This window comes from Thunnus thynnus, chromosome 6 (genome assembly GCF_963924715.1).
Source record: "Thunnus thynnus chromosome 6, fThuThy2.1, whole genome shotgun sequence".
Taxonomy (NCBI): domain Eukaryota; kingdom Metazoa; phylum Chordata; class Actinopteri; order Scombriformes; family Scombridae; genus Thunnus; species Thunnus thynnus.
The window spans coordinates 19569459-19857816 of record NC_089522.1 but is presented as its reverse complement, the minus strand read 5'-3'; the positions used below and the strand labels follow the sequence as shown (position 1 = coordinate 19857816).

General features: G+C 40.5%; 12 protein-coding genes and 1 non-coding gene across 29 annotated transcripts; 4 read left to right on the top strand and 9 right to left on the bottom strand.

The window, feature by feature from the left end:
• Positions 1–71663: 71663 nt before the first annotated feature.
• On the bottom strand, positions 71664–80627 carry dhx35 (DEAH-box helicase 35). Its single transcript, XM_067592452.1, has 21 exons — positions 80542–80627; positions 80051–80178; positions 79840–79932; positions 79409–79486; positions 79172–79276; positions 79021–79082; positions 78854–78923; positions 78376–78435; positions 77771–77883; positions 77592–77688; positions 77265–77423; positions 76087–76297; positions 75761–75885; positions 75430–75484; positions 75092–75282; positions 74915–74992; positions 74635–74764; positions 74381–74462; positions 74193–74264; positions 73994–74105; positions 71664–73390 (listed from the first exon to the last, which is right to left on the bottom strand). Exons 1-21 carry the CDS (start codon positions 80579–80581, stop codon positions 73352–73354), a joined length of 2100 nt encoding a protein of 699 aa, XP_067448553.1. The 5' UTR covers positions 80582–80627; the 3' UTR covers positions 71664–73351.
• Positions 80628–82759: 2132 nt separating this feature from the next.
• On the bottom strand, positions 82760–87335 carry rab5if (RAB5 interacting factor). Its single transcript, XM_067592451.1, has 4 exons — positions 87027–87335; positions 85517–85620; positions 85282–85411; positions 82760–84419 (listed from the first exon to the last, which is right to left on the bottom strand). Exons 1-4 carry the CDS (start codon positions 87132–87134, stop codon positions 84378–84380), a joined length of 384 nt encoding a protein of 127 aa, XP_067448552.1. The 5' UTR covers positions 87135–87335; the 3' UTR covers positions 82760–84377.
• Positions 87336–92324: 4989 nt separating this feature from the next.
• zhx3b (zinc fingers and homeoboxes 3b) lies at positions 92325–106995 on the top strand. 4 transcript variants are annotated; one of them, XM_067592447.1, is made up of 8 exons: positions 92325–92819; positions 94256–94363; positions 99105–100003; positions 100126–100227; positions 100345–101940; positions 102034–102774; positions 105049–105331; positions 105781–106995. In XM_067592447.1, exons 3-8 carry the CDS (start codon positions 99263–99265, stop codon positions 105789–105791), a joined length of 3474 nt encoding a protein of 1157 aa, XP_067448548.1. In that variant the 5' UTR covers positions 92325–92819; positions 94256–94363; positions 99105–99262; the 3' UTR covers positions 105792–106995. The 4 variants fall into 4 exon arrangements, with proteins under 4 accessions (XP_067448548.1, XP_067448551.1, XP_067448547.1 ...); XM_067592450.1 differs by lacking the exon at positions 94256–94363 and having other exon boundaries at positions 92325–92545; XM_067592446.1 differs by lacking the exon at positions 94256–94363.
• A 950-nt stretch (positions 106996–107945) lies between these two features.
• plcg1 (phospholipase C, gamma 1) lies at positions 107946–137289 on the bottom strand. Of its 2 annotated transcripts, none has more exons than XM_067592444.1 (33): positions 136977–137289; positions 135330–135617; positions 125687–125839; positions 125421–125514; positions 125257–125304; positions 124631–124715; positions 124403–124486; positions 123997–124019; positions 123842–123911; positions 123640–123741; positions 122266–122384; positions 121599–121684; positions 121071–121191; positions 120641–120809; positions 120384–120506; positions 119957–120058; positions 119533–119720; positions 118435–118635; positions 117994–118113; positions 117346–117526; positions 117191–117268; positions 116988–117091; positions 116711–116804; positions 116430–116502; positions 115235–115398; positions 114789–114885; positions 114418–114642; positions 114179–114327; positions 113965–114079; positions 112743–112904; positions 112493–112581; positions 111334–111602; positions 107946–111224 (listed from the first exon to the last, which is right to left on the bottom strand). In XM_067592444.1, exons 2-33 carry the CDS (start codon positions 135544–135546, stop codon positions 111182–111184), a joined length of 3948 nt encoding a protein of 1315 aa, XP_067448545.1. In that variant the 5' UTR covers positions 135547–135617; positions 136977–137289; the 3' UTR covers positions 107946–111181. The 2 variants fall into 2 exon arrangements, with proteins under 2 accessions (XP_067448545.1, XP_067448546.1); XM_067592445.1 differs by having other exon boundaries at positions 116430–116499; positions 136977–137288.
• A 1847-nt stretch (positions 137290–139136) lies between these two features.
• On the bottom strand, positions 139137–151142 carry top1b (DNA topoisomerase Ib). 2 transcript variants are annotated; one of them, XM_067592434.1, is made up of 21 exons: positions 150988–151142; positions 150640–150664; positions 148918–149014; positions 148105–148225; positions 147760–147815; positions 147546–147647; positions 147324–147414; positions 147138–147223; positions 146885–147000; positions 146676–146797; positions 146438–146560; positions 146163–146350; positions 145111–145255; positions 144809–144952; positions 144476–144661; positions 143785–143853; positions 143501–143615; positions 142827–142954; positions 142522–142616; positions 142224–142373; positions 139137–140334 (listed from the first exon to the last, which is right to left on the bottom strand). In XM_067592434.1, exons 1-21 carry the CDS (start codon positions 151018–151020, stop codon positions 140232–140234), a joined length of 2295 nt encoding a protein of 764 aa, XP_067448535.1. In that variant the 5' UTR covers positions 151021–151142; the 3' UTR covers positions 139137–140231. The 2 variants fall into 2 exon arrangements, with proteins under 2 accessions (XP_067448535.1, XP_067448537.1); XM_067592436.1 differs by lacking the exons at positions 148918–149014; positions 150640–150664; positions 150988–151142 and having other exon boundaries at positions 147765–147815; positions 148105–148200.
• Positions 151143–151537: 395 nt separating this feature from the next.
• Positions 151538–167252, bottom strand: ncoa6 (nuclear receptor coactivator 6). 4 transcript variants are annotated; one of them, XM_067592433.1, is made up of 18 exons: positions 167135–167252; positions 165939–166276; positions 164977–165132; positions 164672–164794; positions 164134–164256; positions 163209–164036; positions 162927–163058; positions 161077–162364; positions 160835–160953; positions 157497–157806; positions 157316–157430; positions 156987–157223; positions 153602–156659; positions 153098–153154; positions 152929–152959; positions 152423–152464; positions 152044–152177; positions 151538–151936 (listed from the first exon to the last, which is right to left on the bottom strand). In XM_067592433.1, exons 2-18 carry the CDS (start codon positions 166234–166236, stop codon positions 151890–151892), a joined length of 7098 nt encoding a protein of 2365 aa, XP_067448534.1. In that variant the 5' UTR covers positions 166237–166276; positions 167135–167252; the 3' UTR covers positions 151538–151889. The 4 variants fall into 4 exon arrangements, with proteins under 4 accessions (XP_067448534.1, XP_067448531.1, XP_067448532.1 ...); XM_067592430.1 differs by having other exon boundaries at positions 157316–157806; XM_067592431.1 differs by having other exon boundaries at positions 157316–157806; positions 164134–164253.
• Positions 167253–167782: 530 nt separating this feature from the next.
• LOC137184611 (glutathione hydrolase 7) lies at positions 167783–180246 on the bottom strand. Its single transcript, XM_067592437.1, has 16 exons — positions 179881–180246; positions 178886–179501; positions 178328–178554; positions 178010–178161; positions 177793–177910; positions 177609–177676; positions 177027–177100; positions 176688–176881; positions 174958–175045; positions 174321–174448; positions 174129–174217; positions 173869–174021; positions 173620–173734; positions 173374–173511; positions 173103–173202; positions 167783–169136 (listed from the first exon to the last, which is right to left on the bottom strand). The coding sequence occupies exons 2-16, from the start codon at positions 179103–179105 to the stop codon at positions 168964–168966; spliced, it is 2037 nt and encodes a 678-aa protein (XP_067448538.1). The 5' UTR covers positions 179106–179501; positions 179881–180246; the 3' UTR covers positions 167783–168963.
• Positions 180247–181789: 1543 nt separating this feature from the next.
• LOC137184612 (tumor protein p53-inducible nuclear protein 2) lies at positions 181790–191197 on the bottom strand. 6 transcript variants are annotated; one of them, XM_067592442.1, is made up of 5 exons: positions 190901–191195; positions 187095–187471; positions 186016–186333; positions 185760–185916; positions 181790–185662 (listed from the first exon to the last, which is right to left on the bottom strand). In XM_067592442.1, the coding sequence occupies exons 2-5, from the start codon at positions 187216–187218 to the stop codon at positions 185395–185397; spliced, it is 867 nt and encodes a 288-aa protein (XP_067448543.1). In that variant the 5' UTR covers positions 187219–187471; positions 190901–191195; the 3' UTR covers positions 181790–185394. The 6 variants fall into 6 exon arrangements, with proteins under 6 accessions (XP_067448543.1, XP_067448542.1, XP_067448541.1 ...); XM_067592441.1 differs by having other exon boundaries at positions 181790–185659; positions 185760–186333; positions 190901–191197; XM_067592440.1 differs by having other exon boundaries at positions 185760–186330; positions 190901–191196.
• A 7552-nt stretch (positions 191198–198749) lies between these two features.
• Positions 198750–198821, top strand: trnaa-ugc (transfer RNA alanine (anticodon UGC)). The gene has a single exon. It is a non-coding gene; the product is annotated as a tRNA-Ala (tRNA).
• Positions 198822–212040: 13219 nt separating this feature from the next.
• Positions 212041–213870, top strand: snai1b (snail family zinc finger 1b). Its single transcript, XM_067592429.1, has 3 exons — positions 212041–212318; positions 212688–213242; positions 213543–213870. Exons 1-3 carry the CDS (start codon positions 212237–212239, stop codon positions 213722–213724), a joined length of 819 nt encoding a protein of 272 aa, XP_067448530.1. The 5' UTR covers positions 212041–212236; the 3' UTR covers positions 213725–213870.
• Positions 213871–232368: 18498 nt separating this feature from the next.
• LOC137184606 (NACHT, LRR and PYD domains-containing protein 12-like) lies at positions 232369–247817 on the top strand. 4 transcript variants are annotated; one of them, XM_067592423.1, is made up of 13 exons: positions 232369–232545; positions 234388–234534; positions 234790–234936; positions 236768–236914; positions 237890–238125; positions 239756–241523; positions 241989–242165; positions 242988–243161; positions 243541–243714; positions 244601–244774; positions 245769–245942; positions 246270–246443; positions 246652–247817. In XM_067592423.1, the coding sequence occupies exons 2-13, from the start codon at positions 234407–234409 to the stop codon at positions 246668–246670; spliced, it is 3492 nt and encodes a 1163-aa protein (XP_067448524.1). In that variant the 5' UTR covers positions 232369–232545; positions 234388–234406; the 3' UTR covers positions 246671–247817. The 4 variants fall into 4 exon arrangements, with proteins under 4 accessions (XP_067448524.1, XP_067448525.1, XP_067448526.1 ...); XM_067592424.1 differs by lacking the exon at positions 234790–234936; XM_067592425.1 differs by lacking the exon at positions 236768–236914.
• Positions 247818–248697: 880 nt separating this feature from the next.
• Positions 248698–262297, bottom strand: samhd1 (SAM domain and HD domain 1). Its single transcript, XM_067592428.1, has 16 exons — positions 261958–262297; positions 261731–261797; positions 261452–261524; positions 260244–260404; positions 259286–259401; positions 259082–259152; positions 253494–253652; positions 253302–253402; positions 253031–253139; positions 252851–252942; positions 252658–252773; positions 252276–252415; positions 251410–251505; positions 251131–251235; positions 250846–250983; positions 248698–249922 (listed from the first exon to the last, which is right to left on the bottom strand). The coding sequence occupies exons 1-16, from the start codon at positions 262136–262138 to the stop codon at positions 249770–249772; spliced, it is 1878 nt and encodes a 625-aa protein (XP_067448529.1). The 5' UTR covers positions 262139–262297; the 3' UTR covers positions 248698–249769.
• Positions 262298–265965: 3668 nt separating this feature from the next.
• LOC137184604 (deoxynucleoside triphosphate triphosphohydrolase SAMHD1-like) lies at positions 265966–287170 on the bottom strand. Its single transcript, XM_067592422.1, has 17 exons — positions 286920–287170; positions 279153–279326; positions 278440–278506; positions 278108–278180; positions 277593–277753; positions 277280–277395; positions 275450–275520; positions 273475–273633; positions 273282–273382; positions 272996–273104; positions 272805–272896; positions 272531–272646; positions 269929–270119; positions 268914–269000; positions 268647–268751; positions 268418–268546; positions 265966–267075 (listed from the first exon to the last, which is right to left on the bottom strand). Exons 2-17 carry the CDS (start codon positions 279247–279249, stop codon positions 267052–267054), a joined length of 1698 nt encoding a protein of 565 aa, XP_067448523.1. The 5' UTR covers positions 279250–279326; positions 286920–287170; the 3' UTR covers positions 265966–267051.
• Between the last annotated feature and the right edge of the window lie 1188 nt (positions 287171–288358).

Genomic DNA, 288358 nt, shown 5'->3' with positions numbered 1-288358 from the left:
TCCCTAACCACTCCAAACTGCTGTTTAATGCTGGAGGTTGTGTGCCAGACTATTTCTTTGCTGTTTTTAGTTTGTTCTTAACAATTCGCTATTGTTATTCCATATCAGTGCATCTCTAGTTTGGACAACTCCTTAAAACTGGATTTATAGTTGATACAAGGAGTTAATGTGAGTCCTTTTGCAGATACCTATGGTTTTGATTTATAGGTGAGCGCAATGCTAGACGCGTGTATTGTACATGACCAGGTTGTAGCATGCTTTCATTATATTCACCACAATAACTGTGTTCAGTGTTTCCCCTATAATTGTACAGGCCTGGCGCGCCACCAGGCCAACAAGAACCCCCGCCAGGCCAAAAAAATCTTTTTTTAATGCCAAAAATAATACCAAATATGCATTCATTTGGAAATCAATAGCTTTTAGGAGCCTCTGTGCGGCACTATTCCAAAACATGAGTCAACCTCTGTGTCATTGCATGGGAAACTCTTAGCGTAGCTCCTTTAAGGAATAGAGCAGTGCGTATTGTGTGTGTGTGTGTGTGTGTGTGTGTAGTGAGTGTGTGGTTGAGTGAGTGTGAGAAAGTGAGCGGCAGAAAAGTGACGGTGAATGTGAGCGGAGTAGAGGAAAAGGTTAGCAGTAAGTTGTCAATCTGGCAGTAAATGTACAGTAGAGGTTACAGTGTGTCAGTTAATAAATGCTGCAGCTTCTCAAGACCAAGAAAAGTCTTGTCTGTTGTTGCCCCAACTGCTGGAAAAGTGAAGGGGGTTAGCCCCGACGTTAGCGACAATAGGTTAGCCAAACCTGACCATGCTCACTTGAAGACCATCTACTCTTATTTATTCTGGCCCCTGCTGCCATTACCCCAAAGCAGTCAACCTAGGGGAAACACTGGTGTTAACGTTCTTTCATTTGCAATACAGAGACAGGGATACACACACTTACTGAACTGGAGTTACATCTAGGTAACATATCGTTATTTGGCCTTGTCTCGTTACTGAATAATAACTAATAATAACTACCACTGTGCAATCGCTGTGCTTACATCCATTCATTTATACAGAGTTGACATCATAATGAACAGAAGATCTGCAGCGTAGCTTTGCTAGATGTGTGTTACTGAAAAGGAGAAAACTACAGTTTCTTCAACCCCAACCACAATCTCCACCGAAACTTGTAGACGAAAACACAAGCTGTCCACTCACAGTTCCCTACATGGTATCTTTGTCAATGTGTAGTTACATTTTTGAGGATGCACACATACAGTATGCTACAGCGTAACCTCAGAGGCCACACATGTACAACATATACATCCAGTTTAAAGACACTTAATGGTGTTTTTTTTTTTCGTCTTTAATTTGTCATCCATCTGTATCTGCTCAGGTAGTGGAATATATTTTTGTAATAGAACAAGCTGTAGTAAGTTGTGTAAGCTACTGTAAAGCAACACTGTAATATAAATTAGCCAATGACATTTGCTTAAACTGATGATGCTCTAATGAAACTGATGCTGTTCAACACATCCCCGCACAGGAAGGAAGAGCTTGCTAAAGAGCGGGAGATTGGGAGAGATAACTTAATGAATTGAGAGCTACTGACTAATAGCTCAGGTGATAAATGAAACAAATGCATTTTAACAAACTCGCACATGGCCGCACATAAGTGTGCGCATGCAGACACACAGAGGCGCACACACACAAAGCCAAAACAAAGCTCATCAGCCCACCAACAACAGCTCTACTCAGGGCCACAAATCCAGGAACATAAATCAGCACTGGCAGGAAAATGAGGCTTGAGGAAATGGAGAGAATGAAAGACAGAGAAGAGAGAATGGGAAGGAGGGGAGGACACTTTAAAAAGAGAGAGATGGGGTGGGGGACAGGCAGGAAATACAGAGAGGAAGTAGGATAAGCATCAGGAAGGAAAGAAGAGGTGAAAGGATGGAGTGGTGAAACTGAGGTACAGGCAAAGAGGAGCAAGTGAGCTTCTGAGAGAGAGAAAGAATTAAATAAAAATGCAATAAAGCAGCCGGTGTGAAATCAATCTGCTTAGAGTTTTGTTTAATAAAAATTCATGAAGGGCTGGTGGCCGAGAGCTCATGAGAAATATTGGTGGCAATGTGGGGGACGCCAGACTTTGGGGGAGGAGGACAGAGAGGGGGGGGGGGGTGCTCATGTCTCTGTTTATCATGTGTGTGAGTGTGCTTGTGTGTGTTTGCTTTTGCCTGTTTATCTGTGTGTTTGTTTTGACATCAGTATGAGTTACAGGGCTGCAGTAAGTCCGTGAGAGAGGGGACAAAGAAGAAAAGGATTGAAGGTCTTCATAATAAAAGCCTTCCTACAGTGGAGAGAAGGTAAGGAACGGGGCTGTAAGTCATGGTGTCTGCCTCCATGTCTGTGTGTGTTTGTGTGTCGGCACACATCTTTGTCTCCCTCTTGCTCTCTCTCTCTCTCTCTCTCTCTCTCCTACTTTCTCGTCAAGGCCTCAGAGTGTGAGGTATGGCAGGGTTATACTAACGTGGTGTAAATCTCTGTCTCACACTGCAGACAAGTCCAGGTTGGTCAGTAGTTTATGTGCTGTCCTGGAGGCTGAAGCCAGCTGTCTGTATGCCACCAGCGCACAAGTGAAGTGTCCATCTACTGGCTGGGCCCAGGCTGGCAGCACTGTGATAGGACCCTGTCCTTTTCCCTGTATTACCACAAATTATTAATGGGCATATTTGCAATACAAATAAGGCTGGATTAAGTTTTTTTATGTCTTAAAACAAGCAGACGTCTGTATACACACACACACCAACACCTATAGTACACACAGAGGGGCCTAGAAAATGTTTTCAGGGTGCTTTAATACCCTTTGTGTTATTTCAAAAGAAATTTAGGCGCAGCACACAAGTTTATCAATGTGGAAAAATGTACGGTATTCTTATTATTCAGCATGTTATGTTGGTATAAGTAGGGACGCAGTGCCAATACTGACACTATAAAACTAATCAATTATAAGCCAGACGTCACAGATCCACAATATACAGTATACAGTTCATTTTCTGTGCTTGAGTACTATTCCGCATGTGTTTCACAATATGGACACAGTGGTGGACTTTAACTGTGAAACCAGAAGTGGTGAGTGACACAAGTTTATAAACCCCCCCCCAAAAAAACATTAGAAAAATATGCACAAGCCTAAGAAGACTAATGTTGCTTTACACATAAAATAATAATCTTTATCAGTTCTATTTTGAATTTGAAAACAGAAGCACTGGTATCAGGTATGTACTCGGTATTTGCGGTTAGGATATTGGTATTGGGAGAGAAAAATGTTGCATCAGTGCATCCCTGTACAAGTGTGCAACCCCTTTGCTTCCCAATCTAACAACATACAGCATCCTACATTTATCCTATTGAGCAACATATTTTAATGTGAGACTTTCAACATCTGATCATCATAAATCTTGTGTGGCAATTAAGCAAATGTGTTCAATATCTTATTCTGTCATTTAATACTTCTTTTTTCATTATTATCTTTGATAGAACAACTTGTTTTGCACTGAACTCTGAGAATCCTGAATAAATGTGTTATGAAATAACTTGATAGCACAACAAAATGTGCCAAAGGTCAAGAGGGGAGAATACTTCTGCAAAGCACTGTAGACAGGATCCAGCTGCAAGGAAGTTCTTGATCCCCCTCATCCTCTAAAAGGTCTTTCACTCTGAAATAAACACACACTCTGCATGCATTGTTTCGTCATCCTTTGCACCAATTCAATACCCAGCCGCCATTAAGAGGCTGATGATAGCTGTGGTTACTTTTAACATGTCAAAACACTGTCTAAATCTCTGCAGTCTAATATGATGTTACACATTCTGCAGAACGTCCGTCCATGTGCATTTACCAGCGGAGGCTGATCGCTGGCAGGTTTGAAGGTCAGATAGCAGGGGTCAGAGGTCAGGATACAGTAGTGATTTAGTATCTACAGTCATGAAATGTAAGGGTGAGGGCCAAGACAATTTAGATAAGAACTCTTTATCTGTGTCCCTTTCCTTCCTTTCTTTCCTCCTTTCTGTCTCTTTTCAAGCACGGAAGGTGGAGTCAAAGGTTAGAAAGTAAAAGCCATTAAAGAAACTTCCTGTTCTCAACCGCTGCTTTTGGGCAAGGCATGTCAAGAATTGTGTTTTTAACTAAGAATGATTTTAAATGTTATGTTAAATTGTAGTTTTCTTTATGTTAGTATATATAATGTTATATATAACACTTCACCTCCATCGGGTTTTAGTTTATGAACAGCAAAATAGAATTGGTTGACTCCTCTGGAAGCTCGAGCAGCTCGTCCTCCTCAAGGTCGGACTGTTGTTGACAGTCTTATTCTGCACAATGAGTCATGTTATGGTAAGACGTGATGGATAGAAACATGAGTTAGCATCCATCTGTCTCCAAAGAGAAAGTAAAAGCTTTGTGGTGCATAATGAAATAAAGCTAAGAGTTCCACCAATGATCTTGGAGAAAAGTTCAAGGTCAAACCAGAAACTGACTAATAAGATTCAATTTCTGGGAAAAACACCAGTTCTGGGAAATTACAGTTTGTCTCTCTTCTATAGTTTTAGTCCAAGACATGCAGGAAGACACATATTATCAAACAAAACAGTCAAAAAAAACTTTTGGTAACTGCTCACGAACACTAAAACACGTCACCCATCCTGGTTATTCAAAACGTCAGACTACACTTCTAAATTAAAACTCACTTTTCAATAGCAGAAACAGACAGGTTTGTTTGTCAAGTAAAAATCTTGAGTTTAGGCAAACAACGACAGTTAAAGATTTGGTTGGAGTTTGAGGGATTGAAACAACTTGTTTGAGTTTTAGCAATAGAGAAAAATAAATAAATAAAATTCTTGCATAAATCGGGAGCTAATCCAAGGTCACAAGAGTTGAAGTCAAATGCGTCATCCACCTCCCACCCGATTTGACTGTTATCAGGCCACTGAATAGGCGGCATCATGACACATCTGTCCCACATATATGGACTAGTAGGGGCCAACTGATTTTCCACTGCACTATTTCAATGTGAAACTACTGTTGGTCTCCGTTTCTAGTCATGTGTCACCACATGGTGGGAAAAACTTTTTCTTTCTCTTTTAGTGTTAAGCTCATATTTGTCCATCTTACACATTTTAATTTGATGTTAGTCTACAATCCAGAGACTGTGATCTTTACTTGGGCTGCCAGTAACGATTATTTTCATAATCAACTAATCTGAAAATTAATTTTTCCTTTAATTGATTAATCGTTTGGTCTATAAAACATCAGAAAACTGTGAAAAATGTCCGTCACCTTATCTTAAGTGCTGTCATTAAATATCTTGTTTGGTCCAGTAAACAGTTCAAAACCCCAAACATATTTAATTTACTTTAATGCAAGACCAAGAAAAGCAGCACATTCAAGAACCTGGAACCGTTGGTATTTTTGCTTAAAAAAATCATCTTAACGATTAATTGATTATCAAAACAGTTAACTAATTTTCTGTTGATCGACTAATCATTGCAGCTCTGACCTTTACTAATGCAAATTTGCTGGACATCCCCAGACCGCTTCAGCCCATATGGACATTTTGTAAAAGTGGTTTGTGACACTGGAGATGCAGTGCTTTCTGGCATGAATGGACATTTTGCTCTTTGCATGCTGTAGCTCCTTTTTTGTGTGTGTAGGTGTTATTTCATATTATGCGACTTTTGTCTGGTGTTAACAACGTATGTGGGTGTTGAGGGGTTAGTGGGTTGTGCCCCATGTTGTTTGTGTTTTTGTATTTACTTGTTTAAAATGTTCAAAATAAAGTTATTTTGTATGTATGTTTACAGGGGATATGTGCAGTGTTTGTTCCAATATCAGCAGTACACACACCCTGCATTTTGGAAGCTTTATTACATGAGGTGCTGCTCTTCCTTTTCTCTCCCTACGAACCCCCCCCTCCCCCCCCCCAAGCCCACGTATATCTCCCATGTAACTCTGTCCTGTCTCCCGTTACCGCCTGGCCCAATCCTGCAGCCTGCACACTCCTTCCTTCCTGTCCTATTGTCAGAGAAAGCTGGGGGAATCCCTGCACTCGGATATGAGGCCCTCTGAATCCCCGTGATCTCTGATGTCCTCACCCTGTCCGACATTCATACAGCTAAGGAGCCTGCAGGTGAAGGACAGGACACGCTTTCCTGCCCCTGTTAGACACTAAATTTAATGGCGCATGCACACACACATATGCATGATCACACACAGACGCTTAATGGATGTTAATCTGTGAGTATAGGTGGAATACGACAGAGAAAATAGGAGACTCAGAGAAATAAAAGTTAAGAGCAAGGAAAGGGGGAGAAGTACAAACAAAATAGTATCAGGGCCACACAAAAAAATCCTTTTCTGCTTCAATCCCAAAGGAATTCAAGAGTTTCAGAGAGAAACTAGAAATACCGCCTCACGGCTGTATGAGTCCGCCACCCAGTTAAGTTGCAGTTTACTTCCATGTCTGTCCAGACTCATTATATTTGTAGTGAAAACTTTGAAGGAATTTAATTAAAGGTATTAAGTGTATTTTCTTTGTATATGTTCACATGCTTGGCCAATAAAGCTGATTCTGATAGAGCACAAAGTTGTCTACATGACAGAAGACAAAGCTTCAGATATGGATGTTGCTGCAAAGAGGCAACAAATTCTAAAATGTGGACGCTTCACATACATCTTCAACCTGACAGCACAGAAGATCTATACAATCACCACAGTTTCAAGGTGGGCAACCCAAGATCGGTGTCAGCAATTCAGTATCCGACCAAATGTGAAATACGGTCACAATCTCCCCCTCTGTTCCTGAGTTATGGTGTTGAATAACGGCCAGAAAAGTATTTTTTGCAGAACATAATGATGTCACTGTGAAGCTGACCTCTGACCTTTTGGATATAAAATGTCATTACTTCATCATTTCTGTCCTATTAGATATTTGTGTGAAACTTTGTCAAAATTAGCGCATCAATTCTTGAGTTATGGCCAAAAACATGTTTTGTGAGGTTAGTGACCTTGACCTTTGACCACCAAATTCTAATCAGTTCATCCTTGAGTCCAAGTGGATGTTTGTGCCAGATGTAATGACATTCCCTCCAGGGGTTCCTGAGATATCGTGTTCACGAGATTGGGGCGGACGTGAGGTCACAGTGCCCTTGACCTTTGATCTTTGACCACCAAAATCTAATCAGTTCATCCTTCAGTCCAAGTGGACGTTTGTGCCAAAATTAAAGAAATTCTCTCAAGGCGTTCCTGAGATATCACGTTCACAAGAATGGGGACAGTCGGACGACACGAAAACATAATGCCTCCGACCACCATTGTTGCCACACGGAGGCATAAAAAAGCTAAAGAAAGACAGAGGTGTAGAGAGAGAGAGAGAGAGAGAGAGAGAGAGAGAGAGAGAGAGAGAGAGATGTAGAGGCTTAATGAAGGCAGGAGGTTGCTCCTTGACAGCTGTAATGAATAACACTCAATACCATTAATTGGTACAATCGCTGTTCATTTAGCAAAATCACTAGCAGAGATACATGAGAGTGAAGCTGAGCATCGTGATCACATTTAACTGAACACATTGCTGCACTTTACTCCTCTTTCACATCTCTTTTTACCCTTTTCTCCACTATATTCCTCATTTTCTCTTCTGTCACTACTGAGGACAAACACTTGTCAGTGTGCTGTTTTTTCCTCTCCTCCTCCTGTTTCAGTCATTAACCAACTCACTGTCCCATCTCCATCTCAATTTCTTTGTCTCCACCAGCTGTTCAGGACAGTGTGTAGGCCATTGGTAAGCAATGTACTAATAGCAGGAGGGTAATTGTCTCAGGCCGTAATGTGCGTCGCTTTAAAATCCAACAGGACTGCTTGGTTTCCCCTGCTGCTTCCTGACTCCACCTGAGACAGCAGTCAAGGTTTGCACATATAATAAGAGGTAAGAAATACAGAAAAAAATAAATGTAAACCAATTTAAGTTTTATTTGTGCGAAGGGAGATATTTATGTAATAACCAAGATTTTATTTTAATACTGCAGTCTTTTTAAACACCCATCCTACCAAGCATCCCATCTTAAACTCATTTTGGCAGGAGTAACTTTAAGAGCATAAGGAGAAGGAAAAGACCCCCTCCTTCCACCTGGGCAATTAAAGTGGGAGCCAATTAAAATGAGTGTAATAGTCCCTGCCGGGTGAGTTGTTAAACAAGATGGGGGTTATTGTCCTTGGAGGAAATGGCCCAGAACTCAAGACATTTTTCCACTTCTGTTCGATACACCTTCTCCTCCTGAACCACACTTCCTCCTGTCCAAACTTTGCTGTGACACAAAGATGGCGCTCTTTTTTTAAAACCACAAAAAGGGCACATATTTTTGACACTTTCTGAGATCTTTCTGAGACTTCTGTGGGGAAACTTAATGGGATACAGAAACTAGAGAAGAGAAACTACTTTTAGAAGCTGACACGTTTGCCAAGTTCGGCCGATAATAAATGAAAACAGACAGGAGAGGAAGAGGGTCTACACTGGCTGAATGGATAGCTAGGATGGATTTCACCCCCAACACAGACCACTGTCACCCATCTGTGTGTGCGTGAGTGTGCATAGAAATTACAGGAAGGCCCATCCCTGGCTTCCTCTGCTGCCCAGTTCCAGCGCTCCAACCAGCTTCTACTTAATGACCCTTACCATATGTGAGCAGGAATTGTGGTAAACACATCTGCACTATAAGACCTGGTTTACAGTTGAAATGTGCTACAGAATAAGAAAGAGGATATGAGCAATAAAAAACAACCACCTTCATACATAGTGAATACGTTTTGGCTGTTTCGCAACAAACATAGCACCGCTGCAGCAGATGACTTTTCTCTGGCTAGGTGTGATAGTGTGTGAGCATGTGTGAATTCATCACTCCCGTGCTTTAATGTCTCAATCTCAGGAGATTAAGGGCCTAATCAAGCCAGCGTCTGCCCTAATAGGGGGAAATTGAAAGATAGATATGGTACTTTACACAGCTGATTAACCAGAAGATTCTGTGTGTGTGTGTGTGTGTGTGTGTGTGTGTGTGTGTGTGTGTGCGTGCATCAAAGCCCAATCCTAATGAGGCAAAATGTCATTTCTGAGGTCCTGGTTATGGTTAGAGGTAAGGTGTGAATTGAGGTTAGTTAGTGTTTGGGTTAGGCTGTCCACAATGAATGGAAGTCAATGCAATGTCCTAACAAGGATAGCTGTGCAAACTTGTGTGTGTGCACGTGTGTGTGTGCAAGATTGTAAGAATCTTTTACTACAAGCTCATTAAGCTAATTCTTGTGCTCATAAACACATTGGGCTGTGCATATTGTCAGCATGCGTTAGTGCCAAATGTACATTGGTAATGTAGCACTATCACTGTGAAACGGTTTGTCGTTGTGCTTCTGCACGGATGATTCTAGAGCCTGATGTCAGCTGATAAGTAACAAAAAAATTACTTGGCAGAGATGCTAAAGATATGATTGTAATAATCTTAAAACAGAGTGGCCATTACATAGTTTGCCCACCAGAGAGCACTTACAAGTTTAATCTTTAACTGTTATATGTCCCACTCAGCATGTATCTCGATCACAATTATTAAATAACTCAGTTTAAGGGATACTTTTCAAAAACCTGTTAGTACAATTTATTTTACAAGACAAATAGGAGCCAAAATTATTGGTTGACATAATATAGTGTTATCTGATTTTTAAACTCACAGAAATCAATATTGGAACTGTTGTTGAATCTGCCCAAAAAACTGCTGGACCCTTGCATGCCGAATAAAATTTTACAATGCCACTTGTAGAATCCCACTGAAAAGCAGCTTAACATTAATCCGCAGAAAAGCATTTGATATCTCTGCCTGAAAATCAGATTTCACTGTGTGCATGTTGGCGAAGTTGTTGTTCCATTTCTCTGCATGTACAGTGTAGATACAACTGGAAATTCACAGATGAATTTGTTCATTGTTTGACTTAAACTGAACTTTTACCAGGAAACTTGATGTAACTAATCTGATGTCCCCTGGAGTACGCCCCGACCAGGCCACCAAAACCCCAGGTCCCTTTTTGTTGTCTCTCTTCTCTATTACGCTCTTCTCCTCTGAAACCTCCACCGTGTAGCCTGCTCGGAGCAGACGCACCAAACTCTTTCTTTAAGGCAACGACACGAGAGCCTGCCTAAGACAGATTCCTGGTTAGCTAAGTACGCACCGGTAACTGATAGTAAACAAGTTTATTTATCCAGCAGCTACGACACAAAGTCTTCCAGCTAAAGCAAGTCAGCGTCAAGCTGCTAACTCCGCAAGAAGAACAAAGTGACCGGTTTCCTCTGACCTGCACCATCAGGACACTGCACAGCTAAGACTACATTTGACATCGGAACCAGAATTCTTCACAACCAGGCTCATCCACAACCAATGGAATCGCCAGATAGCAAAACAGCACAGCTAACAAAACAGCATGGCTAACAAAGCACAAACTCTCTCCCTTCATGGCCTCATAATGTTAACTGGGCATAGCATGGCGTAAAGATCTGCACGCCTAAGCACAGGACTGCTTAACTTTTGTCAATGTACATGTATTGATTTGGTTTACCATTATTGACTGAGTTTTACTGTTATGATGTTTTGTCATAGTAGACACTAAATTAATCAATTGACTATCAATTTTCCCTTTTTGAAGGGTGGTGCCCCGATGTGAATTTAATGCAAGTTAAATCCTATTATTTAATATACACATTGATTATTTCCGATAACCTTTTTAGCTGTTGCACCTACAACAGTATGTGTTTGTTGCACAGGGTACCTGTCCACAGCCTTGCAAGAAGGAATAATGTCTCTAAACCAAATATGGCCTTAAGCACAGAAATCTTTATAAATGTGACATTTAACACACCTCAGAGAAAATTCTCCAAAACTAATGTTTTTAATAGATATATTAGACTTTTTCTCCGTCCACTTAGCCATTAATAACTTTATACAGAGCACAGTGTAAACAATCAGGCCTAATGGCTCTCTGGCAATATCTGAATAATGCATTGAACGTTTGATTGATGGGAGTGGGCTCCAAAATTCCATCATGATTGAGCGATAACTGCTGTGTCAATAACAAGTGTTTGATAGATTGCTAATAAGTGCTACTGAGCCTGTAACAAGTGAGCAGTGGCTGTGTGTGTGTGTCTCCGCAGGGACCTGTCAACCCATCAGCCTTATCAGCTGGGTGAGAGGTCTGCATAGCGTCGCTGAATATCTCTTCACCTCCTGCGCAAACACAGTGGTGTCACAGCATATCTCCTCCCCAGGGGAACGCGGAGGGGCTAAAGAGGGGGCTGCACACTTTATGAGGCGAAAGAAAGAAACATATGGAAAGAGGACAGGCGAGGAAAGTGTGTGTGTATGTGTACGGATGTGAGGGTGGGAGTGTGGAAGGGTGAGCGCTAAAGTAGCAGAATGTGCATATAGGTGCGAGGGGGTGCCAAAATAAAGTGTTTTGTGTCAATAGGTGCTGAAAAATGTGGCTAACAGAGTGGAATAGCAAGTGTACATGTGAAAGAAAGGAAAGCTGGTGTGTGTGCGTGACTGTTTATGTCTATGTGACTGTACGGAGGAGACACACACACACACACACAGAGAGCAACGGCCTATGCAGTGTGGTGGAACTTCTCTCATCTCAGCGCATTTGGTTTGCTCCCATTCTTCATTAACTCCATTAACAGATGAGCCGCGGCGATTAGCGAAGCTTCCCGCTGATTCAGCTCTCACACCCCCCCCCTCTCTCCCTCTTCTCTACCCCTCTGTCGCTCTGTCACTACCTCGTTCCAACACTCCTCCTCCTCTTCCACCACCACCATCTCACGTCTGGGGGGCTGTAAGACCATTCAGCCTAAAGTCACAAGGACTCACACACACATACACCCAGAGAAACATGATGTACATGCGTGCACACATAAACTTGCACACGTGATAAAAACATCATGCAAAAAATGGACAACGGACAACTAGGATTTTAACAAGACACTGCATAGTTTGCCACTCAAGCCACAATACGTTAAACGCCTGGGTATGCACAGAGGGCCATAAAGCCAGTATATCCCACCCTGCAGTGCCTCTTTATTCAGCTAACAATTTTTACAGCTCTGTGCCATCTTAAAGCCCTCTGCTCCTCCAGCAGGGCAGTGCCAAGGGGGCAGTCTGCCTGCCGTACACTGTGCCATTAGCCACGGCTGGCTCTTTAGCCAAGAGGAAAAGGGAAAACAGGCACTGATTGCCAAAAGGTACTTTAGAAAAGGGAGAGGGGAAAGCAGAAATAAACAAAGAGACAGACAGGCGAAGGAGATTGTCTTTTATTCCCTAGCATCTGTTCTATAATAGCCCCAATTAACAGATTAATTGGACTCACATTCCTCTGTTATCCCTTCCCCCTGCCTTCTCCCTCCCTCATTGTACAAATGTTTACGAAGAGGTAAAAAAAAAAATTAGGGTGTATCATGTTGCAATTGATTCTTCTGGCCCAGCAGTGATTTGGATCCTTGTGACAGCTGTTTAAGGCGCCTAGACATACAGACCTGTCACATTCAGATGGCAACCTCTCTGACAGAAAAATGACGGCATTTGTCCATCTGAGAGCCAGAGAAGACCGAGGCCTCACTTCTGACTTTTGATCGGTAATAAATCATACAACAAAGAAGCTGCCACTCAGAAATCTCTCTTCCATCTGAGATCTGAGAGGTCGTCGCAACGGTTTCAGCGCTTCGGAAACAACAATAACAACCACGACAACAAAAAGACTTTAGAATGCATAAACGCGGGTTCTTAAGGGGCTTGCTGGATGCCTCTTGGATGGATCAGGATACACACGGTTACACACACCGCTATTTTTTTTTTCTTTCCATCTTCATCTCCAGAGTTCTGGTTTTGCATCATGAAATTAATGACCTGCCAGTTGACTGAAGTGAGGCTGTTTTTTTTTTTGGTGGTGGTGGTGTGCATGTTTGTGACTGTGTGTCTGGATAGCTGTGCACACGGGTGAGTATCTGTGAATGTGTACACGTGCATGCGCAAACGCTCATTTACATATGCCTTTGGTTGTCTATGTCTGCATCTCTGTGTGTGTGTGTGTATGGAGTGTGCATTTTTGTGTTAACGAGAGCCTGTGCTCCAAGCGTCGCAGTGGCCTGAGGATCCCAGGGTTGTTTTTGCCCTTTCTGACACAAGGCACTCGCTATAAATTATTGACACTCCCCACCTATCTTCTCATTTCCCTCCTATCTATCTCTCTCTGCCCCCCGCTCTCCACAAGCCGACACACAAACACTTAAAAGGGGAAATCAACCTATGTTCCCTTCCACAGAGCCATGTGTGATAGCAGAGAAACAGGAGGCGAGAGGCCTGCTGATTGAAGCCTTACACTTTACTCCTGTCTTGTTACTCTTCCCGCACATCACAGCGCTGACTCCAAGCACCTAACGTCGGAAGCTTGCAACATACGTACTCCCAACAAATTAATTTTACCTCTCTTGCAAGCCTCCGTCGTCTCCATCAACCCTCTCCCTCTTTCACCCCCACTCTCCATCACTCTTCACGCTTGAAGACGAGAGTAGCCGTGCCATCTGGCTGCGTGTCAAAATAATATCATTTAATTTGTTACGTGATTAAATGGCTTCTTTTCACTGGGAAGATCTGACTCCCAAAAATGTACTTCCAGGCTCTGTTTAACTATGTCTCTCTCTCTCTCTCTCTCTCTCGCTGTGTTTTCCACACCATACCAGGAGTTTTCTTTGTCCTGCCGTACACGACAAAATGATCGCTCTTTGTCTCGCTCTTCTTTGTATTGTTCCGACTTGTCTTGTCTAAGGCCATTTTCAGACACTGGCAGTCTAACCTTCTCCTTTCACACAGGCTCACATTATTAGGATCCTAAATACAACAAAAGGCCCATACAATAGAGAGAGACACATTGGACAGTGTAAGAAAATGGAGCAGGCTTCCATTCTTCCAGTGACTCTTGCCTGTCTCCTACATGAATAAGAGGCATGGCTAAACGTGCTGCATAATTTGTACTTTTAATGGCAGAGCCTTCCATTCCTGTGACATGACTTAATCAATAACCAGGCCTGTCGCAGTCTCAGCCCAGACTCGGCTGGCGTTTTATTAATTTTGAACAGGCACACTAACTAGGCGTCTGCTAGCGAGAGGCATTTCACACGGGATAATAGGCACCGTGGATTGATAGGTTCATTCCATGTACGCTCAAACCCTCATCCCTCTCTTTTTCCCCTCTCTATCTCTCAACCCCCTTTATCTCTCTCTCTATCTGCCTTTCTTTCCCTCTTTCTGTCAAAGAGTGATTTAGGGAGGACTCGGGGACGTCTGCGTGTGCGTCAGCTGGGGGAGGAGGGAGAGATGGATAAATAAGAAGGGAAGAATGGATAAATAAAGAAGTGGGAAGAAAGAGTGAGACCGAGGTTGTGACAGAGTCCTTGTCTAGATAATAGAGAGTCGTGTGACCCGCGAGTGTCCACGCTATCGCTACATCTGTCTCTCAAGCGGACCAGAAACTCACACACACACACACACACTCATACCTGCAACTCAGGGTCAAACCTCTCTGTAATACGCATAGTTTTCAACAAAACATGGGATAAAATGCATTGCATATTCAGAAAGCACACACAAGCTCACACACATATGAAATATGTACAGAGAATACATTAGCCAGCCAGACACCTCGATCTGTCACCCTTTGACACCGATCAATTCGACAGTGAGCACGCCCAGAATGACATCACTTGAAAGAGCAAAGCATAAACAGCCAATCCAGACAGCCAAATATGTAAATACAAGGCATTTTTAAAAAATAAGGAAAGACAACTTTGTAAATACTAGACAAAAATATTCTATGAGTAGATATCTCTGGTCTAATACTTTGGTCTTTTGAAATGCAGTGTTAACGTCTATGATCTATTTGATTCTCAGATGGCCTCAGTGTGTGTGTGTGTGTGTGTGTGTGTGTGGGCTGGAGACAGATCAGAGGCACAAGCACTCAACAGTCAACCATCTGAAGAAACCAGTTAATGATGAATGAGTACAAGAACTAAAATTGAACCAATTCTCCAGTGAGTCTTTTCGTTGAGGCTTCACTCATAAGTCAGAATTTCTTCACAGGATGACAACATGTCTTGTTGACAAACGTGACCTAGTTCGCTGCCAGAACTCACGTCGGCTCAGCGCTGTTCGAGCTGGCCTGGACAGTGTCTCAAAATTAGTAGTAATGGGGAAAGTATGCTGATTTCTAAATAATATTACAGATTTTGGAATTTTTGGCCCAAACGTGCCTTGTTAATCATCATAAGTGTGACAATATTTAAAAAAACAAATATATTTATGTCTCCCAAGATAAAAGCTTATTTGATTGGAACAATAAAGCAATGCTAGTGGGAGTCTAATCATCAAAACGTGCTGTTTTTTAGCCAAACTAATCTTTGAAATCGTCAACCACATGGTCGACAAGATAACTCCATCCCTATTTCCTGCTGAACGTCACTTCGTTGCTCTTATCGCTACATGTGGCCTTGAGGATGATCACATCCACAATAAGCACAAAATGTCTCCAGTGTGTTGTTGACACCGTGTTTATCTCTGACCAAATACAGCATGGGACTGCTCACGGTGCGGGTGGAAAGTTCCAGCATCATCATGTTTGGCCAGTTTGGAGTGCTTTTTGTTGTGTATTTGTGCTCGGAGGGTTAAAAGCAGAGCACTAAACATTTAGCCCCTGACACGGGCAGGCCTGTGACTCATCTTGTTGATAGGCCCAGGGACAGAGGGAAAGACAGATGGATGGAAAACAGCAAGGCGGGAGGAGGTGGAGGGGGGGGTGCGATAGATACTGTAGGTTTTGGAGGGAGGGAGGAAGAGAAAACAAGGATCATGTGTTTACCAGAGAGGCCAGAGAAAGAAGGAATGCATCTCTCGAGATGAGTCAACATTGTTGACAGCCTCCTCATTCTCTTCTTTCCATCATGACCGAACAACAGACAATGAACAGTTTCTCATATTGGCACTACACGGTAATCACACATAATCAGAATAGTCAATAAGTCTGCGAGCAGTAAACTGTCTCTTACCTTGGCAAACAGATTATTGGAGTCAATATTTGGGGTTTTGGCATAATACAGGTTGTACTCTGCTGTACTGTTTTGGTAAGTTGTATCTGAAGGAGAGGTTGCGCAAAGATTACCGTTACGAAAGTGCATTAGTTCACTGTCCAAGAATTCCTATCATTCCTCTGCCCATATGAGATGTTTGTGACCTTTGTGTTCTGGTATGTACCACAAAAACACCCACAAACCTGCCAACGCACAAAACCGTACACACAGTAGACATGACTCCGGTTGTTTTGTGCTAGTATGAGTCACATTCAGCTTGTCCTCGTGTCTGCTCCCTCTGTGGAATGAAATGTCTTGAGCCTGACCGGTCCAATAATTGTACTTTTAATTGGTACAATGTCAAGGTTTGTGTTGCTCAGAAAGTACAGTCCATTCTCGTTGATAAAGGAGGTTTGTGTCTTTCTCCCTCCCTCTCTCTGTCATACATATCAGTTATGTTTCCATGAAACTGTGGTTTGAAATTTTAAGCAGATTTCTGACATTTTGGCAAAATAAAATGTGAATCAGTGCTTTTCTTAGTTTATGGAAATATGTTCAAAAGTAGCTGATACATCACAACATTTAATTACTTCTTTCCAGATGAGATGACATTTGTGCTTTTTTATGAATGAATTTGTCCCTCCTGATCATCTTGTACCCTGATGTGTTTTTATCTGCCAGTAGAGTGATAGAAAGTGGGTCATCCTCTGGATCTGTGGGTCGTGAACAACAGCGCCAACACTTCTGCTCTTTTTATTCTTTATGTTTTGGAGGTTTTGTGTTAGAGTGAAGGCATGGAGTACCGCAACATCAAGGTGTATTTTTAAAAAAAATGTTTTCTGTGTGTGTGCGAGCACTATGAGCTGCATTTGTTTGTAATAGGTGCTATACAAATTAAGTTATTATTATTATTATCCATCAGGCTTTATCACATCTGCTCTTTTTTAATATGCCAACTATTTATGTATTTTTATGCACATATTGGAATTGTGCCTAGAAAAAGGTAGGCTATAATATAAAGGTTAATATACCTATTTAGCTATAACAAAGCTAAATAATAAAGCAAAAGCAAACTGAATAATGAAAATTACACTTCAGGGAGACATTACTACTGTGGCACAGTATACGCTCATTAGAACGTGTTTAGAGGAGACAGTTCTGAGCAAAATCCCGGGAAGCCATCAATAGCACGGGAGTAGAGTGTAGGTAGCATATGCCACAGCTTGGTGAAACTAACATTGGGACTGAAAGGGAGAAGATTCACTACTGTGGAAGAAATCCAGAAAGAATGGCTGGAGGCTCTGGACAAAGTGACAAAAAATAATACAGAAAATGTTTCCAGGAATGGGAGAAGCGCTGGGACAAGCGTATCGCATCTCAAGGAAAGTACTCTAAAGAGGATTAGAAAGGTACTACTGAAAGATTTATAATGACAGTTTTAACAATTGCAGGAATTTTTGCGTCCCCCTCTTACGCTTCACTTTTCCAGTGACCTGTGGTTTGGCTTGCATCTTTGTGGCTGTCTGAAGTTTTGATGTATGTGAACCTCGCTAATATCTGAACTCCCTCTGTCTCCCGGCAGCCCTGAGACTTCATGTCTTTATTTAAGCCTTACCTGGCCTCCGCTCAAAAAATCACACCCCCCCTATTCACACTTGGCCCTTCCTTCCTTCACCGTCCAAACCTTTTGATCTGTCCCTAACCAACCCTTTCGCTCCCCATCTCCCTCTCTCCCACCATCAATATTTCATAAACGTACAGTGACAAATTTATTTGAATGCGGTCTCCGGCGCGGACGCAGAGATGGATGGGCCGATCGGGGTGGTGGTGGGCTGGTGAGCGGCGTGGTAGCGAGCAGCTTTACCGCATACATTAGTCACACGCTCGCAGACTGCTGGTGGAAGAGAGGGGGCCTGGGAGAGATAGTGTATGGGGGTTTGGAGAGAGGAGGGGGCATTGTGTGTGAACTGCATGCATGTCTATCACAATGTGTTAGCAAGAGAGAGAGACAGAGAGAGGAGGGGGCTACTCGGAGAATTGAAGGAGTAAATTTATCATAGTTATGGCTTTCTCAGGCATCCATTTTCCTGTGGTCTGTTGACAGCTAGTAGTATCTGCATACCACCGCCTCACCCCCTCCCCCACCACCCTGTGTGATTGACGGCACTGGGCTTCAACCTAACAGGCCTGGTTACACACCTCAGCGCCGGACACTCGAGCACACACGCATGAACACAAACACGCACACACAGAACCTGAGATTTCTACTTACTGCCAATATTCTGTGATTCAGTTTACTGAGCTAGTCATTCTTCCTCTTCCTTCCAGGCACCACTGAGTCAAACACTCAGTTTGCAATAGTAAAACTCCCTTCACCTCTGATTGACTTCAACTGGATGACAAAGTAAAATGTGTCTACTTATTCATGTTTTTAAATTTTCACAGTCAAGGAATATCATCACCTCAGATTGTCACTATTAGATTTTTTTAAATTTATTTTTACATTTTGGATGGTGAACAGTACTTGATGGCAGAAAAAAACACAGCGAGAGAGGTAAAGATAAAACGTTTAGGCCTATATGCATTCAGTTAACTGTATTGACTGAATATCCAGAATAAGATCATTATCAATTCTAACCATTGAATTACACAGAGGACTGACTGTCCCAATAACACATTTTTGCAAATTTTTAGTTGTTGATATTTGAGATAATGTCCAGAAGTGATGACGAACAAGCTCTATCAATTGCCATGACTGAGTAGTCAAACCAAAATCAGCCCTGCATCTAAACAACACAGAGTGCTGCATTGGTCCAGGTGTGTTGCTTCAGGTACTGGCGAGACCTGAAATCCTGGAAGTCCGATATGAGTAACAGATTTGTGAATTTAAAGGCGCTAAAATACTGCGCGGCCACATATTCAGAGACAAGATTTTACACATTTGGAAAGTTATCATGGTGGCAACTACTTTATCTTTGTCACAACAATTGCGAGGTAAACAGTAGAAATATGAATTATTGGGCAAACGTTGCTAGCATGGCCAAGGATTGCTATTTTGCAATTACACCAAAAAAAACTTTCTTTCCTCCTTTCCTCCAAATTTTCTCCCCATGCGCTCTGCACAGCAGTCCAAGCGCTTAAGAAACTGGGTTACAGTTGGCTTTCTACAGTAATCTGATTTCTCAAACATCATGTATTTCAGGAACCCAGTTTCTGTAATCATAATAAGTCGTTTCCACAACTGAGCATTTGTAAAATTCAGACACATTCATTCTGTGAGAAAAACACTATGCTCCCACAACCGTGGCTGTCATCTAGCTGTGCTGTTAACCCTTCAACATACATACAGATACAAAAGGAAGCAGCGTCTTGTATTGGTAGAATTTTTTTAATATGGCAATTGTATTTGCTGAAACGCATAACCAAGCACTCCACTCAGCCTCGATTTAGCCATACTAACAGCACAGCTCTAGTGACGGTAATGTCACTCTGTTAGTCAATCGGTCTACCGCTTTTGTCCAGACTGAAATATTTCAACAAACACTGAGTGGATTGGAATTAAATTTTGTACAAATTCCCCAGAGGTTGAATCCTACTGACTTTGGGTGATCCCTTGACCTTTACTCTAGCGCGACCATGAGATAAACATCCATGGTTCAGTGAAATATCTTGATAACTATTGAATGGATTGCCATGAAATTTGCTACAGATAATCAAGGTCCCTAGAGGATAAATTCTCACAACTTAGTGAACCTCTGACTTTCCCTCTAGAGGCACCAGCAGGTCAAAGTTTTGACTTATTCAGTGAAATATCTAAACACATAATGGATGGATTAAAAATGTAGTACCTAGAGGATGAATGAACTTTGATCCTCTAACCTTTCATCTGGGTCAATCATCTGGTCAAAATGTACGCTTTTCCAAAAAAAATCTGGTTTATGATCAAACACCTGCAAAATTAATGATATTCCCATCAGCCTCAGCTGTACTTTGAGTTAGCATGCTAACATGCTAATTAAGTTGAACTACATGTTCACAGCAAAATCAACATGTTATTACAGCCTCACAGAGCTGCATGACTGTAGACTCTTAGGGACAGATTTACTGGAATTTGCACATGTTTTTCAAGCACAGATGACGCATTCTGCCTCAAACACATGAAGTGGATTTATCATACAGATGCACCAGATGCGTGTCATTTGTGCGAGTATTTGCAAAGTGTGCCTCTCTCCACATTGGATATGCATTTAACAGGGGCCTGTGCAAATAATAGGAGACATGTTAACAGATGTTGATTATGTATTACGTTTTTTTACTAAGGTCACACAATCTGTGACTGTCAGTATTGCAAGGAAAATTTTCTGCCTCTGAAGACCAGGTGTAAAGATATCGCAGATGGGATTTACAAGAGCGCCACAAGGAAGTTTGTACTCAGTCAATTAAGCTACAATTAATGAACACAATATCTGATTACCATAACACTAATGAACAGTGGACACAGTTGTGCTTTCTGTTCCTCAAACTTGAATTTTACCATTTATCAATGAACTTTAAAATCAACTATGTGTCTTTCTTTTGTTAAGACATTTAAGTGTGTGTTTGGATGTTTTTATCTCATTATTAACATCAATATCAACATCATCTCCACCTACAACTGCTCCGCTCTGAACTGCTGCTGCTCTCGCTCTCTCTCAATTTGGTAATAATTTTTTATATGCTAAAGATTATAATATTTTAATCTTATGAGTTATACTTTAATTAACAGCATCAGTTTTCCTGAGGTGGAACTGCAGCCAAAATAAGTGTAATTAATATTTGTAATTTTTTTTTTTTTTACACACTCAACATTACCCATGTTTTCTTCTTCAATACACCTTACCTACGATTATGAGAAATATATTACTCACACCACTGTTGCTGAGTGCATTGAAAGAACAGGACTGAGTCATTCTGCACTGCATTGCGATGCTCAGCAGAACTCCTTCCGTTTCCATGATCCTTTCCATTAGTCTATAGTTATGTCATTTTGACAAAAGTTTGTAAAGGTGTATAGCCTGCTATATGTGTATGTGCTCTGTGTATTTCGACATAGCTATAAAAAAAAAACTGCAAAAAATAAAACTGACAGATTGAGGTTTGAATCAGATGCTTCTCTACTGGTGAATAGACAGTAAAATGAAAGAAAAGAAAAATAATGTCCCTCCACAAACTAATACAGACATTCAGGACAAAAAGAGGGCATTTAGTGTAAGTCTTTATCTGAGATGCTTCAGAACAAGAACAACTACTAACCCTCTAACCCTAACACAGCTAGTAACTATACTCAGGCCATTTTCAAACTGACATTAGCACTGGCACTGCATGAAAAATCATAGTCATTCATTTCAAAAGGGCCACTGCGTCGATGCAGTGGGTTGCTGACGCAGAGGGTTCCAGCCAAAAAGCAGCAAAAAAGTTGAAGCTGGCTCAACTTTTGCTGTAACACAATGCAACACCATGCGCCAAGGCACTGCATTCGCCAATCAGATATGTGCAAACACTTTCCTGGTAGATAACAGGGCAACATGATTGGTTTATTGCTAAAGTTTACTAATGATTACCATGTTTGGTATTTGATAAGCCTTTTATGATTGAAGCTTTTATATCTAGCGTATTACTCAAACTGGCCTTCCTCTATCATTGATTTCATTGTCTCACTGGTCACTAAAACAACAAGCCTCCAACAATGCAGCTCCTGGCACCTTTTTTATGCAAAACTATTTTCAGACTGAACGCCCATTAAAGTGGTGACTCTGATAGGTTGAGATAATAGAGAAAAACACCTGGCTGAGGAGAGGAGAGGATGGATGACCAGTGTAGTCCAAGCAGCAGTGGGACAGTTCACTGTGGCAGAGAGAACGCTAATTGTTAAAATAATTACCATGACTACTGGGAGAGAGAGGAAACTGATTATACCCAAAGAGAGAGGGTGAGAGAGAGATTACCTGCCTGTGAGTAGACTGTCATTAACCTCACTTTCCCTCCCCTCACGCACTCTCCATCTTGTGCAGTCTCTCTTGGCCGGTGGAGTGCCAATCTCCATCCCATATTTCCCCCTCGTCTCTCCTGGACCACGCTAATTGAAGGCAATCCCAACATGCTTCTAACAGACTCTTATCTCACCTCTCCCTCATCCTGAGCATGTATCCACACAGACACACCAGAGCACCTGTGCAAACACACACACACACAGCTGCAGTCTGCTCTAACACTGTAGAGTGTATAATATATGCAACCATTATGCTCACAGAAATAAAATGTTGACCACCAATTTTTAAAAAAAACACTGTCAGTGACAGAGATACTGGGAAAGTCTCCTTGTTCTGTAGGAGATGACAATTTCACAGCTTTGTCGTCATAAAAATACACCTGAAAACATAAGACTTAAAATACCTGTCCCCATATGTACAATATAAGGCTATATGTAGATATAAGAGATACTAAATTCTATAGTTGAAGACCCGCTTCTTATGGAGATATATCAGTTTACTATATTTAATATAAACACCAGTGTCTGGGGTCCAATGCGGGCTAGTTAATACACTCTCATCAAGGCATAACAGAGGTGTGGTGTGATCACAATAAGGGTAATATTATCAAAGTCTGACAATAACACAATGCATAACAATGTAAAACCTGGTACTCTGGCAACTCAATATCAACAAACATACACGCTGTGTGTGGCACACACACCAGCAAACAAAACCTTTCCTTTTATCATCAAACTGAGTACAAAGTGTCTCACAGCTAAACACATGGCAACAATAGAAAATTAATTAGAGGCGTAACTCTGTGGGTGAATACTTGGTAACAAGGCATTAATAAAAAGATGAAAAGACAATGAATATAACTTTCACTTCAAGTGTTCTGTAGTTGCTACAGCTTTATGGAAACATGGGATTAAACACTAATTCTCAGGATAAAGTTATAGTTTCTAAGACAATTAACTGTTTTTTTTTCTATTAATTCGATGAAATTATCTTTGAGATTCATGTTATGGATGACATGCCTGTCTAATTATGGTGTGGCCTATCAGTTTTGGGGGTCAAGGTCAAACTATTCTAAGATGAAAAGAGATCTCACATCCCTTTTAAACGGGCTAATTCATTTTAGATTCAGTTCACAGCATGTAATGTGTACACAGGTTCTGCAGTGGAGCTAATTACTCAGTACGATTCAATAAATTGAATCGTATTGAGTAATTAGTAATTATTTATTTATCACACCAAACAGAATAAGTAGTACACCTTGGTGAAACTTACAGTACCTGTATATATTTAAATGTTTATAGGTTTCTAGGTTTAATGCACTTAATTTAGTAATTGTACTACTACAACAACCGGGAGCAAAATGTGTGTAAATAACTGTTGAGGATCATGCATCTAAAGTTTTCTGACAAAAAAAGTGACTCCCACATAAGGTCTTGCATCCATGCATATGTCCTGGATACATAGCCTTAGTCAGATGTTCAGCTCAAGCTGAAAACTACAGTAGATGCTAGACATGCTGAAGCCCTTTCTCTTTACGAGCGAGCTACTGAGGATATTGCAGATAAAATGAACGCTTTAGTCAGCTCATCTAATAACACGTTGGCAGTAACCATCTATAGAGGAAAAACTTGGTCACATCACAGAAAACATTGGAATTCTGTCACAAAACAAAGGATTGTTGTTTTCTTGTCAATTATTTATATCCTTCGTTTTCGTTTCAGTTATTTAATTAAAGCTGTAATTACTAAGTGAAGGTAAAGGAAGGGTTACACGCAGATAGGCCACAATCATGCCCAAATAATGGTTTATCCCAACTGATCATTTCAGTCTCTTAGGTATGTAATTGAGAGAGAGTGAAATGAAAATAAAGAGAACAGAAGGAACAGAGAGAATAACAGAGAGAGAAAGAGGTAGTCTGTGTGCATTGGTGTAATTAGAGCACAAGAAAACAACCACTGTGCTGGGAAATTAACTAAACACACAGACACAAACACACTCACACACCCACACACACACACACAGAAGTTGGACCACTGAGGATAGACCGCCCTCTACTGACGGACCAGAAAAGGTCAGCAGCACGTCTGCTCAACCTTCAACTCCTTTCTAGGCCAAAAATACATATGAAGCTTGCAACAAATGGATAAGATAATAAAGAAAAGGTAACTGTTTTAGTAACAAAAATGGTTTTACTTAGACTTTTGCAAATACAAAATCTGGGCAGGGGATGAATAGAAACTCTTGACCTGAAAGTGATTTTTAGTCATTTCACTCTGGATTCTAGTGAGTTTCTGAGGCAGAAATGTTGCTTTATTTTACTTTTGATCTAAATATTTCTTCTAAACATTGTAGTAAGTCTTGTGAGATGGTGAAATCATTTGAGTATCAAATAATTAAATGATCAGGCAAACCAGTTGATTGATTTATCGTATCATTTTTTCCACAGTGGGCACATTACACGGTCTCTAATAACTCTCTTGTTGGTCAGTTCCTATTTACCATGCACAGAGTACCTGTGTCTCTTATTTTTAATGTCAAATAACCTCATTGTGGGACACGGCGGGGACGGCCAAGTGACACAGACTGCCAACTGTTGACTGTGAGAGTGAGACTGGCAGGATGGATGTATGTGTTCTTCCTGGACATATTGCTGCATCCCTTCACACCTCTGCTTGTGATGATGAGGCGATGGTGTGACCGCTCGGGTGCCAGAAGATGCAGAGAGCGTTGGGAGTGTTTTGTGTGATGGTGGAACGGGTTGTTTTAGAGTGGGGTGGGGTCTGGAGAGGGAAGCCATGTTGAGCGAGGCAAGGGAAGATGATGGGAGGGTGAGAAACAGAGCTCATCTGATAAGTTAATACTGACACATAGGCCTTTAGCATAAGTATGTTAGTGTGTGTAAGAGAACTTCTAGCTGCACTTTTTTTGTTTTGTTTACACTTGGTAAATGCACAGATTCGATACCAGGGCCCTGGTGGGTGTGTGTGTGTGTGTGTGTATGCGCAGGCATGCATGTGTAATGTTTAAGCGTGTTTGTGTGTGCACATCGATATGAGGCGTCATCGCAGGTTCTCTGCTCGTCTGAGAAAATCACACTTCGTGCTCGCTTCCAACCCCCTGCCAGGGACAAGACCTGCTGACAGCCCCGCATTGTTATTTCTTCATGTTTGTCAAATGTGGCGTCTCGATGCACACGCACACATACACACACACACACACACACACATAGACAGATGTTGTCAGCAGTTCCCATCTTTTCAGACACCTCTCACTCCCAAGCGAGACAGAGTTTGTCAACTCGTAGCAGACAACCCCCCTGGAATCCACACACTCTGTTTCACAGTCCAATCGCAAAACCATCGACTTTCTTTCCAATTAATTTCTTAAAAAACTCGTCGCCTTCTTAAACTTTTCTTGTTTGAGAGTGAGGGTTTGCATTCAGCGGTGGCACAATCTCAACAACCTTAAAAAGAGGAGCGCCTTGCACCGCAGGAGCACCATAAGCACAAAAGCTTTGCAAAAGAAACACACACACACATACACACACTAGCAGGGTGCAGAAGTATCGTCAGTCCACCTGCGTTCAGACAGGCTACCTCCTGTTCCTCCTGCCTGCAGCAGGCTGGCCCACCGCTTGTGTCTCCGTCTGCAAGCAGCCCCCTTTTCCAGCTCAGCAGCTGAGAAAGTGCCAATCCCACAGTTTAAAGGCCCCACTGGCCCTGCCAGCATGATAGATAGTTTAGAAATGAGGACGCGTGTTTAAAAGAGAGGAGAGGAGAGGGGGAAGAGAGGGAGGGAGAGAGAAAAAAGGTACGCAGCAGCAGCAGCAGCAGCTGTCAGACAACACAGAACCCAAGCTTCCATGACCAGGCTCTTAACAGAGAGAGAGGAACAAGGAGGGAAAGAAGAAAGAAAGGGGCTTCTGAGAGGTGAGGCCTAAGCTGACAGGTATGCAAGTAAGACAGGACTCAAATGGAAGATAAATATATGCAAATACAAACTGCAGATGAAGAGATTAGATTACAGAGAGTTCATGACAGAGGGGGAGGAGGGTTGTGTGTGGGGGGGGGCAACATTTCTCTACAACCAGTGTGCTGTGTAGCTGCCTGATTACTGTAGTTATAAAATAGATTAATATTAACCAGCAGTTAATCAATACTTCCTAACTTCTATTTGATCTGGTCAATGTCTAGACGGTTGTGTATAAGGTGACAAAAAAAAGCACAAAAAATAACAGCACTGCAACACATCTGACTCTAAACGCCATGTAACATAAAATCTGTTGTTACTACCCAGTTTTTTCTCCCACTACTCAAACATCACTTTGCATCCATTTGAATTTATCACCTTTGTTTCTCAAGCACAAGAGCAAAACACAGTAGTTCAAAAACTGAAGAGTAATCAATGGAGTTGTGCTTACTCCAATTATAATATCAATTAGCACGAGATAAAGACATGACGTCTGCATTAATCTGGTTACAATCGAATTATCAGTGTGTATATAAATGCAGTGGCATGAATGTGTTAATGCCATATGTACAGTACGTAGATATTAGCAGGTTGTTTGAGACGTCACCTCTGTCTCTGTAATCTTGACAGACTGTTAAGTTGACTCCTAATGTTCACACCTCTGACACCTTCAACCCCTCCCAGCTAAATCATGCACGCACACACACACACACACACACACACAGATTCAACAGGTGGGGCGGCACTAAAGCCTCTCACATGGTACGTGCATACACACTGAGGTTAGAAATGTATGATTGCAATTTTTTTATTTTTTTTTTATTTAAAGGAATTTCCCTCACTCTCTACCACATCTCACTTCAGCACTCCTCTCTCTGCTTCCTCTATGCTCTGGTCTCTCGGTGAGCAGTGTAAATGTGGTCAAATGGGCTGTAATTCAGGCCCCAGTGAGTTAGGCTCCATTTGCAGATATGTATATGCTTCCTTCTTCCTCATTGCTCTCACAGGGGCCTCGCCTAACACTTATTAAACAGATCTTAAGAACATCTCCATTCATCATTGCCACCTCGCTCATGCATCAATGCCTCTGTGTGTGTGCTAGCGTGTGTGTATTTAAGTGTGTTTTTGTGTCCTCCTCCCCCCCCCTCAAGAGGCCTACTGTCGGTTCAGAGACGGGCTGATGTTGGAAGATTAATATTGGTGTGACGGTATAACCATGCCAGGGAGGAAGGGTCACTCATTACCCATCTGACCAGCCATCTCCAACCAAAACACATGAAAGAAAACGCACACACAAATACACACGCAGATGGCTGTTGCAATAAGAAACTTCTGTAAACTGTTCTCCGTCTTAATTCGCCATCCCCTTTTCCTGCTTTTGTTAACTTTGTCCGCACTCTCCTCTCTTCCTTTTCCTGTTTGTCTTTCGTCTGCCTTTCGGATTTTATCAGGCCTGATGAAATGTATTACTATAGTCTTGTTAAGTTTAGAGGAAAATTGGGGCGCCCTGGTGGCCTAATGGTTAAGGCGCATACCACATAATCGCCTCGGGACCCTCGCCGCGTGCCCTATCCTTCTCTCTCTCTTGTGTGCTCCCGCCTCCCCCCTCCACTGACTGTCAAATAAAAGCAGAAATGCCAAAACAGGGGAAAATTTCTGGTGTCTAAAATGAATTGACTGTCTCTGGCTCATCTTTATGGTCAGAGTGTGGAGGATGTATGGACAGAGAGGAGATGGGATGTGGTGGAGACACGAGAAGGGGTCAAATACTGCAATTACCACCCAATTGATTTCCATTGGTGCGACGGAGAGAATAAGTGTTACTCCGTCAATGTTCACTCATCCTGGCAGGGAATCCTCCTCTGAGAGAGAGAGAAGGAGGGAGAAAGAGAGAAGGCTTCTAATAGTCCATTCAATCGGTCATTAATTAGGATGTTAATTTAATTTCTTTCAAATGTTTATTCATTCATTCAATCGGTTGATGATCTGTAACGGTTCAAATAATAATAAGACTAAAATATCTTCCGACATATCTATTCTTTTAGCAATTTGGATGCACTATTCGCTTCAGTTGGGCATTTTCTCAGCTGTGCAAACTGTGCAGGAATCCTAAAACCACTGCAAAAACTGTCTGTCCTAACATGTCATTTAGTCTCATTTAAGAATTTTCTTAAATCTGTTAATGGGTTGAGATAATTACACTTTTACCCTGTGCAATTTCCTGTGTTTCACAATTTCTTTTTGTGAAATTAGTGTAAATATCTAGAAACCAGACAGAATAAAGCAGATCATTGTATGAGTAAGAAAATTACATTTGATTCTAGAAAAGTGGACTTGTATTGGAAACGGGTAAAATGATCTCACCCTATTGGCACTGGCAAAATGCGAGTTTAAGGACTTGGCTGGATGAAGCTGGGTTTTTTTTTTTTTCTGCAGTGAGAGGAAAAGAGGAATACTTGGAAGATGGAGGGGAGAGATGGTGCTATCAAGCCTGGCTGACGCTTTCTATGAGGTTTTACAGAAGGTACTCAGACAGGCTATCATAAAGAGAGTGAGTGTGAGCAGGTCCCACATACACCACCTCAGCCAAGGCTGCTAAAAAATAAAATACTACCACACACTCGCCGCCACTCCTCTCCTCCATTCCTCTGTCATATCTCTGCTCTCCAACTTTCTCTTCTAGTCTTTTTCTTTCCCTCTCAGTTTCCCTCTCTTCTCTTCTCTTCTCTTCTGTCCCCCCTCCTGTCTCCTCTCTTAAGAGCCTGACTGTGGTCTGTCGATAGAATCAGTGGAAAACTGTTTGGAAACCCAAACCTCAGTGAAATTATTTGATTACAACCTCATTACTTGCTGGTTTGGAGGCATTAGAAGCTCGCTAAGAAGTAATGATTTCCATTTTGTGTTTGAGTTGTAATACAATATTTGCTGCGGTTTCTTTCCAAGGACAGCATATAACAGTTGCTTGATTTTTCGGGTTGTTTGGACATTTCTAAATTGACATTATCTGCATGGAAATACAGATAGAACTGAATGAGTGAAAGAAAAAAAAAAAAAAGATCCAGTCAAGGCACTGTTACACAAAATGGAAAACTTTTGTAATTATTTACCAAACTGCCTACATCCTCCCGCTCACCAAACCCAGTGTAATTCTGATCCTATGGGGAAACTATGAGTTAGTCGGCTGCAGTTGACTAATTAGTCAAAAGTCACAGAAATATGACCGTGCAGAACAACAGGAGAGAGATGAGGACTAATTAAGGCTACCTTGTCTCTCACCAGCAATTAAAAAACAACAACGCTCTGCAAATTTTCACCCCAAATGTCTCGGTCTCTTTGTCTTTTCCTCTATCTCAACCCAATTTATCCTTTTCATTCATCTCCAGAAAAAAATGTGTTCCATCATTTTTATGTCATTAAGGGTTATGAAAATCACAAAGGCATGGTGATGGAGTGTGGGAGGTGAGAGATGCGTATAAAAAGGACTTGGAGGAGAGGGAGAGAGGTTAAAGGAGGAGAGGATGAGGTGAAGTTTGATGACGTAGTTCATCTGGTAGCAGGGGGGGGGGGGTATTTACAGGAGGCTGTATTTGTACATGTGCATATACAGTCGCATTTGTGTGTATATATATAAACGCACTCGTTTATGTGTGTATGTATATGCGTGTGTGCATGCATGTGTGTGTGTGTGTGTGTGTGTGTGTGATTGGGCTGCTTGGCAGGTAGAAGGCTGTGAGTGCAGCCTGTCACAGCCCAGCCCTGATTACTCTGCACCATTCATCAAAGTGTCACCTCCCTGACAGCTGCTAATAAATATACTGCCACAGACCCCCACTCGCACCTGGCAGCGCACCACATTCACACACACACACACACACACACACACACACCATATCCTCCCCTCACCGTCATACGCACACATTCATACTGCCACCCCCAGCACCCCGATGCAGCACCAAACACGGCTCGAACAGCAACACATCCTAGAGCTCATTTGCTAATTGCTGCATTTCCCATCAATTCTGTTTCTGTCTTGTTCAATGTCAACAGGAGCGAGAGGATTCAAATAAATTAAAGAATTATATAAATAACCAATGGGGGGGGGGGGGACATGTTACATTACTTCCCTACATATCTTCCTGCCCTCTAATTTTTACTGTCATACTATGACATGATATATCTTCCCCGATTTTAATTGTGAGCACAAGTGTGAATACAAAAGAAAAACAAACGCACGCACAAAAACTACTTTTTTTTCTACAAACGCTTAATGGACTGTTGTTTAATGCACAGTGTCCCAGCTGCTCCACTTTTTGCTTAGAAACACGTCTGCATCTATCCATACTTTCTGCATCATGCGTCCCGTTGCATTGTTTTTGCTCTCATACTTCTGTATCAATATATCTTATTTCAAGCCACTAAAGTTATTGCAGTGCAAACATCTGAAACAATTTTACAGAGTATGGTACTGTAATGTTTCAAGAGGCCGAGATTGCTGAGATTGTTCCCTCAAGAATGTGCATTTGCATGTAATTGCTGGGTTGCTTTCCCTTATTTTACTTCATTTGTAGTCAGTGTGGAACACACACCCATGTGGTCATCTTTCCTCTGTTTGTCTATGATTAGGCACTATGTGACTGCTGTAATGATCTCTTACTGTAAGCGCAGCCTCTCGTCTGACTCTGGTCTCGGCTCCGGCAGATGCTCCCCGGCTCCCCCTGTTGGGAGACAGATGAAGCGTGTGACTCAACAGGGCTGTGTGTATGTGTGTGCATGTTAACACAATGCGTGGGACTATGGTGATCTGGTGGCGGAAGCGTGGATATCGGTATATCCTGCGCTGGAAGGTGTCCTTGCCAAGCTGTGTGTGTGTTTGAGTGAGTCTGTGGGCGAGTGTGTGTGGACATGACTGTGGGCATGCTGCGCTGGCAGATGGCATTACTGCATTGCCGGGCCACCCTGGCTAACAGGGGGGAGGACAGGGAGAAGGTGGGAAAGGAGGAGGATGTGAGTCAAAGAGAGGGATGAGTGAGGATGGTAGTAAAAAATGAAATTAGAATGGGGAGTAAGCAGTGGGTGAGGAAAGGGTTGAACACATGAGTTATTACAAGGAAAATAGGGTTGATGAGTTGATGGATGAATGTATAAGGATGACAACTAGAGGACAGGAAGTAGTCATGCCAAGCAACATCAACTCTCCACACTGTTGCCCAACTCATCCTCCCACACACTCCAATAAAATATTAAAAACAAAACTTTTGTTAATAACAAACTCATTTTCTTTCATTCTTACAATTTTGCAGTGGTCAGTTGCCAGCTGCCCTCCAGTTTGCGCTGTGTGCATATATGCGTGTGTGTTGGCGTGCGCTGCGTGCCTGCTGGGCAGCAGGGCTGGGCCAGGTGTGGAGTGGGAGCAGTGGGAAGACTGGGAACAGTGGGCCTGTTAATTAGAGAGGGGTGATTAATGGGACAGCAGAGAAGGAGTACTGTGTTAGGGAGGAGAGATGAAGGGAGGTGGGAGGGGTTGAGGGGAGAAGGCAGGTGGGGGTGAGGAGGGAGGAGGTAAACTGTTTGGGAAAGGGGGAGAAATATGTGATCGTGTAAAAATTAAGATTAAAAAAAATGTACGTATGAAACCAGTTGCTTCAGTTTGTACTCTGAATACACAATCGGTGCCATCTAGACTGCAATACATACAATAATACAGCAGGAGTTTGTATCAAAGCCCGTACGTGTGTGTCTTTGGTGACGTCTGGCTTGGGATCCGGTGTGTTATTGAGATGTAAGAAGTGGCGTTGTGACAAACGCTCCTCGGGGGATGTGGCGTGTAAACACCAATCATTTGGCAGATGCGCTGTGAGCAAATTGGCAGTGTATTCCCCGCGGCCAAGCCACACACCATTATCAGGATTGAGACTAATCGTGTGCCGTCTCCCATATGAGGAGCAATTAATTCACACCGAATCAAACTGCAAAAGAACAGAGTGACGAGTGGAGAAAAAGAAGAAGAGGAGGATTGAGCGGCGGAGAAGAAAGAAGAGTTTGTGGAGGTTTGTGAAGAAGGAGGGAGAAGTTTGTGCGTAGTTTCGTGCTTTTTCACTGGGATCAAAACGTAGTGAAAAATAAATGCTCCAGCTTTAAGAGTCACTCTTAGAATTCAATCTTGTTTTTAACCGGGATAAACTTTCTACAAAAGCTCACAGAGAAGAGAATAAATGACGAATGAGGGAAGGCAGGACGGGGAACTGGAGCGCAAAAGCGAGGGAAAAATGACTTGTGAGAGCGTCCTGTGAAGCGGCTGAACATTTATAAATGTATTTCCGTAAAGATTTGACACCGTGATAGTTTTACGCTATCTGTATTTCTAGAAAGATGACACTTACAAGGAATCATTAATGTGAGGTTTCCCCATTCTCACCTCAATCCGCTCTTGAGGCATTGTAGTGGAGAGCCTGCACAGCCAGACGCCAAGCCATTATTTCCTGTCTGATTGCTCTGCGGCCAGCGCGATTAAGGAAGAAGACTAAAAGGTAATTTTTCACTATGATGGACAGAAGGAGAGAGAAAAGTAGAGCTGGTCTCGGTTTAATCTCCTGCAGATGGAGGGAGTGAGGGAGGGACAGCAGCGAGAGAAGGGAAGCCATCGTTTCCAGGGATACAGTACCTAAATTAATCGTCCGGCCTGATGGCCTTTTGGATAAGATAAGTAGCATTATAATAAGGAAGGCCATATAAAAGACCAGACGGAGCTGACAAGCCAACGGAGGCTATTCAAATAGTCTCTCTCTCTCTTTCATACACACATACACTGTAAAGATTGGTCATTTAACCTTCTTTATTATTCAAGTGAAGTCATTTTTCCTCATCGTAGGACAGTTAATGCGTGTGAAGGGACGCAGACGCGGTGAGAGAATTACAGGCAGAAGACAACAAAGACAGACTTCCTGAAGCCGGAGACAGATCAAAAGAGATGTTTTTGAAAGCTCTTGTAATTCATCACGTTGTCACAGCAAAAGCCAGGTTGTGTACGTAATTCTAAGTGGTGATCACAACTTCACAAGGGAGGTGTACAGGGAGATAAAGTAACACTTCACACTGCTGAGGAACAGTGTGTTTGTCAACTTTGTGGAAGATTTACTTTAGATACCATAAACTGCCAGAGAAGAGCTGCGCAGAGGACAAGACAACAATCAACTACAGCGAACGTTCGGTGCAGGTATTACTCTCTGTGGTGTCGACAGAAAACAAAACAAAACAGTTTTTACGATGTGTAAAACAGCACATTAAGGGTTACATTAACTAACTTCCATTATTGGGTATTTTCTTGATTAATTATAATTATTTAGTGCCAGAAAACAGTGAAAATTTCCCATAATTTTCCTAAACTCGCTGTGATGTCTTAAAGTTCACATTTTTTGTTGTTTTTTCTTTGTTTGTTTGCTTTTTTTGCAGAAGCTGGATCCAGCGAATGTTTGTCTATTTGAATCAATAGTTTTGTATACACTATGACAAAAAAAGTATAATTTCATACAATCATTACGTATTACTGGCTTAAAAATAACTTCCAATCGGATCAAGACAAATCAGTCAAGTCAGTTGTTTTACAGACAGGTTTGTGATCGATTACAAGCCTTCATATCAGTATGTGCTCTGCTCAGCATCATCATTACTAAATATGCTTGAAATCAACTCTGTTTTGTTAATACATTAATATCTTTCATCACCAACAGATAACAACACCTTTCCTCTCAGTGCTGTCCTGGCAACTTAACTGGAGAAAGAGGTTTATCAGCTTGTTATGTCAATCTCTGCTACCCCCTGCTTTGAAGTTTTTAGCCTCTGTGTGTGTGTGTGTGTGTGTGTGTGTGTTTGTCTGAGCACTTGTGCGTATCAGCATACTCTTGAATAGAGTCTGTCGGCTCTCTCGCAGTCTCTCTCCAGTTTCGCTCCCATTGAGTGATTGTGTGTGCGTTTCCCGCAGAGCAAACATGTTAGTTCGTCTGTTCTCACAGTGGGCAAACAGCGAAGGGGGGCTCGTGAGCGGTGTTAATGGGTAGAAGAAGGAGCAGAGTAAAAGGGTAAATGGACTGCATTTATATAGCGCTTTTCTAGTCTACCGACCACTCAAAGCGCTTTACAACGCATGCCAACGTTCACCCGTTCACACACTGATGGCAAAGGCTGCCATGCAAGGTGCCAACCTGCTCATCAGGAGCGATATACATTTACAAATGTTCCTAATGGTCACTCACCCATACACACACATCCCAATTGGGGATTTAGTATCTTGCCCTAAGACACTTAGACTGGAGGGGATCGAACCACCGACCCTCTGATTAGTGAACGACCCACCCGCTCTACCTCCTGAGCCACGGCCGCCCCGAGATCGTGGAGGCAACGCAGGAGGTGAGAGAGGGGTTGAGGGTTAGACTTTAATGTGGAGCAAGACTTGCATCAGTGCTTGATGCAGGTGGCTGCGGGTATTTATGTGTGTCATATAAAAGCAGAATTGGGTATATGAGTGTGTGTGTGTGTGTGTGAGTCTGTGTGTGCTTGTGTGTGTGTAGGGGCCACAGGGCAACCTTGGAGAAACTCCACTAATTGCGACCACTGGGTTTTACCTGAGGGTCTTCTCTGGCTAATATCATTAGCTAATCTGCTGTGTGTTGTCCCCCTTGCCCTCTCCATCAGAGCGCCCCGCTTTAGTAGCACAACCAGCGGCATCCACCCCCCCTAAAAACCCCCTCTTACACCACATGCCTACTTCCCAGAGCCCAATGCAGACTGCTGAGTCCGGGCTTGTGCTGCTGGAAGGGCCCTGCATCTGGGCTCCACTGACAAAGAAGATTAATACCTCAGCCACACACACACACACACACACACACACACACACAAGCATGGGCATACTCTCATATGTTTGCACCCACGCAAGAAGATACCCTCTTGGATCCTCTCACGCACACACATACACACATACTCCAACCTCTATCAAACCCAAAAACAGAGGGAATTGGCGCATCCTACCCTCCCACCACCCATACACCCTCCTTCATCCTGCCTCCGTTTCTCCAGGCTGTGGACCACTCCAAGTCTACCTCCCCATTTCCCCTCCTCACCCCCCCACCCCACTTTAAATAGAATCTCCAGGCCACAGAAAAACAACTTTCTGCTGATGCGACTACTCCTTCATCCTTCCCATCTTTCCCCTCTTCCTCCCACTCCCATCATACACCTATGGTTACGGAGAGCACGGCTGAATATGAGCCCTGAGCTCTGATACAGACATTATATCTGAGTGGGCTCAAGTGTGCTCCTGATGCCCCCTGCGGGAAAAAAAAAGTCCACAAGGCAAACATGCTCCCATAAGTGTATAATTTAAAACCAACGGCATCCGGATTGTCCATCGGTTCAAAGTAATAACGTATGATGCACAAGAGTACGGCTCGGTGAAAAAGAATCAAGAAAGTTTCTGTTAAGGATACAATTTACTGTACAACAAGTATATTTGCATTGATGAATAACTGGACTAAAACATTGAGGAACTGGGGAAAAGTCATCATTTTGAAAATAGAATAGTTCCCACACTTTGCAGACACTTATGTCCTGCTGACCACATCTCAGTTTCAGGGATTTGTAAATGTGAAACTGCTAACATGATGATACCTAAAAATAGCAATTTGAGAATTAGAAAAAGCATTCACTGGTGAGAGTAAAAATAAAAAATAAAAAGAGTAGAGGGTTCTTTCCAGATGTGAATTATTTCTATACCTCACCTCTATGTGTTCATAGTGGAAACTCCCCGGCATTCCCCTGGGGGCTGCCAAATGTGTGGTTTGGCCCATGACACAGTGGGAGAAGGGTGTCAAAGGGGCAAGAGGTGTTGACATAACCTCCTTTTACCACATTTACCTGCGATGGCCTGCATGACTCAGGTACCACACCTGTCACTGGAGGCCAGGACTGTGTATGACTGGATATGTATGAATTTGAGGTGGACAAAAAAATTCGTGGAACAGAATGAAAAGGAGGAGGGAGAGAGAAAAAAAAAACAACAAGAGAAAAGGGAAAGAGAGAGGCAAATGAATGGAAAAATGTTTGACTGTAGCATTAGAGTAAAGGATCAGATAAAAGTGATCACTTAGGCAGGGACTACTCTGGCACATCTCTGCACGCCTAAACACTTCCCCGTGTCAGCACATTGGCTGCTTGTCAAAGAACAGAAAGAGAGAGCGGCGGAGAGAGACTGAGACTGAAAGACCAACCAATAAAGAAGGATTTACATCTGCGGAGAAACAAAAAAACTGTCAGGAAAAGAAGAGAGGGAGTTCGGTCGCAACGCTGACCGAAGTTGACGGCGTAACTGCTCGTCCACCCGCTACGTCTCGAACGGAAGACGGTGACACAGGTGAGTGACACGACCGGCAGACAAAGGAAAATTTTAAGTTTTAGAGGGGAAAAAAGCAAAAAAGGTCTGGCATTTACATCAATTAAAAATGAGAAGAATCCTGGTGAAATATTAAAGACAAAGAGAGAGATGCGAGCTGTGTGTGTGTGTGCACAAGATTGACGATGCACATCCTGGCCTAGGTATCTGAGAACTCATACCCAGTAAATGCCAGTGCAGCGTTAATGTTGAGAGATAGAACGCATTTGCTTCTTTTAACTGCTTTTCTATCACTATAACAGAGCAAAAAAGCAAGACTGTCATCCTTCTCGTAAGTGCGCAACATCACTTGTATCTTTTTAAATACGATGTGTTCATTAAAACATTTCCAAAGAAAATCACAAGTCCTGACTCATATATACATTTATCTTGTGAAATATAATAGGAGTAAATTAAATTAGAATAATTGATATATACATGTAATTCCAATTCCAACTTCATACAGCATATTAATAAAGGATTTGAATTGTCTTTTTTAATCCGAGTATCTTTTTTTTTTCCCATTTACTTTTTATGCACTGTATTTCAATTTCATTCAAGTGTGACTCACGCACCGTAGAGAGTTTACACAGAAATAGCAATAAAAGTGGTTTAAGTGATTTGATATCAGGCTTTATAGCTTCCATGAAAATATATCAAACTGTCTTTTAGGCTGTGTGTGGGGGGAAAGCAGAGAAAATAAAGGTAATATCATTTAAACAAAAATAATAAAACACTTTTACCATGTAATTTTACCATGAGTCATATTTCAATATCAGAATATAAAGGGGAAACATTTGTGAGCATTATAAAAATGAATAACTAGTGGGTGGGAAGTGTCATGATCAAACTTGTAATGTTGTTTGGGGTATATTGTAGGTGTATTCTTCCACTCTCTCCACCCTATCGGACCAGTATTCCATGTCCTTATAAATAATTCATTTTTTAATCTGATTTCCCAGAGCGATTCTCAGTGTGTTAGTCACATATTCAATAACAGAGCGCGGTGAATAATCTGGCTGTGTGTTTCCGTGATTTCCCCCTATGTTCTGTGGTGGGGTAGGAGGGGGGGGGTCTGTCGGGGAGCTGAAAGTGACTGTGGAGCAGGAGGAGGAGGAGGAGGAGGAGGAGGAGAGGAGTCAGGTGCATCATCAGTCAACATCCCTACAGGTTGACAATGGACAGATGCATGCACTTCTACTTCACATCCATGTTTAGGATTACTCGTCTCTCTCTCATCTGGTGCTGTCTTTCCCCAGCGCTCTCACAGCCAAACATCTGGGGGGGGCCGGGGACGACTTCTTCAATGATTAAACAATTTCTTAATAGATACTGAGAGGTAGGAAATTATCAAGTTCAAGGAAAATGTGGAACATGCAGGGTATTGATTAAATATTTGTATATATCGTAAAGGAGGTCTTTTATAGGTATTATTTCCCCCTTTTTCTCTAATTTTCTATTCTTAAGGAGTTGTAGGAAATAAAAAATGGATGTATTAACAGGAAAAATCTAAATAAGAAACACACATAAAGACATCTTATTTTCCATAGTTTAGAATTCTGGTTCTGGGAGTATTTCCAGTGTTTCCTCACAAAACCAAAAATGTGGAAAACAAGGCAAATGATTTATAGTGGAATATCATTTATGGAAGAATTTGTCTTTAATAATATAGGGGAAATATTCCATGGCAAAAAAAAAACAAGCTAAATATATTGTGGATTTTTTTCTTCTTCTTCTTCAAAGAACCACAATTGAGAGTGTGACACAAATATTTTGAGTGGTAGAGGGGTGGAACTGCTTCACCATAACATGCCAGTGTCCTTTCCCCCCATAGTGCCCTGGGCGCTGTTTCTTCTAGCCACACTGTCTGGCCACAAACACACAGACAAACATGAAACTGCAGTTCACCAAGACTTCACAACGCAGGCTGATTTCAATATGTTGCCATTTTGTAGCTCTTTTCAAAAATAATTTACGATCATACTGATATGATATTGTTTCAGCCGTAGGCAAAAGAGAGTCCCACAACAATAGAGCTGAAGGTCAATGAGAGGGTTTGTGCTGTGTCAATATAAATGCAAGTAAATGCATCAGATGCCACGAAGATGGAAAATTCCACAAAAAGAAACGACGTGACTAAACAGTGTGCCCGTGAACTTCCACACGAATGTTGTGCTTCAATGAGAACTGTGAGCAGCTACATCGCACTGCATTTCTGCTAAAGGCTGCATGATTGAATGACTGTCTGTAATCTAATCTTGATATTGAAACCAACACGGCCGGCACAGAGAGTTAATAGGTCTGAAAACCAGGATTTTTTTTTATTTTTTTCCACTCTGCTTTTAGTGTGTTGAAACTGAGAAGACGCATCTCAAACCTTCTGAATTAGTGTGTGTGTGTGTGTGTGCACAAGGGACAAAAAGGGCAAAAGGTGCATCAATAAAGACTGAATTAGTGCAACTTGCTAATTCTGAAATAGCCTCAACAAGACTAAAATGATGTCTCTCAAATATCCAATTAGTGCATTCACTTACGTCCACACAGCAGGTTTGTTCATATTCAGCAGCATTAAGTAACTGACTATAAAGTGATGGAACCAACTCCTGAAAAACCCTCATCTATTAACTCTATTATCATGCAATACTTTGTAACTAAGAAACTTAACCTCTGACCGTCCAGTGTCATAAACAGAGACAGAGAGTTAATGATAAAGAGGTCTTGTGGCAGGATGTGGTGTGATTGTAATGGGAGAAAAGGAAGAATGACTCTTGGCTTCAAATTGGATCGCCCTCTGGACAGCAAGTGCACAGGATGCACAATGCTTCACATGTGCATGCACACAAACACACTTAAACACACACACACACACATGCACGCGCACATGCACACACACCTGGAGCTGTGAGCAGTTCAATCTCAACAGTTGGCTAGACAAACCTAGAGCACCCCCTAGTGTTGTTTTTCCATAATCTACAGCACCACAATGATCAACATAGAAAAATGTGTTTTTGACAATAACACACACACGCGCATCAAAATGCTGCAGGTCAAAGTGCTGCAACAGAAGGAACATATTATTGCTATCATAAATAAAAACTATAAAAATAAAAATAAAACTGGATAACTACATGTCTCCTCTATGCAGCACAGAGGAATAGATTTCCCAAACAACTTTAATATTTTGGATTTTTGTTCCAACTAAGCAACGAGTACGTTTTTAAATTATCAGAAACTGCAGGAGAAGTTTATGCTTTTTATGCAGCTTCCCACAGGCCATCATTCAAAATATGTCCGTGGTCCAATCCTGGGAGATCAGATTGGGATGATTTAAGATGCATTTCAACATGTTTAATTATTTTTTGGGAAGTAATATTTCTATAAATCAGTGAGTTACAGCACCCCAAACGAAGGCTGACCTGAGGTCTTTCTCTCAGGCTACCGGGCAAAGTTCCCAGTTAGGTTTTGGAGCGTTGAGAGCGATCCGAGGCCTTGCCTGTCCAAAGCAAACCCTTGGCTGAAGCCTAATGTCTCTTTCCATCCAGGCTCATGTAAATGTTTGTGATTAAAAAGGGGAGATATGAGAGCCGAAGCGTTTCTGCAATCTTGCACATCCTAATTTGGTACTGGGGGAGTTAACACACCTGCCAGCTTCCTGCTGACGAGGGTGATTTCTCAACTGTTGTTGTTTGCGCCGTCAGTTTAAGGAGAGGCGAAGACAGTAAAGGGAGAGAAGTCCGGGCTGGGCAAGACAAAGCAAACACACACACACACACACACGCACACACACACAGACTAAGGTTCCCTGGCTGCTGCCAATAACAGGCAATCCTAACATGTGAAAATGTTGACTGCTTGATGATTGATGGTAGTTATTTGTGGCTTTCTAACCCTCCTCCTTTGCCTCCACTCCCCCCTCTTCCTCCTCTTTCTTCGTCTTCCTCCTCCACTCCTCCCTCTCATCTTTGTGCTGTTGCTCCCCTTCTCCCCCTCTCAGACAATGTGAATATGATTAATAATGTGTAATGTTGTGTAAGCGGCCTGCTGTCCATCATTCCTGCCTCGTCAGACATTCTTCAAAACGTGAACTCGGAGGACAGAGATGTGCACTCCGAGTGCTCAGTTTCAGGTAACATGTCGGACTCAGGACACACACTTGATATAAATGTAATCAGGATATATATAAATCACATAACCACACAGTAAAATATTAACTTCTAACATATACACATCTCTGAAGACAGTAACAATGTAAATAATTTTGTATTTGTGTATATCATGCACAATAAGACCCATAAACCCATTTTAAAACGTTTAAGTTTCACATTTTTTGCAAGAAAATGTATATTTTTTATTATATATATCTATATTTAGATGTTGGTGTGGCAACAGACATAAATGTAGATGCGCATAAGGAGACAAATTAATAAGTGGCAGTGTAGTTCTGGGTGTCTGCTATTACTGCCACACTGCCAGCTCCCCATCCATCACTCGCTAACACTGTGCATCTGAGAGTGTGTGTGTGTCTTCGTGTGCGTATGGAGGAGGAAGAGGAGGAGGATAAGGATGGAAGAGGAAGAAGAGAGGACATTGGAGGCCACAGTGCAAGTTCCTCATCCATCATTCTCTGAGACCAAACTTCAGAGGCAAAGGAAAGGGAGAAGGGGAAAAGGCAGGGAAGAGATGTTTTCTCAGAATGATTCTTTGCTTCCTTCCCCTTTTCCTCAAGTAATCAATGAAGCAAGACGGTGCCTGCGTTGTTTCTACAGCGTGGCCAGGAATTCCTCCGTTTCTTTGACTCACCCTCTTCAACCAACATTCATCCTCTTTTCTGCCTGACCCTCTTGTCTATTCTTCCTTTGGCTGGTCTACAGACAGACGGGGAACAGAGAGAGGGGAGGGAAGGGGGGGGGGGGGACAAGACAGGACAGGGCCTTTAGTCTAGAGATCATTACCTTTACATTATTAATGTACGGCCAAACCACAAAGGACATTCACAGGCAATGAGGAAAAAGTGACTGCTTCTCTGCTCTCTATAGTGAAACTATGTGGTGTGCACATAAGACAACAACTGACCACATAAGACCACCGCTGGACGGAGCATTCAGGGCTAAATGTTTCAGTGAATACTCAGTTCATCTTAACCTCATAAAATAATAACTGCAATCCCTTTTTTTGGACCAAAATGTGCCCATAAAGATTTCCAAATACCAAAAGCTGGCATTGATTGTTTGGTCAGATTTGTTATCTTTCAGATTTAAATAACAATTTAGCCAATTTTAGACAATTTTATTTTGGCAAAGTTCTTGTTTGACTACTTGTGTTTAGACAATATTTGAGAAGTTTGGCTTAATTGTAACATAAAAAAAAGGGTTCACAGGAAAATATGTCTCTATTTGTCAATGTAATGGGAAAAAGTATCATGATGGTATTGGCACTGCTACTGTAAATTTTCAAATGATACTCAGCCCTGTTATTATTATAATCATACCATTGTAGAAAATGTGTACAAAATGTGACAAAGTAGTTAAGGAGGTACTAATAATATATTATTAATGATACTACTAATCTATTCATCAAAAGATGTACATATTTTGATGGACAAATAATTCCATTATTTATCAAAAGATAAAGTGATTTTTGCAATTAAATTTAAAAAACAAATGTGTGAAAAGTAAGCATTTGTCTGTGTATGTGTTCACCGGGCATAAAGCAGGTTTGGCAGACACTTTGGTGAAACTGAGAGCAGAATTGAGGAGTGTGCTGTATGTTTCATTAAATGCTCAATATATCTTGTGTTTTCTGGATCATTTAAGCCCCATTACAGAACAGTGGCAATGCTTTAATTTCTAAAGTGCCTTTCAAAAGGCATCACCTCAGGCGCTTACTCCTGCTCTCACATACACATCTGCATGTACACATGTGCGTTAAGTCGTACACACACTGGCATGCACACAGATGCAAACATGCAAAAAATGCGAGTGCCCACAAACCTGCAGAGACACGTACAAAGCCTAACTCCATTACCTCTGTGTGTTCTTATATATTTAAAGCTTTATTTCTCTTGTTCTCTACACCGTGTCTGCTTGTGTCCCTCTGTGTGTCTTTCTTCTTAACAGATGACAGCAGCCTTGCAGTGGCTGGGGCCGCTGTCTTGGCTGCCGGACCCATTTGACTTGCCAGCTTGGCCGGAGGATGAACCCCGGGACTAACTGGAGCCAAGGTCAGATTCCCTGTAAGTGTGTGTATGTGTGTATGTGTGTGTAGACACACAGGGATGCATTTGTCCATTTAGTTCAAGGTGTTAGTGCTGATGAAGTCTGCATGCTTGGTTACAGTATATTCACGCTACTGAACATTACAGGAAAAATCCCTCTGTGCATTTGCAAATTTGACCGTGAGTGCTCGCATGTGAAGGTATGTGAGAAGTGTGTGCTGAGCCAGCGGCAGTTTGAGGGAGGTGGAGGTAAGGGGATTGTTGTTCGGAGCAATTGATACATTGCAAATAGAGTGGGCTTCCTGTCCGGGTTTTGTGGCTAAGGTGCTAAACGCTTCAGGAAACCAGATACACTTGCACATCCTCTAAAGAGATAGAGCAATAGGGCGGGAAGGTGGGGGAAACATGAGGGGTGGAAGTAAAAGAGCAAGAGTAAGGTAGAGGAAGAGCCAGACACACTTACTGGGTTTTTTTAGGAGTCTGACTTTGTTGTATTACCATAGCGCTCCTATACCTCCCTATAATCTGAGATTATTCAAACTGTTGGAGCTACAGCAGCAGTGATGGTGGTTTGAAATCAAGAGAAGGGTTCATTTCTCAGAGAATGCCTTTGTCGTTTGTTCTCTCGTTCTCCTCTCTAATGAGATGGAATGTGGCTAAATTAGCAGCTGAGAGGCAAAGCTTCATTTACAAGACAATCAAATGATCCTTTACAAAACACACTCAATATGCATTAGATGTCGGCTTTGTGAATATAGGATGGCCTCCTTATGCACTCAAATGGGGAGGGGGGTTGTATTTGGATGTTGCACGGTGGTGAAAAATGCCAAACTGAAATCATCCATCACAATGCAATAAAAGGGCCTGCAGCGCTCTGAGTGGGTGAGAGGAGTGAGATGTTTGTATTGGCCCACTGGGTTTCCCTCTGTGAAGGAGGGAATGTGTAAATGAACGTGTAAATGTTAAAAAATGTTCTTTTTATTAGACGAATTGCATCATTAAATCACATTATAAAAACAAAAAATGCACCATTAATTTCCTCCCCAAACAGCCGAAGTACATGTCTCTCTGTCCCTGTGCCCATCTCTGTGTACCCCCATGGGGCGGCAATTCCAAAGCTATTCCATTCCATTATACAGATCAATCAGGTTGGGGAGATCTATGAACACATGTTTGGGGCTGGATGAATCAGAAGGCAAAAAATAAAAAAAACCCAACAACTTCCTAATTGTGAGTGGGATTCTCTCTACAGGCTAAACAGAGGTCCCAGCAAACAGGTAGTGTCTCCTTTACACTTACACTTTGCCCTTCTGCCATCAGGACATGAAAGGTAGCATGAATAATAGATGAGGGAGGTGATGAGATCAATCAGAGGCTATCAGTCTGGGAGATAGGAGTGGACAGAGTAGGACGTAGATCTGCACTGGACTAGAACAGCAGACCTGCTGTCAGAGATAGCAGCGAGAGGTGGAGATAAGCATTGCTCTATAGACCGGGGACAGCTGGACTAGAGAGGCCATAGTGAAAATACAGTTTATGTACAAAGAAGATTGAAAATTATTGGAACCTACTAGAAGCCCACAAGCACATGAAGAACCATCTCATCATAGGCTTGCATCCACACACATCCCTGCATGCATTGACCCCCTGCACCTCTGCTTCACACGTACTCACATCTGTGACAATGCCACCGCAGCATGACAAATGCAAACAAAAGGTTCACCTATTCATCACTGTAGCGAAGAAGGTGGGGCTAATTATACAACTGTGAAAATTATGACTTTCTGTTGTTTTGTTTGTCCTCCAAGAGATTACAACGCTGAGGATGGAGGTGAAGAGGGGAAAAAAATAGCCTCGCAGCTTCTCTGTGACGGGGCACATGAAGGTGCGGGCGCACGCACACACACACACACACACATACACACACAAATACAGTTTGTGTCCCTGCCGCTTGCAGGCATGATTAATCCTGAGCGGAGTGGGAAGATTTTGACCCTAAACAGAAAAGTCCTGTTGAGACTGTGAGAGGCACTGATTTATTTAGGTACCACTCTGTCCACATTAATTATCCCCATGCAGGTGCAGGCCCAAATTCCTCTTCCCCCAGCTGTAGCCATGTGCTGTGATACACACAAATACACACATGCGTACACACAAATAAATAAATAAAGAACGCACATGCAGCCTGCCCCCGTTGCCTTGCCAGGCTGTACTTACAGTGTCTGGGTGGCACAGAGAACACCGGCTGTCACGGCGGTGAAGGATTGCGCACCCCGATTTAGCACAAACGCAAACAACAAACCGATAGCAAACACAAATACACACATACAGTTTGTCCTGCCATACCACAATGGAGGAATATTCTATTGTCCTTTACTCTATTTAAATATTTAATTGAGTAGAAGTTGACATGTTCTAGAGCATTAAACTGGGACCAAAAGTATTTAAGGACCCTTCTTTTTATTTCATGAGTGTAAAATCTTCATCTTATCTTAAATGTAAGCAGCAACTGTAGCTGTCTGATAGTTAGACTGGAATAAAAACTGAGGTATTCCTCTCTGAAATGTACTAGAGTAAAATTATAAAGTGCAGTACACAATTAAATTTACATTTTGACCCCCCACTTCTGCTCCCAAATTAAACTGAATGCACCAAATTCATCTTTCACCTTCTCCTCCCCGCTTCCTTTCCTCCTTTCCTTTTTGTTTTTGCTGTGACGTTACCTGTGTCCCCAGGTGACACCAGGCTGGGAGTTACACTTGTGTTTGTATCTGCGTGTGTGTGGTACAAGCAGCAGCTCCACCACTGCGCTTCCCCCTAGAGCTGGTGGTGTGTGATGTGTCACTGAGAGCTCCACTCATTATGGCCTACATTAGCACCCTACCTCGCCCTGATTAGTCCCCCACTGAGCTCGAATCCACAGTGCAAGTGTGTTTTTGTGTGTGTGTGTGTGCGTTTGAGACAGGGAGAGCGAGAAAGAGAGACAGAGGCGGTGGAAAAAGAGAGAGAGATACCTCACTCCTCTTTAGGATGAACATTGTCTCTTCATCTCAGTGACAGCTTCCTCATTTCTCTAATACAAATGGCTGTCGGTGCTGGTCGGCATGCATCAGGAGCTTGGGAGTGGGCTCCATCACTGCTCCACTGTCGCTCTCATTTATTACCCAGTTTGTTTGCACTCTTATCCACGGCCTTGCCCTGCCAGCCCATCCATCAAACACACACAGACACACACAGGCTCACATATACACACACACGTCTGCCCGCTGACTGTCAGCACCTTGCCTTCCTGGACATTGAGACACACATACTTACATACTGCTTTCACGTTTGCGTAAACCTTCACACACTTATCTCTACACCCACATATGCTGCCCTAACAACACACACTTACACATGTAGTTCAAATGGTGAATTCTCCCACACTTCTTTTTTCCTGTCAGACCACTCCATCATTGTCGTCTGTTCTTTGGCTCCATTTCTTCCTGTACTCTTATTTTCATTCTGTAGACACTTCGCCCACTCACAAATCCCCAAGAGGACACGTGTGTATAAGAGGGTGGCATTGATCAAATCCTCATTCATCAATATCAGTCAATATGCATAATCTGATAGATTCATCAATCGATACTTTAACAAATGACTGGCCACAGCCCGTGCTATTCCTTAGGGAGGTTGTGAACACACGGTACAGAGGAAAAGAGAAGAGTGTGTAAATAAATAAAGAAAAACTTATCACAGAAAAAACACCTTTTTTTCACATTAACCCCTTTATGTTAATCTGATAGCAATTTAACAGGTCAGTCTCGTGTCCGAATAAGCACCCTGGTCACTTTTACATTAAAATCACAATTGCTATGTTACTACTGTAGATGGGTCAGACTTGGTAACATTTCCATAACACTTTCAACACAGCACCACATAACTGAATACTGTCAGATTAACATAAAGGCTGCAGCAGCACAATAAAAAACATGGAAAGAGAAATGCGCAACCCTTTCTATCATCACTAATAAATTTAATATCTCAATTCTTATGCACAAAATCTGTTTAATAAACTTGGAAACACTGTTGCTGATCTTCTCATATCAGATCAGTAAGAGAGCGGAAACTTAACGTCCTGTCATTCAATGAATGTGAAAGGCGGACTTTATAAAATGAGCATCAGAATTTGCTCTCTAATAACGTTAAATGATTAAACTGATGAGAAAATGCAACTAACAATGATTTTCATTATCGATTGACGTTTTGCGTCACCCAGCAGACATTTGAAAACAGACAGAAAACCAGCAGGGAGCTCTGGGTGCAGGCAACATGGAGGGAGGTTAAAAATTGTTTATTTGCATGTATTACTCACATTGTAATGATACAATGCTGGTTGAAATATGTTATGTCTGAAAAGGGCTTTTGTTTAACTAGCATAGGTGTAGTCATTGTGCTGGCAAAGTCAATTGTTTTAAAGGACACAGACATCACATGTAAAGAGTTTAAGCTGTAAATTAAATATTACTTTTCAAATATGTAAATCCTACATTCACTCAGTGTGGAAGCTTTAAAATCCATAATTTTCAATCTCAAATTGAAAGCAGTTTTGGGGAAATGTTTATCTGCAAATAAGCAGAGAATATCCAGCACATACAGTACATCAGGGTTTAGGGGAAGGAAGGTTTAACCAGAATGAGGACTGGGCAGAGCGGATAATCTGTACTACACCGTATGATGCGTCATGCAACAAGATCATACGGACTATAACAAAAACCAACACCAGCAACAACGCTAACACCAAATAATCTGACAGACCACTGGCCATGACAACGGTGGGTTTACCTGTTCAGTGCACCTCTTGTACCAGACAACACTCAGACCACAGCATAGATTTTTCACACTGTCTCAAGGTCACATCACTGACCAAAACCCCATCACCTTCCTGTAAAATGCTACTTCACTAAAGCCATATTTTTCTTTTCCAGGGACGGGGCAGCCAGAGATAATCAATACTGTTAATTGTGTTTACCGGAGGACTCACTTATATTGGCACTTCAAGAGGGAAGTGATGTAAAAATAAATGTTAACATGTTGAGTAAAACAGCTTGCCAAACCATTCAAGATAAACTTTTTTTATGAGAAACATCAATTTACAAAAGTAGTTTTTAATATGCACATTAAAATAAACACGGGGGCATAAACATATAGATCAAAATACGGATCAGATTCATAATGCAATAAGATATTTTTTACAAACACTAAAATAAGAAGTCCTCACTCAAACCACTGTGTGCCCACACACACGCAGGCTCACACAAAGCATGTTTGGGGGCCAGCTGCCAGCAAATGAAGGATCTCCCTCCCAATTCACTTGTTATTGTGCTGTCTGGGTGACAAGTATACCTATAGAGTGAGTATTTATTTCCGGAATGTTTTGTTCCGTTTTCCTGCAATGATGAATGTTTCTTTTATAAATCCATCGCCAGGCCTTTTAAACCATAAACAATATTTCTCCAGCCCAGATTCCTTGTGCAGCAGTCTTGGGGAACCTTGAGATTTCCAGGCTCTGATTTAATGGCTCGTAATTCTTGAAAGGCAATCCTTCTTCACCCTGCGACGCTCAGATGCACCATCCTTCCGGCAGCCCACCACGCTCGGCCTCTGCTCCCCTCTGGATCCCCAGGCCAGTCCAAACGCCAGTTAAAACTACTCAGTTGGAAACAGCACCACGTCCCTTTTGTCACTGGCACTGGGCTCTCTGCAGTGGGCTGACAGGACAGATTTTAAACATATTGAAAGATTTTTGTACGTTTGTAAGTAGTGGTAATAAGACCCAGGTTTGCTTTTAGGAGAGTTCCAGGATCAGTGCCAACAGGAAGATATTATTTGGAGATGTACAGCATGTTCTAAGGATGCTTGTATTCTCTTTTATTTGTAATATTGATGAGAAAGATATCAATCCACATATCTTTGGCCCAACAAGTCCCCCAAATTAAACAACAAAATTGTTTTTCCATGCACTTCAGAATGACACATATGAGCATTTTCTGATCCGACGCCCAAATCGGCAGTATGACATCATTTGTCATTTGCTTTACAAGCCTGTTACAAAACACTGCTGAAAAATAAATTAAAAGTTTTATGAGGTGACAACACTATGGTTAGGTTTAGGTACAATGTTAAACATGGTTAAAGGTCCAAAACTTGAGAACATATGTAAAAATGTTCCCTGAAAGTCAAGAGCCCAGGTTTCAGCCTGCTCAGAATGCTTCATTTGAAATGTTTACTTCCTCCTTGTGATGACATGAGATTGTTCGCACATGCCGTCAAACAGCCGTCCCTTCCATAGCCTTTGCTGCTGAGGCTGTTCGCGTTGTCCACACGCATATTTCAGACACGTTCGTGAACATGTACAGATTTGTTTCAATTTCAAGTAAAGAACGAAAAAAAGAATTGAAATCCTACTAGCCACCGGAAGTCGGTCGAGACGCAGCTTTTGGAAGCTAACCAATCACAATAGAGTGGGCTAATCATGAGGGGGGGGCTTAAAGAGACAGGGCCTAAAACAGCTTGTTTCAGAGGGGCTGCATAAAGGGCCAGTATAAGATAAGTAAGGAGTTTTTAATCATGCAAATAACCATCAAATATATTCCAGTTGAGCCCCAGAATATAAATCTAAATCTGGAAATGTGCATGTGATACGTCCCCTTTAAGGTTAAGGGAAAATCACGGTCATGGTTTTTAAATAAAAAAACATTTTCATGTGGTTGGAAACAGGAACGAACAGCTGTCTCCGGTGTTAAAAGTCTGATGTCCAAGTATGGAGACAGGTCATAAAAAAGATGAGACAAGTTAAGGTCTCATTTTACTAGTTGGTCTTCATTCAAACCTTGACCTGAGGAATTCAGGATAGATGGTAAACAACATGACAGCATGGAAACATTTGGGCAAAAATTAGGTCTGCAGATTGGCTGGCCGTTCATAAGGCATACACATTAGAAATCCTGGAGGAGTTAAGCATCGTTTTCTTTGCAACTGGGCTTCAAAAAAGCCAACTGAAGTGGTTTCGATATCTTGTAAGATAAGGTGTAAGTACCACCCAGATAACTCCCACTGGAGATACAGTAAGCACAACTAACTTGAGAGAGACTATGAGGTAAATCCATGACAGACTGGAAGGACTAAATATGCCAGACTGCCCAGTAATGTCTTCAAGAGGAGCTGGCAGGATTCCTAGAAGGTCATTATATCTGAACCAGATAAGAAATGTTTTACTGTATGATTTGCAACTTCAAATTTATTTTTTGAATGGAGATCATGATAAATATAAGCTAATGAATGAATAAAGATGATATTTACACTTTTCCAAAAATGGGGAAGTTCAGTGCAACAGCATTGCAATGAATGCTGGTCCAAGGTCAAATCTTGTAAAAAGTTACTTAAAATTAACTTTAACTTAACCACCTTTATAGACAGATGGCTGTGTGACGGCACACTGAAGAGGTTAATCTCATTTTAAAATGTCCAATAAATGTACCAGAGCAAGTCAACTAAGTACAAGGGAGAAACAACAGCAAGTTAAAAAAGCAATCATTAGCCTGGTATCTCTAATTGTGTTCCTTCCTCTCCTTATGTATAATCCCTGGTTCCTCGCTTTGCCTTCATTAACAATGGATGAATTAATTAGAAGCCTTCATAGGATTTCTGCACAGTGAACCCAGGAGATAAAACACATCCTATTCCTCAGACCTGCTCCTTTCCTTCTGTTTTCTTTTTTTCCCACTCTCTCCTCCCTCTGCTCTTAATTGTATTGTTTGCTTGTTGTGTCGATAGCAGGATTAATTTCACTATAGATCAGGATTATTGACCTTCTCGTCAATGTTATTTCATTTCTGTAAGGTGCTAATTATAGGGAACAGGGGAAAGCAAATTGCACTGTAACTTGCCCCACTTGCTTTCCAATAAAACAGAAAGAAAACAACATTAATTCCCCTTTAGCTGCCCTCCCTGGTAAGGTAAATTCGCACTATCTCACTGTCCATCTATGGCATCTACAAGGGACATTAGCCAGGTTTCCATCTAAATGTCAGGCGAATTTTAAGCAAACTTTTGAAATGTAGCATAAAAGAAAATGCAAATTAGGCACGTTTCCATCAACTGGTTTGGAGCAAATAAACTAGGCTATGCAAAGGGTAGTTTCATCAGAAGTTGGCGGTATAGGCTACTTTCGCATGGCTGTAATAAAGCGTAGAAGAAGCAGAGGCTGTGACAAACAAAACAAACAAAATCAGTCGTCATGGTCACCTGCTAGAGAAAAATGAAGAGAGGTTTTCAGGGATTACTTTCAATTGGACAAGTTGTAATTGTTCTTTCATGTCAACTAGTATTGGTTGCCTAGTTGCTATTACCAGCCATGTTTTTGCACATTATGGGAATATCAGGGAAGACGCCAAAAGCAGAAACAGCTGATCAGTCATGTGAGTTAAATGTTCACTGTCAGAACTTATTCAGCAAAGGTGTTTCCATTTCCCTTTTAGCGCTTAACTCTTTTTTGAAAAAGGCAAAAACCCCCTCAAGTGATCATAAAAACTTATTTGCAAAATTGCAAAATTGCATTTTCTAATGCAATACTTCAAAATGCGCATAAAATATGTTGATGGAAACACAGCTCCCATTAACGACTGCTTGTGTTTGATTGGTGGACTTTACATTTAAAACACTATTGACTATTCTGACCCATTCCCCCCCCACCAAATGCCATTCTTGTCACACTCGATGCTCTTTCCTTGGTTCCCTCACTTCATTTGAGAGAGGGGGAGGGCACAGTTCATAAACAATTAACCGGCTGGATAAGTGATACACTCAAGCGCTAACAGACCTGAAAAACATTGTGTTATAAATTCTGGTAATTGAGTCAAGGGAGGTGAACATCAGGCCACTAAGACTGAGTAGGCACCATCTTAAAGCAGCGTTTCAGCAGTTGGTGGAAGATCAGGTGGTTGATACTTTTGCATCATCATCACATGGAATATGAGAGCGGACTCCTTTGAAGGACTGTATCTAAGTCTTTGAATAGACAATCACAGCCAACAAATCAAAAAAGCTTTACAAGTGTAGTCATTTCCCGCCATTATGTCCTTTTTATGATTGCATCTTCTTCCAAAAAGGTCTCCGCAAGTACAAGTGAGCCCTAAGACCCTCTTATTCACCCTTTTCTCCCTCTCTCCGCCCCTCCCTTCTCCCGCAGTCCTCTAATGAACTGAAAGGTCAGAGCACTAATAAAACTATTAGCAGAAATGAATCTCTCAGATGTGTTAATGCACTTTTAATTCCTGTTAGCAAATTTCATCCCCCAGCAGTTTGCTGCCCGCTAATGAGAAATAAAACGCCCCGCTCTAGGGAAGGGGGATGGGGGAACGGGTCGATGCTCCGGCTAGTCCACAGTAGACTCCATACACACACACGCGCACATAAGTCATATACACTAACATTGTACCTTACACACACCCTGGATGTGCTGGATGTTATTCACGGACCGAGGCCTGTTTTCAGCACTGTGATTCTGCAGGGTTAATTAAAGAGCACATCTCCATCTGTTCTCATTCAGCCTCAGCTCAGTCTCTCCCCATCAAGCACACAAGACACACACACACACACACAGATTCACACTTACTCTTCCTCCTCTGTCGCTCTTTGTCATCAGCGGTGGGACAAAAACCTTGACAGTGTAGTGTTCACAAAGATAAACATGCTCTGACTTGAGGACATGATCTGGCCTCTCACCCAGTTTGTCTCATGACCTGACTAATGAGGTACAGGCGGGTCTTGACCCTGATGTCTAGAAGCCACCAGAGAATATCAAGTCATTGCCATGCAAGACGCTCACTGTGTTTGTGTAAAGGCGTCTGTCAGCTTGCTGTCACATGTGACCCTTCAGGGAAGTCAAGGTTCAAAAAGTAGTTATGCCCAACTTTTTCCACTCACACAGCACACACGACAGTGGAAAAAGGAGGGAATTCCAGCAGCTCAATTCATTAGTAAATAATTCATGTATTACTGTTCGTACCAGTGCAAGTAGTGGAAAATGTTTTGTAGCTGACAGAAGTCTAATGTCTAGAATATCAGCAACTAAGTTATTTTCACTATTGATCATTTTCAAATCTATAAAAAGGTACACACTGTCGAAAATAAAAGCCATTATAATTTACCAGAGCCCAAAATCCTGTCTTAAAATTGTTTACTTGATGTGACAAACAGTTTTTGTTTTTTTTAAATATATATAGTGATATGAAACAGAAAATCATCTCTCAAAAAAGCATCTCTACTTGATAAAGAGCTAAAATGATGAATTAATGTTGAAAAGTATAACTTATTGCCTCTACCTTCCTTCAATAACCACATCTGATTTGTTTATTCCAAAGCACTTACAGTAAAGCATTACTGCCCCACAGCCAACAGTGAAAAACCAAACAAACAGTTTGGAAGTGACGCAGGGTGCTGTCAGTCAACTTCACGATTCAAATGCAAAAACTAAATTGTGTGATTATCTGTAATTATTTGTAACTCCACATAACTACAGCTCCTTGCATACACTGATTATCTTCAGTTTTTAGTTTAGCTGTACAGTTGAAATACCTCAGCTATAGAGAGGGAACTGAAAAAACAGAAAGCAAAGAAAGGCCCAAAGGGGAGGGGCAGAGACATTCTATTACCAAACTAAGCCTTTTAATCAATAAAGAGATAAAAGATATTTTAATCAAAGACATATTTCCTTGTTTGTCTAATGCTTCTGCCGCCACCGTGCACATAATCTTTAAATGCTGAAAAGGATGCATAATGCTCTCCCAGAGAGCCACTCATCCATATAAACACAAAACAGGAGCAGTCAGCAGAAACACACACCAGCCCGGCCCAGCGCACAGACACTCCATAGACGCCAAATTACATTAGGATGGGCATATTAAGGGGAAATTGCATCCTGTAAACTAGAATATTATTTCCACACAGAAACACACTGCTTGCGCACACACACACAAACCATTTTTCAACATCATATTCCCTTGCCCTGTGCTCACTATTCAGTAAGGGACCCATACATGTATTGTTTTGTGCATGTGCATAAACACACACACACACACAAACCATAAACACAAAGCATGGAGCTATTAGTGTGTGGGCTGTTTGTCGGACATGCAGGCATCCGCTAGCCGCGGCTAAAGCGTTCCAATGAGATTAGAGGGGTAACCGGAGCCCCTCTAGGCCCAATGAACTGAGCTCACACTGGGCTAACAAGTCCAAAGGTGGTGGGCAGGCTGGATCAGGTTCCAGGAGCTAATGGGTCAAATACCAACTGACACTTAATTGAATGATAAAGTGTGCACATTTAGGTGTGTCTGTGTGTGTGTATTTGTTTGTGTGATGGCGGGCGGGTGTGTTTATGTGTGTGACTTATCTTTACATTCCTGTATATGAGCAAGACTTGTTTTACACAGTATGTTGTGTGTGGTCTAGACCAGTACATTGTTTACGGTGAATCAGAGTTTGCGCATGTCTGCCAAGTACTGAGGAACAAACAGCAGCTCCAGTAATAGTGATTCATGCTTTCCGTCAGGCCCCCTGACAGGCTGGGTTCGATCCCCTGTTCAGCGCGCTGTAGCAGCAGTAACAGCAGCAGAGGCAGGCGCAGGACCACGAACATCATCATAACTGCTGAGGGAGGGTTGGACTGCTGACATATTGATCGACCCTCAGTTAGGAGATTTGATAGATTGACCTCGGAGTCTTGATTTTAAACAGGAAAAGGAGGAGGGAAAATCGGGAAGTCAGAGAAAACAATTGAAGCAAAAGGGGAAAGGGTAGAGGTACTAATAACAGAGAGTAGTCCAGTGACCTATGTTTCATTTAAGGCTTCCCTTGTTAATTAATCTGCCCATTAAGAGGAAAATTGAAAATAGCAAAAAATGACCATCACATTTTCCAAGAGCCCAAGGTGACATCTTCAAATAATTTGTTTTTTCCAACCAACAGTCCAACAACGTAAAGATATTCACTTAACAAAGAGTGAAAAGCACCACATCCTCACATTTTGAGAAACAGAAAACAGCAACTGTTAATTTTTTCCTAGATAAACAATTATTATAATTGTTGACGATACATTTTCTGTCAATCAACTAATCAAGAAGTCCTTCCAGCCTTAGTTTCGTTAGTAAATGTGGCCCTCTCCTAGGATTTTTCTTTTCCTTGACCCCTCAAGTAATGCATATGATTTTCTCTTTGTACAAAACAGACTTCTGTCACAACCTCAGTCTCATCTCATGCCAAAATAAAATTATTTGCATATGGAACAAGAAAAAAGGCAAACTAAAATCCATGAGGCAAAACCACTGAGCCAGTCTTCATCCCTGCCCCCACACCAATACTTCCCAAAGCCCAACAACTCATCAGACCGTCAGGCTAAGCCTAACCTCAAGCCTCCTTTGGGCCCTGTGGGGCTCAGGGGCCAGGAAGGACCAGCGAGGGTACGAGCTCACACTAACGATGGAGGAAACCGTGTCCAGTCGGCTGGAGACTGAGATGGAGCAGAAGACCCTGCACCATTGTTCTGCCAACACGATGACAGCCGGTGATTTAGGACCGGGGCTGCCCAGGAGCGTTAGGGGAGGGACAGGAGTGAGGGAGGTCAGAGAGAGGCTCCACAGGCACCCTTCAACAATCCTACCCGAATCCCTCCATCCATGAGATGGCAGAATGAATCATGGCTGACCCAGCGCAAGGCCTGGGCCTGGCCTGTCTCCACCACCCCTTCATCGACCCCCTCCTCTCCCTGGACAAACATGACAAATCTGGTGTTTATTTACTTAAAAAGACCTGGAGAAAGAGCAAAGGGGGGCAGATAAAAAACTGTGTAAAATCAATACAGAGTTAGTAGTTCTTGCCCCACTACTGCTCTTTCCTGTCTGTGCGGCTGAAGAAACCTAAGCTTGGGTCTAATAAGGACCCCAGGTGGAAAAGGGACGCAGGTGGCTTCAGCAAGCTGCACATAACTGGAGGGAAATGCGGAAAAAAGGCCAGCAGAGAATGAAGAGTTGGTACAAAATGCACCTAACATGTACTTTGATACACATCTAATCAATTACTACCAAACAGGACTTTACTACTACTTAATTATATTGACCATCTATAATCACAACCATCTCTGAATAAGTTACACATGCTGAGCGTTGAATGGTGACATAAAAATGAAAACACAACAGCCAACGTCTAAGCTGCAGGTGATGTATGTGCATAGTCGGAGACATGTGAGATAAAATTGGTCTCCAAGTTAGAGTCCAGACAGTGGAGCATTGAATCTACAGAGCCTCTGCTCTCACCACATGACAGGGAGAAAACAGATAAGGCTTGCTCTCAGGGGAAAGGGAGGGTGGCCATCAAGCCAACCCCCTAAAAAGAAATAGCAGCAGCGAGCTGTCAAGGTTTCTGTCATATCCTACATCACGTCAGCCGCCCATTCCATCCCATCGCTGGCAAACCATGCACGCCGTTGTGGCCAAGGATGAAAGTGCTGGAAAATGGGAGTCATTGTAAACCATTTTCTGCCCTGGAGCCCCCACCGCCGCCACCACCATCCCCTCCATCTCCACCCCTCTTCTTCCCGACTCCTCTTTAAGACAAATGGGTCCAGGGCAATGACAGAGTGCCTGGTCCACAAATCACCAGCGGCCGGTCTACACGTCCACTGCTTCCTCCTCCCCCGCTGCCTCCCCCCTGCACCCAACCTCGCCCCTCCCCGTCCCCGGCCCTTCCATTAGTCATGTGCGCGCGGGCAGCAGCCAGCAGCCGTAATTAGACAAGGACAAATCGCCAGCCATGGACACGGACGAGTCCGGCCGCTAAATAAGGCCCCGTTTCCATACCGACCGGTGGGCGGTGAGTAGGGCCAAGGAGAGGACTGGGGTGCGGGAGAGAGAAGCAGGGAGGGGTTGGTACTGTCCAATACACCCTGCGATCCTCTTGGCCTGGCCTGGCCTGGCCTGGCCTGGCCTGGCCTGGCAACTCATTTATTATCCTACAGGCCCATAGCTTGAACCCTCTCACCCATAAACCCCCAAACTAAACCCCTACTCCAACACCAGCATACCCCTCAACCCCATTCCCAGTTGGAACATGGTTGTATTCATGTCCAGACTAGTCTTACTGTAGTTATTCATCTTTCTCGCACTATGGTTTGAAATGAAAAGGTCTATGATACACTTGGCGTAGCTGAGATTGGAAGGCTGTCATAAACAGATATTAATTTCATGAATATTTAACTTTTTACACACTGTCAAAGTGCTGAAAGTGTAAAATGATAACTAGTCTAGTTTTCTATACAGAATCTGAACACAGTCATTCATTTTTCAAGGCAAGGGCGAGACAGAAACCTCATACAACTCTCCATCACATTCCTGTCAATGCAACACCACTACGTCACTTGTTTTTGTGGTGATCAAACCAACTCTAAATAAATAAATTAAGTCAGTAAAGCAAAGCTGGAGCAATAAAGAGCAATAAAGAGGTTTCAGGGTACATTAGGTGTAACATTAGAAAGATGGAATTAGCAAAAATGAGAACCCATAGAATCAGATTACACACGGACGAAGAAACCGGCAGTCAACAAAATATAAATTACAGCCATATGAGGGTAGAGCAGACTGAATCCACAGAGGAGTATCAGTAACAATTGCTTTGGCCAGGTCAGTGCTGCAACACACTCCCTGAGCAGAAGGGGGTCGACAAGAAACTGACCGCCACACACACACACACACACACACACACACACACACACACACACACACACACACACAAACGGCATGCTCCACCAGAGCAAACCTTATTGATCTGCCTCCTAATTTCCTAATTAGTTTTTATTGGATTTCATAATCGTCATCAGGACACATCAAAAGAAACTCAAAACCCCAGCAAGATTTTCTGCCCTCCTCAACATAATTTTTTTAAACTGTGAAAATGAAGCCATGTATTCAATTGCAAGTCCCCAGCTGTGAGAGCGACCCTGTTTTGTTTTTTGTTTTTTTTAAACTTCCCCACCAGAACTCCTTGGACAGCAAACACTGCACAAACACACCATTTCCCCCATGTGCACTAACTGATGTTTAGCATTGCACATTTTCTGCATGATCTGCTGCTATTTGTCACACTTCTGCTCTCTCCTCAGTTGCCTCTCACTTGTAGCACTTGTTAAACATACTGCAGGATGAGGAGGGCGCAGAGAAATGTGAAGATAAAAGAGAAAACACTGTCCTCAGCTGATGCTAATTGCGGTCATTGGGTGGTCAGTGTTTCCTTTCGTTTCTCGTAAGTCTCCCATGGCCCATGTAACCTCCGTGTGCTGAACAAAAACTCTTCAACTATTCAGGTTTTTTTTCTTTATGCCCTTCACTGTCCATTTGACACCGCTTCTGAACTACACTAGCCAGGAAACTTCTTTCTAAATCCTGTGAATTGCATTGCTGCGCCCACATCAACATGCTGAAAGATTGAACATCCAGCAGCGACCAGAACTTTCCAAGAACTACAGCAGCTGGCCAGTGGCTATTACCCGCTAGAATGTTTTTGTAGTGTTATGTGTGTGATGTTGAGAGATATACTGAGTACAGACAGCAAACACGGTCTAGAGGGGGTTCAAAGACAAAGAACATCCAATGCCCTCATTCACATTTGGGGACAGTTAGCCCGCTGACATCTGTTTATAAAGTACTAATAGCATACCAAAACAATGGAGGAGATTTTCAAATTACTGGAATGACTGTCCCTTAGGACTGTGGGCCTCAACTACTCTGTTAGCACCTCTGCTATCATATCTGTTCCAGAGATTCCTTCTTGCACCATCTGGTGTGCAGTAAATGAGGAGAAAACAGGAGAGAAGCTAGGAAGGAGTTAGAAAACTGGTCTATACAGAGATATCCTGCCTATTTACACCACTGCTCTAATGCTAAAACAGAAGTAAGAAACAGGAATAGCACTAAAAACCCTCCTTTCCTATGCCTTGCTACACTCATTAAAGGCCTACTGCCAGATGTTTAACAGCTGCAACAACTGATTTTCCAGTTTTTTTCACTCTGTTATGGCCCATTTTGAGACAAAACCTCTGGCACGACGACACCAACACAGCAGCTTTTAAATGAGGGCAGATGAATATAAAGAGGAATGGAAAGTGAGAGATGTCGCAGGATCCTCAATGTTATTGACAATCACTGACAGCAGAGCACCAGTAACAGTTGATGAGGCATACCTAAAAACTTCAAAAAGCAATTGTTGTGAAGTAGCTATACAGACCCTTCACTTTTCACATCTTTGTTGTTTCAAATTCAAAACAATTTTGCTATTAACACAAAATCCCATAATGAAAAACTGAAAATATGTTTTAATGTTCATATTATTTTAAACACATGTATTAATGTGGGTTACTTCATAAATGTATATAAATTAAATATCCCCTCCAGACGTGTTTTGAGATGTATATAAAACACTGTACTTTAAATAATGATGTGTCTAATAGTATCTATAATAATAATATCTACTCCCTCAATAAAAAGTCCAGAATCTATAATTATGCAAATATTTTTCATTTCAAAAGTTTAACTACTGGATGCAAAATGTCTTACTGTCACTACTTCGCTGTAAAGTCCATTCTCAATGTTTGTGCACTGGAGGCTCCTAGTTTCCACATCACACTTCTGTAATTTACATATTGGACCATGACTGGCTCCAAACAAGTTGTGATGTCACAAATTGTGCTCAAAGGTACACACCTTAAACTCAGATTTAAAAAGGTGAGCACAAAGAAACTTTCCCCTTTTAGAAGATGATTGTGCAAACAGCCTTCTAGTGTCAAACTGCGTATGCATCATTCTGCACAGAGAAGCTCAAACATCCAACCGAGGTAACAATAAACAAAACATTTTTGACTGGAGGGGGACTTCAAATATATAAAAACTGAAAGAAATGCTTTGTTTTGCAGTTGAATTCATACACTAGTCACTCCAGACTGAGCCGAGGTGCATCCTGTTTGATGACGCATGAGGTATTGATTGTAACACACTTGTTGCAAGTTAAACTAGGGTAATAATTTAGAAAGTCCCACATCTATCTATATAAAGTTAGAGTTTACAGTGCATGTCAGAACAGAAGGCGGTCATAAAGACTGCTAACACGTAAAGGAGCATAGTGGGCCCTGTCACTGGAAATGAATCAATGTTGGAACAACAGTTACACTTCAGATTACAGCCTGCATTACACTTCCAGGAGACCTCTTAAGTAGGAGTCCAGCCCACTTAGACAAACCGCAATTAAATGGCTCAGAGTAAACGATTCTCTTGTCTGAGCCTAAATTTGGATTCATTGGCCTGAATGTAAAGTACAGTTTCTGGTTAAAACCAAGTACTATCAGCTGGTTGATATCATTCATTATAGCCAAACAAACAATTTAGTTGTTCTCATGAACAACTGCTACTGCACTGAGACCGTCTATCAAATCACTAACATAAATACAGTTAACAACAACACCTGTATTGTGTGACTGGCAGTCTAAATTATTAGTGACAAGCCTCATCACTAATAATTTATTTTGACTGCCAGTCAAAGAGGAGAGACAAAGTTGCCATCTTAACACTGCATTTTTACACGTCATCATTTTTCCTTATCTACAAACGTGACACCAGTGTTTTCAGATTTATCTACTCTGAGAGCAGATTTGAAAAGCAAAGTTTTAGGTTTTTAGGTTTAAGTCAGCTTAGTGTGATTTCGTAGTCTAAATAAAAGATGTCTGCAAACTTAGCCACCTAGGTTTGGACATGGTTTCAGGAGCGGGGACTGGGTCAGGACTGAGGGAAAGACTCACAAAGAGGTCATTGACGAAATGCTGCTTGAGTGCACATGCAAACTGGTGCTATTGCTCAAATGTCAGTGACCCAAAACACACAGCGGACACATCCATGAGATGCTTGGGGAGAAGTCTCTGAATGTCCATTAAACCAAAGCCAGATCTGAAACCAACTGAAAATATAATAATCCCTAAAGAACACACTCTACCCATCCAATCTGACACATTAAGAGCAACCAAAGGGAAAAATCTGACAAACAATATAAATCCAGGTGTGCAAAAAGGCGGTACAGGCACACCCAATAAATACATGATGAATAAAAGATCTGAATACCAGTTTAAATTATATTTCGCCACTGCACCAGACAGATAAAAATTACAATATAGATCAGGAAAAAAGTAGTTACATTTTAAATTAATTAAAGCATGTGTGAATTAAAGACCACATTTTCTCTCCCTGGTCTCGTTCCTCCAGTTCTCTCCTCCAATTCATGCTTCTCCTACACTCTCTCTTCCACAAGTCCAGCCTAAAGGGCCTTTAAGTGACCCCGCCACTTCCATCACGCCAACCTTTGCTCACACTGAGGTGTGTTCGGGGGGCACAGGACAGCAGAACAAGCTTAAATCCCAGTGAAGACGTTTTTGGCCTTGATCACCGTGCACATCGATCCCTGGCTGATTCCCACTCAGATACGTCTTATTTTATTAGTGGCTTCGGCCTTCTGCCGCCCCATTCCGCTGTGATCAATACCAGCATGGGGATGGCCCGTATTTTTCTCACTTTTAGTGCCTTAACGCTGTTTAACCGTGTCACCTGATAAACGACAGGCCCTGCCCAAACACTGATTTCCTATTGATTTCTCCCTCATTCAGCCATCCCTCCCTTCGTCACTCTCCCATTGTTTTTATCTCCAGTTATCTCCTCTCACCTCCCTCAACACGTTCACCCCCCCCCCCCCCAACTTAAGTAGAGGATGGACCTGCCACCTTTAACTCGTTCAACCACAGACACCCATTCTGTTAAGAGTAACCTTAAGTCAGACTAAAAAGGGGGCCATTCTGCTGGATAATCATCTTTTAAGGAAATATTATCCAAAAAAACCCTACCAGTTCACCTTGTTACCTGTAATATGTAACACATACCTAATTTCAAACCATGGGAGGTTTGTGCTGAAAGGTAGGTTTGTGTTTCTCATTTTCCATCATTACCCACCAAACGGCCCGGACACAAACAGTGGTGGAGACCTATCTGTGTGCACGCAAGCATCGACAGAGCAGGATACAGTGAGCACCATGCAACAGATGCTATGACAACCTGGAGGGAGACAGCTCCATCCATCATCCGTTGTAGTCCTGATGATCGAAGCTGCGTTTGGACTACGGAGGAGGATGCACTGGGAGTTCCAACAGGGCAACACACAATCCACTTAAGGGGCCTCTATTGAACTATAACTGCGTAAACACGTTTGATATGAGCACAGTAGATTGTGAAATGAATGTGGAAATAGATGAACAGCAGTGATTAAGATACAGGACTATGGCTGAAACAAAATGGGGGAAAATTATGTTGTGGACATTTGAGATAAAATTAAATGAACTGCAAATGGATATCGGAGAAAACAAATTATTAAAAAGGAGGATCGAACTGTATCTGCACTACCTCTATCTCCCTTTCTCTTCTCAGACGGCATGTTATTTATACAAAATTAAACCTGCTCCTATTCCTGCTTAGTCTGGCTCATCCACTCAGTTACCCCTTTATTGATCTCTCATCTAAGGCACTTCTGTAAATCTAGTCTGTTCCTCCCAGCCTTACTGCCATTAATGCCATTAAAATGTGGGTCCCTTATCACCAGATACTTTGAAGATGTCTGGATCAGCTGTGGCTGAGGTCATGATACAGTCTTAATTTTCTAATCCACAGGACAACACAATTATCTTATCACTGTGAAACTCCTGCGTCTATTTGAAGTTTACGTCCTGTAAAAACATTAGCTATTGAAACTCTCTGTGTTGTTTCGTACTTAAATTGCACACATTTCTCACAACTTTGCTGTTAACATTTTTTACCTGCTGTAAACAGATGAATAAAAAACAAATAATCCACTCTTGTAAATCTGGTGTTAGCACACATGAAGTCTGAATAAGTAAGCCGCCGCTATGAGCATCTGTTAAAGAATCCACTAACATGACCTGGCATCTTTTATTAGGCCTCTCACCCTTTAACAATGGGTTAAGTGATAAATTGACATTTACAGCACAGCCTGCCAAGTAACACTATGTACAGCGCATACTGAGAAACTGACCGAGAAGTAATAACGAGCGAGTGGGCAAGAGCAGAGATTTTCTATTAACACAAGGGGAGAGGAGTTAAAGGGGTTGTGGGCTATGAGAGGACTGGTTTCTTGAACAAAACTGCCCCGTTTTAAGAGGCACCCCCCTCCACCACCACCACCACCGCCACAACACCCCTCTGCAAAGTTATCAAGCTACAGCCACGGAGGAGTTTGAGCACCAGCTAGTGGTAGTGGAGTTTCACTGCCAAGACGCCCCACACCAAACACATTAATCATGACCAGGGGAGTGTAAAATTCAATCGGCTCCTTCCATCCATTTCATGTGAAGCAGACTGAAGGCCGGCCTTGTAGTGCCTGAGAAAGGAAGGATGAAAAAAGGGGGGAAAAAAGAAAGAGGAGCTCCCTACACTTCATCAGAACCCCTACTTCATAACAAATGGAGTGTCTCTCTGGCGGAGGAGTGCCATCAGAAACGCGCGTTCTCTCTATCCATTTAATTCTGGCAGTGGAGGAAGGGTCAGGGAGGGAGCAGTGGGTGCGTGTTCTGCTCTCCGCTCGCCGCTTCCCCAGTCACACAGTAAACTACCTTTTAGGAATTGTTTCTCAATAAGAAATGATCAGTCCATTTATCTGCACCAGGCGGGCCTGTCTCCTCACCCAGACCTCCAATATTTTTCGTTTGACCTGATCAGGGCTATAAACTAGACCGAGACACTTTCAATTTGTCACCCGAGGAGGCCTCTGCGAGTCCCATGCTACTGATTGCATCCTCCCTCCCACATGTAAAAATTCCACTTCCATGCTTGAAATCTTTTTTTTTTTTCAATGCATACAGCTACTTGGAAAAAAAAGCCTCTAATTCAAGCTATAACACATGTTCTAAGACACAATAACCACTCACATTCATTCACTTTTTCCACATCATAATGTGTTCTATTGATGAATGTAGTCAGGCAATATGTGGATGTGTGAAGAAAAAAAAAGATTTCTCATTACATTAATTGCAGGTGAATGCTAAAATAAAAATCTCTCTCCCTCTTGCTAAACACATATGTATCAAGGACACTAAATAACTACAATTTTTTGCTTATTTTTTCACTTACTAATAAAGAATTCCTAAGTATAAGTTCATATGTTATTAAATATAATGACTCTCATGCATAAAACTTGCCTATCACAAGGTCACTTTTCCAGTTTACAAGCCAAGAGAGATGTGCTTAACTGTCAGTGAGTTCAAGCAGTGACTCCTAATGTTAATGTGTTAACATTAACATCAAATCTCATGTCATGATCACACTAACATAGAAGTGGTTGATATGGGTAAGTATTGTGATATGGTTAATTTTCTAGAAAATCAATTGAGAATAATCTACGTATAAAACAAATTCTATATTGCTGTTGCTCATTGGTTTGCAACATTGCTCACAATGGCTCAATACAACCAAATATATAAAGAATACAAATTGGCTGACAAATTTATATCGTCTCACAGTATAATATCACGCAATCCGACACTAACATCTGAAATTTTTACCATCCGTACTAGAAATAGAAATCTAAGATAAAACGTGAGCCTTTCAACAAACAGGATCATCCAAAAACTGGGAGCAAGCACTTACCACTAGTTGTTCATTGAGGGGAGAAATATTAACCATATTGTTTTCTTTCAAAACATGTACAAACTTTGAACAGGGGGTAATTACAATTCACACATGACTTGCTTTCCCATCAAACCCTTTAAAACAGTTAAACATTCTTTGAATTGGATGGAACATGTCAATGATTTTTTTGACAAACTGAAATATGGCGAGGAACACTCAACCACATACACGCAACCTGTTCAAACTGCTGCCTTGTCTGAGTCACATGCACACGATTAATCACTGATACCTCCGGCTGTCACCTCACATTTATGTGGTTATACAACACTAATGGGCAACTGAGTGGAACTGAAAAACACATGGAGAAATTTAACCTTTCTTCTCTTACTTGTTTGCGTCTTCCTTTAACAAGTTGGGCAGAGAAAAGCCTCCTTCCCGTCAGATGACATGACACAAATGCACCGTGGTTTCAGTCACCATACTTCAAAGGATCCCTAAAAGGCAAAACACATAACATAAACTCCACTGTGAGACATAGCAATGAAGCAAATCGTTGCAAAAATGGTGAAAAAATATAATTCACTGTTTCCAAAAGCCCAAGGTGACTTCCTCAAACATCTTTTGTCCTGACCAACCAAAGATGTCTATCACAGAAGACTAAAGAAAGACTCAAAATGATTTTTAAAAATAACTGGCAATTAATTTTAATTCAACTAATTATTAACTGATTAATAGTTGCAGCTATAATCAAGGTGCCTTGTTTAATAAACAGTGAATCAGTGTCTGATAAGAGACCCAGTTTGGGTCATATAATAAAAATTAATTGCTTAACTAATTAACAGACAGTGTCAACAGGATTTAAAGCTTTTGGTTGCTTACAGCATGGTTGTTATATTTTACCTGTTTAAATTTGTAGTGACAAGGATCATGTGCAATTTGACCCCATATATAAATAAAAATGTTATATCAAGAATGGTTCACCAAATTTTCAAAACACAAATATCTTTGGTCTTATTGTCAGAGAAAAACCAGTACGCATATAATAAATGTCACAAAGAATGTGGCTCAGCTTCATAAATAATGTAAAAAAAAAAAAAAAAATCAAAGACAAAGTAAATGTACTAAAAAGGTATAGTATGAAGTAAGAGTCATTTTTAGTCGGTGGCTCATATTTATCCAGTTCTGTGGCTCTAAACAATGTGCCTCTTTAAACCAGAAAACTCACGAAGGGTACTGCAGTCTTGTAGGTCATTCTGTAAGGTTGATGGGTTTTAGCTACATTTTTTGGTCCACACAAATTGAATTTATTTCAGACAGAATGAATCAATGTGACAGGGGCACGGTCATTCACATAGGCAGAAGCTTGTTTTTCTGACAACAATGAAGTGTAGACAGTGGCTCTAATGTGTATATCTCAGACAACTACAGTCATCATATGTAGGTACGTGGGACAGCATTGACGTAACTTTAGCTGATAAAATAATGGACGTACCCACCGTAACGTCACCCACTGGTTTGTGAACTTGTGTTATGAAGCCTCGAGTTTGGCATTTTGACCGTCGCCATCTTGGATTTTTGGAGCCAAAAGTGATGAGAAGTGATCATATTTGAACGAGAAGATGGAGCTAACCCTTACGCTAGCTGCTAGCTTGGTTAGCGCGGTGCATTTACAGTCTATGGTTAACTGTGATAATGCTAATGCTAATGCTAATTTTGGCTAGCGAAAAACAGGCTTAAAACCATCAAAACAAAATGAACTAACCGGAAAAACGGAACATCCGACTCCTTAGAAGGTCTTTGAGTAAAACCAAACGCTGAACAAGACTTTTTAGGCGACCAAAATATTACAATTAACTTTCATGGACTGAAAACACACTGAAGCAGCAGCTATGCTTACGCTTGTAGTCGGTCAATCTGGGGTTCCGCCATGTTTACGTAACCTAACCAACGTAGTCGCCATAGTAGCGACTTTATCGTCAAATTTAAATTAAATGGGACCATAATTTACAAAATGAACATCATGCTGTATTGAAGAAGACTTGAAACTAACGATTGATACCATAAACTCATTAGGAAATAATTTACTGAGGTAATAAATCAAGTGAGAAGTAGGGTCATTTTCTCATTGACTTCTTTTTGGAGCCAGTGGAGTCGCCCCCTGATGGCCATTAGAGTGAATGCAGGTTTAAGGCACTTCCTCATTGGCTTCACTTTTCAGACCCAGAACTACAGGCTTAGTTGACAGTAGAGGATTAAAGATGCCATGTCGTGGTCATGCTTAAATTTAGGCAGATTTTAACTTAAATAACCACAGCTTTATTGATTAACAGGTGATTCAAGTTACTAGATACAACTGCACATTTACACTTTGCACATGTAGGTTTGTGAGACTGACACCCTGAGAGAAATACAGTTCTGCCTGAACTAGTTGTGCAGTAGATTAGAGGACCCATATAAGGGTTGAGTTTTTGTTTGTTGCCTTGTCATGACAGGAGTAGAGAAGGATGTTTGTGTAGCTGTGTGCACATGAGCATGTTTTAAATTTGCAGAGTATTCTTAAATTAAGCTTAGTTTGGTTTAATTGTTTATTGTTTGTTTGTTTGTTTTTTAGCTATGTCCACTTTTAGTTGCACAATGTAAATAAATCACCCTTCTTTTTTTTTAGTCAAGACTAAGTTTTGTGATGTTGTCCTCTATTACCTTCCTAGACCCTCTACACACCATTGCACACTTGCGTCATGTTGCCTAGTGAAAAAAAAAATTGCTGCACTGTGATGATAATCACTACTTTTCTTTCTTTTTACTTTCTGTAAAATTTAGGTAAGTGTTTTTTTTCTTCTTTCTTCTTTCTCTGAATGCTTATCGCCACCTTCAGGGGAGCAAAGCCACAACAGCTTCATATCAATGTCTGTTCAGTGTGTTGGTTAGAGGGGTAGAAATGGGCATGCCACCAACACCAAAGTAGGTAACTCTGCCCTTGAGATGAGTAACCGTAAACTGGGGGAGCAAGGCTACATATCTCCTGAGATGCCCACTTATGTCAACCCATTAAAGGACAGGTTCACAATTTTTCAAGTCTTTCTTAAACAACAGTCAGGCTTGCTGTAATCATTCCTCCTGTTCATACTGACCATTAGAAGATCCTTTCATAATGCACTTGATGGGAGCCAAAATTCACAAGCCTTTCTCTGTGCAAAAAATTATTTAAACGTTTATCTGAAGCTAATGTGAAGCTTCAGCCATCCAAATCAGTCAAATCAAGTAGATATCTTTCAACATCACAGTCTTTTTGGTGCCAAAGTTGTTACTGTACCTCCACTGCAGCTCAACAGGGAAACACTGTCCAAAGAAACGCAAAGAGGGAATGTGATGCAAAAAAGACTGTAAATGTGGCAGATATTCACTTAATATGACTAACTCAGACTGCTGAAGCCTCATATAAGCTTTAGCCCCCATCTTTTACATTGAAAGCACATTTGAAATGGATCTTTTAATAGCCAGTATGAACGGGAGGAATTATTACAGTGAGGAAAACCTCTTTCAGTGTTCATATGGGCACCTAACTGCTGTTTTAAGACAGACTGGAAAAACTGTGAACCTGTCCTTTAATGTTACCCTTTGGCAGAAGACCAGGGAGAGACAGACCGTCTGTAAACATTTTTCAGAGCAGACATTTTGATACGCATAAAAGCACAGGTGCAATTAATAACATCAGTGATGGCTGAATCCCATTTAGTTCTTCCAAATTCATGATGCTGGTATAGTGGTTCACCAGTATGGTCGTCATTAATGTTATCAATTCCACCTGTGCTTTTCTTGCTATGACAAGTAAAAATTTCTGCTGTTGGTGCACTTGCTGTTTAGGACACATACCATATAGCTGCATGGATCATTTTCACAGCAGACATTTTGACTTGTCATAGCAGAAAAAGCACAAGTGAAACTATTAACATGAATGATGACTCTTTTCCATTAAGTGTCCAAGTAAGCCATACTGGTGAACCAGCATGCTCAACAGCAGGGCTAATCTAAATGGAATACAGTTGTTATTAATATCATTGATTACACTTGTGGTTTCCCTGCTTTGGCATGTTAAAATGACTGTTGTGAGAAAGGTATATTTCGTAGGCCTGGGCCATATATACTAGCAATAGACATTTTATAAATAGCAATATGACAATTGTTTGATAGAATGTTTGATAGTTTCATTGCATACATTAAATGCAAACCACCATGAAAGCACGTAACAAATACGTAAAGTTTGGTTGCATGAACAAACCCCAAGCGTGCTCCTTCCCTGGCTCATAAACAGCCTATAATATTCCTTAATAATGGAGAGTGTTACGAGTGACATGCAAACAGCCAATCATTTAACAGGTGTGTTGTTCGGTTGCACCATCGACTATGACTATAGGGCTGAGCTATATCGCCCAGCCCTAATAGTTCAGCCGCAGACCTGTGTTGCAATTTCTACCCCTCTCTCTGCATTTTTGACTACTGAGTAAAGGCAAAAAAGTTGTTTTGTTTTTTTTAAACCTGCTGTGAAAATCTTTCACCTGGCTGGCTGCAGAAGTAACCAATACTTTACCGCTAATGGTCTCATATTTAAATGGTAGTACTGTCTTGTCAGTGAGTTATCCATGTGAATTTCATGACGCATATTAAAATGTGTGTCTGTAAAATCTTGCCTCTGAGAATGACAACAGCTGTGGCCAGTCAGGACTGCTACTGCAAGCCATGCAGAATGTACCCGTACATTTATTTCTTCCACCAATTATACTATTCAAACTCTTTCTCAGTAAGCTCACTAATCCATTTTATTATCTGAGAAGAAGGTGCTGCACTGACCAACAAATGAAGTGAAATTCTCCAACAAAACAATGTCAAGGACAGATGATGGATAAAGGTTATTTGCCAATCTTAAAATGTCAAGTACACACTTGGCAGAAATTGGAAGTCCCAAAGCCAGCTGGGGGAAAAAAAGCCTTTCGTGCAGTCAGATGAAACAGCTGGGAATACTCTGTTGTGTTGAAACTGATGGCATGATCTCAAGTGCTTCTTGAAAGATTATCTGTTCACAAACCAAAAAATAATTGGTTGACACAGTGGAATCAACAGATACCTGGAGGAGACCATTTTAGGCCTCAAAGTTTACTCACAGAGAGCCATCAACTATTAAATCAACTTTTTTGGGCTCAAAAGAGGCTAAACACAATAAGAGTAATTTTCCATTAATCATTTTCATTACACCTCCTAGTTTCTGGGGAAGGTTTCACTTCATTTTATGTGTGAAGAACAGCAGCCCTCTTCCTGTTTTGAGCCATAGAGCAAATATAGTACTTTCCATTTATATGTACAGCACCAGTCAAAAGTTTGGACACACTGTATTTCCCATGAAATCTGACACAGTACTGTACAGTCAAGTGTTAAGGCAAGTAACTTAACCTAAAGATTTATGCTTCAGGGTTTAACTTTATCACACCGAACAGTCTTGTTATATGTAACCTAGAGATAAATAAATAAAACAAGCAGCAGCATTACCAGTTTGGCTAGCATTAAGCATAAAATTATGGCTCGGTATCAACTTAATTAGTGTTTACCAGGTAGAAGGGAGCTAGCTAGCTGGCTAACTTTGCTGTCAGTTAAAAACATTTACAAACTTGCATAACTTACCATAAAGAACTCATGTAACACTGTGTTCAGACTAACATATTCAGCGTTTGGTAGCTACAAGGTCGCTTAACAAACAGTAAACGTTGGAAATATGAAATCACATCACTACAGACGTCACACTCTGGAAAATTGGCGCGTAATCCAGTGTTGCTTAGCAACCATGTGTTCAGTGCTTCCAGGGATGGCTGAAGGCTGTACTGCAGCAGTCTGCAACATGGATGTTTAATAAGAACTACTTCAACTTCCTATAATACATCCATAGTCTGTACTTAAAGAACCGTCTCTGAGAGCTTCACCTGCCATCCAGTGGACATGGCCGGAATAACTTGAGAATTTGGAGCTGCTTGGCCCCTATTATTGACCCCTCAGCACTGTCATTTAATCCTAGCAAGTATACTACACGTATATAGTTATATATAAATAACAATAACATAATAATACATTTAATTTGTACCACACTTTTCATTTGTAGTGGATCTCAAAGTGCTACAGCATTAAAACATACAACACACAACATAAAGAAAATAAGAGAAATAAAATAAGATGAAAAAGCCTTCCTGAATACAAAGGTCATTAAGGCCCACATGGTCTGTACTGGGGGCCCGCACCAAACTGAAATTAATTAGGTCTTAAAACTATGTTTTGACACAGAAACACTCGGGGCCTCGAGATTAGCTAATATAAAGCAGGACCCACTTTTAAGATCCTTATCATGTCAGCTGATATTGTGCTTTAGTGTTACATATTTACACAACAAATAAATCAAACACAGTTTACACACTGCAAGCCTGGAGCTCACAAGAAGGTAGGTTGCTCACTTAACTTGGCAGGTAATCCAGCATTGCCAGTGGTCCTTTTCTTTGTTTGTTTGTTTTATAGTATACAGATAAGTAGTTTTATTATCAAAAACTATGCCTGTAATGGGGTGCTACACTCTCATGGCCATAGCAGGCCATGATACATGGATACACACGACTAGGGGTTTACAAGTGAATCTTCCACCATTCAGCTTTTTTTGCATTACATTTTCTTGATTGGTTTGCACTGTGTGGTACTTATTCTCACATGAATGCAAAATATTCTTAAATTTTGACTGCAATACTCATGCAGTGTCAAGTTGGTATATTCACTGCAGTTAAGCCCATATGTGTATCATACCAGCTCTTTAAATGTGTAGATTGCTAAAAATAAGTCACTCCTCCTGCCCATGTGTGAATAGAAAAAAATATTTTAAGGTTACACACTTATAAAAAGGGAGAACTAATACATACAAACTCTCATAAATGGCTTCATACTTTGTGATTTTCTGAATAGTTGGGGGTAAGCGTTGTTTGTGGTGCAACAGTGACACCCTCTGGCAAAACTATACGCTGCATAAAAAGTAGTGGTACAGTGAATAAAGGCTAAAAGGCACTGCATGACAATAAGGCTTTATTTGAGGATGTGAGGAGGAAATGGCAGGTGACAGTTTTTTATCTCAGAGGTGAGCAACTACACAGGTCTACAGATTACTGCTTTGGCTGCATACATATTCAGAGTGTCATCACAATTGATAATAAACAAGTCATTTCGCAAAAAGTTTTTGTTTGCAATAAGTCTAGGAGGTAATCTTAAGTGTATAGGTCTATGTCAGAGTACCATCTAACATGCAAGGGTACTTCACTTTTATATATCTAATTTTGTGTTGGTTTATCTAGCTACTGGATGGTTCGCTGTTTTGTGGTTTAATTAGTTTCACTGAATCTACAGTAGTAACCTCAAGAACACACTGTATGAAAAAAACATGCAGGCATAAGTAAAATTTGGTGATCATACTGGTTTGAAAGTAAGTCCCAGAGTAAAATGACAAACCTTTAATATACTGCTCACTGACACTTTCAGGGCCAAACACCTCTGAAAGAAATAAAACAGTAAAGTACAAATTTTAAGACAAAAAAATAAAAAATGTGGAACGCAATATGGAATGGAAATCACAAATACTGTAACTGGCCATTTTACTGAACACCTGGTAGATGATGTTGATGGTAAACAGGGAACAAAAAGTACAATAAGGCTTCAATACTGAGACAAACCTTCAGAGGAAAAGCATATTATGATGAAACAGATGGTAGGAAATAGATAAATGCTACTGTTTGAGGCTTCGGATGCATGTCTGAATGCACTTTATGTTGTCACAGGAACACATGGCACTTTTTTTTGGATTTCACAGCTTTTCATTTACAATGCTTGGGTGTATTTGCACATTCCATTTGAAAGTGAAATGTGATATATAGGCTGATGAAGTGAATTGGCACAGAGTGGTGAAAAGGCCACTATGTCTGATCTAGACTGTCGTTAAGTGGCGATACAGAGTGGAAAACAAGGATCTAAAAGTAAAGCAGTCTTTTCACAGTATCGTTATTTCGATGCAAGTTGACTGAAAAAATAAAGTGATGTATTTCCATGGGCAGCAAAGTCCTGAAAATATGTACTACAGCATTCTGTGTGAAGGTACGGAAAGAAATCAAAAATAAATTGGAAGTAAAGTTAAACTAATTATAAACATAAAGGCACCCAGGTTATGGGGGAATAATCAAAAAACCCAAACCATAAATCTCTCAAAGGGAAACATCCTCGTATACAATACCATTGTCTTCCATTATTCATCATGCAAAAGGAAAAAAAAAAAATAATACAGCAATTAAAAAAATAATGAAGCCTTGAACCAGGTATGAACGGGCCTGTAGCACAGGAGCCGCTCCCTGGACCTGAGCCTGCTCTCACTATGTACAAGTACAGATGAACTACATGACCACGTTTGAATGGGCACAAGTCAGGCACAGCCTGCGCTCGTCTCACATTCATCACCATTCACTCTCACAGGTCAAATATAAACTAGATCTCTGTTAACATGTTAACATCAACACTAAAAATATACCTCTAAATCCCATTCTAGCATGGCCACATAGTGCGGAGGGGTTGTACAGGTGGACATGGAGAATAAATATATTACATCTTTATATACAATGAAATGGAAAGGGGCACAGTGGCTAATTGAGAGGGGTTTCCTCCTGTTAATTCAATGAGTCTTCTTGTCTTACAGTGGTGAAAAGCTGGTAAGATTTAGAGGACTCGGGATCTCTTGCTGGCAAGTGAACCGTGCTGAGAGAGAAAAGAGAAAAGACATAGTTAAAATCAAAGTGATCCTGTTTGCAGGCTTTTAAAGCAACCAAATAAATGGTGATGTCAGGAGCTCAGAGAACATTATGAACAAAACACAGAGACACAAAAACTCCCTCTCCACCTCAAAAATGTGTTTTTCTTCTTGTTCCTTCAATCCAGTTTGACGCTAGAAGGCTGTTTTCAAAGTTCCTCTGTGCTTAAATCTGAGTCCAGTATGAAACTTACAGAATTGTGATGTTTATACTTGAAGCCTCCAGTGCACAAACACTGAGAATGGACTTTTCAGTGAAGTAGGAGGCATCTTTTGTGTAGCAGTTAAACTTTAATGTAGATATTATGGATTTTTCAAAGAGGGAAAAAGAAGTTGGTGTAATTTTAAGACGTTTTAATATGGTAATTGAACTTTTTAATGGGAAAAACATATCAGATAAAAATTATAATCCAAAGTGAATTATATGTCTTTAAACATGTCTGGAGGGGATCTTTAACTTAACAATATGACTGGAGCTTTTCAGAACATTCACAACAGTTAGAGCCAAAGAATAACAAGCTGGAGTGTGGGGATTTCTTTCTTTGGCCTACCTTCGCCTGCTTGTAAAAGTGAGGGGCCAACTCAACCAGCCAGGACGACTCCACAGCAGTCACATCACGCATGTAGTATTTCGATGTCTGCACCACTTCATTGAAGACAACCCTGTAAAGATAAATATAGTTCTCGGAAACAATTTTCAAACAGGAGAAAACTAAAATGTTTGTGAATTATCTGCATGTTTGTACTGACCATTTTGGAGGTTTCTCTCCAAACAGCACCGAGTTGGGGTGGATGTGAAGCTCGCGGTCGTCTCTTAAAGTCCTGGCAGGATGAAAAACATTAGACAGTGTTATATGTGATTTGAAAGTGTATGAAGACAGAAGTCATTTGCTGGGAATATTAGACATATAATAGAGGAAAAGAGCTCTCTCTCTCACCTGTAGGAGCCAGAATGGTGAATACGGGCTGCATTAGCAAAAAACCCAGAAACAATGCACTTCAAGATCACATCAGGGTCACCTGTGCAAAAGAGAGTTACAATGAATATGTACTTTAGTTATATTTAAGACAGCGATGCATGTTAGTGGTAGATGGCTTTTCCATCTGTTTTACTAAATTTCTTTAAAGTAGCACAAAACAAAAAGATGACCCGACATATTACATAAGCACAGAATCATTCAGTTACACATACCTTCGCTGGAAGTACGCGGCACCTTAAACTTGTTCATGAGACGTCGGAGCTGCTCTCGTACGGTCACAGTGCGCAGCAGACCCTTGTAATTGAGAAAATGTTCCTGACACCACTGGGAGCTCTTCTGGTGCTGCAGATTAGAAAGAAAAAATGTTTCACAGTCTCAATAAGCAGCAGATTTCCCTGACCTCCCCGACTTTTGCTGCGTTCACAAGCCCTCCCCGGTGATGTGTTCACTGTCACTGACTGAGCTATATACATATGTACACACACAGTATACCTTAATGAATGCTTCATACACATTCAGCATTGTGAGGTGGTCTCCCTCAGCAACTGCAAATTTCCTGTGCTCACGGACCTGCAGGGTGAGATAGCAAAAACGGGATAATTGTTACGCTGACAAAGCATTTCTAGCAAATATACAACACGTTCCTTTTGAAAGCCTCTTTTCACTTACGGCAGCTTTCTTCTGATTGGGTGGCACGACAAATATATTCTGAATCTGCATCATTGCTGCTATGGTAACAATCTCTTTGGAGCAGCCAAAGTTTCCGGACTCTAGGAGCATCTTGGCAAACATGGGGCTGAGAGGAAACTCTGCCATCCGCACACCCATGGGATCAGTCAGACGGCCGTAATGGTCCAGACCTGCCAACAGACACGCAGCTGATTGAGATTTCTGTGTCACCTTAGCTTGTAGATGCTTGTGGATACATAATTTTGAATGCTAGTCTGGCAGTTGAAGGACAGTTTCCTTGCTTACTTTGCCACCCTGCTGACCCCCTTGTTTCTTACCTCCCAGAGCATAAAGCAGTTCCAGAGCTTGAACCATGGTCTGAGCTGGAGGAGGCTGTGAAATTATAAAACATGAAAACTCATTTTAAGTCTAATAATAACAATATTTACTCTAAAAGACAGAATAAAGTGACAATCTGGTGTACTAAGTCTTGTCATTACATCTTTAAAAGCACAAGCAGAAAATGACTGCATTCATTTTATGGTTTCTATGCATTTTTATCCCAGAGGCCAGAGGCTATTCTTTCTAATTAAAATGTAAAAGTACACTTTCTTTCACAGTGGATGAACACAGCACAGCCACCCTGTGGATGCAAAGTGAGCTACTTACTGAAAGGAAGGAGAAGCGCAGCACGTTGTCAATGCCTAATGCTTTGAGCTGCAGGATGACAGGGGCCAAATTGGTGCGCTGCATCTCTGGCACAGTGGAGGCAGGCAGTTTCTCAAAGTCCTCCTCTGAAGAAAGGAACAGAGGTAATAAGAAACGCAGCGAGAGAAAGACAAAGAGTGACAGAAAAAAAACAGGCAAAAAGTGCAGAGGGAGGAGGATAACCAAGTACAGCACTTTGCCATAAAGGTTTACAATGAACAATTCCTCTCACTGACAACACTCTACGACACTTATCGTACTTCTATTTCTTGTAAACCCACACATACCTGTGTACAGTCTAAAGCATTTCCCAGGCCGGTTTCGTCCGGCTCTCCCGGCCCTCTGGCTGGCTGAAGCCTTGGAGATGGGAGTCACCACCAGTGATTCAATAGCAGTGCGAGGATTATAGGCTCGCAGCTTCACAAATGCACAGTCGATGACAAATACAACTCCATTTATGGTGATGGATGTCTCAGCTATGTTAGTGGCCACCACCACCTGGAAGAAACATTAGACAGGAATAAGTCAAGTTCTTGGTAAATAGGCCTTTTTTCACAGCAGACAGTTTGACTTATCATAGTGACAGAGAGCCAACGTGCACAATGCCAGGACCCTGACACCGGAGCAGCTAAATGGAATTCAGTCATCATTCATTTTGATATTTAGAGCTGTGCTTTTCCTACTCTGACAAAATGTCTGCTATGAAAAAGGCCTTTTAAACTGTTTTCCCAGCTACTGTCAACACCTGCACTGTTTGTGTTGTGTGTTCACTCTGGAAAATCTCTGTAAGAACGGTGCCTTCACTTCCCTGTTTTTCACTAAATCTTTGACTGGCCTGCAACAGAGGTAATAAATGGATAAATGGAAGCCATGATTTTGCTTTATTTTGCAAGCTATAAATTAGCATCTTTAACATTTGGTTATATAGTCCAAAAATTACCATATGAAATATAAGTGGGCTTTTCAAAAAAAAAAAGACAAAAATAAATACTGTGTCATGGTTTGTTCCAGCCATTAAAATAGATCCACTAGCACCAACGCTACAACAAAATTGGCTTCTGATTTTATACAAAGTGATACAAGGGCCAGAACCACCTCTATCAATACGTGTGTCATGATTTACAAAGTGAATTCCTCATTGTTAGGCCACTTCTAGATGCATTTTAATTACAGCTGAATGAATTACCAAACATATTTTTCTTGTTTTCACTATTCTCAATTAATTACATGCATGTTAAAACACATCTAACATGAGACGGATCCATTTGTTTTTTGATATTGATCCTAGTGAGGAACGATACTCAAAACAAGACTATCAGTATCCCCTCCCTTCATTTTTGATATTGCTTTCAAATTCCACTCATATTCCCCACAGGGATTTTGGAATATATACCAAATCGTAGAAATGTAAATAAGATAAAATTTCTCCTCTATGAATACACAAACACAAAGGCAGCATATTTACCTTGCGAACAGAGGAGGGCGTCCGCTCAAAAACCTTCATCTGCTCAGCGTACGGTAGTCCAGAATACATTGGCAAAATCCGCAGGTGTTTCTTCATGCCGTATCGTGACAGAGACCTGGCCTGTTCCTGCAGAAGGGACACCACCTTCTCCACCTCTTCCTAACGGGGGACATTTACAGGTTACAACAATTAGAAGACGATTAAGACAAAAAAGCTCGACTTTGCTACAATATAGTCATAAAACGAACACATGCGATGCTGTTGCATTTATATACAGGCCAAGCCAACAAATAGAGGTTGAGTAATGTTAAAAATATGGCCACCAACCTGCCCTGTCAGAAAAGCCAGGACATCTCCGTCATCTTCCGTCTCATGTATCTTCAACACTGTCTCCACTGTGGCCTTCACGTAGTCTGGGACAGGACTGAGAACAAACCAGAGATACTTCTGAGTTAAAAAGCAAATTACGCACCATTTCCTCAAACTGGATCATGTCGTTTGACTACCTGACAGTGTAGAAAACGTCCACTGGAAACGTGCGTCCCTCCACTGTCAGAATCCCACACGTGTCCTTGTTTGGATCCCCGGACTCGTTCAGGTTGAAGAATTCATGGAATTTCTTCAGATGATAGTGATATTATAATTAGTAATGAGTATACATTTACTATATAAAAACAGATCACACAGCTTCTTGCAAAGTCATCGTGAAAAGTAACATTTACTGGTAAATAAAGTGAACATTTGCAGTGGAAGTTAATATCTTTTTATCAGCTGGTATTTTCCAGTAAAGTAATGAAATACTCTTGTTGCCCTCAACCTGACATTTAAAAAGTATGCAGTGTACTACTGTGGTACGCCTAAATAATTTGCATGTGTCGATAAAAGACTTTTTAAACAGAAAGTAGATGCCCGATATGGCATTTCAGCTGACTTGCTTAACGCTGAGCGGAGCCGTGGCCTGATTGTGTCTTTCCTTCTTTCTTTCATCGCTGTATTGCAGATGTCGGTACAATGTGATCTGACCTGACATCAACTTTTCCCTCTACCCGTCTTTGTTTCCCCTTGTTTCTCACTACTCAAGCATATCTGTTCATCTTAATGATGCAGTCACCTTGGCATCCAGAGTGGCAGAGGCCACGATCAGCCGCAGGTCTCGCCGTTTCTTCTGAATCTACAGAAAGGAGACGGGGGAACACGTAACAGCGGGAACAGAGAGGGAGAGTCAGCATAGGAATGGAAAACAAGTCACAACTTTCTAGGATGATTATAGAATTGAAGTTAAATCTGAAGTCTGTCCTAAAATGATAGTCAGGTGCCCTAACGAACACAGACACATGTTTTTCTTGCTGGAATCATTCCTCCTGTTCATACCGGCCATAAACTTTTAAATATATTTTCCCTCATCACTTCCATCGTAAGCGCCTTTGGAGGAGATCTTCTAATGGTCATTAGGAACAGGAGGAACGATTACAACGAGAAAAACCTGTTTCAATGTTCACTTGAGCACCTGACTGTTGTTTTAGGACAAACTTGAAAAGTTGTGAATCTATCCTATAATTTGTTCCAGTGAAAGATTGCGCTGGCATTACCTTCTTTAGTAGACCGATGGCTATGTCTGTATACAAGGTTCTCTCATGTGCTTCATCTAGCATCAACACACTGAGGATGACAATACAGAACATTAGAGTTACAAAGAGAGACACCCGACACGTTTCAGCAATAGAAGCCAGTTTTTGCAGTTTAATGTGATAAGTACCTGTATTTTTTCAAAAGAGGATCCGCCATCATCTCTCGCACCAACATGCCATCTGTAAGAAACTGAAGCACACAGGCGTAGATGAGCACGGAAAGGAGTTGAACACAGGAAAGCTTGTCATGAAGACTGCAGACATGTGGCGGGAGAATACCTTGATCCTCGTAGCGTGGGGATCAGAGCAGTCATCAAATCTGATGGTGTAGCCCACCTCATGTCCTAGCAGGGCCCCCCGCTCCTCTGCGACACGGTTGGCTACCTAGCATCAGGGGTAAAGAGGGGGAAAATTACAGCATTTGAGGCTGGGCATGTCCTTCAAAATTAACAGCTTTATCTTGAAGCAAGATGACATTGGCGCGGTGAAATAGCGGGACATCAGCAGAGCTCTTACAGAGATAGCGGCCACGCGGCGAGGCTGTGTCACTCCAATCACCTTCCCCTCTGCTGCCCAGCCAGCCTCCAGCAGGTACTGAGAGCAGAGAGATGAAAAGAGAAGGTGGACATAAATAAGAGAAGAGCACAAAGGAGGTAGAGACATTGATGTTGCAGAACAGCAGAGTCTGCATAAATTAAGCCCTGGCTGATGTGGTCCAAACCTTGCTGAAAGAGGCTAATAATAAGCATCAAGACAAGGTCGTGTAAAGACCACTATGGGAGTTAAGCCTCATGAAGGGTATCAGTCCACTGCCGCAATGCTGTGTGCCTTTTTAGCTGTTAGATTTGGTGCATGTGTGACTTTGAGGGTGTGTTTTTTTTTTGTCCTTTACAGAGAAGGCTGAATCTAATCATTCATTTTAAACTGTTTTTAATGATACCACTAACCTGAGGTATCTGTGTTGTCTTCCCGCATCCAGTTTCACCAACTATGACGACAGTCTGGTAGCTTTCCAACAAGTACAAGATGTTGTTTCTGTGCTGGAGAGGGAGAAAAAAATACAAAACAGTTCAAACACACATCAAACATCAGTCATAAACTACTTTACTAAAATCACCCAAGTGTGGGATGTTTGGGAGGAGGATTGGGGGGTAAAACCTTGAAAACGGGGAGTTTCTGTCGCTGCTTCTCGATGGAAAGGGCGGTGTGCGGGTTGAAGATGATGGGGGAGCCGGTGGTCTCTGTGTTGAGCTCCCGCTCCTCTGAGATCCCCGGTGCCTCAGACCCTGGAGGGGAACGGATGATGTTATTGAAATGTAAGCAGGTTGAGGATGTAAGAGGATTAGTGTAAAGCCATGACATAAAACGAAGGACTTATAGGTGAAGAAAGCCGTTCACCGTAGTGCGATTTATTAATTAATTGCTATTCATTGTACTTTGTGCCTTACAGCCTGAATGTTTAATGCTGGCAGGTTATACTTTGGTTCCGCAGAGCAGAGCCGAGCTGAGCTGAACAGGCTGCAGATAATCACGTAGCTGCTGCGTTCACGGCCTCATCCAAACTGTCTCACTTACATCAACAGCTGCTAATTAATCTGTATAAACCTGGAAATGTTTGCATCAAACACCTTATTCACGCTATTACTTACCCGGCTTCCAAAATTTCATCGTGGAGAGGGGAGCCGCCATCTTGGCTTCTACGTCACATGTGATTTTTTTTCTCTCTCTCGCTTCTGTGAGGATGACGTCATAATCCTGCCTCTCGTTGGGGGGTTTTTTATGAATGATGTCAACGCGTTTTTAGAAAACAGCTGCAACAGCAAGTTCAAGCTGGGTGAATTTCATTCTTCTACAGCAGGTTCACACAAAGTGCAAATAAAGAAAAGGAATATGTGCAAATCAACTGACTACTATGAGGAAATATACATGTAGACGCAAAACATGACAAAGAAAAAACAAAGATCCCCTCCAGACATGTTTTAAGATGTATAAAAACACTCTGCTTTGAAAAATAATTTGTCTAATATGGTTTTTCCACAAAGAAAGTTAAATTATCTCCTTAAAATGACATCTTCTCTTTCTCCCTCATTAAAAATTCCAGGATCTATAAATATGTAAACAATGTTCATTTCAGAAGTTTCACTACTGGACACAAGATGTCTCCTACTTCACTGTAAAGTCCATTCTCAGTATTTGTGCGCTGGATGTTTCAAGCTTCAACATCACACTTATGTAAATTGAGTATTGGACCAGGATTGGCCTTCAAACTAGTTGTGATGTCACAGATTATGCTCGTATGCCCACCCCTTAAAATTGGTTTTTCAGTGAGCTCAGAGAAACTTTCCACTTTAAGATCACCTTAAAAAATATGAATCTACTAACAGTACATTAAATTGTTAAAGATCCCCTTCAGACATGTTGTAAGAAAAAACAGTCTGCTTGGAATAAAAACAAAAAAAGTCAGATTACCTCATTAAAATCCTTAAAATTACAACTCATTCTCCCTCATTGAAAAATCCAGAATCTATGTAAATATTTTCATTTCTAAAGTTGAACTGCTGGACACAAGATGTCTCCTACTTCACTGTAAAGTCCACTCTCAGTGTTTGAGCACTGGAGGCTTCAAGTTTCCACATCTAACTTGTGTAAGGGGTTTGCCCGAGATTGGATCAGCCAAGACAGACGATTTACGAAACTCTCACAAGATTTGTAGGTGTTGTGTTTCTTCACTGTGCACGTGACCCTAACAGTAATCTTAACCTCAACCATAAGTCTAACTGCACTCACAAGAGTTCATCCCTCCGGCTAATCCCTTGTTTAAGTTGCATATTGGACCATGTAGACCCGATCCTTAAACTCAGATTTTCAATGAGCACAGAGAAACTTTGCAGCAGATTAATGTGAAAACAGCCTTCTAGTGTCAGACTCTGCACAGTGAAGCTCGAAACATCCAACTGAATAAGAAAAACACATTATTGAGTGGAGGAGGACTTTCAAATTAACTCTCACTAGCTCAATTAGCTACAAAATTCAAAAGCTGCTTATACAGCAATGTATCATAAATAACAATACAATGATATAACACTCTTGATAGAGGGATTCTGCAATCTAATGAGTACTTTTAATTTTTATACTTAAAGTACATTTTGCTGCTAATTCTTTTGTATTTCTTCAGTAAATTTTCATATTCTGCTCTTAAACCTGCAATGGGATACTTTCATAGTGTGGTATTGCTACTTAAAAGTAAGAGATCTCATTAGTTTTCCACCACTTGTCATAACATTGATTCTACACCTCATGATTTTGATTTACCATCAGTATTTTGTCATTTCTATCATTTGATCTATTTTTGTTTTTTCCTGGTGGAAATGGTTTTACATGACAGAGATTAGCAAAAATCAAACTAGGGTATAGGTTGGTGAGGTGAGGAGCCTGCACAGAGCCCAAAGGATACTAAAAGACAATACCCACCCCGACCACAGCGTGTTCACCCTGCTGCCATCTGGCAGGAGATACAGAAGTATCCGCTGTTGTACCACCAGACTACAGAGCAGCTTCTTTCCTCAGGCTGAGACTCCTCAATTCATCCTCTGCACCCCAATATAAAAGTAGTTTTATTTTTATGACTTATTATTTATTAATACATTTATATAATTTCTGTTTTTGTGAGTGGCATTAAGGGACTACAAACTACATTTCGCTGTACAATCTTGTGTTGTAAAATGATAATAAATGAATCTTGAATTTCAGTAGAAGGAAACTCTGTGTCTTTAAAACACTAGCATACAGTCCAACGTGAGTGCACTTGTTAAACGGGAGCACTAAAGCAGTTCAATTAAAAAAGGAAAAAAAAAAACATGTACCATCTCTTTGAAAATGGAGGCCAAATAAAGCCCATGTTTAATGATTCCTAAAAGATTTGATCAGAAAATACAATCCTTTCAAACACCAGCTGCGTATCTAATATAACAGTATCATTACAATAACTTTGCAAGAACTGTTTTTAAAAGTTCTTCACTATAAAATACTGAGAAATATGTTACATCAAACAAGATATAACATAAGTACAAATAAATCTGTGTAATACAAGGTGGATTTGACAAAAGGGACATTGTACAGAATTTACAGACAAGTTTAAATTAATTTCAGAACAACAGGTAAGACTTTGATCTGGAAGCTACATGTGAGAAAAAAAAATTAAATTATTTCTACACTAATAACTAATGTCATTCATAAATGACATCTAGATATACAGACAGCAAGTCATGGCAGTGCACAGACCAGGTTTAGCTTAAATCTGTGAACATTTGCATCTGAAAACGGCATGCATGTTTCCTCGCTCTTTGCTTTTGAGAAAATTCATTTGGATGGACAGATAACTTTGATGGTTTTTAGTTCCTGACTGAAGTAACAGCGCATCGATACTAGTGGCAGATACTGGCATTGGGATTGGATATCGGCTGATATGTGTTTCTTACCACCAGCATTTGTTTTGATGTTAAAATTAGCAGGATGTGAGATTTCAGCCGTAGTTAGTTTGTTAGTTTTCCACATTTGTTGAACACCGGAGGATTTAAAAGAAATAACAATTGACAGATTTAATTCAAAAATGCTGTTTATATCCAGTAGGCAAAAAGAAAAGCACCTGATGACTCCACTGCTAAAACCACAGACACATAATGTAGCTGCTAACCTTTAACGTGTAACCATTTAACTGTAACTGATAACTTGCTTTACTGTCATTTTTTAACCAATTATTTTGTCAGGCTCAGATTAAGTTTTTTTTAATGGAAAAAAATATATTTTGGAGTGAAACTGCAGATTTAACAGTGAAGCCACACAATTATATTAAAGTTTTATGCATCTGATTGGAGTGTTTTGTCCTGAAATTAAAGCTAACACATCACACTCATGGACTGAACTCTAATGACTATATGACAAGATGTTGTTTTTATTGCCCAGTTCCTGTAACTGAAGTGACCAGCTCATGAGCAGTGAATACACACACAGGTTGTTAATCTTTTTAGTCTAAAATCTGTGTTCATGTCACTCTTCTAAAACAGAAGAAAGGCCTTGTAGTAAGCCGACCAATAGAAATCATCCTTATTCTGTTTTATATCAAGGGACTGTTCCAGCATTTATAGAACTTCAACCAATCTCATCTAAACTGTTTGCTCTCTGTATTCTTTAGTGTTTTGTCAGCGATGATGATAAATGACATAAGGAAGGAAATATAACATATGGGAAATGTAATGGAGGGCACCTAAAAAAGGAACCCTGACATAAGGGGGATGTATTTGAACATGTTCATCACGGTGGTCTTGCAGGAACTTGTTATTCGATCTAGGATTTCCATGACGCACTGCACACTGAAGAGTCATACTGTATGTAGGAGCATCAACACTCCCTCGAGCCGTGGAGTTCCTGTGTCTTGACAATTTACTTCAAACAGAAATGTTCGTATTTACTGTCCTACGGATTCCTCTCAGTCAAAATGTAGAGCTGTGTAAAAGATTATCCACACCACCTGGAAAAGACAGAGAATGACTGATTAGACATTAAGGTGTAAATGCACACAGAACACATTGTAATAAGAGATGCGATCGGATCAGCCACGACACATTTGGAGATAGTTAAAAAATCGTTACAGTAAGTTGAAAGATCATTAAGCTCTGCCTCTTCCTGCCAGCGTTGGCGAGCCCCGCAAGAAGTCTTCCCTTACAAAAAAAGTGGATGACATCTGTTCATGGCAGCAGTTTCTTTGACCTGGGACATGCCGTAAGTCTATATAAGTCTGCCAGCTCTGTCTAGATAATTTGCATATTGAGATCAAATCACAATGCAAGCAAAGCTGAGAAAAAAAGAAGCATTTTAATAACAGGTGTAAATGCAAAGACCCGTTGATTGGATGTCATTATCCACATAATGTATCCAGATACAGATCACATGTTGATACCAGGAGTAAATGGGACCTAATGGTTTAAAATCACTTTTTTTTAAATTTAAAAATGGCTGAATTAGTAATTTCATAGCAATAAACACAGTAAACTCATTACAAACTGACTAATGATAAACTAAAATAAAAACACTTACTGGCACTTAACTATGAAACCTCAAACACAAGAATCTCATCTTAAAATGACAATATACTCCTATTTACTTAGTAGTTAGTTGCCAGTGCCAGTGTAAATAATCTCCCAACCAAACCAGTGGTGCTCAAATGGCTTCTCAACTGAATCTGTTATGCAACATGAACCGTATTCTTTTTTGTCTCCACTCAACAGAAATAAACAAGCCATTTACAAACTATTTCTAAAGAATGTCTCACTGAATTTATCACGTTTTTCAGAAAGTCAATGCTTCCATAAATATACTGAGTACATTCCCACCAGAAACAGAGCAAAAGATGTCATGAAGCCTTCTTTGGTGAGTTCCCACGTGCCACCATACTCTTCCTCATCGATCTGCTGAAAGCTGCTGAAGTATACATACAGGACGCCAGCGTTGATGATGCAGAATCTAACAAGGAAAACAAAGGAAGATGTTAGATTTTTGGCGAATTCTTTAATACAATCAGATATGAGGAGCAGCAGAGGTTTAATGAAAGATGTACAGAATACTTACATGGCTATTCCCAGAAATCCTTTCAACGGTGCAACACCCCATATCACACCAAGGATTACTGCAATAATTTGCCGGAGCCAGTAAATCACATCTAAGAACTCGTCCTGTAAAGATAATACAGATTGACTGATTCAAAGAAAATGAACTGTATAAACTGGAAATGGTGTGATGATAATACTGAAATGAGAACAACACCATACTTGAAAGCATTACATGTTTCGTTTCGTTTCATTTCATTTCATGTTATTATACTAAAGTTTCTTACAAAGGAAAATAGTTTTAGGAATGTGTGTGATGGAAAAACACAAACACATCAGGGCTTGTTCAGCTCTAGTTCCTTCAACAGAAAAAAAAACAACAAAAAAAAAACAGATAAGCTGTTCATAACAGGAGGAACACATGATCTAATGTTTTGACTAAAGAGAGAGATGTGTTGCCAGTTTTGTTTCAAGCTCTGTTTCTCTTTCCAATAGTGTTTCCTGCAGCTCAGCCCTCTGCTTCAACGTGAGGACTTCATTTAGGTTAAGTGTTGCAGAGATGACTGGCTGGGGTTTGGATTAATGTTGAATGTGACTATTTCACACAATTAATCAATTGGCCAATCAACACATAACTAATTGTCAAAAAATGTCAATTGAAACAATTGTTGGAAGTAATTTTTCAAGCAGAAATGTCAAACAGTCAAATCTATAATATATTATAGGTAGGACACATGCACACCACACTTTTCATACATGCACTCATATATTTTATATCCTTCTGGTTGTTTATACTTATTACTATTGCTTTTACTATTTTAATTTTTATTTTCCTTATTGCATTGTCAAGGAGCTGAAACTTAAGATTTTTACTCTCTTATATTTGTGTACTGAGATGTAACAATAAAGAACTGGACTAGACTTGACTTGATTCTCTGGCTCCAGACTTTTAAATGTGAGGATTTGCTGCTTTTCTCTTTTACATAACTACTATAAATATCTTTGAACTGTTGGTTGGACAAAACAAGCGATTTAAAAGATGTCACCTTTGTCTCTAGGACACTAATGGGCATTTTCCACTTTTTAAAAAAATATGTTACCAACTAAACGAGTTTAATATAATATACAGTTTACTATACTATGATTATCTTTGTGTATAACTTTAGTTGCAGCCTTGGACGTTTTAAATGCAAAGGAAATTGAAGATTAAACACTATTGTGTGGGTTTTAAAAGTCATTTCTTGACTTACTTCCTTTACTTTCGTGTGGCAGACAGTCAAAAACTCTAGCACTATTTAACTGTCGTCAGTATTTCAAACAACCGAAAAAATTAACGCTATTCCTTTCTTCATTTCTAGATTTGACAGCTAGTTAGTCCGACAGAGCCAGATTAATCCTTAGCAAGGCAGCTCGCTTCTCACAACCGTCTTTATTAACACCTGACCACAAATTAGCTGCACGGAGAACTTCAGGGCAATTATAGTGGCTGCAATAATGTATCAGGCTAAAATTTCAAAGGGCAACTGACTGACCTTCTCCTCCCAAACAGCATTACTGTTGAACGCTTTGCTCCATGTGGATTGTTTTACACCCCCATTCAGCAGATGACTTTCTTCTTTCCGCTTTGAACTGCTCGTCATTCTTTGCTGTTTCTTTCTGCTACAGACGTCGAAAAAGTAAAAATCCAAATCTGTTGACAGCTCGAGTTAGATTAAAGTATCTAGCGCTGACTAGGGGAAGAAAATACTGTGAGATATTTGAAGGTAGGTGAAATGTACGCTCCGCTGATCTGACAGATTTCAGTCGCTAACGTTAAAAGGGCATCTGAGCATGCGCAACACTGTTTGACCCCGGGCCCTAGCAGCCAATCAGAGAGTGCGACGTTTCTGCGCCGCAACTGCCAGAAACGCTATGAAATGTACAGCGACACCCAGTGGTCGAGTCTGTAAACGCCTTCAATTCAACCACAATCAACAACAGTGTTGACAAAACAGGTTGTACTGAGTTTACAAGAGGCTTCATAATTCAGAATGGGACGAAAAATAACATCAAATGTTTTTCACATTACGATATAATATGTATTAATGATTATTGTATTTTTTGTGCTTTGATTCTGTCTTTAAATGTGTGTGTGTGTGTGTGTGTGTGTGTGTGTGTGTGTGTGTGTGTGTGTGTATGTGTGTGTGTGAGTGTGTGTGTGTGTGTGTGTGTGTGTGTGTGTGTGTATGTGTGTGTGTGTGTGTGTGTGTGTGTGTGTGTGAGTGTGTGTGTGCGTTTGTATGTGCGTTTGTATGTATGTATACATTGTTCAAAATATATATAAATTTATATGTTTTTTTTTTTGCTTTTATATTTTGTTATTATACTTTATATGTCTTTTTATATATATTTATTTACTGTTTAATGGATAATGGATGTAAAAGAGTCTCCCAGACAAAGTATTTCACACAGTTGTATTTTTATAACCAGGGTGAACATCTTGAATCTTGTATACTTTATAATGAAAATGTTTTTATTGTGAGCCACATAAAAGAAAATTCCATCATCTTATATATATTTATTTTAGTCTAAAATACAAAATGTGTGATACATTTCAGTTACTACTGTATATCTGAACAGGCTGTATATAATGTACATTACCACCTACTATATGGATATAAAGTAACACTAGTATTTTTATTTTTGTTTTTATTTATTTACCATTTAATATTTATGTCAGCACTCTGTGCGATCTTCACCTCTTTGTACTATTTGTATCCTGTTCACAGTTCACAGAAACGTTTTCACATGTATACAGTCATTCCTTGTGTGTGTTTCAGAAGATTGTTGTGTTGTCTGTGAGTACATTGAGAGCCACTAAACCAGAGTCACACTTTGTCTTTAGTCTCTTATTATTAGATTTTGTTTTGTTTTGGTTTTGCTGTGTGTTTTGTTTATGCATTTATTCAATTTTATCTGTCTATCTTTTGTCATGTATATTATATATGTATAGACTTTATTCTACAGGTATTCTGTTTTTGTTTCTGTTTTTTTTTAACGTAATTTTGTATATTAAGTATTATTTCGGCCCATCAGTGTGGATGGTGGGAGGGTTATTGGTGGTGCAAAGGCTGGGAGGGGGTGAGAGAAACAGTCTGCAGTTGTGGTTACAGCACGATGAACTACAGTCTTACTTTATATGATGTACTTAAGTGACTTGTTATGCATCCACCTGTGGGTATAATCATGTAAAAAGTCAATAAAGAAATAATCACCAAAAAAGAGAATTCACATTTTATTTATTTATTTATTTATTTATATCTCCCACAATGTTTTTTTTATTTATTTTTTATTGTATTGATGCAATATTTGAATAGTCATACATCTCCACAAAACATTTATTTCCACAAACACCACATTATATTGGAGCACAATATACTTAATTTGAGTAACTAAGAAAACAGATTTTTGTCATGTTTTCTGAAAAATAACTAAAAACAATTAATTAGTTGGCAATATTGTTGCAGATCAATTTTCTGTCAATTGACTAATGAATCATTTCAGCGATACATTATTATTATTTTTATCACAGATATCTCAAAAGGATGACAACAAGCAACAGGTGTCTGGCTACAACCCAAAACAATTACAGTGAGTTTTCATTTTAATGGGACTATGATCGTCAGCTACAGGTAACAACATTAGAAAGTCAGTTAAAACCCCAATATGATTTTTAAAAAAAGAAAAACGAAAGGAAGAAAAAAGTGAGAAAGGTAAATAAATAATAAACAAATCCTGAACATGAAAAAAAATGACATAATATGTTGTTGAACTGGTTTTTTCTCAGCCTGACATACTCTGACACAGTTTACTGCACCCATGTCAGGTTTTTGATCATTGCTACAGTGTTTGCTTCACATGTTCAAGTATTTCATCAGACATCATAAATCTGAACATGTCCTTCATGTTTCGTGGAATAAAAAGAGAAGTTGTTCCCAACCTGGGAGTCAAGACCCTTCACTCTTGTCCTGCTGCATATATTTAGATCCATTTTTCTGACTTTTCTTTAATATTTGTACATTTGGGAGGGGGGGGGGGGGTAGTGGAAAGTTTCACATCTTCAGGCCTCTAACAGTTATTCAAATGAAACAAACTGAGAGTTTAGAGGAGAAAATCACTCTTTCGTCAAACTGCTCACAGATCACGTACTGTATGTCTGACAGGTAGAGAACCCAACCTGTGAGGAGGGGTCACACAAACCGGTCACCAGACAAAAAGGATGGGAATCACTGTCTTAGAGCCTACAAATATGCACAAAATCTTACTGCAATTAGAGAATGTTTATATTAGGGCTGCAACTAACAATTTTTTCCATTATCAATTAATCTGTCAACTATTTCCTCCATTACAATTAATCATTTTGTTTCTAAAAAGGTCTGAAAATGGTGAAAAATATTGATCGTTGTTTCCCAAAGTGACATCCTCAGATGTTTTCTTTTGTCCTGAACAACAGTCCACAACCCAAAGATATTTAATTTACTGTCACTGAAGACTAAATAAACCATAAAATATTCACATTTGTGAAGCTGGAATCAGAGAATTGGGACTTTTTTTTTCTTAAAAAATTACTCAAAATGATTAATCGATTATCAAAATAGCTTTCGATCGACTAATCATTGCAGCTGTATTTGATATTCTGACATGCAGTTTTCCTGATATAGTAGCAGACACAATAATTGGGTTTGTCTTTGTATTTTGTTTTTTATAGAATAATCAGATCAAGCTGCAGATTTGATGTTTTATTCAAACAAATGATGAATGAACAAATATATGAAATAATCACGTTAAACAATATGAATTTTATTACTGTCCTTTTTTACTCTAACATCTAGTGTTTTGACAGTAATTGAGATCTTTCCTTCTGTCCTGATCTCCGCTGTCCAGCAGAGGGCGTCCTTATCGATGATGAGCTTCACTTCACTTAAAGTCTTATGAGCTTCTTCTAATCAACACTGTCATTTGAGCCAATCATCATTATTTAACCTAAACTTAATTGATGTACAACTTAAGTAGTGGAAATTGGATGATTTGGCCAGTAATCGACTGGAATATTTATGTGGATCACTTTCACATATAGCCTCGGTCCTAAAAGCTGGATAAAAATTAATGATTGACAGAATTATTGATTTTTGAGTAATCAGCTTTGATGGCGGGAAAGAGAGCAGATGTAGTTAGTGTTCAAAACCGTCAAAAATAGCTTTGATACATGATAGTGGATACTTAATCTGATCACACATGTGCAAAATGAACCTGAAATTAAATCTAATTAAGATTATGTTAGATCTTGTCAAAAAATAGGAAAACAAAACGACAGTTTTTTCTCATTTGGGAATGAAAATAACAACTGATTTGTCATTTTTTGTGTGTTAATGTTAAGACCATAAATTATATTTCAATACATTTTTCTGTACAAGGACATTATTGTATGTATTTTGTTGTGATATCACATGTAATATGCTGTCAAATCTGTGTAGTTATAAACAACGTAGCTTCACATTTTCTTCTACAGTATATATGAAATAAAAGTAAATCCATTTCAGTTTCTCTTTTGAGTCCTAAACTTGACCCACCAAGCACTGACTCATTCAGGAAGATGTGGGCGATGTGTCATCGTCCGTAATTTGAGTCTACATCTACATCTATATATCTTAAACATGATGTGGCTGCAGTAATCAGTTGTATGTTTACAGTTACAGTGACCCTGTTTTACTACGTGATACATCTTTTGTGATACAGTATTCTCATGAGAAGTGGTGAAAAGTAACCACATGTGATTTTGCTGCTGTACTGAGCAGGTTTTCAGCTTAAACGGGGGCCCACAGTTTATTCAAAGATGTGTAGTATTACTTGCATTTTTGTAGATTTTTGTAAAATATTGTGCTCTATTTTTGGAAAAAGCTAGAATCCTAAGTACACTACTGTCACAAGAGCATCGCTGACTTGGGAATATTTCCAGTTTGTTAGCTACACACAGCTGGAACAAATGCAATAAATCCTACCTTCATGAAGGTTATAATATGAACACTTTAAGAAAGGCATTGATTCAATTTTATAGTCATTTTGGAGGCTTTATTCTGTGGTGCTGTTGAACTGTCAAGTTTTAGATTGAAATAGCTTAAATAGATTTTTTTTTAATTTAGTTTAGCAGCTGTCACAAAAGTAACATTATTTGTACACTACTAAGTTACAGTAATTCATAAATATTTTCTACTCCTATGTATGATGAATTAAAGTGTGTCTGTGTGAGGCTGGATTACCAGCGGAGTGAAGCAGGCAACTGCCCTGGGGTCCTAGACTTCCAGGGGCCCCAAAAGGGCTCCAGGTTCACTGTGTTTACTTGCAAATTTGTGTGGGATTATGCAGCTCTAAGAAAAATATAAAATGTTCCCTGTATTATTACACATATTTTAGTGGAAATGCTGTGTCAAATCCTGGTTCTGGTAGTGTGTAGTGTGGTATTCCAGTATAGGAGCACTGGTTTGTTTCTGTGTCTCTATGCAAAATATACTGAATCTCCCATCACTTGTATTTGATGGGAAGTTGGTAAAAACTGAAACAGCAATATATACATTTTTTTGCCTCGGTCCCCCAAACAAGTTCATCCAGCCAGTTGTATTTTTTCTGTGTGTGTGTGAGTGTGTGTGTGTGTGTGTATTAGCAGCCTATGTGCACGGTGGTTGTTTTGTGAAGTTTGATGGTTTTCATGCAGAGTAACTTTTGAGTGCCTGTGTGTACTATCTCTTTAAGAGAGGTCACCTGGGAGGAGGGGGGGACAGGTGTGAGTCGCTTGTACCACCATCACGTTGAACCGGGACAGTGAACGGTGTTGTACCTCCACAAAACTTGACCACGACCTCCCTTCACCCCCTCCCCACCCCCTTGTTGTGTTGCTGGCTCAAAGTCAGGACGGGATGTCTGACTCACTTCTCTGCTCTCTGCGCGGCGGAGCTCGAGCTCTCACGCCAACTCCACCGTCAGTGACGTCTGCGTCACGTGTCCGTCTCTTCCCTCGGTACGTCCGTCGTATTTTCCTCCCCTCCGCTGCCTGCTTTTTCAACACTGGAGCCACTCGAAATAAACAAGCGCAAAACAAGGGGGGCCGTTGTAGGGACCGGTCTGGCTCCGGTGTCACGTTTATCACCGGCGGATGGACAGAGGGGGCTCACACCTAGAAGTTACCATCAGTGAAACCCAGACCTCCCGTCACTCACTGGCTCCACTGAGCACATATCACTGTAAACTTTTTAAATCCTGCGCTGCATACACTGAGCTCCGACAATAGCGAGGTGAGTCTGGGGAGGGGGGGTTATGTGTTTCACCTTTCCCAAACTTGTGTGAACCGTTGTGGAGGTTTACCTCTGCGGGCTGCGCGCTGGCTCAGCGGCGCTGGCCAGCTGCATGTCGCCTGCTTAAAATGGCGACAGCCAACCGGGGAGGGGGGGAGAGAGAGAGAGTAGTTTTTTGGGCAGGGGGCTTGTCTTTTCCTTGACTCTCAGCTGCTTACGGCGTTTCAAACATAGCTATAATGTAGACAAGCCCATTAAGTTGAGGCTCACTCCGCCTAACTTGAGCGGAAGGTGAACACGCATCATTTTCGGAAATGTTTGACGCTGCTGCGCTCAGGGACGTTACAGTCCAGCCGCTCTGGCTTTGTGTCACAAATCACCGCTATTTGCTCATATTTATAGAAACATTGTTTTTATATCGGTGCTAATTAGATGTTGTACATATTAAAGTAAAACCTGTAAGATTTTCTTGTACGCAGCCGGCAGATTTCCCCCCAATTTTTCCAGTCTGTGCTATGAATGAAGAAGTTAAAAATCACTTTGACCTTATTATATTGAAAGTTGTACAAGTAATAGCCTACTACGGGTTATGTAACATTTTTTAATTTTGTTAGGACATGTTTGTGTCATGTTTTTCTTTTGGTCGTAAATGAAATCAGGATTTTCATAAACTGAAAGCAGAGTTGAGGTTTTATTATTCCATGTTGCCCAACAGCCAGTTGTGAGTTTGCACGCTGTTGTTGCCTTGGTTATCTATCCAGGGATTAGAGCAAAGCTTTCCCAGACAGCTAATTTGTGTCTGATGTCCACGTGAGTCCCAGGCATAGACATGCAGCTTAATCCAGCCATCTATTTATCACCTGTGGTACTCTGTTTACTCTTAAAACAAGCCTGTTTACATGTTGATGATCAAAAACACTCAGTTTGGCCATGTGGGAGTTATTCTTGAGTATGATGAGGAACTGTCAGTTTTGGATGTCTCTGACAGCTGTACACATTATTATTGTTATTGTTGTTATTATGCCTCATCTTGCTGTATGCAGTGCTGATGTGTGAGCTCAATGGCTGTACATCTCACTGAATAGCCCCCGCCCCCCCATCACAGTCACCACCCACCCCTCTTTCTCCTTCTCTCCTCGTCTTTCCCTCAGTTTTAGATTTTCACCTGACACAAGTTCTTCTATTGCTTTTGTAATCACATTTGTACTTTTGTTCATTTCACACCTTGAGAATCTGTTTTGTTTTGCTTTGCTAGTTTCCTTTTTGTTTTTAAGCATGTAATGATCAGTTGATGACTTGAAGAAACTGAGCTGTGTGTGTGTGTGTGTGTGTGTGTGTGTGTGTCAGTCCTTAATGCAAAAAAAATAATGTCATCTAAGCAGTGAGTTTGGTCTCCTCTCCCTGTGTTGACCCATGTAATGACATTTCACTTGCAGATCTCTACCAAGTATGACCACAAAAACCACCTCAGCTGCTTGTCAAGAGCCTTTTCACAATCTTGGGGGGAGAGCAGAGCGATCCACACACACATCCGGAGCTAGCAGGTTTGGGTCAGCAGCAGTAGCAGCCTCTGCTCTGCTTGGCTGGTTAACAGCTTGTGATGTCAGCCATTTTAGGTTGGACAGCACAGAGCATGGTGCTCCGCCATTTTTCTCTCCCTCCCCTACTCAGCAACCCAGTTTTAACGCATGCCCTGGCAGTGGCCACAGCAATGCAGCCACTCGCAACCCACGCAGCCATCCGCTCCCTGACCTGAGAGAAACCCAAATGGGACTCAGGAGCAGATGGAATGACACTGTAGGAACATGGTCATGGAGGTTTTCTTATTGTTGCCGCTATTGTGTGAGAAATCGAAATGGCAATGAGAGAACAAGTGGAAGTTCAGACGCACAAAACATCTAAAGCGTTTAGTTTGGCGAGCTGTGGTTGTCAGTGGTGGTATGAGTGAGCGAATCCCTGGAGTTGACTGACAGGAGGAGGTTAGCTGGAGTGATGTTTGTGTAAGGTGGGAGTGAATTAAATAACTGGCGAAAGATTCGTGTTTTGGGACGGAAGAAAACATGGCGATGGATTTCTGTTTTGGCACAGAGAGGAAGCAAATTGGTTTGTGTTCTGATGAAGAGACTAGTAGATGGCGAAGGGGTTTGAGTCTTGATGCAGACATGATAATTATCTTGAATACAGTTGGAGATAAAGGTGTTTTTGAAAGAGATAACATCTGCCAGGGGTCCGGCCCTGTTTATGAACCCATGCCTGCGTTGCCTGCAGTGAATTTAGGAGCCCTGCATACCTCAGGCCGCTGCAGGCCAAACACAAGAGCCACAGAGAAGCAGGGAACAGGGCAGTAGCCCAGGCAGATGTCTGGACAGGGACTCGGGCACTGAGTTAACAGGAAGAGACTTCATCAGCTCTGGCCAATAGCATGCCTTGGCGATGGCGACCACACCTAGCTGGGAGACATCAACACCGCTTGAGGGAGGCACTGAAATAGGAGCAGGGCAGGGACTCTCCAAATACCACTCACAGGGGTGTGTGGAACAAACAAGCCCCACTAGAGCCAGGAACTGGATGGCATAGGACGTGCGTGTGTGTGTGTGTGTGTGTAGGTCTGAGTAACCATGTGTGTGCGTGTTTACCCACACGCATGTGCTCTAGAGAAATGAGCTGGTGGGAGAGGGAGAGAGAGGGGGTAGGAGGTGGTTGCCATGGGGACAGTAACACACCAGTGGCGCTGCCGACCTGTCTCCCTGGGCCAAACTTGCTCAGAGAGGGAGGAGAAGAAGGAACAGAGGGAGGGGAAGCAGAAGGTGCAGTGAAGGGTTGGAGAGGGAGGGGGAGTGAGGGTGAAGAGACAAGGGGGAAGAGGGAGGAAAAAAGACGAGTGGGGAAGCAAGAAACGGAGCAAACAAGGAAAGGGCTGCCTGCGCTGTACACCTACTCTCTGTCCTACTAAAGAGAACATTTGTTACACACTGTGATATCAGTTTACACCTGTACTCTCAGCTAAGTGATGAGAGGAGTAGTTTAGTTAGCATGTAGCTACGCTATGCAGCTGAGCAGTAGGGATTGTAATGTGTGTGAGCGCTATTATTGGCCTGTACTCAGAGGATATAGCCGAGGCCTAGACAAGAGTCAAGCCAGGGGATGAAAGGAGGTCATGCTGTGCTGAGCCATTGACGTGGCGTGGATAATATAAGTTATGAACCGTGAGGACAAAAACATTGTCTTTGTGTGTCACAGGGAGATCTCTGACTCTCACACACAGAAAAATGGCAGCCTCAATACCTCAGTAAACAAGCCTCACACACAGGCATGCAGGCATCCACCCCCGCACGCCACATACACACACACACACACACACACACACACACACACACACACACACACACACACACACAAACGCGAGCACACATGCGCCCCCGCCCACCCCACCCCACCTCCCTCTCTCCACTCTAAATCTCACAGGAAACCCACACATGCAAATGCTGAAACATATAACAGACACAAACCCACCATCACCACATGGTCAGTCAACCTATGTGCAACATTCAAATTAAAGTTATTGGCCGATGCGCTCATAGCGATGAGTCAACAGCTTGTCTGAGCCTGGCATTGCCAAGACATGAGCAGCTCAGTTCGACTCACCGTTAATAGCTCAGCTTGCATTGTGTATTGTTTCGGTCGTCACCTGTATGAGGCCTGTGGGACTCAGCTGGTTACTTTCTTTACTGAGGCACAACTTTTGTCTGCAGATGTGCTCTCACAGTTGTGGTTTTTTGATGTCTTTTTTTTTTTTTTTTTGTATAGTGTGTGGTGAGAAGTGAGTCGCCTTTGTAGCATTGACTGTCTACACTTGCAAATGAGGGGATTTTACACTTTGTGACATGCAATGTGTTCACCATGTATTTTAGTCTGAGTACTTATTCTGCATGAAGCAGTAAAACGCACGTATGCGTGCACACACACGCACACACACACACACACACACGGACACTGAAGCTGAACTTCAGGTTATGTCCACTGGCTGAAGAGCTCGGGTTGGAACATTCCAGTCTTTGCAGTGCAGCGAGGAGGGAAGGAGGGAGGGAGGGAAAGGACTGTGTGATTGTAGTTTGGAGCAAGAGGGGGGCGTTGAAGAGCGGGGGTTGGCAGGGTGGGGTGGGGTGATTGGAGGGGGTATCAGGGAGGAAAAATTCCTCACTGAAACACCTCAGTGCTTCCTCCACGACAGTTAACACCCCTCCTTCCCTTGCCTCCTCACCCCAAACCAGCTGCCCATCCCCCACCATCCTCTCCCGTTCGCTCTCCCTCTCCTCTCCTCTTCTCTACTCTCGCCTGCCCACCCACACCCAACAGAACCACGTGATGGATGGCTGAGACTGCCCACCCATAAGCCTTTGTGTTGGTCATGTGACCAGCCTGCCTTGGCAGAGCGGTGCCCCCTGATGCAGAACTGAATGGCAGGGGAGTAGGAGGGGTGCACAACAGCCCAAGCCAAGGGCAGTTACTCTCTCTGGGGGGTGCATGAGGGAACAAGGGGCATCACGTTCCCTCCACAGTAGCAAACTTCATTTGCCTGTTAACCCCTCACACTCCACTCCAGCCTACTTGTACTTCTAAAGAAACAGGCAAAGATAACAACGCCACTTTGCAATGAAGCCAATTAAGTTTTCATCACAGGCTTAGTGGAGTATCTCACTATTGTTTGATGCTGAACTTTCAGAGGAACTGCACATGAAATTACTGAAAGTCTTGACTCAAACTAGAACTAGAGTTTGCAAGCTTTGCAGAATGCAGAAAAGTGACCTCTGTATATCTTTGCTCAGTTAGTGTGTGAAAGGGTATCTGTCACACCCAAGTCCTGTGAGGGGTTAACTGGGCTTTTAGCTAATGTACCATGACCTCTGTGTGTGTGTGTGTGTGTCTATGGGTACAAGAGAAAGAGCATTTGCGGTTGAGTAAGTTATACTTGATTGGAGAAGAGCGGGTTTATTGTATGATGACACTGACTCACCGTATACCGCTCACCTGACAGAAACAGTGGTTCTGTAGCAGCATTGTGCACAAAGAGGTTATGATTTAGTCTGAAACTAGTCTCAGAATCTCAGAAATTTGCATGAATCTGCTCTGTTTGTGCTTAAGAAGGGTCCGATTATTTTAGATTCGGGCTGCCTACCAGAAAGCTGCATTTGGTTTGCAGAACTGTCTTTGAATAGGAAGGGGCTGAACTTAGAGAGGCTTTAGGGTTTTCCTGTTGAATTTACGTGAGCCGTTGAACTTTTGTGAGCTTTAGCTACTCTGTGCGTGAGGTGTCATGTCGGTGCAGAGTGATTGGGAGAGTAATTGCCCTAGAGCTGTCCTCTCAATACTGCATCACTACCTCTCTTGTTAAAGGGAGGGAGCAGAGGAAGGAGGGAGGGAGGGGAGAACTCCTCCACAGGAAGCTTCGCCATTTTATATGGAGACGAGGGATCTAGAGGTGGTGTGAACATTCACATTCACAAAGATTCACATTCTTATGCAAGTCTGTGTGTTTCTATCTGTACTATCTGGACCCTTGTCGGGCGAGAACTCCATCTCCCCGAAGAGCATCTGTTGAACCACCCACTTGTACAATTGTCAGGTAGACCCTGTCTTAAGCAAACCATTCACAAGTGAGTATTTCTATAGCAATCTTTGGAAAAAGGTGTTCAGTGAAGCTATAGAGGCTCTGGATTTAAAAAAAAAAAAAAAAAAGAAATACAGAATGTGCTCTCTCTGTGGGGGTGTGTCTGAACGAGGGGAAGTGAGACAGAGTTGTGTGGGGGAGGGGAAAGAAGGGGGTAGGACAGGAGCTCTCCCCAAAAGCCTTCAGTGAAGAAGCAGACTGAGCATGTTTGAATACCCTCATAAAAGAGATAGCCTTGAGTTTCATGGGGTAGGAGAGTTGAAGAGCAGGCTTGCTTTTTTTTAGATTGAAGATATGCGGGCAACTCTGCATTTTAAGAGCTTCAGCTAGATCTTTTCACCAGACTTTATCATTACCTGCACTGTTGATATTTTACCTGGAGACATCCAGCTCTGCACCATTTTCATCCAGCTGAGGAGAAACTGGCTTGTACTACGTTGAGTAAGATATCCTGTCTCATTTCTTCTTGGCACAGTCTGTTCTCTCCTCCCCATTTCTTTCCTCATTTGTACATGAAACTAAAATTTTATCCAACCAACCAAACAAATTGCAGATGTATCGTCTTGTATGGTGACTGATGACTTGAACTTAAACATGTTCTCCTTTCTCTTTTTCAGGTTTTTCCCTCAGCGAGAACTACAAGTGGACCTATGGACATGTCCTGCCATCTTCCTTACCCCATGCCTGGTCTATAGTCCACCAGAAACAACCCATATTCTCAGTCACACCCCTCTCTTAGCCATTTGACCAACCCTCCCCACCCTGCGGTCACACCATGGCCAGCAAGAGGAAGTCTACAACTCCTTGTATGATCCCCAGCAAGATCATACGCTCCTCGGAGGAAGTCGAACAGGACTCGCCTGTTCTCCGTCAGTCCAGGATTTCTGGAGGGGGCAGACATAGCCCCCTAGAGCCAGGAGAGTCTTCCAAACCACAGGCGGGGGATGCTGTTAAAGAAGGTGCTGGCACTTACACCTGTAAGCCTTGTAACTTTGAAACCCATGACCTTAACTTGTTCTTGGATCATGTGTACACTGGGCACCCGGACTTTCGTGCAGACCCCAGCTTCTTTTGTGTGAACTGTGGGGTTTCGGCACCTAAATTTGAGGGGCTGGCCCTGCATAATGCCAGAGTTCACCCCAGCACGTTAAACACCACTCTGCAGCTGAGGAAGAGGGACAGGAGGGCGGTGGTGGAGCAGAATCTGGTGACAGGGACAGAGACGGGGAAAGATAACGAGATTTCCATCACCAAAACTCCAATCATGAGGATGCTGAAGGGTAAATCGGAGCCCAAAAGAATAGTGGTGTCTCACCCAGTCTCTGACGAGCCCTCATCAGACCCACACTCTAGCTCTGCCTCCAGAGAGACTGAGAGAAAAGAGACTGCTGCAGTGACAGTCACCCATGTCCCCACAATTGTCCACAATGGAACGACCAAGGTCACTGTGCCCTCAGCGATCCAGATAGTCAACGGCTCTGGAGCGTTACCGATGCTCAAGACCCCCATCACACAGGTAGATTGCTCTTCTTTCTGTCTCTTAGTTTGGAAATGTTGGAATAGTTTTATGATTTTACTTGAATTGTTTAATTCATATCTTTCATGCAGATTATTTTAAATCTACTTTTTCAAATTTAGGTGGTCTCCGTTGTTCAGAACAGAGGCCTTCATCAGTCTGCTCCCATCACAGCCTCCTCAAATATGTCTTCATCTCACTCTTCTTCCAAGAATCTCCCCAAGGTAATTTGTTTTATAATATTTATACATTATCTCAGTGTTTTGAAAGGTTCAACATAATTGGATAACAATTAATACATTAATTGTTCCTTTTTGTATTCCCTCAATTTTCCCTCCCAGGTGATGATTCCTTTGAGCAGCATCCCCACCTACAGTGCCTCCATGGACTCCTCTTCCTTCTTGAAGACCTCCTTCAGTAAGTTCCCGTATCCCACCAAGGCTGAACTCTGCTACCTGACTGTGGTCACAAAGTACCCTGAAGAGCAGATCAAGATCTGGTTCACCGCCCAGAGACTTAAACAAGGCATCAGCTGGTCTCCTGAGGAGATCGAGGAGGCCAGGAGGAAGATGTTCAACACCATCATCCAGACTGCACCCTCCAGCTCGCAGAGCCAGACCCAGAGTCACCACAACCCAGCGCAACACACAATCACAGTTCTGCCTGCCTCGCTGGGGGCCGCTGGGATCCCTCACATCCTGCAGGGCTCTCTTGTCGGTCAGGGAGGTGTAATCGTCACACAGCCTGTAATGGCCAACGGTATTCAGGTCAGCAGTGCTCCGGTGGCACTGGCCGTCACACCTAAGCCCCAGGCAGCAGCTCGCCCCATGATGCAGGCCCGACCTGCGGCAGCCCTGGTGGCAGACAAAGGAATCAGCATGGTGGTGGGGACAGTGGGCAGTAGCAGTACAGGGAGCAACATCATTAGCAGCAGTAACAGTAGTAGGAGTGGGGGAGGGGGCACTAGCAGTATTATTAGTAGCAGTCAAGCCAGTGTCATCAACCTCAGTCTAGGAAGCAGTAATCATAGTAATGCTAAGGTGAGCAGTGTCAGTGGTAAACACAGCAGTGCTTATGCAGATTCCAGTGACAAGAGCAATAGTTATGTTACCAGCCATTTGAATGCTGCTAAAGGCAGCAGTGACAGTAAGAACTCTGATATCAGCAAAGCCAGCAACACCAGCATCGTGCATGGTGACAACAAAGTAACCACAGATAGCAAAAAGACCACAGACAACAAACCTAACAGCAGCAGCAAAGCGGGCAGTGATGGACTGAAGAGCAAAGACAGTAATGGTAGCAGCAACAAAAATAACATAACTAGCACAAGCACAGACGATGTCTACTCGGCCACAAGTGACTCCCCAAACATCAAAATGGAGGATGCTTCCTCCCCTGCCTCCAAATCTTCTTCTCCCTCTCCTGCACCTGCTTCAAGCTGCACACCTGGCTCCCGGACACCTGTTAACGCATTCCTGGACCCTAGTTTTTATAAGGGGAAGAAGTCTCAGGAGCAGCTCAACGCTCTGAAGGACAGTTTTCAGGTCAGCCAGTTTCCCGACCAGGAGGAGGTGGACCGCCTCATTGCTCTGACTGGGCTCACAGTACGAGAAGTCCGCAAGTGGTTCAGCGACAGACGCTACCACTTTCGTAACCTTAAAGGTACGCGCTCCAGCACAGGTGGACAAAAGTCTGCAGCGGGAGCAGGAAGCGGTTCAGTTACACCAGGGAGCGGCGCCGCTGGCAGTGCCAACCCTGTTGATCTGTCAGAAAGTAGCAGCAACTCTGGTGCAAAAACACCCCAGCACAGCTCCGCACCTCTGAGCCCGACTGCAACACTGACTCCCACCTCTCCCACCACACCTTCCCGCCGACTCCCCAGACAACCTTCTCCTGATTTCACAGCTATCCGCTACAAGGAGAGAGAACCTCACCAGGTGAGACATGGACATTACTCGACAAAATGTTTTTGATGTGATCACTCATTCCTCCAGTTTATTTATTGACTGCTATTACTGTCTTATGTTTAGGTAAAGGCGCTAGAGGCCAGCTTTGCCCAGGACTCTGACCCCTCAGGAGAGGAAGTGGACAGGCTGCGATCTGAGACCAAGATGACCAGAAGGGAGATCCATGGCTGGTTCGCTGAGAGGAGGAAGAGAATGGCCGCTGAGAAAAAGAAAGAGGAGGCGAAGCGGGCATTGAGAGAGGAGGAGGAGGAGGAGATGGACGTTGATGGAGAGGAGCGACAGAAAGAGGACGGTTCAGGAGAACTGAAAGTCAACCCTATAAAAATAAATCTGAAGATGCTGAAGGTGACTGAGGCTAATGGCAAACCAGAGGGCGAAGGGTTGGATAGTCCTTCTATACCCCTTCAATCTAGCAGCACACCGGCCTCCTCACCAGGCCCCACCCCGTCCTCCACCCCCAAACCATCCCAGTCCTCCGCCCTAACACCCAAACCATCGCACTCCCCCAAACCCACATCCGTCCGAGGTAAGAAGACAGCGGAGCAGCTGCACCTGCTCAAACAAGTCTACGCCCGGACCCAGTGGCCCAGCGCCTCTCAGTATGATGAACTGATCTCAGCTACTGGACTGCCCAGACCTGAAGTAGTGCGCTGGTTTGGGGACTGTCGATATGTGCAGAAGAACGGCCAGCTGAAGTGGCTGGAGGCTTACCAGAACATGGCTCTGGAGGAGGACCTTCAGAAGGGGAACACGCAGATCCTCCAGGCCCACCTCGATGTCCGTGGCAGCCAGGAGGAGTCACAGGTATTGACAACAAGTACTGTTTATTATAATAGCACCATAAAAATCTACTCTGAATAGAGTTTACACATTGTCTACACATTGAAAAAATCAATTCCTCCAAACAAACTGAAACCCGAGAAACACAGGATTAATCTGTGCGGCTGTGAGATTAAAGATATACGGGGATGTTTTTGAGTCTCAACACTCAGTTATGTTGATTCTAGCTAACTGCTCTGAAGGAGAAAATGTACTCGTATCCAAGGAAACGAGTCACTCCGGAAAGCGCCTCTTGTTGACACACTGACACTGTACCTTTTTTAGGCTTTGAGAAATGCACTTTCTTAACTGCTTCAAAACCACTTCAGCTGTTTTTCTGTGTGTAATGTAGAAGATATTTTGAAGCTGACATGCAAATTACTCTGTAACTACATAAATGAGAGAAAAAAAAACAAAACATTGAATTTCACTTCCTAATTGAAAGTGCATTATCAGGGGCAGCAGCATGTTCAGCACAGTAAATAAACTCACAGCTTTTTTATTTGATTTGATTTTGATAAATTATGTATATTTTGTACAGTTTGAAACCTATTATTTACCAGTTTTGGTGGCTATGATTTGTGGATGTTTGTGTTTTACTTAAAGTAAATAAAACAGTTCCTTCAGTTTTAACCAGCTCAAGTCACCTGAGTATCACATGAAAATGCATCCTTAAATTGCATAATTTTCAAGACACACAGTTTTAAACAAAACTTCATCCACTTTGAGCTGGACTAAGGCTCCTTTCCACTTAGAAGACTGTGTGCCGGGTCTTAAAGACACCTGGAAGCTCCTTGTTTGCAAAGAATGAAAAGAGAGTGTTGGTCAGGCTTTCAGCTGAAACGCACTGGTGTCCAAGAGTGCTTTGTTCATTAAAAAACACATTTACTTTCTGTGAATAAAGTAAAGATGCACTTAAGCTTTTTTTTTTTTTTTTTTTTTTTTGAGTGACAATATTTATTCTAGCTTCTAATATGCTGCCTGAGGAGAAGCACTGAGCCCAAACATGCCTGTTCTGTTATATCTACTCTTATGTTCATTTGGCCATCCTACTGATGTGTGTGCATCAGAAGAATGGAAAGATATTTTTACTTTTATTTTTTTGCAACTAAGGAGCTTTCCAGTTGTCTTTGTTTGGGTGGGGGGAAATAGACTTCCAGTGTGGCCCAGTGAGAACACTGTATTTGACATGGGGACCTCGATAAGAGAAGTTAAACTTAGTTCAAGGGGAAATTAAAGTGTCAAAGCAGCAAAGGAGGTATAGATAGATGGTATAGATAAGAGAAGTCAACTGAAATTAGAATACTATAGACATACAGTGTGAGCCTTTATTATAGATAATGTGAAGTATCAAAGTAGAAAGAGACACTAAATACACTGTTGAGAAATGAACACATGCTCATTAAAGTAGGTAAATGTCTGTGTGCAGCTGGAGGTCATGATGTTCAACAAGCTGTGAAAAAGAAAAGTTGCAGAGTGACAACAGAGAAATGAGTGATAGTTTTGGATGCAGGAATATAATCTCCTTATGTTTGATGGATTCACACTATTTATCTTATTAGTATGATCATTATTGACTTTGCCTAATGCATCCAAGTGTCTCTCTTTGGGTTTAGATGATTAGATTATTACTAAATGTAGTTATTGCTAAGTAAATTTGCACATACTTGAAATTCATCTAGGTGGTTAGTTCATATTAAACAAAAACAAACTTAAAATATAGAGATTGCTTTGCTGTCTTCTCTGGTTGAACGTTCCTGGTTGTACCACACCCAACAATGATGTAACTGTCCTGGATTACACCTGTTAAACTGTGTTAAATGACTGTTAACAGCAAATAAAAAGGATATCGGTCTATCAGGCAAGAATTCACTAACACACAAGTAAGTTGGATGAGTCTTGAAGATAGAAATTTAATCTTTTTTTGCGACATGTTAAATGTTTTCTCTTTACTATTTGTACTATTACAGATGTCAGTGGTAGAAAATAAATATTACACTGGTCTGGAATATAAATTGGGAGTTTTAAAAGGTATAAATATGGAAAGGTTTAAATATGTGTGTGTAAATATTTACATCCATAACAGGGTTCAGTATGTGGGAGATATGACAGCATAGACTTGAGATACTAGCAGTGGAGTGTTCTGGTTGTTGTAGGTGCTATTGTGCATTTTAGTCCAATTATTTCCATTGTTCTAATTAACAATATTATAATTAGTGTTCTTCTCTTGAGCTAACGCAGGTTTTTCTTTCTGTACAGTTGCAGGAACTGGCTCAGGCTAGCGGTTTGACAGCAGACTTGGTGCGACATTGGTTCTCCACCAAGGCGTCTTTGCCTCAGATGGAACAAACAGGTGCTGCTCATACGACAGGACCAAGACCAGTTGCACCGGGCGCAGCGACCGAGCCATGCACAACAGGATCCTCCCCTTTGGAGCCACAGACAGAGGGAGGAAAGGAGGAGAAAATGGAGGAGTCAGAGTTTGGTGTCGCAGAAGAAGAAGAGGAGGCCGATGCTGAAAAAACTGTGAATCCTACTAAAGGTAGTCTTCATGTCTGGAGTCGTCTATAGCGTGAGAAATGATAAAGTCTCCCTAATATTGCACAAGGAGGGTAAATAAACCTGTTGTAAATAAAGTAAAATAAAATATGAATGACTATATTTAGCTTTAGAATGAGTTTTTCAGTTTTCTTCTCAGGTGGAAAACTGGTCATTAAATGATGATAAATGGGAGTGAATAATAACCATAATGTGTAATTGTCTCTCAGGGTAGCCTAGAAATGTTAATTTGGAACATACAGGCACACATAATGCTCATAATTATAAGTAATGAGGCATGCTGTGACAGGTATTTGTCTTAAACAAATGAGTGTCTGACACCAGCACACTGTTTATAATCATGAAGGAAGTATATGCTGTTCATAAGCAGGAGCGCGTTGTCTGGGTGATGGATTTTTAATTTCTTTTTTTTTTTTTGTTTAATTACTACAGGAACAGATTGAAGAGGCCTTTTGTCTGAGGATGGAGTTCACAACGCAGGTGGTCTTTGTGCTGGAAGACGGCAGATGCGGTTGTAACAGGATCACTGGATGGAAATGGGCCTTGAAACCATCCCCACCCATCCCTCTCTCTCCTTCTCGCTCACATCCCTAGAGGTAGGCATGACCTCCCCCGCTACGTGAGATGGACGATAAAGCCACTAGCTCCCCCACCCCACCCCTCCAATCCATCCATCCACCCACCCCCTACCTTCCTCCTTCTGTTTAGTCTACTCCTCCGCTACACACTCACGCCCTCTCCAATATCCTCCCGTCCGCCATTTTCCCTTTTTTTTTTTTAGAAGGAAGTTCCAGTAAAGACATAAGTGCAGGAGTGGAGGTGGAGGGAGGGTTCTGCCTGCTGGGATGAGAGAAAAGAAGAAAAAAAGAGGAGGAAGAAGAGGAGGGGAGGAAAAAAAAAAAAAGGGAGAACGTGGTTGAGATTGAACACTCAGCAGATGTTGATCAGGGGTGGGGGTTGGGTTTGAACACTTATCGACAAAGCCAACCCTTCAGACGAGGATCGGCGGAGTGTTGAAAGACTTGTTTGTTTTTTTGGGGTATGAAAAACTGCACAGCTCTTTGCTACAGGGTGTTTGCCTAGGCCTTAATGTAAAACAAATAATCCTTCTTTCTCATTTGTGTCATCTTCATACTCCTTTTTTCCACCAACATGCACTCATACACTTTGAATTCATGCTTGCAGCTTACCTTTAAAATGTGCTAGCTAGGCTGTTCATAGCGTCTTATGTGAACCACAGCACTGATGTTCATTTGAATCTTGTCTTGATGTTATTTCCTGACATCTCTTTGTACTTGCTTTCAATTTCTTATCTGTACATAACTTTTGGTTAAAATAGGACATGAATTCGCTCAGTGCGGGAAAGCGTCTGGAATTCAGTCATCCAAAGAAGGCAAGCACCCTGTTGTGTCTAAACAAAAAAAAAAAAAAAGTGACACAATATATTAGATTACGGAATCTTGTGTGTGTTGTAGCATCAAGTGCTTCTTTACGTCACTGACGTGTACGTACATTTGTTTTTATGGAACTTTCTTATGAAATAAATTTGACTGTAAAAGAACTGTGAACTTTTACCAGAGTTCCATACTTAGGCTTGATGTATAATTTTTACAGATGGTATTTGCAGAATAAACAGAATGTAATAAACTTGTGGCTTCGAGTGTCATTGGCCTGAGTCCTCTTAGTAAAGTCTTCCACATGGTGTAAAATATACTGTAGGAAGGTACTAAAAACATTATCACTTCTGCTTGACCTTGACTATAAACTAAAATAATGCTCATGTGGGAGCCAACACAAAAGCCTCATAACCTGCAATTAAAGGCTGCAACTAATGATTATTTATCATCGATTTGCTGATTCTTAAGTGTTCAGTGAAATGTCAGAGACGGGGTGATGACAATGATTAGCAGCACATTTGGATCTTTGTTGCATGTCACTTCCCGTTTCTCTCTCCTGTCAAGTCTCTAATGATGCATAAGATGCCCCAAAAATACTTATTAAAAAGTGAATAATGGTTATTACACTTTCCTAAAGCCAAAGGTGATGTCATACATATTGTTCAGGTCAAATTTGACCCAAACACTTTTTTTTTTTTACCTGAAATTTTATGACTTTTCCTAAAGTGAACCAAAATATACAAAATGGAAATATTTAAACTGTTTTGTTATTTTTCTGTAGGTAATACACATTTTTATACATATAATTTGATCCATATTTGTTCCAATTTAAAAAAATCACTCATCAAAAATGCTGTTTATGAATGAAACAGACTTTTTATGAGGGGATGCTGAGAAGGGTCAGAATATGAACAATATGTAAGGGTTAAAATAACTTGTTTTGTCCAAAAGAAATTAATTTCACTTATTATAAGACAGAAAAACATCGACTGAGGAGCTGGGATGGTTTAAGTTTAGTCAACCTACCGTGCAGCTGCTACTTACACATCTCAGACTGAAACTAAAGTACTCTTCCTGTGGTACACTATCACAAGTTAATGAAACCAGATATCTTGTCACAATCTGCAGTCAACATTTAACTTGAGAATAAATGCACCTTATCGAACCACATTTTGATGCAGAGGAAATAAGACAGTAGTATAAAGTAGTAAGTATTTTATTTACTTTTCAGGCTTGAATATGTTTCATATGAAAGGCAAAAATAAAATGAATACTTTTCCTCTCCATAGTTTTAGGCACATTACAGAAAGGCGTTTGTAAATGAGACCATCAGTAACAAAACAGACAAGATTGGAGAAAAAAAAAAAAAAAGAAGAAAAGATATATGACATTTAGGGGCCCTGCACACCCACACAGGTGTTCTTTGTCATTCTGGTTGATTCGACCTCTGTACAGGTTGGTGGGAGTTTCCTAAAGTCCCCAAACTACATGTACACCAAACAATCAAAGGTGAGTTATCCAGCTACAACAAACCAGACAGGAGAGTCAGGAATCCGTCAATCAAGTATGGTCCATACATGTTTGCACAGTGCTGAGAGATCCGATCAGTCAAAATAACTGAGAACACCTGTGTGGGTGTACTGTGGCTGTGCGGGGGCTTTAAGCCCAGCAGGGCAGGTGAATGATGTGGCTTTAATGTGATGTGTACGCAGACGGAGGCACGGAGACATTTAGCAGACAGGTCAGCAATAAGAATAATGCAGCATCGGAAAGGAGAGGCTCTCCACAAAGACCATTTATGAGACAACGGGAGGAAAAAATGTAATATGGGGGAGCTTTGGGATTAATACTGGGGCTGCAAACACAACGAGATGCTAACAATTTTCGGTGAGACCTCAAGTATTCACTCCCGTCCCTGCTTTTACCTCAACTTAATCATACCATATGGCTTAGGTGTGTCTCAGTGGTCAAACACTGAGTGAGAATACTGAGTTTACATCATATAGTCGTCACATACGAGTAGAGAAAACACTGTTTCTGATACAAACCTGGAAAGAAAACACCATTGGTTATACACGAGCTCTGTCTGGGCTCACTGAAGGCCCAGACCACAGACCTCTTACCCCCACCCCCCCCCCACCCCACCCCCAGGCACCTTTGTCATCCATCAGCCACAGAAACACAGCTACAACAAAGCCTGAGGCACCAGCTCAGATTCAGCTCGCTCCTCCCCAAACACGCTCTCACACCACAAACACAGGAAATGAGAACTCCCTGCACATTTAAGGGCACCAACATTTACCTCAAGTAAGGTCTTAATTACCAAGTCAGACAAACATTTATGAGTAGAAGCCAGAATAAGAGTCTAAAGTTGGGAATGATGAATCGTGATGTGTAGCGTTTGACATTCACTTTGAGCCGTCAGCCGGTTCTCCTTTTTTTTTTGCATGTTTCAAGACAAATAAAATCACGGGCAGTGGCAATTTAACTATATATCATGGCAGTGTAACTTAAAATGCTTGCAGGTTTCTGGAAAGCAGCTTGGTGCTGTAACAAAACGCCCCAGGGCATCATGGCAGCACAAAACACAAAAGGTCCCTTATGTCTTTGTGGTGCAGCAAGACACACCAGAAAGATGTAAAAATATGGCATGTTTTCTTTAAGCCTTACACCGGTAATGCAAACTTTCTGTTTGGTCAACCACACTGAAATTTCATTTCTATTTCAAAACACTGAAGACTCCTATCGTACAGACAAATAAGAAGTCTGACACATTTGTTGAGGAACTCAAAACCACTTTTAAGAGACATCTGTTGGAACTAAAACACACTAAAAGTCACTGAATTAAAATAGTGGAGGTCTTTCTTTATAATCACCATTATCAGAGAGCTGTGTCAGTTAAGGGAATAGTTATGGTGATCGAATTAAAAACACTGAATTAAAAAAAAAAAGGGCCCATAAATTCTATTAAGACTTGAAATGTCTTGTAAAAATATCGAAATCATTTCCAACAGAAATCCTGGTAACACAGGGCTGCACAGTTAATGGTTTAATCGTATTGCAATACCAATTTCTATAATCAATTATGGTATTCTGACACATTTAATATATGTATAATGTTATCTATAAAATGTCAAATTGTAGCCACAACCTTGCAGCCCTATGAACATCAATACAACTCTTTGTTGTCACTGAAACACCCTTAAACACATGAGATGGTACGAGCAAAAATCAACAACTTTTAAACACAATTATCATCTCTCACATTTATCCCTGGTCCTGCTTTATCACACAGTGTGGTGTCAGATACCCTACAGACGTGATCACTGAGGGGTGAGACTATCAGCGAGGGAGACAAAGAGTTTTGGATGTGTCGGACTGGCTTATAAAGGCGCCTGCGATGCAGGAAAATGGAATGATGTGCAGTTTTTAGGAATGTAAGTTAGAAATAAAAAAAAAAATCCTGGCTGTGTGAGTGTGTGTGTGTGTGTGTGTGCGTGTGTGCAGACATAACGTATGATGCCGCCTGCCCTCTCACTGCTTCCAACACAAACAGGCTATGACTTCTTCCTGATGCCTTCACAAAAAAAAACAAAAAAAAACATTAAATATCGCTCCAGGATTAGGGTGTGAGTTAGACTGGAGGCGTATAATTTCCTCCACAAAGCAGAGAAGAGAGAGACATTAAAAATAGCCGTAGAGAGCCCTCGTGTTTTACACATATACATAAAAAAATTGAAAGGTCACATTATGAATATTTAAAGGTTTAAATAATTATAATAATTAAAAACATGGAGACAGGAGCTCTTTGAGAGCAGGTCAGCTGCTGCTGTTCTCTGGCCAACAGCACAGCAGGAATAAATATATATATTCATATACGCCAAATAGAGAAGAGCAAAGAAACTTAACCGGGAAACAGTTTCAAACTGATACCTTTTATAGCTCTCTCTTTCCCTCCTCTAAGCAGCTGTTGTTCACACCTAAAAACACAAGAGAGGACAAACCGCCCCGCAAATGACCAGTCCAGAGCTGGAACTTTTTCAGCCTTGTGTTTGTTCTCCTGTGAATGTCTGTTTCTTCTTCCTGTCCGCAGCGGTCAGCTTCCTCTCAGCTCCCCCCCCCCCACCACTCCCCCTCCTCTTATGTCCGAGTGCCTCCTTCTCATCAGCGGTGAGGAGGCTGGGCGACAGGGAGGGGTGCAGGGAGAGAGAGACGGGGTGGGGGCGGTTGGAGAACGGAGGGAGGGAGAGCTGCCTGAAATGTAGGCCAAAGCGGTGGTGGGCGTTTCCATGGAAACAGTGTTCACAGCAGTCAGTGACATCATCAGTACGGGGAGAGGCGACTGGGTGAGGAGGGAGGGGGGTGGGGGTGGGTGGGGGGAGAGAGGGTGGGGGCGGCTAGGGGTGCAACAGAAATGCGTCCTGATTGGCTTGGACTTAGACACGGTTCTCTCCGCCCACTCTGGTCCTCCGCAACATCCTGAGGTAAAGACAAAGACAGCACGATGTCTGGAATCTTCTACGGCTACCAAACTTGCTGCATAGGCATGCAAAAACCCCAAACCAACATGCCACGCACACACACATACCTTCTGTTCTGTGGGTCCATGTGGTCCAACAGGGCTTCCTGGGACACCCTGAAGTCCTCTAGAGGCGACTGGTAGCGGGATTCAAAGGAGCCCTCTCTCCCTCTGTAGGCCATGGCCTGGGCTGGAGACTGGGGCAGAGGAGACATGTTGGAGGAAGTCGACGACACTGAGCTCATATCCCCCAAACGTTCCCGCCCAGCTTGGGCCGATGCCGCCACTGATGTGGCCCCGACTGCGAGGAACGGGCTCAGAACCTCTCCATTTTCATCCTGAGAGTGGGAGAGAGGAGAGGATAAAAACAAGGAGGAGAGAGAGAGATATCAGTCAGTATTATTACTTGTGCTGCCCATACTGGTCATGAAATGTAAACAGACAAAATCCACAGTCCTTGTTCGGTGCAAAAATGCACTCAAGTTCAGCTGAAGCTAATATGAGGCTTCAGCTGTCACTTAGTCAAAAATCAAGTGGGTATCTACCAAAGTTAGTCTTTATAGTACAAAATTCCCACTTTTTGTCCACTAACACACTGGAATCACATTGGAGAAGGATCTCTTCATGGCCAGTAAGAACTGGAGGAACAATTACAGCAACCAACAATAACTGTTTCATAACGTGAGCATTATAGTGAGTATTTAAAGGACAGGTTCACTATTTTTCCAAGTCTGTCCTAAAATAATAGTCTGGTGCCCAAAATAACATTGTTTTTCTTGCTGTAATCATTCCTCCTGTTCATACTGGAAGATTGCTTCATAACGCACTTACAATGCAAGTGATAGGGGACTACAGTCCTCCTTCCCTGCAAACATTTATTTGAAGCTAATATGAAGCAGCTTCAGCCATCTAAATTAGTCAAATCAAGTCAGTATCTTTCAAAGTTAAAGTCTTTTTAGTGCCAAATTCCCTCTTTTTGTTACAATCCTTCAACTGCAGCTGAACAAAGAAACACACAGAGAGAATTTAATACTAAAAGGACTAACTGTGGATGAGATTAACTTTTTTTGGCTAATTCAGACGGCTGAAGCCTCATATTATCTTCAGATAAACTTTTAAATACATTTTTCCTTTAAAGCCCATCACTTACACTGGAAGTGCATTATGGAGGGATCTAATGGTCAAGTGCAGCAGTTTCAAAAAGGCTCAGTAAAGTGCAGCAGTTTACCCTTCCTCTGCTTATGTCCATGTGGACTAACAACGAAGCCAACTCCAGATCCTCATTGTAGCTGTTCTTCAGAGGTACTGACCGGTAACCTGGTGTCATACGACAGAAAGAGGCAGAACACGTAGGAACTGTTAATGCAGTGCAGATCCTCAACGGGATTTTAGGTAATTTCGTGGTCCTAATTCATTACAACGTGCTTGTGTAGCGATGCTTGAAACTCATTCAGAAACCACATAGCTGCTGTGCGTACCTGTCTTCAGGCTGTGGATGGGGAATGTGGCCTGAGCCAGGAAGTTTTGGTCGTTGAACATGTCTATCTCATAAACCACAAAACGCAGGAAGGCAAAGGCAGAGTTGCACACTGTGAACTGGAACGGCTTTCGGGGCCATGTGGGGTTCAAACCGTTATCAGCTGCAGCGGGAAAAAAAAACCGAGATGTAGAGAGAAAGATGAGAAATGTTCGATATGTATCCACCACTGGTGCTGTTACTGTAATAACATTATTTTCTAAAGTAACAACGGTGAAAAAAGTTAAAATGTTCAGTATTTACATTACAGTCACAAACTTGATCACAGTGTTACCCCATGAATTTCAGCATGATTACACTATAACAAACTGAATCCAAACCTGTGTCAAAATATATCAAAGACAATTGTTTTGGCACGGCTCATTCCTCTTTCTGCTGGAAGAACCAGAGTGCAGGAGGGAGAAACATAAATAAAAGTACAAAATAGAAAAGGAAACTGTAAACACACTATTTTTAATTTATGTCACATAAAAAGTTATGCACATCACTGTAAAATATGAGATGTGTTCAGGTCAGAATCAGCTGTTTGGAGCAGGAAATTCCCAAAGCAATCTGCTGACCCAGTTATGAAAACACGGCCACGTCAAACTGGTGGTAAAAGAACCTTGTTCCACTGTGTTTAATGGTGAGAACGCAGCAACCTCTGCTTAACAGGATTCACTTTATTACTTTGGGGGTGCTCTGAGGTTTGCAAATAACACAATAGAAACAACATAGTGGAGGAAATGCAGACAAATTGAAAAAGATATAAAGCTAAAATACCAGTAATTAGTAAAGTGAGTGCTTTCCTCACTGATCCCTGATTTTACAATTTTAAGAGAGTAAATTATGGGTTATTTTTTCCGTGTAAACATCGTCCAAAATCTGTCGAATAAAGCTACAAAACAATTACTTAATGTTTATTTTTTGGCTAAAACTAGACCATAAAACCTGATGAGAGCTGTGCCAGAACTATCTTCATACTATGGAATGTTTCCCCATTGTATTCCCACACATTGCTAAGTTGTTTGTACAACTTCCTGTTTTTCTAGGACCAGACGGAAAATTACACGAGGGTGATGTATCCAGTAAACAACGACGACTCATTCCTTCAGTTTTGGCATATTTCTCCCTATGTGTTCAAAAAAACAAAAAAAACAAAACAAAAACAGAGCAGCTCTCACCTTCTGAGTCAGTTTTTTGCTTGGCACTGTCATAGTCCGCCCCACACACCTCAATCTCGATCAGAGGACAAACGATGCCTCGTCCGTGCTTGGGCAGGTGCCGGGCGCCCAAAACCTTCAGAAGAGAAGAGGAAGAATATAAGGAAACTCCTTTAAGTCGTCTCACTTGTTTGTTTCTGCACACAAATACGAATGATTCTCGCTCTCACTGTACCTCTATCTCTAGAGTGACTTGTTCGAGGCCTCGGAGCGTGTGACGGTCAAAGGGATCAAAGTTATCGTCCCTCATGATGGGCGGCTGAAGGACGTAGCCGCTCTTTCCGTTCAGCATGAACAGGGCCTGGTTCATCTGCATGGGCTTGTCTGCACGTGAGTGACGGGAGAAGAAGGTTAAAAAAAAAAAAAAAGTTCTACTGTCTACACTGTTTATCTGCTTTCATCGAAGGTAGATACCTGCTGTCTGGAAGTTGAGTGCTACCAGCTGGGACCCACAGAGCCACATGGGTAGAGGGTCGTAATTAGAGGAGTCTAGTCTCTGGCCTCTGGGGTAGATCCTGGACAGCTGTAGTCGATTGTACTGCAGGAACTTTTTTCCCTTGATCTTATTGACGTACTTCTCTGCCTTGGTCTCGGGAAAGGATGACATGTCCCGGAAACAGGCTCGCTCTGTGCCAATTTCTGCAGAAGGCAGGGAGAGAGGACAGACCTGACCTACCTGTATTTGTTTTGGCTACTTATATTACGTCATAGGTATGAAATCAGTCACTTCTCTGCTGTGTATTAAGCTACATGTTCACAGTGTAGTGAATGTGCATAATCCTTACTGTCTTCATCAAACGGCACAGGCCTACAGTAGATGACCAGTTCGGATAACTCCAGTGCAATCTTCTTCCTCCTCTCCATCATCTTCCCCTCCTCCAGCTGCGCACAGAGACACACAACTTTAATATAAACGCACCGACAGTAAAGCACATCTCAGGTTGTATTTTCACAAAATTAAGTACGATGCTGAAGCATTTCCTTCCCAGGACAGCTACTGCTACAGGTGGTTGTGCTAAGCAACACGAGAAAGCCTCCAGCTGTGGGTCTGCAGAATGGCATTACTGACGAATACCATATGCATCCACTGCTCAGTCACTGTTTCCTAAACACAGGTTATAGGTATGACAGAGCAAACACAAGTCATGACTGGCCTGTTGAGCCTGCAATGTGGCATGAGCACGGTATGAGTCTTTGCCTGCGTTTCCTGTCAGCCGAGTGATATACATACCTTGGCCTCTGAGGTCACAGTGACCTCACGGATCTTGAGCACCCACTCCTTAAGTTCTTCTGCACTGCTGGCAGCGACGTCCAGCACCATGCCCGTCCGTAGAGAGGTAGTCGGCACCAGAGAGAAGACGTGAGGCCTGGTGCCTTTCCCGTCGGGGCGCTGGACTGCAGAGAAAACACAGAGAAAAAGGGTTAGAAAAACAGGGATGTGGAGGACAAACATAGGTATCCTTTCTTATTTCAACTTGAACTGAACTTTTCAAGTGTAACAGCGCTCAAAATTTTAAAATGTGATATGATTTGTATCTGCTTGCATCTATATAGATGACTTGAGGGTGCAATAAAATAGTAAGAAAACATAATCACAAAAAAAACAAAAAAACAAATAAGAAAAGTGGCAGATGAGCTTCAATCACAGCTGGGTTTGGCTGTCAGTGCAACAACTGTTAAATTTATGCTGAATAAAAGCCAATATGCCCTTATTTATTTGAATCAAACTAAGAATTTATCACTAAAACCTCATAATCGCTTTCTCCGTGTTTCAGCCTCTTGATCCACTATAATCTGATTGGACGCGCTTTACAAAAAAGGTCAGAAGCAAACAGCGTTAAAGTTAAAATAATCTAAACTCCGAGCACAGCAATGAGGTGTAAAATCCAAGTACACAGCATTACTGCCATCACTTTCTCCACAGGGAAACAAGCACTTAAACCTTTGCAATCCTGCCAGTGATCATGTGCAGGTCACCTTTGGAACAAAGTGTACAAGAAGATATAATTAGACCTTTCCCAAGCTACCACTAGATGGAGCCAAAGAACCAGCCAAAGACACAGAACTGGGCTCAGGTATTAACTGTGGTTAGCAGAGGCAACAACAATGCATGACAGCATGTGCCAACACTAATGGGTGTGTATTGACTGCACTGTAGGATGTCAATGAAATACCAGATACAGAGCTGCGAGAAAAGCGAGTTATAATAACCGAGGAGGAATTATTAATATAAGACTGATAATGGACAAATAAAGACAGCAAAGCAAGTGTTGCCTGTGTCCTTTTGAAATTAAAAAACAAAGAGTGCAGAGAAGATGTGCATATGTACAACAGAGCCAGAGAAAGAGGTTGCCCTCTGGCAAGGTGACTGCCAGCTCTGCAGCCCTGCAGCGCAGAGTAGAACAGGAAGCGGAGGGGCCACTCACCAATCTGACAGGAAGAGACATCCACACTTCCTCTCAGCAGATCTCCCAGAGGGCTGTTCTCTGTCATCTCCTGCTTTACAGAGAAGAGGGCGATCAGGAAATAAGATAAGCTATAATCCACACTGCAAATGCATCTGTGTGACAGTGAATAATAGACAGATGAGTGATGAGGCTGATGCTGAGGTCCGACCTCCCTGCGGAGGAGGCAGGTGCACTCATTTCGCTTTAAATATACAAATGTGTGGTTGTAGCTCTCTCAGTTTTGTGGGTGTGATGCTCACAGTTCTGTCGGGCTCCGCTGTTGATGGACTGATCTCTTCCACGTAGTTAGCAGGAAACCAAAATTGCTTCTTCCCGCCACAGTCACCCTTCCACCTGAGAGAGAGACGCGAAAACGTGTTCAGAAGGAGCGTGGCCTTAAAATGAGCCGACATTAAGTCGATATTATAACAACGTTTTGTTTTTATATAAGCCTTAATTCTCTCACTTCACAAATATGATTGTCTAAAAGGATACCTATCAGCTCCTGAATGAATTAATGTTTTGCAGGTCACTCACCATCCTCCTTCCTGTTTGTCCACATTAGAGATGATGGCGTTCTTTGTGAAGGAGAGCTCATCGTCCCTTTGGGCTTTATACTCATACATGGCTTTCACCGTGCACTAAAAAGACAGAAAGGTTACAGACATGCATGTTCACCATCTCCACTATATGCAGGCCCAAACTGTCCTAAACTACACGTCTCCACACTTGACACTCACCTTAAATGTAGGCATTTGATTGGCCTCCACGTAAAAGCCTGGATTCCTGCCCTCATACAGTGACCCGTAGTCTGGCTCCTGTTGGACGACAGATTGTGTGTTAATAAGTCTTTGCACGAAACATTGTGTCAATTTTTTTTCAGACTGGTACTCACAGCAGTGCCTATTTTCTCCAGTGTGTCCTCATTGATGGGATAGCGCAGCTTCATTTTGCGGTACAGAGGGTGCTTCTCATAGTAGCTGATGAGATCTACAAGACTTTCAAACTCTGAGGTGCCCAGCACCACGTTCTGACCCTCCTGCTGCACGCGACAGTGCTTAATTTTACCCTCAGCCCTGTGAAGAGACCACAGACATGATATAAATCACTAGAAGTATTTTTCTACGATTAAAATTATAATTTGTCTTTCTCTACACTAAGGCTCCAACTAATGATTTTCATTGCCAATTAATTTGTTGATTATTCTGTACAATGTCAGAAAATGGTGAGAAAAGTCCATCACAGTTTCCCAAAGCGCAAGATGCAACTAAAATGCCTTGTTTTGTCCTGTCCAACAGTCCACAACCCAAACATATTTAGTATTATAAAAGACTAAAGAAACCAGAAAATATTCACATTTAAGAAGCTGAACCAGAGAATTTTAGTATTTTTTCTTAAAAAATGACGCAAAAGGATTAATCGATTATCAAACTAGTTGGTGGTAAATTTTCTGTCGATCAACCAATCTACTGATTGACTAATTGTTGCAGCTGCCTGAGAAGATAAACAACTTTAATTTAGTCAGGTAATAGGACCGAGTTACCTGAAGGAAATGGCGAACGAGTTGGGTTCTGCCCTCTTCCTGACAAGGAAAGCCCCGTCACGAGGAACCCTCATCAGCATGTTCTCCGCATGGCTCCGAGAGAGGTTGGCATGGTACCACCTGAAACAAACAAACAAAACATAGAATAATAGCGGATAATTGCAGGGACACATTCTTGACTTTTTCACCTCGCATTTCACTCTGAATTTAAAATTTAATTCACTCTAAATGAGGATGTGAGCTGCAGGTCTGTAATGTAAACTGCAGTTATAAAAGGTTATTTAGAAATGAAGCAAAAATGCAAGCAGTCAATCTCCATACTTAATGAATGAGGTTGTAAAGCTGCCAATTACCTTAAAAAAAAAGCACATCACTGAGGGTCATCATGGCTTTACAATCTTAAATGCTTTCTAATCTGTGTGAATGCTGCTTGAGACTCACTCTTTGCTCTCGTGGGCATTGGTCTGAGGCACGGGCTCAGTGAGCTTCATCTCAAACTCGTTGCAGCGCAGCGCCACCTGCTGGTAGTGGTTGATTAGGGCAAAGAGGGTGTCGAACACCAGGTTGTCAGTCAGGTAGAACTTTGGGCTGCCTGCCTCTTGACGGGAGTGAATACGACAGTGCTGCACGCGCCCTGAACGCCTGGCGCAGAGATGGAGAAGATGCAGAAAAAGGGAAGGAGAGAGATCAACAATTTAAGAACATTTTTATTATATTGTTTAGGGGTCATTATGACTACCAAGTGTAAGCTTTGTCTTTCTGAAAACATTAAGACCCTTCTTACTGCACTTGAGAGCATTTATACATTGTTTCCTGTGTGTAAATCACATACACACAAATTGATAAGCCTTTAAGTGACATCACTCATGCAGAGCTCAGGGGTTAATGGAGAGAAGGTGAATGATCACACTTCAGACCGTGACAACAACTACATTCAATCAATGATAGAGATATTGACATTGATTGATCTGCAAGTGTGTCACTCTGTGATTTGCATGTAACCTCACACAACACCCAGCGTGAGTAAAGTCCACTGACAGGCAACAGAGTCCGCCACTACCACATGCAAGTTAACACATTCAAAAGTGTTGTTTCACTCAACCAGAAGTCCAAAACCCCAAAATATTGAGTTTATTTTCATATATAAGAAACAAAAGCATCAATTAATCACATTTCACAGTGAAACTTCAGCTGGAAAAATGACTGAAACGATTATTCAATTATCAAAATAGCTGCTGTATCATTTTCTGCCGAATTGTTTCAGCTCTAGTTAATATGATATACCACACTGTTAGTTACAAAAAGAGAATACTAATTAAATACTAACTGTAAATGTATGAATAACATTCCCAATCAATTTCAGTGTTTACTGTGAATTACCATACAGTTAAACTGCATTCAACGTCCACCTCCTTCATTACCATAAATCTAGTGTTTATTACGTGGGTGTAATTTAATATAATTGTGCTTTTGGTGTTGTATTTAATAAAATTATCAACAAATTCAATTGAAGTCTGTGTAAAATGTTTTAAGATTTACCAGAAAGACAGTGTGTAGTCTCCCACAAAGGTCTCGCTCTCTCGGACTAGGAAGGAGCCATCAGGAGCTCCAGTCTCCAGGCAGTACTCAGACAGGAGCCTTTCGGCTATCTGCCGCCCGTCCCGCCCTGCGCCCAGCTTCCCATGGAACCATTTCTCTGTCACGTGCTGGTCCATGCCATTGGACACCTGGAAGATAAGCAGGAGGAGGGAGATGCTATTCAACTCAGCAATCAAAATTATCACATTACCTCATATGCACAAACCACTGATTTCACAGTTTAAAAAATCCTGGAAAAAACACTCCCGGATCCCTACAGAAAATCATTTATTTTTCATGATATATGTGAATTAAGGGTTAATAATGTCTGTTATTAATGTCTGATCTTGTTTTGAGCACCAGGACTGTCATCAGGCCTACTAACCTCTCTGTGCTCCTCCTCATCATCGTTCAACTGGTTACTGGAGGTCTCTTCTGAGTAATAGATCTTACTGCTGGTCAGGACAAAGAAATGAGGGTACCACTCCTGAGGGGGAAGAGAGAGAGAGAGAGAGAGTTTGTTGAAATATTTAGAGGATCCATGTGTCACACTGAAAAGTGGCCCAAGATAGCAAGAATGTGTCCTCTTTCAAAATATTCCATCACCTAAAACACTAAGAAAAGCACTTCATGAATAAAGGCCTGGTTCTAAAAAGAAGCAGGACCCAGTTTTAAGTTGTTGAATGTTTAACAGAAGAGAACAGAAAAAAAACAGGCACTGGAGAACAGACACAAAAGCTACTTCATTGCATCATATTTCAAGCTGAGCGTTCTTCCTCAGGCAGCATCCAGAATCCAGTTAGCATGCTTACATGGTTGATGGGGTCCTCCAGGTACAGGATGCCGTTTTTGAGGGAGTTGCTGATATCGTTCTCTGAGTAGGGAGTGGAGGTGGACACCTCCTCATAGGCACTGCCTTCTGCGAGCTTCTTATGCTGCAGCACGTGAAGGGAGAAGGGGGGAACGCGGTCAGAAACATTACACTATCAGAACGCTGCATATAAAATATCTAGTCACACTTTTGTCTGAAAACCCCCCCCCCAAAAAAAACATCCAGGTGGCTCCTGACCTTGATGAGGATCTTCCTCTTGAGCTGGGTGGGTGAGGGCAGGCCATCTGCTGCAATATCCACCGCCTTGGTCAGCAGCATATCTCCAAACACCTTCTTAAAGTGAGTGGCCATATTCCTCTGCTGGACAATACTACAGTGATCCTCAATGGACAGGATGATGGGATACCTGCAGAAGGATTAGAACGTAAGGGATGCAACCTCACAGAAATTCCTTCTATGTCTCCGCTTAGATGTGATTTTCTTATCTTATTTTCTCATGCTAGATTGATGAGTAATGCCACTGCAGCCAGTCGACATTGTTTCGTCTGATATTTCTGTGTGTGTGTGATGTCTCTTTATCTATGTCATTTCTTATCCCTTTATCATCTCGCTACCACTGATGGCTTTAAAAAGAAACTGAGTAGGCAGCACTCGTGGAGAGACTCACTCGGATGTGACGAAAGCGTGTTCTTTGATGGTGTTCAAGACATCGCAGAACTTGATCTTTGTTGTGAGGGTGTGTCCGTGGTAGATGACTGGCATTCCATCTGGACCGTCCCAACAGTCCACTGAAAATAAACAAAACACACGACGTCATGTCATGTACTGTACTGCCTAGAAAAGAATGCATGAATGCAGATGTATTACAATTACAGAAGAATTTGACCTTTAAACCTTGAAGACACCCAAGATTAAGTCATGTCTGTTTACTTTTTTATGACGTAAAGTGACACTTTAACCCATTCTCGACCTGTTCTATTCATAGAAACCTGCTTGACGAGGCGGTGGTTTAAAGGCAATATACAGCAGTGTTGTGTGACAGTGTGTGTGTGTGTGTTTGTGTGTGTGAGGGTGTGGTGGCTGTATTAAAAGTAGAACTGAAAAAGATAAGAGGAGGGGGTAAAATAGTGTATTAGTGTATAAAACACTATGTATGTGTGTGTGTGTGTGTGTGTGTGTGTGTGTGTTTACCCACATTCAATACAGCGGCAGCCCATCCTCAGACATCGAGCGTATGCCTCCAGGGACGACTCGCTGGAAAACTGGTCTCCCGTCAGGTAACTAAAAATAAGCATGCAACGTCAAAGTACGCACGTACACACACACACACAAAAAACAACAACAACAACAACAAAAACCCCACACTCATATCTCAAATAGTCTTTCAAATAGGATTCACACACAAGGGACTGCACCACACACACACACACACACACTTTCTTTGGTGGCAGCACAAAAACGTTGATATGTATCAAAAGGGCTTTCTCTTTTGTTGACTGGGGTAAACACTTCTTACTCATTCAGTCGGTCAATTCAAACTTTATCAAAGCGACATGGGAAGTTTTCATTCTGCTGCTCCAATGAGTATTGTTTCACATCTAGTACAGAAGGTTATCATTTCAGCTGCCTTTCACACACTTTTCAATAGGCGTAAAACTACATTTTCCTGCAAAATACCAGCCTGTTTGTCAAATAATACACTTTTATCTGATGTATGAGGTCAGTTCAAAAGGCCCTCTGGCTGTAAGGGGTATTTTCAAGAGGAGATGCCAGACTTCAGTGTTCCCAAAGGCCTAACAACAAGTGGTTGAAGCTTGACATTTTGAAATGTATGCATGAAAAGCTTCGGACTCCATCCTTACGTGTTGTGCGAAGAGGAGATCCAGTAGTGGGACAGGGGGTTTTTCATGTTTTCAGGACACACTTGGTCCAGGGTGCAATCCCAGATGGTGTTCTCTTTGGAGAACAAGTATGTCAGGAGCTACAAAGAGGAGAAGAAAGCAGTGAGGATGAGGCTGAATCCAAAAGTACAGACTTTCCCGCACTTGCAGACACACTTTCTGCAGAGTTAACCACTAATTCGTAGCAATATGGATGCAAAGACGTAAAACTAAAATGACTCATTACTGCCCACTAGTAACTAGTCATTTTAACTACTTTGTATATTTATATATATATATATGGATGTCTGTTGTGCTGCGCAACTTTCTCATCCTTTAAATGTTTTTTCCTTCTTTTTTTTTTTTTTACTGAGTAAGGCATGCACTGGAGTGTCCTGATCAAGCCCCTTTAAGGGTTATTTGCACCTCTCCATCACATTATTTGTTGTTTCTGTGTATACTGACTTGTATCTTTTGCATGTGTAAACAAATCAAATCAAAAAGTTAAAACAACATTAGAATTGTTGTGTTAATGCTCATGCATTTCCACTATTATTTATATCCGTTTTTCTATGTAAAGAAGCAGCAGACCGTACATAAATACATATAATATCAATATCAGTAGGAACCATTCAGAAACAAACAAGCTTGAGATGGGTTAACAACTTTCATTCATATCATGGAAACAAGTGAAGTCAAGTCTCATAGAGCAGTTTTATCTGTTCTTGCAGATGTAATGTGACGACAATGAGCGTTTTAGGCATGTTACAGTCTGTATGACCGAAGTTGGCAAGTCCAGAGAGAGAGAGTATTTGGATTCAGCCTGTGTCAGAACAGTAGCGATGACGTTTTCTGTCCTGTCAGGATGCAAAAATTCTGAATCCCCAGCAGCTCCAGCAGCACTGGACTCGCCCTGCACTCTGACCTTCAATAGACTTCCCAGTGTAGGTCAAAAACAACTATTTTTCTCCTTAAGGTGTTATTCTTAGCATGTACCCCTGCTATGTAACATAACATGACCTGAGACACACAGAGAGACAATACCAGCTCCTGCAGGCTGGTTTGCACCAGTTTCCTCTTCTCTTTAGTCAACCATAGCTTTATGGTGACCACAAAAAGCATCCCTCGCTTTTTGCAGAACTGTCACGCAGCACCACAGTCAATGACCTTTTCTATCTGTGTGGGAGGAGGTGTTTTAGGCCGTGATCGTGGCCATCCATGTCAATTTCTGTGCGTCTCCCACCCACACCGACAACACAGGGGGTGCATCGGAAAACATAACTTACAAAAACACGTTTACATTTTTTGATTAGTGAGCAAAAAACTGATGAGATGAGATGGTGAGTGTGCGTGTACCTCGTCCTGGTGGAAATAAGGCTGCTCCACTTCTCTCAGGGGGTCTTTCAGGTAGCCGAACATAAACTCCTGAACCTTGTTCTTGTCTGTAGCCCACATTTCCTGGATTCACATACAGCACGTAGAAACACAGATGCATTAGAGCGTGCAAATGAAACTAATCTGCAATAAGCTAGATGCCCGCATAGCCCGGAGAGATTACCTTTTGAGACTCCAGAAGGAAGCTCTTGAAGTCCTCTAGGGAGATTCTCTGTTCTGGTCTGTCAATGAACCTGGCAGAGAAAGTAATGGTTCACTTTACTGTGACGCTGCAGAGACACTCACTGAGCATGTGTACGGTGTTTAATTTTGGCTTACCTCTGTAGAAACGGGATCTCCATCTGAAAGAAAAAGAAACATTTCAGTTAATTAATCAAAGTGCTGTCCTTTCAGTGTTTATAGTACTAACCATGAAGATGGACACAGACATCCTGTAGGGGGCTGAGTGGTTTGTCATGGGGGGGCACTGAGGTCATTCATCCATTTAATCTGACCCCAGCCTGCCTCCTCATCTGTGTGAGTGTGAGTGTAAGTGTGTGTGTGTGTGTGTCCTAATGGCCTCCACCAGAGGGGTTTGGTGGGTTTTTAACTGGTCCATATTGATCTTGAAGCCATTTGAGAACAGACAGAAGGGGGGGAGGAAGGGTGCTTTGGCATCAGATGAGGTGCTGAGAGATGAAAGTGCTGGGACAGAGCAAAACATGATTGCATAATGTAAGCTTACGTTTTTCTGAGCATCAAACATGAGACTGCGATAGAGCTGGGCAAACTGGCTGAAGGACACGTCTCCGTTCCTCATCTCTGAGTCCTGTAAAAACGAGTAGAGATGGAAAAGCAAAACTGTAAAAACGACAAATCATAAATCTTTAAGCCTCTAACAACATCGTACTGAAAGGGAAGTGGGCAGGGAGCTGGAGTGGAAGCGGGACTGTGATAAGTAGAAGGAGGTTACCGGAAGTTTCTCTCGGAGGAACCTCATGTTGGGCACCCTGTAGTTGACCTGGCTCAGCATGCTCTTCAGATCCTTACAGGATATCCTAAACACATACACAGGTTTTGTTGAAAAATGAAACACAAACATGGATACGCACGTAGACTAACGCAAGACTTCTACCAACTTGCACACGTAGACATTGTTTTTGTGTCACTTTTTTTTAAAAAATAATTTAAAGGCACCCTGATAACTTGCAAACGCACGTCCTCCGTCATCTGGTTAGACATTTTGGCTTCACTTTTACTACACAAGCCTGGAATTTTGGCCAGGGAAGACAATACCCCTACTAGAGCTACAAAGGCTTGCTCTTTCGTCTAGGATGTAACAGACAAACATCTCTGTGCATCTCCTCCATCCTCTGCAGTCTGTTTCCTGCTGCAGGAAGAGGTGCTGGTGTGTGGCTGAGAGGTTAGTTCCTTCACTACACCTCACCGTAGCTCTCTCAAAGACACCTAACAGCCTGATAGCTAGTCTGCCTGCCCTAGGTGTTACACTGGTGAAAGGGCACACAACTGGTGGTATTTCTTTATATTTAATGACGCCTTTTTCCTGTGAGGATACATTTTGAAACTGAGATGACTTACCTGTCTTCTCTGTTGCGATCAACGGCGTAGAACTGCTTGCGTAACCACCTAAAAAAAAGAAAAATTAAGACATTGAATGCGTTACAAAGCAGAAGAATGCTTCAGTACACCCTTCAGTAGCTCCAGCTTTAGATATGGTGTGTATCTACATGTGTGTTGTTTACCTCTCTATCTGGAGCGGTGTCGGGGACTTCAGTGTGTCAGCCACCAGCCAGTTTAACCCCTTCACCCACATGGTCATCTCCTCATCGGACGTTGCTGAGGACAAAGCAACACATGACTAAATACACATATTGTCAGATAATGTCAAACTCCATCAGCTTCTTTTGGTACCGTGATACATTTACTGATAAAAACAAGACACAAAACACAAATTAAAAATTGCTGGCAGTGTTTGAATGTACGTAAGACGTTCTCTGTGTGTGCGTACCTGACAGGCTGAGGGATTTAAGGCGAAACTCGGTGCCATACAGAATGACAAAGCAGTAAGTCTGGTCCAGCCGCACCGACGAGTCCTCCACATAGCGCTCAAAGTCCCGTGACTTCTGTCCAGTACGGATCTCCTTGATTTCTCGAATGTCGACTGGCGAAACAGACACACAAACAACAGTTAGATTAACACAGAACCATCGTGTCCACACACATATAAAGTTGTGCTTAGTTGAGCCAGACAATGCAGATGAAATTGAAATCATGACAGCAGTATAGATATAGATTATAGATATACAATAATACAGATGTCCAATATACAGCAAATCCCATGTAAAATAATGAGCTGCAACTCATGTTTTTTTTTAATTCGTGATTTATCTATTTAAATGTTTCCTCAATTAATCCATTAGTTGTTTTGTCTATAAAATGTATAAATAGTGAAAAATGTTATAATTTCCCCACAACCAATGTTCATGACTTCAAATGTCTCGTTTTGTCCGACCAACAGTTCAAAACTCAAAGATATTCAGTCACGGAAGATGAAGAAAACCATTCAATTCTCAAACACGAGACGCTGGAGGCAGCAAACATTTAGCATAAAAAAAAACAACAACACTAAAATGATAAATCAATTATCCAAATAGTTGCAAATTAATTTTCTGTTGATCGATTAATTGACTACTCGTTGTGGCTCTAACTGTTAAACTTCACATTAGGCAAAACTTTGATTTGTGTAAAAAAAAAAATGCTCCAATGCCTAATTTTTAGTCACGATTTGCTTGGAAATATTAATTTAGACAAAAGAAGTCTGTCAAATAATAACACAATATGATCATATCATCACAAATTCCATGAATAATCATATTAAATGATCTCCAGCTCGACCAAAACACAGGCTAGACCTAGACTACACACTATATATATATATATGACAATTTCAAGCCCCGCGACCACATAAAACGAGCGAAGCTGAGGCTGCGAGCTAAACCACATATACATGCAGTGAAAAAATACAGTAGAAAGGTATTCTTAGATATAGATTAGAGTTGTGATGAAGCTTACAACCCAAAATTAACCTTGGTTTGTCTTTCACCACTGAACTCCACCAAAACCACCAATTACTAATCTTCAAAACAGGAATCTTGAGCCAGTCGCACAGTCCGCTTGTCCCTTCACAAGACTGCTTGTGAAGGGACGAGTCGGGTCTGTGAGTGACAGTAAAACTGTGATTTCATACATTGCAGAAATTGTATTTTGCTGTGCTGGCAAGTGCAGAACTTGTCCCCATAAGATGGAGACTATAAAACTGATTCACCACTTAAAAACTCAATATAGACTATTCAAAGCTCAAATATAGTCTATTTAATATATATCTCCTAATATCCTAACACTGGACTGATCAAAAAAGCCCTGCTATATGATTGTTTCATCTTTAGGAATGAACATCTGAAAAAAAAAAAAAAAAAAGGCCTGGTACAATTTTGTCTTGACTGCATTAATAAGCAGACTGAAACTTTACGAGTGTGTAGGCTGTGAAATAGCTCAACAGGTTCCTATCAGCATTGTATTAGCAGCAGTTTAAGAGCTAGGGACTCTCCTGCTAAACACACACACACTCAGACACACACACTTCTTTCAGCTCCTGCTCCTCTTCCTGCCCCTGAACCACACATCCTGTGCTTTTGTCGCCTACACACCACATCTGTGCTTGCGTATAGGTGAGCATGTGCATGTTCTTTTCTCAAGCATTTAAAAAAAAAAAAAAAAAAAAAAAAAAAGAAGTATGTCTTCTTCTCTTCTCACGTAGAATTTCACCAAGCTGAGCTCTCTGATCGCACATCATATCTCAGTTTACTTTATCCGCTACGCAGGCCAGCAGACTTCCGCTGAAAGCAAGGCGGCTTCGACGGGCTGATTTGTTAGACAACACTTTTATTTTAGTCAAAATATTTGGAGCCTGCCTCAGACAGATGCAGGAAATAAAGAGATAGCCAGAGGTGTAACCTTACCAAAGGAGATGAGAGGAGGTATCCTGCAACACACTCCCACACTTCCTCCAGCACTCCGCTCTGCCTTCCACACTATTTCCAACACTCCTCACCAGGGCTCAGCTGCACTTTACATTTTTTCGATACTAACAGAGTTTCAGTACTTAATATGTTCTCAATGTCATACTTTGATTCTCTTGTTCATTTAACAAGAGAACATTAAGTTTTATGTTAAATGTCTAAACACAAGCAGCCATACATGAACTTTACCCTGAGGAGTACAGTCACAGTACAGTGAAGCAATTTTTCTTGTAATCAATTACTCATCTAAGTTGCTTCTCAAGAACCAAAGTCAAACATTTGCTGGTTTCAGTTTCTGAAATGTGAGAATTTGCTGCTTTTCTCTGTTGTATATCATTATACAAAACATTAAATTGAGTATCTTTGGGTTTTGGACCTTTGATCAGAGAGAACTAAATGTCACCTTTGGGTTTTGTGAAACTGAACAAAAATTTTTAGAGATGATTAATTGTGAAATGATTCATTGATAATGAAAGTAATTGTCAGCTTAAACCCTTATACAGACGAAAATTGTGAAAATGTTGATTTAAATCAGTAACTAAACAACATTACAAATCTGAGCAGACATTCATTGCCAGCTTTTGATACTCAGTGCTACAGAGAGCGATGGGAATCAAGAACCAGTTTGGAACTGGTTCCAAATTGTCCAATCCATCAGAATCGTATGCCTCTGAGCTTATCAATTCGTCTTATCAACTGTGAGGGCAGTGAGGCCTCCGGACTGTCTACACTGCACACACACTAGATTTATCTTCAGCTATCCTGTAATTCATCCTTAAAAAAGGCAGCAGTTGCAAGCATTTTTTGATTTAATTAGTAAATAATTACCTTTGTAAGACAAACGTGAAGTATACTGTGAATTTTCTACGCCTTCACTCAGAGACTAACGTTAGCAGAGCGGAGCAGCCATCAGCAGTAACAAACGAGACTCACACACACTGCGGCATTTAAACAACCAAAAATCAACTCTGACGTGAGAAAAAGAAAAGAGAACAGAAAAAAGGAAGAAAATAACTCTGTGCTCAATCTGTCTCACCTCAAAAACCCTGCGCCCACTCAGTGTCTTAGACAACTTAACCCGGAGCTAACGAAGCAGCAGAGAGGCTGCTCTCCACTGCTGGAGGCATGATATTAATAACACAGCAGAGCAGTCTGCTTCCCCTTCATTTTGTTATTCTCATACAGACAGGAGATTATAAGATGCTTTCAAATCAATTAATGCAGTTAACTTTTTGTTTCAGACCGTTTATCTTATCTACCAGTTATGTTTCATATATTCATCAGCACGCAAGGTCAGAGATAAACAGAGGAGATAATAAAACATTTATGTTGACACTGAAACCCTGCATAGGCCTACTTTTTTTCCCACACAGAAAACTGATCAGGAATCGATAAAGAATCAGACGAATAAGCAGAATTGATAATGGCATTGGTATCAATAAAATCTAAACAATTCCCATCGCTGGCTACAAACACGTTTCAGTCAGCAACAAAACAAGACTAGGTCAAACCTAGTATATGGCTGGACCGTGTATGAAACGCTGGAGGGCTTCTAAAGACCCAGTGAAATGAAAAAACATTTCCCCACTTCTGATCCTGTGTCCCTGTGTTAACTGTTTAGTTATCTCTTGTTATATGCAATTATATATATGTAAAAAAAAATCATTTTTCAAAATCCTTGTCTTTCCAGTTCCTGTAAAATGGTTTCAAATGTTTGATGATTCATCTTGAACTCAGCGGCGTTTACAAAAATTCATCCAATCCCATGTGACTTTGGGGCGACTAGCTAACCGCATCCATCATATAAAACCACATTTGACTGCTTGTGGGTTGTAGCAGCTAACAGAGCAATATGGAGAGAGATGGGAAGAGATGGGTGTTTGGATATCAGTGAGCAAAAACTTTCCAGAACAACGTGGCTGAGGTCTAAGTCATTCATCTCTCCCTCGTCCTCCTGATCTAACAACAGGTTTGAGTTTGTGTGGAGCCAACAGTCCTCTGTAGCTCTGTTTCTCTCTTTAGCTGCGTATGACGCTAAACTGGCTAAGCCCTGCCCACATTTAACGGTCCAATCAAATACGAAGGATTTGACTTAAACCATTAAAATGAAAGATTTAAACCATAAACCACCCAACATTGGTTGACCGGCATTCGGCTGACCAATGGTGTAACTTAATCACTCCGTCAGTCAGTCAGTCAGTCAGTCAGTCAGAGACATTCGTGCTTATTGGGCTGGCCCCGCTGTTGCAGTGCAGCCAGAAAGTGGTTCGATCGATACTCAGCCCTTAGCTTCGTTCAATTCAATTTAATAACCCTCATCACATATTCCATTAGTTAGATGCATTACAACAGAAGCCATTAGTTGTCTGTTGCAGTGGAAGCAAAATGCTGAAAAAAATAATTATCTTCCAATTTTTTTTTTATAGAATTTTGCAATTGTGATATACAGTAAATTACAAATTAGATCAATATTTAACATATTTGAGCACAGAATAAATAACAAACAATCAATATAAAAACTAAAGCGGTCCATTTTCAGATTCCTATTTTCAGATTTTCAGACTGACTGTGCAGCCTGTTTCAGTGCGCACTCCCACCTCAGCTGACCCACAACAGTTCCTTTAATATCACATCGGATAAAGTTAAGCAGAGGACTTTCCCCCTGACAAATAACTGTCATGCAGCTCCATGAATTCTCTTTCCTCTTTTCAACACATTGTAAAAAGGAGCGAGTCAACTGTGGAGGCTGTTTTCCGACAACAACCTGATTTTCTACAGCGGGGTGTTTTCATACGGACATAAACGATCTAAAAGCAGATACTGATTGTGTAACCCTGTTGCTGCCCGTAGTTTAAGGTCCAACTAATTTGTTGATATTTCTCTCATAAATAAACCGGGCTGACAGCCAAGTGTGTAACTGAAAAAAAAAAAAAAAAAACGTAGCAGTGTCAACTAGAAATGACATCACACGTCTGGGGCAAAGAAAGCATGTGCGTGTCCTTTGCGGGAGGTATGGAAAAAGCAGGTCAGAGTGATGACAGTTTCCACAGACGTGTGCAGGTGATTCCAGTCACATTACTGAAACAAAACAAAACAACAACTATTATTTACAAGGTTCATTCCCAAAAGAAATTCCCCAGACGCAACCGACGACATTCATGTCAACTGCCGTGAAACGCAGGTCATCGTGGGCTCAATCCAGTATCATGACTTTGATTTACACGAAGATACAAAAAATGTGTGAGACTTGCTCATTCACACTGAAATACATGCAACACCACAAAGTTTACCAAACTCCTCTCTACACTTGAATCACCCGACTCTTTCTGGGCTGAGTGCAACATTCAAATTACAGCTGCAACTAACGATTATTTTCATTACAGACTCATCTGCTGAGTATCGTCTTCATTCATCGTTTAGTCTAGAAAATGTCAGGCCGCAGCATAAAATGTCAACCCGGTTTTGCAGATTAAAAACAAGGTTTCTTCTTCTTCAAATGTCTAGTTTTGTCCAACCAACAATCTGAATCCCAAAAGATATTCAGTTTACAATGATATAAAACAGAAAAAAAAGCAGCAAATATTCACAATTGAGAAGCTATAACTAAGGATTGTTTGGATGTTTTGGTTTGAAAAATGTATCTGCCTAATTGTTTCAGCTCTAATTCAAACAATAACGGATGCCACAGATAACCACAACTATCTACTAACTACAAGTTAGCACATATATGTGCATCGTCGTCCTGTGACATCAGCAGATCTATTCTGCCGTGTGAACAATCTGGCGTCTTGTCTGTCCAAGTTAATTTGGTGTCGGGCGTCACAGTTGTGTGTTAACTAACTGGTTCAGTTAGTCTTGCAGGGAGAGCTCTGTGAGACGGCTGACAACGCAGTAAGTGTGACTGGGAACTGATTTACTGTTCAGCATGAAAGCCTTTGTGGTAAAGATAGAACAACATACATAACAACACAAACTCATGGTGTGTAAATCATTACTCACCACGGGTCATCATGTGTATCTGTTACATTTAAACCTGTTAAGGAGTTCATATGCTTGTCATGTATCTTAAAAAGGAACTGAAGAAAATACTTAAGTGGTGACGCTCCGTCTTGCTTATTTTGAGCAGTGCTACATGTTCTATGGCAAAACAAATAAAATCTTCCAGCACGGTATTGGTAATTTATTATTGTGATATCAAAATACATTGTGATACGCTTCATTTTCTGAGAAATATTGTACTGTATAAAGGGATAGATACCTCTGTGGACATACAGCAGCATACAATAGAAAAAGCGCTGCTGGTTATCACATTTCTATCATCTCACAGTATCCGCTGTCATATCGTCAAACCTAATAACGCTAGTCACTGAAATATAGCCTTAGTTTGAAACGAAAACCTTCATCCTCAAGACCCCTGCTTCACTGCTTTCAAAACGAGACATTAAATCATCGCTCGAAAGTGTAAAAAACACACGTGGAAGCTCATTCATAAATATCTAAAAACTGACACGAGGATGATAAAAGTAGCAAAATGATGTGTCACATTCAAACATGATTCTGATTCACGTCTAACTTGCTTTGTTATCAGTCACATTCTCAGAAACCAGAAGCTGCAAAGATGATTCGTGCGATTTACTGAGCGCACTATAAATTATGTTTCGCAACACACTCCGGTGTCCGAAACAAACTACACGCTAATGTAAAAATCTAAATAAGAGTTTGCACGTGAAAAACACCACACCAGTAAACATAATACAATATTTACGTCATTCTCTCCCTATAGGTCTTACCAGTCTGCTACCACATCCTGCTTTGTCAAGCCATGTCTACATTTTACTGCATCGTATAGCGAGTGACTTGTGTTATGAGGTTGGCAGGACACTGGACAGGCAACATATGCATACAACAAGCATCTTTATAGAAATTATTCAGTCAAACAAGATCACTAAAAGACGAAATCGATCGGAGAGAGAGGGAACGAGCCAAACAGGTACGCTTCTCGGCACTTTATATTTAGCAACAAGCTCAAGTGTCGTTTCCACAGTTAATGGACATAATTCTCTTAATGCCATTGATAAGGGGGTGAATACAGCCAGCCAAATTGTTCCCAAATGATCACACACTTCCAGTAAAAACCCTCATATTCTATTTCTGTGCATTAATGAGACGTCTAGGCTGGTTTCACTTCTCCAAGTGTATCAAATTGCAGCTATGAGCTCATGTGTGTATGAAGCCCTTCATTGCAGAGAAGATGATACTATTGTGTAAAAAAAAGAAAAAGAAAAAAAAAAAACCCCTAAGCCTATCATCTTTTGTGTGTGTGTGTGTGTGTGTGTGTGTGTGTGTGTGTGCTCTTTTTGCTGCATCCGGAGCAGAGTGCAGCTGTGCACAAGGCATCCTGCTACCCGAGAGACAGACGACTAAACGATTCACTGAAGGCCTGCGTGGCCTCAGTTAGATACAGTGTTTTGTTGAACATGAAGCTAAAATACCAGCCTTCCTGGTAAATTACAGTATATTCCTATTAATAAACAGTTCCAGGTATGGTTCCTTCTTCTTGTTGTCAACCCCAAAGAATGTATAAAAGAAGGAAAGGGTCATTACGTCATGATACTAACGTTGTAATGCTCTGCTTGGTGCCAGTTCTACTGAAACCTTTGGGAGATGAACTAAAACCCAACATATCTACGGCGTATGACCTTTGATGAAGAAATGCCTAAACCAAAAGAAGAAGGAAGACACTTCAGAGAATACTGACTGATTTTTCCAAAATGTGCGTCATTCATTTGTTGTCTACAAATAGTATCCAAAGATGATTATTAGGCATATTTTACAGGGCTCATGGTGAGTCAAATTAAAATGCTTACCATGGCAATTAAAAAAAAAAAAAAGTTGCAAGTGAAGTGTCCCTTGAAAATATTGAGCTTAGGATAAATAAATATTGTTAACAACATCTGTATCCTTCATTCCTTCTCTCTTCCTTTTATTTCGATCCAGAGGCTGCTTTACGATGATTGACAGGGCTAATAATAGCTAATGTTATGGGAATATCATGTATTCAAATGAAATATTTAAAACCTCCTCTATACATCAGGATATAAACTCACCCTTAGCTATAAAACAACAAAGGCATACATTTCATGGCTATCAGAAACGTTTAACAATGAACTTGATCATCAGAAAATAATGCATCATAATTATGAATGAAGCACTCTCTGCTGTGATAAAATCAACATCTGGGCCGTAATCCCCGTCGTCTGGTGACCTGCTGTGGCTAATCTACCTAAAGCCTGGTCACCATACCAAAAACTGTAGATTACGTTACACAACGCTAGCTAATGGGCTCATAGTTAGTTTAGTTAGGGTATTATCACAGTTTAGCTAACTTACTAATGTAGTCTGTTATTAACCTCAATCACATCTGCATAAGAAGCTCCAGTCCGTTATAAATCTAGCAAAACTAATGCTAGTAAATGATTGAATTATCATACAAAATCAAACAAAATGTACCTTGAAAACATGACACATTAGCTAAATAACAACACACCAAAATACCAGTGCCTCCATCAGCCAGACTGATAACCTGTGAAACTGAGAGGGGAGAGATGAAGGTCTGCCCATTCACCGCTACACTAACTGCACCGAGAGCTTTCAAAGTGTGGCACCAATTTGCAATCACGCACTAAACAGTGACGTAATGACTCTTCCTTCTTTTATGGTTTCCTCAATCAACCCGGGCTTTGTACCTGAGATACGATTCAACTACTTATAGAAAACAACCAACTGTTTCAAAAGAAATTATTTTAATGCTGCATTAAAATAAGAGGCTTTTGAGAATGAACGAGTGGTCCAATCACCTTTTTCAACGCGGGCACAACTGAGGGACTTTAGGCAACTCGAGTAACAAACCGGATCCGACTCATTTGAGCAAAACTAAATAAACTTCACGGACTAATCAGAGCTGAAATATAAATTTGTATTATTGATATCGACAGACGCAAATCGGATTTTATCTAGTAATATTGTTATTTAGCTTGAGTGCTGTCTTTTCTTGGTCTTGAAGGCTGCATCGCAGTTAAAAATTAGGTCATTAGATTGTTCTATCTGAGTAAAATGAACAATGAATCCCTCTACCTGTTTCACTTTCATCTTAACATCACTAATCCTTGTTTCTCCAAAATTTCTTGCATGTAAATATGCTGTGAAAGCACCCCTACTCACCTTAAAACTTATATTTAATATATTTAATTTCACTCAGGCCCTCAACTTACATTTTTTGGGATCTAAAACATTTTGGAATTGACTTGTTCAGTCCGAACTTACATCATCCACCAGCTGCTGCCATCATGTCACATCATGTTCACACATCAAGTCTTTTGTGAGACATTCTTTGTACTTTTCATATTTCTGAATGTATGTAAACAAACCAGTTCCAGCAAGGACATCGTTGTCTTTCAAGTCAGCACTCAGGAGCAGAACTATCTGTTTGTGTGTGTGTGTGTGTGTGTGTGTGTGTGTGTGTGTGTGTGTGTGTGTGTGTGTGTGTGTGTTTGTGTTTGCAATGCTACTCACTCTCTCCCTCTATTTTATCCGTGCCACGAGTCCAGATAATTGTCCTGGTCTCGAGCTTGACTTGAAATGTCCTTCTCTCTGGCCGTTGGGACTTCTTAGCATAAAACAGTGTCAGTACTGTCCCCAGCTCCAGGTCTCGGTACAGGTTGTTCATCTCCGTGTCGTTGTCCATCCACGGGCCAGGTCCGTTGGAAAAGAAGCCCGAAGTCCCAGCCATGTTCACTTCCCCTGTTTGTTATCCGTTTCCTCTCAGAACAATCTGCTCAGTCCAGGCCTAGACAGGGATACCTACAGCAGGAGAAGAGGGGAGGGGGGGCGGCGGGGAAACCCATGAAACAATTCTCAGAGGACTTCTAGTGTGTCTGTCCTGTACACACATTATACTGCAGTAAGAAGCTGATGCTGTCAGCAGGAGACATGTTTTAAAAATACTGAGAACTCTACATATTTATACACCTGCAGATATACTGTCAACACTGTAAGAGAGAAAAATGGATTTTCCGGTATCGAAAATATGTTTAAACTACTCTCATGTTTATGTATAAATACAATATTTAATTTAAAGGTTCTTCAACCTCTATTTTTAACATATATGTGAAATATAAACATGAGTATTATGAGTGTGTTTTTAAAAAGTATGAAATATGGCCTTTTATAAAATTACATAACATGCACAAATAGTAAATAGTCATGAGATTTTAAACAAATTCATGGACACTTTCAGAGATAAAATACAGACATTAAAGACACTCAAAACAAACAAAAACATATATAAACTATATATTGCATAATGTAGAATTTGAAAGCTTTGTTTATTAACATACAATGTTTATTTTATCTTACATAATTATGGCCTAATTTTACGTTTTGTACATGTACTGAAAATACATGTCCCAAACCTACAGAATAAACATATCATACGATACTAAAACAGCACACACATACAATATGTATATACTGTATTAAATCTGTAAAAGAAAAGTGGCCATATTCATGTAAAAAGACACAGTATATGTTGGTGAGAAAAGCATTCAATTTGAACATTTCATGACATATGTGGATGTATTGATTTTTCTATATGGGTAAGGTTACTCTCAGTATTGAGTAACAGAAGCAGTACTGTGATTTACCATTAACAGTGATGTAAATAAATGACAGCTGCAGTCTGGCAAACGTGTTGATTAAGTTAATCACACCGGATAACTTTCACTCCGAGAATGATTTTTAGCTTTAATCCATCAACGGAGAGGTTTAATCTAATTTGGACTGATTTCTCAAACTACCAACAGGCCTGTAACCTGCTGCTGTCCGTCCCGGTGGAAAACAAAGTTTCCTTTGGATACAAGAAGCAAGAAGGCATCACAATTTTTTTTTGGAGGTGGGGAGGGGGGTATACAACTGGTGGCGAATGGCAGCAGAGTGGGATAACACTGTAACAAGAAACGTCTGGTTATTTTCACAGCGTGGAAACGGGGCCGGTGTGTGCTAGCATTCCGCTGGGCCAAAGGAAGAACCGTGATTAGTTTCAGCCCCTTGGGGAAAAAAAGCCCAGGTAGCAGCAGTTATTCTACCCTTTCCTGCCCGCTCTGTTTTTGGGAAAATCAACTGCAAAACAACACGTCGCAGGGGCTGCTGTGTTGTACCTACCGCCGCAATCTCGGCCCCGACCGCACATCTCCAACGGCTGCGAGGCTGCTCCTCTCTCCTCTCCCGTCGTTTTTCTCCTTCTCCGTGTCTTCCCCCCGCTCCCCGGTTTTCCGTGATTAAATCATCGCTAGGCCCTGGGAAAAAGGCGCTGCGGTCCCGACAACAACGATCCCCGTTTCCTCTTCTCCCCTCCGGCCGTCCATAGAGAGGCACAGGCAAGACAAGCTAGAACCGTGGTAAGACTACGCAAGTTTGTCTGCTCTAGGATCCGGCCAGCACAGGCCCTTCCCCCCGCAGCCGAGCACCAGCGGCGTCTCGCGGGGTGCCATTTCCTAGGATGGCGAAGTCATGACCCGCCCTACTCTGTCTTTGATTGGCTAATACCCGCTACCTTCGTTGATTGGGTTGGTTAGATTTAGGCTAAGAATATCACGATAAGCCAATCACAGGTAGATTAGGGCGGGTCATGACGTCGCCATCCTAGTAAAAAAAAAAAAATCGCAGCCGGGCTGGAGTCAAAAACTAGGCTTCCGCTGCAGCTTTTCATAATAAAAACACGCATCGAGGAACTTGTTGCACTGATTTGTAAAAGGCAGGTTTTTGAGGCTAAAGGGTTTTAACAAGGATTAGTTTTAATCTTGCAGATATATTATACACTGAGGATTATATATGAGTCACACAAAAACAATTCTGCTGTTTTCCTCAAAAATAAATAGCAGACAAACTTTGAAAATCCTGGAGCATCACTTGACATCAATTATTGTGTTTTTGAATTCTTGTCCACAGTCATCAGGTACTGCTACAAAATGTCCCTCCAATGTACAATGCCAGAATGCCAACCTGTTTCAAAAGGTGCATCTTAATCTAACACAAACTGTACTATAGACAGCAGTCATTTACATTATTATTTTAAAAATATGCATGCAAATAAAGGTGATTATTGGTTACATTATTACATTTTTTTCAACTGAACTGTGGTAACATCATGAAGGAACTGTTTTGCCACCACAGATGCACTCAGTGCTGTAAAATGGATTCATATTCCTATGCAGGAACTATAATCAGACTTAATGAGACAACAGGGCTTTTAAGATTTCTTCTTCTTCTTTTCTTTGTTTTTTTTTACCTTTTGGCCATTTGGTGTTCATCTTAGCCACCAGGACACCCCAGATATTGGTGTCCTCAAGCTTCAGCCAAATAAACTAATTCAGATGTAACTTCAGTAGATAATAAAAAAGTGAAAGATGATTTGTCAGACCACATCACTTTTTTCCACCACTCACGTTTCCTGCTCTGTACATGAAGCTGTGTGGGAAGCTGTTTCTGCGTCAGGCTTGTGTACAAGTAATTTACTCCACTAATACGAGCATTATCAAAACCACAGCACAGGAACCTTGATTCATTTGTTCAGCATACTATCATGTCAAATAGCTGCATGTTTTTGGCATTTATCAATTGGTCTCTACATAATTTGCCCCTGTGACTGTGAGCTACTTCAAAGTTAAAAGCATTTTTTATGTGGTGTGTGTTTGATATCCTACATCTACTGCCCTCTTGAAGAAGACATGTAGTAGCAAACACTTTTATACAGTTATTTTGGAGATTAATACCCCACCTCCTGTAGAATCTGTGTGTGTCCCGGTTGCTTGACACAGCTCATCCCTCCCCTGTTGGAGCTGGTTATTGGCTTCTTAAAGACACAGAAACCCTGCTCATACTGTACCAGAGTACATCTCAATTAGCAGTCTCTCAAAGCAACCTGTGTCAGAGTTATCAAGCAATAAATAACTTGGTAATTTTGCATCTGTAACTAATATTGTCTGTACTTCATTACGTATATATTTCCGAATTAACAATCAAAACCTAAGCTGATACTTTTATTCTAATCCTTACTAAGCTAATTTGCTTTTCTTCTCTATATGAAAACAATTGATCTAATTGAGGATGCAATATGAGTAAAAATAGAAAATAGTGATAAATTAAGTGTTTGTTTTTGAGACACATCACTAGGAATTGGACTATGACCCGTGATGTCACTGATCGCTGTTGATTAGGCTCCTTCTCTGACATGATTAATGTTTCTCTTTGAATACTCAAGGAATCAACTCACATTTCAATCCCTATTTCACGCATGCACACAAAGAAAATATCCACAAAAAAGACAAGATTGATGTTTTATTCCGAAAACTACAAAGCTTAAAACAATAAGCATCCAACCAATCAGGACTTGGTTGGTGTGATAAATGATCAAATAGCAAGAAATATCAATGACAAAAGTTAGAATATCCATTCACATTTGGAAATTTATTCAAAGAAGACACTTTCAGCTTAATCACAGCAATACAAAAAACAGCACACTACAATGATAGACTTATGTGATCTTTTTTTTTTTTGGCAAAATCCACATCCCTCTTAGAAAGTCTGAAAGAACAGTCTCTCTTAGCGCTTAACACACATGACGCACTCTGTACTTCAGCTGTTTCAAGTAACCAAGAGGAAAAAACTGTGGACACAGACACACACTGGTTGCATATGAGCAATGAAGAGCTTTTTGTCGACAATGCATACAGCAAATATTTTATAAAAACACTGAATCATGATGACTGAAAAATGACAAAAATATGTACATCCCTGAAATAAACAGCAAAATCAAACTAAATGGGGAAAAAAAAGATGACATTCTGTGTGCTAATAATTATATGAGCATAGTGTTAGTGTTTCTACTCTTCACACTGTCATCAGTCTGTCAGGCTCATTTTATTGTATCTATCTTTCACATAAAAATTTCACAAATTGAAATTCATCCTTTTAATACCTCTCTCGTGTTGTTTCTCACAGTCTCCCATACAAACATTTAGCAATTCATTATTCTATGAGAATATAGAATTTCTCAATAAATCTGATGGCTTAAAAATTTCAGCACAGTTGTATCTGACAAAAGATAATACTAACATGTTCACAGGTGTTTGATCATGGGCAGATAGCTGCAGCTACATACACACTACTGTAATTTTTTTTAAAAGAGAGAGATGCCGTTTGACAGCTTGGTCAAATGACTGAGGAGTTTATTTTACTATATTCACAACCAATCGTTATATACAACACAATAATTAACCTGGGTCATGGCTCAAACAAAGTATTTGCTTCCTCCTTCACAGCCCTGCAGTAACCACACAGTGGAATCATTTGACATCAGCTAAAAACCATCTGTATTATCAAAGGCATGGGTAGAAAAGGTAAAAACACTAAGTGTGTTTAAAACTCATAGTCCTTTTCAGCCATGTCGATTGCCCAGGCAAACTTCTCTCTCTGGGTTTTGTTGTAGATCTTCTCAATGGGAACACCCCATTTCTTGCACCTGGAGAGAAGGGAAGATTGATTATTTAATGGTGAAAAACAGCAACGTTCACCGACTGCATTACTGCTCACTATTCACTTGATAGAAAATTCCAAGTAGAAGACTAGACAGTGAGTCAGTTGTCAGCACAAAATCTAAAACTATTTGGCTCATGCCCATTGCGTTAATGTTGTTGGGACTTGATTAGTGACCATCGCTTGTTTACTGCTTTTTAGGTTGAACTGGGGAAAAACAGTCCACTATGACCGATCAAAATGTCTGCGGAGAGCTTGGGTTCAGTCAAGCCAAAGGTGGTCATTGTGAACTTTTGCCACACTCTGAATGTGAAGCCCTTAGCTTTAGCATGTATCAGTTAGCGCATCAGTCTGCAGGACCAACATCGACCCCACACAGGGTCTGACTGGACAGACCAGAACCATTCATCATTCTCTCTACACCGTCCCGCAGATCAACCCATCCTAGGGGAACACTACAAGTACAGGTACATCGTAGCTGCTGTATATCACTCTAATGTTAAGCACATCATATAAATATTAACATTTAATTTAATAAATTTTAAGTAGAGAAATGCATTAGAAAACAAGGGATCACATGAATCCAGTGTGATAATGGTCACATTTTAAGGTTCTAATTTCAGACTAAACACAAATATTAACTGTTTTTTGATTATGTAATGAAATCACACGAGAAAGAAGAATGCCTTAAAATGCTAACAAAACACACTAGACGTAATCACTTGACTGTTGAGTGCAGCATTAATAAGAGAGCACTGTTCCACAACATAATGTCTAGCAATAAGGAGCTACTGATATAAGAGGCGATACAACATGTAAACCAAAGTCATGTTTTCTGAAAAAACAAAAACAAAACATTTTATTTTTTGCATCTAGCTACATTTGACTGTTTCTTATTAAACGGACTTACTGTTAACTTTGTAAAATTATCGCACATAGCTCTCTGGCATATACTTTTAAGTATTAGTAGATATAATATGATGGACTTTAAAATCACTCAACATATTTGGCCTATATGAATCAAATCTAAGTAGCTAGTTAATAGCTCACTAAAAACCACATAACCTCCCTAATGAATTGAGGTAAAGGTTGTAGCTGTTGTTCAGAAATGTTTACCTAATTCGAAAGGGGTTCTTAACGCTACTTACTTTGGTTTCTTAACTGTGCTAGCAAGGATTACAAATGGTTTTAGTGAATCTCTTTACAGTTTGAACCCACTACTACTGTATGACAAAATAACGCAGCAGCCCGTCTAGTAATCCAGCCAATGTGTCTTCATCTCTGTTACACTTATCACACACATACAACTACATTGTACAACAGGTTCCCATGCACCACCCTGAAAGGGGGGACCCCCATCCCTTATGCCTTACAACCAGGCAAAACACGGAGCATTCCTGTATCCATTGTGCTTGAGAAGGAGGCTCTCCATAAATAGCTGTGGGGCATGGGTTAGGGAGGGCGGCCCACTGTTCCCCTTCTCTGTGGCATGGCTCTCCATTCAGCTACAGACAGCTCCTCATTGACTTCCCACATGGAGGAAGGAGTGCTGTTTGGGGACGCTCCCTGGCTTTCAGAAACAAACCCCATTGTTCCTCGCGCTCACACGCTTTTCTTCCTCTTATTTTCCTTCTGCAGCCGTTAGCTTTTTTGCTTGTGCTGCTCCTTTTCCTACAATGCAAGAGAATTTCCTGCCTTTCTGTCACAGAGGTAGATATTATGCACCCCGCGCACCCACCCAGAGAAAGTTGGCATATTAAACAGTAGGTGGTCTACTATTTAATGTCACTGTTTTTTTTGTTTGTTTTTTTTTACTGTGGTGACACCTGCGATCAAACAATATAGTTAATTAACAGAGATAATCAACTGCAATACCATGCAACAGAGATGCGTGGATCCAGGTAGTTGAGCTTGGAGGTGCCCAGAGCGATCTGCTTATTCTCCTCTCTGTCTGTGGCCTGCACCTGGAGCTTCATCAGCTGCTCCTCTATCCTCTGTACAGCTTTACGCTTCACCTCCACAGCCCTGACAGAGACAGGAGACACGGACACACAGAGGGAGGAAGAAAGAAAGATAGATACAGGAAGAGATCCATACAAAGACAAAGACATATGGTGACTAACTGTGAGAATGTCTTGCACCAGTCAACAGCAGTCCTTACAAACGTCCTTACTTTTTGCTCTTGTCATCATGGGAAGCCTTGTGATCACTCTTGGCAGCCTTCAGCTGCTTCCTGGCGGCGGATAGCTGATTCTGTTTCTCGTCGATCTGCAATCAAAACAAACCGAGTGAGCCATCTACAGTACATCACATTTAGAGGGAATAACTTTACCATTCACAGTGATCATGATAAATAAAATACAAATATTCTTCAAAACAAACAAGATGACAGCCAGACACCATTGCTTGTGGTGGGACAACAAAACAGTTGATAATGACTGAACAAAATGAAAAACAAAAAAGAGCACAGGGGTTTACCTTGGTCTGAAGGTTTTGCATGGACTTCTCGAATGTTTTTGGTGGAGCTCTCTGGTGGTTACAGAGGATGGCCACTGCGCGGTTGGCCCGGTTGTATGACAGAATCTTAGCTGGGATGCTGTCATCAGCTGGAGATCCAAATACAACGCAACAATGAAGGAGGAGAAGTTTAAAATCACTGAACCACATTTTGCAGCGTTTATGTATTTAAAGGTACAATAAGTATTAGTCACATACAGTAAATCATATTGGTAACCAGGCCGTCTGTACAGTAACCCACTGTTAATATAATTACATAAAATCTGTGAAAATATAGTTATTACCTGACTGGGAAGGCCTCTGAAGTTAGTGTAAGTGTGTGCCCTTACATGGAAATTCTACTTTATTATTTGCCCCTGCCAGGTATTTTTTTGTACAATAATTTATGTTCCATGTTGGATATTTTATTACGAGGCACTTTGTACACTTTGTACTATTCTCTTGTGGGAGAGGAGCTGGAGCGGGCAGTTTTATTAACAAGGAGGTTCTGCTTCATTATTAGGGTAACACAGGGAGGGAGCAGGGAAATTGTCAGAAACTGGGTAGAGTGATTATGAGTTTCATCTGTGCTCAGAAACTACGTGGCTGTGATTAAAGTGAGGTGCGTGTGACTGGCTGAAGCTGCTGTCACTCACGGCTGGTAAGTTCCTTGAGCTGCTGTTGAAGCGTGATTGAGGCGTTGTAGGTACGGAAGACCTTGGCTGTCAGGCCGTCCATCAACTCTTGTAAGTGCTTGTTCAGAATAGAAGTCTGGGGGAGACAGAGAGAAAGAGAGAGCGAGGAGGAGGGAAAGAGGGTACAGTCGGGCAGAGCATAGAAAAAGAGTGATACAAAGTATTTCAATTAGATTAACATCAACCTATTTTTCTTTAATTTAAACAAAAAGCTCTAGATGCAAATATTCATGTCTGTTTCTTACGTTCAGTCTGTCAAAGAGGTCGTCTTCAGGCTGCTTGTTCTCCAGGAACAACTGCAGGTTTTTAAACACCTGATGAGAAATCAGCAAAGATATCATTTATTTAGTGTGAAATCACTCACATTTAACACTTTGGAGTAACAGTATTCATGAATGCACCATCACATTTCTGTCAGATGGGGGCGTTATCTTGCTTCTGTTCATAATGACAAGTGCAGCTGGTTTATTACACCTTAGTGTATTATTTGTATGTACTTGTGTACATACGTTGTGATGTGTCATTGGGGATGCAGAGAGGAAGTGTAGCTGAAAAGACAGTGCCCAGACGTGTTTAAGAATTTGTGAAGGAAAGCTGAACATGTCAAGCATGTTCATGTCTGTGTATATGTTTTTGTGTGTTATGCGTGCGAGTTCACTCCGGTAATAGCAGGAAACAGACCACCCTCTGAGGCAGAGCTGACGGAAAGCTTTTAGTGCCTGATCACCTGTCTGTGCAAACATCCTTCTCAGCGCAACAACTTCTTATCTTGTTTACACTGAATTCACATATCAGACAGATATACAAACAACTCTGCCCTCATAAAAGATATCACAGTTTTGTGCCTCAATGTGTCAGCCAGAGTCTTTAGTTTCACCATCTTCTCTGCCTCCAGTCACATATTTCTCTCCTCTCTCCTCCCCTTCCCTCTCTTACCCTCTTCTCCACAGGGATCTTGTTATAGTAGCGGATAGAGTCCTTTCCCAAGAAGTCAAACTCCACCACGTACTCCTGGTCGTCCATCTTGGGGTACAGTTTGATGTGCTCCACCCGCAGCGAGCAGCAGCCGACTGTGTCTGCAGTCTCACCTTCCTCCTTTTCATTACCCGCCCTCAGTGCAAGCTACAGGGGGGAAAACACAACACGTCGTCATCATCAGTATTGTCAGTATTTCTCCAAGCGGGATGAAAGGTGCCCTTGTGGTTTGTGAAATGATAAAATGGCGTCCGTAGTAAAAATTAATTATAATTTTCCTATATTTCTCCTCACCTTATCTATGAAATAAAGTGCCACAGCTCTCTGCCTGATCCTCATCTCTTTTGACTTCCAGTCGTCTCTATACTGGCTACGGATGCGATCCACACACTTCTTCAACCGTCGGGCAGTTTCATATTTCTGCCAGTCCTTCTCCCCCTGCATACACACACACGCACACACACACACACAATTTATTCAGTAGAGAGATAGATTGTTTTTGTCAAGGGATTAAAGGTGAAATATCGAAACTCAGATATGCTTTAGGATCAAGATATGATTGAATGTGACGTTGGGGGCTTAAGTTATGAGAGCACCTTGATCCTGGAGCTAGGGTTCAGCATGATGTACTTGATGGATCCCTGGATGTTCTCTGTCCAAGACACCAGCCAGGTCACTTTGTTGTCATGGCGAACTTCCTTCCACTTTGTCCCTGGGGGAGGTTTAGGGTGCTTGGAGTCCCTAAAGAAAAAGAAATGGGTTTAAATAGGAACGAAACATATTGACAACCTTTGACAGCTATGTTTATTTATGTTAATAATAGATATACAGTTTAAATACCAACTGAATCCATCACAGACCTGAAATCAATCTACGACAAAAGATTAATTGGGCGTTTTTTGTTTATTTTTTTTTAACTTAAGGGACCAGTCCAAGAGAGACTTTATATGGTAAACACTACTACAACTATGAGACAATAGTGTACAGAGAAATGTCATTGAAAAATAAACCCTCTTGATGACCAGTGTGCCGAGGTCAACCTGTCCTCCTGGAGTCATGTTATTCTTGGAACACACAGTGTATTCTGACAGGAAGACCACCTTTGACACAGTGCCGGCATGTGTGCAACAGTAAATCCGACATACTGTACATGCCACATGAAGCACGTACATTGTTTTGCTGGTGTCGCTTTGATGGCAACAGAATGCTAGAAATAAGCTTTCCCATAAACCCTGTCACACTCATTGCCCCTGAGATATGGAAAAACAGCGATAACAAGAAAATTATTCCAACTGTCTTTATATAAATTCAGCAATCACAAGGTGGCAGTTAAAGTGAAAAAAAAAGGAAAAATCAGGTTGGATCAGAGGAGTGAAAAACACAACAATGAAGTCAACCTACAGTATATGCCTTTATTTGACCTTTTGGCAGACTAATAGCTTCCACATGCATCCACATAATATATTCCGTTTACACAAGCACACACGTTTACACATTACCCTTACCGTACTACTCAGAACTAGACATAATATTAATATCAGCTTCTTGACGGGTTTTATGTTTTTTTTTTAAGCATCCAAAAACTAAACTAAAACAGAAAAAGTGAGGCAGTGAGGGTGCTCATGCTGGTGGTGGTGAGATTACTCACTTGCTGCAGTTGATAATGATGTCTTCAGGTCTGATGCGGCGTTTCAGCATGCCCATCTTTGGGTGGTCACCTCGGCCTCGGAAGAGGCCTGGCGGCTCAATGCGGAAGTTTCCGATCCTCTCCTTGTGGTTGTCCATGATGCAGAAACCGTACTCCTGGAGGGTCCTCTCATTCTCCTCTTTGATTTTCTACAAAGAGTATTAAAATATGTAAATACAATGAGAGAATCCATGTTGTTTTCGGACAGGGGAAGGTCTGCGTGAACGCAGGCATACCTGTTTCTCCTCCTTTGACATCTGTTTCCGAGCTTCTGATTGGGCCTTGAAGTACTCACTCATTTCACTGAAGTTGCACTTGTTCAGGTCAGTGATCTTTGACTTCTCCTCTGAAGTCATTTCCTAAAATAAAAGACACGACATCTGAAGTATGCCCGACGTAAATACTTGAACTTCATACCCTCCGTAGACTCCAACTCGTGTGTGCAACTTGAGACACTATTTTTCGTGTCCTCACCTTCCTCCAGTCCTTAAAGAAGTTTTTCCTGAAGATGTCCTTAGTGGTGTACTCGTGATCCAACATCTTGGCAAAGAATGTGGCTACTTCTTCAGCAGGGGCACTAAGTTTCATTGGTTTACCTACAAACACAGACAAACTACATTATAGTCTTTAAAAAAATCCGACACAAATATATTACAAGTTACCTTTTACACAGACAAACTTACCATCATAGTAAAATTTGACTTTATCAGGCAAGGGTTCATACGGAGGCGCAAACACCGGACCTTTATGTTCAAGGAAGCGCCATTTGGAGCCATCAGTATATCTTTCCTCCTCCCACCTAATTACCACAAACAACAACAAAGTACAACCCATGATAGAGAAGAAAAAACATGGTATCTGCTTCTCAGTAGCAAACTGTCCTTGGTTTGTAATTTCCTGAGGAAAAGATCTATTTGTCCCCCAAAATTATCTTACCATTTCCATTTCTCCTCTTCTTCTTTTTTGGCTTTCTTTCCCTCTGTCACCTTTTTGTCTTTTGTCTTCTTTTTGGGCTTTATGTCCTATACAAGAGTGAACAGAATAAATCTGGAGAATACAAAGAGTGGCCACTCCAGCCTGGAGAATGTATTCATCAAAATAATGTTGAAAAAATTAATGAACCTCATCCTCCTCGTCTTCTTCGTACTCATGTTTCCTTTTTTTGGCCTTTTTGTCATGTTCTGTCTTGACTTTTTTGGGCTTGTAATCGAATCTAAGGAAAAAAAAAACAACATAACATTGTTAATCAAACTTTATCTCAGAATACAGAAATGTAGACAACCATATCTTAAATGTAACTACAGTGACATATGAAGCTTAAATGTGAATTTGCAAGATACCCACTCTTCATCATCATATTCTTGTTTGGTCTTGTTGTGTTGTGGAGAGGAGTAGAAGCCATTGCCTTCTTCAGGCTCGCTCTTAATGGCAGCAGGGCTCATGTCTCTAATTCACACATTGAAAGCATTGAACTGTATATTAGTAAAGCAATATCCCATTAATCATAACCAAGAAATAACTAAGCTCAAAGTAAACTCAACAAAGTGATACTGTCTACCTTACATATCCATTTTCTTTCTCCTTTTTAGGCTTGTCTATGTGGGATGATTTGATCTGTGAGAAACAGGGAATATATTAGCAAATAATTAAAATGTATTTCAAACTCTTTCACACCTTTAAACGTTGACATTGGAAGACATGAATAAACATGAGAAGACAGTTTGCGTTATGTCAAAACCACACAATAATTATTTGGTGATCATGACAAAACAAAGTTTTTAAGTTAATACCACACAATAATTATTCTGTCATGGTGAGAAAACTACATATAATATTTATGCCAAAGGTCTGTATGGCTTTTCATATAAAGGCAGACTTGGTCTCTATCTATCTGTGCACAAACCTTTTCTTCTCTCCTCTTCTCTTTGTGTTTTTCCCTGTGCTTGTCTGAGCTGCCGTCGCTGTGCTTCAGCTTCTCTTTGTCTTTGTCTCTGTGTTTCTTTTCAGAGTGGTCCTTATGTTCACTGGGACACAGAAGCCACAGAGGTCAGAGATCAAGTTCGAGAGGTCAGACGTGGTCCAGATGCACAGACACAAAAGATGTCATCAACAAAGCACCAACCACCAGTAATGTGAACTTGTAAATTTTTGACAAACATTGACAGCATCATGGATGACTGCTGATTTAAAAAAATGGCCAAAGTTGTGACTCTAGTACCACACAGCAGCCCACAAGTATTTCAACCAGACAACAAGAAAATCTAACAAATGTTCCAAAACGGTTCAAATTACAAATGCACTGCAGATGCCATTCATAAAAGTGGATTTCAGGAAGTCCTTGTGATGTATGTTTGCTGATTCAACACAGCAGGGTGCTTTATTAGCTTCAATTAAATCAGCAGCACTCTGTGTGATTCTTTCATGTTCTTACTGAAAAACTTGTTATTTTTTGTGCTCATACTGGCAGAATCTGTATCCAAGTTAATTGACTTTGCCATTATTCTCCTCATTACAGATTCTGTTATAACAGATTCATAACAGACTTCATACTGGTAAAATAAAGTATTGTGAGGATATGTACATGTTACAAATACTGTAAATATTAGTGTAGGGCTTAAAAGTTTATTTGTAAGTTCACATGCAAAAGGCTTAAGTCGAGTATAGAGTATTATCTTAATCAAAAAAGTGAGAGGAAGGTGCAGACATGGTATCCTACCTGTTGCTGTACTTGAATTTCTCTCGCTCTTTGTCTTTTTTGTGGTCTTTGTGTCTGTGTTCCTTGTCTTTGTGCTTGTCCTTATGTTTGTGAGTGTCTACGATACAAAGGAGAGATTGATTTGATCATCAGCATTTTAAAAATCAGAACAAAAAATAACTTTGTGGAATCTGAGATCAATCTTTTACATCTGGTTCACTACACATATATATTTAAATGTCTGTTGAGTTTATCTGTGCTAGGAAATATATATAAACACGAGCTGACAGAGAGAAAAAAAGCATAATCTATATTCATTCTATATTCAGCCCTACTATAATATATTACACAAGGTTTGTTATCAGAAAGTGGGACTAAACAAACTAGGTGTTTAGTGAGACCAAAAGGGCAGGCAGTGGATTTAGGCTAAATTAGGTCTATATTATCTAGCATCGAGCATAATATAATAATAATAATAGATGCACTCAGTGCCTGACATACATTTGCTGCAGCTGACCCACAATCCCCCTGAGGTAACTTTATCTTCTAGGTCACATCTATAGTATATGGTGATGTTGGAGATGGCAAGAAACTAAGAAAACTAAATATATCTATGCAGACTTGACAATGACCTTGTCATACTTTGCCAGAATTTCTACTGCAATATTCAAATTGTATCCAACAATATTTGTGTATTGTCTCCAATATTTAACATAACAATAGCTTTTTGCCGCAGGTTATGATTCAACTTGTAGTGTGTATGTAGTGACCTGATTTTTTTTAATGGAAAAATATGAGTAGTTTTTATAGTCTCAAATGATTAGGATATGAATATGAGTTTACAAGAGTCTTCATATTAAAATGTTTCCTGCTGAGTTATCCCTCCTGGAAGTAGACCTGATCATCACCTCCTGGCGCCCTGTTGTTATGGCAGTTTAATATCGGCTATTACCTGCTATTGTCTTATGAAACAGTAACACACATCCCAGTTATTTTTAAACCAAAACTATTCCCACACACTGGTTTTCTTTCCATCACAACCGGCAGCAAATTAAGCCTCCAAGAAGAAAAGTGCTCTGAACTTTGCAGGAGTGATTGATACTCCTGTGTAGGGGCTATAAATTGTGCAAAAAAAAAAAAAAAAAAAAAAAAAGATTCCTCAGGGCACATGCTTTTTAAAATAATGCAGTGCAACTTTCTTTTCTGTGACTTAAAGTTTTTGTGTGTGTGTGTGTGAGGATTCCCTATTGACAGTGCAGATAAAAGTCTCTAGCACAGAGATGCAGCAGGCACAGTGCAGCTGGTGGTGAGATACGGGCAGGGAGAGGCGATAAGCTCCCCGCTCTCGCCTCCATATCACGGCAGACAGTTGGCTCACTGATCGGCGCCCTGGCTGCTACATACAGAAAAAGAAAATGGCGCAGAGACTAAGTCCTCAGCCCCAATTCTGCCACTTTCGGCTCCAAAATTCGTTATAATTGCACGTAAATACTATCCAACTAAAGCATGCATAATAAACACGATGCCAGGGGCTTTCGGAATCTCCCGTCAGATTAAAAAACCGAGGGGCGCAAATGCACAATTCAGACCCTCTTTTTGAACAATAGCCGCAACAGAGTGGAGGAGAAGGGACTTAGTCTCTGGGACGCCATTTCTGTCCTTTAAAAACTAACAGTAGACAGGTCACGATTCCGAATGGAAACCAAAGTCATTATAAATAAAATCAAACATCAGAGGACCTACCGCTTCCTTTAGATCCACAATTGACCTGAAAATTGTGAAAAAAAAGAGTTTTAATATTTCAATTTTGAAAATGCCGGTAGCTCGGTTATTCAAGTTTCAATTGGCATACAAATGTACCCTACACATATATTGTTACAGTAAAAATTCAAATAACGCACATAATTTCAAAGTTCTCACTGAAATAACAAAGAAAACGTCGTGGCTAACTTATAACATCAGCTAACGTTTCTTAATCATTATTTCATATCATAACAATAAATACTCGTCAGTTATGGCCAATGAATTGATACAAATAGACCCCCTCCCGCAAAAAAAAGGACAAAACATTAATTCTTGATCAAGAGGTACCTGAGAGTCTCCGTGCCCATGATCCCCGCTCATGGTCAAGTTGTTTTTGTTTGTAAAGCAGGTGAAGTTGTCACAGGAGACAGCTGTTCAGGATGCGAGTGGTGCGGATGCGAGGCTCAGGGAGCCTTCACTGGAATGGAGTCCCAACGTTTACTGACTGCGCATGCTCGCACCGACCTGAACGCAGAGAATATACTCTGCTGCGTGGTCTCTGCCTGACTGAGCATCAAAATATCATCGATTGAGTCAGATATGTCTTTATCTGTTCAAACTATACTAATCAATATTTAAGCTAATTCATAGAGGATACGTGTTTCTGATCCAGTTATGCTAGAGTTCAAATATACCCATCTCCTAGAGCATATAATGTGTTGTCACTGACTCAAATTTCCCCTCACCTAAATTGAGTCCTGTGTTTACATCATATTCTGCTTAGTGTTTATCAATAATCTAGGAGTTTAATGCAGCTCTGGTAAATTAGCAAACTGAGATTCATATGAACAAAAAATGATAATCAATCTAAGAAAAATAGATTAATCATATTACACAGTTTCACAGAACAAAAGCAGTAGAAAATTTAATTCAGTTTACAACATAATTATACAATCATGACAAGCTCCATTATCAGTCTTCACATGATTAATCCAGCATTTAATATAAAAAGCACATTCACACAAACACATACTGTATGCACACATTCTAACTACAATCTCACAAAAAAAGCATGGACAAAACAATACCATAATTCTTTTTTTTTTTTTTTTTTAAAACAATCTGTACACGGTTTCTTCCTCTGATGAAAATTCATAATCTGGGACAGGGAAACCGACATCAACTGATTCACAGCGGGAAACAAAAACATTTACAGTACAGTTCACAGGTTGCCGCAACTTCAGTTGCACCTATTTAGACTTCCTTCGTTTGGCCTGGGTGGGGCTTGCTCCAGTTTCTGTTAAAAAGATAATACAAGTTAGCAATGCCCTGTGTACAGCTTGGGTGTAGTTGTAGACATTATGCCTGAAGTTTATTTTGGAGCTGCTTGTGTGTTTATGTTACCTTTTACAGCAGCACTGGTTCCAGGCCTGGCTGATCTTTTCCTAATGCCACTGTCCGCTACCGGCTCCTCCTCCACCTCCTTGTCTGCCCGGGAGCTGCGTCTGCTCGGTCCCTTGGGCTTCTCCACAGCAACTCTGGGAGGACCAGATAGAAAAACAACAAACGACAAGGAAGGGAAGATAACACAGCGATGTGTTAGTAAAGATGCAAAGGCATGAGTTAACTCTGCTCTACTCAGAGAAAGATATAATACCACTCAGGACTCTGCTGTTTTTCCTCGTCTACCACAGATACTGTGCGTCTTCATCCCGACAGCATCCACTACGTCGACATGATCACTGCTTGTGTCTTTGCAGCGCAAACATGTTAAAATACATACCTTGGGACTAAGTTGATGGGCGTCTTTCTTTTCTTTGCCCATCTGTGATAGAAGTGGAAAAACAGCGGTAAACTATAAACTGTGCTGAACAAACATGGCTTCACTTCCCCACGATATTATGACAATCCCCAGGAAAAGAGATATGGCCATAAAGGTCAGTGGGGTGGTACAATTTGCGTTGTGATAGGCTTTGTTTTGATTAAACTTCGGACATGCATTGGTATATTTATATTGATGCATGCTAATCATACATACCAAGTGCTGAGGCCACGTGGCTCATTGATTTCACCATGTACCCCCTTGGCCAACCACATGACCTCCCTGAGTTTCAGTAGAGTTAGAAATGTCTAAGCATTTCTCCTTCAAGAGCATGAGTCTTAAGACTAGGCCAACTTTTCCGAGATCAATAGTAAGGGATACCTTAATAAACCCCAGCACATGAAGCAATACATAGTCAATTAGCAATACAGCAAATAAAAGAATATAAATGTTATCGGGAATCTTACCCCTGCTCAGGACCTGTTGAGACCTCTTCACCTAAATAGGACAAAAAAGGAGATATTTATTTTCCACCTAGTTCCAAATGACTCATATGAGATCATTATGGAATTGCTCCTTTCTCTTTCAAAGACAAGCATTGTTAAAAATGTCTGTAACAAGGATGATCATGCTTACCTGTCTTCTCACTAGCAACAGGCTCCTGTGACTGTGAAACTTCTTGTTGAATAGGTGCTGGGGAAAAAGGATGAAGTAGTTCAACTGACACATTTGACTACATTAAACAAATTAGTGACTGAACAGAATGGCTATGTCCATGTATTCAGGGTGCTGAGCATAAGTCTCTCCTCCACCATGGCCACCAATCACCAATGGTTTTGCACATAGCAACCGTTGTCCTCTTTAAACAAAGAAAAACAGGAATACCAAATACTCTTTGTAAATGTTAAAACCCAAGAAAGCTTTATACTTAAAGTTGCATGATACTTGAGGTTGCATTACATGTATTGTTATATGTTACTATGGCATGTACTGCAGCAGTAACACAAGGTATATAAAAGATACTCTTAGTCATCAGCTTGACCTGACCAAGGATCATGGCCAGAATGTGGCCATCATTTTGTTTACTTGATGTATGTATACATTCCTAATGATTCTTTTAGCTCTCAATTGTGTGTTTACCTGGGGTGGTCTGAGTTGTTTCGGCAGGTCCTGCAGCTGATGGCATGGGAGGCTCCACAGCTGGGGCATCAGACTGGGCTGGTGGAACTACGCTGGGGTTAGCAACTGGAGAGGGTATGGTGGGAGGAACCTCCTGAACAGGTCCAGGCACAGTAACAATGGGAACAATGGACGGTACTGGACTTTGTGCAGGTGTGACCGTGGAGAGCACGGTAGCAGAGGAGACAACAGTAGCAGTACCAACTACAGTGACAGTAGGAGTTTGAGAAGTTACAGCCTGGGCTGGGCTTGAGACTGAAGCTGGTACAGGCAACGGAGCCTGGGTAACAATCTGAGTAGGAACAGCAACTTGGCTAGGAACTGGGATAGGAGAGGAGACTGTAGGCGAAGTAATGATGTTTGAACCAGCAGTAGTAGTATGGGGCACTAGTGCTTCAATCTGAATGGCAGGACTAGCAGGAGGATGAAAGACCTGGGGTGGAACAGCCCCAGTGGGCCCCTGTGCAGGTCTTTCTACAGGATTCTGCTGGGATTCAGCTGTACCAGAAACAGGTGCAGCGGCCTGTGCAGACTTACTTTTCACCTGGGCAGTGGAAGATGGAGACATGGGGCCCTTTCGGAGAGTGTTCACAGCTCCAGGACTAGAGCAGGGAGGAGGAGAAGCCAGGGGTGGCTGAAAGGGAGATGATGCTGAAGGGCTTGGATGGGGAGATGGCTGCTGGACTGGGGGACTAGATTTCTGACCAGAACCTGCCTCACCTAGATTTTCTGTTTTGAGAGCCCCAGGGTTAATTTGCTGAGGAGCTGGGAGAGTACCAACTGAGGATGATGAGGACACACTAGTGGCAGTCTGAACCTGTCCAACAGCACTTCTGGCAAGCTGAGTGCTGGCCATGGTAGCCCCTGTTGATTGGGTGGAGCTTGGGGCAGGAGGAAGTTGGATGTTTGTAGTGGACACTTGGATAGGACCCATCATGGTGACTGACTGTGATACCACTGTGGTATTGGGAGCCACAGATGCATTCGGGACCTGGAAAATTGGATTGATAAATACAGGGGTGGTGGTGATGAACTGAGGTCGGGACACAGGGGTCTGCTGCCGAATATCTTGAGGTCGAATGTTCTTGTTAGGGACAGCCACCATGGTGGAGACCATAGATGTGGGTACTTGAGGAGCGGGGGCAGAGGTAATGGGGTTAGACGTTACAAACACAGTGATCTGGTTTGGGGAAATGGTGCTAGAAGAGGCAGGGATCTGTATGACTGAGTGAACACTTGTCACAGGTTTAGGATTAGGGCTTGGTTTTGGAGCCGAACTAGCTGGGTTTAGGGCAGTGCTGGAGTTAGAACTGGTACTAACAGCTGGGGCGGTACTGCTCTGACTGGAAGTGACAGGGTTGGGACTTACACTCGGGGCAGCATTAGTGTTAGTACTGAGAGTGGGGCAAAGGGTAGAGGTCGTGTTTACATTCAGACTGGGATTGACACCAAGACTCGAGATGGGGGTTTGGTTAAGACTGGGAGTAGTATTGGAGTTTACGTTAGTGCTAGGGTGCAAGCTGGGCATCGCAGCAGGCTGCAAGTTAGGACTGCTGGTAGGGACAGGGACAGCAGGTTTGGGTTTAGCTTCTGATTCATTTATAGTGGCAGTAGTAGCAACAGGAGCTGACATGTCTGTGCTCTGGGAATTACTGTGGGGTGGTTTCTCTGGATCCAAAGCAGACTTGGGGCTGTCCTTTCCCATAACATCCCTAACAGTATTACTCTGTATAGGCCGAAGAGGCATGTTTGGGATACCCGTGTTATCCAGTAACTGGTTGAGGGAGGTTGGAGCTGCCCTGAGAGCAGGTGAAACCTCAGAGTCCTGCAAAGGTGCTGTGTGTGTTGGCTGCCTATCAACTGTCCCTGCCTGCAGTTCCAAGTCAGGTTTAGGCTGCTGAGGCGTGGGGAAACGAGGACTTGCCATTCTAGGAGCTGATAACTCCCTCAGAGGCTGCGGCTGGGGTTGAGGCTGAGGCTGAGGCATCTGTCGCTGCTCTGCTGTCATCATTGCCTGACTTTCCCTTACTCCCTCAGCAGGGTTACCTTGCATCCCATGGAAGGGACTCTGGGTCTGTTGTGCCTCCATGCTCCCACCCAGTTGTGCGGGCATAGACATTGGACTTGGAGGTACTGAGGTAGGGCTGAGCATCATGGTTTGCCCCTGAGGGTTGACCAACTGCTGCTGATGGGGAGGGCAGGTGATGGCCATCTTTGTCCCCTTTTGTCTTCCTGGGCTTGGGGTGGCTGACTTGCGACTAGAGGCTGGACTTGACCTCCGACTATTGCTAGGACTTGCCCTCTTACCCTGCCCTCCAGACTGCTTGTCCTGTTTAGCACCTGCACCTCCTGCTCCAGTGCCAGTGGAGAAAGGTTGTTGACTGTTGTTAGTGTTATTTCCACCCACACTACCATTGTTGTTGTTGCCTGGTAGAGATAAGCTAGGAGGGGCCTGCCCAATGGCTTTCAGAGTTGTTGGGTTGAGACCTTGCTGGTCAAATCCCCTGTTTAGGTTAGGCTGCCTGGGAGGCAGAGGAATGTTGATTTTGGGAGGAAACAGCCCTGCAATAGACGCATTTAGCCTTTCAGGTGAAAGGTTGATTTCGGAGGGCTCAGTGCTGGGTGGGCGATTAGTTGGGGTAAGGGGATGGTGGTACGGTCTGGGGCTGGCTCTGTTGGGGGTTTTGGGTCTAGAGCTCTGTGAGGTTGTGGGGACATTGGGGAAATGAAGGCCAGGCACAGGGCCTCCTTGTTGAGGCTGAGCGGGTAACTGTTGCTGGGGACTGGCTCCAGTGTGCTGGGGCACTGGTGAGGGACCAGGGCCTTGCTTCATCATGTGAGTGTTGGAGCCCTGGTTGGCCATCATCTGTTGGGTCCCATTTCCAGGCTGTACCCCCATTTCTGGACCTCCAGGCCTGTCCTGCTTTGGGTGGGCCCCTGCAGGGGCCTCTTCAGATCCAGTGCCTTGGGGACCCTGCCCTGCATCAGGAAGGGACATTCTTCGTGCAGCGCCTGCAAGCTACAAAAGGAGGACAGATACAACAATTTAGTCACAAGAAAATAAACAGTGCACAGTTCGGATCATGAGATGTGAATGTAAATATAGTGATATATATTGTCATCACATTAATGTTTTTGACTAATATTTACAATTTATGTTTCTACTCTTATTACAATTATGTGCATGGCTATTTTCTTTTATTACTGGTTATCTTAGCTTTTTACCTATTACTGTAATGTTTGCTACTTGTTTATTTCTTTATTGTTTGTTTTTATGATGTAAAGGGGGCTCCTATTCCTCCGAGTGTTAAAGAAATGTATTTATGCCTCAGTACTTGGACCTCACCTGAGGGTTCACCATCAGGGGCATCCCTCGGGGTTTGTCAGGTGATGGTGGTACTCCTCCATGTCCTTGAAGGCTGATCATTACAGGCATATTGCCTTGCTGTGAGACAGGCAGCCTTTGCACCTCAGGTGGATTGCCCATGCCCCGAGGAGGGAGCTGCCCTCCTGGAGGGATGGACATGCGATTCTTAGCCTGCTCCTGCTGCATCTTCAGCATCATCATCATTTGCTGTTGTTGCTAAAATATGAAATGGGGATCAATGTTGAGTATGAATAGATAAACGAATAACCAATGTGTTGATTTTAAATACTGCCATTCATCAATATTACCTGTTGCTGCAGGTGTGGTTGTTGAGGTTGCTGCTGTTGCTGTTGTTGCAGCTGATGAGGGTGTATCTGTGGCTGGCCTTGACCTGAAGTCTGCGGCCCCGTCATTCCCTGCTGCCCTTGAGCATTCTGGAGACCTTGCATCTGCAGCTGTTGCATCTGCTGCTGTTGCTGAATCTGCTGCTGTTGTTGTAATTGTTGCTGCTGTTGTTGTTGTATTTGCTGCTGTTGCATTTGTTGCTGCATTTGTTGTTGTTGTTGAATTTGTTGTTGCTGTATTTGTTGCTGTTGCATGTGCTGAATTTGTTGTTGTTGTTGTTGCTGCTGCTGCTGCTGTTGTTGCTGCTGCTGTTGCTGCTGCTGCTGCTGCTGCTGCTGTTGTTGTTGTTGCTGTTGCTGCTGCTGTTGTTGCTGCTGTTGTTGCTGCTGCTGCTGCATAAACTGCATGGGTACCTGCTGCAATACTCTCTGGTCTCCGGGTTGGCCAGGAAAGCCTAGGGATAGTGCAGGGGCACATAAATACAAGACAGATAAAGTAAAGAATACTGGAAGGTTTATACAACTTAAGAATTGGCACTTGAATGGAGGTACAAAATAAAACTGATTATTTCTTTTTGCTCAAGGTCTTTTTCTTGGTATTTAAAGTCACACAAAATACAATAAATTACAGATACAGTTGGATAAACACAATATATCCCCCCATCTTTCTGCTTCAACAGAGCTGCATCCCTACTACAGTATTATTGTGCCATTATTGTATTATTTAGTAATCAAACAGAATAGATTTCACAATTACATGTACATATAAATAAAGTCAATGTGACAAAAATCATAGGTGAGACACAAAGAATAATAAATAAATAAAATTAAAAGATACAATAAACGATAAAAAACAAAAATAAGTAATAATAATGAGTGGTAAGAAAAACACAAAAAAGTATTACAAAACTGCAATATCAGTGGCATTCATTTTTTTGCATATAAAGTTAAAAACAGTTGCCATATAGCATAAAATTTCTGAGCACACCCTCTTGTAGAGAAGCGGTGCATTTCCATTTCCAATGCAGATGCATTTCCTGAAGGTAGACTATCCCTACATTAGTTTTTTTCCAGATAAGATAGTACCATTTTACGTTTAACAGAGTGATTTAAAGATTTGACATTCCAGCTGACAAAGGTCACATCGCAACTGGCTGATCCGCTTGGAAAATGTAAATTAACCATGATCTTATTTAATAGAAGAAAAAATTAAAGGCTTATTGAGATTTAACAAACTTGAGTTTTCTAGAAGGCTGAAAGGACCCCTCAATATGTCCAACCCCCATCACCTACCAGAACAAGGTGACTCCCAAACCCCTCGCAAAAGTATCCACACTTTTAAATGCTTGTGAAGGGATGCACTAGCCCTAATACAGAGTACCCTACTATATACAGAATGTTGTTTAATGTAAGGCACATTGAACAGCAATAATAGCAGTGATAATAATAATACATTTGTATTTAGGCTCAGTTTGGTTTACTGGTCTCCAGATGTCTTTAGATATATTGGACTCAGTCCAGTGATAACACCCCCATACCAGTATCAATTTACTGAACACTTGGTTATGGATAAGCATGTCAAACATAAATCAGCAGTTTACCATCTCCTTAATATTAAGGTCTAATCAAAGAAAGGAAAAAATTGGCCTAGTGACGTTGCTGTACAACTTACAGGAATGAAAAGTATTACATATCCACCAGCCAGAGTTGCATGGCTAAGTAAATGTAAGTGTCATAAGAGAACAATGATGAAAAACAAAGGGTGGCCGGTAATAAGTGTTGCTGACATTCATCTTCCTTCCTTTAACATAATTTACTGCTGAATTGGCAATGTTCGTAACGTCTGTGATATCTCAATATGAAAGTCAAACAAAAAGTAATGGTTAAAAAAATAAAATGCCTAATTGCACCATATGTTATCCATAAAAAGGGTAAGGTATCATACTCTGACCAGCTATAGTGATATGTCTTATCAACTGTAAACATAAGAAAAAGGGAGGAAAAAAAAAATTATATAGATAGATAGATAGATTATATGTGTTGTCCACATTCAACACAATCAACAAATCAAATGGGTGAAAATTATAATTTTTGTAGTCACAGTGTACATTGTTTACTCACCAGTCAGCATCAACAGAACTCTGATGTGACACTGAATCACTCTTACTTGAATCATGGTCAGTCCTTTGGTGTTTCTTGTAGGATTTTGGTTTTCACATAAACAATGGCGTCCTCTGGGCTTTGAAACTGTCTGTTCCACCATGTGTGATGCGGAGTTGTGCTGGATAGGAAAGGCCATACCAAATGTCTTCTCATCCACGGAGCTGTCGCTTGACTTCACTGAATGCAGATCTAGCTTGTGCAACACTTGGGTGTGGTGGTGGTGGTGGTGGTGGTGGTGGTGGGGGGGGGTGATACTGGAATATGGAGATGGCAGTTCCTGGGGAGGAGAGGAGCGGACTCCCTGGCACAGCGAAGGACCTCGACACAGCCTTGGTAATAATGTACTTTCGCCACAGTGACATGGGGCTGGTTTCCTTGCCTTGAGATCCCTGTGTGATTTGTCGATCAGAACGTCTTTGTCCATGTTCAAAATTTCTTTTAGTAGTTTGGAGGCTGCGATTGGAGTGTCTCTGGGACATTCAGTATTCGAATGTTGGAACACCTCATCCTTCCCTCCATGTCAAGGCATTTTCCCCATGGACTGGTTACCTCTGTCTCGAGCTTACCTGTCTTGGTTTGTAGTGAAGTCACGTTGTCTGAGAATGATACTAACCCACACTCCCTTGCTGATATGGTTATTTTCATCGTCTCCACATTGAAGCGAATTGTTGCAGCATTATTTGCTACTTCTGTTTTTACTGTGTGTAGTTTGGATTTGACAGCCTCAAATTCCTTAGCCAGCAGTCTTTAGCTCCAACCTTAACAGTATAGTGATGTCTTTTTTCAACGAGATGAGGATTTCGACTTTCAGATCTGCTGCTTCCATTTGGTTATCTGGTGGGTGGGAATCGCTGCTGCTCCCGGTAGATGAAACACTCGAACTTATGGCTTTAGACTTTGCAGTGGAGGTTCTTCCAGTGAATTTATACTTTCGCAAATTGTTGGTCATTGGCATGACAATACCAAAACTTAACTAAGGAAATGTGGAAATAACAAACTTAGAGCAGTATTTTGTAGCCTTTTTTGGGGTGTAGAGCCGGGGCACAAAATTAGCACCAGCTGTCAGCCAAATACTGGTAAAATATGCAAGTGGCTGGTAGATTTGCTTCACTCATCAGCCAAAAAACAATGGTAATCTATTGAGTGGCTGGTAAAATTTGAACATTCACTAGCCATTTGGTCGGTGGACAAAAAAGTTAATTTTGCATCCTGTGTAGAGCGCCTAAATAAAATTTTAAACCAAATTTCAGCAGAAATTATCAAAGACACAGCCGTCTCCATTGCTGCCCCCCCAAAACTGATTATTTCAATGTCATTTACCTGCAGGCCGGTTGGGAAAATCAGGGAGTTTCGGGCCCGTGTTGTCTAGTCCCAAACTCTGTTCACCACTCAGATTTGGCAGTTCAGAATCTTCCATACCACCAGCCACATCAAGACCACTAGGAAAGAGAGAATAAAAAGATAAAGTTAAATCAAAATATTAATGTAACAGTGATACAACTTATTTCAACTCTTGCTGCCAAAATGGAAAAAACAAAACTGTATTAAATACAAATTGTTACCCAAGTCCCTCTACTTGCTGTTGTCCCTCTCCATCTTTGGGCTTCTTCTTGCGTGCTGGTTTCTTCTTTTTGGGTTTGGCTTGATTGCCCCCACCTGCTCCTTGTTTTCCTCCTGGCCCGAACTGGCTGGCTGAGATATCACTCTGCAGCAGATTGACCAGCAGTGGACTTGTCAGTGTTACGTCCTTGCTGACAGGAAAACCACCTGCCTGTCCACAAGGTCCCCCAATTGGCATCTGACCTGGGAATTGTGAGTTGAAGTTCATGCCATGACCTGCAAAGTGACCATTTCCCATCTGCATGTGCTGAGGGCCAGGCATCATGCCTTGCTGCTGCTGTGCCTGCATATCAGGGACCATCTGTTGAACCCCCAATTCCCCTGTCCCACTATTAGGATCTCCCAAAGGGTGTTGGTGTTGTTGAGCTGCCTGTTGTTGTTGCTGTTGCAACATGGCCTGTTGCTGTTGTTTCTGCTGTTGCTGTAACTGCTGCTGCTGTTGCAACTGTTGTTGGATAAGAGGATGACCAGCAGGTAGCCTCATCTGTTGCCCGTGCATGCCCATCACTTGATTAGGATTGCCAGCAATGGGAACCTGTTGTGGCTGTTGCTGGCTCATCTGTTGGTGTTGTTGCTGCTGCTGTAGCTGTTGCTGTTGTAACTGGTGCTGTTGCTGCTGTTGTAACTGCTGTTGTTGGAGCTGAGCCATTTGCTGCTGCTGTTGTGGAGTCATCTGCTGTGGGCCAACCTGGCCCTGGAACTGAGCCATGTTACCTGGAACATTCGGAGAAGGGCCACGCATCATCGGGCCAGGCATGACCCCAGCCGGAATCTTGCCTCCAAATGCCTGCTTGTTGCCTTGCATCTGGTTGGCAACCATTTGTTCCATCATGGAGTTTTGTTGCTGTTGCTGCTGTAGGAGCATGGCCTGGTGCCCTTGGCCTCCAACCATCTGACCCTGCCCATGCATCACCCCCTGGCCTTGCTGAGGCATCATCTGCTTGGGTGGGGTCATCCCACCTCTCTGCCCTTGACTGAGGGGCCTTGAGAGGACAGTCTGACCTCCACCCTGGCCTTGAACCATCTGGCTGGGGGAGGAAGACACGGGTTGGGCCTGATGCTGGAGGCCCATCATCTGGGTCTGGAGGCCAGGCTGTTGTTGGCCCATACTAGGCCCAGCAGTTGTACCAGGGGGCAGACCTGCCATGCTACTTTGTACACCCATAGCATTGGGTTGGGCATGGAGTGGGCCCTGCATTGAGTTTGGCGTGGAAGCTGATGGCTGAGCTCCTGATGCAAAACGGAGAGGGAAAAAATATGGAATTTACTTATATGGGGATCACAACAGGTAATAAGTTGTTATGCCTTCTGCTTACTGTTAAGCGACAGGGTGTCAAATGTGGCTGTCAAAACATTAATGCAACACAGTAAGTCTAAACGTGAACTACCAACAGTCTGTATAACTGGGACTAGATGAGTTGAGTGTTAAAATATTAGGGCCTCTAGTTTTAAAGCAACATGTTGGCTCCCTAAATGGCCAAAAAAAGTTTTCTTTGTTTAACTGAGCAACAACAAAGTGTCCCATTAACACAAAACTTGTTCAATTCCAGTTTTAAAATATTATAGTGAAATCTTAAATTAAGACAACCATGTAATAACCAACTTTAATGGATCTTTGCCAAAATGTTTGCATTTGTGTAAACAGCAAATCTGTTAAAATGTTAAATATTGATTAAGCCTCTTGATCTAGCACTGGCCTCTTCTCATTTCACACTGTTTCAATTTCCATGACTCAGCCAAAACTTTAGTTTCCCCTCAGATCTACATCACTTCTGTGCTGAGGACATTTTACCTGTATGAGTCATCGCTTGGCTGCTCTGTAGCTGCTGACCGGATCCTCCACCAGGGGTTCCTGGAGCACTGGCACTCACCTGACCTTGGACAAAGTTTGGATTTGGAAAGCCCATGGGACGCTTAGGCATGCCTGTAATAAGTGTTCATTGATTTTGTTATCTCAACATCAGAGTGTTAATTTTATAGTTACTTCAAGATAAAATACTCATGTTGGCAAAAAATGTACTTTTCTTCTGTGTGCAATCAGTCTAACAAGAAACTGTTACCAGCAGTTACTGACCTGGATGAACTTGGGCCCCAGGCTGTCCATGCTGGGGCATTCCCATGAATCCTTGTTGCATGTTACCCTGTTGGCCGAGGGCTGCTCTTCCTGGTGAACCAACACCCTGGGGAAAACCCTGTGGAGTTGTAGGTCTCTGAGCCATCATGGGTGGAGTCCCAGGTGAACCCTGCTGAAAAGGAGACGAGGAGGAACCTGGAGACTTGGCAGTGAGGTTGCCCTGCGGTCCAGAAGTTGGTGGAAGTGGTGGAGGGGGTCTGGGCTGTCCTGCAACACCTCCAGGGCCAGCCTGTGGGCCTTTAGGCTGGGGAGCAGCAAACTGACCCATTCCTGCCTGCTGTTGCTGCTGTAATTGTCCCTGTCCCATTGCATTGAATACCTGTCCTGCCTGCTGGCTGCCAAATGGATAAGGGGGCGGAGGGTGGCTGGGAGTCTGAACTGTAGCAAGGGAAGGAGGGCGCTGAACCATCTGGGCCTGGGGTGGGGGCTTCCTCCAGGCAGGGCCTCCTTGGGCGGCTGGTGTCTGGAGGACTCCAGAGGGCAACTGGTTCCAGCCAGGAGGCACAGCCATCTGGCCTGATGGGTTGAATGGAGGTCTAGGTCCAAGCTGAGAGAGCTGTGCTTGCTGTTGGGCTTGTTGCTGTTGGTGATGCTGTTGTTGTAGCTGCTGCAGTGCAGCAGGGTTGAGTGGTCTTCCAGCCTGCATAGCCTGCATGTGATGGGTGGCCTGAGGAGGCATAGGGCCTGAGCCATGGGGACCAGTCTGTTGGTGCTGGAGTTGCTGTTGCTGCTGAACTGACATACCTGGCATCATTGGATCCATCACATCTGTGAGAGAGTGTTTCCATTATTGCACTGACCAAGACACACCATATTCAAAATTACAACATGCATCATTTTTAAAAAAAAAAATTAAGACCCGAACCTGTCTGTGAAGACGGTCTTGAAACACGAGGATGCATCTGTCCACTGCTGCCTGGTACCATAGCCTGACCTGCCATGCCAGGTCCAGGGGGAACCATTGATGGATTAGCCATCCTCACCCCTCCTTATGGAAATATGTGCATATTAAAGCATTTTGTGTAAACAATAACTAATATTTACCAAGTGAGTGATTATTGTCAGGTGATAAAATGGCACAAGACTGGATAAAAAAATAACTACTGAATGGCTATGACAAACTAATGAAAAGAAGAAATAAAAACAAACAAGCATACATTCAACTAATGTTTGCCTTTACAAATTTTCATTTCATGTTTTTATGGATGCACATTTGTCATAAATTAAGCAGAGAAAAACAATGAATGTTTGCATATTAACTACCACTATCTATATCACATAATTAGCACAAAAATTGTGATCGTAACAACTACTATTAAAGGAACAACTAACCAAAATTAAAGCACAGTTTCAGTTTAGTTTATTTATAGTGAACTTGTGAAATCAATTCAGTTAACTTATACCTGGACCAGGTTGACCTGGAAAACCAACATCCATTCTCATCTGGCCAGGTGCTCCAATTGGTCCATTCACTCTAACTTCTTGTCCTCTATTTGGTCCCACAGCCACGTTAATGGCCCCTTCCCCTGAACATCAACAGAGGGAATATCAGCACTCAACAGTTGAGAGTTTCGTGAATCTGACTTGAAACACTCATACAAGCAAGCCTCATGGAAAAAAGTAAGGTAGATTAAGGATAAGAATAGGAAAACATTCTTGCATGTGGCCAATTTTCTCTTGCATCCCATTTTGAAGGCTGTGCTGTTACCTTCTATCTGCACGGAGAGAATCCCCAGTTCTCGGAGCTGCTGCTGGTTGTTCTGGGCCAACAGTCTGAGTCGCTCTGCAGCGTCCCGAGGAATGTTGAAGGTAACCCGCACACTGTTCCATGGCTCTACATGCTGTGGCTGCAGCCTCTCTGAGCCTAAGAGAGAGAATATGAATGGATACAAGTTGGAATTATAGTGTGAAAAATTCTAGACATTATTAATTAGAAAGGGATAGAAATAGAAGACTGTTGCTGGAATATCCAATGGAAATGGGTCATGTTTCAAATGTACATTTACAGTTCCTGTAGAACTCGTGCACCCCCTTGTTATTGTTTCACAATACTGAATCACAATGGCTCTAAGAGAAAAAGAGATTCTTCAATGTCAAAATGAAAACAAATCTCCATAAATTGATCTTGATTAGATACAAATGTAAATACAAAATAAGTGATAGAGGTATTCATCACGTTAATTATGACATGCCTACATAACCACTGGTGCAGGCTGTTGTTTTTAGAGTGGGACATTGCTATATCTGGAAAGCCCAACGATGAGTCACTTTCCTGGGAAATCAACATAATGAAGACCATGGAATTAAGAAACAACTTTCTGACTAATTTAGTCAAAAGAACCTTACAGTGTAAGGAAATAAGAATGTTTCTTAGGATCTGAATATCTCTTGGTGTGCAGTAAGGTAAATCATCTTTTATTAACCAGTGTCAAAGAACTAATTGCATCTACTGTGATTAAATGTTGCAAACAATAAAACATAGAAATGTCCAAGGGGATGAATGCTTTCTCAACAGCAAATTAAGTCTCCCAGATTGACAGTGAGAGCTGTACAATCGCCATTGGTAGACAACTGCACTTTGTTTGTTTGTATGGACGCAGGGTGTCTTCAAACACCAACTGTACTGACTTATTCCAACACTAAGAGAAAATTAAACAAAATTAAACTAACCCATATCAAGCATGTTAGGTATACCACTGAGGACAGTGTCAAGTTTTTGTGTGAAGTCCTCATCTTCCATATTCCCTTGAAAGGCAACAAACACTGTAAAATCGTCTCCCTCCTTGCTGTTTTCTTCTGTGCCATCTTGCTTGTTGACTGTCTCTTCCTCTATTACTGCGCTTCCATGGCAACTGTCAGCATCCTCTCCTGCATCATCGCCAACACCAGAGTCCCTGTCGGAGTCATTATCAGCTTCCAGGTACTCCGTCCTCTGGGACAGCTGAGGTGGGGTGCGTCGATGCGCCATCCTCCTCTCTTACCAGGAGTGGCGTTTTAACCGTTTTATGCTGAAATTCCACATAAGAGAGACATAGATCACAACTCAATCATATAAGCCACCATTGTCACGGTAAAGAAATGACAGAGATGTTTAAGTAAAGTGGATACAAGCAGGATTTGAGCAATAAAAACTAACTTGTATAGTTGCTCGTATACTGAATAAATAGACAGCTACAACATTTTTGTTACAGGTTGTCCCATTCAAGCCTCAGGTGAGACAAAGTCTAACATAAAATGTGTTAATTAGTTCTTCAATTCCAGTGAATAGATGACGTTATCACCGGATAGCTAACGTTAAAAACATAGTACCCTGTTTGTTAGTGACATCTCGATGACCGGTGGTGCAGCACGTACAGTAGAGACATGTCAAACAATTATTAAAGGGACTATGGGTGGTCAAGGGTCTCTTAGCTGTTGTGTGATGTGCATTAATGTCAAATACACTGAATAAATTCACTACCATAAACAGTGGGCAGCTTGGTTAACATGATCGGCCCAGCAGTAACTTAGCTCGGGCCTTAGCGCAAACGTAAGCTAATGTGAAGCGATCGGCAGGGAGAGCACAAATAGTCCGTTACCCATGTCACCGTGCATTTATATGCCGATATGAACATTATTTACAACTCAAATTAATGCGTTTTAAGCACATGCTGCTATGAAAGAGGATAAAAGCCATGTCAAGGCGGGTCCTGCTGGCTTCTTCGCAAGCTCCAATTAGCAAACGTTAGCAAAGTTAGCTGGTTAGCACTGCAGGTAATTCATCATGAATGCATTGGAAAATAACTTATTAACTTTCACTTTTGCTAGCTTGAACTTACTATATATAATCAACAGTATATTACGCATGAAATGGGCAAAAGCCTTACCACATATATTCATCAGAAAATAAATTCAACCAGACGACATCTGCTAGCCAGATTAGCTAACAAAACATGAATCACAAGTCAAAACGGCGTTGAGCTAACCAGAATGAAGAATACTTCCGGCTTTGCTTTTCAAAATAAAGCCCTACATGAGGAAGAGTTTGAAACTTTTTATTTTTTTTAATTTAAATTTTTTTTTGAGCACTTCACCTTTTAAACCAGGTATTTGTCAATGTAAATATAAAATACGGGCTCCTAGCATTATATCATCCCACACATTTGTGTTTAAACTATAAAGTGTTATCTTGTACATTTAGAGTCACTAAACTGGAGTCATATTCCCTGTATGGTAACATACTTGGCTAATAAAGATGACTCTGATCCCACTTAAATACACACTTACTGTTCAAAGCTTACATATAAATGTATACAGCAGACTCTTGATCAGTGTGTCCTTTCATCGATACCTGGCATTTATAATTAATAACAATAAGCAATAGACTGTGGGATTTATAATATACATCACTTTCAAAACTCCTATCAGTCACCCACCCTCAACTGCTAGTGTCTGAATGCAGCAAGCTACTTAATCATTCTACAGTAGGTCAGATGCTCAAAATGCCCGTGTAAGGAGGAACAAAGGGGAAAACATTTTTCATTCTTAGGATGTGTGCAAACATTTTATTTCTTGGGTTTGGACGGTGCTTATTTTTATTAAAAACAAATGCACATGGAATAAAACATCAGGTGTTGTGCAAATGTGTGCTGGTACTCTACAGTACAGAAAACAAGCATCAATAGCCATATTGCACTAGTACCCAACAACACAGACAGTAAAGTTTGATCAGTCAGCATTGGCCATTCTGGACTCAAATCGAAACCATTTTTAGAATGCAATGCTTTACAAAAGCTATTTGTTCTTACTTCAAATACACTACCTAAAATAATTTCACAAATACACAAAAAATAAACATAACAGCCTTTTCTAAAATGTCTGTTTGTATGCATTGTGATACAACAGTAGAAATCAAACGTTCATATAAAAATAGACAGATTACATTCAGTTTATCTTTAAAGATCCTGATTGTTCCCATTCTAAAAACAAGTATCCCCACTCTAAAAAAATGCTTTAAGCGACAAGCTTTAAATAGGAACAAAATCGTGCAACAACTAAAATATCTTAAATTAAATATCTAAATACACATATTTTACCATTATTAATATTTAACACCTGTTGAACTGAAGCAAATCCTCATGTTTAAAGGAATCAATTTAGATGTGAAGCTCTTATCATATTTCTGTGGCATATTTTTAATGTGTTAGTCTTAACACGCACCAAATGGTCCCAAGGAGCTATTGATTGTTCGCAACAGTTAAAACTCCAGTCACTGTACCAAACAACATCTAACCACTGCTAAACACCATATAAAAAGCAGGAGGGTAAATGGTTGAGCCTCTGTTCAGTTTAGGATAGTCTGTTCCACGTGTGACAATGCCTGGCTTTATCACTGGTTTAAATATTATTTCCTTCTTCCCTTTTCTATGTGATCTTATATGTTATTAGGAGGAATGGTTAAATGTAGTGGAAGAATTGTAAAGCAGAAAGGTGGAGTGAATGCGCAGAGGACCATGCACGTGTTTTAAATGGTGGCTTCACGGTGTGGCATCATTGCTTATTTTATATCTGCTCATTCGTGCAAAGAATCCATTTATTTACACCAGGACACCTGATATATATGTTCAGAGTGTAACACTCTTCAGTACCCCACAGGCCAAAAACTAGCTGCTACTCAAAGTTTCATTGTTTGAATATAGGGGGGGGGGGGGGTGCACTAGGGCATGTTGGACATGGTGAGGGCTGAGGCATCAGCACTACGGGGGTCTTTCACCCCAATGATGAGGTCATTAGTTCTCCGGGTGCCCTCCACCAATGACAGAACATCAATCCTTTCAACCTTGTGACCTTTGGCCTGCAGCAGCTCCACGTCTTCATCTAGAAACTCAGCTGTAGGAGAGGATGAGACAGTGGGAGAGAGGGACAATGATCTGAGGTTAGTGGGAAGAATGAATGATGAATAATAAATGTCAAACCGAATAAAACTGCATTTACACCTGGTATTCAAATATTTTTTTCTGGTAAAGGAGTTACATACTGAAAGTATAGCAATCACAGTATGCTCAGAATGCATGTCTGAGGATTTTCAGTCATGAAGGACATAGTATTATGTTTAAAACCAAACACAGATCCAGTGGCCTTTGACTTAGTACTTGAAATGAAACATTATGCCTATAATTTCTGTTCCCTGAAGGAGAGGAACGAGGTACAACACATATAGTATGGGATATCACGCCCCCATGTGGCCTGACTGAAGACACTTCTATTTACGCATTTGAGACAGATCTGTGGTGATGTATGTGAGGCCCCGCCTGCACATATATACATCCATCACCACGGTCATCCCACCAAGCCCAACTGTGCAGTGGGGCAACCTAGTGTTGTACCTCATTCCTCTCCTTTGGGGAACAGAAGTTATATTCATAACATTTCATTCCCTTTCAGTCGATTCACCCGGTACAACACATAGTATAGGACATGTACTCAAACCCCGCAGAGCAGCCACCAAGCTGGAGTCAAACCTCCTGCGCTCTAGTGCATCATAGACCCAGCAGAAAGGAAAGAATGAGCCACTGAAGGGGCTGTCACATCCAAATGGTAAAACCGAACAAAAGTGTGCGGTGATGACCAACTGGCTGCAGCACAGATTTCACTCATAGATACCCCTTTAAACAAAGCCCATGAGAAATAGCCTCTACAATCCAGTGAGAAAGCTGCTGTTTAGACAGGGCTTTGCCCCTGGCTGGATTAGCAAAACAGACAGACAAGTCACATAAATGCACACGCACTTACATAGACAGAACACAGGGAATGAAACCTCCTCTGCTCCTTGGATGCAAAAGGAGAGGAACAAAAGCTCAAGAGCTCAAAAGCCATAAAGCTATAGGCTGCAGGGATTATTTTGGGCAAGTACACCATATTTGGGCACAATGTAACCTTGGAGCCATCCAAAGTGAACTGGGGTAACAAGAGGGATACACAGATAAAGCCCACCCACTTTGCGGAGGTCAAAGCAAGAAGCAGTGCTGTCTTGTATGAAAGAAAATTCATATCTGCAGACTCAATGGGTTCAAATGGGGGACCATAAAGAGCCTCAAGCACCAAAGCCAAATCCCATGAGGGGACACTGGATTTAACCATAGGCCCCAGCTGGTGGACTCCCTTTAAGAAATGCATGGCAAGAAGGTGAGCTCCTGAAGAAATGTCAAACAATAGAGCACTTGAATGGGATTAAATTTCGGTCCTGACGCTACTGCTCAAACACCCACCATTTATAGGCATATAGGCCTCTAGGGCCTGCCTAGAGACCTACTAGGCAGCTGTGGCACAGGAAGTAGAGTGAGTTATCCACTAATCAGAAGATTGGCAGTTCAGTTCCTGACTCCTCCAGTCCGCATGTCGAAGTGTGCTTGGCCAAGATACTGAACCCCAAATTGCTCCCAATGGCTGTGCCAGCATCCTGCATGTTAGCTTGCCGAGTGTGTGTGTGAATGGGTGAACGTGGCTTATAGTGTAAAAGTGCTTTGAGAGGTTGGAAGACTAGAAAGGTGCTATATAAGTGCAGTCCATTTACCGTTTACCATCTAGTGGATGATACCCTTGCACATTAGATCTTTGCCACCACAATTGGGGGTAGACCCTTAGCTATTAAAATGGACTTCTCAACAGGTAGGCATGCAGCCGCTACAGTTCTGGGTGAACTGAATGAATCACCTCTCCTCCCGCTTGAGAGAGGAGGTCTCTGCGGAAAGGAAGCTGCCAGGGCCTCGCTGCCAGCAGACTGATTATCTCAGCGTACCATGACTTTCTGGCCCCCGAGGGGCCATCAGGATCGGCGTCAGATCCTGTTGGCACACCCTCTCCAGAACAGGCAGTATCATTTCTACCGGGGGAAATGCATACAGGCACATGTTGGACCATGGGGGCGCTAGCACATCCATTCCAAGAGGTGTGTCGTGGTCCGTTATGGAAAAGAACAGAGGGCAGTGGGTATTTGCTCCGGGGGCAAAGAGGTCCACTTCTGCCCTGCTGAAACGTTTCCATATTTGAGCCAACACCAATGGGTGCAACATCTACTCTCTCACAAAAGGTCACGGGCGGCTTGGGTATCACGTCATGACTGGGAATGATGCTGTGCAGAGCTTCTGTTTGCTTCTCTCTAAGCTCAAACTTTGCCTGGATGGCATCAAGTGACTGGCCAAACAAACCCTGAGCAGATACTGGTTCATCCAAGTAAACGGCCCTGTCCCTATCCAGAATGTCAGAGATAGTCAGCCGCAGGTGTATTGTGCCACCACTGTAGATGCCATCACTCTGCCCAGGGAGAGCGCTGCACAGCGGGATATACGGAGAATGCAATCCATGACAATTCTGACCTCGTTGAGGTCCAGCGGACCGTCGGGGGGCATCAGTGCACCAGTGCTCCGCCAGACACATGGCTTGATATGTCTGAAGCATGGTGACGGAGTTCAGCCCACGAACGGTGCCTGCCTGCGCTCAGTAAATCTTCTCCAGTTGCCCACACCATGATTGTGGGACACAGCCAGATAAGATGCCAGGGACAACTCCATAGGCAGAGGATTGACCAAACTTTTTTGGCTCCATCCAGATCCAAATACTGTCCAGCCACCATGTGACATGGGTAGACAGCAGTTTGTTCCATGTCAAGGTTAACTCCGAGACAAAGTCCAGGAACTTGGGCAGGCAGTTTTTGACCATTGTCAGTTTGGGAGGAAGGAAAAATCCTGCAAACCGCAATGGTTTCTGAGCCGGTGGAGGAGAGGGCCACTCCACCTACAGTCTCTCGGCTGCACGGTGGTAAGTTGATAAGAAGGATGTATTGTACTGGCCAAACAACAAAGTAATGGCAGTATACTGGCCTGACGATAAAGCCCCCTGTATACCCTCCAATAAACCATATATGTCCAAGCCGATGTCCAAGCGACCAGCCCAAGCTGCAGCTGGCTAGCACTCCATGTGGTCAGCCCAGTTACCAGCGGGGACTTAAACCAAAAGCTCCTCGCCGCAAATGAGACATGTCTCATGATGGTCCTTGTCATGTCAAAGAGAAGCCGCACTCCTGAGGACAGGGGCAGACAGAAGACTGTAAGAACTGAGGATGACCATGGTGATGGATGTATATATGTGCAGGCAGGGCCTCACATACATCACCATAGATCATCTGCCTTAAAGGCATGAATAGAGGTGTCTTCAGTCAGGCCATGCGGTGGCATGATATCCCATTCTAAATGTGCTGTACCAAGTGAAATGACTGAAAGGGAACCACAATCAGATTACATTTATAGATCTCAGCCAGATCCAAAACTTCAGATGCAGAAACATCCAGATCTTTGCTCTGTACTGCATTATCATGTAATATACCAAAAACTCATTTCTCATTCCTCAAACCAGCAAGAAATTAATTTTGAAATTTGGGGTTCACAGTATTAACACCTGTCATCATGAATTCCACTGCCTCCCACTTAGCATTGCAGAGGATTTGTCTTTTCACAGCACAGGAAGTCTATACTGAACCATGGTAACCCTACACCTGTCAACTTAATTTTCATTGACAATAAAATGACTTGCTGCCGTCCCACCTATTCATCTGTTTTCCATAGTGTACACAAACATGTAATCTGATGACAATGTAAATACTGCTACAAGGGCACAATTGGATTGTTCTTTGTCTAGTTTGTATATCCAGATGCATATTGCATGTTAATAGCAGGAAATTACAACTGTAATTGGAAATTAAAAAGCTAATCTACTTAAAGCACTGAATTCAGAGTTTTTGAAGGGACTCTTATATTTGGACCAAACTACACAATAGAATAGTCAATAGGAAAGACTCACAGTCCACCAGTAGAGTGTTGGGCTGCAGCTGAGGGTGCAGTCTACCATATGCTAAACTGTCACTCATGTTTTTACGTGAAGACAGAACATTCATCAACACCTGTGAAGAATCAGAAAACAGAATAAGATATACTGAATATTTGCGCATTAGTAAATTAATTGTTATGAATAACATGGGTCAAAATGCACCTCTAGAAAAATGTATTTCCACATGAATATAAACCCAACAATCAATCATGAAATTAATGTATTATTTTAGTGAGTAAATAACCTGTGTGATGCCACTAAGAGCTTTCTCTCCATTGGAGGATCCAACTGCTACATATGTGCCACATAACCCCACCGCTGGCCTCACTGCTGTGGGCATCAGGAAGGACATGGGCCTCTTCCCAGGCTGGAGGTTGTTATGCTATAGCCAATGAGAACAAAAAACATGGACCAAGAGAAACTACAACAATTCTTTCAATAAGAAAACAATCAATACTGTAATCAATTAAACAAAAAACGGCACACTTACTGGGTTAGGTGATGAGTTCTGTGTTTTATTAGGCCAGGAGAAGTCCAGGATCTGGCTATTCAAAAGGATTCCTGAAGGAGTCAGTATCCCGCTGCCAAATGGTTTGTTTAGAGAGCTACAAGAGCCAAAAATAGTAATAAAAAAGTCTCAGTTTAAGTTTTCCAGTAATTTCAATCCTCTCTTAACTGTCACTGGAATTTTACTTGAATAGACAATGTGTAATAGTAATTCAGTTAAAGCATGGCATACCTCACAACTGACACGATGTGGTCGTCTGGGCCCATGACCATGACCTGTGCAGCTGCTGCACCCTCCTCCAAGGTATATGATGGAGTGTAATGGCTGACAGGGAAGGCTTGAGAGTCACTGATCATCTGGCGGAGTAGGGAAGCCTGCGATTTACTTGGAGATGGGAACAACAAAGGGCAGGGTTCACTGAGAATGCCTCACTGAATTAGGATGGGTTTATATAGTACATTATATATTTAAAAGACATCGGGGATCTCTACCTCAGCATCTTGGCGACAGTCTCTGAGACAGAAGTGTCAAACATGGGGTCTCCAAGCCCGCTCGCCAGGCCCAGAGCTATCTTCACAGACTGGGAGAGTAATATAAAATTAACACAACAGTACATATTACATGAATTGCTGCACTTTGCTCACTGTTTATGCTGTATAGGGGTAAAACAGTTAATATACTACCTCTGCAATCCAGTGGTAGGTGCTGTTCCTAGGCATCTGGCTGGTAATGTTATAGCCCTCCAGGATACTGAGGGCAGTGATCAGGGCGACACCTGCATGTGGGGCTGGGGCCGCCATCACGTGGTGTCCTTCAGAAACAACAAATTATGAATGGAAAATTTAAACTTATAACTGTAACAATAAAACTACAGCTTGCTGCTCTACAGTCATACAATACACAAATAAAACAAATGTCTATGACACAAAATTGATATGAACAATCTACATGAATAATTATTTAAAAAAATACAATATGTGCAATATATAAAGGAAGAGGAAACACACAAGGAAACAGAAAATTTAAAAATAACAGAATATCAAGATGGGTGTCATGACCATTGTATTTGCACTGCTGTGTCAACAACAACCCATGCTTATGCAAACAAATACTTAGGTGTGCAGGTGTACATTGTTAACACACTTCCCTTGTCAAAGTGCAAGTCTGTCATTATCAAGTACAGATTTCAAGGACATAATGTATTTGTGGTAAGCACTAGAAGAAATTGTACACTTGATGTATACAGATTCAATAGTAAATGGTATGGGATCCTCCTCTAACAGCTCTGATGTACTATAAATAGTAACTGATAGTATTTACCCTGGTAGGTGATCTCTACTGGTTTCTGTAGAACTGTGCTGTAGTTTCCGAAGTCATCCTCTGTGAGCACCCCACCTCTTGCTTGCACCTTTAAAAACACAGCAAAGTCTTCTAATTTACTATACTCACAAATGTATTGATAGTCAAAGAAAGCCTAACATGACATTGTAAGTTGTTTTGACCTCTGGTTTGTAGCTAGATACATGTACTTAAGTTTGAGTCACTCTCTTTTGAAATTAAAAGGACAAAGCCCAGGTCCCTAAGAGTAAAGGGAAGAGACTGCAATTTGAGAGACTGAATCATTTGCATTGCACACAATGGAAAGTGCAGAAAGAGTGCAAAGGTCACAGTGTGGTGTGCTATGCTATAGATTGCTACCCTTTTATGTTCTGCGATACCTGCCCACATCCTAACCAACCTCATGAGTGAACTACTTTATATAGCTGTAATGCAGGTATCAAATTTAATGTAAAAATGTGGTCTTTAATGGAATCGTCCAATTTTAATGCAATAGCCCTACAAGAAATATGACCTCTGAGAATCTTTAAGAGGACCTATTATGCTTTTCCTCATTTTCAGTCATATAAATGATTTATTCATATTAAGAGGTGGCCAAAGTGTCAAACAATGAGGTAAGCCTATGTAGAAGTGATCCCAACTATTGAATTGATCGCCAACTATTTTGATGATCAATTAATAGTGTGGAGTCACTTAATGAGATTTTTTCCCCTCAAATTCTCTGATTCCAGCTTTGCAAAAGTGAATATTTTCTAGTTTCTTTAGTCCACTATGACAGTAAACTGAATATTTTTGGGTTTTGGACTGTTTTGGGTTTTGGACATTTGAGGACATCACCTTGGGCTTTTGGAAACAGTGTTCAACATTTTTCACCTTTTACTGACATTTTATGGACCAAACAACAAAGTGATTAATCAAGAAAGAATCAGTGAACTGACAGATTCACTGGTAAAGACAATAATCATTAGTTGCAGCCCAATTCCTGTGTGAATTCATTATCACAGTGACATTAGTCAAACTCTTGTTTACGGAATCTCATCATTTTCTAATTTACAATCACCACCTTTGAATGTGTTGCAGAGTAAAGTTTTCGGTTTCACGATTGCTTTCAGTAAAAAACCTCAAAGGCAATCAACTGTCCTCAACCTTTACTGGAAGCGTGTTTACCTCGCTGCATAGCTGTGCACCTACACACATAGTGAGGAAGAACACTATTGTTTATAGTGTATTTATGTTTTGTCACTATGCTGCAGTAACATCTGAAATAATTAATAATATAAGTTATTTGTATATGACAATTTCTGCTTACATATGCAAAGAACAAATTATTAAATAAGATAAATTTGTTTGTGTCAAACTGCATGTTAACTACAACTCATTTTCTAATAATAATATTCCTAATTTGGTTTCACATCTCATTTTGTGGGATTTTTCTGTGAGACTAAAAAATATGGTCTTTTTAAATCATTCATTTAGACCACAGACTAATGAACCTGACATCATTATTTCATCATGATATGATCATGAAACATGATAAGAGTACAGTACTGAATCATTACCCCACTCTAGCCAAAATGTAAATAGCCAAGAAGAAAGCACAACTGGGACTTAGTGTTTGAGGGGTGAAAGTGACTTCCAATGGAGCTGATGCAGAATTAATGACTTATATAATCATTCTTGGAGATGGGGAAAAGAAAAAAATTCTTCCTTACTGCAGCAGCCATTTCCTGCGTCAGGTTTCCACTGTAGAACTCGGATATCCCCTTAACTGCGACAGCATCCAAGATGGCCGCCAAATCAAGACGTCTGCTGAAGAGCCCAGGGAGGGGAGCATGGCCGTTGGGGAGGAACAAATCCCGAAATCCATCCGAAATGTTTTGGTCCTTAACTTTAGCCAGGGCTTCAGCTAGAGGAGACAAGAAAGGCAGATGACATCACACCTAATCTTTAAATGGGGCTGGGTGACCATGCAGCGTTTTTAATCGCAGTAGAAGTGACATTAGTGACAGAGGCTTCACCCAGTGATTTGCACTACATTACATTATACTTACCCAAGTCATGCGTAACATTAAATCCATTTCTGGCCACATCTGCTGCCATTGTAACAACATCCTTCCACGGTATTCTGGGGAATTCAAAAGTCATGAAAGATTGGTTTTTGGTTTACAAATGCTTAAAACTTATACATACACTCTGAACTGATTTTCAAAGAGAATATTTTGCAAATAACTGTCCATCGCTCTGGCACAACAGCCTAGCATTACACTTGATCTTCAGGCTTTAACATCATCCTCTTACCAGATGAAGCATCAGTGATAATTACACAGCATCGGTGTAATTGCAGCCCGACACTGGCTAAAAAAAGCAACAACATTGTCTTTTCTTTGAACACAGCTGGTGATACTTTCACTATGAGATCTTACTCCCTTCACTCTGAGAAAAGCACAGGCTTTATCATAGCTTACGTAATTATCAGCTTTTACTATTCTTGTCTAAAAAGAATTGGATAAAATGGGGGGAAATAATATTGTATATCAATTAAATTTCATTTATGAAGGGCATTTGAAACTATTCATGATTGCATGAGGAAAGATTTACTTAATAAAAGTAGCATTACATGATAGATACCATACCTGCCATACAGCTGGTGTGCTTGATGCATCCCACTGAGCATGCCTGGTACTCCCACCAGACGACCAGGCTGAAATGCAGCAAGAAGAGCAGGTTGCACAGATTAATTGCAGCACCAAACAATAACAATAAAATGGTCCTCTGTTCTCTTAGTGAACATCTAACAGGTAGAAGGAGATGCCTTACACTGAGATCAAGATTTGTCTGCAGCATCTCCTCAAGGATGCCAGACGGTGCGGTCTCTCTGAAGTCAATGACTCTCGTCTCATTCTTTCGGATGTCATGCACCAACATAACTCCACCACTAAACATCAACAGAACACAAAGCCAGCTTGTTAATCATATTCAACCAAGCCTAAGAAAATCAGTGTTTAGAAGAGATGAATATGTTCTTACAACTCACCCTCCTAAACCAGAGGTGTGAGGGTGGACAATCCCCAAACAGAGGGCAGCAGTGATAGCAGCATCAACACTGGACCCCTGCTTTCCCAAAACGTCAAATCCAAGAGATGTACACTGAGCCACATCCGTCACCACCGCTCCTTGGTTGAAGACCTTGCAAGAGACAGGACAAGCATGAAGGAAGGGAGAAGCTGCTGATGTCTTTGAACTGACTTGGTGTTTTGTGGGAGGGATCAAGCATGTGAAATTGCATGTAATCCTATAATCAATTGTCATGGCTGCAAAAGTACAACGGCAAATTACATGCATATAACGCTACCTGTGGGTCGCCAAAGTAGATCTGCATGATGAGTGCTACAGTGACTCCAGTGGCGAAGGTGAGACAGGCTGTGATGATGACCGTCAGCCCATCTCGCTGGCAGGCACACTCTTCTGTAAAGGGGTCTCTGGTGGTCTCCTGCAGGGATGCGATGTCATGGCTGGCCAGGTCAGAGGCTGAGGAGGGGAGGCGCTGGAGTCGAGCCGATTTCAAAAACAGATCCGGGTCTGAGACGTGCAACACAAACCAAAAGGCTTAGATTGAACAGGAATGAGTAGACACCCAATATGAGCTGTTTTCTCCACCAAACCCCATTCACAAAACTGTCAGTTTAATGTTGCCATTCTTACTAAGAGGCAAAAACAGATTTCTGAATTCTGCATGCATGCTATGCACAAAATAGCACCTATTTGACTTCAAATTCAACCTTCAAAAATGATCTCACAGAGAAACAATGCAGCTTGATGATTCCAGGCCAAATGACCTCTTCTGAACAGCAACCTAAAAACACACACTCCAGTATATTTTAGCGTATTGTGTCTGATCTGGCTGACTGACCTGTATCTTGCTCACTCAAGACGTTGTCATCATCCTTGCGAGATTTTAGGGTGTTTTCTCCGGACATCACATCGTCCTCTGGCAGCCTGGGGAAGCTGGTGATGCTCATGTAGTCCACCGGAGAGTAGGCACTCCCCAAGGTTGTCTCCGGATTAGCATCTTTATCCACCACACATCCACTAGAGTACCCTGCCACAATTTCAGGGGCAGGGCTGTGCATGACTACTCTCGATCGTGCAGTCACACACGTAACTTATCCTATATTTATCTTCGGGGTATAAGGGAGTTAGAGCAGGATATCCATGCTTCCTGTCACATCTGTATTTTGTCTGGGATGATCAGCCACACACCTGTCATCCAGATAAGAAATCACTGTAATATATCCTTATGGACCACTAGTGTTGCTGTGCTGCTGAAGAATTGCTTCATCTAGTTATCTTATGGGATCCCAGTATATATCACAATTCTGCAGGGGGGATTTGTAGTTTTCTTGCGTTTTATTGGACACCTTTGCTATCACTGCAGCTGCTTCTTAGCAAATATTTTCGTTAGGCCAGGACACGGGTGTGTTGCTCCGATGATGATGCATTTTTCCATTTGTCATGTAGGAAGCCACCTGCAAAAGACAACAAACCATGTCAGCTAACTAGTTTTTGACAATGCATTTCCTTCGAGAGGTGTTTGTGTAACCTTTGAGGCTGCATGCATGGCCATTACACCAGGCAAACCGCTTAACTTGCAGCAAATAAAGACGATAATGTCCGCCTCTGTGGCGCAGAGAAGCGGCAAACTAGCGTTAAGCTGATATATATATTTCAAAAAGACAGCTTTACCACCATTATAGCCATTTAAAACAAAGAAAGGCTGCTATCCTGCCTGTCCCGTGTCTGTTTGTATGTTAACCGCGCTGACACAAGCTAGCAAACACATCTTTCTGTTCATTCTGTGCTAAATGAGCAGCTAACAATAGCTCAAGCTAGGTTGGTGTTACTTACCATTATCGGGGAAAATACTTGTAGTCGAATAAAAATCCTTGTGTTACGGTGATATTTTGTATTTTAATGAGAGCAGGTGCAGTGATCTGAGCGGAGCTCTCCGTCACCAAGACTACAGGACTGAGCGGCGAGAGCACAGCGCAGGGAAGTCAGTTTCATATTACAGTCTTAACCCAACCGGTGTAACTTGTCGTGGAAATAGCTGAAATTTAGACTTTTTTTTTTTTTTATCGGAATACGTATTTTACTTTGACCTGAAGCCTAAGAGTAATTTAAATTATTTTTCATGTGATATTTATGATTAAATATCGGTCGGCTACACATATCCATCAAGAAAATTATGGGTATTGATTGTGTTGTCGTGTATGTACCAATGTCAGACTAACTTTATACTTGGCAGCCATCCACTAAATCAGTGGTTCTCAGAGTGGGGACACCCTCAAGGACCCCCAAAGCTCCTTATGGTCCCCATTGGAGTATTACCCGAAAGAGTAATCATTTATTTTCATTATAATTCCATCCATAACTAACAATAACAGAATGTATGACTATTTTAGTCATGGGTTTCATACACTTTCTGTAATAAAACATCTAAAAGCAAATCAGATGGGGGACCCTGGGACAAAATTTTATCAAATGGGGGTCTGTGGTCTAATTTTTGTCAGTTTAAGGGTTCAGCACAGGTGCTTCAGGCCATTTCCCATCTTGTGTTATGTTAGTGGCCAATGGGAAAACTCCCATAGTACACAGGCCGCCCAAGTCCAGTATTGTAACTGGAGACTGGTGAAGTAGATAAACAGGTTATAGCAGATCTGTAGAATACCTGCTCCAGTTACCTCTTCTGTCCCTCCCATGACACCCCTTTTTCTTTCTGTTTCTGAACTTGCTTAACAGGTGACAGAAGAATCCTACATGCCAGAGTACATTGTTCATGTGATCCCTCTAAGGGAATTTTTTAAAATTGTTTCAATCCACAGAAAGGTCAGAGGTCAGGTACAGGCAACTCAGCATCTGTCTCACCACAAATGTGTAACCACTCTGCCACCAAAGTGGATGGTTTTCTTATCTCTATTTTGGCTCTTTCACACCTGCATATCACCCTTCTGTACAAACATCACATTAAGGCACTTTAGATGTTAAGATTCTTGAATGTTAAGATTCTTATCCATAATGCAATACCATCTGGGAGGCGTCTGATCTGTCCTAGATTCATTCTGCAGCACGACAATGACCCTAAACATACATCCAGAGTCATAAAGAACTATCTTCAGTGACAAGAAGAGCAAGGAGTCCTGCAACAGATGGTATGGCCCCCCCCACAGGGCCCTGATCTCAACATCATCGAGTCAGTCTGGGATTACATGAAGAGACAGAAGACACTGGGACAGCCTGAATCCACAGAGGAACTGTGCCAAATAGATACTTGGAACAAGTACCTTGAAAAACTGTGCACAAGTGTATCAAGCCCTGTTTTAAAGGCAAACTGTGGTCACACCAAGTATTGATTTCGTTTAGGTTTATTCTGTATGAAGTTAAATGATAAATATAAAAACTATTCATGGCATTTTTTTGATAGCATTCTCATTTAACTTTAAGTGCCTGAAACCTTTGCACAGTACTTTATCTTCCCATTGTTTGCCTACTTTTAATTTCTCCCCTTTTAAGCCTCCAGTCTAAGCTAATAATAGTCTACATTGTTCATTACAGCACCCCACCCAAATTCAGTCCTCGTTACACTGCATTACCACACCCTTCTTCTCACCTCTTTTTTGCATGCTTTAAACTTCCACCTACACTCAATTCATACCATTGCTCTGAAAGGTAAAGTACATCAACCTGTATTTTAATCACACTCATTGCTCTGATCCAATTCCCTCCCACATGAAAATAATGACACAAGATTCAGGTGTTAACCTGAGTATTTATTGTTGTTGTTGTTTTTGGCGGGTACCTCTTTTTTCTGAATGAATGCTGGAAAACCCATCAGTTGATTTTTGCATAGGTCTTGCCTGTCAGTGGACAACCATCCACTTTGGGGATGGAAAAATCAGTACATCACAAAAACCATGCAGAAATAGTGAAAGGCACAATCACCATAGATATCAGATACACCAAATTTTATATATTTCATTTTTATTGGGGGAGAGGTGTACTAATTGAGACGTAACATGGACGAAACCCCATGTGTTTTTAAGCTGCCATCATTTCAGGGCACAACATAAATATATGAAACTCCCCAGACATTCAATGCCTTTCATTTAAACATCCTATTGGTGAATGACTGTTCTAATAACTAAATGGGAAAATACAAGCATATTCTATTGTATTTTATGATACATTACATTTCATTTATTAATTTATTTTTTTTTAAATATAAACTATCTGTCTCCTGCCTCATCCATTTCCCTGTCCACATCCCTCACGTCATTCAGGTGTGAAACATTGGGTGACCACTCTCTCTCCTTGTCGTTTGATGATTTCCACTCTGAAACCACACCTTTCATTAATCACACACAACATACTGAGAACACATTTCCTTTTTTACATGACACTGGTGAGAAAGGAAAGATAATAAAATGAAGGAAAACAGGACAGGTTTGCAGCGGCAGGAGCTATCTGTGGTGATTTTTACATTTTGCATACACACCCACTTATGTACACACACACACATGTGCACACCTGTGATCTCAGTATTATCCTGTTTTCACTACTTAAGTATGTTAATACAACAGGCAAAGTAAATTTAACCTCAGAGGCAATATCAGTTTGGACGCCCCTGGGAAGTGAGATCACAACGTGTTTATGTGTGTGTGTGAGACAGTGTGTGTCTATTGAACTCATCACCTTGGAGCTAACCCCTGCACTGTTTGGAGGAATCAACAGAATACATAATAGTCATCTTTAAAACAGAAAAAAAGATAATATTTATAATTATTTCATAAATTAACAGAAAGTTTGAATAAAACAAAGTCATTTATAGGATTATTGGCAGAAATTAAACAATTGTGGTATGTGATTCAAGGGAAGATAATTCATCTTACGTATCTGGATGATCTGAGCAAGACAACACATTTTCCATTTTCCAAAAAAATGAACTCCGAGACTCTCAATCTGTCCTTTGAATACACCAGTACAGACTGTATTAAAACTATGTCAATGTACTGTATCCTCACCAGTATCCATACAGCAAGTGCTGTGCTAAGTGGACCCTCTGGAGGGCAGTGTTTGCCTATGGCACATCAACTCTGAGTCTAGTGCTGACTTTATGGTGCATCTCAATGACACGAGACTGAAGTTGGGGCAAAGACACCACTTTTGGCCACTGAAATGCCCTCTTGGTTTAATAATGAGCACAGAGGTGAGGCAGAGAGAGGATTCTCATCAGTCCCATTGGACACAACGTTGTGGACTCAAGTCCTGAGAGGCTTTGACATCTAATGGAGCGTTATAAATTGTTTTGTAATTATTTACAAGAGAAATAAATGACTATTATTCATGTTTTTTTTTTAAGAGTTTCTAGCATTAACGTGTCAGTACACTTTCTCACACACAGTTTGATTCAAAACAAAAAGAAAAAAAAAATCACAAAAGAAAAAGAAAAACAAGCACACAGCACACCGCTAAAACTTGGACTCACAAAATGTATGACAGTGCAAACTTACATCCATGTCTCAAATAATTTACAAACATTAGTATACACTTCAGCACCATTGTTTACTATTGTTTTTGAATACATATCAGTTAGCTAGATCTTTAAGTGGACACTGTTAGATGTGCTAATGAGAAAGAGACGGTGATGGAGTACATGTCATGAGGAAGTTTAAAAAAAGCAACTGGTTGCACATCCATAAGCAAGATGATAGTTTTTGAATGTGTTGTAGTGGGAAGATGTTTGTTGCTGGAACTTTAAGGAGACGTTTCTTCCCCTTTTCTCCTGACAGTTGCCTCCTCAGTCAGTGACTTTTTTAATGAAAGGGACTGACGTGTATATTGATCGTTCTTTTTTGGTGTTCACATGGATAAGATCACAGCACACACCATGTGGATGGCTGATGTGTGCTGGGCACATCACTTCGGTTTTCAGACCACACATTTAATGATCATCATGCTGTGTTTGATCCACGGGGAGTGATTTTTTATCTTCTACTTTATTGGCTTTAAAAACCAAACGTGTACTTTCTTTTCGTCAATCAGAAACAGGCTTTCTGGTGGAACCATGCAGAGTGAAAGACTGTAAAATAATGTTACAATATATAGCAGAAAACAATGTAACAAAACAAAATAAAGAGTTACCATCAATACCGCTCTACACTTACTATATCCTGCCATACCCTGTAACCCAAAGGCACCTTTATCCTTTAACTACATTCATAATCCTTGTTAATATCAATAACAACTATATTCATGTTAACAAAAAGAGGCTACCTTATTTCACTGTCCAGAGAAAAACATTTGAGATATGCAAAAGGGCACAGTCTAAATGCTCTTTAATAAAGTTAATAAATGTTTAAAGCTCACTCACAGGCTGCTCAGAGGGTTACATTACACTTTCCTACCAGCATTTCGTGTTAATCACATTTCTTTTAATACTATCTAGTTCTAATTCAGTTATTTTACTCTTTAGTCTGTTTTGCTCATCCTCTCACCATCGTCTACTTGCTCTTATCCTTCACAAAGTGACAACATGTGTTTCCTGTGATGAAATGGGCTGCCCCACATTTCGTTACCTTCCTCTTTTTGATTCAGGTGAACAAAACTGGAGAAAACAATGTCTAGTGATTTTTTTCTCAATGTTATCACACACGGTATATCCTTCCACCTTTTCTGAACAAAAATAAAGTTACATTTGGATACAATCCTCTTTAATATAAATCATAGGAGAGATGAGTTGTTTTCTCTGTAAAGATGCTAACATGTCTCTGCCTAGCATGGTTTCCACCAAACAAAAGTCGGTTTCTCCAATTAGACTAAAGTCCACTTTGTTATTTAAATTTCAAATTATTATCTCCAATTTTGAGTATTTTAAATATTAAAATATTTCAATGGATTTAATGGTTGAATTAATACAAAACATGCCTCAAGGAAGAGTGAAAGAAAGGAGAATATTTTACTACTATAGGAGAAAAAATTAATAGAGCTAAACATTTTTGTTGTTTTTCAGATATTATTGTTACTAAGTATAACCTGTATAAATATTCTGAAGACTTTTTTTTTTTAGTTGTTTGGATACTGCAATGGACAATAAGTATGTAAGGTTCTACTAAGATCTACTTGGAGGTGGAGGCTTGGTTCATAACAGCAGAATGGGGCATAAAACTACCAGGTGGAATCAGTTTGTGTATAAACCAAAACAGAAAAGCTCAGGCTACTGGTATCTGAGTGTAATATGATATACTGTGCAGAAATGAAAGCAAATATGCTGCGGGTGAATACATGTAATCGTGTGTGTCTTGGAGTTGACTATGCACTACTAATGCCCTCAGAGTAAACGATGGCCCCTGGTTGCTTGGGAGTTTAGTGGCAGAAGTTACGCTTGCTGGGCTGGTGGAGGAAGGTGTTTCTGGCATGGGCTGCGTGGCGAGGAACCTGCTCCCTGGTGCGGTTTTGGCGTTGGATGCGGTTGCGGCCCAGATGGCGCCTCTCGATGCGGGCTTTGCCACGCTGGACCCTGGCCACTTGGGTGACCTTGGCCAGAGCTCCGGCCTGGGCAGCTGCTCCACGGCTCACCCTGGTGGGCATAGTGCTGCGGGTAGCGGGAGCAGCAGCTGGTTCAGCCACTCTGCTGCAGCAAGAGAGAAAAGAAAAATGACGGTTATGCTGATGCTGAAAACAGGAAGTGAAGGTGAAGTGTGGCTTGAATAAATATTGCTGATTCTTACCTCACACTGCTTGCCAGGCTCACGATACTTTCCTCTCCCACCACAGAAAGGTTGCTGTTGGAGACCATGGACAGGTTGTTCGGGGAGACGTACACGGACATACTGGGGTGCTCGATGAGCAGGTCCTCCATCGGGCTGGCCTCTGCTGTGGCTCCCTCTGCAGTGAAACAGGGGGGAGGGGTGACAAACCAGCTCTCATCCATGCAGCCTCTCTCTGAGCCTGCCCTACTGCTACCCCCACTGCCCCCACACTCACTCCCAGAGCCAGGGGACATTGACAGCATGGAGGAGGGCGTGGACAGTCTGGCCCGTCTCGGCAGGGTCACGGGTGTAGTGGCACCCAAGTCTGATGGGCTAGCGCTGGGACAAGACATGGGGTCTGATGATACTACCGCACCTCGTGCCCGACCTTTATGTGTCCTACGGCGCTTGTGAGGCGGGTGGGGAACTGGAGCCGGGCATTCAGTCCGTGTTAGTGTGTCTTGATGGTTTGATTGGTTACTGTCTGGGAATGAATGTGCAATAAGTGGGGCTCCCGTCTCATCCTCAGCTTGCATCATGCACTCAGATTCTTCTGAGCACATGGCAGCAATGAGATCAGGGATGGGATAGCCAATAAAGACATATGTTTAAGGTGGGAGGGGGATGTTGCAAAAATGATGCAAATGTGGTAGATTTTCAAAAAGCCATGCGGGTTGAGGGGGGGATTTTTGAAGGGATCACATACGCACGCGCACACATACCAGCGTGGGGAATGTAGGGGGTGTTTAAAATAATTAGAGGAGGGGAAGAAGAGGGGGTAAGGAAACACAAAACATAAAAGAGTCACATCATTAGTTGTGTTGACCCTCTAAGGTTATGATTATGTCAGTGACATAATGTTTCTCTTGACTCTTCTGAGAGGTATTTTCATGTTGCTCTTGTTGTTTGGTTGGCTTATGAACACGCACCAAAGCAAATTTTCATACTCAGTAATCACCTTTGTCATGATTGAGATCATAAACAAAGAGGAAGGAGATGTATGTTGACAGAGAATTATGTGTTTCCATCCTCTGACAGACAACACCTATGGTATGGCAGCCATATGGGTAAGCACCAGTGTAGTTGCGCCACGCCCTGACTGATTCTTCACCCCACCCCATCATCCCCCATCATTACTTCTACACTTCAAACATTAGTCATCACAGTATCATGCAAGAGAGGACAGAGATATTTCTCAGCTACCTAAATCTTTCAACATTAAACACAACTTGATAGTTTTCCCATTTGGTGTGGTTCCTAAACGCCACATCAACCCCTCCAATCCAACCCTGCACTCCCTCGGATGTGACTCACCAGGCAAGTTGACGAGCATCCATCCCTCCTCATCGGCCTCCGTCACACAGGGGTTGGGTCCCTTCAGCTCAGCTGCCACCTCTTCTACCTCCCCAAACAACAAGTTGCTCAGACGTTGAAACATGACTGCTTGTATTGTCAGGTGTTGAAAACTGGGGTGTTTTTTGTCGTTCACAAAAAAAAAAAAAAGCTTTAGCTGCCTTTGAAATTTTTATTTATGTTTCGCTTGTTGCTGTTTTATGCAATTCTTTGTCTGATTTTTCGGAAGTCTCTTTTTTTTCACTTGAAGCCCTTTGCTGGATCTCGGTTTTGACAAACAGGAGTGGGCGGGCTTCTGTAGTGCAAATGTAAGGTTTCACTTGGTTTGGAGCAAAGGCCTGCAGAGATAGGGAGAGAGAGGAAATTTATAAGATAATGGGATTCACTGTCAACACATTTTTTCTTAAAAAAGACATCTAAAAAAAGAGAATGGAGTGGGTAATTTCCTATTGCTTAGTCAGGGAGCATTAGATAAGCACGGTGAGTAAGCAATGTGTGTGGTAAGAGCTTTCTCTGGGTTATTCTGAGACACATTACAAGAAGCTGGAACTATTCTTTGGACTGAACGAAAACCCTCAAAGCATCTTGGCCTGTGTTGTAATGACAGGTTAATACAAACAGTGTGTCACTAAAACAGAAACTGCTTTTTTCTGTTTTCTGTTTATTTCATGAGTTTCTACACTAACATTGCTGGACAGCTTGCTGATTAGACTAGCTGGGAATCTTAAGGTCAATTTAGATGAAGCAACACATTTCCCAGTTATAATTTAAATGATTCAATAGCACTGATGATGTGCTAAGTGGGCACATGTTTTACCAATTTACATATTATGGATGAACAAACACTTTGTATCTCTAAATTTAAATCTTGGCTGGAAAAACAAAAATGTCATTTTTAAAAAACCTGTATTAATAGATTTTTTTGACCACCTGGGGGCGGTGCAAAATCCTGCAAACACAACATTGACATGTTGTCTTATAACGATATGGCGAATGTGTTAGCACTCACTTGCATATTTACACACCCAGCACAAAACAACATAGCATTAATTTTTCAATCATGTTTCTGGCCACTTGATGTGTGTAAGTCAATATTTACTCTCCTTTAAGCTCTGTTTTGGTCTCCACACAAGCTCCTGGGGGCAATATCTGTCTCTGACTATGTGGCTTGAAAGGAGATATGCATGGATGCTTGTTAGGAAGCTGACACTTTCTTTCCTTATTTGGAGAATCACCATTGTGACCAGGAGCATAACCAAAACCATACAGTGCATTGTCCTTATGTAAGATGGAATAATGATCATTTTAAACAAATATGAGCCGTTTCCTAAAAATCATTATGAGAACTGGAAAGCAGAATCTCATCTGTATTTTTTTAAAGACTTGAGGCTGTATAGATTAATTTTGACAGTTTCTAGGTCATGTGTTAAAATTTCTATCCAGTCAATTAAATAAAAAGGTCCATGGTTGTTATATTGCGGGGATTTTGCAGAGGAAATCCAAGAAAAAACTATGAACTAGGTCTGAACTGAGGTGCTGCAGTATTTATCCTCAACACTGGGATTGTTTTTAGTGCATTCCTGGGCTAATAGAAACTTTAGTCATGAGACTATGTGACATATAAATGCAGATAAACAAAATTTTAGCAAGAAGGCCAAGGTGGCGCTTTGCATAAGGTGCAGCAGACGTCAGCAAAATACACACACTGAACATGTAATGCAAGTAACATTTCCCTGATATAATCATTGTATCAGTTTGGTAGCTGTGCAAACTAATTCAGGGCTATCTGAGTGGTGTAAATATAGCTATTGTTACTGCCAATAGAGTGCAAATAACTGCAGCTGATATGGCTTATATCAGGAGGAGAGCAGCTCCAAGTTGTATAGAAGTATTACCTGTGAACTCATCAGCCATTATCACTGAAACATTTTTTTGGATGTAAGTTCAATCTATTACACAAGAGATGGATAAATATACGGAATTTACCTGAAAAACTGTAGCCAAGACAATGTTGTTATAATAATATAAGTCTGGCCTGTCTTGTTTTGGCTTTCTCAATCTCTGCTACTCATTTTGTTGCATGTTTTTTTCCCCCTATTTGTCCTTACTTAATGGATTGTTACTAACTACCACCTGTTATGCAGTGGCATTAATTATTTGTGGATATGTATTGAACTATCTTGTGCATATTAATTATGTTGTATACATTGATTTTATAAGACATATAGTTTTATTCTATTTTAGGGTGCCTTTTTAACATCTAGCCCAGGACAACAGGTGTAAATTAGCAGCTCTAACTTTGATTAATTTAACAGTTTTTTTCTGTTGATTATTGAGCATTGCCCCTGTAAACAAGTGTAAACAAACTAATATACTGAGATGTAATAAATAAGCAGAGTTCCCAATATCTTAGCAATACTAAACCTAAACTACAACACAATACATAGTATAGGCTACACACTACAGCAGGGAGAGATTGCTGTATCCTTACAAGGTCATGAGCATGACAGTCCTTATTTCGTGTTTTTATTCAAATGTCACATGATAAATAATATTTTATACGCATAAATGCACGTCCTAAAATATATGTTTTTAAAAAGGACCTTGAAATATGGATCTTTCTTTTGACACTGGGCCAAAAAAAAAAGAAAAAAAAAGTAGGAGGAGCAGGGAGGGATGGGGGAGGAGGAGACTCGCGAAATAAAAACAAGACGCCTCTGACGTCACGCCTTCGTCATTGACGCTGGCGGAGAGGCTCCAGTCTAATTGGCGACCGGAGGAAAAAAAAGGGTTTGAATAGCAAAAAAAACAGCGAAAATGTAAGATATTATTATGTATATGAGGTCTATATAGGTTGTTATGTCTATTCTGCATTTTAAGACACTTTGCCGAAAAAAAAGTCTATGTGACTGGTTGCTATGGTCGACGGTTATCGTCGTTGAATCCCCTAACATGAAAAAAAAAGCTCACAGCAACAATGTTTACATTTCAGATACGCAAAGACATCCTGAGATTGTGTAGGGAAATAAAGCATCAAAGTCGACCTCAGAGTGTCGACAGCGGAGATAGCACAAGACTTTCTGCAGGATATCCAGGTTAAACATGAATTATCCGTATAAGCCCTACAGCTGAAGGGTCAAAGCAATGACAGTTGTGGCTGAAGCGACTCGGCACGAAACACATCGACTGGATTGGCTACTGACAATACAATAAAACTGTTATTTAACAGAACAACATACATGGCTATATTTGCAGAAAACGACTAGGCTATTAAGGTCCGCCTCCCAGAAAAACATCAACATCCGCCATCGACTTGACTCCACATCAGCATTTGGTGCAATTTGCACAACAACGGCTGCTGGCCGCCTGTAGGATAAATATATGTATACGTATGCAGGCTGGTGTCATTTTTCGGAATATAGGACGTCGAATCGACCTAATTAAGCTCTTTGGATCGGCCTGCTATTTCTGCTTTCACCATCTATTCATGACCTAATAATAGGTCATTACCAATTATAACAAACAAAGATAACCCATGTAATAAGCCGGTGACACACAAAGCGATGTAATTCCGTAACAATACATGTACTATGATTTTTATGATGGCTGCTATCTGATGGATATTTTCTGTAGATAAGCCTGTGAGGAATGCAGCAGCTTCTCTGGCAGAGACAGATGCAGTTTGATACCTCTTGAGAGCACATAGTTGAGACACAAAAAACACACCAAGAATCAAAATTTTGAAAGCAAAGTAAAGAACAGCTTACCTGCCTTTGCAATATTATTGAAGTTGTAAACGAGATCACACACAGTAGAAACGACAACAATTCTTAAAGCATAGCTTTAGATAGCCTTTAAAGTGAGGTAGTTAAAACACCATGATATAAAAATAAAAGGCTTTCTTCTTAGAAGAAGGGCTTCGTGTAAAAATGTTACACTAATGTTTCAGATCATAACATCTGCAGCTTTTTTTCCCTTCCTCTCCTCTATTTTTTTCCGCTGCAGATTTTCCTTCTGTTTATTGCTGCCTCCAGCTGATCCTCGGATCAGAATGTAGAACGTACAAAACAGCTGATTGTGAGATCACAATACTCTCGGACACGCCCCTTTCCCCGCCTACACCAGTCAAACCAGCCAATCAGAATATTACACAAGCCACAAGCCGGGCCTCTAGGTAACAGGGTAGGGGGGCTGGGAGAGAGGAGCTGTCAACCTGCACCCAGATGGAAATGGTGACTTCAACTCAGAGACTGATCCGTGATCAGCGACTGCTTACACTCGTCACAGCTGGCTTAAGTCACGGCTGGGGGATGGTAAACTGATCCTGAGTCCGTGCTCACACAGCTCCAAATTCAAGGCCTTTCTAAACAAGGAAAGATGAGGATCTGTTGAAAGCAAAGTGATTAAATTGTCAACTTGGTAAATTCACCTGCAGAAAAAAGAGCACAAAGCTGAAGCTGTTGCAGCTAACCTGTTGTATCACCTCCCCGCATCTATTACTCTGTGGATATTTATTTTTAAATGTTTGCATCATTTTCACTATACTTTTTAATCTCAGTCAGGCCCTGGACGGTGTCCAGCACGAAAGACACAGAGCAACCTCTTGTGTTATACAGTTATAAAATTGATCATTTACAGGAGCAAATGCTCATGCAAACCTTGAATATGCAAATTATTAAACAGTCCCAGTCCATAAACAAGGTTAACTTTCCCTATCCAGTGATGCTGGTGATGTTACTTTAAATTTCATTTGTAAATAGACCTCTTTCCCCTCCCCCTCAACATCCTTCTTTTCACTTGCCTTGGTGGGGAGGACCTCCATGTGCCACTCAACACTTACCAGCCAATCAGATGCGCTTTTTCTGAATGCAGTATTTGAGTAACCAATGAACTGTGCAGAGGTTTTTGTGCAAGCCCCTTGTGGTCACTTTTACACTCTGCAGTCTGTGAAGCTTTGAGGATACTCAATGCCTTTTATGATTGCAGATTGTGTAAACTGGTGACATATTGACATAACTGTGTGTGCGTGTGTTTATGCATGCGCTCTAGGTGAAAAATCATCTTTTGTTGTGTTCGTATGAAGTCTACAGAGTATTTATGCATAATCCGCAAGTGTACGTTATTGATTTAGTAGCCAAACCTCACAGCTTGTTTGTGTTCATGCATACATGTATGAGTGAGTGTTTATGTCCACATATGCATGTGTTACATGTATGCACCTGGATGCTGACAGGCCTTATTGTAGAGCGGATAATAGCTTCAGTAAAGACAGCACACTATTTATAGCTTTAATATCGCCAAAGTCTGACCATGACCACTGGTTTAAAAGATCTTTTAAAAAAAAAAAAAAAAAAAATTATTAATCCATGAACAAGAGAACAAACAAACATATAAAAGAAAGACTACTACTGGTCATAAAGGTGAAGTCCTTAAGTCTTACTGAGTAAAAAGTAACAACTAACACAAAACTAGAATTACAGGTTGGTTTCCAAGATGTTTATGATATGCACAGAATCGGACAGTCTTTGCACATTACTCTGTAGTGTGTGAGGGTTTTGGATTCCTATGTCCTTTCCAACTACAACTCAGCCCAGTAGGAGACATCATGATGATCCAACTGGAACCGGGTCAAACTTGAGGCCAATCTTATAGTTTGACCTGGGTAATGACAGAAATGTGCATGTAGTGTGTTTATTAATGTTGGGTAAAAGTCCTGGTGTGTCTCCTCTTGGACATTTTTTTCCTGATTCTTTTATATGTACATATTCAAAAATTAAGTTTTTGTATATTTGCCTTATATACCAAAAAAAAGCTTTAGTGATATTCTTGTGTGACATGCCAATTGTTTGTGGCCCAGGAACAGTTAACTTACTCAGCCAGTAGTCAAGGAGATACTGTAGTTGTAGATCTACCTGTGATCTGACTATATTATATTGAGGAAAGTCTACTGTACACTTTCATTAAAGTGTAGCTAATAGGGATTAACAGAGGGAGATTCTGGGTGTAAAGCATACTTTAGCATTAGAACATGTAATTACAATTTTTTGTTTCAGCATTGCACTCAGGTTATGTCATGTTATGTTTGATCAGACCTGTGTGGGTGGACGTCCTGAATGCAAATGAAAGCAAATGAAAACAAACAAACCGCACCTTACAGGGTTGTGTCCCCAGAAGCCTGTGTCTCACACAGACTTCTTAGCAAGTTATACTTTTTTTCTGCTAGACTTTGTCATGTTATTACCTCACTCGCGAGAGCCGATAGCAGGAGTCCAGCACAGTGTGAGCTCTCGAAATGCAGGATGATAAGGTTTCGGCCTATACGGTTACCAGGTGCTAGGCAACTCTCGCAGACACACATGTACAAAAGCACCCACATTCACCTAGCAGTGATGATGATATCCAAAACCCAGCAACACAGTGAACACAAACATTTAGCGAGAACAGTTTGTGCATCTGTGCTTGTGTTTGTGTTCTAAAACTAATCAAGTCACAGGCCTGGTGGAACATGTTACACCATGTTCTTGTGGCACGTCTTGCAATGCCAGTAACTGATGATTCATTATAGATATTATTCAAGATACTTTTGATGATTAATTATAAATAACTGAGGTTTGAATAGGTTTCTCAAGGACACAGACAGAGAAGAAGTTATGGTTTTAGATTGTCTGCTTCTTTTTTTTACCTCCCCTACATTGTTGAGCCAGAGCTTTAACTGAAGCTGCCTGACTTCACAGGATTCCCACAGTTTCCCAAGCTGGTTGGAGAAATGGGTGAAAGGTCACAGCAGTGCAGTCTCGCTGTATCTCTCTCCCTCTGTTCTCTCCCTGCGTGTGTTCATATTCATGAATGTGACATGAGGCTCTTGTTTAACAGCATGCGAGTCCTTGCCCCGGCTGACACAGCTGACTGAGGCATGTGCGTAACTTCAGAGGGCTTCTTACCAGCCAAACCCTACGTTGTAAACACTGCTATTTTGTTTGCAGTTAAAGACCAAGGTGTGGCAATGGACAGGTTGACTCAGAAAACTTCCTGCGTGATGACGCTTGAAACAGACAGTAAGGTAACTTGTTTGTGAGAGGCTGTTTGACAACTCATCCCTTCCCTGAGCAGGAACAAAAAAGATCTTGATGCGTCGTGGTGTGTGTAGGAGACAGTACTAACACTCAAAGTTCACAGAAGCATCTTCTATTTTATTTATTTTTTTATTTTTTACAATATTCTGTTGACTTAATTGACTGTCAGGAAAAAATAACTGTTTGTAGCTGTGTTTATTTAAAAGAGAAATGGGAAAAAATGTGTTAAATAGTAAAAGGTGTATCCAGTCATATCCCTTCTTTGGAAATCATGTCATGTCAGTGAACAGAGATTATTTAGTTGATGAAGTGAAATGTAATGACAAAATGTTTTAGTTGACTTGCTGTATGACCTTACTGAACTTCTTTTCATGTGTTTTGACTCCAGCTTCCTCTGCAGATTTTATTTTCGGTGCCTCTCTCTCACCTCTTCTCTCAGGCCTCTCTGCCCCAGCATAAGTGGCTGCAGGCGGATGATAAGACCAGCAGCCCCAGGAGATAGGTCGGACCTGCTCCCTGTGTACCTTACTGTGCCAGCAGCACTATAATGACCTACATATGACACAGTGGGGCTGTTCAGGTTGCAGATCTGTGTACATTACAAAGAGTAAGGCTGCCATATTTAAGGTAATTGAAATGAATACTATGACATTTAGGGATTTTTTGTTCTTTTTTGTTAAAGGTGCAGTGTGTAGGATTTAGTGGCATCTAGTGGTTAGCTTGCAGATTGCAACCAACCCCCTCCCCTTTCAAGCGTGTAGGAGAACATACAGTGGCCATGAAACTTGCAAAAAACGCAAAAGGTCCTCTCTAGAGCCAGTGTTTGGTTTGTTAGTTCTGGGCTACTGTAGAAACGTGGTGGTGCAACATGGCGGGCTCCGTAGAAGAGGATCCACTCCCTATGTAGATATAAAAGGCTCATTCTAAGGTAACGAAAAACATAAGATATTTTCAGGTGATTTTACACTAATTAAAACATACTTATGAATATTATATTCAATTTCTGTTGAAGTCTGTTCCACTAGATGCCACTTAATTCTACACAGTGGTCCTTTAAGAGTTAGACTGGATCTAAACCACTCTCATGTTGATGCATTGAGAATGGAGCCAGTAAGGGTTTCTTGCAGCAACAAGAACTTGGAGCAAACCAGCTCAGCTGTTTGGCTTATCCTGGTGAAGGCCACAAGCCAAAATGTGTTGGTTTCACAACTCACCAATGAACACGCTGTATCTTGTTTATTTAATTAATTCACAAAGCAAAATGTAACAAGACGTAAAGTCTACAGCTGCACTTGTGGACCTGTGAGGCAACACATTGGTGTTTCAGTTAAATGTTGAAGTCAGCAAGCTATCATGCTCACAATAACAATGCTCAAATGCTGATGTTTGACAGGAGTAATATTCACCATCATTATTTAGCTAACATTTGCTAATTAGCACTAAAGTACAGCTTAGGCAGATGGGAATGTGAGTGTTGTTTTAGATAGTCAGACGTACAGAGCATTTAGTAGTTTGTAATTCGACTACTAAATGCTCCATAGATCTTACCATTGTTGGTGAATGCTTTATCTGATCTTTTTAGTGTTTATCAAGCTTATTTAATGATCTTATTTTTGGATTTTTATTCCACATACAGCTCCCTGGTGTTTTTCACTCATTTTCTGTGCTGTGTATTGTATTATTTATTTGTTTGCTTGTATGTTATTGTGTTGTATGTACAACCAGCAGCTCCAAACAAATTGCTCCTCGTAGGATTAATAAAGCTGTTTGCATTGTATTATATATTGTGTATTTGAAGTTAGAATTTTTACCTGATAATGGCGCTAGATGAAGTTAAAGGATCAGAAAAGTATTACAATTTATCCTCAGGGAGACATTTATGTTTATATCAAATTTCACTAAAAACAAAATATATCTACCTTGTGGTGGTTCTAGAGGAAAAATCAGGGGATCACCAAAGTCAGTAGGATTCATCCTCTGAGGACCATGAATGCTTCTACAAAATTTCATGGCAATCCATCAAATAGTTGCTGGGATATTTCAGTCTTGACTAAAGTGGCGACAAGTTGTAGTTTTATGGGGAGGGACCTCCTGGAATTCTGTGTCAGCCTCAGGTTGGCAGGCAACCAGTGGACACTGCAGGTGGTCACCAAGATTAGCATGCAACTTCCTGTAAAGCAACCACTAGTTGTTTTTATGTTTCTGTTAGATGTACAGAAGAAACAAACAAGATATAACATGTAATTTAATGAGCTTTTAGAGGTGCTGGTAGGCAGGTTTTTGAACTTTGGAGAGAGCTAGACTAGCTGTTCACTAGCTGTTTCCAGTTTTAATGCTAACTTGATCTCATTGATTTACTGCTCAAGGTCTGTAGGTCATGCTCATGCACATGATGACAGTGGTATCATCTAACTAAACAAAGTGAATATGAGTATTTTTCAATAGTGTCACACTATTCCTTTAAAACACTAGTTAAAACATCTCCATTTGCATCTGCGTCAACATCTCCAAAATCCACACTTTGATAGGTGTTATGTAAAAGACACTGACAAACCATGAACAGGGAGATTCAAAATATCAAGATTTATAAATCTCATGGGGAAATACACAAAAAAAAACATGTGTGTGTCCAATAGCTGATTCGTGGCCAAATCTGAGCCTTTAATGCGTCCCTTGATGTTTGGTCCAAAGTACATTTACTCAAGTGAACTACTTGAGTACAGTTTTGAGGTACTTGTACTTAACTTGAATATTTGTTTGATGTTACTTTCTATTCCACTGCATTTCAGAAGGAAATATTATACTTCTTACATCACTTTATTTATGAGATGGTTGTTACATAAAACATGTATAAAATACAATAACTTAAACTCCCTAGAGGTATAAAGTTGTTAAAACTAGCACCATCTCAATGAGCTACAACAGTAAAATGCTACTTACATGTTCATGCATAACTATCAACTAATGTAATTTATAATAATAACTCATGCAGGTCATTTTGTGCTTCTGTGCTTTAGGATTTTGAACAAAGGACGTTTACTTGAAGTGGAAGTATAAGAATACTAGGTAAATGATCTGAATATTTTTTCCACCACTCGTGAGGTAAATCTGTTTCCAGGCCCACTGCACTGTGTTTGTGTATATCACAGGATCACAGGAGCACAGGTGTGGAGACAAATACAAAAGCAATGCAAGTACAAACCTGTCACAGGCAGTATTTAAACTCCAAACCAAAGCTAATCTGAAATATGAAACAAGGATGACAGTATAGCCTACATTAAGTTAAAAAAAAGTGTAATTTACTTCTTGCACTGTCCACTGTAACGTCTGGAGGTCTGTGGTCTTAGATAAAGAATTCTCTCTGTGTCTCATATTGCATACAGTGTGTCTGTACATGCTGCCCTCAACAGCACCCCACAGTCCCAAGATAACCCCCTGAACACACATAACACTTCTACTATTCCTTACTCAGCACAGACTCAACATGGCAGGTTCCTGTCACCCATCCAAAATCACACCACCACAACAACAACAGAGCTGATATAAGCCAGCGTGCCTCCCCCCCCCCCCCCCCCCACTTGCTGGGAGACCCCTCAGCAGGCCAGTGCATTTCATACTGCAGACGGAGAGGGAGAGAAGGCTGGGGAGGTATCAGTCTCTCACCCTTTCTCTCTTTCTTTCCATTAGTCCCTTCTTGAGCTCTCCTAAAGCCCTCATGCCATGCGTGCATCCCATGGGTCTGTCCCTACAAGGCTAGAGCAAACAGGGCCTGGAAGTGGTGTCCTTGGCAAGGATGTGCTGATAAACACAGCACGAGTGAGGACAGGCTGTGCTCTCCAGAGGGGGATGTCAGCCCCCCTATTCCTGCTCCTCTGGAGGGTATTATGAAACTTAACGAGGGAGCTATTTTAAATTCCCCAAAGGATTAGGGTACCTTGAATGATGAAAAAGCACTGTACTTCAGCCTCTATAGGGTCAGTTTATCTGAGAAACATTGTGCTGTAAGTGTTCTGGCTATCTGTCAGGACATTTGTCTTCATCTCCACCAGTTTTTCTTTCAGATAGTGTGGGAAGAAGAGGGGCCCCCCTGCCAGGACGCGTCCCCTAACGCTGAAACCAAAACAAGACCTGTAGGCTAAAAATAGCACAGAGCAAGGATTAAATAAAAGAAAGCTTCAAATTCAAAAGTTTGTTTTTTTCCACTCATTCATTCTGACGTCAGTTCAAATCATGTTTAAAAACCACCACTAAAACAGTTTGGATCCCCTTCAATTCCAGCACTTAGTTTAATTTTTTTTTTTTACCCATTCAACAAAACGTCCCTACTTAACTTGAGCTAACATAAACAAACAAAAAATAGTCTGACTACAGGTTGCTGGTTCAAAAGGTTGAAGCCAAGCTAAAGTTATGACCTCGGATTACATAACTTGGCCGCGGTCAGAACAAAAATATTCCGTTCATCTATCATCTCCTGTTACAGGTCCAGAGACATACCCGGATGCTAACATTTATATATACGTCATCACACTTGACGTTTCCAGTAGGGGATGTAGCTCAGTGGTAGAGCGCATGCTTTGCATGTATGAGGCCCCGGGTTCAATCCCCGGCATCTCCACTCTTTTTTTCAACATGCAGTCGTGCGGTTATTTTGTTTATCGTGTGATGAGTGGTGAAGTGCGATCGTAAAGGAAATATACTCAACCTAGTATCTCGGTTTCGTTACATAACAAGGAATTCATGACGCTGTTACGGCGTAAACTTTAAAGTTAACTTTGACGATTATTCTCATTGTATAACTTTCAGCTCAGTGAACTGTTTCCTCTAAGATATTGTGTTGTTTTTTTTTGTATATATTGTATTTTGTTATTCTAATGAGCCCCGTGAGTTGTGTCCTTGGTCAAGTCTGAATTGAATTGAATTGAATTGATTTGAACTGCTCTGAATCCAGAAAGTCCTATCATCTTTTTTTTAAAATGAATATAATTGATTGATATAAAAACATATTTTAAAAAATCTTATTGCATTTATTTATTATTTGCCATATTCAGTTAGATTTGGTAAGATAGCATTTAGTAGTTATAGATAAAAAGTATAGAAATACTTAGCTTGAGCTCTAAATAGACTGTGATTATATGATTTTAATTTAAACACTTTTAGAAAACAGGATTGTGGGAGAGGACACTTCCACAAAGCAAAACATAAAGCTAGTAAGAAATAGAATACATGTATTTAATTAAAAAGTGAAAATGGAACATGGGGTATGAAAAAAATTGAGCCTCATGGGACAGAGTGTGAATATTGATGCTGTAAAGGATAAAATATAAAAGGTAGAGTGTAAAATGTAATGTAATGTGAATATTTATGTAAGTATATTATACGAGAACTGTATACTGTACAGTTCAATGAATTTGTGTGGATATATGTAACATGTAACAAAATAATCTCCACTTAATAGGTTTATTATACTGGTCAAAGATGAACGTCCAAGCTCAGTGTTTAGATAGAGTGTGCTAAGATGTCTGTACAGGTATGTATGGCTATACACTATATGTTTGGGGTACATTTGTTTTTGTTAAAATTTAGTTATCTCTTTTTTTCCTATTGCTTTTTGTTTTGATGGTGTCTTTAATCAGTCACCATAGAGAGTGGATGTACATGTTACAGGTCGAGGGGCCTAACGGGTTATGGGAGACCTAAACACAATCTCTATTTGACTGTTAATAATATTTCTGGTTGTAGAGTGAAAGGACTCAGTCAGTCATGTCAATAACAGACCTTCATAAAGGTGAAAAACAGAAGGGATAGCCAACACATTTAACTTTTTATCCCTTCAGGTTTTCTGTGGGATATTTACTGCTCCTTACTGAACATTTCTCTCTTTTAAAGAAATATCTACATCTGTGTGGTCAACCGGTTGATTTTCATGGAGCAATGTACGCAAGGAAGAAAGCTACTGTTTGTGTTTATACACTGAAATATTATCCAAACTGGATAAACTGCTTTGTGTTGTGGTGTGTCACCTACTCATTTATATTTTAGTGCTCAAGCATTAATTGGAACAAATGAAATTCTTTTCACAGCATATAACTATTCTGATTTAGACCCAACTCTTGCAAACGTGTGAGCTAATGTAATCCCTTCAAAAAATACAACAACAAAAAACAAACAAACATGTGAATCATGTACATTTCATGCGTGATTAATGTGACCTCCCTTATATTTCACATGTGAAAACATGGATTTCACATGTGCTCACAAGTTTGATGAAGCACAGTTCAATACTTTTGGATATCCCTGTTTAGGGGCCTGTCGTCTCAAGATCTGTCCATGAGTCTCACCGTTAATGAGCATGTTATTATACCTGATGGACAGACAAACAGTTTACTAATAAAGTTTTCTCCAATTTTTTAATTCATTGTTTTATCGTGAATTGAATGTACGTATATTTTGCCTTGATGTGTGTTGAATGATACTGTGCACAATGGCTGATCATGAAAAACGTCAATACTATGAACTGCTTTTCATGTAACTGCTTTTCTTTCAAATTAAGTTTTCTTAAACATAAATATATTATACTTTCAGTTTTTGTTAACCACTGGCTGCCAGAGAAACTCAGTCTTCAGTGAAGGAGTGTAAATCAGCAGTTTGCTCACTCAGCCTGCAGCCAGAGGAAGGAATGAGAAGACTGACAGAAACCCTGGGGGCAACGCTCGTTTTGGATTTGGTCAAAAAGTTATAAAGAGCAACACACACACACACACGCACGCACGCACGCACGCACACACACACACACACACACACACACACACACACACTCGGATAGACCCCTAACCCAGAAAAAATAAAGCTGACACAGATTCATGTCATCTGCTTTTAGCAAGTTGGTCGAGGCTGGTTCTCCAGCAGGACACACTATCTGCCATGAAACAGGACCACTCTGAAGGTCAAGCCCTCACATGTACTATTCAGGTGCACATAACTACTTAACCCACATACTATGTGTCCGTACATTATGACCTAAAAATGCCTTTTAAGAACCATCTTTACATAATTGTCACAGATTCATTCCCCAGGTGTCAAGCAAGCATTCCTGAAGATGCAAAAGGAGGAGACAGATCCATCATTCCTGTCTGAAGCTCCCACAGACTACTGTACTTCAGCTGCAGGTCACAGGCAGAATGTACGCAACATATAACAAAACTGAGTACAACCCCTGTGTAATATCACTAAAATGTTATAAAAGATTCAAAATTGCATCATCTTACAATAATTGTTGTATTTTTAGGGTGAAGTGTAGGGTATTTGGTCTTATTTATAATTAAGACAAAACACATTAGATAGACTACATTGAAAATACAGGCCTCAAAGTAAAACCTCAATGCAACAAAAGTGAGTTGTGACCAGTGAAACAAATATGATTACACTTGTGATTTCCAAAAAAAAGACTAATCGCCTGAACAAGGTTACAAAAGAACCTGTGAACACCACAACTTTCTCAGTTTTGGCCTGCGTTGTGTCTAATGCTACATGGCTCCACATCGTAAGGAATTCCCTGAACCGGATTGTGAAGATGGGATCGGGTACAAGATCATCAGTGGGCTAATAAGCCAGAACACAGTTGCTAGGAGTTACAGGAGAAACCATACTACCAATAACAGAAGGCGTAGTGGCTGTCCATGGAATATGACAGTATGCACAATTAGCTTTTTATGCAACCTTGCACTGAAAAACAGACGGATAAGTGCTTCTGACTTGGCACAAGGATTATCTGTGGAAATTGGTGTTTCATTGACTGCTCAGACACTGCATGAAGTCTACAACCTCTACAAACGATGTCCAAGAAGAAAACCATCGCTCACAAAATAGCACAAAACTGCAAGATTAAGCTTTGCCAAACAACATGGAAAGAAGCCTGATGAATACTGGCTGCACATTCTTTGGTCAGATGAAACCAAAATATATTAGTTTGGATCAGATGGGGTCCAGCTTGTTTTGGTGTAGACCTGGCCAGGACTACCACAGTGACTGTGAAACATGGAGGTGGGAGTGTGCTGATATGGGCCTGCATGAGTGCAAGAGGTGTAGTGGAGATGACATTTACAGATGGCACTATGAATGCAAGTTTGTATACACAACTACTGGATGAAAAAATGACTCTCAGTCTTACGGTTGGCAGGAGAGGAATTTTCCAACATGACAATGATCCCAAACACTCCGTAAATATCACATAAGAGTTTTTAAAGAAGAAAAAGTGAAAACTATGACCTGGCCAAGTATGTCCCCTGACTTGAATCCAATCAAACATCTTTAGAGTATTTTAAACAGGAAGGTAGAGCAACAAAACTCCTCCAGCGAAGAGCAGCTGAAAAGAATCATCTGTGAAGAATGACAGAACATCTCTTCACAAGACTTTTATCATCCCTGCCAAGAAGGATCCAATCTGTCAAAACTGAAGACAGACACACACAAAATGCAAAGTGTGCTGACTTTTGGTGCAGCTCGTCCTTAAATATGGACCTTTCCTTATACTTTATTCAGTCAAACATTCTGTTTTTCAAATGAATTGACTTCATTCATCTTGGGTTTAGTCTAAAACCAAATAAAATTGTATTAAATGGACAAGATTTGCAATTAACATGTCAGTTATTATATGTAGTCAGTTTTGTTATATACAGTATGTACCTTTTTAAGAGATGTCAAAGCTGTAGACGTATTACAGTGTTCTGTTAAATTTAAGCTTTTCTAAATAAGGCTCCCTTGTCAGATAAAATTCTACATCACCAAGTGCATCATCAAGTCATTAGTACATCGTATTGTCCAATCTGAAAGCTCTGCTGCTGAGTCATCAGACACAACAGGTAGATGTGTATCTGTTGCTTCAGCCTGAACCACAACAAACATTGTTGACCGTCTCCAGCTTCAGGGTTTGGCACAACACACACATTCCTCAGTGTCTAGTCTCAACATTTGTCTGTGTGATTGGTATTATCAGGTTGAAGGGTTTTATACTGCTCAGTCACTGTGGCTATTTTCTATGTGACAACTGCAAAGTGATATTAATGTCTTATACATGATTGTGATCTTTGCACCCTTTACTAACTAACCTGCTGTTTATATACAGTATACAATCAAGATGATACAATATCTGATTCTTATTTAACCACTGACCTGGAAACCACAATCATTTGATCATTATTGGTCTTTGGCTGCCCTCTTGTGGTTCATCTCAGAATAGTCCCTCTGCGCATCAGTTCACCGTGTGAACAGTGGGTGGCACCACTTGTTTGATCCTTTCCTCACCCAAATTGATCCTGACAGAGAACAGAAAACATCAAATGATTCAGGAGTGTTGAACTCTGCAGGTACCAGCAGATCAGTGATGACAGGTTCATTATTTAAAAAAGGAACAAATTAGATTCTTGTCAGGCCAGTTGGAAAAAAAAAATCACTGAAGTTAAACATTATTACAGCAATGATAAAGTGATGGGTTTCATCCCAAAATATATGTAATTTTTTGGCTTTCTACAATTCTCTTCAACTTATTTCAGTTTTGCTTGAATTATGTGATTTTTACAATAATAATATGTTGTTCTATTACTGTAAGATTTTATTTTCTGGTATTTTATTAATATCTGTATTTCTGTTTTGTGATCTGGTAATATTTCTATTCTAATATTTTTAATATTTTTTTATATCATGACTTCTTAATTTAGAAAATTAAGGTTAAAAAAGTTCAAAATAGAAGGTTTTTAATTTAATTTTGATAATTTCAATAGCTGGTATATCAATAAAAGGTGGTTGTTGAAAATAAGTTTTTAATATTAAAAACAACTACACTGCAGAATATTCTGCAAACCAAGATGTATTAAACAAAAGTAATTTTTAAGTCATGTGTCGCTCATATAACATAAAAAGACATTTAGGAGACACAAAGTGATAGAAAAAAAGACACAAACAAAACTGGAAAATAGAAGATAGAAATATTATTAATATTTCTGATATGTGATTTTTAGAATGTTTAACTGCGGGAAGTTTTCTGACTCTTCGTGTGGTTTCTCTCAGAGCGTTCATTTTCCTCAGAACATAAACAGCTGACCATTAGATGACCTTTAATGGTGCCATATATTACATCAAAGGGGGCCTGTGGTTGGACTGCACTGTGTCTGCCTGCTGTCCAGATAAGCTTAGAGCAGAGACACACAAACACACACATCTGGCCCAATTTCATCTCTGTTAGTATCAGACAAATGGCTGTTTGTGTGTGTCTGTCAGTGGACACATTGACACACATGTATACACAACTACTTAAGATGTTAGAAAATTGTACCAGAAAGTTTGAAAGATAAGGAATACAGAAAAGCTCTTTATATTATATTTTTGTATGTTTTACATCTCAAGTTTCCACAACGTAGTCAGAGCAAAAATCAACTGTCATCACATCATATAAAAATAGGAAAAGTTTCCATCTGAGATAGATATTAAACAGTGTTTGCTAATATTTAACTCTATCAGTTGTGCTGTCAAATGTTTGTTTAGGGCATCATGCAACAGTATAACTAACATTATTGTTATTGTGTTATTATCTGGTGGTGATAGATGTATAAAACTGCAGGTGCACTTGATCAACAATTCGTTACACTTACAGTAAACAGTAGAGTACATAAAGTAGTCGCTCCTCTGTTTTCAAACTGGGAAACAGCAACGAGTGAAAGAGACAGCAAGAAGAAATGAAAATATGAACTTCATCTTCCTCCCATTACAGTCTGTCAGAACATGAAATGTCACAGCCTCAGTGACTATCTAAAAAAAGAGTCAGTGCTTACGTCCAAACAGAAGAATAAATAATCATATTATGTTGAATTATTTGTTTTATTTCAACAATTTAAAACTTTATATAAATATTATGAGTCAATTTTCATCCTCAAATATTGTAATTATTAATGACACTATATAAAATAATGTAAACAAAATAACAATTCTGCACCTCACTGTTCAGATTTTAGCAATATTGACTTGTACTTCTGCACATTACATTACAATATATCACTATAACTGTACAGTTTATAATCGGTACATATTAGGATTAATGTTATAGTCATATCTTTAGTCTCTATTCACATATTCTCTTTATTTTACTCTATTTTATATTTATTACTTCATTTAGTCTATTTTACTTATTGTATTTAATTTGGCCTTGTAGTTGTACTTCGTTCTGTCTATCTAGCTACCTGTTTAATTATATATGTATGTATTTATGTACATATGTATATATGCATTTATGATGTGCACTAACTTTGAGGGAACAAAATTAGAAAAGATGGACTGTGTTGGTTAGCTTCAGTTTCTTGTAGCTGTGTTGACACTTTGCATTATATTATCATGATTTATGAGAAAGTTACTCTTGAAAATATTATATAATTTTGCTGTTTATTAAACTGACACACCTGCACTGTGGGCACCCATGATTTGGCCCCTCAGACCTCATGGATACATACAAATTCAACTTAATACATGGGTATGATTCTGACTTTTCTTCAGATTTATATTGTACTTCTCGTCTATCAGGTGTCAGTAAGAGAAAGAAGATGAGCCTCAAAAATTCAGGAAACTGCTAACCATGCCTTGAATTGTTGGGAGAACTTCTTAACCTGATGCACCTCTTAACTATTTGGAGGGCAAAGAAGAAGAAGTGACACCATGTAACACAAAGTACTTTATAAACAGAGCTGTCGCTGAGGCAGACAGCAGGAGAGCGAGCACTAGGATAATTTTGGCAGCTGAAAGGCTGAAGAGGGTTGCAGTCTCTGTGTGGTGGTAGTGGACTCAGAGTTCCCCTCTTGAATCACAAATATGTAATATTTTTGATGATAAGAGCACCTAAAACACTTGAAACATGATTAATTTAGGGTTGTGAACACATTATGAACACTGTCAATGCACTCAAATAATGTTTCAATAAAGTATAAAAAAGCAGTAATACGACAATGTAAAAGTACCTCATTACAAGAAAAAGTAAAAGTATTACGCAGGAGAATGACCCCTATCAGTGTTTTGATTTCTAATATTAGATATTTCTAAGATTATCACTGAGCATTTTAATGTTGTAGCTCCTTGTGGTCAAGCTAATAGCAACTTCTAAGACTAGTTTAATACATAAAAATGAAGCCTTAGTATGTAAAAACTAGTGACAATAGTAAAAAGTACAATATTTATCTCTGAAATGTAGTGAAGTAGAGGTATAAAGCAGCAGAAAATGGAAATACTTAAGTACAGGTACCTCAACTTTGTACTTAAGTACACTACTTGAGTAATTGTACTTGGCTGCTGTGTACAACTGGGTAAAATAAAGGTTTCATATACTCATTATGATTAAACATGATGTTTTTTTACTTGTTTTGAGTTAATACAGGAACATTTGTTTTATCATAAATGTATGTTTCATTCTTTAAGCACAGATTATTTGAACTGTCTTGGAACCGGTGAATGTTGGGAGGTGTGAGCACGTTATAAACAATATATTTTCATAAGTCAAATCAAGTCAAATTTTATTTGTATAGCCCAATATCACAAAAAACACACATTTGCCTCGATGGGCTTTACAATGTATACAAAATACAACACCCTCTGTCCTTACACCCTCAATGTGAATAAAGAAAAAAACAATTAAACAGGGAAAAAAAGGGAAAAAAGCTCAGGTAGAGCAGCAGAAGAGGGACAGACATGCAATATATGTTGCGTGGGATGGGATGAGAGTTTTTTTTTTTTTTTTTGCATTTTAGGACAAACTTTGCTCTGGTCACCTTATACACAACCTCCCATCTGCAGTGTGTTGTGTAAACCAGCAAGCTGAATGTTGTGTTGCAGAGTAGCAAGCTGGATTGTCACTGAAACATGTGAGTATCTAACGGATAGATTTGAACAGAGAGGCTGTGCAGAGCATGTGTGTGGGAGTGTGTGTCCGTACAGCCAGCTCTGCATTCCTCTTGGATAATCTTATCTCCCTCCTGCTGGTCTTATGGACCTCTGAACTGTAGGGCAACACTCACACACACTCCAGACTACATGTGTAAACAAACAAACACACAGTGGTGAAAAAGTAGTAGTAGTAGTAGTAGACATAATTCATGCACATTATAAATACTCTTAATGAATCAGCTGACATGCTAATATCTGCACAAGTGTGTTATGTGGGGGGGGTTGAAGATAAAGTCATAATCAGACATAACACATGCAATTGCAACAACCTTTAATTTCATGAATAATTGCTTATGAAGACATTTTTGATCTATGAGTCTGAACACTCCTCAGACAGAAAGTCTTCAGACCAGCTAGTGGAAATCTTTGAGGCCAAAAACACTCCTAAACCAAGCAAGAAGTGAACTGGCTGTTTGTGAAGACACATCAGAGCGCATTGATAGCGCTAATCACAGACTCATCCTTTTCTTTCAGATTCAACCAGAGAATCACTGTCTCGTTACATCCACCCATTGGCCGACGTCTCGGGAGATCTAATGCATCCCTTGAATCGTCACATGTACAAAGAAGACTATGCAGGGTGAACCTGACAAACAACCTGCATAAACATCAAATGTAAATGCGCCTGAGTGGCCATTACCTGTTGTCTGAATGCGCTGAAAGGTAACAAAGCACCTGATGGTTGAAGAGCCATCAGCACTTGTTTTAAAAAACACGACTTTAAGCTGCTCTGTTGAACTCACTTTGTGTGCTTTGTCACTTGATCAAAACACATTTGTACAATCACAACAGATCACGGGAGTTGGCTTCTTTTCAAACACTTTTAAGGACAATGGGATGCAAAATGGCCACCACCCATCAGCTCAGACATGATATAAAATGTATTCAGATGATGAAAATACAGAAAACATTTTTTTTTAAATCAAAGCATGTTGAATATCAAATGTCAACTTCACAGTCAATTCCTGAAAAAACTGAAATTTGTTTTGCAAGATTTTATGACATGACCCGTTAGTGTTGCCATGACTACAGTGCCTTAAAGTGTTTCTCCTAACTGTGTCTCATTTCTTCATCCACAATCATCCTGTCAGAGAAATTATGAATTTCAATATGATGTTCAGTTTTACAACTCCCTCCCTACCAAACATAAAATGAAATTCTCCTGTATATGTAATCAGGCCCCGCACCAATCCTTCCAGTTACTGCCGTCAGGTTGACACTACAAAGTCCCACTGGCCTGGAAAAACATCTACAAAAAATCTTTTGTTCCCTCTGCGATCATCACCCTGAACAAACTAAAATAGGCTCTGTACTGTTCAATATTGTCCTTGTCAGTTGTAGTTTTAACTCTATGTCTGTGTTTTTAAATGTGTTTAAATGTGTATTGTTGAGCTTTGACAAAGGAAAATGTCTGTTACTTTGTGACAGACAACAAAGTTACCTTATCTTATCTTATCTTATCTTATCTTATCTTATCTTATCTTATCTTATCTTATCTTATCTTATCTTATCTTATCTCATCTTATCTCATCTTATCTTATCTTTTGAAGAACATGTTTTTCTTCAGGTGCCAGGCTCGTCAGTTTGGAAGAAATCCAAGAAGGTAAAGCGTATGACAGCAAAGAAGAAGATTAAAGTAACAAACAAAACATAATTAAAGTAAAAAAGATTTCTCTGAAACTAGTTTTTGATAATTTCATCCTGTTTGACCTACATCTGTCTTATTTGAGCTGCAGTATTTTAAACAGTCGATTAAATATTTGATTGTTGTAATATTCTATAATGACATGATGTATCAGTGATGTCACAGACTCAGCAGCTCACAATGTTTCTCCTGATTGTGTTTAAGCTCCAGTTTCTCCTTTGTCATATCAACTTATTATTTGTTCATTTAATAGCTGTCATCGACGCAACAGCTATTAAGACTGAAGCAATTCATGTTTTTATGATAATCAAACAAAAGTGGAAATAATATCCCATACATATGTACAGTATATACATTTGCACATGACTACTTACACAAGGTACAGTACTAGTCTATAACGTAATTAGCAGTACTGCATTGTGATGCTTCTGTGCTGCTCTTGTCATGGTAAACTGTATAAATCATTTATCTGTTAGAATAACCTTAAATCTGTCTGTGATCTATTAGAAATCTCTTCAGTTTTTCTTTTTAAATAATCTTATTCAGGGATTCTCTGATAAATCATGCTAAATTATTCTGCTCAGTTGAATAGTTTCTGTAACCTGCTCTATACGATGACCTTTGATTGTGTTACATGTTTTGTGTTTTTCTGTGTGACACCCTGAATAAACCTAATTTTTTGTCTTTTTAAAGTTTTTTTTTAACTTTACATGACAAAAAGCACAGCAAGTTCATGGTAGAGAAGCTACAGGGTCACACGTTTGTGTTTCCGCATGAAAAATAAAAAAAAAGACTGAACAAGTGTTACAGGTGCGAGCAAAGGTTTTCCATGCAATCAATAAACTGTTGCCAATATTTTTTTGTTCTTACAAAAACTTTAATCATGTTTCTCAGACAGTAACCAGCTAATACAACCTTTAAAAAACATCCATTATTAATTTAAGAGAACTACATTCCTTTTGGCAACAACATTTTTTGGCATTAGCAAGTAAAACCTCCCTTAGATTAGAATGAATGATTTGTCCTCCACATTATTTTTAGTTTTAAGGGGTTTCAGCAGGACAGTTTGAGAACACCGACTGATTTATCCCCGAGGCCAGAAAGGAAAACATCTGTTCTCAGCAGCAAACTTTTCATGTCTTCACGTCCTCTGTGTGTCATGAGGTCACTCTAAACTCTGTTGTAACACAAATTGTCTGCAGTCAGCCCTGCACTCAAACTGTTCCCCATCCAAGGAGCAAATTCAACAGTGTGTAATCAGCTGTTTTCACTTACAGCCTTCTGTGTGTCAGGTGGATGTTTCATTCTGTCATTATTTCTGTGTTTGTGTGTGTGTGAGAAAAAGGCGAAAGAAAGACACTCACAGATATACACACATATAGACACGTATCTAATGTAGCACTACTAATCTGCTTTTTTAACAATGAGTTGAAAGGTCTCAAATACCATTTGCACCGTCAGACTTATCCCAAACAGCAGACTTGCAACTTAGATTACTTTCACGTGTGTCTTTGCTATTTGCTTTTTGTTTTTACTGCTGTCCTGCCCTCGTGACCCCCAGTCTACGTGGCGTCGGCGTCAACAAGCGCTCTAACGACGTGTGAACTTTTGGGCATGCCGTGACAATGGCGCCTGTAGACAGGTGCACACCCCCATCACCCACCACTCACCCCTGCCACCGAGGAGCTTTTGACTCCCTTTGCAATGCTAAACAGCAGCACTGAAGACCGCGACATCCCAGTGTGATGGCTGGCACCTGATTTTAGGACTCACATCGGTTGTGTGCACCTAGAGAGCCAGATCAGAATATCTGTAGACAGGCTAAATACAGCAATGAAAGTCCAAACTAATCACACATCGTGTTTCTTTTTTCTTTTATTGAATTGTTCTCAAATCTGGTAAACCTTGTTCATCACAATCATAAACATAACGAGGATTACGCACACACGTTGACGCACGTTTACGCACACGAAGAAAAAAAATATAAACCACCACTCTGTGAAGCCCATTTCCCTTCGGGGCATTATCATGGGTCGCCACATTTCATGCCACCTAAAGGCACAAGATTTAGAGCCCTGCATGGGTTTACATCATCATATTGTTCCTGTCAGCTCGGTTAATTTTACTCCAGATCGTGCTGTGAGCCTGCTGGAGAACAGTGCCTCTTTGATTTAAACGGTCATTTCCCCCTGCAGAGAAAGAGAGAGAGAGAGAGAGAGATAGATAGAGAGAGAGAGAGAGAGAGAGAGAGAGAGATGCGGTCAGGATGAACTGAGTGCCTGGTGTTTTGTACTGAAGGGAGAACAGAGAACAGAGCGTTCGTCTCTTGTACCTTCTCAAAAATGTCTCCTTCTCACCGGGGTGCGTAAAAGCCCCGAGCAACAGGCACACACACACACACAAAAGAGCCTTCATAAAATGTCACTTATTTGGAAGGTAAGGAGTCTAAACGCTCTTAAATGATTGCAAAATGCAGAATGCTAGATACTTTGTGATGAAAGAAAAAATAAGCTGTTCAAATAATGCTCGTTGATAGTTTTAAAGAGCATTACCAACGCAGCTGTAAAGTTGACAGGGGAAATGATCTCACTTCAGGTTTTTTCAAGAGAGCGATGAAAGAATCGGTTTCCGTGGAAATCAGCTACCACAAAATCCTACCTTTAAACACAAATATCTGCACATCTTCATGATTATTCTAGAAATGTGTGTGTATACAAGTACTATGTAGTCGACCACCACACAGACTGATAAATTATGAGCCGACAGAGGACGCTCCAGCTTCAGTTAGTCATGTTACGTTTTGTAAATGAGTGGACATGTAGGAAGATATAAGGTGTAAAAAAGCTTTTCATTAAAATCCTGTTGGTTTTAATTCCATCTGTTTTGCATCTCACTATCTTGTCCTTGTTCTTAAGGCATTCATGTGCACATTTTTTTTTACGCCGCTCAAATACAAAAAACACATTTTGGCTTTATTGCACTTTGAATCGCACATTCATCTTTTCACATTTAATGACAATAAGTACATGCCTGCAGGGAAAGAGTGAGCCATTAGAGGCGTGAAATGCACAATTAGATTTGCGATTCGCTGCAGCGTTTGGCACATTTGGGCACCTGTGGTGAATGGGGCTGGTGGCGCCCTGACACACACACGGGGTGTGTCTTTGGGCGGAGATCTGCCCACCCACCCTGCTGCTTCTCCCCCTCTGGTTACTATATGAGGAGGCAACTTTGCCTTCCCCTTATCAAGATACTTTCAACCTTGGTAGCTGTCTTGTACATCTCTCCAAGCGTTTTCTTTCGATCCGACTGATTGCTGCGGCTCTTTGAAGAGGAGCTGCTTGGATCTGAGCGCGCTCCTCCGCTGGAATAATTTTTAAAAATTAATTCCTGAAAAGCCAGACTTCAACATGCCTCGGTCATTCCTTGTCAAGAAGTATTTCTCCAACAAGAAGCCATACTACAGGGAGAGCCAACTTGAGAGTCAAACCGGTAAGTTTTTTGTCATTTACTGAATTAGATGGATTTTTGATTAAGTCTGACATGTTTGAACTCAGGTGTGAGTGAATCACAGTCAGCCATGAGCTTCTCATCAAGTTACCTCCAGATGTAGAACAGACCCATATGGCAGATAAGAGTGGACATTTACTGTATCTTGCATGTAGCTTTTTGGGTGCAAAACAGACAATCAAGTGTTGTTGGTCAACTGGAAAATTTGCTAATGGAAAAGCTAGAGGACGCAGATTTGTGCTGAATTCAGGCTGTAACAAGACACCAAGAATGAAAATAAGTTTAGTGTGTTATTAGATTATCTGTCCATTTAAGAAAATCCACCTGACTTCCTTTCTTCTGTCTTGTCAGCTTTTGTCCCAGAAAGCTTTCCCCGAGCTGAACTTCCGACACAGAACAACAGCTCTGCGTTGACCTGTTACCCCACCAGCCCACTCTTCTGCAGCACGGACCCCCTGCCTGCACCTCTCTCCCCAATCACCCCCATGTCTCTACCTCCTTCTCCACTGGGCCCTCTGGACCTCAGTAGCTCTCCCTTCAGCAGCAGTGGCGAAGAAGAGGAGGATGGTGGGCGTACTTCAGATCCCCCCAGCCCAGACGTCATCCAGCACATCTACCACTGTCTGCACTGCAGTAAGAGCTACACCAGTCTCTCAGCGCTGTCTCACCATCAGATGTCCCACCACCAGTTCTCCCAAGGCGCTCCACTGCAGCAGACACTGTCTCTGCCCACAGAGGCCTCGGCACGCCCGGCCTTCCACTGCAAACACTGCCCCAAGGAGTACACCAGCCTGGGTGCCCTTAAGATGCACATCCGCTCACACACCCTCCCCTGTGTGTGCCCCACCTGCGGCAAGGCCTTTTCCAGACCATGGCTGCTTCGAGGACACATACGCACACACACAGGTATGCAGCAAAAGTAACTTTTCATATTGATCAGCAAGCTCCATTGGCTTGTAAATGTAACAGCTGGTTGCACCCTGTGCTCATTGATATTCATTGATGTGTGAGCAAATGTGTGTTATCTCAGCCTTGCAGTGGTTATGCATGAAAACAGGCAATCTGCATTAAGTGAGATATGGTAGTGTTCCTGCTCTTTTGTAGGTTATCTGTAGCTCATTTGAAAAACAATGACCAGAAGACAGAGCTTTTAGCCTGCTAATGAAGTGTTTTCCCGAAGCTAACAGTTTTCTTTCTTTGAACCAGGTGAACGTCCCTTCGCTTGTCAGCACTGTAACCGGGCCTTTGCTGATCGCTCCAACCTGCGCGCACACCTGCAGACGCACTCTGAAGTGAAGAAGTACCAGTGTGGTTCCTGCTCACGGACCTTCAGCCGCATGTCCCTGCTGCACAAACACAATGCCTCTGGATGCTGCCCTGCCTCATAGACTCACATTCCCTGGACTGAAGCTGCTTGCTGGTTCTGTTCCCCCCACCTGATTACTACCAAAACACCCAGAGGACATTTGGGGAGATGGTTGCCAGCTCAAAGCCATGACAGGACTGAAAGAGGAAACTGGAGTTCTGTTGCTTTTTATAAAATGGCTTCTTAAGTGCCTTTTTAATTTTTCAGGGCTCAAATTTTTAAGGTTATATTGGTAACCGCAGCACATTTTTGCAGCGTCCTGTCAACTGTGTGTACGTGTGTGATTTGAGGGCAGCTGGACATGCAGTTAATTCCCAGGAAACTCCATTGGTGCCGGCCGGTCCGGGACTCTGGCCATGTTGCAGCTGCTTGGGTGTGTTTGTGTGTCTGTGTGTATGCGGGGATGTCATTCCTCACCATACTATACATACGTGGCATATGTGTGTGTGTGTGTGTGTGTGTGTGTGTGTGTGTGTGTGTTGAGACAGCTGTCTGTGTATTGTGTACTGTGGAGGCAGGGTGCTGAGAGATGTGTTAGCTGTGACCTCGACGACAGGTGACCCTCCGCTCTCCTCCTCGCGGCGAACTCCACAAACACACAGTGTGTCGCTGGACATGAAAGAACCACTTAAGCTTGACCAAAAAAACACAGCCTGTCCTTACCAATATTGTCTGAATCATTGGTGTCTTCATTGACATGTTTTTACAAGTTTTGACGTACAGTTTTTATGAACCATTTTGTTGAATGTGCCTTTTTTAAGGTTGTGCATTTTTTTCTGCCACATGTAAATAAAAGCTTTGTTTAAAAAAATCCTTCTGTGGACCTCCTTGTTTCAATATGCTCCAATATTAATTAACATTTCAACAGGCATTGTATTAAGTTACAACCCTAAATGAGTTCATCAGGACAGACATGACAGTTTCTGAATGGGAAGATAGAGCTGTGCGTGTGTGTGTTAGGAGGAGCGGGGTCAGGTTTGTGAGATGTTGAGTGATAAGGGGAACACCTGCACACACCTGCCAGGCTGTCAGCACAAATGGAGAACACATGCTTAAGAGGTGAGAGGGTGGCTGCAGGTGGGAGAAAGGGAGGAGGTGAGCAAAAAAAAAAAAATCGTGGCATAAGCGGGAGGAAGATGCTGAGCAAGAAGGCAAGAGCGGGCGAGTTCAGCAGAAGAAAGTCAGTGTGAAATTAGCTGAGTGTGGGAATCCCACTGACCCACTTCCTGCTGTAGGAGCGGCCACAGATGGAAGCAGGAAACAGGCTCAAGACCAACAAATAAACCCCAGAGAGGCAGGCGCTGGAGGCTGCTGGCAGAACCTCAGGACTGACACAGATCCACTCAGTCTGTGCAGCCATCTGCTCAGTAAACTCCTGTTACCTTGTAGGAACTTTTGCAGGAAGTCTGTGCTTATGAGACCAGCTGAAGGTGAACACACAGGGTGCACATATGGCAGCAATGTGTCTGCAATCCCTGCTGCCCTCCTGACCCACACACACTGACGCCAGCATGTCTTAGTGAGGTAACAACGCGTTTCCCCCAATAGCTCTCAGCGTTGAGAGGTGGATGCATGTGTGTGTGTGTGTGTCAGGGGGGTTTGAGGAGGCTCTCAAAAAACTTGGGATCCGATTGCATGACTTGGCTTGCCCAATGTAAACAGCACCTGAAAGATTACACACATGCATACGCGCATAGGCGCACACACACACATGCAAGCATACACCTCTATTGAGAAAAGAGCTTTACTTTGATCAAGGGGGATTTTTCATTTGCCTGCCTACCTCTCTGGGCTGCTGTGAAGTGGGAGGCGAGAGTCATTTAGCTGCTGCACACCTACACAGGCAGTGAGTCACAGAGGTAGGCCGCAGGGTTCTGAACTGCACTTGAACTGCCGATACGGTGTCACATTTGATGGCCACAGAGAAGGGGCAAGGCAGGGGTGGATGATTTAACAAGAAGAACAAGACATAATGTGTTGAATAATGCCGTAGAGTTAGGTGATATTCTATTTTTCCCCCTTGGGATATCTAAACTTTTCCTCCACAATTGGACACAAAAACATGCCAATAAACAGAGTGTCATTTCTATATGTTTCGGCCGTTTTGAAATTTAACTCTGACATCTTGCTTGTGGGACATTTTTCTGGTTTGCAGTGCGTAGGAGGCAGTCTATATCACCCTGTTGCTTTGAGGCAATGAGATCACTGGACCTGTCACCTTTCTTTTCCAGAGTGTGTGTGTGTGTGTGTAATATCATATTGGTCTCCTCAAAGTGTTTTAGTGTTCGCAGCGTCACGCATGCGGCCCCTGACTAATGTGACATTCCTGAGCCATTAGTGACAGACATATAATACAGCCATCTAACAGAAAGAGAGAGAGAGAGAGAGAGAGAGAGAGCTGCTCTGTCTACTGTCCTTGAGTCAAAGTAATAATTAGGTTTTCCTGTAACAGGAAATAATGTTATGCTGACCTAATTATGAAAAAAAGGGGATTGCCATTTTAATGCCTCACATGTGTTATTCCCATGGAAAGACTGTCTAAGCATCATTGCCTCGCTCTAATAACTGAAAACAGTAAAAATTAAATGGATGGGGTTTTTTGCAGATGCCCTGGTGAAGCAGAAGCCTGGAAATTGCTTCATGAGCAATGAATTCTACTTTGGTTTCGTGTACACAAAAGCTGATGCTTGACAATTTGCAGCCGGATGAGTTTTACTTTGTTATAGAGTGCCGTCATCTTGGAAATATATACCTCTCTCTAAACAATCATCCTTCGCATGTGTGCAATGGAACAGATTACAGAGCAGCATAAACTCTACTCTCTTGATTTGAGTAATGGGAAGCAGCGCTGCATGTCAACAATGAAACAAACCTTTCCTAACACATAGGGCTACTGACATTTTTGAAAGCTGAAATTGCTGTTTTCCCCATCGACTGCTTTGCTCCCAATGTACGTGTTTGTGGTAATGTTTGGGACACAGGAAGTGGTCTGTCAGTCTTGTATAAACACAACCCTTCCAAAAAAAAGTGCTGATATAAAGCATCTGAGTGCGGCTACAGCTGTTTGTGTGTGTGTTTGTGGGTATGTTTGAAGTGAAGATTTTTCTGCCAGGGGTTCATAGTGGTCTGTATGGAGGAGGAGAGAGTGTACAGTATATTGCTGGAGCCAGAGCTGGCAGGGGTTGCGGCACTGATTCACTGGAGGATCAGATTCAAGCCAGGAGGGTTAAGTCACTGGGTTAAAGTTTCAAACCCTCTTACAAAGCTGCAGCGCCCTTACACAATGTCACTGCTCAAAGCTTCAGTGCCAACCTCCTCTGCTCTGTCCCAGCGGACTTTCTCATCCGCCTTTGTCCTTTTAAAGATATATTTTTAAAAAAATCTTCTGCTCATTGTAACTTTCACAGGCTGAAAATGTTTCTCCAAGGGGCACGTGGGATGGGGAAAGTAATTGCCTGAAATTTGAAGGAGAGGGTGAACTGGGGATAAGAAGATAATAACGGGAGGAGGAGAAAACGAAGCAACGAGGGAGAAGAGATTGGACATTGGGGGAGGAGGGAGGTGGGTGGGTGTCTGGTGAAGAATGAGCAGTTCTGTTTGTCGGCCGTTTATCAAATCAGTGGGGAGTAGAATTTGCAGAGGAATGCCACATGTTGCAATGTAGACTTGATCAATGACATGTGCTGTGAGGGCAGAGAGATGCACTCACTGTGGATGCTTTTGTAAAAGTCTGGATGGTTTCAGGTCTTCGTGAAGTCTTAGCATGCTTGGACTGTGTAATGCTTGGACACACACACACACACACACATATGCACGCACAAAGAACTCAGATCTCTGGACAAATAAACCAGTTTTACCCAAGGACAGGATATGGCCTCTAGGAGGGGGTACACGCCATTTCCTGCCCACCTCCGCACTCCTGCTGTCCCCGTCAATGCTGTGTGTGTGTGTGTGTGTGTTGTGTGGCTGGTGCTGTGTTTCCTCCTAAACACAGGCCCTCTCTGTCCCACAGGGTCAGAGGGTAGAGGATGAGCCATAAAGGGACAGGAGGGTAAACAGATGAGAAACATTGTGTGTAACAACCAGTTTTCCAATCCTGTGCCATCCAGAGCTGCAAACAAGCAAGTTTCCATTGCAATCAAAAACTAAAGTCACACTATACTGTTATCTTCTGCTGACTTCAGTTCAAAGGCATGCAGTGGGAAAATAGATGAGGGCACTATGGAAAAAAATCACATATATTGTGATCTTCTGGAAATGTAATTGAGAAACAGTTTATACATCAGATAAGCACACAGTAGTGTTTTTGGCTAATTCGAGTGAAGTACTTTGAAAAATCAACATCAAAGAAGTCAAAAATTCCTATAAAGCAAACTTGCAGAGGGTTTATGAAGAAATCTTGAAATGATTTAATCTTTATTCAAGATACGGTGATGTTTAGAGTTTTCTCATGAATAAAGAACCAGGTCATGCTTCAATATGAACGTCATGGTATACTGTATCTTACAAGAGGTGAGAGATTTGAGGTATTTTTGTTTCTTTCATTTATTTTTTGTATATGTCAACGATAATGATCAATAATTTCGGAAAAGTAAGGAAAAAGGAAGGGGTTTTTGTCACATTCTGCAGTTTATACCTTGTTCAAAGATGTTTGAGGGAAAAGGGCCACAGTAGCCTAAAGTGACCAGGTAGTTATCTTGTTATAAACGTTATAGAAGAATCTCAAATGACTGAAAAATGTATATTGTCTTGTGGTATATTATTGCATTATATTATTCTAATTTTAAGTTGCCTTTTTAACATCTGGCCATGGACAACAGATGAAAATGTACCTTTTGGACTAACTCTGGCTTATTTACAGTTCTTTCTTTCTGTTTATTAATGAGCATAGTCCCTGTCAAATAAATAAATGAAGCATCTGACAGCAATAGTTACTTTGATTACTAAAACATGAGTTTGAATGCATGATTTTGGATTATTTTTACATGGAGGTGTCATCACTTCTACTTAAAAAGGACCTGAATACTTCTTCCACCACTGCACTTAAACCATACACAGCGTGCTCCATGTCATAGTGACCCCCGGGGTTGAATATCACACATCTCTGAATCTGTTGTTGCTCTTACCATCTGGCACCATTACACATTATCTGGTCAATGTTATGTAATGCAAATGAAAAAGGAGACAGTGTGATTCATTATTTTAAGAAGATGGTTTACACATGTGAAGTTGTTATTTTATCAGTATCACAATATGAGAACCTTTACAGCTAAGTTGCTAGCTGTCATAGATAAAAGCTAATGTGCATATAGCTATAAAAACCGAAGTATTCAGCACAATGTACAGCAGTTATAGTGACAGTAAAGATAGTTTCCCTGACGTTGGGTTTTTCCAACTTTACTCAAAAATATAAGTACTGATAAAATATGTTGAAGGTTGAAGTATCTTTTATTAAAAGTTATTCTACTTTCCAGAGCCCTTGTTCCAGTAGCATGACCTCACAGCCTCACTACGCCCACACTACGCCCACATTATTGCATGGAACGAAGTGATTGCAGTTGCATCAGGGGTAATGTGACCGTGGCTTAACACACTTCATTTCACTGATTAGCACACCTTCACCCAGAGAAGGGGGGCGAGACAGTGAATTACAGGGATTGCTTGGAAGGAAATCCTGCATGACTTTAGGCTTTGATTTGCTGAGAAAAACATTTTAGAGGTCCTCCTCTGCTTAAAAATGTGTTTTGGTTATTGTTACTTCACTTTGGATGTTTGAGCTTCACTCTGCAGAATGATGTATGTGCAGAGTTTGACACTCAAAGGCTGTTTTCACATTCATCTGCTTAAGGGCACAAGTTTCTCAGTGCTCACCCTAAATCTGAGGGATTTTGTAACATCACAACTAAGTCAATCATGGTCCAATATGTAGCTTACGTAAGTGTGATGTGGAAACTTGAAGCTTCCAGTGCACATACACAGAGAATTAACTTTTCATTAAAGTAAGAGACATCTTGTGTCCAGCAGGCAAACATCTGAAATGAAAAAATATTTGCATATTCTGTAGATTCTGAATTCTTCATGGAGCGTGAATAGTAGGTTTGATTTTAAGAGACTGTCTTCTGACAAAAACGACACAATAGGTTGTAATGTCAGTCGCCAAACACGACCTATTGCTACGTTTGAGTGACAGATGCCACCTGGCGTTATGACCTGGAGCAGTGGCAAATTTCAGATGACATGACGGTGGACTTTGCCACAGTAGATCATATGTTCATTTTTCAACCTTGAGTTTGGGACAGTTAAAAAAAAAAAAAAAAAAAAATTACTATGCTTATCCTCTAACCTTAACCCTGTGGTTATTATTGTAGCCATGATGACAAAGGTTGCCTAACTTTAAGGTAGAAGTAACTTTAACCCACACCATGTTTCTCTAACCTTAACAAAGTGATCGTTTTAACTCAAACCATAATTGTTCCCACAACCTTACCAAGTGTTTTTTGTGCCTAAACCTAACCAGACCCCAACCACAACATTGTCACATAACAAAACATCATTATTTTTTAACAGTGATTTATAACAGTTTTGGAAATCACAGATAAATGATGTTGTCCTGCTGATTACTACTGATAGAGGCACCAGATTAGAAAACGCTCCCGTCGTTCTGGAGTGCACATGGTCCAATGACCTATTTGGTCGTTCAATTAGAAGAACTTGTTTTATGATTTTTCATCTGGTGATTCAACTTTTAAATTATATATAATAATAAATTATATTAGACACACATCATTGTTTAAATTAGATCTTTTTTTTATATATATTTCTCAATACAAATGTGGAGGAGGTCTTTAAACAGATGATGTCATGTACATTCAGTTGATAAAACAGAAATGTTAGTAGCATATACAGTGATGTATTTCAACAGCGAGCAAACCAGGCTTGGATGTGGTGCAATAAAAGGAGTGTCAGAGCCAAATGTGCACGAAACCACACACAGTAAGCAAGGCAGAGGCCAACGAGTCATGACATGAGAGAGTAAGAGAGTACTATCAGAGAGCAGAGAAAAAAATATGCAGAGAGTACAAACCGAGGGGGATGCTGCAAAGAAAGCAGGTGTCAGAATAGATATATGAATTCACAACGTTGTGGATTATAATAAAAAGAAAGGAGAGGGTATCAAAATAGGAAGGCTGAGCCTGCTGTTGTGTTTTGCTTGGACCTCTGGACGAGTCTGTGTTACACTTGGCAGCTGAGTGCAGAAAATCTTTCTTTTCTTTCATTCATCCCTCTCTTTTTTCTCACTTTGTGTTGTGTCATTCTGTCATTCTTTCTCTCCCTCTCTCCCCTCTTATTTACCACAGGTATTCAGGTATTTGCCCCCAGGGTGCTGCTGGTGGTGCTGAGAGGTGCAAGGTGCACTTTTGTCCTCCTGTCAGGGCCTGTGTGGGCCCAGGGGGGCACCAGCCGAGGAACCAGGACAGTTCTATTGTCCCGACGCATTCCAGTCAATGAGGGATATGGTAGGGAGCGAGGGAAGGGTGTTGGGTAAGGGGGGTCAAGACGGGAGGAGATCAGCCTTTGATTTGAGAGAACAAGAAGTTGCGTGCGTGGTGTGACTGCAGAGAGCACAGATTGCCTCCCCTCTTCTCCTCCCGCCTTGTCCCGTCCTATCCTGTCCCTTGAGGAGCCGCAGGGCAAGCGAATGCACCTGCCTGAAATCCACACCCCAGAGCCAGACGCCTATCTCCCCCATCTCCAAGGTTTTACAGAAACACTGCATGTGGCACACACACCGGTGTCCACTTACACTCTCTCCAACAAAACACCTCAGTTATATTGTACACTACATCTCAGAAATTTGAGTTTAAAATCAGCAGAATGAGTTCAGGTGGGATTAATTAAGTCTCAGTCAGTCCTTGGACAGTCCTTCTAAATTAATCTGCGAAATCAGCTAAAAGTTGACTTTTTGTGGAACCTTTTACATTCTTTTTATCAGAATAGCAAGCCACATGTTCCACACAGAGTATGAGGAAACCTAAGCCACTGTGCATGGAAAACAATAATTAATCACATCCAGAGACATTTTCTACCCGCTGCTCCTTTTTCTCTGTCACACACACTTTTTTGTGGTAAAAAAAATCTCCACAGAGTGCCTCATTCTGAGTTACACGCTTGTATTGCATCTGCTCAATTCATGTTCCCCCTCACTTCTCACATCATGATGACATTACTTTGCTATAGTTTTTTTTTTTTAAAAACTTTGTTTATTATTGCTTTTTTTTAAAAGTGATAAACATACAAAAACACGTACAAACACATGCCCACCCCCCCAAAAAGTAAATAAATAATTATTAAAAAAAAGTACAGCAAACTCAAATGATACAAGTTTAAATACTCCATTTCTACTTTGCTACAAAGTTGAACTTGCCATGTTTTGCTTGGCATAAAAAGAATTGGCCCGAGTTTGTCATGCGAACAGATTCACATTGCATGAGAGGCTAGCTGGTCTAACGTTGCATGTCAGAACACATGGTCAGGCTGATGTGCATGCTTGGTTTGTGTGTGTGTGTGTGTGTGTGTGTGTGTGTGTGTGTGTAACTAGACCCTCTTGTGCAAGTAGGGACAGGTGTGTCACCACCTGACCACACCCCCAGGCCACACGGCACCTCCTGTCCCTAACACCTGTCCCCTTCGTCTGTGCAGAGACCTGTATACCCCTCCTCTCTCTCTCTCTCACATACACACACACTGGCTGTGGTTTGTCTGGGAGGAAGGCAGGTTGCTGGGCTGTGACGGAGCAAGGGGGGATCAGGCGGTCTGGTGACCAGTTTGTCTTGAGTATCCACACAGCTGTCCCTCTGAAACTAGAACTCCATCGAAGCGTCCGGCTCAAACTCCCTGTCTGCTCGACAATGTGGTATCATCTCTGCCCACGCGGTGACATCGCTGCAAGCTGTCGGACAGTCGCTTCAGACCATTATGTCCCTGTGGCAACAGATGGGAACGTATGAAAACATATCTTCTCTCAACAGCAACAGTTTTTTTTCTGATACTTTAAGTTTTGGATATCATTCTTAGGGGTTATGATGAGGATTTTACTCATTAATTTCAATGTTGATGCAATAACATCAGGGCAAACAACACAAATGTTCAGATTTCACAAAATATATCCCGGTAACAATGTGATCAGCAGTTGTACTGACATTAATAATAGCTATAGATTTTGTAGAAAAAAGAAGAGTCTGTAACACACTTATAAACAAATTTCAGGGCATCTCATTACAGCAGTTTTTTCAAAGTACTTACCAGTTAAAAAGGTCAAAAAGTCAGAAACACATAGAAATTATGCTGTGAAAATTCACATGAAGTCTGTGTAGTACTTTATCTCTGTAAGAATATAACTTATTCATGAAGTTATGGCTCACATTCTTATGATGATGGTGGAAGATAATTATAACATGGCAGGTGGGATAACTTTTGGTAAATGTCCAAACAAACAAAGTAAATTATATGTTCAAAATGTAAACTGGAGGTTTGTTTACAAGCAGTGTGATCATATGGTGCTGCTCGGCCAGTTGGACTCCTTCCTGGTGATTTCAATGTATCCTCAGATCTTAACTCAAGTTGGTGAGTCAAATGTTATCGTAACTGATAAAAGTGATGATCAGAACTAATAGGACCCAAATTATAAAGAAATTATTTTTTTCTTTAGGTATACGTGTGTGTTTGTGTGTGACAGAGAGAGAGAGTGGGAGAGAGAGTGGGAGGGAGAGGTCAAAGCAGCCTGAAGGCCATTGTAAATTCCTCGCTGGCTCAACCAAAGACATTCTTCTCTGCTGTTTTTCTTTCTAATCTCGATGCTCGGATTACCAGCTAGAGGGCCGATGAGAGGAAAACAGGGTGGCATGCATGCATGCACGCACATGTGCCCAAACACGCACAAACACACACACACACACACTCATCGAGATCACAAACACTGCAGTATTGTTGTGTCTTTGGATGCTCTAGCACATTAATGGAAGATATCAGTTCCATCCTGTATGTCTGTATTGATTAAAGCTGCTTTTCGTGTCACGCAAATGAAATAAAAACACACCAACACACTGAAGTGATTACCTGAGAGCTTGTTTTTTTGAAAACCAAGGAAAACAACCCCCTATGGAGAATGCTGAGAGGATTCCCACATGACAGCCCCCAGTGCCACCCAAACACTCACACACACAGTATTTGAAACTAGAAGCTTCCCATAAAGCCTTTCCAGATGTGGCCACACCAGTTTCACTTCAATGATGCCACTCCAGTTAACTCAGTTAATCAGTAAAACCAGTGAGTAAGTACCATTTAACTTTCTCGTTTGTAAACAGAAAGGTGTTGCCACAGTGTAAAATATGAACATGCAGAGGTTGGCAGAAAGTGGATTTCATACCCAAATATTTCAAATTATAACACAGCATTGTGAATATACAATAAGTAATTTAAAAAAAAAAAACAGGTTAAAGTGTAAAAATTGTGACTGTCAGCACTAATTGTTCCTTACACTATTTATCAGGAAAGATGGTTTGTGGATGTTTGGTACAAACTTAAATTGTGAACACACAAAAATAAGTACAGTGAGGAAACCTTAAGTGACCTTTCTGTGCTCAGTTACATTCAGATACAATACCATAAGCTACAGAAACGGATGGCTTTAATATTCTCCTCAAACAGAAGAAGCTTTATTCGTTATGTCAGTAAGGTCAAAGTAAAAGTCTATTTGATGTCTTATTTCTCATTATTTGATGATTCAAGTGCCATACCTTTTGGTAAAATGTCCATCATCTAGAATGATTTCATAGGATTACTGTATAAAAGACTTGGTGAACCTTTTTTCTGTGGCAGATTTTATCTGTAGAGATTTGTTATATGTCAGAAGTAATGATCTTCTCTGACAAATGTCAATGTAGGCTGGGCACTTTTTCGTGAATAACAAAGAATCAACTCCCGCACACTATCAACACCTTCACCAGGCATTTCACACAGCAAATGACAACGAGTCTGTATATAAGCACACACACACACACACACATACTCACAGTAAAATCAGCCAACTACCATAAGTGTTAACAGTGTGCGGGAGTCGATTTTTTGTTGTGAACTATTGCTCTTTCTCCTACGCACCTCTCTGTTTACATGTGTGAAAAGACTACTACTCCTTTTGCACTTTTATGTGCATGACACAACCTACGTATACTACTTGGTTATTTCCCATATCTGGTCAGCTTCATGTGGTGTTTGAAATCTGTGCCACTGACTGCTCAGTTCATCACAGAAGACTACACTCTATGCTAGCACTTCCATCTTTGAAATATCTTTGGACTTCAAATTTATGATGACATGCCTTTAGAGGTTAAATGCACTTATTGTAAGCTGCTTTGGACAAAAGCATCTGCCAAATGAATGTGATGTAATGTAGTGATGTAATGTAGTGTAGGACTGTGTTAGCATACTTATTTGTGTCCATTGTTTCACCCTGTTGAAGTGGACTGGAGTAAAGCGCCTGGGTGCTGATCCTGTTCTTGCTTCCCTGAAGGATTGTCAAATGAAGAGAGGAATTGTGAAAAAGTGAAATGCACTTTAATTACAATATACCCCTAGTTGTAACTGAGGTGAGTGACCCCTCATTAGCCTTTCATTTATAAGATTCTGTTTCACTTGTAACTGTGTCTCTCTTTTTCTCCGTACTGTACATGCAATGTTTAGTTAATAAATAGCACTTTCTCTCTCCCGCCCTACTTGCTGCTGCCAGTTTTCAGACGACTTAAGATAATTTTTCCATGTTATATAGTGTTAGTGTTGGCACCAGCTACTAAGACCACAAATCATATTCGTTTCTATCTAACAACAGAGCATTACATGGAGAGAGGAAAAACAAAACAAAACAGAAGGAATATTTGCAATGTTTAAAAAATGTCATTATGACACAAAATATCTATGCTGGTAGAAAATGTTGGTTTGTAATCAAATAATAGGTGGCTGTAATGAAATTACACTGTGCATATGCAATGTTTACAGCAAAGAGTCACAGTGGTAGGAAATGCTCTGAGTGCTCATGAGATAATATGCAGCAGTGGTGGGAGAGTGATGCACAGGCTACGTGTAATGGGATTACAAGATTATGTCACGTGTTACTGGGAAATTTCAGTTAATGTAAAAACATCCTTAAAGAAAGAATATATATATTTTTTAATTTTCACCAGCTGTCACCATGAGGACTCCTGCCATTTGGTGTCTTTCTGTCTTTACTCTGTTTTAACTCAAACACAAAACTATGTAGGCAGATGGACAGGATATAGAAAGACAGAAATGTATATTATATTAATTTATTCTAATTAATATTATGTCAGTCTTCACCTGTAGCTTCATGTTTAGCTTTAGATTTTGGGTCTCACCAAGTCTGACATCAAAGTTGAGCTCTGCATCATAAGTATCCGTCCTCCGTCTAGTCTGCTGATGTCTTTCACCTTCTATATTTCTGTCTTTGCCATTTCTCTTTGCTTAGCCTCGGTCAAACTTTGATGATTTTACACATGAAATATGTAGTGACAATCTGTTTTCACCTTAGTTTGTGTGATTGCATCCCCATCCCTTTCAACCGGCCTCCTCACACATCTTTTAAATCTGGTGATGTAGTAATCTCAGCACATCATGCTTTTGAGCCAAATTTGTAAAGTAACTCTCTCCAACCACTTATGCACACAAGCACCACAGATCCCAAACAGCTGGGTAAATCTTGATCCCTGTCATGGTGACAACAGACATGGTGTTGAGGCCCCAGTGAGGTGCTCCACCAGGGGGCAGAGGCCACCCATCACCCCTTGATCCATCAGATCACAATCAAATCACTGGAGGTCTCTGTTGCCATATTGGTGTCTTCAGTGATTATGATATTAAGGCTCCAAGGTCTTCAGATACAGACAGGTGTGATGCAACAGGTTGTGTCCCATTTAGTTTTGACCCGTCTGTAGCTTACATAAAAGAAATTCTAGGGTTTACCATGGGAGGGGGGATATGCTAGCTAAGTAATTACCCACACCCCACCTCAGTCCTCCACCTTCTTTAGCTGCTTGGCTGAACCAGCATGAGTCCTCACACTTCAGCAGGTGTGAAGAGAAGAAAGAGGGAAAGGGAGTGAATGATGAAAAGAAAGGGGAAAAAAGAGCACATGAGCACCTGTTTTAGACTCCAATGCCTTCCTTTTGCAGGCTGAGGCTTGCACTGCCCCGCCCAGAACTACACATGCACGTCTCACACTGCCTGCTCAGCTATGTGAAGGAGTATTAAAGGGTCAATTTTCAGGAGTTAGAGATAAACAGACATGGGGGGAAAAGTCAAGAGGGACTAGTAATTACGGTCAGTAATTACTGATGGTTATGGCAGTAAATCAAAATCAACTAAAGGCCCTCAGAGACTTTCATTTCTCTTTAAGTGGCTCATGCATGCATGGAGAAAGATGTGTGCATCTATCACAAACACTAGAGGTGGGACATTTTAGCCTAAGTGCTGGTTAGCAGCATTTAGCAGCTCTGAAATGGGTTCAAAGAACCTGAAACAACAGAAACAAGCCAAATCATTTGTGCCCAAAATGCAGGTGTAGCCATCAAAAAAATTCCAAAGTTGTTCCCACAATCCAGGCTGCAGCTTTTTCCATGTCCTCTTTTGTATGCATCAGACGTTTTGATTTTGGCTGGGGACCTTTGTTGCATGTCATTCCGTTTTCTCTCTCCTCATGTTTCCTGTCTATCTCTACTATCAACTATCAAACAAAGGCAATATGCATAAGAAGAAATAAAAAAGTTGAATGTTTTCATTATCTTTTGAGTTTCTGTTCAATTCACAATGAGAGATGTTATAATATTCATCCAAGCAGTAGTTCATGAAAGATTCTCTCACATGAACATGTTAAAATCAAATATGACAACATTTTCAAATGGTGCTTTAAATCTGGATTTATTTATTTGAAAGGTGAAATCCTCTTTCACGAAGTTTAATGTTTTGTTTATTCTTTGTACATTAGCCACCATGAGGAGCAGGTGCTGGTTTAACTATTTCAGAGTTATTCTAACATTATTCCCCACACCCAAACACACACAGCCTGGTCATCTGATCTGACCACCACAAGGACCAAAGTCAGCATATCAGAGCTCTGGATGTCCCAACCTCGAATCTAACAACACACACACACACACACACACACACACACACACACACACACACACACACACACACACACACACACACACACACACACACACACACAATAACAGCATGCCTACAGAGCTCACTCAGGCTCATTAACCTCCTGGTGGGGGGGATGGGGGGTCAGGGGCATCAAAGTGGCAGGATCACTACAGACTCACCCAGCAATCCTACCATGGGGGTCTGGAGCCGCAGCGTCTCACCCCCTAATGAGAGGCCATGACATGCACACATCCACACACAGTTTGACCCCTCAGGACCAGCTGGAAAAGAGAGTCTGACATGCCTGTCCAACTCTCCTCCCCCTCCCCCCTTGCCTCTTCCATTCCTCTCCCAAACTCCAAACATTCCAGTCGCAGCGCAGCGGCCAGGACAGCTCGCAGTCACCACCGACCTGGTTATCTCTTCTTCCCAAATACACCAAGATCCTGAGAGAAGGAGAGAAAGATGGAGATAAAGAGAAGGAGCAATATGTGTACACAATTTAATGTAGGGCTGCAAATAATGATTATTTTCATTATTGATATATCTATCAAATATTCTCAATTAATTGATTAATTAACATCATATAAGCCAAAAAAGCAGAAAATCCTCACAAATAAGAACCTGAATGAGGGAATGTTTGGTATTAGTGCTTGAAAAATGACAAATTATTAATTGATTATAAAAATAGTTACTGAATAATTTTCTGATAATTTGCTCTGATTTAATGTCCAAAATTAAACTTGATTTGGCCATGACGATTCATTTTCAAGATCACAGGGAGTCTGGAGAGCCATGGATGCCCTGCAGCTGAGCCCCAGAAAAGTCATAAGTGTCACAATTCATACAAACATTTCCCAAATCTGAAAGTGATCCTGTAGTTCAACTTGGTTAGCGATAGAAAATCTGAATGCACCCTGCTTGTTTACGACTGTAATCTGCAATAGTCAGTTGTAAAATGTGTAGTTAAAGGATAGACTCAGAGTTTTTCAAGTCTGTCTTAAAACAACAGTCAGGTGTCCGAATGAACACTAAAAGGGGTTTTCCTTGCTGTAATTATTCCTCCTCTTCATACTGGCTATTACAGCTTTTCTCAATCGTTTCACACTATAACTGGGCCAATTAACGAAACATCCCAAACCATGATGCCATCTACCAAAAGACAGACCCATTTCCCAAAACTATAAACACCATTACCCTGTTTTCACTCATGTGCTTATTTAGAAATCACTGGCATTCAATATCATTAACTCAACTCATCACAGCTGGAACCCAATTAACACACAAATCCCCAGGTGGAAACACAAAGAGTCAAAACTATTCACACACCAATCACAAACTCAGGATAGATCGATAAAAGGGCCATGGGTCGGTTCACCTGAGGCAGAATAAATGTGATTTCTTTCTTTATGTACAAACTGTTTTTTTCATTGGTTTATATTGGTAAATACATGGAAATTATTTTACCGTATTCTACGTCTTCTGCATATTTTTACAGTATATTTACTTTTTCACTCAGTTTCAGTTTATTTTACTACAGTACATTGAGGAATTAAAAATTCTGATAATGTATACATGTGTTGTGTCATTATATTGTATTCATCATGTAAAGAAGTTGTGCTAGGGGAAAATCATAAGCGCCATGATTCATTATAGTAACAGGTTTTTACAGTAGTGTTTTGAATTGATCTCATCAGTGTGTAATGGTGTATTTCGTAGTGTTTGTATATTTGATGGGTTTTGTGTGATGTCTGAAGGCAAACTTTGGTTTAGATGTAAGATTACATGGTTTTGAGTGGAGAAATGTATCTTAGCAATCATGAAAAACCGTAAAAGATCCCCTTCAAATGTGCTTTCAATGTAAGTGATGGGGACCAGAATCCACAGTGTGTCCACACAGTCATTTTTTTTGGAAAAATGTATTTCAAAGTCTATCTGAAGTTTATATGAGGCTTCAGCAAATTCCCTCTTTGTTTTTCCCTGTTGAGCTGCGGTGGAAGTATAGTGACAAAAATAGGGACCATGGCACTAAAAGGACTGTAATATTGAAAGATATCTATTTGATTTGACTAATTTGGACGGCTGAAGCTTCATATTAGCTTCAGATAAATTTTTAAATACATTTTTGCACTGTGGATTTTGTCCTCCATCACTTACATTGTAAGTGCCTTTATGAAGGGATCTTCTAATGGCCAGTATGAACAGGAGGAATGATTTCAGCGAGGAAAACCTCTTTCAGTGTTAATTTGGGCACCTGATTGTTGTTTTAAGAAAGACTTGAAAATTTGTCACCCTGTCCTTTAAGTCTTATTACAGTCACTAAATTTCCAGTGACTTCTTGCAACAACGAGATTAATTTTAGATTTTATGAGTGTAAAGAACCCGGATTCACAGAGCAGATATTCAAAACAAGAGACGGATAAGGAGAAAAAACAAATAAATAAAACAAAAACACACCTATCTGTCAATCAGCACAACTGATGGGCAAACGCACTCAGAGGCATGTGGGGGGTGGTGGTGTGAGGAAGTTCTCAGTAGAGAGAAAGGAAAGGAAAGGGAGGGGAGGGGAGTGGGGGGGATTTGGAATAGCATTCTGCCAGAAAGGCAAGTGCAGCAGCAGCAGCAGGGTGAAGGAGGGGTGCAGGGTCGAGGGAAGAGGCACCTTGCAACAGCTGGTCTCAATTATCCGTGGAGGGGCTGCTGAGTGTACAGGACTGAGTGTGTGTGTGTGTAAGGTTGAGGCATCGCAGGGGGAGGGCTGAGACCACTGGCGCCAGGAGGGGAGCAACAGGTCAGGGAGGATGAAGATTATAAAAATACTAGCAGGCAGTTGGCCTTGGTCCTGCCGGCGCACAGTGTGAGTGTGTGTGGTTGATACTCCTCGCCTGCCACAGTGCCACAGGATGTGGAAGAGTGTGTGTGTGTGTGTGTGTGTTTGTGTGCCCACAGTGCGTCAGGGCGGTCTGTTTCTGCATACATCCTGTGAGATAACCTTCCTGGTTGAATAACACAGGCTCATCCCATGTTTTTATCAATCAAAGATGTGCAGAAAACTGAATGTCTCAGTGGTTCAGATTTTTTTTCAAAGAATATCAGTTAAACATGTGATATGTGAAGTAGCATTGTTTTTTATGTATTAATCAAAGTGTTTGGTAATAAAATAATAAAACGAATGAATAAATTAAATCCTTTATTATTCCAGTTGAACAAGTTGACTTTCTGTCATAGACCCACTGAGTAAATTAAGACAGTTTTATTTTCATGTAAAAAACTGTATTTTCTGACAGATGCATGTCCTACATTCTCACAAAAGTTGAAGCAACAAATGGACAGTTTTGGTAATTGATAAATTGTATCATAAAATTATCAATTATATTGTGTCTCAGTTCCTAGGCCCCAGCAAGAGGACATGGCTGGAGATAGATGAGTGTAGGACGCCCTCTGGTGTTCAATAAGTCTTATCACATGAGGACACACTTCACGATCAGAACTGTCACAGACAACAATTCAAGGAAAGGCAAAAATCATGAAGACAGGCGGATGAAAGTTAAGGAGTGACTTCGCATGAGCGATCACATTTCCGCACTCACAAGCAGCCCCTTAATTTAGCGCTTACCTGTATTGTCACCATTACGGTAAACGCAAGTCGTCAAACAAGTTGAGGACTTCTGTCGGAAATTCAAGTTTATTGTAACAAAGAAGCATCATTTGTCTTTTTCTGGTGCTACAAAACACAGAGTAGGTTATTCTGTCAGTTTAACAAAATTACAAGTGAAAATCGTTTCAATGAAGTGGTTTATCTAACTCTAAATGTGACAAAATTATATTTAATAAATAGATTTCAATTAAATAAAAAAGCAATAAAATCTATTGATATAAACATGGAATAAATAGATAAATGTTTCCAAGTGAAATGCTTGTATGACCTAATTAAATCACTATTAAGTACAGCATTAAATAATTAAGCAATGAAAGAAATTCTTCTGTCATAGTGTTATTATTTCATGTTTTACTGCAAAATAGAAGGATACAGCTTTCTTTTATAGGAGTGAAACTTACTTAAAATGCCTTTTAGAACACTAAAGCTAGTATGGTGCGCTATGCTGACAGTGAGATCTCATATCTAATATTGTAACTTAATGTAGCCTTTTTTTAAAAATGTATATATTTTTTAATTGAACATGTAGACATTCAGCAGTTAAATAGAAAATGTGCATTCTTGCGCAATTAAAAATATATGTCAAGAAAATCAAGTAAATAAAAAACATAAGAAAATATGTATTAATTTTATTTATTATATATTAAGTAATATTTAACACTAACTATAAGATTCTTACAACATAATCAAATAATATAACTTAACATTGTGGCTTTGCATTTACCGTAAATATCACAGTACTGGTGCACTGACACTTTGTGACCGCGGAAATGCGAATGACGTTACTTATATCCGTCATTTTAAGAGAAAACAAGAAGTCAGACAGCGTTGCAACAGGTTGCTACGCTGTTAATACGTGAGCTGGATGTCACGTTGTAGACAGTCAAGGAAATACAACAGCTGGAAAAACTCAACGGTCTGAAGATAATGGATAAAGTGATGTGGATATAAAGTCTTTGGTATGAAAGGTAGGCAGCCTGAATGGGAGACGTTGAAGGTGTGTATAGTGGGCCCTACATCAGGCTTATATTAAATCATATGGTGGCTTTTCTCGAAATGATATTGGTCTGATGAAATGTAATGTCAATAAATGTAACGTAGCCTAAATGTGACCGTGCGTAAAACTGAAAAAAGTTTTACCATAGTTAGGCTATTTAAAAAGTGAAACTAAAGGTCTGACTTGATGGGAAAAAGACTCAAACTTCATAAAAACCCTTAATAACCTACTCTGTGAGTTCATTTTTAATTTTAGTGAAGTAAGTAAATAAGTACAGCAGTTACTGAAGATGTAGAGACGGAGCCAGAGCATGAAGTGTCCTGATTGGACTTAAATGTTGTTGTTGCTGTTTTTGTTGTTGTTGTTGTGGGAAAGTTTTTGTTAAGGACCCAATCATAGCCTACAGGTAACAAATGGCTTTTCTTACATATGTATTAGGCTCTATAGGGTGGTTTCAGCAAGTGGGAAACTTTAGGCTACTTTATGGCAGCACTACAAAAAATACACCAAATTTCTGAAATGACGCAACCGTTCTTCAGTAACATGAAGGGAATTTATTATCTACCAGTTTAATACTCTCAAACCCCACAAGACAGCCGTCTTTTTCCTCTCATTTGAGTTTTAAAGGTGGGACAGTGCTTTTTACAGCACAGACAAACTCTTAACTACAAAATCAATTAAAACATATTAATTAAATTACATTTTAATCAATTACACCACAATAAACTGACTGTCAATAAACCTTTAAACATTTTAAAACAATTCAAATAGCCATTTTCTATAACAGATGTGTTACATGTACTATTGATGTAGAGCTCAGAAAAAAGTTATGTACTTAATCCTTACAATCTGAACTAACCTCTGTGTTCATATCACATGTTCAGATCCACAACTTTAACATCTTCAGTCACTTCATCAGTGTTGTCCATTAATTAATTTAAATGTATAAATTGCAGGAATATTGCATAAAACATGCTTAAAGAAGTGTCCATGAAAGCTGTGTCTCGGGTTTACTGACACTTCAGAAAATGTGGGTCAGTGCTTGAAATACAGATTCCAAGAAAAATTAAGACGATAATGTGCACTCTTATTTTGATCTGTGGTCAGAGACAATAAGTTTTTTTAATAAAATGTCTGGCCAATTTATATTTACTTAAAGCCTTTATGTTTTTCAAAGTCAAAATTTATTTGCCCAGTCAGACTCCCTGAACATATGCCAAACAGTCTCTCTTTAAATTCCAAACACACCCATGATGATGATGTTATACAAATAAAGTAACTGTTCAGTTACAAGAAGTGTTGTGGCAAGATATCTGGGTGAAACATCTTTATTGGTTCTATCCCGTCAAATGGCAAAACAAGTCCATGCTTAGATGTCCCACTTTTTTGTCAAGGGGACAACAGAAAAGAGACTTTTTTTTACCTTGATAACAACATATAAGGATAGCACTGTATCTTTTGATCAATAGAAGCATACCATTTGTGGGTGTGTGTACACAATGCTGAGACACATTTTTCCAGTATAAAACTTTGGATGAGGAACAAGCTGACAGTGACTGTTTTGGGAATTAGCCTAAATAATTGAGTAACAGGCTAATAATATGTCATCTGGGCAGCAGTATCATGAAAGCCAGTAATAGTAGTTTCAAGAAAATTAGTTTGATCTTAGTAAAAAGTTATGTATGTGGTTAATTAGTCAAAAATCATCTACTGAAGCATCTTATGGTGAGTGGAGTGAGGTGTGCAGTATATCAGTGAAATCACACTGATATCAATGTCTGATGTGAGCTTGTGTTACTCATTTGCCTGTTAGACTGACACGAGTCCCAAAGATGAGTGTTCATGGGAAGGAAGACGGCAGAGCAGAGTCTCCAGTGTCCAGCTGTGTGTCTCTGAAGAGCGACCACTCCAGAGAGAGTCCTCTAGCCTTCAGTAATGAACCTGGACCTTTCGACACAAAGTACGAGTTCTCCTCATTTTTGGGGTCAAAAGTTATATATGATATGTCATATGGGCAGCAGTATTATGAACGCCGGTAATAATAGTTTCAAGAAAATTAGTCTGATCTTAGTAAAAAGTTATGTATGTGGTTAATTAGTCAAAAATCATCTACTGAAGCATCCTATGGTGAGTGGAGTGAGGTGTGCAGTATATCAGTGAAGTCACACTGATATCAATGTCTGATGTGACCTTGTGTTACTCATTTGCCTGTTAGACTGACACAGGTCCCAAACATGAGTGTTCATGGGAAAGAAGAGAGCAGAGCAGAATCCCCAGCTTCCAGCTGTGTGTCTCTGAAGAGTGACCAGTCCAGAGAGAGTCCTCTAGCCTTCAGCAATGAACCTGGACCTTTCAACACAAAGTAAGAGTTCTCCTTATTCTTGTTGGGGGCAAAAGTTGATCTGTCAGAATGTCTTGATTTTAGAGTCTACAGATGTTAGACAGATTTTTAGTGGTTCTCAAATGTTTTTTGTCATGCCCTTTGTCATGCTTTTTGAGTAAAACCTGCAATCCACTTTTTAAAATGAACAATTAATAATATTGAGGAAATAAGTTTAAAAAATGAGCTAAGGTGAATATTATTTTATTGAAAAAGTATCAAGAACATAAACTGCATGTTTCCTTTCACCTTTACCTGGGCACTGTTGTTCAAATGAAAAATATAATTTTCTGTTTTTACAGAATTTCACCTAAAGAAATACCCATATTTTTTCAAAAGGAGAAGATTGGGTGATTTTTACCTTGTATTTTAAGTCCTCATGTATTCAAAATTTGTTGCATTTTTTGGAAACAAGAAGAAACTGTTCACTGCACTTTATGGTATATTACGTCATCTCGCTGTGACACAGCTACAAATGTGTACAAAGCAGAAAGGATTTTTTTTTTTTAAAGCAGCTATATATTTTTTATAACAACAATGTATTAAATGACTATGTGTCAGATGCGTTGCTTGTAGAGATTAACCTACAGAGAATTACCACCTGACTCTGCAGCTCCCTTCAGCTTTACAGAGCTTTATAGTGTGTTTCAGCTCATTGTTTAGCTGTCCGGTTGCAACTTTACTGTTTTGGTTCACTCTCACCGCTCTCATAGGTTTTAAGAGAAAAAGCTCTAAAAACCCACTGTACACTACCTGCTCAGCATCAAACTGCAAACAGGCAGTTTTAGCGACCAGCTGGTTAACATATTGGAGCATTTTGCATTCAAGTTATTTCCCCCCGTCCCTATAGATATTTACCTTAAGAATTGATAAAGACCAAAAAGCTAAAGGAGAGTGACTATTGGACTTACATTCAACAGGTGGACAGAAACACGGCTCCAAATGAATTATAATATTGATTCGTAATTGCTGGATGTGTAAATAAGCAGCTGTTTGCTAACAAGTTCACCATATCAGCTTAAAAGGTTATTATGTCAATGTTGTGTTCACAACTTGTTTCCACTGACCCCCTCGTTGGCCAAAAATTCAGTTGGTTTAACTCCCCAAACTTAGCATTTACCATAAACCACTGACCAAGAGCTGTTGTGTCATCAGACTTGTGTGTTCAGGCATGTAAAGCCCTCTTGACAAGTTTTGGGACATGCCATAACACATGCAGCAATGGGTAGGGTAAACTTGTTTTAGGTGCAGTTGCCCTTTTGAATAGAGAGTGAGAAACCATCACCAGTCTCTGCTTCACATGGATAGAATTGTTGTAAACCAGGCTGTTTTTTCCATCGGAAAGTCAATATGACATGTGCTTGAAGAACATACCATGAAAATTTTCTCTCTTCGGACATGACATGACATTTGGACATTTCCTTTCTATATACAGTACATATACAGGGTGAAGCATACCATTTGTGGGTGTGTGTGTACACAACGCTGAGACACATTTTTCCAGTATAAAACTTTGGATGAGGAACAAGCTGACAGTGACTGTTTGAGAATTAGCCTAGATAATTAAATAACAGGCTAATAATATGTCATATGGGAAGCCGTATTATGAACACCAGTAATAGTAGTTTCAAGAAAATAAATCTGATCTTAGTAAAAAGTTATGTATGTAGTTAATTAGTCAAAAAATATAGCCAATCAGGTAATCATCTACTGAAACATCCTATGGTGAGTGGGGCGAGGTGTGCAGTATATCAGTGAAGTCACACTGATGTCAATGTCTGATGTGAGCTTGTGTTACTCATTTGCCTGTTAGACTGGAACAAGTCCTAAAGATGAGTGATCATGGGAAGGAAGAAGGCAGAGCACAGTCTCCAGTGTCCAGCTGTGTGTCTCTGAAGAGTGACCACTCCAGAGAGAGTCCTCTAGCCTTCAGTAATGAACCTGGACCTTTCGACACAAAGTAAGAGTTTGCCATGTTCTTGTTGGGGGCAAAAGTTGATCTGTCAGAATTTCTTGATTTTAGAGTTACAGATGTTAAACTGTTTTACATTAGGTTGATGTATCCCTTCATCTTTACAGTTACAGAGTAGAGTTACAGTTTAAATACAACTTATAACAGCACAATTAGAGCTCATTTAGTACAACTCATTGTGCTGACACTCATGCAAACACACACATATACTTGCATATTGTAGAGCAAAGTGGTGTGCACTCTCTTTCTGTGTCTGTCCATGATTTCACAATCCTAATTTTTTTTTTTTTTAAATTTTTCATTTTTTTGACTTGTCATAATGAATCATAGATGGCCCTAAGTAGGGGAAATCCTACTGTGAATTCAATATTGCATCAGTGTCTATATTAAGGACATAAAAATCTCAATTTAATTAAAAAAACCCCCCCAAAAAACCAACAACTTTTCACCAATTTTGACTGCACTAACTCCTGAACAACTACCCCAGTATGGCTCAGACAAAAAAGAAAAAAGCATATTGCACCTTCAGTTTCTCCTCTCTGCCCAAACACCAACGTAACCCCCCTCCTTAAAGCCTCCACAGGCATAACTGACAGATAATGTAACTTAAATTGCATTTTATTTATTTTTTCAGACACTAGAATTACTATAATCATCTGATATTATGTGTATTAAGTAGTGATCAAGCAATAAATTAACTCAGGTTATACTGAAGATTGTTTTCACTCATGATGATTATGACACAATCAAGAAATTAAAAAAAAAAGCAATGGCTTACTCACAATGGCTGGTTAAATGTGATTATTTAAACCGTGTGAGACATTTACAAAAGAAACATTACATGTTCTGTCTGCATTGTGCTATTAGTATTGCTGAAAAAATTTGTCTTTTTTAAAAAAAAAAACAAAACAGTAAACAATAACAAGGTTTTAAGTTAAAAAGAAAATACCTTCATCTTCACAGAGAGAGGAAAAGGACAAGTGTTGTTATCAAGGACCAGCTGTCCTGCTGTGCTTTGTGCCAGGAGGTCCTGAGGGATCCGGTCACTATGAGATGTGGCCACCGTGTCTGCAGGCAATGCATTGATGCATACTGGGAACAGTGTGAACCAACAGGAGAATTCTCATGTCCCCAATGTGGAAAAAGATCCAGAAAAAGTCCCGGACTGCAAACACCAAGTCAAACCAGCACTGAAACAAGTAAGGCTGGCAGTCTATCTACTGTTATTATTTCTAAAACAGGACTTATTGTGTTGCTGCAGTCACACTTCTTTTTTTCTATAACATGCAGCATGTTTAGCACATTTAAAATGTTTAAACATTTCATAAAATACAAATATTACTATAAAATGTATGTATGAGGTAACTAAAAAGACAACCAGCAGCCTGTTTCAGTAGTGTGTGTAAGTTTGAATCTTGTGTGGGAGTTACGTAGTAAACTTTGTAAAAACAGGTTGCAGCATACAAGTTAGTTACAATGTTAAGTAAAGATAAATCTCATATTTACACAGCTATCTTCACTTTAGAAAAATAAAAACAAAAACAAGTACAACAGAAGACATCAATAAATGATTAGATTATTAATGAGGTAACAGACAAACCCATGTTGTATCATATGGTTGTTAAGGTTGTGAGTTTGAAGCAAACAGGAGAAGGACCCAAATGCACAAATCAGTGCAGGACAAGTAGATTAAAAGGAGTTTTAATAATTCAACATAAATAGGCTTACAGGTTGACAACAGGAAGGCAATTCAAACAGACGAACAACTCCAGAGGGCAGGTACAGAATAACAGGTACAGGTGGAAAATGGGCACGTATTCAGTACAGACTGGGGCTGCGTTCGAAGTCGCATACTAACGTACTGCCTACTACATACACAATCAGTATGTACTCCATACTGCCTACTAAATAAATGATTAAGTATGTCATTACCAGCATACTGTTCACACTTAAGTAGAGTCAAGCAAGACAGCCAAATATCCCAGAACACATTTCGCACCATGCTGCAGTGATGGTGGAGATTTTAAACCAGGCTAAAAGCTGTTGTAATCTACACTCTGGGACTGTTAATATGTCACTTTATTAAGTTTCAACATTTTTTCAGGCAAGAAAGTAACCATTTAGATTCCCAATATGTGGTCAGTTTATTCAAATAACGTCTGTTTGGATATTTTCTCCAACGTTTTTGGAGACGTGGGGAGACTGGTCAGTCAAGAGAGACAGTGCATTTTGGGGTGGTTGAGTATGTCCAGTCAGTTCACATCACATACTCAGAAATTCTTGCTAATCTATTATACATCTCATTTCTTGCATACACAAAATCCACATACTATGCAGTTGGAACACACTACATACTCAGTTTGACGTCATACTTAGTATGAATAGTACGTTAGTATGTGATTCTGAACGCAGTTGATTAGGTGGAATGAGGGACAGGTGAGCTGTTGGGTGTGGGAATCAGGTGAGAAAGTCTGGGGGGCATCTGGTGGACAGGTGGAGAATAGCAGGGACTGAGGCAGAAATGGCAAAATGAACTGGACCAGGCAGTTATTATGACAACGGTAGCTAGTTCACACATGATAGCATATATTACATTATTTTTTTTAATAAAGCAGTCTGTTGTTGGTGGCTTACTCTCTGTCTCTAGTTGGTAGTGTCTTCTTTTCCCCATATTATCTGAATAATGCACTGGGTGACAAATCACTCGCTGTGACAATGTTTTGATTATGGTTGACTTAGCAAAGTTACAGTGTAAATAGAGATGTTCCAACTGTGATAATACAGTATACGTCTTTAACCTTATTTATTCTTTTACTACATATCTTTTAGTGACTGGCTGCCTGCAGGAGGTTTTAGGCAAACACAAGATCAGTCTTAGAAAGAAATGTGAATTTGCACTAGAAGGAATTGCTGAAGCAGGACAAAAAACCCACTTGAACAGGATCTACACGGAGCTCTACATCACTGAGGGACAGTGCGAAGGGGTTACTATCCAACATGAGGTGTGGCAGCTTGAGACGATGTCCAAAACCCTGCATGACACTCCAATCAAATGCCACGACATCTTTAAGGTCTTACCTGGCCAAAAGAGATTGATCAGAGTGGTTCTGATGAGTGGCATTGCTGGCATTGGAAAAACCTTCACAGTGCAGAAGTTTACTCTTGACTGGGCAGACGGCTTTGAAAATCAAGATGTTAGCGTTGTGATTCTGCTTTCGTTCCGGGAGCTGAACTTGATCAAAGAGGAGCAGTACAGTCTTCTCAGGCTGCTTCAAGACTTTGATCCATCATTACACATGGTCACAGCAGAAATGCTTGCTGTCTGTAAAGTGCTGTTAATCTTTGATGGACTGGACGAAAGCAGACTTTTGTTGGACTTCCAGAACAATGATGTTGTATCGGACGTCACACAGACATCACCAGTTAACGTGCTGTTGACAAGCCTCATCAAGGGGAATCTGCTTCCCTCAGCTCTCCTTTGGATCACTTCCAGACCTGCAGCAGTGAATCAGATCCCGCCTGCATTTGTAGATAGGGTAACAGAAGTACGAGGATTCACTGATCCTCAGAAGGAGGAGTACTTCAGGAGGAGATTCAATAATGAGTCACAGTCCGGCAGAATCATCTCACACATCAAGGCATCCAGAAGCCTCTACATTATGTGTCACATCCCAGTTTTCTGTTGGATCACTACTACAGTTCTGGAGCATATGATGATGACAGAACAAAAAGAGTTGCCCAAGACTCTGACTGAGATGTACTCCCATTTCCTGCTGGTTCAGACCAAGAGGAAGACACAGAAGTATAATAATGGGCATGAGCAGACAGACAGAGATGTCCTTCTGAAGTTGGGAAGACTTGCATTCGAACATCTGGAAAAAGGGAACATCATGTTCTACCAAGAAGACTTGGAGCGGTGTGGTCTTGATCTCAGGGAAGCCCTTTTCTCAGGACTTTGCACAGAGATCTTCAAGAGAGAGCGTGTACTCTTTCAGAAGCTGATTTACTGCTTTGTTCATTTGAGTATTCAGGAGTTTCTCGCTGCGGTCTACATGGTCCACTGTTACCTCAACAAGAACATAGAAGTACTGGCGACATTCTTGGGGGAAGATAGCAAAAATAGCAGTGACCCAGGTCTGGATAACTTCCTCAGTAGAGTTGTAGACAAAGCTCTGTACAGTGGAAATGGCCATCTGGACCTCTTTGTTCGCTTCCTTCACGGCCTGTTATTGGAGTCCAATTGTAGTCTCTTAGGAGGTCTGCTGGGTTGGGAAGTGAGCAGTCCAGAAAGCATTCAAAGAGCAATAAACAACCTGAAGAAGATGAATGCTTATGATATCTCCCCTGACAGAAGCATCAATGTCTTCCACTGTTTGATGGAGATGAATGACCACTCAGTACATCAGGAGATCCAAGAGTACCTGCAATCAGAGAACAGATCGGAGAGGAAACTCACTAAGACCCATTGCTCAGCTCTTGCCTACATGCTGCAGATGTCAGAAGAGGTTCTAGATGTGTTGGACCTGAAGAAGTACAACACATCAGGTGACGGAAGACGGAGATTGCTCCCAGCTGTGAGAAACTGCAGAGACGCTCGGTAAGTCCAGATGAGAATATCAACAGTGTAAAACCACAAAAATTTCTGTCTATTGCAAAAAGGTTTGTTACAGTTAAGATATTTAGTTTCTCATACATGTTCTCTATAAACATGTTGATTTTACCTCAAAGTATGTAACTGATTCCATTCTATCACTGATAAAGATTGTGAGATGCGATTGAAAGCTATGAAAAAGCTAGTAGGTAGACCTTTGAGTTGAAATTATTTTGTCATATTGACAAAATTTCTTATCACTACTTACTGGCAAACTACGTCTTAGATGTGGTTGGCTGAATATACCTTAAAGTATACTTCTTTCAATCTCTTGATTGTGTTTCTAGCTGTGGGTCACTATTAGTTAGCTAGTATTACTATTACTAATGGTACTGCTAATTAATTATGTATATCAGGGCAAAGTACCTATGCTGCTTTGGCTAATACTGACTCATCATCATGTGTTTGCAGACTCTCTGGCTGTGGACTCTCTGAATGTCATTGTGAAGTCCTGTCCTCAGCTCTGATGTCCAACCCCTCCCATCTGCGACAGCTGGATCTCAGTGAAAATGACTATTTGTTGGATTCAGGAGTGAATCTGCTGTCGGTTGGACTGGAGAGTCCAAACTGCAGACTGGAGATTCTAAGGTCAGACCACTTTCAGATAGCTCTTTACTCATTATTTTTCTTCTCCTCCTCATGTTTCTGATAGTGTGATATGGAGTTATACAATATAAGAAGGGGCTAGACCATATAACACTTTGTAAGCAAACATCATGATTTTAAATTCAATTCTATAGCAAACAGGGAGCCAGTGTAAGGAGAAGAGAATGGGAGTAATGTGGTCCCTATTTTTTTTTTTTTTTTACATTGTTAGACCTTGTTTTTGATGCATAAGTTACAATAACCAAGGTGGGATGATATAAAGGGCTGGATTACTTTTTGTAGGTCAGAGGTACAGAGAATTGATCTGAGATTAGAGACAATGCAGAGCTGAAAGATGACTTGATTTAACTTCCTGCTTGATCTGTTTGTCAAACTTCAACACTGAATCAAATATGATTCCAAGATCTCTGGCATGTAGTTTAACAAAAGGGGACAATGTGCCAAGATGAGGAGAATAAGTCATGTTGGTTAGATGCTGCAAATAATATAATTTCAGATTTATTGTCAGTGAGCTGGAATTTGGATTTTATGTTTTAAAGACACAATAAGATTTGTCGCTCTGGACCTTGGACTGTATGGATTTCTTCTTGTAACTGCATAATATGAACTTTATGATGACATTTGATTTTAAATACATCTATATAAGGCTGATATCATGTTGATCCACATAAATAAGATGGTAATGTCAATATTTTAATACAAGCACCAACTGATTAGAGCATAGCAATGTTGAGCTACAGATTAGGCCTTAAGTGATCTGATTGGAATGTGTGTTTTAATCATATCCTTTATCATATTTTTCAGATTGAAGAACTGCAGTTTGTCAGAAAGTTGTTGTGGTTCTCTGGCATCAGCCCTGAAATCCAGCTCCCATCTGAGAGAACTGGATTTAAGTAACAACAACTATCTTAAGGACTCAGGGGTGAAGCTACTGTCTACTGGGTTGGAGAGTCCACACTGTAGACTGGTGACACTGAGGTCAGACAACATTTTATTAACTTTGTGCAGAGATTAATTTTGTATAATTACTGTGGTTACAGTAGGGGGTGGCACTGAATTCTGTGCTTCCCAAGATTCCTTTGTATACTAGTCCATACTGATAAGATTCACCTTGGAATAACACTATACTGCAACGATATATTGCAACATACTGTATTTACAAACTACACATATTTATTTCAAACTGTGGCATTGTCATTAATATATTAAAACATGTTTCCCTGCTGAATTTGCATCTTTTTCAACCTGGCCTACTGTTACAGTAGGTTCATGTGCTGGGAGTTGGGCATGCAAGTGTAAACAATTTCATATTAATTTCATATACATCCGCAATAAATGGTTAAAATTCTATATACAGATTAAGTTGCTGCAGGCTGTCGGAGAGCTGCTGTGCATATCTGGCCTCAGCTTTGAAGTCCAACCCCTCCCATATGAGAGTGCTAGACCTGAGTAAAAACAAACTGAAGGATTTAGGAGTAAATCGGCTGTCTGCTGCATTGGAGAATCCTCACTGTGGACTGACAACTCTGAGGTTAGTGCAGTTCTGTGTATCTTTATATCTTTAATGAGAAAATATTTGTTCTTGTATGCAGATGGTGACTGAAAGATGATGTAATGGATAAAAGGTTCAAGTTCTATTTCACATGTACTGCAATGAAATATGCATTGTGCTGTTAATGCAGTTACAAACCTCCAGCTCAGATCTACAGACCAATACAGCCATTTAATCAAACTACAAGCAAGAAATATTTCTTCCTTTAATGCAATCAGTTTCCCTGGGTAATAGCCCCTCCACCTCCTCTCACATGGAGAGTGATGGAACAGTGTGCCATTTCTTTCCAATGTTCCTCTCAACATGTCACAAAAAGTGGACACAGAAAAGCGCTCCTAAATGACAAGCTTTGTTTGCTTGAGAGTGTGTCTCGTCTTTTAGGATTTTCAGCACTTTTGACTGTCACCACCTTTGAAGTTTTAGAAATGTGTGTCAGAATGATAATTAGATAGCCAGAGTGCGTCCTAATTCTCCAAGGTGTCTCCTTATTTCCATCACTTCTCTTTTGCAATTTGGTTTCTCCTACTTGCAAGGAAAATATTTTGAGCAAAGAGAATTTGATGAAATGCTTTTCGTGAGGCAAGAAATCTGTAATCTTAATTCTGTGGGCACAGTTAAAGCCCTTAGTTGCTGACTTCAAGAACGCCAAAGAAGGGTGAGACAGCCATTTATACAGGTAATATCAGACGTCATTGGCGGGCATGTCCTGATTCCAGTTCATGCAAATTGGAAGTGTGTTGCTTCACAGGAGTGATGAGGTGTATAGAGCCTGTTTGAGGACTGTCTGTGTTCATTGAACTAGGGTTGAACCAGTAACAAATGTTTGTTTTTACTACAGCATTAATATTCATTTCTCTAATTACAGACTTGATAGATGTGGGCTGACGGAGAACTGCTGTACCTCTCTGGCCTCAGCTCTTAAGTCTGACCCCTCCAGCCTGAGAGACTTAGAACTGAGTAATAACGACCTGCAGGATTCAGGAGTGAATGTGCTCTGTGCTGGACTGCAGGATCCACACTGTAGACTGGAAGCTCTGAGGTGAGCACATTTTTTCAGTTCTGCAATAACATAAATATTAAATCAGTATTATAATACTGTATTTTCTATACATTAGTACAAGGATAAAAGTATTGTGGTGATTCATTGAGTGAGTAACAGACATTACAAGGCGCTTGATAATAAAAGACAAAAGCAAGATATAAAATACAGATATGATATAATAAATACACATAATGAATAATACATAAATAAAATAAGTAAATAAGTAAGTAAATAAAATAAGTCTGAACAGATAGGTCTTGAGCTCCTTTTTAAAGGAAGGTGTCCAGTGTCTCCAAACAGGAGTTAGGAAATTTAGGAGGCCCAGCCTTGAATGTCTCCTTTATTCTAAAGCTTGAAGCAAGGAGCAAGGTCAATTTGGAAACCCTAAAGACTTTCATTTTTTTGTATGTAAATTCTGCAAAGTAACTGTAGCTGTCAAATAAATATAATGGAGTAAAAAGAACAATATTTCTCCCTGAAAAGTAGTGGAGTAGAAGTATAAAGTAGCAGTAAGTGGTACCTCAAAGTGTACTTAAAAATACAGTACTTGAATAAATGTACTAGTTTAAAACCCAGCATCACAACCCAGGAATGATATTAACAGTTACCGGGGACGTTTTGAGGAGCTGATGGCAAGAGTGCAACATAATTAGCTTCTATTTAGTTGGAAATTCATGATTTTTTTTAAAGTCCTTGTACCTTCAAGTTCCTTACTGAAGCCACACTTTCATATTGAGTGAAGTATTTATACATGTCAGTTAGATATGTATTTGGTATTGTTGGAAGTCTTGATATCTTGAGTATCATTTCAAATCAAGCTCTGTGGGTTTTAGTAGTACTTCACTGTGCAACATGCATTGTAATGGTGAGTTTGTGTTTTACATGGTTGAAGAGGTTATCTAGTGCTGATTCCAGGTTTTGAACCTGGAATCCTGATGTTTTCAAGCAGCATTTCAAACCCAAGAATACTGTTTTCTCTAACTCTGTTTAGATTGAGGTGCAGCTGGTTGTCAGAGGGTTGTTGTGCTCCTCTGGCCTCTGCTTTAATGTCTGAATCCTCCCATCTGAGAGAGCTTGATGTAAGTGAAAATGATCTACTGGATTCAGGAGTGAAGCTGCTGTCTGCTGGATTGGAGAGTCCGCACTGTAGACTAGAGAATCTGAGGTAAGGAATGTCATTTACCTTTGTGAGGACTTTACTTGAACGTAAGGAATGATTTGTTCATGAAAGGGGTTTTCAGAGAACAAGATTCGCTCTTGGGGTGGATTTTGCAATTAGAGATATTATTCAAGTGTGTTAATGCAGGAGGCTGGTATTCCTCACTGCTTCACAAACTTTGTCACATGATGAAACGTGACAGGGCCATCAACACTTCCAGTCAATCATTGCAGTGCATCATGAACTTTGCTGTAGTGATAGTAGTTGTACCAGTTTGTCAAAAAATTGAAAAACAAAAAAATTCCCTCATAAAAATTCTTTTTTTCTCTTCAGATTGATGCGTTGTCGGGTCACAGATGAAGGTTGTGTTTCTCTGGCCTCAGCGCTCAAGTCCAACCCTTCTAGTCTGAGAGAACTGGACCTAAGTAAAAACAACCTAAAGGTTTCTGGAGTTAAGCTGCTGTCTGAAGTCCTGGACAGTCCACACTGTAGACTGGAGACTCTCAGGTCAGTAGCAGGGTTGAGTCAGTCTGTATTATTTTTAGTTAGTGGAAAACCAAAAATTCTGCATGTCCTTGTAAACCTCAAACTTTATAATGGCTGCTTTTCCCCGTGATCATATGAGAAAAGAATGGTGACAGGCTCAAGGATTGCACAAAAAGCATTAATGTAAGAATGTATTAAACTTTTGGATCACTGTTGTTCATCCCTACAGAATGGAAGAAATGGAGTGAACTTTGATTGCATCCATCTGACCAAAATGCTTCTCATCGCTGGCCGTGACATGTTGCTGCAGACTCTGGGGCGGCCACATTCAGCACATCACTGCAACACTGCAGCTGTGTTTTACTACAATCAGATATAGGACATGATTTTCTACTGACTGTCCAACTGTTCGCCCTATTTGAAAAGTACAATCTCTTCAGTTTGTGCCTGCAGAAGTCACTGCACAGTGATACTGCAAGCACAGCGATACTCACTGATAGTTGTGGCAGTTTTTTTCCTTAAAGCACAAAACCACAATAAAGCATGACTTAATACCCACCAGGCATTTCTGTTCATTAGTCGGCATTTAAGCATCTTCATAGGTCATGGTCATTTTAGTGCTAAATGTACAACAGATGTTCTGCACAAGTTTTGTTTATTTAAAAGGGAAAAGATAAAACTGGGATGAATCTTGTTTTAAATGTTTGCACAGTCAGTTTGTATAACACTTTAAATGTTTTTACAGCTATATGTATAGAATATTTCATAAATGTGATGTCTTATTTTAAAGGTGCAATGTGTAGGATTTAGTAGCATCTAGCAGCGAGGTTGCAGATTGCAACTAATTGGCTCCGTGGCTCTAGAGAGGGGAGCCCCTCTCTGGTTTTGCTGGTATTTAATGGCTAAAAACATTGACAACCTGAACACTAACCTGAATTTATCCAGTCTGCTTTGAGCTGTATTTGTAATAACATTAAGAGCTAATTTTAGAGGTTACATCTTACCAACACCCAGAACAATGTGCAAAATGTGTGGAATACTGTAACTTACATTTATAAATGTATGTACATTTGAATAAAGTGAACTGTCAGAGTTGTTTGGTTTAAGTAAGACAGCTGAAAGTTTGAAATACTTCTCAAATTGCTTGCACCTACATTTGACTGGGGGAATAGAAAGCAGCACAATTAACTACATGTAGTCTAAATCAGTGATTCTCTAATTTTAGGTGCATATAAAACACATCAGGCATAAAATGACTTATCCCCAAACCCAAGCTGACTGCCAATGGTGTTTAGAATTATAAAATATAAATCTATAGTTATTATCAGACACTGCATGACAACATCCCGAGGACACTTCAGAATTGTGTCATTTAACAGTCTCTCAGGCCTTTGATTTAATTGACAAAAGGGAAAAAAAATATTCTCACACTTTTCTGGACTGATGTATTTGTTTGTCATTCTTGGTTTGATCAAGTTTTGTTGCACTCTGGTATACCTGTTACTACCCTGCATCTTTAATGTTTTGTGCTTAATTGTTTTGATTGGGAAGCTGTATGATTTTGAAAAATGCAATAGGAGCCATTATGTTATGTCTGCTTTCATATGATCCAACATGGGGAAGTTGCTCTAAAGTCTATCAGGCAACCTAATCCAGGACAGATTTAATGTAAAGGTTACATTAAATGCTTAAATTCCCCTGGCCTTGATGTATGTGTGAAAAGCAAAGCAGCAACTGTAAATTTGGATGTCAGCACAGAAAAGTGCCTTAAGGAGGCAAAATCTAACTTCCCATTTATCAAAACATTTTGTGGAAAATCCCTCTAACATAAAGAAAAGAAAAGAAAAGAAAAGAAAAAATATATGTACACACACACATACCGGCCACATTATTAGGTACACTTGTGCAACCTAATGCAATCCAATACAACAGCTCAGCCATAAATTCTTTATTCATGAAGATTATACATTTTAGTTTTTGTTGACATTGTCAGAAAGGTGATAATTCTACTTTATGTTTATTATTGAGGTTCTAGTGGTTGGTGGTGGTGTACTGGGGTGCATTATATTGAATGTTGTTCCTAATATTTGTCAACAAAAATAACAATGTCAATGTCAACAAAAACTGAAAACGCATAAGCTTCACAAATATATAATTTATGGCAGAGCTGTTGTATTGGATTACATTAGATTGCACAGGTGTACCTAATGAAGTGGCCGGTGAGTGTATATGATGCCCTCTGGTGTTCCACAAGTTTAATTACATGAAGATGCGATTGAGAGAAAAGAGTTTTATTTTCAAACTGAGCAAGGACAATCTGTTTTCAACCCCTCTCATTAAGAAATAACCTTCACAAGATCCCCTGATAACCTTAGGTAGATTTTACTTTACACTTTTTCAAAAATATAATTCTTTTCTTACACATCGCTAAAACAAAAACTAGGAGGCTGATATGATGAGACAACACTACATTTTGTAAGAAGAAAATATTGCATAACACTGTACATCCAAATATGTTTTACCCACAGATGCACAGATGATAGAAGAAAGCAATAGGCACTACAAAAACACCACAACAACAACCACAGCAAACTCAAAAATAATTACATTCAAGTCAAAGTAAGATCAAATCCAATTTTAAAATAAATTCGCAAATAAAAACCACACATTCGATGCTCACTTAAACATCAGAGAGCAATGGATTTGCAACAATCATCAACACTGTGCGTTTGTTTATGGAGTATGTATGGTAACTTTTAGCTGCAGATTCGGTGAACTTTTTACAAAAGACTGTTGTGCAAAAAAAAAAAAAAAAAAAAAGGAATCAGAAAGATTGTACTACGCCCTGAAACATTTGTACTAACTCATGTATAGGTTGTAAAAATACACTGCCCTGAAATGTTGAGTAACAGAATAAAACATTTTAACTGACTATGATTTATAGTTCATGATATAAATACATGATAGCAGGCTATTGCATTGCACATGCTTATAAAACAATAATTCAACTTAAAATGTGACACTCACAGCTCCAAATGGAAAAGGGGAGTTTGAAATAAAAACCTGATTAAATTGGTCAAACTAAAACAAACATATGTATATAATATTGAAGAGGGTGTTATTTCTGTAGAAAAAACCTGAGTGCAGGCCCTGAATATACCATAATGAGTCCTCTTTTTTGAAACTTTGAAATCATTTCTTTTTGGTGTTTAATTCTTCAAACAGAATTAATGATTTTTAGTTGTGCTGTGCTAATCAACAGACTTGCCTTGTAGAAAAATATAATTTTCATTCAACACTATCTCATCTACCAAATATGTAACAGAGGGCTATTGGCTCTTTTCCTCTTACTTAAAAAGCTGAATTTTGGCTTTCTTTTGTCCATTTACACTAGCCCAGTTTACTTCTCTGAAGCTGCCGCCTTCACCATCCTCGCCTTCATTGTTGTTGGACCAGCTGGCTTTCAGAGGGGTCAGCTCAGGCGCTATTATGTCTCCATCCTGTGTATGAATAGAAACATCAGACATTGGTATTAACAACAGTGCTGAGTGTGCAAAGTGAGATACAGTTCATTACTGAAGTATGGGACTTGACTCCACTAACTCCAAATTTAAATTCACCAAGGGATCTCAGGAACAGTCCTTGCTGCAGGTTCCAAATGAAACGTGTAACTAGTGTCTGGTCGTATCCGTTCAATACCTTTAAACATTTTTCCAGATTTTACTGTGGTATACAGTATTAATGGCGAATTTTAAAAACAATGTTGTATAAAGACAGGACAGATTCGAACCACTAAATGCTAAAGATCCTCAAGAGGGTGTCAGCACTTCACTGTGACCTTTATACAAATGTTTTATAAGAAAAACTTTGTCATCTTATATTTTTAACTTTTTTCCCTCAGGTTCTTCACAACACACAAGTTCCTATTTTAAAGTTTTTACAAACATTTATTACAGGTTGTGGCAGCATTGGGCTCATCCCTGCAGCGGTTTGATTGGTTCTGAGATGGACATGTTAATTCTCTAATCTTAGGAGGAGCAATCATATTATGGTACTGAAAATGACACAAACATAATTTTAATGTAAAAAATATCCTGATAAATCTTAGTACTACCCAACATCACCTGGGAACCTGTGTAGTTGTTTTTTTTTTTGTTTTTTTTTTTACATTTTGTACATCTAAAAAAACCTAAAAAAAAACATGCTGAATGCTTCTCCTACCATGAAGCAATTCTTTAATGTTCTGAAATGTTACCACACAAGATGCGAACAACACGCAGATCTGCTCATTACACTGCCTCACCGCACCACTAGTGGACAACATTTACCATTAATTTGTCTGCCAAACTAAAAAGCCCCACATCCAGTGTAGCATTACTGTCATCTACATATAATTCTTTGCATTGTAGCATATAAATATTACCTGGGGCTTTGAGAAGTTCTTGTCCATGCACCACTGGACAAAGTGCTTCTTGGCCACCTCCAGACTCTTGTCATCCGTCTTTTTACAGTAAACCCTGATGAGCTGCTCTGCAAAGCGCTCAGGAAGAAGTTTAGACACCTGACAAGAATGACAGCAGCACAGATTTTATTTTGAGACATACATTTAAGATAAGGACAGTGAAAATAATGTAATTATATATGTGTAAGTGGCTAATGAAAATAAAGATTAAAATTTAAATTCTGTGTTTCTTGCTTCAGTTCTGACCTGGTTCTTGCGGATCTGGATGGCTGTGGTTAGGTCATTCTTGCAATAGAAACGCACATTGTTGATGGGGTTCTTCTCCTTCATCCCATAGTCCAGAAAAATGACCTAAAGGAGGAAGTGGGAAGGGAAGTTATTAGATTAACAAGTGCAATAGGCAACAAAAAGGGAAACTACTATCTTATAAATCTAATGATAATTCACAGTAAAAAGGGGTTTCCCCACTTCAGAGCTATGAGCAAATGGACTCTATGAGATTAATCGTAATTAGATAATACTCACATTAACTAGAAAGTCCTCTGGCCGCAGATCGACATCCTGGGCGCCACTCTGAGGGATGGATTGAGCCAAATCTGCTTCCCATCTGTGAATCTCCTCCTAATGGAGGAGAGAGACAGAAGTTGAGGAGTCAAGAGATATTACTTATTTCAACTTGGCAGGACAGTTAAGTTAGAGTTGACCCTTGGGATTTGATCACACTAGTATCATATCTTCATATAAAACAAAACACAAAAATCATGAAGTAGATTCTACATAGTGCACTTGAAATGTGAGAACAAAGTGAATGCAGTCAATTTATAATGATAAAGAAAAATGTTCAACCATGAACATGATCACAATGTCTACTATTTTTGGTGCAGCAAACAAGTTTCATCAAAACAAACAATAGATCTGAAATTATTAGTCGATTAAACATTTGACAGAAAATTAATTGTCAACAAATTTCATAATCAGTTTATAGTTAAAATAATTTATCAAGCAAAAATGCCAAACATTTGCTGGTTCCAGATTCTCAAAAGTGATGAAAAGATGCTCTGGAATGAGTAGCTTTGAGTTTCAATCAGAAAAAACAAGACATTTGAAGGATCATCTCTGGATCTGGAACATTGCAAATCTTTAGCTGCTGCCTTACACAACAACTGAAAACCACCTACGAATACATTGCAAGAACAGGTACCAATCACACACAAAAAACAGCACTGAAACAAACAGCACAATTAGCTCCTAAAAGAAAAGATTTTCAACGGATTACTCACTCAAAAACTGCTGTAAATAAACCTACCTCTACCAGTCTTACAAAAGTTGAACAAATTGAGTGGGACTACCATAGATTTACAGTACAACAAAACAAAGACATGAGCACAAACCTTGGTGACACTCATGGATTTGTCTGCTTGGGTTTGGCCCAGACACTTGTAGAGGCGCCGACAGATGATGTTGCGCAGGATCTGCCTTGCCTCAGCCAGCTCCGAGGAGGACGAGTTGAGTATTTGTTCAAACACATGATCTACAGAACAGACAGAGTGGAAAGCAGGTCAGATAGAGCAAACAAAAAGACACCAGAGTTATTAATTCATGCATTTAATTTCCTTATTTCAAACTGTGATAAAACTCAGAAAATAGTCGGACAGTTTGAACAATCTACCATGTTATTTAAAGATGGCACAGATGGGGTATCTTGGCTATCTCCTCCGTGTATTTTAATGCTCTAAAAACACAAGCTTACAGCACACAATAGTATCTACAGACCTGTCAGCTTGGTGTAGGCCTCCATATCATCTATTGCTGTAGAGAGAGTGAACATCTTCCCTCCTGAGCCTTCAATCTGGATGTGCTTATCTGCTTTTAAAAAGGCCTCTGTGACCCTGGATAAACACATCAACATATTATCACTTTTGAGAAGCAAAGACAACAAGCCACATCAAACCAAGTAGTTACTCACATGGTTTCTATGATGTTTCCCACTTTGTGCTGGTAGGCTCTCCTGTGGAGACAGTTCCTTGTGTGGAACATGTCATACAGATTGCCCACCTCCTGTTGACAGGATCATCTATAGTTTAGTCACAACTAATCATGACCATTTTAAAAACTGATCAAAAAGCAGATGTTAAAAAGTAAGCACCTTGTCTCTAGTGCAGATGTGCTTCTGCCCGTCCACCTCACACACCCTGGCAAACTTTAGGAAGCGGCGATAGTCAAAGTTGTTCTGGATGCCCAGGTGGTAGCAGTCCCTGAGAGGAGACAAAGTGAGGAAATGCAGTATGTGAAAAAAGTGAGGAAATGCAGTATATGAAGAAATAAGTGATGACAACTAAACAGAAAGTATGAATATTCAAAATTTGATTTGGAAAATTAATGTTAATTAAACAAACTAACAGATTAATAAGCCTCACCTGGCAAAGTAGTCCCACTTGTCCACATCAATGCCATTTCTTTTGTTGGCCACAATTTCATAGAGGAAGGACTTGTCCTCTGGTCGGCCTTTATACGGCCACTGTGAAAATGATGGCACAATAATGGTATCAGACACTGGCTACTGTAGAATGATATTGACTGATTTCACACACTTTCACACTGGCAGTTACCTTCTTGCCTTGAGCGGCATTAGTATCCAAAGGTCCCGCAATCTGCTCCTTGATGAAGTCCAGGTCCTCAGGCAGCACCAGGCCGTGTTGCTCCATCACCGGCTTCAGGCAATTATCATTCACCAGGTAGTCAAACATGGCTAGAGAGGCAGTCTCATGCTGCATCATACACAAACTCATTATATTAATATGAGAGTAGTCACAATTTGAAAATGAAAGTACAATGACTCACTGCACAAATACAAATAACTTATCTGCTAAAAGATAACAGGATACAAAAGTGTGCCTAACAGTTCTTATCAGTGAACCTTATCAGTCTCAACACCACAGTCACTGTCTTAGCCCTCAACTGTCATGCTTGCAAGTCATATGACGTTAAATGCTTTGTGCAGTAGCCTTAGTTGTCTGTCTGTCTGTCTGTCTGACTTTCTCTCGCTGGGTGTATGTGAGTGGGTGTGTTGCACAGACACACAGCATGTCTGGGTATGTTTGTGTGGGTGGGTGGGCAGGGGATGAGTTATTTTTATGAATTTGTGTTATGTTGTTGTTATGTTATATCCTATGAATGTATTTGTGTGTGTGTGTGTGTGTGTGTGTGTGTGTGTGTGTGAATACGTGTGTGCCATGTGTCTAGGTCATTCACTGTCCCTCTGGTTGTGGCATGTTGATACATATTGGGCAGTAAGATATGCTCTGTCTCCTTCTCCTAGGAGTATTTTTAATTTTGAGAGGTCATTAAGCTCTTTGAAATCTGAAATTACAGAGCTGAACTTGTTGAAGTAAATGTTCCTAATTTCACTGAATGTTTTACATTGTAGTAGGAAGTGCATCTGTCTCAAACTCGTCTGTTGAACAGTGACCACATATTCTGTTTTCTTTTGGTTGCTGTGACTTTTTGTGGTGTCCTTTTTTCCAGTTTGGTCAGTGAACCTGTACTTGGATCTGTCTCTTTCCATCTCTCACAGTAGAGAGATATTCTGCCAATTCATAATCTCTTTTTTGGACCAGATAACATTCTAATCTACTTTGGCTTTTAGTTTCCTCTTTCCAATGTTCCAAATAGGTTTCTTTACATTGTGTTATAATTTGGTTTACTCTGATTGGTGTTTGGAAAGCAGTGTTGGTATAAAACTGGTCAATGTCTGTCTGAGAGGGGGCAGTTAGTCTCAGCACCAAGTGATGTAGGTGACTCTTTTCTGGGCTCAGCTTTTGGGCTTGGAAGGCTTTGTAATGGAAGGTATCCTGAGGGGTGGATTTAAGATGATTAAAAAGTTTGAGTGCTCTCTTTTGAATATTAATTATCAGTGGGTATCTGCCTAATTCTGCTCTACATGCATTCGTGAACATTTTTCTTTGTACGTGTAAAATGTATCTGCAGAATTCTGCATGTGAAGACTCTGTTGGATGTTTGTCCCAATGGGTATAGCTATCATGACTGAGTGGACCCCATACTTCACTACCATACAGTGCAATGGGAGGGATGGCACTATCAAATATTTTAAAAGGGAATTTGTAAATTATAAAAGTTTCTCTTGATTGTGTTTAGAGCCCTTCAAGCCTTTTCTTTTATTGCATTCACTGCCATGTTGAAACTCCCTGATGCTGTTATGGTTATACCAAGGTAGGTATAACTCATACTATGTTCAATGATATGATTATTTATGGTAAACTGGTATTTGTTCTCCTGACATTTGGGGCATTTTTAAAAAATCATGACATTACTTTTCTTCATATTTATTGCCAGGGCCCAGTTCTGACAGTACTTTTCTACTATGTCAAGCTGTGGCTGTAGTCCCTGTTCATTTTAGTGAGAAATCTTTATTATTTTCTCCCACTAAAATAGTGCAGCTAACCAACGGAGGCTGGCAGCGAGTTGAGGCAACAAAGTCCAAAATGTAAAGTTTGTACAGAAATACAGTTTATTTTTATGGATTTTATTGATGCCGAATTGAAAAGAAGACTGTCGACATACAACACTTTTTATCTTGTGTTTCTGGAGTTATGTGTTTTTGCAGACATCTAAGGAATTGTTAAGGTCATATTTATTAAAGGGAGTTTGGCGAAATATGTTCAGTTCAATTCAGACTGCTACTATGTATATGTTTAATGTCACCACTACAGAAACTACGGATGCACGATATTATTGGCATGTCATCGGTATCGGCTGATAAAAGCTCTAAAATGAAATATCGGCATCAGCGAATTCTGCTGATTATGAGAGGCCGATACATCGATACTTCTCCTCCGCTGCCTGCCTGTGCTTCCCATTGGTGGACTGTGTCACTCTGACGGTCCCAGTGCTTCCTCCGCATGCTCCACTTCACTCAGCTGCCTGTCAGACCCGCTGCTTCTTCTAGTCCACACTCCAGAGGCACCCGCTGCTTCTTCCCACTTTAACCTGAATAACAAACCAGGGCTCGGTGCTCCGGTTGGATCCACATAGAGAGACGGGGCTAACATTAGCTCAGAGGCTAGCGGAGCGTTAAGCGCAGCATGACCGGAGGGAAGCGCAGCCAGCTAGCCTCCCAGCTAACATTAGCCCCGTCTCTCTATGTGGATCCAACCGGAGCACCGAGCCCTGGTTTGTTATTCAGGTTAAAGTGGGAAGAAGCAGCGGGTCTGACTGGCAGCTGAGTGAAGTGGAGCCTGCGGAGGAAGCACTGGGACCGTCAGGGAAAAACAGTCCGTCGAGGAGTTGCTATGTTCCGCTGCACAGATAGGAAACACCTCGGCTTACAGGATGTACCAGTCTGTTTGGAATAAAAAAACTTCTTTTTGGTTTATAACGGCGTTTGGCAACCAGCGTATTAGGTGCATTACTGCCACCTTCTGCTCCGGAGTGTGGACCAGAGATTAAATCCTACACATTAATCCTGTCTGTCTAATAAACTCAAAGAAAACCCTACTGCTCCACCCACTTGGGGGGGTTCATTAAAGTTTTAATGCTGAGCTCCTGAACTCCAGTCTTCCTAAATTCTTCCTTTATATATTGTTTTTCTTGATCATACTTAGTACAATCTATGCTTGCATGCATAATAGTCTCATCAGCCAACTGGAAAAAAATATGTGCATATATCGGTATCGGCAATCGGCCACAATGAGTTGGCATATTGGGCATCGGCAAAAAATCCAATATCGTGCATCCCTAACAGAAACACTTGTGAAAGAGAAATTTCCCTTGTGCAAATAGTCATGCCAGTGTCAGCACAAAAGACAGTACACAGGAGAGTTCATTAAATAATAAGCAGTGTACAGTCATTGTAGAAACAGCACACAGGTGGGTTAATTATTAAAGAATCAAGGACTCATGGTATTTGATTGTTTGCTTATGATGTGTGATTAAAGGCCAGCAGGCCATATTTTTATTTTTGATATTAGAGAAGTTTGAGACACCGTTATTTTTAGACCGAATGAACTTGGTCAAAAGCTAGGTGGAGCCCATAATAGGCCCCACAACAAGAGGAGTTATGAAAAGTATATAAAATGATGTTTCAAGATTTTGCATTAGGTCTTTCATCCTGGGATCGAAGCCTCGGTTTGCTCTGTATTACACTTGATGCACAGTAAACCTATTCACATTGAACTCTGCCAATTTCAAGTGTTTTTCTTTGAGTCTGAATCTACCTGAGTTTTTTGAGTTTCAAGTGTTGTGGGAGATTTTCCACCACACAATAGCTAACTGCTTAAGTATCATAAGGTTGTCTGACGTTGACTGCTGTTAGTTATTGGTTTGATTAATGCTTTACAGCCTAATAATGTGTGTTTGTATTGATTACTGACGGTAGCTGACTGTGCTCAGTTTCTAACTGCAGTATGCATTAAATGGTTGCCCTCTGTATGCATGTTTTTAAATTGCTTTCCAAAAATGATGTGCTTGATGGTGTTATTAATGACTCCTGATGAAACTTGAAAGCGCAGTATTCCTTTTTTCCTTTAGCTTCCCGTTTTATAAGTCACATGAACATTTATTCACCCAGAAAAAAAACTAATATTAACTCTGTATAATTTGACTTCCTTTCTGTCAGCTGCTGTGTGTCTGCAGTGTATTTAATGGTTTTTCACACATAATTTCAGGCCAGTTGGAGGAATTAAACGTGTGACTTTCTGCCTTTGCATAATCCTCCAGGCTGCTGCTGTTTCGATTCTATTTCATGCAGTTTGTAGGGTTTCCAAACAGAAATACTGCAACATCCAGCAGTTGAAAGTGCTGTGTCCAGATAGTTAATGGTTGAAGATGGTTTCTGTGGGCAGAAACCACAGTGTAGCTGTTTTAAAGTTGTAAAAATTCAAGTACAGGATGACACCTTTTGACATGTGATTGTCTTAGCTGATATGATCTAAGAAACATTAACTCAAATATATTTTTATTTGTTAAACAGTAGTTTAGTTTAGTTGTTAAACAAAAATGAGTTAATCAGCATATATGGTCTGTTGTTTCTTTTCACAGTTGTTGTTGTTGTTCAGTTATAACTGAATTAATTCCTTAATTGATTAATTTATATTTTCTTTTGGCTCGTGATTCAAAACGAACCACTACACACACAAGGGCAGCTTCTGTTTCTGCTCCACTGTTCAACAGTTTTTCTTCTTGTAAAGTTACAGCAGGAGCAGGATGGGAAATAATCTCAAAAGGAATCTAGTTATAGTCTTGTAAATAGTGAACCTGCACGATCCCCAGTCTTTGCAAAATCTTGTCTGTGACTAAAAACAGATTGTCTTTAGATGTGTGAGGGTGTCAAACTTTAGTCTTTTCAAAGTCTTCTAGTGTATGGTGGATATTAGGAGTTCTTTTTTTAAATTTTTTTTTAACTCAGATTCACCTCACACAGTATCTTTGCTTCACCTTCAATTTTCTCACCCCCTCCTGGGGGGGCATTTGACTTTGTCCTGCTGAATGTCCACATTTATTACTGACCATATCCTGTAATTTCCCTTTGGTTAAAATCCGATCCAGAACAATGAGTTAAATTACCAAGTAACACAGTAAATGTATCATTCCCCACCTCCCCCTGTAATGTTAATCCAGTCTGAATGGAGTTTAGAGAGAGCTCAAGGCCTTTTCCACTTACTTCTCAAAATAGCCGACCCAAAAACAGTCTGCTTTTCTAGACAGTCAGTCATTATCATTTGGTCTGACTTTTTGCAGTCAGTAGCTTAGTTTGAGAACACTGGTGGAGAAGTTATGCTCTTTTGAAACCACAACAACAATCTGAGCTTTTAAACAATTGTTCTTCATGGTTATGTGGTTCAACTGATGCATGTCTGCAGTAATTTGTTGCAGTTGTAGATCGATGGGTGTTAACAGGCTGCCTTTTCACATGATAAAAAGCAGATGTAGATAATCTGCCTTTGCAACAAATAACTCAGTTGAATATTGAGTATTGAATAATGAATATTTTTAGTTTGGCCCACTGATGAACAAACCAGCACTGTATTGTACTGGCTCTTAGTGTGGGTTTAAACTAATTTGTCGTCCTAACTGTGTTATCACTAATGCTACAATATACGTGACCTGGGATGTCTCCCTCAATGCAGCTGCTGGTTTTGTTTTCAGAAACAGAACAGAAATAGAAATCAAAGTTTCTTACCTTCCAGGTAATTTCTGGACGTGCTTTGGGGATGAACATGCCATCAAACATGTGAGAAAATGGCCCATGTCCTGGATGTTGAGGAAAAAACAAACATTACACATATATTTGAGTTCCTAAAAATAGTACACAATAAATATAGTTTCACTTTCATTCTCACTCATGTCTACTCCTTGTTACTGATAGGATGTGTGAACCACTCACCAAGATCATGGCAGAGCCCGGCAATCTGCACACAAAGAGCATCTCTGCGAGAAATGAGGAGTTCTGGCTGCTTCTCATTCAGAGCTTGTACAAGTCGTCCTGCTAAGTAACCCACTCTACCAGCACACAACAAAACAATTAATTCCATACTAGATATGCAATGACAATACCACAAAACATGACAAATAAATGATTATATAAATAAATACACACATGTTGCTTTATGTAACATTGGGTGATACAGTTTCAATGTGGTTCAGACAGTTAATTCAAAAAACTTACATTTAAAAGTTTTTATGTGGAATTTGCCTGACAATATAATAAAATATAAATAACAATATCGTTTGGAATTACAATCAAAGTTAGCAGCAATTAAATGGGAGAAGGTGAAAGAAAGGCATTTTTCTACTCCATTAACTCCACTTCTGCTGTTTGACCATCCTGCTCCAAACATGGGAATTAACATTAGTGTTTGATACGTCACACCCTTCTCACTAAGTTCACGCACTTAATTTTCTGCCAGACCAATCCATATCTCTCAACATCACATTGCCAATAATCTTTTTCTCTCTGACTACAGTATGACAGGCAGCATTTCTGTTCCTAGGAGGGCAGGGGAGGTTGTTTTTACCCTTAGAGCTGCACTCATGGGGGTGGTTCTCATGTGGCCTGGTCCACGGGATGTTATATTAATGTTGCGTTACGATGGCAGTGTTGTATAAAACAACACTGCAGGCATCTTCAAAATGTAAGTCCCATTTAAAAAGATTATTGAGAGAGGACATTGCATTTCTGTTTGTCAATTTGATGACTGTGAGTCTTCTCTGAGTTTTACTGCCCTTAAGATGTGACTATGGTTTTATTGCTTTACACATGTATTTAACAGCCAAGCAATGTTGACTCATGATAAACCCAACTTAATATACACGACACCTGAATAAAAAACAGGAATACATACCCGATGCAGTGTTCAAAGCGGTTGTGGGATGCTCCAGGGAAAACAAAGTAGGTCGCTCCAAGCTGCTTGATGTTTCGTAGTCTCTGGAACTGAGGCGTGTCAATGATTTTGATTAGGAGTGGGTGTAACTCCACATGGCCGTGGATGGGATCATTAAACACCTGGCGGGAGACAGGACAACGAGCTGCTATGAGAACACAAAAGAGACTTACTTAATCTTTCATAATCAAAACAGAAAAGTGCCAAAATATCCAGTATTTGTGTTTATGTATAGATGACAGGGTGATTTGATTTTTTTGTTCCTTACCACAACACTAGTAACCCACAATAAAATAGTAATAATAAACTTCATTTATAGTTTATATTTCTAAAAAAAATGTTATTTACAAAATAAAAAGACTATAAAATACAGAATTACACAAGACAACCTGAAAACAAAGCAGTTAAAAATGACTGGGTGCAAAATCGGATAAAATAGAAGAGAGTAGAATTAACTAAAATGTGAGCTTTGTGATAAAAGTGTGATTGGAAAAGTTATGTAACAGAGGATGAGCAGATTTTCTCATGCAAATTGTTCCAGAGTCTCTGGGCCCTGACGGAGAAGACTTGCTCATCCTGTTTAGCCTTTACTCTTGGATGGCCACGCAGCCACGGGCCACTGCTAAAAGATCTCAGACTACTGTACCTGAAGGCTCACACAGTTCAGTAATGTAGCCAAGGCCAGTCTGTGCAATGCTTTGAAAAACCAAAAACAATTTGCAAACAAACAGGCAGTTAGTGTTAAGAGGCTAAAACAGGTTTAAAGTGATCCCATCTCTTCGTTCAAGTTAAAAGATGTGATCTTGTACAGGCTGTTGCTTGCCTATAGCTTTTTGATAGAGGCAGGTGCACATGTGTTTTAGCTAGTAACAGCTCATTAAAGCTTCCAACTTGCTAAGATGTCACTCAAAGCCCAAGAAAGTTTACCTCCAGGAATCTAGGGAGTAGTCTTTCTACATTTCACACTACACAATCATCCCCTTTAATAATTCTTTCCAGCCATTTGTCATGTTTTGAGAACAGAGAATAAAGAGGCACAGTTCACTGACGCTGCTATCTTTTCACACTTCCTTACTGTTTATCCTACAAGCTCATTTTCTTCGTTCTGTTATGTCTATATTTCTTATCTCTAAAGCCTTGAAAGTGAAGCACTGTGATGTAGTTGTTACCTTACTTGGCTCCGCTTCTACCTGCCACAGCTTCCTGAGGCTGTGCAGGATCTGTAGGCGATCACCAAGATACCTAGACAGAATAAAATAGAAAAGGGAGAGGAGGGGGGAGGATGAGATGTGAAGCATCAAAGTAAACAAGGGGGTCATTTGGCCATTATTTGGCAGTATCGTTAGTGCTTCAGCCTCAGGGGGAAGTGGTTTTGGTCACATTTCCTCCTCCCCACAAGTGCTCAGGACATTTTTTTTAGAAATCCCACAACTCGGTTTGACACTTACTGTATACCAATCTTTTCCAGGTCAGCATCCTTGAGATATCTCAGCCCCACACCAGTGATCTTTTGCTCTACATAACATAAAAGAGCAAACATAAGTTTTGATGATAAATATCATGTCACAGCAACGTGCAGCGTTAACACTGAGCAGCTTTCAACTGACTAGCTGTATTTAGGCCTACTGTAAAATGTAAATCTGAGCATTAAAACTATAGAAACCATGAAACCAACCTCTAAATTTATCCTCCCATTCTCCGAGACCCTCTCTTCGCAGATACTGACACGTTTCCTCCACTCCCCATCGCGTGTAGTCCGAGTCCAGCAGAGGGACAACGGACACTCTCTTCTCCGGTGTTTTGAAGCTGTTACCGGCGCTCAAAACAGCCTCTAACGGTCGTTTCCGACTGTCCATGTTGACCCTACAAACAGGCGGTAATTCAAGACTAATCAGAAGAGTTCAAGCCAGCAAAATTACACCAGATAACGTTGCACACGTTGACTGCAACAGCTGATCTGGCTGCTCTGCAAAGAAGACACTCTGGCGGTGAAAAATACCCGGGTTTTGTCTCCGCGCCGGGTGCGTCAAGCTTAACCGACACACGAGCTGCTTTCCGGAAGTGTTTTCAAAACACGAGTCAATTGAAACCACGCTTTATGTCACTGTGCTGTTCAACCGAATAAAACCCGGGCTGGAGCGTTGATATAATGTTGTAGTTCAGTTACATTTATGTTATGTTCAGTAATATATCCCGCATGGACATTAAACGTTATATTAACGTGACCTCATAATCTAATATGGCGCTTTACATGATGATGATGATGATGGTTATGAATTGCAAACTGCATATACTGTTTACTCCTGGTCAATATTTCTTACATTTCATCTCATTCTCTTCTATGAAATATTTAAAATGTAAATCTGTTGCAGCTCTTCTTAGAATTTATTTTACATATTTTTAAAAAAAATTGTGCATATAATATAATTTGTGAATATTTTTGACTGTTATGCACCACAGCACCGAGGCAAATTCCTTGTATGTAAAAAAATAAATTTACTTGACAATAAACCTGATTCTGATATTGATATTCTCCAACATAAAGGCGGAAAATGTTTCAAAGTCACAACAGTAAAGTTCTGATGGGAAAATATACAATCGTTTATTTATTGTGACCAATACTTTTACTGCAATACTTTGACTGTATTTCGCTGCTTCTGTACTTTTACTTAAGTTTCATGCAGGGCTTTTACTTGTAATGGAGTATTTTTACATTGCTGTATTGGTACTTTTACTGGAGTAAAGGATCTGAATACTTTATCCACCACTGTTCAGTAAAGAAAACAAAAAACACATTTCGTGACAGCCTCTGTATCCTACCAACTCCAACTCTATTTTATTACTTTATTTAATAAATCACAGTGTTTCCGGTTCATTTGTGCTTGCTGCAGACAGCTTGACTCAGGGCGGTTTTGTGGTTGACATGAAGAAGGAGGAGCCAAATATAATACGGCAACAGAAGCCGGAGTGTTGTCAGCAGTGTTCTTAGCCAAACTACGGGTTACATCCAGTGACAGTGATGTAAAACGTGCATTGCCGACGTTTTTAAAACGGTTTATCCCTACGGGCATGATGCAAGGGAGGTATGGTTAGGCAATTTAAACACGTGGTCAGTGAAAAACCACTGACAGGACGCGACTCTGTGCCAAAGTACGCGGTAAGTTGAGCCACCCTGACCTGTAGCCTCCTCTTCTGCAGCTCTAATCCAACAGATAGCACTGTAAAGGTGACACACAAGGCACTAGATTGTGTACAGTGCAGACTATAACTGTAGAAAAATTTCTCCTCTCCCTTTTGACTGGGTCCTGGTTCCCAATATTACTATTGTTTTATGTATTAGATCACTAATTTCAGTCCAATATTTCTGTTAATTTATAAGTCACCAGGGGTGGATTTAGTGATTTGGGGGCCCCATGCAGGCAAACTGTCCTGCTTTATTTTTACACTTTCTCTAACTGGAAATGTTGGTATTCTTAAGGCTTTTTATTAAGTAAAACTATGAATACCACACAGTAAAAATACTATCCAAGCAAAAGCCAGCATTCAAATTTTTGCTTAAAAGTGAGGAGTGAAAGAGAGGTATTTTTAACACAATGTACTTTAATTTACTAAACGTCTGTTAAAAATGGAGCTTTTAACTTTTATATAGTGCTGGATAGTTTTAGTGAATTGCATTATATTTTATTTATTTTTCATTAGTAAATTCTGAATCTGCCACATAACAGTAACATTTATCTGTCAGGTAAACGTAGTGGTACAATGTTGTCCTCTGAAGTATATAGTTACATATTTTTTAAGTGCTTTTGTAACTTATTACAGGTGTATAATGAGTTAGAATAGTAACATAATTCAATATTTTTCATATCTAAATATCATAATAAACATAATAGTTGTTTGGGGACCTTTTTAATTGGGGATCCCAGGCAGTTACCTGATGGTAAAGTCCGCCCCTGTCATTCACATTGCACAAATAATGGATGTCAGGTTTCAGTTGAGTAGTTTGCGTTTCAGAATGTTATATTTTGTTGAAGGGCTTCAGTCCTGCTGTGATGTGGCTTCTTAAAAAAATTTTGTGATTGTGTGGGAGATTGTCTGCTTAATCAATGATAGTGACAACAGGTGTGCATCATTAGCTGCAGTAGGGATGGGCCAGTATCAAATTTTCATGCTATGATTATTGTAGGTAGAAATATCACAATGATCATCAAACGTTTCCTGAAATCCTACTGTTAGTGCTAAAATAAAGTGAAATTACTTCACACCATGATTGCCCTCAAATTTAATTAACTGAACAGGGGTCTGTAAATTGAAGCTTTGTTGGACTCAAAAACAGTTTGACAAAAGTAGGTTGTTCAAAGTTTAAGACAGTTGACTGGAAATTACTTAAAAAGCAGCTCAGTGTCTCTTAGATTCTATGCACCACTTCACATTTATGAAAATTCATGAATTTTTCCTGATGAAATTGATGAATATATTAATGGAGTGCAAAAACTTTGTAGTAAGTGTTATCGGCTGGATTTTAACAATTAAATTAATTTTAAAAGGCAGATACATTTATAAACACACAGATAATAACAGTTATAGGCCAGATCAATATGGCTGGCTGTCGCTCTACACAGCTTCACACACACACATCACTACTAACAAACACCAGCAGAGTTGAAGCTGAACAGTGAGGAAGAACATGATGAATGGATCTTGATACAGGGAGTTTGGACTCCCTCTGTCACTGAATGTTTCATCTGTAAGCCAGCCATGCTTCAGTGTGTTTACAACTAATGTTAATATAGCAAGTCATGTCCAGAGTATAGACCAGAATGAAAAGTTTTGTCTCCTTATATATTGTATCTATCTGTTGTCTGTCTCTCTTTTTATTACTAGAACATCCCTCAGTCACACCTTTGTAAAAGACATTACATACACACACTGACTCCTTTCAAATATCCACGAGGACATGTCATTGTAATGTCTCAGCATGTAAACACAAGCACCTATTGTCCTTACAGGGCCGTGCATAACAAAGCAGGCAATCTTTTGTTAAAGGTGGGTTAACATGACTAGACTGATTCTCAACTTATATACGCAAGAAGGTTGTTAAAAACACACCCCTTTTTATTTGAACAATTCAAATACAACCCTTTTTATTGTTAGATCATGCTTCAGTCACATCTTGTAAAAAGACAAAAACATGCACAAAAATTCCCTTTTCACCCTCCCTCTTTTTTATAACATCACTCCTCCACCTGACTTATACATATGACATACACAACCACATGTCACATGACACATGGGCGACTTGTGCACATGAAGTACCCTTTGCATGCGTGTCTCATGCATGCGCACATGCACGCAAAAAGATGACTTGTAAATACTACTAGTTATTATCTTAAATGACAAGACCATAACTTGTGCCACAATTCATTATCTTGTGCACAAAAGATTTAAAAAAAACTTTCAGGTTCCCATATTACCTACTATAAACATGCAATTTATATATTGTAACATAAAATTTAACATAATAAAACTTAATCTATTTTTTTGGAACATTGTCTCCATTCTTGAAAAACATGATTCCCTGTGGTGGTGAAAGAAATGAACTACACAAGGACACACAACAAAGAGAGACAGTTTTATTTCAAATAGCAATCTGCAATCTGTTATCAACCTGTCTCAATAGGATTATAGTTGGAAGGTTTTAAAAACCTCCAGTAGGTTTCCCTTTAAGTCCCATCATATATTAATCATATAAGTAATTTTCACACAATGCACAAAACACGATGATACCCAAAGTAGTACTACTACATAGTCTAAGTAGCAGTAGAAATAGTGATATATAATGTAATCATAACAGTAATAAGTGATTTATCACAAATCATTCAATTCTTATTTCATATAGATAGATATAATAGAAAACCACCATAAAAGGAGACATTTAAAAACAGTAAGTAACAACAAATGCTGAAAGTGAAGAAAGCTACAATAAAATAACTAAAAACAACCACCAAAACTGCCTCTGATCAAAAGTCACCCAAAGTCAAAATAATAATCAGATTTCCACATCAATTCATATCATTCACGTTAAAACCAAATACCACTAAATGTTTGAAATCCCTAAACCTGAAATTAAATGTTCATATTAAATTACTCATTATTACACACGTTGGTTGTGCTTTACAGCTTGCCACCACCAAGGAATACATAGCTAATTTGCTAATTTAACTTTTGATTGTAGATTTGATTTATCTCATTTTAAAGCTCTGCAGTTACGCAAAACAAAAAAAAAGTAAATGTGACTGAGAGCTGAATAAAACAAGGCTCTGACACAAGCTGTATATATATTCAATTTCAGAAAATAACATTTTAAGTCACCATGATTGATGGTTTACAACAGAATTACATAATGGTATGGTTTTGGTACCAACATGGTGATTCAGTGGTTCAGTGATTCTGTTTAAAATGACATACAGCTGCAGATGGAGGGAAATCTACAAACTAAAACAAAGAAAACCCTGAGAACAAGGCCTGAATGTGCAATAATGCATCCTCATCTATACTCTGAAATAATCTCTTTTTGGAGAAAAATGCTGAACTTTAGAGCCATAATGATTTAAGCTTTGCTGTTCTCATTAACATACTCATCTTGTAGAAAACGTTGGTAATTTTTTAACCAATTAATGAACCAATGAGTATCAGGTAGTGTTTTATTTCTTTTTTCAGTTTCTCTGTCTTCCACATCTTCAGCTTCATTGTTTTAGCCATTAGTGATGAGCTACAGTCCTACTGTGTCTCCAACCTGCATTTGAAGAGAACAAGGACAAATGCATCAGTATTAACAAGAGCAGTGCAGAGTGCACTCAGAGAGATGCAGTTCATCACAACTGAGCCAGGGCACTATAGACTGCACTAACAACAGATCCAAGGTCAGAGAGTGATAGAACTTTTACATATTTGCTCAAAATGAGGACTGAGGATTTTGTCCTCTGTTATTTATGAAAAATATCTAACCTTTGAATTGCTACTGTGCAGGATTGACATGTCAAGTCCAGTACCCTGTGCATTCATTTACAGACCTCATAAATTTAACAATACTTTTATCTCTGAATTTTCTGATCTATTGTCTATTTCAGTAACAAAATCTGATCTTTTAATACTGTGGCGTTTTATCAGACCGTAGACCCATTGTTTTTGCCTCCTCACACCTCAACCAAAATCCCAAATCTCAGCGTGGTGTTAAGGCTAAAAGAGCAAAATATTTTTCAGACATCATTTAAAAAAATTAAAAAAAGATTTTAGTAAAGACAATAAGTACAATTCTTAATCTTATAGCCATAAATTGTCCTGAGGTATCTCCTGAAACCTGTGCAAATTTCCCTCATTATTTCACAGATGAATCCCACTACTTGCCCGCTGGTTATAATTCCACCTCACCTTCTTAAGCAAATGTTTGATACAGTTGGGCCCAGTATTTTATCCATAATAAACTCGTCTCTAGTCAATGGTTACATCCCACTCTCCTTCAAGCATGCTGTCATTCAACGTCTAATCAAAAAAACATATTAGATCCAACTACACTTAATAACTTCCACCCAATCTCAAAATTGTGTTCTCTCTGAAAAGCTCTGGAAAAAGTTTTCTTTTTTTTTCTTTCTTTTTTTAACAGAGGAACAACATTTTAGACATTCTAGTCAGATTTCAGGATGCACCACAGTACTGAGTCCGCTCTGCTAAGGTTAACAAATAACTTACTGCTGTCCTTAGATGGTGGAAACGTTGCTGTTTTAATGTTATTGGACCTTTTTGATACAGTCGACTACTGTATACTCTGGAGGTCAGATGCATAAACAATGCATACACACAAAAACCATGCATACACCATTTCCTGCACATGAAATGAAATTTATAAACACAGAATGTTTTTGAATGTGCTTTATAAATAAAATTGACTTGACTTGTCATTAGAAGCACATTTGGGATCTTCTATCGGTCAGAATGAACAGGGATTACAAAACCTGATTCATTGTTCCAGTAGGCACCTGGCTATTGTGTTAATGGGTAACTTTCTGTCAGCTGACACTGCCGTTACTAATACACTGCAGCCTTTGACATTTCTATGCTTTTTAACATCTAAATATTACCTGAAAGCCCTTGTTTCTGCACCACTGGATAAAGTGGTTCCTGGCAGCCTCCAGACTGTTGTCATCGGTCCTCTTGCAGTAAACCATGATCAGCGTCTCAGAAAAGCATGTTGGGCGCAGCTCAGACATCTGACAGGAAAGACAGTAGCATACATTTAAGAAAAATGAATGAACACACAAGGAACAAACAGAGGATTCAAATTCTTGCTGTCAGTGCTTTATATCCAACCTGTTCTTGAGGGATCTGGAAAGCTCTGGTATGATCATTTTTGCTGTAGAAATATACATCATTAACAGGATTCTGGTCTCTCCTCCCATAGTTCATAGTGACTTTCTAAAAGAGAAGGATGAGAGAGAAGCCTGTTTTTAAAATTTGGCAATTAAATTAAATTATGCCACAACGGAGGTAGGCAACATGATACAAATCAAATAATAATCAACAAAACCCAATATTTGAAGAAAATTGAAGTGAAAGTAATTAGACTTGAAAACTTACAATAATTTCAAAGTCCTCTGGCTTGAGCCCGTCCTGAGTCTGAGGGAGGTCTTGAGCCAGTTCCTTTTTCCAAATGGAAATTATCTCCTAAGGGAGAGAGGAGAAAAGTATGAAGGACAATAGATTTGACTCATTTTATCTTGAAAGCAAACAGTTAAGAGCACGTCCACATTAATATATACTTAGGTTGATTTTGCCAGATGATGTTGCTTTCATAAAATAATTATTTTATCAACATTACACCTTGAGAATGATGTGTACATGTTAACATGTATCGACAGGAAGAGTCTGGGAATTAATCCCAGACTTGCTCTACCTCTTGAGCCACAGCGGCTACACAGATATTATGAGCTATGATTAAATCATTTCAGTATGAAATAACTGTTCCGTCAAACACTGTTAGTTCAAGATCCCAGTAAACAGCTTGAGATGGAGACCAGACTTGAGTACTACAGCCCAATCATTAACCTGTATTTATGTTTAATTTTGTCAGACAATGCTGCAACCATAAAATAATGATCATGATTTGGTCAACTGGACTGTCTCTCCCACTCCTTACAAGATATTGGCTGTGATGCACAATTTTGTTGTTTGCCAACTGAAAAGAGGATAAAGAAGAAGAGATTTTGCAGTTTTACCAATGTTTCACTATGGGCAAAAGGCCTCAACCTTGAAATGCTGGATGCAAATGATTTTCTCACAAAAAAATGTTTTCAATTGACTTACATCATGTCAACACTGAAGGTGTTTCAACCATGTTTTTCAGTCGTCCATCGTCTGATGGAACAGATACACTTTTATTTTAACCGGAGGAAAATAGAAAATGCAGCGGAAATATTTTCTGTGTAGACATGGCATTAGTAGTGTGACAAGTGACATTTGACCCTATAATTTTGTGGACAATGCTATCACATCCTCTAAATTCAATTCTAGGAGTGACTGGAATAGGCTGTGTTTTAGTCCACATCAAGCAGAAGTGTAATCCAGTACAAGTACACAAAGATGTGGTGAACACCTTGGTGACATCAATGTATCTTTCATCATTTCTTATTTTCTTCTTTTGTGGAGCCCCTTCCTCTAGCAGCCTTTTGGCCTTTGTTTGGCCCAGAAACTTGTAGAGTTGTCGAGAATAGATTCTTTCCAGAATCTTCCTCGCCTCAGCCAGCTCTGGGGAGGAGGACTTGAGTATTTCGTCAAACACAGAATCTACAGGACAAACAGAGAAACAGAGCAGAAGTTCGGTCAGTTAAAACAAACCAAAGTCAAGGTCACAAATTAATTTGTAGCGTTTCTCAAATAAATAATTGACAGTAAACTGAGAGGCATAACTCACAAAACTAAGCTATATAACTATGTTATAAACATTCATTTGTTCTTAAATGTGAAAAAAAAAGCAGGCGGCTCAATCTGTACTCATTACAACTCTTTAATTTACAGGATCTGGGGTAATCATTTTTCATTTTAAAAATATGCCGTTGAAACTTCAGCAAGTTGCTTCTACTCTCCAGTGACCATTTACTGTTTCCCTCCACTGAATAGTTGCTACACTTTGTTTGTTAAGCTTTGGATTTCTCCACATGCTGTAGCGATGTACATGGTGCTATAGTAAGAGTGATGCTCTTTGGAGGGTGGTTTCTTTTTATTTAGCCCTTACAAAACCAAAAACACGAGCAAAAGTGTAATGAATGGATTAAACAGTGTGTTTATCTGCTCCAACTGCAATCGTTAGCATGTCTGGCTAACTAGCTTACTACCTACAGTTGTAATCTTCTTATAGATACACGTAGATGCCACACTGGATGCTGCTAGTCATTGTATCAATGCGTCCAACGCGGACACCATATTGGTTGGTCTAGTTGCCTCTCTGAATGCATACAAGTATATTGTGGAAAGAGGTCCAGCCGCTCTTACAGCTACCATAACTCACTGAATTGTCAATCAATAAATCCGTTTTTCAGCAGTTTGGGTTGTCACAGAATACTAGACATTTATGTGTAATACAGAATACTTTGTTTATCCGAAATGATGGTTTTCATAGCAAAGTACTTCTATTTAATGCAGAGTAGACTAATATTACTATAATAAATTAAAGTTGAGCCTACTTTTTGTAATTATTTTAGAAATATAGTATGTTTTCATCTTGCAGTGCTGTATGGCTACTAGGATCATTAAAGAATACAGAATAGAGACTGAATACATTTTAAATAGTTATAACTATTAAAAATGTCAGTGCATGTCAAATATACCATAGCATGCATAGCATTTTGTTTTAATAGTCATATTCTCACACACACACACACACACACACACACACACACACACACACACACACACACACACACTCTGTACTGACATTTCCCTCAGTATTTACGTAACTTATGCATACAGTAATTGATTTTGAGTTTTGGGATGCATGTTTGTGTATGAACAACATGAACAGCTGGACACTGGTTGGCTTCTGTGTGTACATGTGGCTATATCCAGGTTGTCAATTAATGTAATAGTAAATAATAATAATAAATGGAACCTACAAATTCTATTCACTCAAAAATTCTCAATAGAAAGTCTACAAAGACTAATAACCACTTAAAATTGCTTTTTAGTGATAACGGCATATCAAATTCAACATGTTTGTGACAGTGTTTTGTAATAATTACTCGCCCATGAAATTATTCCTTGTGCCTCAATTTTGGAATTTCTTTCTTTAGAAAATCAAAATGCAGCACAAAATTCTGGTATCCTTTTCTGCAGATAGTGACCAGAAAACCGGATAAATATGATGGCAACTGAGACACAGCCCACAACCTGGAATATGGCATCAAGAGTGTAAATATCTATGGTTACTTCCTTGGCCAAAGAGCATTGCATTAGCTAACTACGTTATCTTGTTGGGTTATGTTTTTGTTGTTGTTGTTCACTGTTAGAATTATTGTTACTGTTAGTATGTTAGCTAAAAAGGGTTATGTTAGACCAAGACAACCGTCTGATCTTACATTTTTTCTTATCATACTTAAGGACTAACTAGCTCTACGCTACAACACAAAAACAATGAGCTTTCTTTATTTCCATGTCTTCTACATGGATTGTATTGAAGATGACCTTTTAGAGCAGCGAGACTGAAGCCATTAGGGTGATATTATTTAGCTCATTTGTCAGAAATACAATTCATCCATGTGTTTGTGTTAGTTTATAATTAGTTGTTAACTAGCAAGCTAAGATGATATTGTTGTAACTAAAGCTAAAATGCTTAGTAAGTAAGTTAGTCTGAACTTGTGGTCAATGCAAGTGGATAATTGGAGTCTTGCTGTAGATATCTATAGCATAGATTTTGATTCATAATTCCTCAGCAGCCAGTATGCATATGATAGGATGTTTCTGCCACAGTTGTAATATTTTGTCTCTTTGTGTGCTGTAACTGATCATCCAGCACTGATATTCCTTAAAGTACTTCAGAGTCTTCAAAATAAGAATAATACTGACAGCAGTCTGACAATGTTGCATGTTTTAAAAGATGTGTATGTAGTATTTTTTTTAAACATTATAAAGGTGGTGCTCTTTTTCTTTTCTCTTGATGTTCTAAAAACATAAGCTAATAGCACACAGTGATCTCTACAAACCTGTCAGCTTGGTGTAGGCCTCCATGTTATCTATGGCTGTGGAGAGAGTGAACTCCTCCCCATCTGTGTTTGTAATCCAGATGTGCCCATTTGCCTGTACAAAGGCCTCTGTGATCCTGGATAAACACAACATATTGTCACTTTTGAGAACATTTTGCAGCATGCTATACAAAAGGGTAAATCATGAAGCAAAGTAAATAAGCTCCTCATCAGACAGGTGAACAAGCAACATGTTGACATGTTGAGTACCAACATGGGATGGGTAGGTACTCACATAGCTTCTATGATCTTGTTCACTCTGTGCTGGTAGGCTCTTCTGTGGAGACTGATCCTTGTGTAGAACATGTCATACAGATTGCCCACCTCCTGTTGAGAGTATCACTTTTAGTCTAGTCACAATTCATCTTTGCCATTTTGCTGTTTCAAAAAATCTGATAAAAAAAGCAGAAGTAAAAGTTTCAGCACCTTGTCTCTAACACAGATGTGCTTCTGCCCATCCACATCACACACCCTGGCAAAAATGATGAAGCGTTGATGGTCAAAGTTGTTCTGGATGCCCAGGTGGTGGCAGTCCCTGAAAATGTGAAGATGAGCCTATTAAGTTAAAACAACAATACTATGCTGGGGAATGCCAAACATTGTTAAAATAATCATGAGGATAATGTAATTGTAGTAATTAAATAACATTGTAGTTCATAACTCTAAAGGGAAAAAGTTAATTATCCTACAGTTGCTGTTTAACAAACCTCACCTGGCAAAGTAGTCAAACTTGTCCACATCAATGCCATTTCTTTTGTTGGCCACGATTTCATAGAGGAAGGACTTGTCCTCTGGTCGGCCTTTATACAGCCACTGTGAAGATGATGGCACAACAATGGCATCAGACATCAGGCTGCTGTAAAAGGATACTGACTGATTACACACAATTTCACACTGGCAGGTACCGTCTGGCCTTGAGCTGCATTAGTGTCCAGAGGTCCTGCAAACATCTCTGTGATGAAAGTCTGGTCCTCAGGCAGCTTCAGGCCGTATTGCTCCATCACTGGCTCCAGACCATTATCATCCACCAGGTGGTTAAACATCTCTCGAGAGGCAGTCTCATGCTGCAACATACACACATTAAGACATATTCATATAGGCTATTAATGTGATAATACACACTCGCTGTTTCAAGGTGAAAGAACACAAGAAATAGTGTCACTATATGTGAATAGCTCAATAGTAGCCCAATATATCCTTTTTTGAGTTACACTATAAAATTATGCAAAGACTTTTTTTCCACCAATGTTTCATTTTCAGGGCTATTTTAACATAATGACTGTAGTTTTTTGTTTGTTGTACTGTAAGCTGTTAAATGTGTGTCAGACATTTGTAAAATGAGAGTTCACCTGTGTTTAACTTGCTGTTAAACTTTAATTAAATCAGTTTAGTAAAATAATATTCAGTGTGTCATTCAGTGTGGCTCTCTCACTAAAAGAGTCCTCCACCTCTGGAGGTGGGAAAGATGCCCAGTGTCCAAACCCCTGGACTTGAGAGTGAGAGGAGGAGGAGATGGAGGACTCTTTGGTTATGAAAGCCATTGAACTGAGGACATGTCACAGTGACGTGACAGTTATTGTGAATGACACAATGATTATTTTACAAAACTGATTTAATTAGTTTAACAGCAGGTTAAACACTGGTGAACTTTACACATTAACTGCTTACCTGAAAATTAACTTTTGAAATGAAAGAAAAGTGTTTGCATAATTACATATTGTGACTGAAAAAGGGGAGAGATTGGACTACTAAACTCAAATCATGAAAACAGTGAAAAGCTATAACCCATGCAAGGAATGAATCAATAACCTTTAGCTGTCCAGCTCACAGTGGAGCAAATGTATTACCTATATAAATTCACTAGGTTACAAAAGTACAAAAAAGCCTACAGTCATTATGTTAAAATAGTTCTGTAAATAAAAGAAACATTGAAAATAAAAGTTGCATAATTTGAATAATAATTAATAATAAACTCAAAAAATAGAGGGATAGATTGGACTACTGGACTCAAATCAATAAAACAATTCGAAAACATGCCTCAAGCTGGAAAACCACCATTGACTCCCCAACCCATTAACTATACTAATTACAGCCATATTGATAGTTCTTGTAGATCACATGTGATTAGTAATGTGTGATGGCACTAAAAGCAGGTGAATAGTGATATCAGTGGCATTTGATAAGTGAAGGTGGTGCGACATGACATTCACCCCACATTTATTTTCTATGGGACACAAGCAAATCGCTTCACAAAGCAGGTCGAAAGTTGAAAAATTTCATTTTTATGCAAATGAGGGCAAATTTGCAAGGAAGTGATGCAGTAAAACTGACAAAGTGGCTTGGTGGTGGACCAGAGATGCTTGTTATTACCTTGTTGTCATGTCTCCTCACTCCTCAGGTGACCTGAATTGAGTGTCTGAACAACAACTTTAAAAAATTAAGTTTGATGGATCTGTGTTGATGGTTGTCAAACTGTTTATTTTAAGAGAAACAGACATGCACATATTTCTTTTGTCATGTTGGTGGACATTACTACACTGCTGAACTGGCAGTGATAACTTTGTGCCCTTCTTACTGTATTATTTAGACAGATAATCATATTATCTGTGCAAATACAAACACCAAGGCACCAAAAGATGTTGTTAAAGGGTTGTTAATAGTCATGTGACCAAATGTACATTGAAAGAGGTTTTGCTTGCTGTAATCATTCCTCCAACGAGCTGGCTGCTGGATGTAGTTTTGTGTTTAGCATATAAACAGTGGTAGTAGTATAGAGATTGGTATTTCTGTCTGTGGCTGTGTTTTTTCAATGTATGATTTATTTTTGTAGTTGGTTATATTCTTATCACACGCAACAGAAAAAGTTTAATTATTTCTTACCTTCCACTTCAGATCTGGACGTACTTTGGGGATGAACATTCCATCAAACAGATGAGAAAAGGGTCCATGTCCTAGATGTTGATAAAATAAATATAAGTTAATGATTGTGTTATTTGTAGTAGATTATTGAGCTCTTAAGCTTATAAATTGTTCTTGTATAGGCCTAGTTTTGTACTGAACTAAACATAGTTTAGTAGTTTAGTTTTGAACCAATAACAGACTGGTACCACTGAATGAACAGAAGACCTTCAGAATGAGCGCTGAAGGTCACAGCAGTATGAATAGTGGTACGTTCACTTACTGTTATAAGAACTGGAAGTGCATTTGAACATTGATGCAGTTGCATATGTTAGACAAAAAGTCAACAACTACATACTCAGTGAGTATGAATCTTTGAGCTAATATGAACAAAATGATTAAAATCAGCAAAGTGACGTTATTTCTGCCTCTCTGCTCTGCATTTTATAGATGTGAAAATCACCGTTGAAAATTACGTGTCACTGACAACTCAAAATGATGATGATGAATAAGTGTCTGAAATCATGATTCACTATTCACTACAGAAGAAACTACTAAGTGTATTATATAGTAGTAGTGAATGAGTAAATGAGGGTGCCAAGGTCTCCCTTTTCATTCTTTACACAACAATCTGCCACTCTTTGTGTGTGCAGACAAGTAACACTATGAATGCCTTCCAAGAGAGACTGTCTGAAAGTGTGTATTGTTATTGTATATTAAAACAATTGTTCTCTCTCACTCCTCTTTCCAACAGCAGACTTTTTTTAACTTGACTTTGAGCAAGTTGCTTTGGCAAGTCAAAAATGTTTGCCATGTTAGTGGATAGTTTTATTAGCTTTATTTATTCAGGAAATCTCACTGAGATTAACATCTCTTTTGCAACAGAGACCTGAGAACATGTTACATATACAAAGGATCAGAATAAGATGGTTCATTCACATGACAATCACAAAACAATCATCATGCACACTGACAGACACACTACTTGAAACAATCACAAACATTCTGAAGAATATCAGCTATAATGATAATATCAGCAATAAAATCCCTCAGAGGAACAAGTGTCTCTAACTTCAAGCGGTTTTGCAGTTCACTCCAGTAATAAGGTGCATAGTACCTGAAACCAGTCTTCCCCAATTCAGAGTTTGTGTGAGGAACTTTTAAAGCCAATGAGCCATGACCTTGTGTCATGGTTATTAGCTCTGAGCTCAACTAAAGATGTTAAATTACTCAGTAATTCAGGTATCAATGTCTTATAAATGAAGACACAGATGCCTCCTGGATGTCAGTGACAATCATCTGAACTTTTCATATAACTCATGGTGGTGAGTGTGATAGCTGTCTGCTGTATGAATGGAATGGCACTGTGGTAGATAGTATCCAGAGGTTAAAGGGTGGTGGCAGCAGCATGAGCATACAGGATATCACCATAATCCAATGTGCACAGTATGGTAGATTGTTTTCTGCTTTGAAAAGAGAAACAACCTCTGTTCCAGTACAAGAAACCAGTTTAAATTTTAAGTTTTTGAGCGAGATGTTTGACATGAGTTTTGTAGGAGTGCTGTACTGTGTCAATTAGAGCATAGATAGGTGTGGGAACATCAATGGTTTGTGCTCTTGTGAAATGCACACATTCATCAGATCTACAAAGAGTGCAGCCCAAAGTTGCTTTTTATTGAATGAGTCAATGATGACATCCATAACAGCAGTTATAAAACTAATGTTATTTTTGTTCATAAGCACACCTTGCAATTCAAAACTATTTAAAAAAAAACTACTACATATAACAATGGAAAGGTGTGTATCACTCACCGAGGTCATGGCAAAGTCCAGCAATCTGCACACAAAGGATGTCTCTGTCATCGATGTCGAGTTCCTCCTGCTCTGTTTTCAGATTTTGTAGAAGCTGTCCTGCTAAGTATGCCACCCTGTACCAGCACATACAGCAGCAAAAAAAAAAACCCAAATTGTTATACAGTACCTCTACCAAGGTATGCGATGAGTTTACTTTGGTTTTATTGTTTGTATTTGATGCTTTACTGCAAATCAGTGGTCCCTTTATTTGGCTTGTGAATGAATACCTTAAGACACATAACTGTGTCTATCTGAAAACATAAGGACATACCCGATTGAGTGTTCAAAGCGGTTGTGGGATGCTCCAGGGAAAACAAAATAACCCCCTCCAAGCTGCTTGATGTTTCGTAGTCTCTGGAACTGAGGTGTGTCAATGATTTTGACGAGAAGCGGATGCAACTTGATATGACCATGGATAGAATCATTGAACACCTTGCAGAACACAAAAGAACAAACATTAGACAAACCCAGGGAAATTATTATCCAAAACAGCACCAGTAAAACCAGTTCTGCTGAGGGATCAGCAAATTAGACTGTCTTACTTTCATACTGTGATCTTCCTCATTTTTATTTTGTCCAGCTTCCCACATCTCAAAACAACAACAACTCTAAACTTGCACAGTCTTGATTTTTTGATTATGTAGGTTCATTCACTGACCCTGGCGTCTTTCACGCTCACTTTCTGCTTATTCTTCATGCTTTTCAGCTCCTCTATATTTTAGATCTCCTATTTCCATAACCCTGAAATGTAGTGTGATGAACAGTCACTGATACATGCTATATTACCTTGCTTTGGTCTGGGATCTTCCAGAGTTTTATCTTGATAATGTGCCAGATTCTCAAGCGGTCACCACGTCTCCTAGACAAAAAAAAAAGAAAAAAAAAAAAAAGAATAAGTAAAGAAACTAATTTAAGAACATTGTAGAGAATTAGTTGAAGAGAGTTATACAACCTTAATGAAATCAGTGGTTTTGTTGTCTTGCACCAAATTAGTGCTGAATAATTCAGAGGAATTGGCTTGCACACGTTATCTTCTATCCAAGATTTTTATCCAAAATCCAAAATAATCCATCCATATAATTTTTAGACAACTTGGTTTAACATCAGGACACACTTACTCAATACCCATCTCTTCCAGATCATCAGCTGTGATATTTTCCAGCCTGGTACCAGTGATTTTGTGTTCTGAGGAAAAGCAATATAGTAGCAGTCATGTATGATATGGTATTTTCTGTGACAAGTGGCCTGGGTATTAGATATCATGTCTCATGACACAAAATGTCTACTATTCACTGTTAATTCTATTCTCAGTTTTTTTTGCATGGTTAAAGTTTTCGACATCACACTTGTGTAAGTTGAATATTGGACCAGGATTGGCTTCCAAACTATTTGTGATGTCACCAATCATGCTCGTTGGCTCAGCCCATAAAATCAGATTTCCAGAGAGCACAGAAAAGCATCATTCTGCATAGTGAAACTCAAACATCCAACTGTAGGACCAAGAGGAAAAACACAGTCACTGTGACTGTGACTGAGAAAGTCACTCAATTCTGCTGCAGTTCAATTAGCTGTATTTGAGTTTTTTGCTTTTTTCTTTTTTCATTTTTGTTGACTTCTTTTAGGGCCCAATTCAGACACATTTCCTGTGTCTTCCTGCTTGGTCTTCAGCAGATGGTAATCATATTATATTAATAGTTATATATATTATATAGTATGGTTACATTTGTATGGTCAGTTAACATTAAAGAGCACTAAATGGCTTAGTTGGGCCAATCATAATATGACAACTAACTAAAACCATCAATTTACTTCAACAAACCAGAAAACCAACCTCTAAATTTGTCTTCCCATTCTGCAAGTCCTTCTTCTCGCAGGAATTGACACGTTTCCTCTACGCCCCATTGCCTGTAGTCTGCTGGTCTTTCCATTGACAAACTCTTTTTTGGGTTTTTTAAGCTGTCAGAGGTCAAATCTAGTCAGTCCGACGTTTTCAGTTCTTGTTGACCTGACAAGCAGTCGGTTATGAAGGTTAGTCACTCAAATAATGATATATTATAATATCTACTAGAGGTGATAAGGGCAGACATACACAAAAGACACCCAGCGTTTGAACAACACCTGCCTCTTGTTTCTCTCCTACCTATTAAATTGGTCATTGTCCTCTTAGGAAGTCTTTTGTAATTGATTGAACAACAAAAACATTTTAGAAAAGCAATTAAAAAAACTGAAAATACATTAGGATTTCACAAGAAAAATCAGCAAAACACAAAACACTGTACAATTTAAACATAGTTTCCATAGTTTCTTTTTTTTTTACTATAATTAATCATTTTATAACTACATTTTGATTGCCATGAACATTTGTAGAATCTTGTTTCCCTAGTTAAGATAATAGATTAGTTAAGAGTTAAGATATTTTGTTGTTCAAGTTTTATATAGTACAATTTTGTCTTTTACTTCATTGTATATGAATACAATGAAGTAAAAGACATAAGCATAATAAATCTCTGGAGTGTGGGTGAAACTTACCTGCCAAACACACATGCATAAAAATAACCAGGGCAAAAACATTTGATTTCATTGCACATATACATACGTACTGATTCATACGACAAAATTACACCTTAAGTTCTGGTAAGTTACACAGGAAATGTCGGGAAGTGACACTTTAAATCCCCAAATGTTACTCCCTTGTTCCTCATTGTCTTGTTTTCTTCCACTGTACCTACATTTAAGTACTAGTGGGAACCGGTAAGTATTTTATATGTATGGATTCTTACAAGAAAGTTACACCATAAGAATTATAACTATAGAACTGAGACCAAAATTGATATTTAAAATTGACATATGATAGATTTTTACAATAGCTGTTACAAGAAAAAAAATGTATAAAACCTGGAGGTAACTCTGTTTAAATCAACTGTCTGCTGTAAACCATTTTAAAACCTTACCTGAGATTCTGAAGCTCTGTCTTTCTTTCAGTTTGTTGATTGATATCTTAAAATAATCTCAAAACATCTACTTGTTTTATTTTTCATTCTACTCCTGCTGCTCTCGCTATTTATGAACAAGCTATGGCTTATTTGCATTTCAAACAATGTCCATGTCATATCTATTATTTTGATCCACTCATGGAAAGGGGGAGGGATGAGATAATATACAAGATATTTCTCCTCATGATGTCAAAGAAGACACATATTTGAATTGAGTACAGAACGTTCTTATTTGATAAGCTCAGCTGTTACTGACACCCTGACACTTGTTTTTTTTTTTTTTTTGCTGTTTTTTTTTTAAGAAAGGACCTATAATCTTAATTCACTTTGGGAGACCTTGTTGCCTACAGTGATGAATTTGTTTAATAAAATTACATCATGTCTGAGCAACAATCACAAATGAGCAAAACTACACCGCTTGAAATTGAAATATAATAACCAATGTCAGTCTCGTCAAGTGAAAACGTTTTCAGTTCTGTGACACTGGAAATGTTTAAACTATAAATATAAATTGCTTCAGATTCATCACCTACTCCACCACTACCACATCTCAGGGGTGTAAGATTTTACTTTACTGAATATGTATTTGCTGACATAACTTGCCTGAAACTGAACTTGTATCATGATTTTTTCTCTGATTTAAACAGATATTTTAGTTAGTTTATTCATTCCAGATTTATTCCAGTTTTTGAGTTGGATACAGGAGGAGTTGAAATGTTTAATGACTTGATTAGGTGATTCACCAGGTTCTACAAGAATAATATTACATCATCGGTATAAAAATTATTTGAAAGGATAGTTTCACCATTTTTTAAGTCTCCCTTTAAACAATACTCCAATGTTCATACAACATGTTCACTAAAAGAGTTGTTGTTGGCTGTAATCATTCCTCCTGAAAGCATGGAGCGATTACAATGCAAATGATAGTGATATGCAAGTGACAAAATCTGCAGTCCTCTTAGTAAAAGTTGAGCTGAAGACATATGAGGCAGCAACTTTCTGTGAAAAAGTTAACCACACACTTGTGTTTCTTTAAGGTTTCATACCCCCTTTAGTCTCTTTAACTTATTTTTTACTATGCTCTTTTATTGTGTTCTTTTTCCATTTTGTCTAGGCAATTGGTGACTGCATGAGTGAAAATCCTACATAGTATCTGGAAGTTCTGGCAGATCACAGAACAAGGCAAGATAATCACCAAACATCACACTACAATGTCAGGGCTAGAGCTTGTTGGATAAACGACAAGGGAATGTGAAAGATAACAGGACCAGTGAATGAACATTCATCACCCCATAATCAACATTGTGCTTATTTACCTCTCTAAAGTCCAGTGTCAGTCTACAACCAATGATGATGACCTCAGTTTCAACCTTCAAGTCCCTTCTTAAAACACACTTATACAGACAGACTTTTTCCTGTTCTCAATCTGTACTCTGCTGTTAGCTTATTTTTTGTTTATTGTGGTTGGATTTTGAGTGGTTTTGTTAATTTTGTTTTGTTTTTATTTCATTCTACATTTTATATAAGCTTTGAGTGTTCCAATGCTCTGTGAAGAACTTAGTAACTATTGTTTTGAAAAGTGCTATACAAATAAAGTTATTATTATTATTATTATTATTATTATTATTATTATTATTGTTGTTGTTGTTGTTGTTAAATCCCTGATCTGTGTGTTCCCTTGTTAAAAAGTTGAAATGTTTAATTATAACAATCCTGGATAGAATGAAGAGTGTAAAAAGTAAGTTACTAATATGACTGTATGTGATGGTTTCTCTGCATCATCTGGTCATTAATAGATTGATTTGTGTTTGAGTAGCTAACATAGACATGACAGTAAAAAGAGATTTGTTAGTTTGGTAGTTTATTTGTGTAATGTTACCCTGTCAGGAGGTGAGACATCACTTTATTTGTACCATTTTACCATACTAAGTATCTATGCTTTTCATTATTCATATTGTCTGATCACCGAAATGGATCACCGAGTACCCAGACCCTGAAAGACATTTAGACAGCTAATGTAGACTAATGAGGTGCTTTTAAAAGCTGTCAGCCCTTTTTTTTAAAGGGGAGGCCTAACATGCCTTTCCAGTGCTAATAGAAACTCTGGGATAGAAACCAGGTTTAAAAGAATTATTAATAATAATAAATTCAGAAGTGAGAAGCAGTTTTTCTCAGTAGCTAAAGCCACATGGTCAGAGTGAAACGTTCATTTTCAGTAGTGGACCACATAACTGGCTTATTTCTAATATTAAACGCTAATATCATGTGGCTAAATCATTCTAAACCTACTGAAATTGTTTTCCGTAGGGTTCAATAGAGCTGAGAAAGTTGGAGAAACAATGATGAAGGCTTGTGGCCTAATCTGACAATATGCTGCCGGTTCATCATGCAATTCTGCGATGCAAATCTCCCCTGAGTTTGATTTCTGTATGTAAATCTGAAGCTTGATTTCCCTGCGGACTCTTCCTGACTCATTTGACTGCGAGATGTGATACAGTAACAGTAACAGTAACAGTATTTGCTTCCCATAATTTGGTGCTTGAAAAAGTTAACCACAACACCTGTGTTTCTCTAAGGTTTCATACCTCCCTTTAGTCTCTTTAACTTATTTTTTACTATGCTCTTTTATTGTGTTCTTTTTCCATTTTGTCTAGGCAATTGGTGACTGCATGAGTGAAAATCCTACACAGTATCTGGAAGTTCTGGCAGATCACAGAACAAGGCAAGATAATTATCAAACATCACACTACAATGTGAGGGCTAGAGCTTGTTGGATAAACGACAAGGGAGTGTGAAAGATAACAGGACCAGTGAATGAACATTCATCACCCCATAATCAACATTGTGCTTATTTACCTCTCTAAAGTCCAGTGTCAGTCTACAACCAATGATGATGATGAAGGCTAGATAAAATGATGAGGATGTTTACAGCATAAAATGAAGAAAGACTAGTTAGTTGATCCTTTCACAGAACAGTGTTTTCTTCTGGTACTCTTATGATTAATAAATAAACTAGGTGTGTTATCCTCTATTTTGTTCTACCAGCTGAGAGTGTGGTATGACTGATCCCATCCCACACTGTTTTGAATCCATTCATGTGTAGTTTTGGCTTCATGCTTGGGCTCATTGAGCCTCAAGCAAGTATACTTAATTATTCCTATCCTAAACCTCTTGCTTTTTCTGTGACGTTTGCTCATACAATTGTTCCACGTGATTCACCAAATCCCCTCAACTGCACAAATTTCATAAACTGCTTGTTTTGTCCTGTTGAGTGCCACCTGGACAACACAGATAGGTGAATGCGTAGATTCCATTGGCATAATCAGACATTCAAACCAGAATGTGCTGACGGTGACCTAGGTTCCATGCAACATGACCTGAACTAACACGGGTAAAGTGCATTTCTTTGTTTAGAAACTAGAGAACCAATTAGACTAATTTTTCATATTGTAGGCTGATCTGTTGGGGTTAGAGACTAAGAGTCAGACCTTCAGAAGGGAGAATGGGAAGAGACAGCATCTTGTGCAGAACACCTTGATGTTTACTGTTTCAGTTCTCCGCTTGGCCAAGTGTTTCAATAAACATTTTCTGCATTAAGACATCAAAGGCTTGTGTGCACTTACTCCACTGAAGTGCTGACCATCGCTTAATATTTCCACAACACAATCAGACTACAGAACTTCTTCCTGCTGACTTCGGCGCTTTTTATATGCTGTTACACAAACTTTAGCTGAGATGTCATTTGAGTTTTTTCCAATAGTGGCTTCCTCTTTGCTACTCTCGCATAAAGCTATGACTTATGAGGCACCTGGGCAGCAGTCGTTGTATACAGTCTCTCCAATCTCACCCTCTGAAGTTGATAAATCCTTTATAGCTGCCTTGGATCTTTTGGTGGCTGACCTCACAAGTCTCCTTCCAGAGGAAATTCATGCAGGCACAGGGAGAACATGCAAATTCAGCTGGCTGGCCAGCAGGTTCAAACCTGATGACAGTGCTAACCATTACACAGTTACAGACTGAAGTTAAGTTTCAGTTTAACTTCTCCCCTTTTGTCTGTACTCTCTTTTTCTCTATCTCTGTAGTTATGAAAACAACTTTTAAATGTCAGTGTCAATAACTGAAGTGTAAATGTATTTTAAGGGTGTGATGTTGCTCTTCAAAGCAGAACAGCTATTGTATAACTCTTGTCTGACTGGTTGGCCCAACCTACAGTGCCAGGTAAACAGAATTAACCACAAAGTGAGCAGGACTGGCACCAGATCAGCTCTCTATTGCCACTCCACAATGTTGAATTTAAGCATTCAGTAGTACATTAAATATACTGTGTGGGCACAGTATATTGTTGCTATTAGTTTTATTTGTGTTTTTTTTATTTAGTAAGGACCCACAATGAAATAAAAAAAACAAATAAAGCTAAGTTTTGGATTCTGTTAGGGTTAAGGTTATTAGGGAATTTTCTCTTTGGTATGAAAAAAATTCACAAGTGGTCCAGACCTGTTGCAGAAAAAGTTTGCCTTTCTGTAGAGTGGAAAAAAACAACACTTTTCTGACCATAAGAATTAGTATAATTGCCTTAATCTGAATGGTTTTAGTTAAGCACATGCTGCTAAATTTGTTCTGTTTTCATGTGACATTCTTCTTCTTATTCACAGGTATTATTATTGTTAATATTATTTACATGTTTGTAAATAAAAGTTGCCCACAAACGGAACATAACAGGTAGCCTGATATGACAACTTAGTGACATCAATTGTGGCGGTACTGATCCTCCAGACCACAGTTGATCGGAAAGTAGCCTGAAACCAGCTCCCAGCCACATAAAAAAAAATAATAATAATAATATTCACTTTGAGAAACCACCTCACAAGGTTCTGTACATTGGGAAACGTCCCCTTAATAAACAAATGGCTCTTCAACAATAATAATAAAAAAATGTCTCTTTAATATGTATAATAAATAAACAAAATATAAAGCCTGCAGGGGTTAGGCTATTGTGAGGCAAGCACAACCTCTTGCACAAAGCATTAAGAGAGACCCAAAGCAGGTCGCTTGGTTGAAAGGTTTATTTTGTAGTGTTCCTCAAAGGTACCCTCAAATCAGAAAGGCAAAAGACCAGAAAGAAGACTCAAAGGGGCCTGAACAGACCAGCGGTTCTGTCTGACAATCTCTACAAATGAGGTCTGCAACCTCACTCCTGCCCTTCCTGTCAAAAGTACTTGAGCGCACAGTCTTTAATCAAGTCTTTGAAATCCTCTCTGCCAACAACCTGTACGACCCAAATCAGTCTGGCTTTAAACAGGGTCACTCTACCGAGACTGCACTACTGTCGGTCATGGAATCACTGCGCTCAGCTAGAGCTGCTGGTCAATCCTCAGCCCTTTTGCTACTGGACCTGTCAGCTGCCTTGGATACAGTTAACCACCAACTCCTCCTCTCCACACTCACTGAGCTCGGTATCTCAGGATCCGCCCTCCGCTGGTTCATGTCCTACCTGTTAGGGAGATATTATAGAGTATCTTGGACTGGAGAAATGTCCAAACTGCACAGCTTATCCACAGGGCTTCCCCAAGGCTCAGTGCTTGGTCCCCTGCTTTTCTCATTATACACCACCTCACTTGGCGCAATCATCCACTCCCATGGTTTCTCATACCACTGCTATGCTGATGATACCCAGCTCTTCCTGTCATTCCCTGGAAGACCACTCAGTCTCCGCTAGGATCTCTTCATGCCTTGCCGATATATCGGCATGGATGAAAGAACGCCACCTTCAGCTTAACCTCTCTAAAACCGAGCTCCTTGTCATACCAGCCAGTCCTTCCATAAACAAAATGTCAGCATCCAGCTCGAATCAACCCACAAAGTCTGCCCGAACTTTGGGTGTCATGATTGATGACCAACTAACCTTTAAGGTTCACGTGACCTCAGTCGCTCGATCATGTCGATTCGCCTTGTACAACATCAGAAAGATCAGACCCTACCTGTCTGAGCATGCAGCCCAACTCCTGGTACAGGCTCTCGTTATATCACGCATCGACTACTGCAACTCCTCACTGGCAGGCCTCCCTGCATGTACACTTAAACCTCTGCAGATGATCCAGAACGCGGCAGCGCGTCTGGTCTTCAATCAGCCCAAAACAGCACATGTCACCTCGCTGTTGATATCCCTCCACTGGCTCCCAGTTGCTGCCCGCATCAAATTCAAAACCCTGAGACTTGCTTACAAAATAGCAACTAAAATGGCTCCTGCCTACCTGAACTCCCTCATTCAGGTCTACACTCCCTCCCGCCCACTACGCTCTTTAAAGGCACCTGGTACCACCACCACAACAGGGCTCTAAGTGACTAGCTAGACTCTTCTCCTCTGTAGTTCCCCGGTGGTGGAACGAGTTACCAAACTCTGTTCGATCTGCAGAGTCCCTCTCAATCTTTAAGAAAAGACTAAAGACCAAGCTCTTTCGCGAACACTTCTTCACTTGATGAACTGTAGGGTAAAAAAACAAACAAACAACTTCTATGCACTATATTCATTCTAATCATTGCCTTTTTGCACTGCTTGTTGGCATCTACGTCCTACCAGGCCCAAACTTAAGCTTTATGGCACTTACTCGTGTTTTTGTCTCCTGACTAGATCCTTGCTTGTGTTGTATCAGTCTCAGATGTACGTCGCTTTGGATAAAAGCGTCTGCTAAATGAAATGAAATGAAATGAAATAAAATTAAATGTAATGTAATGTAATGTAATGTAATGTAACCACTTGAGGAAAGAACAGAGTGACCAGGGTGTGCAGTTTCTCTCCTCTCTTAAACCCCAGAAAAAGGGCGTCGTCACACCCTGATTGGCCAAGAGGGGAATGCACCCAGCTGCTCTCAATTACTATTTGGGAGCCAGTCCCCACACGTGATCACAATTATGCTGAGAATCAAATCTCACAAATGTGCACTCATGAACAGGTTGCACTCATCAGGACAAAAGCAATTTATGAAAATTTGTGCAGTTGAGGGGATTTGGTGAATCACGTGGAACATTTGTACGAACAAACCTCACAGAAAAAAGCTAGAGATTTAGGATATCAATAATAAAATATACTTGCTTGAGGCCCAATGAGCCCAAGCATGAAGCCAAAGCTACACATGAATGGATTCAAAACAATGCAAATGGGATCATTAAGCAGCTGGTAAAACAAAATAGGACATAACACACCTAGTCTATTTATGACTCATAAGAAAACATGCTGTTCTGTGGAAGGAACAACTAACTAGTCTTTCTTAATTTCATGCTGCAAACATCCTTGTCATTTTATCTAGCCTTTCTCATCATCATTGGCTGTAGACTGACAATGGACTTTAGAGAGGTAAAGAAGCACAATGTTGATTATGTGGTGGTGAATGTTCATTGACTGGTCCTGATATCTTTCACCCTTGCTTGTCATTTATGCTACAAGCTCTAGCCCTGAAATTGTAGTGTGATGTTTGATAATTATCTTGCCTTGTTCTGTGATCTGCCAGAACTTCCAGATACTATGTAGGATTTTCACTCATGCAGTCACCAATTGCCGAGACACAATGGACAAAAGAAAACAATAAAAGAGCAGAGTAAAGAATAAGTTAAGGAGAGTAAAGAGAGGTATGAAACCTTAGAGAAACACAGGTGTTGTGGTTAACTTTTTCAAGCACCAAATTATGGGAAGCAAATACTGTTACTGTTACTGTATCACATCTCGCAGTCAAATGAGTCAGGAAGAGTCCACAGGGAAATCAAGCTTCAGATTTACATACAGAAATCAAACTCAGGGGAGATTTGCATCGCAGAATTGCATGATGTACCGGCAGCATATTGTCAGATTAGGCCACAAGCCTTCATCATTGTTTCTCCAACTTTCTCAGCTCTATTGAACCCTACGGAAATCAATTTCAGTAGGTTTAGAATGATTTAGCCACATGATATTAGCGTTTAATATTAGAAATAAGCCAGTTATGTGGTCCACTACTGAAAATGAACGTTTCACTCTGACCATGTGGCTTTAGCTACTGAGAAAAACTGCTTC

Coding starts and splice junctions, on each gene's coding strand:
- LOC137184611 (XM_067592437.1), bottom strand. CDS start 179,105: ATGCACAGCCCTGCCCCTGAAATTGTGGCAGGGTACTCTAGTGGATGT. Junction 173,735..173,868: donor CACATCGTGTCAGTTGTGAG/GTATGCCATGCT, acceptor TGGCTCTTGTAG/CTCTCTAAACAAACCATTTG. Junction 173,512..173,619: donor AGAACTCATCACCTAACCCA/GTAAGTGTGCCG, acceptor CATTGGCTATAG/CATAACAACCTCCAGCCTGG.
- snai1b (XM_067592429.1), top strand. CDS start 212,237: ATGCCTCGGTCATTCCTTGTCAAGAAGTATTTCTCCAACAAGAAGCCA. Junction 212,319..212,687: donor CCAACTTGAGAGTCAAACCG/GTAAGTTTTTTG, acceptor CTGTCTTGTCAG/CTTTTGTCCCAGAAAGCTTT. Junction 213,243..213,542: donor ACACATACGCACACACACAG/GTATGCAGCAAA, acceptor TCTTTGAACCAG/GTGAACGTCCCTTCGCTTGT.
- dhx35 (XM_067592452.1), bottom strand. CDS start 80,581: ATGGCGGCTCCCCTCTCCACGATGAAATTTTGGAAGCCGG. Junction 74,993..75,091: donor CCAATCAGAAGAAAGCTGCC/GTAAGTGAAAAG, acceptor CTCACCCTGCAG/GTCCGTGAGCACAGGAAATT. Junction 74,463..74,634: donor GCCGCGTACTTCCAGCGAAG/GTATGTGTAACT, acceptor TCTTTTGCACAG/GTGACCCTGATGTGATCTTG.
- samhd1 (XM_067592428.1), bottom strand. CDS start 262,138: ATGGACAGTCGGAAACGACCGTTAGAGGCTGTTTTGAGCGCCGGTAAC. Junction 259,402..260,243: donor CGCTTTGAACACTGCATCGG/GTATGTATTCCT, acceptor GTGTGCTGGTAG/AGTGGGTTACTTAGCAGGAC. Junction 252,943..253,030: donor ACATCTGCACTAGAGACAAG/GTGCTTACTTTT, acceptor TCCTGTCAACAG/GAGGTGGGCAATCTGTATGA.
- LOC137184606 (XM_067592423.1), top strand. CDS start 234,407: ATGAGTGTTCATGGGAAGGAAGACGGCAGAGCAGAGTCTCCAGTGTCC. Junction 242,166..242,987: donor TGCAGACTGGAGATTCTAAG/GTCAGACCACTT, acceptor CATATTTTTCAG/ATTGAAGAACTGCAGTTTGT. Junction 244,775..245,768: donor TGTAGACTGGAAGCTCTGAG/GTGAGCACATTT, acceptor AACTCTGTTTAG/ATTGAGGTGCAGCTGGTTGT.
- ncoa6 (XM_067592430.1), bottom strand. CDS start 166,236: ATGGCGCATCGACGCACCCCACCTCAGCTGTCCCAGAGGACGGAGTAC. Junction 163,059..163,208: donor TGGGGCCCAAGTTCATCCAG/GTCAGTAACTGC, acceptor CACTTATTACAG/GCATGCCTAAGCGTCCCATG. Junction 152,178..152,422: donor CCCATCAACTTAGTCCCAAG/GTATGTATTTTA, acceptor TGGTCCTCCCAG/AGTTGCTGTGGAGAAGCCCA.
- rab5if (XM_067592451.1), bottom strand. CDS start 87,134: ATGACGAGCAGTTCAAAGCGGAAAGAAGAAAGTCATCTGCTGAATGGG. Junction 85,621..87,026: donor ATGCTGTTTGGGAGGAGAAG/GTCAGTCAGTTG, acceptor TTATCTTTACAG/GACGAGTTCTTAGATGTGAT. Junction 84,420..85,281: donor CATCTTTTGCTCTGTTTCTG/GTGGGAATGTAC, acceptor TGTCTTTTCCAG/GTGGTGTGGATAATCTTTTA.
- zhx3b (XM_067592450.1), top strand. CDS start 99,263: ATGGCCAGCAAGAGGAAGTCTACAACTCCTTGTATGATCCCCAGCAAG. Junction 100,228..100,344: donor CTTCCAAGAATCTCCCCAAG/GTAATTTGTTTT, acceptor TTTCCCTCCCAG/GTGATGATTCCTTTGAGCAG. Junction 102,775..105,048: donor GCAGCCAGGAGGAGTCACAG/GTATTGACAACA, acceptor CTTTCTGTACAG/TTGCAGGAACTGGCTCAGGC.
- LOC137184604 (XM_067592422.1), bottom strand. CDS start 279,249: ATGGAAAGACCAGCAGACTACAGGCAATGGGGCGTAGAGGAAACGTGT. Junction 273,383..273,474: donor ATGCAGCTCAAGGCCAGACG/GTACCTGCCAGT, acceptor TCATCTTCACAG/TGGCTGTATAAAGGCCGACC. Junction 270,120..272,530: donor GGCCTACACCAAGCTGACAG/GTTTGTAGAGAT, acceptor TTTGTCCTGTAG/ATTCTGTGTTTGACGAAATA.
- top1b (XM_067592434.1), bottom strand. CDS start 151,020: ATGAGCGGGGATCATGGGCACGGAGACTCTCAG. Junction 144,953..145,110: donor ACCCTAGCTCCAGGATCAAG/GTGCTCTCATAA, acceptor GTGTGTATGCAG/GGGGAGAAGGACTGGCAGAA. Junction 140,335..142,223: donor CCACGCATCTCTGTTGCATG/GTATTGCAGTTG, acceptor CCTTCTCTCCAG/GTGCAAGAAATGGGGTGTTC.
- plcg1 (XM_067592444.1), bottom strand. CDS start 135,546: ATGGCTGGGACTTCGGGCTTCTTTTCCAACGGACCTGGCCCGTGGATG. Junction 125,305..125,420: donor ACACCGCTCCAGATAGAGAG/GTAAACAACACA, acceptor TCTTTTTTTTAG/GTGGTTACGCAAGCAGTTCT. Junction 124,716..125,256: donor GATCGCAACAGAGAAGACAG/GTAAGTCATCTC, acceptor GTATGTGTTTAG/GATATCCTGTAAGGATCTGA.
- LOC137184612 (XM_067592438.1), bottom strand. CDS start 187,218: ATGTTTCAACGTCTGAGCAACTTGTTGTTTGGGGAGGTAGAAGAGGTG. Junction 186,334..187,094: donor GATGCTCGTCAACTTGCCTG/GTGAGTCACATC, acceptor CCATGTGCTCAG/AAGAATCTGAGTGCATGATG. Junction 185,663..185,759: donor AGCCTGGCAAGCAGTGTGAG/GTAAGAATCAGC, acceptor CTCTTGCTGCAG/CAGAGTGGCTGAACCAGCTG.